The sequence below is a fragment of the Rhinolophus ferrumequinum genome, chromosome 7, assembly GCF_004115265.2.
Source record: "Rhinolophus ferrumequinum isolate MPI-CBG mRhiFer1 chromosome 7, mRhiFer1_v1.p, whole genome shotgun sequence".
Taxonomy (NCBI): Eukaryota; Metazoa; Chordata; class Mammalia; order Chiroptera; family Rhinolophidae; genus Rhinolophus; species Rhinolophus ferrumequinum.
This window is the reverse complement of record NC_046290.1, coordinates 47,471,019-47,716,909: the sequence shown is the minus strand read 5'-3', so window position 1 is coordinate 47,716,909 and position 245,891 is coordinate 47,471,019. Positions and strand designations below refer to the sequence as shown.

The following is a 245,891-nucleotide window of genomic DNA, read 5'->3' as shown; positions in this document are numbered from 1 at the left end:
AGCTTGAGGAATGGAAATATGTGAAAGTAGAGGTGTGGAATAGCTGGGCTTGGTCAAAGAACTTTGAGGTGTTTATAAAGCTCTCAGTGTGATTGCAGTCGTGTCAAGGCCAAGCCCTAACAGAGGAGTGTCGGGCTGGGCTAGGGAGGGCTTTCTCTCTTGGGAGCAGGGTAGGGAGCACATAACACAGGCGTTCATCTTGTGTTCACCATCTGCGTGTTCACCATCTTGCTTTCACAGTGCTTTCCCTAAGGTCTTTTCATTATCTCCATAACAAGTGTGCCAACATACAAATCTTGAAAATTATTGCTAAAAGGACTCAACTTTTGAAGAATGTGCTCAAGAATCACACTCTTCCTTTTGCTCCCATACTGTAGATCTTTCTGAAAAGTGGCCAAAGTGACTGAAGAAGAGGCTGGAGTTGGAGGAAGGCAGTGGCCTGACCACATTGGGGTTGGGACAATATGCCAAAAGCTTGGACTTAACCTGATATATTTGTATAATGGCAGTCAGCAAAAGGAGCACTTCATTTGTGAATTCAAGAAACCCACACGTCTTTGAGAATAAACACACATGCCCACATACATATAAACATATATGTGCATGTATAGATACACTCTATTTAGAGACATTAGATAGATTCTCTATAAATATATCAAATATATATATGTATATATAAATGTGTGTGTATATATATATAGATATATATACACAAACAGTTGCTTAGTTTACTGTACTCACACATATGGTAGGTATACACACACAAATATATGTATATACATATATATACACTCTGGTATGTATTTATAGGAGGTGTGACAATTAAGTTCACGAACTTGTTGCAACAATGTTGCTAACCTTTTTTTATATCAGAGAGATTATTCATTATGAATTTGTACCAACTTGACAAACAGTTAACCAAATTTACTATTTGGAAGTGATTGAAAAGCTGCATGAAAAAGTTAGATGACCTGAACTTTTCGCTAACAATTCATGGCTCTTGTATCATGACGATGCGCCAGCTCACATGGCACTGTCTGTGAGGGAGTTTTTAGCCAGTAAACAGATAACTGTATTGGAACACCCTCCCTACTCACCTGATCTGGCCCCCAGTGACTACTTTCTTTACCCGAATATAAAGGAAATATTGAAAGTAAGACATTTTGATGACATTCAGGACATCAAGGGTAATACGATAGCAGCTCTGATGGCCATTCCAGAAAAAGAGTTCCAAAATTGCTTTGAAGGGTGGACGAGGCACTGGCATCAGTGCATAGCTTCCCAAGGGTAGTACTTCGAAGGTAACTGTAGTGATATTCAGCAATGAGGTATGTAGCACTTTTTCTAAGATGAGTTTGTGAACTTAAGTATCTGACCTCGTATATAAAGAATATAATGTTATACATGTATGTATATTATATATGTATATATGCATGTAATATACATATATACTGTATACAGAGAGAAACAAATAGAAAGAGGCAGATAGATGGAGGACTGGATGGATACCAACCTCAACTATTAATAGTTGTTACCTTTGAGGACTGGATTGGCAGGGGATTGTCGCTTCCTATTTTATACTCTTCAGTATTATTTGAATTTGATACAAAAGCATACATTGATTTTGTAATATAAAAATCTCAAAAAAAACTCATCAAAATTTAGGGAATATTATGCAGATACAGGCTAATAAATACAAAATTTTAATGAAATGCCCAATGTTTTATGAAAATAAGAGAGCAATGGTGTGCGGTGAGAGGTTAGCGGCAAGAAGCCTGGGTTGCAGGAGGGTGGGGGTGGGTACAAGCTGGAGGTCAGTTAGGAGGTCATTGCAGCAGATCCCGGAAAAAATGAAGTGTGAATTATATGCATTTTCACTACTTGAGCTTTGCTCCTACTTTTTCCAGACCTGGAATCTGCCCCTACCCCAACCTCTCCACCTGCTGAAATTCTACTTGTCCTTCAAAGCTGAGTTCAAATTCTGGTTTCTCCATAAAGCACCCCCATTCCCAGCTTCCTTGTCAGTTACCTTCTCAGTGTTCCTATGGCACCTTCTTTCTTCAAGTATGGTATTTCTTTCTGCCTTGTCACATCACTAGTTATTTATATCTCTCAACCAGAGCTTTGAGGGAAGACCCATTTCTGTAGCCATTAAAAAAAAAAATCTCACAATTCTAGCACTAGCCTTTCCATTTCATCGATTCTTGATAAATGCTCTTTAAATGAAAATCATTCAAAAGAACCATATATTTAGATACAAGAATTTTAAAGCTATACTTTCCGTTTTTCTTTTGTTGATGTCACTTATCATAAATTACAATCTTTTCCTAATTTTGTTACAGTTAAATAGAAAAAAACCCTTATCATAACTACATACCAAAAAAAGGTTATTTTTCTAGACAGTGTAATTTGATGTTCCGCATATCGTCATCTACTTAATGGGGTTGCATCCTTGTCTGCCTGGAAGAATCACCTGAGAAATTTTTTTCAAAAATACAGTTCCCATATATCATATATTTGAAAGTTGCTAAGAGAGTAGACCTTAAAAGTTCTCATTGCAAGAAAAAAAGTTGTAACTATGCACGGTGATGGGTATTAACTAGACTTATTATGGTGATCATTTCTCAATATATACAAATATTGAATCATTATGTTGTATACCTGAAATTAATATACTCTTATATGTTAATTATATTTCCATTAAAAACAAACACAGTTCCCAGAACCACTTCCACAGGTTTTGGTTCAGTTGGTCTGAGATGGAGTCTAGGCCCTTATTTTAAAAGCATGGCCAGGGTTGAAGTTTTACTGACCTAGTCCATTGACTTATATCCCAAGGGCATTTCCTTTGAAATCCTTTACTAGAGAGAGAGATCAAAGACTTTACACCGATTCACTTGAGATCAATCTCATTTAGCCATCTGGCTGACTCTCTGAATCCCACTCATTACCATCAGAATTCTAGCAATATTTAAACATCCCAATCCCACCACCCCTCTTCTCCCCACCATCACACACACTGGTCAAGAGCTTTATTCTTATTTTACTTTTTAAAATACGTTTGACAAATTTTAATGAATGTTGTCATTTTGCTTTTACAGTTCACTGTGTCTTAAATAATCTTTCCAACTTTATGGCTTCATATTTTTTTAAAAATATACTTTACGTATAGATATAGGTGTATTGCATATATGTAAGTACACGTGTCTATCCCTATATTCATTGTTCTGCACCTTGCTTTTCTTTTTCCTTCAAACATATAGAAGAATATTTATAAAAAATGAATAGTCAATAAATAAAAGCATAAATCCATATAGCCAATAAACATATGAAAATATTCTCAATCTCATTGTAATTAGGAAAATGCACATTCAAACCATTATAATAATACACTTAACATTTACCAGCCTGTGAAAAGTTTAAAAGTCTGACAAGGGGGGAATATGGAGCGAAGGAATGCTACAATACTGCTGATTTGAGTATCAGTACCACTACTTTGGAGAACAAGTTGGTAGTATCGAATGTGTTAGTCAGCCATTGCCATAATAATGCTGTGTTAAAAAAAAAACACTCCAAGTAGGCAAAGATTTGTTAAACAGGACACAAAAGAAAAATGAAAAGCAATGAAAGAAAATTTTGATAACTTGAACTTCATTTACTATTATTCACTAACACTATTAAAATAGTGAAAAGAGAATCTACAGATTAGGAAAAGACATTTGCCATAATGTATCCTACAAAGGACTTGTATCTAGAACACATAAAAAACTTCTACAAATCAATAAGTAAAAGACAAAATGTTTAAAAATAGGCAAAGACATGAACAGGCACAAAAGAAGATATTCAAGTGACCAATAAGCATATAAAAAGATGTTCCTCAAAGATATAAATGGGTTGACAGTAAAAGGACAGAAAAGATATACCATGCAAACAGCAAAAGAGGAGTGGCTATACTAATATCAAAGTAGACTTTACTACAAAGAAAGTTGCTAAAAATAAACAGGGATATTTTATAATGAAAAGGGTCAGGAAGATACATAAATATCTAAGTAAAACTGAGCCAGCCCCAAAGTACAATGAAGTAAAAGTTCATAGAAGTGAGTGGAGAAATAGACAATTCAGTGATAACAGTTGGACTTGAACACCGAACTTCCAATAATGCATACTCATAGAGTAAGTAGAAAGAAAAGCAGTGAGGAAATAGAAGACTTCAACTACACTACTTGTCCAATAGACTGAACAGACATATAGAACAGTTCACCCAAAAACAGCAGAATACACATTCTTCTAATAGCACATGGAATGTTCTTCAGGATAGACTATGTTTTAGGCCATAAACAAATCTCAATAAATTGTAAAAGATTGAAATCATACGAAGTATGTTCTCTGATGACAATGGAATAAAATTAGAAATTCATAACAAAGAAATGTGGAAAATTCAGAAATTTGTGAAAATTAAACAACATATTTATAAATAACCAATGGGTCAAAGAAGAAATTTTAACATAAATTTGAAAATCCTTTGACGTGAATGAAAACAAAAATACAACATACCAAAACTTATGATATGTAACAAAAATAGTGCTAGGAGGGAAATGTATATCTATTAATGCCTACATTAAAAAAGAAGAAAGAGGGGTGGCCGGTTAGCTCAGTTGGTTAGAGAGTGGTGCTAATAAGACCAAGGTTGCTAGGTTGCTAGTTTGATCCCCACGTGGGCCTCTGTGAGCTGTGCCCTCCTAAAAAAAAAAAAAAAAGAAGGATCTCAAATCAATAACTTAAACTTCTACTTTAAGAACCTAGAAAAAGAAGAGCATACTAAAAACTCAACACATGAAGAATAAAGATTAGAGTGAAAATAAATGAAACCGAGAAAAGAAAAATAATAGGCTATCAACAAAACCAAAAATCTGTTCTTTGTAAAGAACAACAAAACTGATAATCCTTTAGATAGACTGCCCATGACAAAAAGAGAGAAGACTCAAGAGACGACTCAAATTACTAAAATATGGAGTAAAAGGGTCAATTACTATTGACCCTACAGAAATCAAAATGATCATAAGGGAATACTATGAACAAGTATGTCAACAAATTAGATAACCTAGATGAAATGGACAAATTCCTAAAAATACAAACTACCAAAACTGACTCAAGAAAAAAATAGAAAGTGTAAATAGACTGATAACAAGTAAAGGGATTGAGTTAGTAAACAAAAACTGCCCACACAAAAAAGGCCCAGGCACAGATAGCCTTCACTGCTGAATTCTACCAAACATTTAAAGAATCTACACACTAATCCTTCTCAAACTCTGCCAAAAAAATACAGTGAAAGTATTTCCCAACTCATTCTATGAGTTCAATATTAGTCTGATAATAAAGCCAAACACATTGCAAGAAAAGTATAGATCAATGTCACTTACGAACATAGGTACAAAAAACATCCAGCATCATATAAAAAGGATTATACAAGAGACAACAAAAACAACAAAAAGGATTATATAATACAAGTGGGATTTATCCTAATTGTAAGGTTGATTCAACATATGAAAATCAATCAATGTAATACATCATATTAATAAAGGAAAACCACAGGATCATCTCAATAGAGGAAAAAACATTTGACAAAATCCAACACACTTTCATGATAAAAAACACTCAACAAAATAGAATACAAAGGAACTTTCTCAGCCTGATAAAGAGCACCATGAAAAACCCATAGAACACACAAAAGAATCCACCAAAATCTATTAGAACTGACAAACAAGTTAATCAAAGTGGCAGGATACAAAAATCAATATATAGGGGTGGCTGGATGGCTCACTTGGTTAGAGTGCAAGCTATCAACATCAAGGTTGCAGGTTCAATTCCCTCCATGGGAGGGTGGGCTGTGCCGCCCTGAAACTAAAGATTGAAAACAGCGACTGGACTTGGAGCTGAGCTGAGCCCTCCACAACTAGATTGAAGAACAATAACTTGGAGCTGATAGGCCCTGGAGAAACACACTGTTCCCCAATATTCCCCAATTAAAAAGAAAAAAAAATAATATATATATATATTTATATATATATATATAAATCAGTTGTATTTCTGTACACTAGCACGGAACAATCTGAAAATTAAATTAAAAAACAGTTTCACATGCAATAGCATCAGAGAGAATAAAATAGGAATAAATTAAGGAAGTTCACGACTTGTACACTGAAAACTATAGCACATTGTTTTAAAAAGTAAAGCTTTAAATAAATGAAAAGACATCCAGGATTTATGTGTTGTAAGAGTTAATACCATTAAGATGACAATACTTCTCCAATTGAATGTCAACTGTAATTGAAAAAAAATTTTTAAATAAAAATTTTAAAAATGAGAAAAAAAACCCGAAACCAATAAAACACAGATTCATCGCTCCCATTCTAGAACTCCTGGATTGGAATCTTTAGGGACGAGACTCAGGACTCTATATTTTAACTCTGAAGCTAGAGGAGCACAGGCATCCTGGACCACACTGAAGGCGTCGTTCCACCCCACCCCCACCTCAGCTCTAATCAGTTCCACTGCTGCACTTTCAAATCAAGGCCGGGCTGAAAAATTGAGACACATTGTGTATTGTTTCAGCCTTGATGTGGGGGAAGGAGAAGACTGTCCCTCTTCTAAGCCTTGGCAGGACATGCCTTTCAAAGCCGGATGTGTCTTTATTTGGATTGAAAGTTCATCTCGTTTTTGCTCTTTTCCAATATAAAAGAAATCAAGTGTTTTGCTTGATCTTTTTTAAATCTAGTCATCCTCGTTGAGTTGGAGTGTTTAGAGTTTCACAAGTTTTTGTTTGCTTGAGTTTTGGTTTTGAAGGTGGAGTAAAGGAGTCTTTGCTTTATGATTTCTTGATTATGACATCTATTGCTTTACATGCATATTTTTCCTTTGAAAGCATTTGTAGTTCCAGCGTTATCTGTAGGACAGAATGTAGCTGTTAATCAAATTCCTTGGTCAGGTGACTAAGCTGACCTGAAGAAAGCAAATCGGTAATGTTGCTGCCTTCTGCTTTGCGATATTTTTCTAACTCACTAAATGGAGCTGGTGGTGGGGATGGGGGTGTTGCACTGCTGGGTAGGAGGGTGGATGGGGTGTGTGTGTGTGATTATAATGCCTCTCTGTCTTTAGTAAACACAAGTGGAAGTACTGTATACATTTTGGTTAATATACTGTTTGTATAACAACGTCCTCAGAGTGTAGAATGTGCCACCAAAACCCAAGATAACGTGCTGAAATTCATTTTCATTTAAAATGAGATGTTTTTTTATAAGGCCGGATAAAGGGTTATCTCAAATTACCTTGGATCTGTTTTCCAGTATCGAAAATCCCTCACCTAGTAGAGTTAGGACACCTTATTGCAGTAGGATACTTTGTTCGGTTAAAAAAAAATACTCCTTCAAATAGACAAATTAGGAAATGTTGTCCCTCCCTCTGGTTGGTGAAGCCTAGTGTTAGGGTGCTTGGCTTGGCACAAGAACCCTGGCAGGATCTCAGCCTTAATTGGGACCCCACTGGTGGGTGGCCTTGTGCAAGGCCCAGCTGTGTGTGGAGACCATGCAACAAGGACAATATAACCTGTGTCCCCAGGACCTCATTTCATCCATGAATTGACATTGCTGGGGCAGCAGGCAAGGATTAAAACACAGGGACTCATTATAAGACTAATGGGGCAGAAGTCTTTACCCAATTGTGCAGGAAGAGGACCTGCTCAGTGTCTCCTGGATCGGTCCCCACTTTTTAAACTTGGACATGTTGGCCCTGAGAACCTCTGGGCACGAATAACTCCATCCAACCCCTTAACAAAGAGACTTGGCCAAACTCTGTCATGGTTTCCAGCAGCCTAAGGCTTTGGGATGACCTAGTCCCCTTCAGTTCCTGTCTGGAAAAGCTCAAGGCGTCAAAAGAATTGCCTTTTGTTCCAGCCAACACCAGACCAAAGGCTCTTGACCTCCCTTTCTTAGAGCATATACTTAAAAAAAACCTTACAATTGTAAATCCTTCCTCTGTCCCTTTGAGATATGTATTTATCTCCTACAACCCAGAAGTATCTTTCTCAAAGACCTAAAAGCCGTTCCTTTGAAATGTGATCATCAGGAAGGATAGGGCTTCTGTCTTCCAGTCTCTGTGGGAAGGCAGAGACCTAACTTGGATAAATGCCAGTTAGCAGACACAGATGGCTTAAATCACACTGATATTAATCAACCCTCTTACCTGCTCTTCCTAACTTTTCACTTTTCTAACTCTGCTCTAACTTCTTCCTTTCGTTCCCCTTCTACACTCCCTCATTCTATTTTTAAAACACCCAGTTGTCACTACACAAGTCAGAATTGAGCTCAGCTCATTTCCCTACTGTGGTAGTTACTGAATATTTGTCTGTACCCCTTTTAACTAGTGTGTGGCTTTGTTTATCTGATAGTTCTACCAGTCCTTAAACCTGCTTCTTTCTATAAATATAACTTGCTATATTTAATGTTCTAGCACACATATTTTTCCATGCTGCTACCTAGTTCCCATAAGTATAATACTTAATCACTGCATATCGCGGGTTATGTGCCATAGATTCCTTAACCAAAAATCCATTACATTTTTTCTTATTATAAAAGGACAATATGTTCATCATGAAAAATGAGAAAAATATTATAAACAAAATACAAAATTACTACTGTGTTTCCCCGAAAATAAAACCTAGCCGGACAATCAGCTCTAATGCATCTTTTGGAGCAAAAATTAATATAACACCAGGTCTAATATAACATAATATAATATAATATAAAACCGGGTCTTATAGTAAAATGAGACAGGGTCTTATATTAATTTTTGCTCCAAAAGATGCATTAGAGCTGATCGTCCGGCTAGGTCTTATTTTCAGGGAAACATGGTATAAGACCTGGTCTTATTTTACTATAAGACCCGGTCTATAATATAATATAATATAATATAATATAATATAATATAATATAATACAATATGGTATAATATAATATAATACTGGTCTTACATTAATTTTTGCTCCAAAAGACGCACTAGAGCTGATTGTTCAGCAAAGTCTCATTTTTGGGGAAACATGGTATCCAGTAATCCTACTACCCAATCTTTCTAATCCATTTTCCAACTTTTTGGTGTTAACATTTTGATATATATCTTTATGGTCTATATATCCTCTGAATATATCTGTATAATTAAGCATAATTTTTCAAGCAAAAGTGGGATGATACTTTTTAAACATGTGTGTTTTCTACTTAATATTTCCTCATGTCATTAAATAGTGTTCAGAAATGCGATTTAAAGACTACACAACATTCCATTTATGGGTGTACTGACATTTATTTAACTACCTTGTTGGGCTTCTCCACTTTTTCCCCAACACCAATATTTTCCTATTACAAACAATATTGAAATAATCTTGTAGGCATATCTTTGTGCTCACCCTTAATTTGTTCCTTTGGATGAGTTCTGAAGGGAGCGTTTAACTCCACTGATGACTCAACTTCCTCTTTCTCTTGTCTTCTATGATACCACACTCTGCTTTTCCTCTCTGACCATGTCTCTGCTTCCCCTGCAGATCTTCTTATGGTCCCTGTTACATTTTGGCTGGGCCTGTGCTTTTTCCTCTCATTCTCCCTAGGCAAACTCACTCATTCCATGACTTCAATGACCATCTCTGTGCTGAAGACTCTCCATCTATCCCTTCAGTCTAGATATCTCCCTTGAGCTCCAGTTTGTAAAGATCTCACTATATCAGACGTTCCCACTTGGATGTCTCACAGCAGGTAAAACTCAACATAGCCAAAATGGAATTCATGATTTTACCTCCTAAATCCTCATTTTTCAGTGGTTCCTATTCCAGTAAGCAGCACCACCGTCTACCAGTGGTTCAAGCCAGAAACCTGGTGGTCTTGCTTGTCTTTTCCATTATATTGCACATTTTGCCAAGTCCTTACTTTTGAGCTTTAGAATTCATTTACTTCTTTCATCCTCACTGTGTCCCTTAGACCAGATGGTCATCTCTCACCTAGATTAATTAATGAGTTCCATAACTGGTTCCCTGCTTTCAGTCTTATTTTCTTCATTTTCCACCTGGCAGCCTGAGAAAATTTGCCAACATGCAAATGTGGTCATGTCGCTGTGCAAGTTAACTTCCTTAAATGGCTCTCTACGGCCTTCGGGCTTGAGTCTATATTCCTTATCATGTCTGAGCAGTACTTTGAAAAAGAATAACCGGTCCTGCCTGTTTCTCCAGCCTCATCTCTTGATATGCCACACTTTGCTGAAAAGCCCTAATTGTCGTCTCAGTTTTGCCTGTCAGCCATTGTTCTACAGTCCACATCCACACGTCTTGTTGGCTCTGCCTGACCCATTTATCCTGTTATCACAGCACAGGGTCTATCTAGCCCAGTGCCCAGCATTACAGACATTTCAAAAGACATGTGGGGTTAATAAATGGATAAATATTGGGTGAGAGGGTGTTAATATAAATATTTCCTAGAAGCTGGATATATACTAATTGAGAAGCAGTAGAGTTAAATCTGTTGTCTAGTATCTAAAGTCTACAGAAACTCAGAATGGTCAAATTCCTGCTCTACCACCTTGGGTCAGTTTCTTCACCTCTCTAAACCTCAGTTTCCTCATCTTTGAAATGAGGGTATAGTATCACCTCAAATAGATATTGTGAGGATTAAACAAGGAAATTTAAGTAAAGTATTTAGTACAATGTCTGGCATATAACTGTTCAATAAATATAATCCAGCAACAATGACAATAGTGGTCATGATACACTACCTACAGGTAGGTGTCCCATTTTGCATGCCATCCTATTAGAGAGTGTGTGGCTGTTGCAATAATCCTTGCCAGTTGCTATTAGCAATTAAAAACAATACCTTTATTGCCTACAATAAGATAGGCAAAAATTTTGTACTTCTTTGATTAACAGTATATACCTATTGCTAGACATTTATGGGATTAATACATTTTGGTTTTCTTTAAAAAAATGCTTCAATGACATTTTCATGCACTTAACTTTTTTCTCCTTCCTAAAAGTTTCCTTCAGAAAATTTCCAGTAGTATTATGGGTAACACATTCACATTTTCATCAATTTTGATGTGTACTGGCAGGTTGCTTTCTATATAGACTATTCTAATTTTAGGATCCCTCTTTACATCCTGATTCTTCTACTTGATTTTTATTAAAAATGAAAAACATAATCATACTTTTTTGTGTATTCTTTATGCAATTGGCATGGTAATAACTTTGGCCAGTAACTTATTTCTAAACTACTACAGCTATCTGTCATCCTTTCTCACAGTGATATTAGAGACTTACTGAGGTGGTGTGTGAAATGTGGAAATCCAATACACTATATGAATAAATATAAGATTCTTTTCATAGTTAGGAAGTGATGTGTTTTCTTCACCAAATACTAGGTGGTAAGTCACAGAGAGCACTGATTTTTGCAAAGTTCAATGACTTAAGACAGCAGCAAAATCAAAGAATAGCATCTACATAATATAGTATGTATAGTATAGTGTTCTTGTTTTCTAGCTGTATCAAGGAGAAAGTGTCTAATTTTGTATTTTAGGATTGCATTTGTTGACAATTAACAGAGAAGATGAAGGTAGGCAGTGTGGAATTCGTGTGGCAGCTACATAATGTCATCATTGTCCCAGTTTCCTTCCTGTCTTTTAACTCTGGCATACTTAGTACATGGATTTCATTCTCATCGTCAGCTCGTGGTTACAAGATAGCTGATCCCAAACTTACGTCCTCCTTCTGGGTAGGAAGAAGAAAAAAGTACCAATAGCAAAAGGCAAAGAGATAGACAAGTCTGTCCTTTTTTATCAGGAAAACAAAAGCTTTCTTGGAAGCCATACCAAATAATCTTCTGCTTACATCTCATTGGACAGAAAGATCATATGGCTATTTCAGCTACAAGAGGAGTCTGGGAGAAAATAGTTTTAGTTGGGCACGGTTACCATCCTGAACAAAATTGGGTCTGTCAAAGAAAAGGGTAGAATGGACATTGACTAGGCAGTATCTGCCATGGATGTAAATATGTATGTAATTTTTCATTAGTAATATAAAAAAATACCACACATTATTTCTCTTAACCCCAAACTAAACCTACCAAACACTTTGTCCTTAAACTTCTACCTCGTATAAAATTAAACCAAACCAGAAGAAACAAATGTAACCCAGCTTCTCAAACCTGTTATTTCTCTTGTTCTTCAGGGTTTTGTGTGTGTGTGTGTGTCACTCAGGAATTTAAAATGTGCAGATAGTAGTAGTGTTTGACAAAGAAAACCCTGTCAATACTGTTTTTAATCCCCAAAGCATTCCTGTGACATATTTTATATACAGAGGAAGATACGAAGCATTCTAGAATACGGGGTCCCTTTTCTTCTAGTGTGAGTAAAAAATATTGCCTCCATTATTAGGTAATTAGTTAACTAATTGGATAATATTTTAGATCTAGAAGTACCTGGGCTGCTTCAGTCATTAAAACCTTCTGTGATTTTATGAATTTAAAGTATATATTGTATATACTGGATCCTAATTCTGCCCATTTAAGTCTAATGGAGGGTCAAAGATGGTGAGGGATCTTTTTTAAGGAAATGTGTTTCTTCCATTCACTAAATATTCATAAAACTTATAATTGTGCTTCAGAACCTGAAAAAAACTCGGAGAGCAATTATCCTTAAAAGATGTGAAAAGGTTTTGTTTATTTCTTTTCAGAAATTAACAGCTTACATATACAATTTTGCTTAACATATATTGGAAGAAGTCATATGAGTTTTCTTTCTAACTAAGCGTTTAATTCTCTTTTTGTGTCCAGGAAAATAATACTAGATATAAGAAATCATTTAAACATGAAGGCATGATTTGGTATGATTTAGAGCTTCAAAAGCAAAATTTAGTCATGTGGCATAGGATTTTGTGCCCATGAAAGGCTGTATAGAATACTGATTAAGGGAGTGTGCTCTTGAGTCAAACTGTCAGAATTATTAGCTGTGTGACTATGAGCAAATTATTTAGCTTCTCTGTGTGCTTTAAGCTCCTCTTAGGTAAACTGGGGATAACATTAGTGTGTACCTGGAAGGATGGTGATAGGGATTAAATATGAGTTAATTTCCACAAAGAAGTCAGTAGAGTGTCTGGCAATTTGTTACCAGTAAAACACATTATCCATTATTAACACATTAACCATTATTTAGCCATTAGAAATTCCTCTTTTCCACAGTAATTTAAGGGCTCTTTTCTGGGTCATTTGTACCAGTAACCTCCAAAATCCAGTGTTGTGGCAAGCGTCTCTTAAGACAGCCCCACTCCGCTTTTAACATATACTAAAAATGCAATGAGTACTCAACATGTTTCCTTCTGCTTATAACTTAATTAAAGCCAGTATATGCAACAAAAACCAAAACAGTAATCTTTTACTCTGTGAAAAGTTGGCATAAGTGGAGCCATTTTAAATGGAGTCAGGGCAGCCATTCCAGAGGAACTGCATTGCATGTCTTATTCCTTGAACATTTGGAATGTTTGAACTGGGCAAAATAACCTTTGGACTGGGCCTAAAGCAACATTGTATCCCAAACAACTGTTTGCAAAGATAACAAGAAAGCAGACTTCCTGACTAGCAGGACTGATAATTAAAGACATTCTTTAGAATCAGTAAACAGCCTGTATAGCTAAAGAATAACATAGCTTATTAGCACCAATAGAAATTCTTTCTTTCTATTTGTGTAATTATTTCCCTTCCTTTTCTCATAAAAACCCGTTGCCTTCACCCCATAATCGAAATACTATTTAGGTTTCTGCCTGAATTAGTGCTTCTGGAATAGCTATTCTTTGATCTCAAATAAAAGCTTGTTGCCTCTCACTTTGGATTTTTGTTTTTAAGATTAACAATTCTCTACAAAACTTTTTAGACAAAAGTCTCAAAGTATATTTCAAAATATTTTGGTAGCAATTTATAGTATATGTTGATCTGATAAAGACCCATTTTTTGGTTGACCACTAAGAGCTCACGGATATTCAGAGTATGGGTAAACACACAAGCAAAATTTAATGTATCTCAGCAAAAGAGGGAGGTAAATGGTGATTTTTTTTTCTTTCTCAAATATTCAAAGCCGCATCATGTTGCAAGCAGAGAAAAGAGAATGAAGCCAGAGTGTCCCCAGGGACACTCCTCACATAGGTAGGAGACAGCACTTCTTCTGTAGGTGTCAGCAGGTAGGATCCTTGTCACAGGAAGAGAGCTGGGTTTAGGGGCCTGGATGGGGACCAGTGGATCCTAGTTCTGATTCCTACCAGAATGGCCAGACATTTGGGAGATAGGCCTCCCAGGTACAAGTACCCAAGGACTAAAATAGCTAAAAGCCAATTTCACTCATGCATTTCAAATATTATAAACGAGTTGCATGGCTAGCTTTGTACTAAGGTCTAAAGCTTCAACACCTGTAGCACCTGGTAGCTGAAAAAAGACCATCTCAAAGTGGCAATTTTTTGGGATTACCCTGGGGACTCCTACTTACATACATCTCTAGAAATATAAATTCAAAAGTTATATAACTTCCCTCCTCCCTCCCTTCAAAGTTTGCTGTGGATAAAACCCAACTATATTCAAAATTCCAGCTCAGTTAAATCTAGTTCATTGTTAAGATCCACTAAAAATGGTAAATGTTTAATGTGTAACACTTGATTCCTGCTAATTAAATATTACAAATTAAACATAACAGATATTAGGTTGAGTCTTATGTGCAACTTGAGGCAGAAAAGTCTCTTTGAATTTTTTAAAAGTCTGGATCAAATAAATCTCTATGACAAACATTCTTTTAAGTATTTATTGATCTCATTGATCATTAGTAAATTAGTGAAAGGTTGATACTGTGATTGCTAAATAATTCCGAGGAATGAAAGAAGAGATTTCAATTTATTGGATGAGCTGAAAACAATGCCATGGCTCTGGGTTGATGAGTTTATTTTGCAGAGTTTATGTACTATAAAACGAAGTCTTAAAATAACTTAAATACAATAGTCTTCCTTAATACATTTATTAAACATATTTAAACCATGGCATGCATTTAAGAAATCTACTATGCTTTAAATATTTGAGAGCTTATTTTTTGTTCGTTGGAGTGTAATTTGCCAAGACGACCCTGGGCTTTAAGGCAGATGAAGAGAGTTGGGAAGGAAAGGGGAGGAAAGGAGGGTGGAAACCCAATCCTTCTGGGTCAGGGTTAGTTTGTGTGTACTGGATTCTGGAAGAGAAAAGGTAAACTCAGGAATTTGGTGGTTCCTTGTTATCCCAAGATGGAAGTCCAGGCTCTCGTGCTTGTCCAGATTGCGAATGGAACCCTCGACTTCCCTTCCCTTGCATCTTCCTAGGTGGCATTGGGTTTAGGAAGGAGGTGGCAGGACGGAGGCCAGCGGTCCTCTCCCGTGCCCTCCACCTCCCTGTCCCGAGGCCAGATGGTCTCGCCCACCCTGGGTCAATTCCCGGAGGGCCGGCGCCGGGGTGTGCAACCAGGCCTCCGCGCATGTTGCCTGACATTAACGGCACAGGCAAATTCAGCGTCGTAGTCCCCGCAGCTTACCCGCACCTATTTTTGTATCTAAGCCAAGGTCACTCTTTAATACCGAGACGTTGCCCTGAGCTGGGGAGTCGCGCTCTACCATGTGACGGCAGCCGGGAGGAGAGAGGGGACGCCGGGGGCGAGGCGGGGGCCGTGTGGCGCCCCCCGCGGCTGGCCGAGCCCACACCTGCCCCACAGCCAGACCCAGAGGGAGGCAGGGCGTCGGCCCCTGCGCCGAGGAGGGGCCGCGCGGGCGGGCGGGCCGGCGGGCGGGCGGGGGGATTCGCGGTGGGCGCGGCGCGGCGGCAACGGCTCGAGGCGCTGCGGCGCGAGTGCGTCACGCCGGCGGAGGGCACGGTGGGCTGTGGCCGACCCGCCGACCAGCAGCCGGGCGTCCGGGGCGAGGGGCAGCGGTCGCACCCGCCCTGGCAGCTGCGAGCGGCGCGGCCGGGGGTCGCCAGCGAGCAGTCACCGCTCCATTCATTCCCGCGGCTCCGCCTCCTTTCCCGGACTCCGGGGTGCGTCTGAGGTGAGTGTGCGGTCCGTTCCCGGCGGGGGCCGCGGGCTGAGGCCGACGCTGCCTCGTCCGGCCCCGGGCCCATCGCCCGCCAGCCCCGGCCCCTCACCCCCGAGGGCGGCGACGCGGGCCGCCCTGCGGGCTCCGCCGTCCGCAGGCCCACGCCGGCCGGCCGGCCCCTGCGCGCGCGTCCAGCCGCCGGCGGCCGGCCGGGAGTCCCGAGGGGCGTGTGGCGCGCCCCCAGGTGCGTCGGCCTCCGCGGCGCGCCACCATTTTGTGTGAGGGAATGCCTCCTCCTCCTTCCTTGCTTCGCTCGCCTCAGGTCGCGTTCCGTTCCCCGGCGGTGCTTCCCGAGCCCCCTCCCCTCCACTGCTTCCCCACCTGGAGCCTCCGCTCGCGTGGATTCCTTGGCTTGGTGAGACGCGGACCAGGTCAGGGGTAGAACGTAAGCGTTTAAGCTCGGTTACTCCACGCAGGTGGCCTCCAGAGATGCTCTGACCACCTCCCAGACCTTTAGCTACTTTTGGAATAAGTGTCGTGTAGATTCTCTTCCAGAATGCTGGTCATTGCAATTTTGTTCTAATTCTTAGTTGTCCATTATGCAATTTTTTCGAGGCCTTGTACCCAAGGAGATCGATGGGTGAAGCATTGGATTGTTTATGGCTCAGGGATCTGGCTTGCATTTACTCTCATTTTTGTCCTTTAGGAGAAATGATGAAGCATCTTGCTCTCTTTCAGCTTCTGGAGATTGGTATGGATATCTTTATCAGGAGTAGATTCTAGGATAACCACCTGATGCCAGCAGGCCCTTCCCCCCTTTGGGAGACCCTTAAACCTCAAGTGAAATGCTCACGTGTGAGGATTTTTGAGGGGGTTGGAGCGGGAGAGACTGGTTACTAAAAGACTACCAGAAGGAGAAGTTGTAATTGCGATTCAGAACTGTTTGTCATTTTCAGGGGTCTTGAGAATTTGGTAATTCTTGTTTTAATGTATCTCGTTGCAAATGTATTTAAGTACCTAATGAATTATACTCAAGCCATTTATATTTTATCACTGCATCACAGACAGGGATTAAAATCTGGAATGGTGGCTGTTGCATAATACATACATTTGGGCCCTGGAGAGAATTCATCAAAATGGATCTGGGTTTGATGTGAAGTATATCATCTGTTTGTATTTATTGCACATAAGTGGTACAGATTATCTTTGCAAACTCTATTTTGTTTTTATCCTACAAGAGGAAAGATTTTTCGTGATTAACATGGACCAGACTAAGTTTTTGGGGAGAGGACGAAATGAGATGGTGAGAGGAACCTTGGAAAAGTCTATTTGTGATAAGACTTCCAGAACAAACAAAGATACAGTAACACAGTCTTTAATGGAAAGCTTGTAGCTGGTCATAGTGGACTCCTGTCTTTGAATTTGTGATGAGGATTGGTTTAAGAAACTTAGAAATATTTTATATGAGTAGCAACATTATTCTGCTGCGTGAGTGATTATACCTAAGATACTTTACCTGTGGATTTTAGATCTAAAAAGTTCCAAATTAGTCTGACCTTTGAAATACTATTCAAATTACTATAAATGGTATTATTTCTCTAGTAAAGGCACAATACACATCAAATAAAGGGCCTACCTGATTTGGAGAAAACAAAATATTTCTAATTAGATACTTTTGAGAGTAAAATTTCAATATCACCCTCCTTATTAAATTACTCTAAACATTTTTATGATTTGTTGAAGAGTCTTCCACTAATTCTCTCTACAGACAAGTGATTCCATATCATGTACCATCCCTAGCAGAAAAGTTATGCCTCTCATTAGTGACATGTTCTGTGGGGGGAATTATGGAGGTGAAAGGGAACTTGGACATTGGGAGATGAGTCTTGTTTCAGGGAATTTAAGTAAGCAAAGATTGCCTGCTGGGGATTGCAGCTGCCCTGATTGGATCTATCCTAGGTCCATGGGGAATGAGATTGTTCTTCCCAACAAGTACAGTGCTGAATCAAACACAGTTCCTACACCTTTACATTGATTCTGTTAATACATATGTCAGAGAGGTTCACTATTGTATTTAATTGAGTTTGGAAGTGATCTTGGCGTGCTTTTTACCTTTAACATAGCTTGAGATTTTGAGCATTGTTTTTCTACCAATGGTTGAGAAATTGAAAAGAAAAAATCTCTTATATTTTTTTCCATTAGCTTCTACCTAACTAACTCTTTTAAAGCCTTATGTGTGTTATGTTCGGTCATCTGCCTAAAAATGCAAAAATAGTTACTTTTTAAAGGTAATGAGAATATAAAAGGATTGAGTATTTGGGCAGAGGTTTGAAAAATATTAAGGATTCTGTAGAAAGGACTGTTGGTTGGGTAAGAAGTTAAATAAAACCTTCATGTTTCTTCCCATTTTTAAGACTTTTATGATTCTAAATTGGAAAAAAATTACATTGTGATTGTGTTTAAGATGGTTTTCTCTTCACACATCAGTAAGCTTCTGATCCTTTGTATATTTAACTCTTAAAGTTCTAAATTTGGTGTGCTTCATTGTGAAGTAGCGGTACTTCACAATTCGTTTCAACAATAAAATTAGTCAAGGTTGAATTTATTAAGGAAAATGTGTGATGATTTAACAAATAATCAGAGAAAAGCTAATAATTTACTAAAGACATCATACGAAAATTATTAGACTCATTGAATTTTAGAGCTAGTATATGAGAACTTATACCAGGTTTATCTGCTCCATAGGAGGGATCCACTCATCTAGCCCAACCTAGTCTTTGGGACAGAAAATTTGTGACTTATTATGTACTTTGTTTTTGAAAAAAGAATATCAGTTTAGTTACTACCTGCTTCACCACGATGTTAGTTTTAGGCTACACGAAAGGTAGCTTTCATTTATTCAACACATGGTATTGTATGTTATGGGGCACGAAAACAAATATACCCCACCCTCATGGAGTTTATAGTTTAGTGAGGTATTGTGGATTAAAATGTTAACAAGTCCCCTAAAATATACACGCACAAAGATTTTTGCAAATGTGAATTGGGAAGAAATCAATTTAGTAAACTGCATTTCTAAAAGAAATACTAGATTGCATGTGGGGAGAGGAATCCCTGCATTTATGGGTTGTGCAGAGGAGAGGGTTCAGTTGCTGAAAGAAACTGAGGAGGAAAAGAAACTAAGAAGTACTGGTAGGATTGGGAGAGAGTGTTGTCCAAGGAAGGAGAGGAACTTTTAAGCCGCAGAAAGTGTTCCTTTGGGTCTGGTGTGTCATAAAGTCAAGAGGAATGAGAATGAGAAGACTTCATTGAATTGGGGATTTGAGAGGTTATTGGAGGCCTGAAAAGGAGTATCAGTATAGTGATAAGGGAAGAATCCCATTTAGGAATGAATAGGAGCAGAGAAAAAGTCAATAAGTTTGACTTTTTGTCATATACTAATGATTGACAAAGTAATAAATGGGACTAATAAAGAATCTCATAGACTAAAATCTTTTCAACATATATACCAGTGCTTTCAAGTTTGGATCGGCCCCTGATAATCTAATGAACTTACTCTGATTCTTACGTTATTCAGAGGCAATATAGTTCCACAACTTAAGCCAAATAGACATAATGTAGTTTTGAACCCTGGCTTTGCTCTTTTCTAGCTGCCTGATTTTTAAGATACTTAATTTCTCTGGGCCTCAGTTTCCTCATCTGTAAGAGTACAATTGACCCTTGGATAGCATAGGAGTTAGGGGTGCCAACCCCTCTGCAGTTAAAAATCTGAGTATAACTTTTGACTCCCCTAAAACGTAGTTATCCCTTGATATCTGTGGGGAATTGGTTCCAGGACCCCTGAAAATACCAAAATCTGTAGATGCTGAAGTCCCCTACATAAAATCGTGTGGAACAATGTGTGCAGTCAGCCTTCTGCATCCTTGACTCCCAACTGTGGATCAAAAACAGTACAGGTATTTACTGAAAAAAATCTGTGTATAAGTGGACCCTCTTAGTTCAAACCCATGCTCTTCAAGGGTCAACTGTAGTTATAACAGAGCCTATCTCAAAATGTTGGCAGAATTAAATATAATGTATCTAAAGGTGAGCTCCTGATACTATCTTCAATGAAATTAGGATACTTTTTAGTATCTAGTTCAGTGTTGCTCATCTTTTTCTTCATTTTATTATCTTCTCCCCACAACCACCCCATGTACAACACTTTGGTGAGGTACCTTTTAAAGCAATAATTTACTTTTCATTTTCAAAGTGAAGTATGTGATTTACCTACCATTTGTCAATCAGAGCTTTTGCTCTGCATGAAATAAAGTATAACCACAATGACTTGAGTTGGTAGAATTCTAGTTAAAAATTAAGAAAATCTTGAGCTTTTGGCAGTGTATCAATGCAGGTAAAATGTATGTTTATTGAAAAGTTGAAAATAGTTCAGATTGCCCCTTTATAGCTTTTGTGGATCCCAGACTAAGAACCTGTCTTTTAATTTTAGGTCTGCTCCTATTTTTTATTAATTATTTATAGTCATGAGTGGAAAATACAGCTAAATTAACAAAAAGCAACCACATGTTAGAAGACTTCATATTTGGCTTTGAAATATGAGGCATATCTAAAAGTACTTGAAAGTATTAGGTTGGTGCAAACCTAATGGCGGTTTCTGCAGTTATTTTTAACCCTTTAAACCACAATTACTTTTGCGCCAACCTACTAATTTCAAGCCTGAGGAGATTTATTGATAATATTTTCTAATTCATGAAAAGAGAAATTGAAGTGGTTCTGAATAAATTCTGTCTGGAGAATACTAACTTTTTGTATCTGAGTAGCTTCTCAGAATGGCCAAAAAAACCCAAAACAAAACATAGTTTTATTTTATAAAACAATTCACATGGTTTTACAATTTCATATACAAATAATCACTCAGCTGAAATGTATGGACTGTTGGCCCTCCTTTCCAGAACTCTGATATTGGCTTAGATAGAGACAAGAGAAATTCCTGTGTCTGTATTTACAATGGGGCAGAAAGATGTTTCTTGTCCAGAGTTGGGAGGTGCCAGCTGTAATTGACAGTACTCTTTGACCAGATAGTTGGCTGGTCTATGTTTTCATGCAGTATAATTCATTTGTGGGTAGAATTTATTGTTGGAAGCGCCCGTTTCTTTTACCCTTTAGAGATACGCAGAATAAGTCTAAGTTTTCATCGTAAGGCTTAAGTTTTCATCTGCATATTGACTCTTCAGATATTTAAAGGGTAACTCTTTGCCTCCCTTCCTCACTAATTTCTCCCAATTTCCTGTTTCTCATCGACTGTACCATGGCTTCTAGATTCTTTAACATCCAATTTTTCTCCTTTGGAGGCATTCCTGTTTTTCAGTGTGATTTTTCTTAAAATGTGATCCTCTGAAAGGGATAAAAAATTGCAGATGCTATCTGACCCATGGCCAGTGCAGGGATACCTTTCCATTTCTGGGTCTGAACAGTCATAACCCTATAATGAAGCCATATTTAGGGGTAATTTTGTGTTAACTTAAAAAAAAGCTTGCTCATGGCTCATACAGAGTCTAGTATCATTTAAATCTCAAGATTTCTTTTATCTCTGTCCTTTAGCAATGACTAATTAAAAAACTATAATGCAGTTTAGTGAAATTCCTTTTTTCCTTAGTTCTATTTTGTAGTAATTTGTGAAATATAAGTAAATATTTGGTAGGCATTTTACTTTGTCAGTTTTTGTTTCCCTTTTATTAACTTTAATTGGCTTTGACATTTCTCTAAAGAGGACATAGAGATGGCCAACAGACATATGAAAAATGCTCAATGTCACTAATCATTAGAGAAATGCAAATAAAAACCATAGGGAGATACTACCTCACTCTGATCAGAATGGCTAGCATCAATAAATCAACAAGTGCTGGCGCGGATGTGGAGAAAAGGGAACCCTTGTGCACTGTTGGTGGGATTGCAGATTGGTGCAGCCACTATGGAAAACAGTATGGAGGTATCTCAGGAGACTGAAAATGGAACTACCTTATGACCCAGCAATTCCACTCTTATTAGATATCTATCCAGAGAAATCCAAAACACTAATTTGAAAAAATACATGCACCCCTATGTTTATTGCAGTGCTATTCACAATAGCCAAGACATGGAAGCAACCAAAACGCCCATCAGTAGATGCCTAGATGAAGAAACTGGTACATTTATACAGTGGAGTATTACTTGGTCATAAAGAAGAATGAAATCTTACCATTTGCAATGATATGGATGGATCTAGAGAATATTATGCTAAGTGAAATAAGTCAGAAGGAGAAAGACAAATACCGTATGACCTCACCTATTTGGAATCTAAAGAACAGAGTAAATGAGGAAACTAAAAAAGAAAAAAATTGGCTTTGTATTTATTGTGTAGTATCCATTTAACAATTCTGAAGAAGATGGATCATAGTGATTAGTACAGGCATCTAACGTCTGAAGAGAGAATATTGCAAGATTTAAAAAATCTTAACTCCTAAGGAGTGACTGAGCAATACGGTTGATATATTCTATGATAATTATATAATTAATACATCATGGATTATATTGGCCTTTGTCTTGACCTGGGAAGCTGACCACAAGGTTGAATCCCTCTAGAGACAGATTGTTAGGTTCAGAGCTGACTGCCACTTACTAGCTGTGTAAACTTGGGAAACTTGTCTTAATCTCTCCGCATCTGAGGCTCCTCACTGGGAGAGTGTATTAAGAATACCTGCCTCATAGGGTCTTTTTGAGGAATAAATGAGATAATATTGTAGAGTGTTGAGCATAATGCCTGGTGCAAGTTTATTGTCATCAGAAAACACATTCTGAATTTTAAAAAATGATTGTATTTGAATTTTTGACGATACCATCCCTTTGTAAATTACGACCTTTTTTCCTGTCTTCTTTCTCCAAGTGATCAAGAGTAGACATCTAAGTTATTAGGAAAGAGATCATTTGACCCATCTCCACTCTTTATGTTTGGTAATAAATGGATTATGCTTCCTTTGAATTCTGAGCCTGGTAGGATAGAAGGATAAAGAAAAATAAATCACATTGTCATATGATAAGTATATTAAGAGAAGTATGCACAAGGTATTTATCATAAGAGTTTCTTAACTTTTCTCCTTTCATTTCTTCCTATTAATCCATTCTACACACAGTTGCTGGATAAATTTTCTCTCTCTCTCTCTCTTTTTGATAAATTGTCTTAAAGCATAGCCTTGACTGTCTCTTTTCTGCTCAGGATTCTTAAATTGCCTCCTACTTGTGTACCAAATGAAGTCCAAGCTCTTTTGCCTGTATTCTTGGCCTTTTATGTTCTGTCCTCTATTTTTCTAGCATTCCTTCCACTACTTCTCTTTATATACTTCTTAATTCCCTTGGTAAATCCAACTACTTGCCATTCTTAGCATGCTTTCTGGCTTCCGTTTAATATATTCTTTCTTTTTAGAGGGCTTTCTCTACCTGTTGAAAGACCATTATTGCGTATCATCTAGCAGCAGAACTTTGCAAGTCTTTTCATCTGCGGCAGGCAGCTCTTCCTCCTACCACCAATGTGAGGTTTATTTATACAAACTTTGTAAGTCAGATAGGAAGGCTACTACTATCTCTTAATCTTTTTATCCCCTGGGCCTGCTGCCAATAAGAGATAAGAAAATCATTTTACTTAAGATAGTGTTCTCTAGGTCCATCCATTTTGTTGCAAATGGTAAGATTTCATTCTTCTTTATGGCTGCGTAATACTCCATTGTATAAATGTACCACAGTTTCTTAATCCAGTCGTCTACCGATGGGCATTTCGGTTGTTTCTGTGTCTTGGCTATTGTGTATAGCGCTGTAATAAACATCGGAGTGCATAAATTTTTTTGAATTAGAGTTTTGGATTTCTCCGGATAGATACCTAGGAGTGTAGGGTATCCGATGGACACTTGTCTCGTTAGGGAGACCATCTCAGGGATGATGTAGATGCCTGACCACTGCACTGTACACCTGAAGCTGAAGCTGAACAATAATGAATGTCAGCTACAATTATATCTATATCTATATCTATATATATAGTTTTATATATATATATAGTTATATATATGGTTACAAGAAGCAGAGTACAAAGTTAGGAATAGAGAGTGGAAATGTAATGGCTGTGTGCGATGTCAGACGGGTAGTTGGATGGCGGAGGGGGCTTGTCACTGTGTGAGGGATAGAAATGATAAATGTCTAACTATTACATTGTTTTGTGCACCTGAAACTAATAAAAAAAAATGTTAAAAAAAAAAAGAAAAAAGCATTTTACTTAATCTGAGAAGCGAACCCGCCTGAATTTGCAAGAGGATCTCAAGAATAAGGGTGGGGCCATGGCTGGAAGCGTGAAGTTGGAGAAGCCCTGAAGGGAAAGAGAAATGGCTAGCTTGTGGTTCCGAGACTGCTGTTTGTCCCAGTTGATGATACTGACAGATATTGGCAACCGTTAGTTGCATTTCTTAGTTGTGTAGTGAAAATATTAGGAAATGTGGATGGGGTGATCGTGGTGATTGTGACTTAGCCAAATATTTCATAAATCATATGCCAAGATTAAGCACCAAGTTTTATTTAATTTTTCTTTTGTTTTGAGCTAAATACATATACTTCCCTTAAAATGAAAACGTCAGTTCGTCACAGTTGTAAGTGAAACACACCTCTGTGTATTTTATATTAAACATACCTATAACAATGTACGTATTGTTCAGACTCCTGTTTTTAAAAATTGTCTGTATCCTTGAGGTTTACTATGCTAAACTTTAATAAAGCACTATAAAATCAAATCTATTATATAGTAAAGTTAGGCAAAAAAAATAAAGAATTTTATATTGTCTAATATTGAAATGAAGGACAAAATTGTATGGTGTATTCATTTGAATAGTTCTTAGTTTGGCTTTCCTGAGTTTTGTAAACTGCTTCTGTGAGATTATAAATAGCGTTCAGTAATCTGGGTCATGAAGTGTAGTCCACTGTTGGCTCAGTGATTGTTACTTCAAAAGATGATTTTGTATTCTACTTGAAATAAAAAGAGGCAGCAGGTGTGAACCCCATGTAACTTCCTGCTTTATTACCCATACGTTTATGGGTAGTCCTCATCCATATGTAATCAATCAGCTTTTTCATTTCCCAGAGGACAGAAAAGGATTTTTGAGCAGTGTTGAGCCCACCAGAAACTTGATAGTTGTAGCAGTCCGTTCAGTGGTTTCATTTTTGTTGTACCCCAAGACTTAGCTTTAAGTGTGGAGAATTAATCTAGGATTTAGAGCCTTGTGTAGGGCAGCAGGGATAGAAGAATAAAAAGTAAGATAAAGAGATCAGTTGAACTGATGTATTAGGTTGGTGCAAAAGTAATTGCGGTTTAAAAGGTTAAAAATAATGACAAAAACCACAATTACTTTTGCTCCAACCTAATAGTACAGGGCCTACGTTAGTTAGGGAAGGAAATGATGTTAGGGAGGAAAGAGAAAAGGGGAGAATCAAGAGAAGAATGATGATAAGGTTCAGAACCAGACATTTTTGTGTACAAGAGCATTGACGATTATGTTGCCTGGATACCTAACCTATTTTCAGTGTTGGGGAAACAATCAGGAGAAGTAGGATCATGATTTGGATTGGTTGAGAGAATTATTTTTTCTCTAAGAACTTTTTCAGCTCTAAAATTTTCCAATTTTTTTTTTATCTTCCCTTTCCCCTAATATTCCTAAATAATAGCAATAACCTCTAAGAATCTAGAAATAATTTAGGAACTGAACTCATATGTTCTCTCTTTTAAGAGTATAGTTAATATCTAGTAATTAACATTACATAGGAAGTAAATCACAATAATAGGAATTTTTTTCTTACTCTTTTTCTTTTCTTGTTAAGATTATTCATTCTTTCAAGTAGTTATATTATTTTTTCAGGAAAAGGAGGGTGAAATTATTAAAAGATGGATGTGAAAGAGCTGATGGGCATCTTAGATCTTAGAGCTCTTATGTAAGAAGTGAGTGTTATGTTTTTATACAAGTTAGGCAGGATTAATGAGCATACCCTTTGCTTAATTTGTAAATTAATTTGGACACTTTTTACACTTTATTGTCTATTCTTTGTAAGTGTTTTGATGCGTTAATTTGCTTACAGTGACATTAAGCTTTCTCATGTAGATTCTAGATAGGTCTTTTGGTTTATTTCATGGGAAGAGCATAAAGTACTTGACAAAATTTTATCTGACAGCTTTACAGTTATGTAACAGAACAGAAGCTTAAAAACAACAAAAAAGAAGTGAGTGATTTATCAACTTACATATAGCAACCTATATTTTTCTCCAGAACCTTACCACCCTTCTCTGTCCTCTAAGCTGTAGCCAAACCACCATAAGGCTAGTAATTAATTTATGCACTCTTATGTTAACCAATATTTTTTTAATAACCAGTTATAAATATTTAGAGGTGAAAAGGTCCTTAGGATTATCCTGTCCACTTGCATCACATTACCAGTGAGAATACAGAAGCCTAAAAAGGGCAAATAACTTGCCTAGGATCACAGAGGTACTTAGCAACAGAGCTAACCCAGGAACCAGGGTCATAGCATTCCGATTCTAATGCTCTTTTGGGGTAATATGTGATAGAATATTTAATAACAAGGTAATTATGATATTTAGCAAAAGGAGATTTCATATTCCATGATAAATACTGTGATATTTGATTTTGCATATTGAGTAAAATAATTATATTGGAGGGTATATTTGATTGTTTGGATTCGTATTCTTCTAGCCCCACTAGTGGTATGACGTTGGTCAAGTCTTTTGATCTCTAAAGCTCTGCTTCTTCATCTGTAGAATGAGGCCAAAGTACTTCATTGTATATTATATGAGACAATCTCTTTAAAGTCTGTATGCGGTCACTTCTCAGTAAATGTTACTTGCTGCTGTTACTGATTTATAATAATTTCTAGTTCTTTCATCTTCCTTTAAATACTAATAGATGATTGTTTAGCTAATACAATTGAGGATTGAGAGTGACTAGTAATAAAAGTACTGGATATAAGGACAAATTTGTAAAGAAAAATATTTTAGAAGGGGTGTGTGTGTCTGCCTGTCTCTGTGTCTGTGCCTGGGCCTTTGAAATTAGGGAAATACTTTCAGATTTCATGTTAAAAACTATGATGCTATAATTGTCTTTAAACTGTATTCCGAAATCACAACTTCTAACTAAGTGATTTCCCCCCAGTAATGCTGTTTATGCAGATTTCAGTATTTAAATTGTCAGGCTTCAGGAAAACAGGATTTTGTTTCATTGTGTTGTATATGTGTGTGAATAGTCTTTGACTAATAAAAATAAATTCAGAAATGATTATTTTTCTGTTTAAAAATCTCCATTTAAAGAGGTTTAAGAATGAAGGGTAATGATTTGCTGTTTTTACACTTTAATATTCTACTTGCCTTTGATCTGTAGTAGTGTCATATTATGGTAAGCAATCCCATACACATAGTTTAGTGTTTTCTAAAGTGTGCTGACATACTGCTGGTGATTTAGAAGAGGTTTTTAATTGATATTCAGATGAACATTTAAATTATGGTACTTAGAAATTTTAATGCTGATTAGGAAAATGTATGATCTAATGTATCAAATTGGTGGTTTCATAGATTTTATAGTTTAAGGTGAATAAATGTTTCTAAAAAGGTGAGTTGAGATTCTGATACAGGCTACAACATGGATGAACTTGAAAACCATTATGTCAAGTGAATTAAGCCAGATGCAGAACGACAATTATTGTATGATTACAATAATCATTACAATAATCATACAATAATCATACCCCCTTACGAGGGTCCCAGAATAGACAAATTCATAGAGACATAGTTGAATGGTGATTACCAGGGTCTGGGAGGAGAGAGGAATGGGGAATTACTGTTTAATGGATACATAGTTTCTATTTGGGATGATGAAAAAGTTCTGGAAATGGAGAGTGGTGATGGTTGTACAACAGTGTGAATGTAGTTACTGCCACTGAACTGTAAACTTAGAAATGGTTAAAATGGTAAATTTTGTATGTGTATTTTACCAAATTAAAAAAGGGGAAAGGAGGAAATGGGATGAGGGGTGTGTGTGTGTGTGTGTATATGTATGTATAGGCACTTGACACACTGGAAAAAATGTTGATGGTGTATGCCAATTATTGAAGTTGAGGCAACACTACGATAGAGGAAAGATCAATGGCCTTGGGAGACCTGGCCTGAATTCCAATTTGACCCTGCCATAAGCTAGCAGGGTGGGCCTACACATGACTCATACCTAAAGCATATTAGATAAGCAACCAAGACCTCTAAGTATATTTACTACCCTAAAATTCTCTTCTTCTGGGCTATGCCTTTGGATTCTTTATTCAATATGAGCTAGTATGCCTATTTGATAGAACTTTCTTCTTTGCAATCAAACTGAAAAAGAAAAGAAAGAATATGCTATTTAAATATGACAGTATTTAAAGTCGTAAGAACCATGTCATAATAACATTAGATGAAAAAGAAAGAAAATCACCCACCAACTTGCTGTTCTATCAGGCTCTTTTTCCTTATACCATGTTTCCCCGAAAATAAGACCTAGCTGGAAAATCAGCTCTAATGAGTCTTTTGGAACAAAAAATAATATAAGACTCAGTCTTATTTTACTATAATATAAGACCAGGTATCATGCCATGCCACGCCACGCCACGCCACGCCACGCCAAATTTTTGCTCCAAAAGACACCTAATTCCAGCTAGGTCTTATTTTCAGGGAAACAGGGTATGTCCATTTTGTATTCTTTATTTAGAATGCCGTATTATTTTTATGTGATTGTAATCAATTATGCTTTGTAGGCCAAGTTTTTGGCATCAGTCTTCATGTATTAATTTATATTTTATCCTTTAGGTCATGATTACTCTTAGCAAATGAAATTTTTAAATGTGTTTCATTCATACCTCGTTTTTGGTAGCTAATATTCGAGAAGCTTTTGAGTTGGTTTAAGGGGAATACTGTGATAATCCTTCTTGATCTTGTCAATGATATAGTATTTTAAATGACTCTTAATATTTTACTTAGACGCAATGCTTGGATCTTGTTTAAGAGAGGAACAGTTAATACATTCTCTTAGCTAGTGCCCTAATTATGCTTCTTAAATCTGCTATTGACCATTTGTTTTGTGTTTTTAGTTTTATCTAAAATTTTAATCTTCATTAAAATTGTTAGATTTGACTATAGAACATAATGTTATTTCTTTAGTTTGCTTTTGCATGTTGACTTTGATAGAGATAGAAAGATTTGCCCAAACTAACAAATAAACTTCTTTCACAGTAGTGCTACTGTCTTACTTTATGATCCTTTTCTAACTATAACATTGTATTTACGTAAAGTCTTGGTTGATTTCTCCTGAAATTCATAGTTGTTTTTTTTTTTCCTTTTTATAAGTTGGCTGAAAATCCTGTGGTTTTGCTTTCATAAGTAGTTTCACAGTTTTTTTTTTTTTACTTTCTCCTTTTATTTAGACATTTATGTTTATTAACGGACGGGCAGACTTTTTGTGTTTTATTCTTGGGTTTTGATTTTAAAAATTAAAAAAATAAATTTGATTATAAAAATATAGAGGGTGCCAAAAAAATGTATACACATTTTAAGAAAGGAAAAAAACTGTTAGTTGTAATACTCAATATATACTGGTAACAAAAGATGAATACAAATCATATTTGACTTCTGCAATTACAAGAGGTGCTCAGAGTGGTTACCATCAGTGTCCAGACGCTTCTGATTACGATGAACTACTTCTTGAGCATAGATAACATCTCTTAAAAAGTGTATACATTTTTTTGGCACCCCAGTATCCGAGTATGTACGTATTATGTATGTATTTGTATAAAATTAGGTTCCCAGTCAAATACACCAAGTTTTAAAGTCCTTAGGACCAAGATTTCAGATTAGGGTAAAAATAAGTTTCTCTCATTATCATATCTTCAAAATTCAGAGAAATGTATTTATATGTAACTGTTACTATGTAGATCCATTCTGTCTTTTACATGTTTATCTCATATATCCATTAGATTTTCAGTTTTTTACCTAGTAATACTTTTGTTGTGATAAAATGGATTTGAAGTTCACTTCAAAGAAAAGGAACTTATTTTCTCAGTAGTTTTTCGTCTGCCTTTTCCTTTTATAAATTTTTTAAAATAAAAATTTAAGAGATTATTGACAAATATAGCAGTTGGGCTATAGAGTTTTTATTTTGGGTAAATATGAAACGGAACTTTTACAACGAGATAACCTATACTACCTTAATTATACCTCCTCTAAGAACTAGTAGCTCAGATTTTGATATAGAGCATAACTTTATTTTTTATTTAACCTTTTATCATGAGTATACAAATCAGGATCCTCTCCATCGTGCATCTGAGTGATATGTCTCTTAAGTTTCTTTTTTTTTTTTTAATTAAAGTTTATTGGGGTGACATTAGTTAGTAAAATTACATAGGTTTCAGGTGTACAATTCTGTAATCCATATATATATCATCATCTATATATCACATTGTGTGTTCACCACCCAGAGTTAGTTCAGCTCACCTTCCATCACCCATATATTTGATCCCTTTTACCCTCATCTACCACCCCCTTCCCTCCTTACCCTCTGGTAACCACTAAACTATTGTCTATGTGTTTTTGTTTGTTTGTCTTGTTCCTTTGTTGTTTTCAGTTTTATATCCTACATATCAGTGAAATTATATGGTTCTCGACTTTTTCTGTCTGACTTATTTCGCTTAGCATAATAATCTCAAGTTCCATTCATGTTGTCACATATGGCAATATTTCATTTTTTTCTGGAATAGATGAAATAATTACAATGGAATAGTATTCCATTGTGTATATATGCCACATCTTCTTTATCCGGTCATTATTGAAGGATACTTTGGTTTCCATGTCTTGGCCACCGTAAATAAAGCTGCAGTGAACATCAGAGCACATATATCTTTGCGGATAAATGTTTTCAGATTTTTTGGGTAGTTTCTTTTAATTTACATTAGTTTTTCAATCTTTTTTAAAGCTCCATGCTGTATATTTATTTTAAAAATGGAGTTATTCTAAATTCAACTGACCACATACTTAAGGTGTCATTTCACACATTTGTTTAATGGCTTGGTTAGATTTAGGTCCGATTTTCTTGTTGCATTGCATCAAGATGCGTATAATGTCTGCTTTAACTTTTAGTAGGGTTGATTAGTGTGCGTATACAGACCTAACACAAATGAGTATATATATTTACCGAAATACTCGTGCAGGAATTCTCATAGCAGCCTAAATGCCTATTAACAATAGAATGGGTAAATAAACTTTATTTGTATATGATGGAATACTATATAGCAATAAAAGGAAGAAATTAACAGAGATGCAACAACACTTAACGTTTCTCATAGAAATAATGCTGACTGAAAAGAATTGACACCATAGAAAGCATATTGTATGATATTAGATGTAAGAAGTTCAAAAGTGGGCAAAATTAATGTCTCATTTAAACATATTGTAATACAGACCAATGAAATAATACTACCCATTAAGTCCTTACCCCCACTGATTGAGATAGCTTCTTAATCATATATCAGTTTCTATAGGCATTAGGGTACATTTCTATATCTTGTTCCATTGGTCTGTCTATTCATATGCTTCTATCATTGTTTTCATTATAGAAGTTTTATAACGTGTTTTAATACTTGACAGAGCTTGTACCTTTCTCCAATCATTGATCTGCCTTTTCAGGATTTTTCTAGCTACTCTTGCTTATTTATTCTTTCAAATTAACTTTACAATCAACTTGTCTTTCTTCAGGAGAAAAAACCCTAAAGGTATTTTCATTAGGGTTGCATTAAATTAATAGATTATTTTAGAGAGTATTACTACCTTTATGATGTTCACTGTTTCTTTCCAGGAACGTTTTGTCTTTCTTGTTCACTTTGCTTCTTTCAGGAATGTTTTGTAGTATTCCTTATATAGGTTTTCTATTGTTTATTGTTGTTGTTAAAGCTGAGCCTATTTAATTTTTGCTGTTGTAAATGGGGTCTTTCTAGTTTTACTTCATTTTTTAAATTCACGATTTCTTCTTACTGGTTATTGTATATCTGAGGGCTTGATTTCTATATGTAATTGTATATCCTGCTATTTTACTACATTTTCTTATTGATAGAAATAATTTTTCTATAGATTACTTTGAGTTTTTCAATCAAATATATTATTTGAAAATTGAGGTAGAGACAGCCCCCTGCGCAAGCCCCAATTGTTATACTTTTAATTGCTTTCTCTAGTCTAATTGCATTGGCAGGTACCTATATAATGTTATACAGCAGTAGAGTCCTTATTTTTACTGACTTTGGTGGGGAATTCTTTAGTGTTTCCCCATTAAGGCGCTGACTTTTTTTTTAACAACTTTATTTATGAGGGTTATAATTTATATACTATAACACCTATTGCAACTGTACAATTCAGTGATTTTTTTATTTAAAGTAAATTTATAGGATGGAGTAACCATCATCACAATACAGTTGTAGAACACTTCTGTCATTCCAAAATGTTTCCTTCTGTTCTTTTACAATGACTTTTATGTTGACAGGTAGATGAGGATATATTTATGTGTGTGTGTTTATGTGCAAATATGTATATCCTATACCTGTGTAAATACATCATTTAAGGAATTACCATTAATTCCTATTCTACTTCTTGTTTTTAATTCAAATGAGTAATGTATAAAAGTTTTCTTTTTGATTATACGTTGTTAAATCAGCAGGCCCAAGTTGTAGTCTGTCTTGGCATAACAAAAAAGAAGTCTCCTTACAATAAAATGCTGAAATATTACAATAAAAATTTTATATGACTAGAGGAAGGTAGCATTTCATATTCTGAAACATTTTGTCCCATGTTGTTTTTAAAGAGGATGGCATTCCCTGTGGACATGCTGGATAATTGCAGTCACGAGGAACTGGAAAATTCTGCTGAAGATTATATGTCAGATCTAAGGTGTGGGGACCCTGAAAATCCTGAGTATTTTTCTCTTCTCAATGTTACGGTAAGGTGTTGTGCAGTGATTTTTATCAGTCTTTTCAGTTGAGTTATACATGAAATCAATACCCTTTTTAAAAATCACTTTAAAGTATTAACTAATCACTTTAAAATTTTTATCAGAAGACTACCAGTAAAATGGATAAACACTGATTGATTAGTACAATAGCATGATCCAGTTTTAAAAAGAAACTCTACAGGTTGTTGCTTAATATTTGTATTATGCCTTTAAAATTATCTGTAAGTAGTTTACCGGTTCTGCTAAGACTGGTTTTCATATTTGAGCTAACTCAGTTAAATTGTTTTTGGAATTTGTGATTTTATAAATTTTTTGAATGAAAAATCAGCAAAACACTAAATTACATATTTTTGTGTCACAAATCTTCCCTTTTCTAAAATATTAAGATAAAAATTTCTAATTAGTAAGCTGTGATATGATAGATCATTAGACTTGGAATCATTAGAATTTCACTGTGAACTTGATGGTAGGCATTCTCTAACCTCTATAAGCCTCAGATTATTCTTCAGGAAAATTATGATGATGTGAAGGATTTGTTAAAGTCTCCTCTAGTACCAATATTTTATAATTCTCCAAATTGTAATATTGTCTGTAAACGGGGAATTAGTATTGGATTAATGAAGGCAAAAACGTTTTAAAGTATTGTATGCATCTCGAAAAAATAGGAAAAATAAATTCACCTATCTGGTATCTTTTAAAATGGAATCCCCCCCATCCCCAAATAGTCTAAATAACAGATGATAAACTATAGTTGTTTTTTAATGACTTTATGGACCATATCATGCTTTTATTTTTATTTAGACTTGTGATAGAGCAAGGTAGTATTTATTGAAATAAACTTTCATTTCCCCCCCAAGTTAATAAAATTCCTACAAAAGGGAATTCTATCTGATTTACATTTTCTTTTGAGACTAGAAATATCTTCTAGGAAATGAAGTTACATAATTAGCATTAATGTAGAAGAAGTTAATACTTTGGTTAGAAACACGGTGTTTTTATCCTGTATTTTCTTATCTAATCTTCAATCAATTCTCATTTCAGATTCCTATTAGCCTGTCAAACGTAGGCTTTGTACCTCTTTATGGTGGAAATCAGACCCAGAAAATTCTTGCTCTTTTTGCACCTGAGGACTCACTCACAGGTCTCCTTTTTGCTTAATCTTTGTAAATTGAGGAATTTTTCTCCAATTAGAAATTTATTAAGAGGTAGCTACATGGAAAAATTTTTAAAAAAGAAAAGTTGTTTCAAACTATAAATTTAGGAAAATGGAATTCTCAATTGCTTGTGATTAAATGTTTAATGAGTAGAATAAAAACGGTATAAATTTGACCACATTGTATGGGTATATTTAAGGGTATCTGTATAAACCTTACCAAATAGTAATATTGTATACTTTAAGACTTAAATGTTAATAATCATTTATTCTGTTTTAGCTGTGGCTCTTTACCTTGCTGATCAGTGGTGGGCTATTGATGATATTGTGAAAACATCTGTCCCTTCTAGAGAGGGGCTTAAGCAGGTAATAAGATCCTATAATTTTACAAGTCTTTCATATGAGGCCATTTCACAATATATTTCCCATAAACTCATAACTTTTGGAATTATTGAACTCTTTTCCATTTTCATATAACCAGGTTGTATTAAACCCTTAGAGTTTCATGTTGTGATGAAACTGGCACTCAGTTTGGGCTTTCTCAATTATATGTGGTTTTAAAAGTATGTGAGAATTGGGTGAGGAAGAATGAATGCCTATGGGTTAGTTGAGCTGTAGTTACCCATGTCAGCTTCAGATTCTGATTTTTTTAATTGGGTAGAGAAAAAGCTAGTTCTCTCTCCCTGTGTGGTCGCTTATGTTCCCTGTCTCTAGGAGAGACTGACCAGGAAACATGTTTATCATAGGGCCATTTCGGGAGGTCTATTTGGTGTTCTAAACAGTGGGGTGGAAGGGAGGTCCTCAATAGCATACTGCAGAACTTTGTCTTTTTTTCTGTCCTGGTCACCGTTTTATCAGTTAGTTTTAGAGGAAGACGTAGATGGCATACTTACCAATTCCTCATGCCACAATGCTGAATGGTAGAGCCAATCTGTGAAAGGCAGAATTGAGAAACAGAGAAGGGATCTAACACGATGAAAATAGATAGGGATAAATGTAAAGTAGTACGCATAGGTTCAAAAAATTGACTGTACCATGTGTACTATGAAGACCAAACTGAAATAGCGGCACATAGAAAAAGATTGGGCTTTAGTTAAATAGAAGTAAATCAAGGTAAGCAAAAAAGCTAATAAAAAAACCCTTAAGTTTATGCAGAAAGCCCCATTATCTTAGCAATATCTTCAATGTATGTATCTGTACTATCTGAATACCCATCAGATATTAGGGACTTGGAGCAATTGCAAGGGACAGGACTGGAATGGCAGGAGTCCCCAAAATTGCATTAGGTTAGTCTTGTTCTTCAGTATGAAATTTAGGGGGATGTCTTGGCTGTCTTCAAATATCTGTAGGTTGTATGGCTTCAGAATATCAAAGCGTAGTCTTTGGGAAATAGATTTTAGCTCAGTATGAGAAAGAATTTTATACTGGTCAGAGCTGTTCAAGGGAGCAAATAGGTTGCCTTGTAAGGTGGCAAGCTTTGTCATTTCATGTGTGTGGTATTGGAGATCCCCTACTGGGGATGTTTTTGGGAGTGGTGTTTATATGGTTAATGCTTTCTCTCTCCACTCACCTAATCAGAGGGCACTCTTGTTTTTTTTTAAGGAGACTTAGGGGAAAATAGACTTTACAGATAGAACTCTCGTTTTTAGCAGTGAAAGATGTCTGTGGGGGAAAGATGTTTATTGTCAGAAAGTTGGTGAGGTCTCCCTGTGACCATGTAGCCCTGCAGGTAAGTGAGGCCCAGTTTCCATTCTGTGATCATCTCAAGTATGTTTTCATTAGACTTCCTTGGTGCCACTGTCATGACTCATCTGGCCTGGCAGACGGGTGTATGTGTGTGAAGGGGTGGTGGGTAGAAAGGTGGGTATTCCTTATAGTGACACAACGAAAACACGACTGTTAAATGAACATTTTACCTGGAAGAGGTGAGACAGATTCCTTTCCCAAGAGCATAATTATGGCTTTGCTCATCAAATGAGCAAAAAAAAAAAAAGTCTTAAAGTCTTTAGGGTATAACATGAAGCTTTCTCTCCTTTTTTTTCTTGTTTTTAATGTGGGGGCTGAAATGGGGTGAAAAGGGGTTGAAGCAGTAGAGGTGGTGGGGGCAGCAGTTAGGGTGGGTGAGACCCTTGATCTGGACAGCTGGAAGCAAAAAGCAAGCATTGAGGGCGAAAGAGGAAATACTGGGGATTGATGCTCTGGAAACCGTTTTGCCTGTTTCAGAATTTTGCTGAGCGGCATTATTATTCCACGCATAATACATGTCTATAGAGATGGATTGTTATTGGCATGAATGATTAGCCTTATCTTTGTGATAATAAAATGTTTTACAAATCTCTTTGAATATATTCAAAGTGCTTTGAATGCCAGTATGAGGTAGGAAGCAAGGCAAGGTGAAGAGCATCTCTGAATTGATGCATATTTTATAACTGGTGTGCCTGGTGTTTGACTCTCTTTGTAGGTGAGAACTCTTGGGGAGAGAGTGGTTCTGTATGTTCTGAATCGAATTATTTATAGAAAACAGGAAATGGAAAGAAATGAGATCCCATTTCTGTGTCATAGCAGTACTGATTATGCTAAGATTCTGTGGAAGAAAGGAGAGGCCATTGGATTTTATTCAGTTAAGCCTACAGGTGAGTCTTTAAACGTTATTTAAACTATGTATTATGGAAACCTCCTTTTTAGACCCCAACTGTATCAAAATCCCTTTTAAATGAATCTCTAGAATGCAAGTTGAGGTGATTTTACTTAATATTTCTTGGTGATACTTTGATTCTATCATTCAATAAAAGTGAGGATTATTAGGAAAGTCTTTTGAAACAACAAAATAGAAACAAATATTTGACAGAAAGGAACATTTCCTTTCTGGAGAGAAAGGAAAGAGAGTTGTATGTATGTGGAGAGAGCGCCTCAAATTTGTCCGTCTTGGCCTCCATCTTGGCCTCCTCCCATGTCCTTCCCTTTATGGAAGGGTTGTTGTTTACTTTGATTCTGCTACTGTTTACTGTTACTCCTTTTAAAACTTGTTTACCTGGGGACCAAATGCCTATCCCTTTTCTGCTTAGTGCAGCTGATTCAGCCTGACATATTAAAGCCAGCTTTGCTAATTACCAGGAAAAAACAAAGTATTTTAGTATATTTAGAGAACCCAAACAGCTTTGAAATGATGAACCTTCTAAAGTTTGTATTTCTGATCCTAAGACCCAGCTATACCCTACTCCTAAAAGGTTAGTGCAGCAGCATCTTTTTTTTTTATTTTAAAGATTTTATTGGGGAAGGGGAACAGGACTTTACTGGGGAACAGTGTGTACTTCCAGGACTTTTTTCCAAGTCAAGTTGTTGTCCTTTCAGTCTTAGTTGTGGAGGGCGCAGCTCAGCTCCAGGTCCAGCTGCCGTTGCTAGTTGCAGGGGGCGCTGCCCACCATCCTTTGCAGGAGTCGAACCTGCAGACCTGCAGACTCCCAGCCGCAGCTCAGCTCAAGGTGCCGTGTTCAATCTTAGTTGCAGGGGGCGCTGCCCACCATCCCTTGTGGGACTGGAGGAATTGAACTGGCAACCTTGTGGTTGAGAGCCCGTGCTCCAACCAACCGAGCCATCCGGAGTGCAGCATCATCTTGTTTTACCTGTTCTTCTATTCATTTGCTCTCTCGAGCTACTGGAGCCAGAAAGCTGTAACCTGCTTACTCCATGTATGTAAATAACCGAATAGCCAAGTTCGCCTTGTGTACCTTGACCAAAAGACCTTTCACAGAGAACACATTTTTCTGTCTTTTTCACATTTCACACTTTCCAAATTTAGCTTTTCTGGTCAGATCCAGTCTAAAGATCATACCAAATTCACTGCTGATTTGAAGAACAGTTGTGACTGATATCTTAATCATATAATTAGTACACATTTATGATGAGAATTATGCATATCGTCAGTAATAGACACTTTCTCGCAAGAATGAAAAACTGATCTATAGTTTAAAATGGTTTTGCTCTTTAGTAAATACTTTGGTTCTCTTTTAATATACTGTTTTACTTGTGTATAAATTTGAAATAGAATCGATAACTTATGTAACTCCAGAAAAATACCATTATACGGGGGCAGAATAATGTTTGTTAAATGGAAGCTTAGTGCTACATTGCATAAAAGGCATCACTTTGTTGTTTTTAAAATGTTTTAGTAAGTTTGGGGCTGAGATGTGGTTTAATTTCTGATGCTTTATTTTATACAAGATAATTCCTATGGGAATTGGAGGCTTTTTGCTTCTCACCCTGGTTCCAGGAGAGTTTCCCATTTGAAACTAGCTCATAGACATTTACAGCACATACTAGTTTATACTTCTTAATTTAGATCTTGCCTTAGGTGAAAGACACACAGTCAAAGGGCATAGAATTCCCTTTTCAGTATTTCTGATCAATATTTGATTCCAGGAGTGCACGTGTCTTCATTTTATATGCATTTAGGTCTCCTCTTCTCTGAGACTTAACCTTTCTTTTTGCTTGTTTGGTAGTTAACTCAATTTTATATGCTCGAGCTTCCAAGTACTACTTTTCTACCACTTTTAGCACCTTTGATACTTCTCTATGAATTGCGTCACATCCTTACTGTTTTAGTTCTTTCCTGCTTTAAGCTCTGGCTCTTATATACCAGATAACAATGGAATTAGGTGTGCTTATACTAACCTTTGAATCAGTAACCATTTAATTTAGTCTGGAAGTATTTTTTCTACAAAGGAAGCCCAACCATAAAGTATTTTAGAAAAGTTGTCCAAAACAAATACTAAAACACTTTGTGATAGAAGTATTCCCGATATACATATCAGGAAAAAAAACTGTACCAGCAGAAAGATAAAATCTTTATTAAACAAATTTCTAGTTGAATGAAAGCCTTATGAAGTCATTTATTATTTATGATTTTTAAATTAAATAGCAAATCAGTATATGGGACATAAAAATAGCCTTGATATATAAAAGGAGGCTTTGTTTATGAAGTTAAGTCCTATTATAGTACAAAGAAATTCAAGAAACTACGTAAATTCTTTTCTGCCTGAAGTAAGAGATCACTGGGAGGGACTTACTATTTGTTGTTTGGGTTAGATAGATGTCAGCTTATTAAAAAGTTTTTTAACAATAGATTATTGTGTGATACATGGCATATAACTCTAAGGGAGCCCACAAATTGAGTAACATCACTATAACAAAAGATTTTCTGGTCCTGTTTATAGTTATTAAGCACTTTAATCTATAAAAATAAAAAAATAGGAATAGGATTAATGCTGAACCTTGTCTCTTCCTGGTAGTAATATTCATTCATGGACTCATAAACCAGTAAAAAAAGGTAAGCCCCATCTATTTCTAAAAGAGATCTATTTTCAATAAAATGTTATTTTTTGCTTAATAATTAGATTTTCAAATGTATAATATACCTTAATCCATCATGTCCTAATAGTAATAGCAATGATAACTCAAAATTTCTTTTGGGTTGATACTTAGAACCTTAAGGTCACAAGAAATTTAAAAATTTTATATTTATATACAGATACATTTTTACAGAGAATAACGATTGGATAATCAAACTTCCAAGTAAAGCGATATATTACATAGGATGACATTCTGTAGAATAAATATAATAGAAATAGAAATTGAAGGAGAAAACGAAACAACGTAAAATTTTTGAGTGCTAAAGAATGGTTAGTTCAATAGTAGAGGAATAGTTTATTTAATGTATGATGACAGTTATCAAATTGATAATAGTTTTTAGGGCCCACTTGATACATTTACAAGAGTGATATAATAGTTTTTGTTTTTCTTTAAGTCAATATTATATTTTAATTGCAAAGGGAAAAATAGCAAATATATATAGGGAATTCTGGCAGAGATGTAAACTAATAGATTATGCTTAACATCACCAGGAATAAGACATATCAACATATCTGTGTTATTTTTGCCCAAAATGCGTAATGCGTAACATCAGTTTTATCATGAGAACACATTAGACAAGGCCAAATCGAAGGTTATTTATTCTACAATGTAACTGAACTGATTAGTAATTTCCAAAAGTGTCAAAATCATGAAAGACAAGGAAAGGTAGAGGAATTATCAAAAACCAGGGTTTAAAGAGACATTAAACCAAGTGCACTGTGAATCCTGGATTGGATTTTGAAATAGAAAAAGGATATTAGTGAAAAAACTGGTAAAATTTGGATAAGGTCTATAATTTAGTTAACATTAGGTTGGTGCAAAAGTAATTGTGGTTTTTGCAATTGTTTTTAACCTTTTAAACCACAATTACTTTTGCACCTACCTAATATCAGTGTTGATTTCTGGGATTTGATAATAGGACTTGGGCTCTGTAAGATGTTAATGGTAGGGGAATATTGGTGAAGGGTATGTGGGAACTGTATGTTTTTGCAACTTTTCTCTGAGTCTAAAAATATTTTTAGGATAAAGTGTTTTTAAAAAGTTAATATTGAAATATGCAGAAATTACGTCCTTTGTAATTACTGAAACTTAAGATGAAAGCTTCAGATGTTACCAAAGGTATGTGAATACATGGTATTTTGAATTTATGTAATGATTACATGAGCTAAATAACTTTGAGGTATTTTGACTTGACCAAGAGAAAAAAAATCTAAAGTACCTGTGTAAGTGATTCCTCTGGGAAAGGGTTCAGCTAGGGCATCCTGCTGTGAAGTTCATTGTCAGCAGTCACCACCATGCACACAGAGTTTCTAACGGGCTTTTTTTTAGTGTTTCATTCCTAACTATAAACAGCTTAGTTAGGAAAAGCCACTGATATGAAAGATGGAGATCAAAACAAAAACGAATAAAAATATTTTAGAAGAGACAATGTGAAAAAAGAAAACTCAATATTTTTGGAAGGTAAGAGTTATTACATTCATGAAATGAGAACAGGATATATTAGAAGAATGTCCATAGAGCTATTGGAAATTAAAAATTCAATGTAAGGAAGATAAAGTTGAGGAAGTTGATCAGAAAGGAGAACAAAAACTCCTAAATGATGGAAAATAGGAAAGAAAGGATAAAATTAGAGGAGCAGTCTGAATATTAGATGTTTCAAAAAGAGAGAACAGAGAAACTGGATGGGAAGAAATCACCAATAAAATAATTCAAGAAAATTCCTCAGGACCATAGGATGTGCATTTCTAATTTAAAAAGGCCCATTGAGCATCCATCACAATGAGTTAAAGTAGACCCACACTGAGGTAAATTATTGTGAAATTTCAGAATATCTGGGATACAGGAAAAACTTTGTAAGCCTTCAGTGAGAGAGAAGGGTTTATACAAAGGATCAAGAATCTGAATGATTAGATTTCTCAACAGCAACACTGAACACTAGAAAGTGGAACAATGCCTTTAAAATACTGAGGGAAAATGATTTCCAATGTAATTCTGTGCCCAGATTATCAGTGACGTCTGAGAGTAAAAGGAAATTTTTACATTTTTAATTAAAAAAAATTGCCTCTCATGCATCCTTTTTTAGTAAGCTAGTTGAGTTGATGCTCTACTAGAAAAAGGAAGTAAATCAAGAAAGAAAGATACCTGATCAGGAAAATGAGAGAAAGTATTAGGTTTGTGTGAAAGTAATAATAATTAAAAATAATTGTAAAAACCGCATTTACTTTTGCACCAACCTAATAGATCCCCAAATCATAGTTATGTAATAGTTGTGGAGCGCTGCTCTGTCCGGATTGGTAGACACTAGGTTTATGTGTCTATTTAAATGAAAATTAAATAAAATTAAAAATTCAGTTTCTCAATCACTAGCCATATTGGAAGTGTTCAATAGCCACATGTGGCTAGTGGCTATCACATTGAACAGTAGAACAAATTCCATCATTAGAGAAAGTGTTAGACAGCGGTTTTCTAGATACTGTAGCAGGTCAGAAAGCTCTGGGACATTGATTCAACAATACAGAATATCTGATGTGTTTGAACTTACCAAAGTAAGATTTACATAGTTATGGGAGACTTTGGGGGATAAGGTAGAGGTAAAAAATAGTTAATGATAAACTATTAATAAGGCAAATCAAAAGCAGTGCAGGAAAAGAAAACAATCATACTATGTGACTCAGTTGTCAAAAGAATATAAATATATACCCTCATAATGTAAATACTGAAAATTGATCTAACCAGAATTACAAATTACTATATTGGGGTAATGGGGCAGGACATGTGTTTATAATGGAGTTAGGATTGGGGTGTGTGAATGTATATGTAAGAGCCAAATTCTCATTTTTCATACTGGAAAGTCAGTTGTTTATGCCTAAAATGGAAAAATCAAGAAGTAATTAAGTGATTTAGAGATGTGGAAGTAAATACTAAAAATATCAGTTTAATGATTTCAAAGTGGTGGTTTCTGGGGAATGGAAAGTGTATTTGTGTGCAGGACTGCTTTTTTCCCCAACAAGTCTTATAGGGCTGTTGTACTGTAAACAATGTACATGTAAAACTTTGATTAAAAACAAAAACGGAACATTTTAAAACATGGGACTATTCCCAGAGTCTTATTAATGTCTATCACAAAACTAGCTGAACTTTATAAATCCTCACAGGATCTATAATGATCAGGTCCACCTGTGAAAAGGGCTGTTCTAACTAGAAAATTACTAATGAAAGAAAGCTCACACAGTTAACGAAAAACGAAATAAAATAAGAAACCCACTTGTTAATTTAGTGGAAGTTTTGTAAATGTTTGCCCTGTATCAAGAAATATAAAAAATATAAGTTTGTATAAATCAGGTATCACATGTTAGTATAGACAAGCTGAGAGGAAAAGACAGAATTGAGGGCACTATTATTAGCTGTTATTTTGGAAATGTCCATTATTATTTGGCTTTAACTGTGTGAACCACCTTGATCCAATTTGAAGACCCACATTTTGGGAAAACACAATCAAAGAACCATATGGCAGAAGCACAATCTAATCAACAAGTACTATAAATCAGTTTGTTGACTCACTACTGAAGGGATTTATGGTCAATACTAGGGAACATATTTTTGGTTTTTGTAATCTCCATGTGAAATAATTTATAATGGAAGCATTTGTTTCCTCCCTTCATTTGCTAGTCAGCTTTTCTTAGGACTTTTTGACTTTTTTACTGAGCGCTGTATGTCTGATCTTCCCTCCTTTTTTGGACAGATTACACACTTCCTTTTCACTAAAATTCAAATTTTTGGTCCTTCTTCTGGTCCTAAGATTGTTTGAAGGAATATCAAAATTGTGATATAAAATAAGGATTGCTTGTATAGCTAATGGCAAAACAGCAGAAATTTGTTTTGGAGAAGGATTACGGCTGTATTTTAGGGCATTGAGTCTGCCTAGGTATAATCCTTTTTTTAAGGAAAGGAGCAAAGGCATGGAGGAGTCCCACACTACACTATGGCTGCCTGAAATGTGTCATTGGGAAATGAGGTGGCTACTTTGTTTTTAGGTGAAGTTCTAGCAATCTATGAAAGCACATGCTTTCTAATAAAAGTTCTGTTTATTGGGGAGGTAGGGCTGATTCCATACTCAGTGTAGACACAGAGATGACTGGTCGTTGGTTCAGACCTCAAAGCACCAGAAATCTAGTGGATGAAACAGAAAACTAGTCGGTCAACAATCATAATTCAGTTTGATAAGTACTATATTTGAGGTATCAACAATAGTAGTCATCGAAGAGTGGAGCAGTTAATTTTGCCTGGAGGAATGTGTCACTGAGAAAGGGATATTTAAAAGTGGTTTTGACTGCGCTGTGCACCTGAAACCAATATAATATTGAATGTCAAGTGTAATTAAATATATCTATAGATCTGTATCTATAGATATATATATATAGTCCCATATATATATGGGATGTAAAGTACAGCATAGGGAATATAGTCAATGGGATTGTAATCGCTATGTACGATGTCAGAGGGGTAGTAGACTTGGAGGGAGTTATGACTTTATGAGGGGTATAAATGTCTAATCATTTTGTTGTTTTGCACACCTGAAACTAATAAAAAAAAGGAAAAAAAGTGGCTTTGAAGTATAAGTAGGATGACAGTAGACGAAGGGGGAAGGAAAAGAACATTCTTAGTAAACATATGAATGAAATACAAATATATGAAAGAAGTCACAGAATCATGAAAGTTCAAGATGTATTTGGGAAAATACCCTGAATAAGCTGGTGGGATTAAAGGGTAGGGATTGTGAAGTGGGGAGGGGGGAAGATGGCGGTCCCCTTGTGAACAGTCTTAAATGCCATAGACTAAAGTTTGGAATTTTATTTTACTGGCAAGAAAATTATCAAAGAATTTTATGGAGAAGTAACATGATTAAATATTTTAGGGAGATAATTTTTGTAGCACTTGGTGATGAGTAGGGAAATTGTATTCTGAAGTTAAGGAAGTCAATTAAAAGAGTTATTTTAGTACTCCAGATGAAAGAAGTACCAATATAAGGAAAGTGGCAGTAGGGATAGAAAACAGATTTTAGGGCGATTATTGTGTGGTGACTCCATTTTCTGTGTGTTGGAAAGGAAAGGGAGTAACCAGTGATGAATCTTGAGGATTTTGGCTTGGGTGCTTAGGTGGGAAGCTATCAACTAAGATCAACTAAGACTGGGAATACAGAAGGAGTAGATTTGGTAATACTTGGGCTTAGTTTGACATGTAAAGTTCAAGTTGGACCACATGAGGAAGATGTGGATATTTATGTGGGCCACATAAATCAATGTGGATGAGATCACTCAAAACTATTGTATAAAGTGAATATTTGTGTGTGTGAATATTGGTGGGAGGATGTAAGTTACTGAAAATAGCCTGAGGTAACCAAACATAATTGTGGAGGGAGTCTGCCACCAGCAAAAGGTACTATCTGCTGAGATGTGATCATTGATTTCCTAAAAGTTAAAAGGATGTGTTAATCTCCTGGGAGATAACCAAGAAAGGGGAAAGTTAGTTTAGGCTGCTAAGTTGTCTACTAAATATTTGTATTTCTTCTTTTGTATTCTGGTCATTGGCCAGCAGCTGCCAAATCAGGGGTTATGCTTTCCAGTCACTTGGACAACTGGATAGGGTTGTGTAACTAGTTCTCCCCAAAAGAATGAAAGAAATATGTGTGACATCAGGTAAAAGAGGGTAAGATGCATTCCTTTTCCCTATCTGTCTGCCGAATGCAAAGGATTCTGAGAACCTAGGGGTTGGGGAAGCTACAAGATAGAAGGAACCTGAGCTCCTGTGGTAATCCTGTGGCATTTCCGTATCAATTTCAGGATCACCTTGTCAGTATCTGTAAAAAATCTACCTGGGATTTTGAATCAATTTGGGTAGTATTGACATCTTAATAACGTTAAGTCTTCTGATCTACCGTGTTTTCCCGAAAATAAGACCTAGTCAGACAGTCACCTCTAATGCGTGTTTTGGAACCAGGTATAATATAATATAATATATAATATAATATAATATAATATAATATAATATAATATATATAATATAATACCGGGTCTTACATTAATTTTTGCTCCAAAAGACTATCATTAGAGCTGATTATCTGGCTGGGTCTTATTTTCCGGGAAACACGGTATGAACATGGGATGTCTTTCCATTTATTTACATGTTCATTAATATCTTTTAACAATGTGTAGTTTTCAGTGTACAAGTTTTGCACTTTTGTTAAATTTATTCCTAAGAATTTTATTATTTGTTAATGTTATTGTTAAGTGGAATTGTTTTCTTAATTTTATTTTCAGATTGTTCATTGCTGGTGTATAGAAATATAGTTGATTTTTTTGTATCCTGCAACCTTACTGAACTTCTTTATCAGTTTTAATAATTTTTTAGTGGATTCCTTAAGATTTTCTATATATAAAGATCGTGTAATCTGCAGATATATTTTTACTTCTTTCTTCCCAATCTGTTGCTTCTATTTTCTTGCCTAATTGCCCTGGCTAGAACTACTAGTACAATGTTGAATAGTGGTGGTGAGGGTGAACATTTTTTTCTTGTTGTTAATCTTAGAGGGAATCATGGAGTTTTTCACCATTGAGTGTGACATTAGCTGTGGATTTTTGGTAGGTAGATCCCATTATCAGATTAGGGACATTGAATATTTTTATCATGAGAGGTGTTGGATTTTATCACATGCTTTTTTCTTCATCTGTTGAGATGAACATGTGCCTTTTGTTTACATTTTACGAGCTCTTCCATTCTTGATCTTGGAGTAAGTCTCATATATTACAGAAATTAAAGATTAGTGGTCATCAGCTTTCAGATAAATGGGAGAAGTGTTGGGAGTAGATGAGATACTCAGAGGGAGCATATAGAAAGAGGTGGCCAAAGATGGAACTTTGACGAATATAAATATTCAATTACCATGTGCAGTGCTAAATTTAATTTCATTTAATAAATTTAATGAAAACTTCACCTAAGGTAGAAGTTGTGATTTTGCTACACTATGTAATTGTGCTATTGTTTGCAACTGTTGATGTGTCTAAAGAATCTCTGGTAACATGAGAAGTTTTTCTTCCCTTTATGTGATTGCCTTTTATAAGGGTATAATAACCCTTATACGAAGTATAGGTATTTAAGGTGTAGGCAGAAAAGAGAATCAGCAGTCTTTTGAAATCAGTATGTGCATTGTGAATAAATAGTACAAGAAAGTTAAACTTAGTGAACATTACTAGTTCCATAAATTGACCATTTTAACACTAGGGAGTTTACCTTTTCTCTACTAGAAGGCATATTTGTGTGAAAATCAGTCAATATCTAGGAAAAAAAACCAATCTGTGGGAAATCTCCCTTACATAATTAGTATTCTTTTGTAAGGAACCTGAAGTATGCACCATAATAAATAGCCATATCCCTAGACTTTGTATTGAGAACTAGAACTAGATGTTGCTTTCTCTTCTCATTTTTGTTTTGTCCTTTGTCCTACTACTTATATAAAGTAATGTCTCTTTTAATTTCGTAATCACTACTAGCTGTAACTGAGAAAACCCTGATTTCAAGGCATTTAAACTGATAGGGCTACAGCATCTTATTGGTGAGACTACCTGTTAGAATCATACAAGAAAGTTGTATATATTTAAGGTATACAACTTAATGATTTGATATACAGTGAAGTAGTCACCAAAATCAAGCTAATTAACATATCTATTGCCTCACATAGTTACCGTTTTCTTTCCTTTTTTGTGTGTGGTGATAACACTTAAGATCTAGCTTAATAGCAAATTTCAAGTATACAATCAATATTGTTAACTATAGTCGCTATATAAGATATTTTGATCCTTAATAATACCGGAACTGAATGTCATCAGTTAAGCCCCTAAGAGTGTGTGTGTGTGTGTGTGTGTGTGTGTGTGTATTTATATAGCAATGTGCGTTGCCTATTCTAAATTTAAATTAGTTGATAGTCTTGGAGACTATTGCAAAAAGTTGTTGAAATTCTCCAATTTAAGTATAATTCAAATTATTTGGTTGAACTAAAACAAGTTTTGTTACATCGTTCAACTCATCAAATGATATGTCAACTTGTGAGATGTTTTTTTTACCTAAAATTGTGTTTCTTTCTTGAGCTACATTATTAGAATTATCAAAAATCACAAATAATCTGACTGAGAATAATAGATTATTTGAGGCCACAAAAGAGTAGAACATTGACTGATTGCCTTTTATTAAGGGTAGAACCCTTATATGAAGTATAAGTATTTAAGGTATAGGAAAAGGAAGAGAATCAGCATGGTTTTTTGAAATGAGTATGTACATTGTGAGTAAATAGTACAAAAATAATAAACTTTGTGAACATTACTAGTTCATTAATAATTACGAATTAATACTAAACTGAATAGAAAGTGCGATGCCCCATCATTTGCCCTTAACTTACAAGCTACCTTAAGGCATGTTAAAGGACCTAACACATCTATTTGGAGGGTCAGAACCCCAGTGAAGGTTCTTGAAAGTCAAATCAGTACAGCTGTGTAAAAAAGAGAGGCATATTTAGATACTATTTCAAATTATTTCTCTTGTTTAACCTTAAGCATACAGAATATTTTGAAAAGTATATTCACAACAGAAAGATTGCTGACTTAGCTATTTCTAAGACATATTTCCAATTAATCCTAATCCATTGTTCTTAAAAATTTGGAGAACTAATTCATTTCTTTGCCATCAGTAAGTAGATAAAAATGAGACTGTACTCGCTATGGAAAAAGTAAAGGGAACAGTGCTTAGCTAAAGTACTAAGGTTGGAATATTTTGTGTATTATGAACTACATATACAATCATCAAATACTCTTTTAATTTGAAATGCTACTAGTTGATTAGTTTTAAGTTGTGCTGGTCTATAGACAGTGATGCGTATTCAAGTATATAGTTCATAAAATGGTGATAGTTATTTGTCCTTCATTAGATGATGATGTTGGCCAACATAAAATACATAGCTCTTCTCATTATCACATGTATACAATCTGATGTATAATACTGCTGGAAAGCATTTTGTGTTATAAAATTTATACAGTTCTTTAACATTCTTCTTGACGTAGTAAATGTTGATGTGAGAAACATCCCAACATGCAGATAATTTTTGTAAGAGTTTATTTGTGCCAAACTGATGAAAATGCTGGGAAGCAAGGTCTCAACAGACTGAGAAAAATGCTTACCAGAATGATTGTTTGCAGTTTCTTGTATGCATTTGGAATTGAGGGAACGTAAGGAAGATTACATGAAAGTGGAAGAAAGCAAGGCAGGGATTGGATTTCAGGATAGTTAACAAGATTATGTGCTCTCTTGAGAGTAGTTACCATTCTGAGGAGTCTGAAAAAGACATTTCAAAGGTGTGTTAACATAGGTGCACAAAAATAATGGACGGGCTTGCTTAAGGCAAAGATAAACTTTTGCTAAAGAAGTTATATGCCTGGGCCATGACTACCCAGAAAGATCTGCCCAGTTAGGAATTTATGATCAGATCACCTTGTGAAGTTACTTTCAGTTAGTTTTATTATAGCACCCCCTTTTTGTCCACAGAAAAAACCCAACCATTTTTAGAAAGCTGTTAACTCAAATTTTCTAAATGTATACACATATATGGTCTTTTAATGTGAAAAATTTTTGGCTTTCTGTTCTTATGATTACAGGAAGCATATGTGCTTCATTTCTTACCCAAAGCTACCAACTACCAGTTCTTGATACAGTGTTTATCAGAAAGAAATATCGAGGCAAAGATTTTGGGCTTCATATGCTGGAGGACTTTGTTGATTCCTTTACAGAAGATGCACTTGGCTTGCGCTATCCACTGTCCTCTCTCATGTACACAGGTAAATGGATTAAGTTAAAAAATGCTAAACTGTCTCAGTGTCACTTATGACTTGTTTCTGCAGAATATTTAAAATGTGCATATGTCAATATTAAATAAATTTGGATTCTTTGGCACCTTAGGGCTTAATTTTGCAAGTGTGTCCTTACCTCATGTATATGGCTTTTTTGGGGGTGTGGTAGCTTTTTTAAAAAAATGGAAATATAAGTCACATACCAGAAAATTCACCTCTTTAAAGCTTACAATTCAGTGGGTTTTTAGTATAGTCATAGCTGTGTAAGCATAATCACTATCTAATTTCAGAACATTCTCATCCCAAAAAGAAATTGTGCACCAATTAGTAGTCACTCTCCATTCCCCCATTCCTCCATCTCTAGCAACCTCTAATCTATTTTCTGTCTCATTGGATTTATCTATTCTGGACATTTTATATAAATGGAAACATGATATGATTGTATTATAAGCCCTTTGTGTCTAGCTTCTTTCATTTTGCATAAATGTTTTCAAGATTTATTTATGTTGTAGCATGAATCAGTGCTTCTTACCTTTTTATGGTTGAAAAACATTCCATTGTATGGATATGCCACATTTTGTTTATTGTTAGTTGATGGACTTTTGAGTTGTTTCTATTATACATTTTAGCTATTATGAATAATGCTGCTATGAACATTTGTGTAGTTTTGTGTGGACATTTCTCTTGTGTATATACCTAGGTGTGGATGGAATTGTTGGGTCATATGGTGACTCTGTTTTACCTTTTGAGAAACTGCCAAAGTGTTTTCCAAAGCAACTGCACCATTTTACATTCCCATAAACAATGTATGAGGGTTATGATTTCTTCACATCCTCGCCAACACTTGTTGTTATCTACCTTTTTTATTATAACCATCCTAATGGGTGTGAAGTGGCATCTCATAGTTTTGATTTGCATTTGATGTTGAACATTTTTCATGTGCTTATTGGCATTTGTATGTCTTCTTTGGAGAAATGTCTAGATTATTTGACGATTTTTTCCTCTGGGTTATTTGCCTGTGGTAACTTTTTAAATTAAAAAAAAAAAACAAACGGTAAATTTCAGATATAGAAAAAGGTATAAAAAGTGAAGTAACAAATACTTACATATCACCAGCAGTACCATCCATGAAATAGGTTATTCACAACATAGTTGTACTCCTGCTCAATTAATTTACCAGTTCTGTGAAATAAGCACTGTTTTCAATTTGGCATTTGTTTTTGTCATGCATTTCTTGGACTTTTAATACATATGTATATATTCTCTAACAATATGTCATATTTTAAAACTTTATATTAATGGTAGGTACTGTATGAATTTTCCAGCCGTTTACTTTCTTTACTCATCTTTATGTTTATGAGATTCATTAATATGGATTCACATAGCTCTATTTATTCATTTTCACTGCTGTTTAATATTCCATTGTATGGTTATACCATGTGGTAATATTTTAAAAACTGTTAGTGGATTTATATTTGCACTTATGTAAAGTCCATACAACTACTTTTTTCTTAATGAAGTAATATTTAATCCTGGAAAGTAATTTATTTGAAAACTTTTATAAAACATAATTTACCATTGATATTAGTCTAACATAAGATGTTTATTTCCACAGAAAAAACATTTTTGTTCTAAGTTTTCTCCCTCTTTTTAGTATAAAAAATCTAGAAAACAAGAACCAAGTGTTGCGTGCCCATCTTGAGTCATAGTTTCTCTCTAGACCCAATACATGAGAATGGAATGAACCTGTATACCCTTGGATAATCTGAAAATAGATTTTTCCCCTTAAAGTTTAATTATTGTTTTACTAAATTTGGGGAAGAATGCAAACACATCCACTGTAGGAAGAATCTCTTAATACTTTTCTAGGATTCTAATGATAAATAACTTGAAAGGCAAATGAATTACAGTTGTTTGTCAGCTAATCTCTGTCTTTGCATGGTTTTGAACTCTTACTTTTCCTTCAGTTTAGACAGAATCCCTGAGAGTGGTTTATTGATGTTGTTTGTGGAGTTTTGTGAGTAAGACTCTGAAAAATGAAAATAAAGGAATATATTGAGATAGAAATTTTTAGACAATGTGGCTTCCCTATCATTTTCTGTTTTTTTGCACTTCTTATTTCTCCTCTATGATGCTTATTATATTTGAAGGACTTGGATTTCCATTTGATTTTTCTCTTTCAACTTAATGAATAGTTCCTTGGTATTGGTATATGTCCAATAGTTCTCTGATGACTTGTTTCCATGAATATTTTTTAATGTTTTAGGAAAGAGTATAGTGTTTTATATTGTAAGTTTTTTTTTTTTTTAAAAAAAGAAGACACAACTTGTTCAATTCCACAAATAGGTGATGAGTTCCAAATATGTTTGGGTTTGGTCTCAAGCTAGAGTAGATGATTAGTTAACTATGGGAAATTGATTTACACAGTACTATGTCATGTATACCTAGAGATCTGGAATAAATAAGGTCTTGTGAAACTTTTATCAATTTGGAGTCTATCTTGGTGTGTATCATATGAGGTACAGATCCAGGTTTCTTTTTTCTGACAGGTATCTATGTGGCTGCCATGGTATCATTTATTGAATAATTTTTCTTTTTTACACTGATGTGCATTTGCATCTATATGGGATCAGCAGTGGTCCACTGGCCTGTTAACTCTATTGGTAAATGAAATTTTAGTGGAACACAGCCATACTCATTCATGTACTTATTGTCTGTGGCTTCTTTTGCAGTAAAATGTCAAAGTTGGTTGGTTATGACAGTGACCATATGGCCTGCAAGCATATAATACTTATTATCTGTCCCTTTAAGAAAAAGTTTGGTAACCCATAATCTAGATCATACATTAAATTCGTGTGTATGTGTATTTGTATATACTTCTCATCTTATTTCTATTAGTCATTTAAGTTACGGTACCTCACTGTTTTATTTATTTTAGCTTTTGATTGTCTGGAGAGACAAGTCTTCTTTTCCCTCATTCAATATTTCTGATATTGTTTATTTATTTTCTGGTATGGACTTCAGAATCCACTTTCTAGTTTTTTTTTCTATCCAACAGTATGATAATTGTATGTATCTTATGTACAATTATATGATTTTGCCCAAATCAGTTAGCATTTACATTTTCTTCATACAGTTCTTAAAAAGTTAACTTAAGAAAGGGTGTCTTTTCAGGAATTTTATTTATTTTTTTGTTGCTATTGTAAATGTTGTGTGTTTTTCCATTATTTCTTCTTTACACTGGTGGTTAATTATATACATGAAGGTTATTGATATATATATATATATATATATATATATATATATATATATATATTAATTTCATACCCATCCACATCAGTAAATTTGTAATAAGTGTATAATTAATTTTCTTGAGTTTCACAGAATCTACTTCTTTGTTAGGGCCCAGACTGAAAGCCTTGCTTGATTTCTGCCCAACAAAAATTTATCTTTCCTTGTCTAAATCTTGTGGTGCTCTACCTGTAGTGCTTTTATGCTACTTACCACCTTATATTCTACTTCTTTATATATTCCCCAATACTAAATGTCTCCAAAACTATTTCAATGTCTTAGTGCTGCATTTAAAATATCAGAAAGTGAAAGAAGTCTCCAAAACTTGTTGAGGATTAAATAGCCAATGCTGTGTAGTTGATGGATGTTCTTTTATTTATCATTCACTGCTGTCTATACCCAAAACTTTTTCGTTGGCACATAATGTTCTGTATCACTTAGCTGAATGGTATAAGAATAGGGTTTCTCTTTTTCTGACCATGACTCTCTGGCTAGACACATCTGAATTAAGACCTTCAGCTCTAGTCACCTTTTTAAAAGTACTCCCTTTGGACCTCAGACACGTAAGGCATTCTCTGCTATTTCAGTCATTTTAATTCAGACAAAGGACTCAGTTTAGCGTGTGTATTGTGTTGGTTTTCTCCAACTTCTCCCTTCTAATAGGTATGAAAACTAAAACCTGAAATTGTGATAAACAGTTTCAAACGTGCAGGTTAAAAAAATAAAAGAATAGTATCCTTGTGTCCATGTATCCTGTGACCAGATTAACAAATGTTAAGATTTTGCCATATTTGTTTTCATTTATTTTTAGGGAGAACTAAATAAAACATTGTAGATAACAATTAATGTTCTCTTTAGACCCCTTCCTAATTCCATTCTTTTTTCTTCCTACCTGTCCAGAGATAATTATGTTCTTGAAATTGGTGTATAGCCTTCCTGCCCATGGTTTCAAACTTACCGCTGTGTCCATAAACACTAGAAAGCATTATTTTGTGTGCTGTTTTTATTTTAAATCTTTTAAACAGCTTTCTTGTAATAAAATATATGTAATATACTATTTATCATTCACCACTATCTATACCCAAAACTTTTTCATCATCCGCAACATCAACTCTGTACCCTTTAAACAATAACTCCCCTTTTTCCCCTTCCCCCATTTTCTGGTAACTTTTTTCTGCTCTCTGTCTCAATGAATTTGCCTAATCCAGGTACCTTATATAAGTGGAATTATACAGTATTTGTCCTTCTGTGTCTGTCTTATTTAGCTTAGTGTTTAAAGTCCATTCATGTTGTAGCATATATCAAAATTTCATTTCTTTTTATGGCTGAGAAGATTTTTATTGTGCACGTAAAAATTGGACACTAAAGTGCACATAAAGGTTGGACAATTAAGTTTGCGAACTCATCCAAGAAAAAGTGCTACATACCTCATTGCTGAATATCACTATGGTCACCTTCAAAGTACTCCCCTTGGGAAGCTATGCACTGACGCCAGCACCTAGTCCACCCTTCAAAGCAATTTTGGAACTCTTTATCTGGAATGGCCATCAGTGCTGTCGTTGTATTACCCTTGATGTCCTGAATGTCATTAAACGTCTTCCTTTCAATATTTCCTTTATCTTCGGGTAAAGAAAGAAGTCATTGGGGGCCAGATCAGGTGAGTAGGGAGGGTGTTCCAATACAGTTATTTGTTTACTGGCTAAAAACTCCCCCACAGACAGTGCCGGTGTGAGCTGGTGCATTGTCATGATGCAAGAGCATGAATTGTTGGTGAAAAGTTCAGGTCGTCTAACTTTTTCACGCAGCCTTTTCAGCACTTTAAAAAAGTAAACTTGGTTAACTGTCCAGCTGGTACAAATTCATAGTGAATAATCCCTCTGATATCAAAATAGGTTATCAACAGCATTGCAACAAGTTCGCGAACTTAATTGTCAAACCGCATATGTATAAGTCATTAGGGATATACCTAGAAGTAGAGTTAGATCATAAAATATGTCTTTTCAACTTTATTAATTATTGCAAAATTGTTCTCACACCAGCAGAGTGTGGGATTTTCCATTTCCCTTGTTCTTCTGATAATTGTTATTACCTGACAGGTGTGGAAATGGTATCTTGTTTATTCATTTTAATATTTCCTTTGCAGGTAGTGAAGTCAATCATTTTTATCTTTGTTAAGGGACCATTCAAGTTTAATTATGTGTGAATTTCCTGTCTATTGTCTCAGTCATTGTGGGGGAGGGTATTGTGTCTTTCTAATGCAGTTTTAGGAATTTCTTAATGTGCTTGGAATACTAATCCTTTGTTTTATTTTGAATATCTCCTAATCTGTGTCTTCATGGTATCTTTTTAACATAAACTATACAATTCAATACAGCAGCCACTAATATAAATTAGATACAAGTGTAAGTTAATTATAATTAAATAAAATAATAAATTCAATTCCTTAGCCACAAGTGGCTGGTGGCTACTGTATCGGACTGTGCTGCTGTAGGGCATTTCCAGCATCATAGAAAGTTCAGTCGCATAGTCCTGATAGAGAAAGTTTTAAACTTGAACTATCAGGCCTATCATAATATTTCATTATAGATTGTGATTTTTGTATCTTTTATAAGAAATCCTTCAGTACTCTAATGTTCTAGAGGTATTCGCTGTTTTCTTTTAAACATTTTATTTTTCATAATAGGTCTTAGAATCCATCTAGAATTTATTTTTATGAATGATGTTGATGTGAGGTCAAGATCTGACTTTATTTTTTTCTGTATGGATTGTTATTCTAGTACCATTATTTTAGTAGTTTATTCATTCTCTGCTGAAATAAATACCTCCTGCGTTACTGTATTTGCCAAGTTTTTAATATATGGGTGGTTCTTTCTTGGTGGATTTACTTTTCTTTGGTATTTAAATTTTTCTTCTTTCTTCACTTCCTCCTCTTTCTTCTCTGCCTCATCTTCCATATCCTTAGATCAGTGTCAGGTTGTGTTAGTTACTGTGCCTTTTTGATGATCCTTGATATCTGCTAGGATAAGCCCTCATTTTTTCCTTCAAAATTGGCCGCAATATTCTTTCTTAACCCTTTGTTTTTGCATTTTGAACTTGGAATCAAGTTTTGTCAAGTTCTGTTAAAGAGAAACTCTGCTGGGGTTTTGTTTAGAATTGCATGGAATTTATAAAAAATTTTGGTGGAAATTGGTGTTTTTATATTATTGAGTCTAACCATCCTTTTATTCAGTTCTTTTATGTCCCTCAATAATAATTTTCTCTTTAAAAGTGCAGCACATCTTTTGTTAGGATTTTTATTGCTTGGTTATGTTAAAACTCTAATACGGAATTTTATTTAGGATATTTATTTGTAAATGAGACTGGTGTATACTTTTCTTGAGTTGTGTTGGTGTTTTTGGTATCAAAGTTATGCTAGCCCATTAAGAGAGTTGGGCAGCTTTCCCTCTTCTTTATGTTTTCTAAAACAGTTGATATTTGGGGTTTCTAGAAAATTCTAAATGTGTTTTTCAGCTTGCAAGCAATACTTTGAAAAGTATCCGGGAGACCATGAACTCCTTTGGGAAGTTGAAGGTGTTGGACACTGGTGCCAGCGAACACCAGTCACCAAAGCATTACAGAGAGAAACACTTAAAGTTACAGGTAAGAATGTTTATAGTTTGAACACATGTCCAGCTTAAAAATAGCAGTTCCTGGTGATGGTTGAATCTTACAGTCCACAGTAGTGTATGTATTATAATATGATCTCTCTACTGTGTTTCCCTGAAAATAAGACCTAACCAGAAAATGAGCCCTAGCATGATTTTTCAGGAGAACATCTCCTGAACATAAGCTGTAATGCATCTTATGGAGTAAAACTTAATATAAGACCCGGTCTTATTTTCAGGGAAACACAGTAGTAACAGACCTTATTTTCTAAAGTTTGATTCTTTGTTATGTGTTATCATTTGAAGAAGAATAGCCCAGCAGAATGTAACATCCAGTAGGAATTGGTGGGTAAGACATAAACAGTTTACCAAAACAGCATAGAATAGGCATTAGGGGATCAAAGATAGTCCCCAATCTCATGCATCTCGCCTCAAAGTTACAAAATACTTTGTAATATAAAGCTATTTATGACTTTATAATTGCAAGGTTTCATTGTAAGGTATTGGTGAAGCAGATGTCCCATACCTAAAACTTCAGTACCCTTCTGTTCGGGCTGCTTTCCATGGCTTTTGTGAAAATCAGAACACTGTTGTAATTAAAACCAAACACTGATTGGCTTACAGTTTTTAAAATTCTTCTACATACAGCAGTTCCTCCAAATGAAGCTAGAAGACCTATGTCTGGAGAATATAGTCTGGCATCTGTTCCAGGTTATGAAGCAGGAAATGAAGACAATCAAGCTAGTGAGATGCAGTTAACTGTAGGTACCCTGTATTGTTATTGTAGGAAATAATAATTTTTTTGTTTCTTTAAAATAGATTCAGCTAATATTTAATTTTTTTAATGTTATAGTTCATTCAACAATATGTTTAATTTATGTAATTTCTGCAGTATTAGTTTTCTTGGCATTTTCTGTTCATTGGTTGCTAAGGATTTATTTTTTGAAAAATAATTTAGAATACACATAAAGTAATATAAAAGAAAATAAAAATCTGTAGTCCCACTACTTCAGATATAGCAACTGTTAACATTTTGTATATGTACTTAATACATATTATAAAACATGTATCTGCATGCATTTTATTTTTGTTTTATGCTGCTTCTAACTGCTTTTCTCCCATTAATGTGCTATTTTAGGCATTTCTCCATGGCATTACTGTTTTAAAACATAACTGTTAATAAGTAGCACACTAATTCTGTGTGTTAATAAATATCATCGATTTCCTTAGTATATTATACTTAAGTTTTTTACATTTATAAATGGCCCAACAGTGAACACATTTATACATGCATCTGTGTGCACATGTAATTATTTCCTTGCACAGATAAATTTCTAGAAGTGGAATTAGTAGTAGGCCAAAGGTGATAAAGTTATTGTGGAAAGTTTGAGGCTGAGTTTTAGTAAATGTGTGCTAGGTCTTTGTAGAATGAAATGCACTTTGCAAGTACTAGGTAACCTGAAAGTAGAAGGACAGGTCACATTACTGAACTCCAGAGGACTTACTAGGTACTTTTCTAGAACTTACTTGATATTACTTAAAATATAGGTTCATTGATGGGATTCTAGAAGTCTATTTTTGTGCATTGTTTTGTTGTGATGGTGCTTATGACAGTCATATTTGTTTTGCACACAGGTATTTGAGTATATTTTTAGCGAGTGTTGAGTAAGTCTGTGTATATGCATGTGCATTTCAGAAGACAAGTGCTTTGGGGAATTATTTGTGCCTCTTATTTCCTGTCTTAATTAGCATGAGTTTTGACTATTTGAAAAATTTTGAAACGTTTTTAGGGATAATATAAATTATATAATATAATAACTATATAAGTAAGAGTTCTTGATTTTATTGATGAATAGTAAGTACAAAAAGTGCTATTTGCAAAACGTTTTGAAAGATTTTCTTTGATACTAAATGAAGTAGATCCACAGGTAGAAAAAATAACCTAAAATGTTTGGTTTTAATCTGTATTTCTATTTTAGATTGATTCTTTAAAAGATGCCTTTGCAAGCACGTCTGAAGGTAAGCAATTCAGCTGGTCTATCAGTAAGTGTTTGAGACACTTAGAATTAGGGTGTGTGTCTGTGTGTGTTTCTTAGAGTAAGTGAAGGCTTAGACAGCTCTAAAGTCTAGGTCTGTGTTCCAATGCCACCACTGCCACTGATTTTGCTGTGTGAATAAACTATTATACCTCTCTTTTCCTCATTTCCTTATCTGTAAAATAGGGCCAGTAACATCTACCTTGTTTATTTCCCAAGATTATTAGGAGAGAATATAAATGAAAATACAAAAACACTTTGCAGAGCTCAAGGTAACAAAATTGAATATTGACCAAGTTGTTTCATACTTTAGAAAAAGACACTGATGTTATTTCTAAGTCTGATGTAAGTGAGAGAAAGGAAGTGTGTAATGATGGAAATATACAGAGGGTGCCAAAAAAATGTATACACATTTTAAGAAAGGAAAAAACTATTAAAATTGTAATACTCAATATATACTGATAACAAAAGATGAATACAAGTGATATTTGACTTCTGCGATTACAAGAGGTGCTCAAAGTGGTTACCATCAGCGTCCAGACACTTCTCATTATGGTGAACTACTGCTTGAGCAACGTTGACCAAAGTGTCCACTTGTACACATTTTTTTGGCACCCCTGGTATGTAAACTAGCATAGTAATTACATTTCTGTGTATTTTAATAGGCAGTCCTATGAATACATAATCAATTGATTGTAGTTTTGCTGTTTTTTTTTCAGGTCATGATAAAACACCTGTTTCTACTCGTACTCGAAGTAGTCATCTTAAGCGGCCAAAGATTGGAAAGCGGTTTCAGGATTCTGAATTTAGTAGTTCTCAAGGAGAAGATGAAAAGATTCCCCAGACTTCACCTACAACTTTAGTAAACAAGTAGAGTATTGTTTATTTTACTCTCATTATTTTGTTTATTCTTACTTTCATATTAGTATTTAAGGTGGAGGCTATTTGTATAGCAAATGACTTTGGTATAGAAGTTTGTATTTGAATTCTCCTACAAAATTATTGATTACACTTGCCAGTGATAAGTGTCACTTTGACAGTGTTGTAGGGAGAAGTTGCTGGTATGAGAGTGGAATAAACTCATGATTTAATCTCTCAAGTGTGAAAATCCAGAACATTCAACTGATTATATTATCCCAGATGAGGCATTATCACCAACTTTGAATTTGACAGTAGGTGTAATTTTAGTAATGCTGAGGTATAATCCATTTAAAAACCCCTTAATTTTACTTTATAACAAATTCATTTTATTGAGTTATTGGATATAACATAAATTAGAGATAACCATAAATGATTCAGTCAATCCTCCAGGGTCTAAATCATCAGAACACTTGGGTCAAAACTTTATCCTCTTTTTCTTTGAATCTTAAAGCAAGATTTTAAATTTTATAGTAAAATTTACTTTTGCTCTCGTAGTCCTACCAACTGTTCCTGATTCAACCATTCATAGTTTTGCTCTTTTAGCTGAATTTAGTGAAATTATTTTACTCAGGTAAAGAATTCCATAGCTTTGCTAATTTCATTATGTAAATAATTTTGCATTGGGGTAATTAAGTAGGTAAAGTTTTATTTTGGTGAAAAATTCATCACGTTAAAGGCAAATTAAGTATATATTTAAATCTAGTAATTTGTGAAAAGAATAATCAGAGTTCAGATAATTATGGTTTTCTTACTGAGGAACATTTTGATGTAATATGCTTTTTAGGGGGGAATATAACAATGCATTTTAAATTGAACATCCAAGAATTAGGTGGAATTTCGTTTGCTCTTTAGGAACAACAATAACAGTAAGACTAAATGCCTGAATGCTTACTCAGACACTATGCAGAACAAAACTTCATCTTTGCGTAGTGGTTTCTAATACACGTATCTGTCTGTGACACAGGTTAAGAAAGAGTACTGCAAGATAGATTGTGATGGTACAATGACAGAAGTGCAGAATGCTGCAGGTGCAGAGCAGTGTGTGACTGGTTCTAACTGAGGGGATGGAGAGATTTGTCATTTGGGCAAGGGCTTCAAAGATAAGTAGAAACTTAACAAGCAGAGTAGGGACAGAAGACTTTCTAGTTCGGTAGTCCATAAACTAGGGTTGGTCCATAGGACAAATCTGGCCCACACCTATTGATGTAAATAAAATTTTATTGTAACACATCCATGCTCATTAGTTTATGTTTACTATGGTTGCTTTTGTGTACAATGGCAGAGTTGAGTACTTGGTCAGAGATCACATGGCCCACAAAAACTAAAGGAGAAGTTTGCTGACCCCTGATCTACACCTGGGTTGTCCAAAGAATTTTCTGTGATGAAAGAAATGTTCTGTGTCTGCCCTGCCCAATATGGCAGCCACTACCCAGGGTGCCCATTGAGCTAGTACAACTGAATTTTTAATTTCATTTAATTTTAATTAATGTAAATAGTGACATGTGTTTTGTGGTTACCGTATTGTACGGTAGCAGATCTAGACTACAGGAATAACATGTATTCCTGTACCGTATTGTAGTAGATCTAGACTACAGGAATAACATGAACAAAGGCACAATGCTACTAGGAGAAATGTTGATAAGCATAACTTATATGTAAGCTAAATGGTAGCATCTAGTAGGAGATAAAAATGTAAGGGTCTGGTCACGTTAGGCTTTGAAAGGAGGTACACTTTATAAGCCATAGAAAACCATCATAATTCTCTGAGCTGGGCTGTCACAGTTACAGATATGTACTTGTATATTAGAAAAGTAACTGAAAACCTTACTGAAGAATGTATGTACTGCAAGTCTGAAGATGAGTTGGGAAGAAGTTACAGTGGTATTTCCCCAGAGGGAATTGGGGCCTGAAAATGGGAATAGAAGGTTAGGGATATGTTTGAAAGGCATTTCAGGTAGAACTAAACCATATTATTTATGGTCCAAACTGATGTTTTTGAGAATGAAAGGGGTATTATTAATATGCCAGAGCTGGGATAAAAGTTGTAAACTGGACTGTCCCAGGTAAACTGGGATGTATGGTCATTCTAGTAGAGTAAGAGTCAATCAAAAATGGATAGAATAAAAGAAAGGGCTAGTTTATGTGATTGAAAAGATGGTGATGTTATTAATTGAACTGGAGAACAAGGTAGGAAAGAGAACAAATTTGTAAGAAGACAAAGAGGTTAGTTTTGGACATGTAAAATTTGAAGTCATTGACTGAACAACACCTAATTGTTCATTCTCTGAAGTGTTACTTTATTAATAGGTTCCTGAAATTTTATATTCATCCTTGAAAAACAAGTAAGAATGGTCTTCTTTTGTGTTTTGTAGATTGGAGTCTACTGCACACACATCAGAGAGCTCAGAAGAATTCCTGGAAGAAGAACATGAACAAAGTGTGATTGAATTTGAGAACGGAAGTAGTGATAAAGATGCTCGTTCAGCATTAGAAACTCAGCCTTACCAAGAGAAGCAAGATGGTGAGAAGGTATGAGATCACTTACTAAATATAATGAATGGATATAAACTAAATTTTAACTTTCTTAATCATATATTGTTAAATATACCAATATACTCTAGAGTCTTAGTAGAAATTGTGTTTAAATATTAAAAAGCATATACCTGTATTTATCGAGGTTAGGTACTTGAGTTGGGAAGGGATAAAGTTACACGTATCATTTTATATTTCAAACTGATTTTTTAAAAGTTTGACTCACAGCAAAGATAAAAAAGAGGATGTTTAGGTAGTAAGGTCCCTCAGTACATTTAAAACAAATTAATTTTTGGAATTAAACATACTTAAGTGATAAAAATGATGTCTACATTATAGAACCAGTTAGAATGCCTTAAGGTCTAACAGGCTCTCAATTGTACCCCTAGTTTGGTTAGAAGGATAGGAATGAGTTAGCCAGAAAAAAATTTTTTGTATTTTATATAATTGACAATAATTGATTTACAAGTTCCTGGAAAAATAACCAAATTCATTTTTTTAACACTAAAAAGCAAATATGAAAATCCTTTGTGACTAAGTAAACTCTTTATCTGGCTTGATTTCTGCAGCTCCCAAGTATTTATCCTTAATCTTCTTTTTTCTTTATTCTTTTCCTGTGCTTGTCTTTATGTCTGTAGTCTTTTTCTCTCTACAGATTCCTTGTTTCTTTCTTCATGTGCTTAAGTTTCTTTAAAAACTCTTTACCTATTTGCCAAGTGCAGGCAACAGCTGAACAGTGAACCTATATTACCAATTTTAGTTTCTTAACTTAAACCAATTTAGCTTCCTTTACTTATTGCAACTATGTTTTTGAATAGCATTTGTTTTTATTGTAGAAAATAGGGAAAATAAAAGCACATATTTAAAAAAGTGATTTATGTGCACCTAGCTGTTTAGGGGGGTATATATTTTTGTGTTTTTGTCTTTTGAAAATTTAATGTCATGCTTAATACATAACTTCATGTAACTGATTTCATTTGTCCATATTACATCAACACATGTCATTTAATTCCAGTGGATTTCCTTACCTAGACTGATGACTTTCTCTTCCTCAAGATTTTCTAGTCCCCTGGTTTTCTAACATTACTGTATTTTGGTTTCTTGGTTTTCCTATCTCTGAAGTTTTGGTTTGGTTTTATTTATTTATTTTTTTGACTTTTCTGCTCTGCTTTTCCCCCTTTATTTGTGGACATTCTAAAAGACTCAGTTGTTCACTTTCTGCTCTTTGATTCATGCTCTCTCCTTTGAAAATGCATCCAATCTCATGGCTTAACAGTCATCTCTATGGGGATGACCAGTAACTCTGGACTTTCAATATTTATCCAAATTGGAGTCCCATGGTGTTACTTGCCTTCTAAATATTTCTGCTTATACAGATGTCTTTTATCTTCTTAAAGTCAACATAGTCTCTATTCTTTCTCATCACTTCTGTATTGAGCCTTTTTTCTTCTTGCATTCTGTTCCCAAAACTAAAACTTGCAGGACTGAGTTTTTCTCTTCTGTTGCTTTTCACTTTTAGTTACTAAAATTCTATTTTTTTAAGCTTTTGTATATCTTTCTCGTTTTCTTCCTTTTAACATTTATTGTACCCTGCTTGGTCCTTTTATGAGTTTTATTATAATTACCTTCTGTGTCCAATTTATTCTGTATACTATCTGGCCAGATTAATTTTTCTAAGTCCCTGATTTCAATATCCCTATAGAAAAGTTCTGTTATATGATTTCAGAGGTTCTTTATAATTCAGCTAAATCTATTTCTGAACACTTGAGTGCATCAGTTTTCTAATTTTTAAAATGGTAAAAAATGCCCTCTAATTGTTAGAATGTCACTAGTGTTAAGTAGAAATATTAGACATTAAATAGAAGTGTTGTAAATTGATAAACACTACAAAGAAGTGTTTCAGAAATTGGAGGGTTTGTGTTATCAGATTGTTTTTCCATATTTTAATGTGATGTAAGAAGCAGGATTCTTCAAAAATGACCCTGGCTTGACTGGACAATGAGCTAACTCAGATTGGGTGTCTCTTCTCTAGCAAGGAGCTGTACCCAAACTCAGCTTCCCACAAGACTACTAGTGTTTCCTCCCCCTGGCAGGGCAATCTGTAACTTCCCACAGGTTCCAAAGATTCCAAGTGCTGAACAGATGCTGTTCTGTGAAGAAATGGCACCAAATCTAGCCTCTCTTGGGTACCTTTTTACTGAAAAGGTTCCTCCCATGATTGCCCTATAAGAAGAAAGAGCAGGAAGGGGCAGGGTCTCATTACTGACTCTCAGATCTACACTGTCCACAGTGCATTCTGGTCCTGTCCTCTCTCTCCATGAGTACAGGAGGAATTTGGAGTACTTAGGAATTCTCTTCTTTTACTGACCCTGCCTCGTAAGTTCGTCCTTTCCTCCAGTAGGACTGTTCCTTAACCCAAGCCCTATAATGTGGTAGAATTTACCAAGTCCTGGTGCATGAAAGGGAGGGCCTGAGAATGGAACCACTTTGCATGACAAATAAGGTAGTCTGTAATTGTGTCCTGTTTTTTTCCCCCAACTGTGTAGGAATCTGAATTAGAGCCTATGAATGGTGAGATAATGGATGATAATCTTAAGACCCCGCTTATAACTGAAGAGGAAGACTCCTCTAATGAAGTTTTAGATGAAGAATTAAAATTGCAGTCTTTTAATTCCAGTGAAGACTCTACGAATCTTGTTCCACTGGTGGTAGAATCTTCAAAACCACCTGAGGCTGTTGCACCGGATAAGGTAACAGGGAAATAACTCAATTTTTTATAGTTAAAATGTTCCAATGTTGGTGACATGGCAGGGGCAGTGTATATATTTTTCTTCACCTTACCATGTACACAGCCCTTTAGGAAAATTAGATTTTATACTAGGTTTAGTATTGTAAGAAAATGCAATCAGTAATAGTCCAGGAATTCAAATCTTTGTAACCTTATTCATTCTTTTCTGATTTATGGTAACACAATGAGTTTTGTAGATTTAGGGAAATGCTTGGAAAAATGGATAAAAGATTATTTACCAAATATTTGAATACCTATTTCTTACACAGTTTTTATTTTAATCAGGAGACAGATTAGTGGGAAAAACTTGATGGAGTATTTGGAAAGAAATTTAATTTTTTCTTTTGAATATTCAAATGTAAGGCTAAAAATCTATTGGATAGCATTATTTTATTAGTATCTCACATAAATACATGAATAAAATTTCCATTGTCCTCACTTACATCTAATAAAAACCATAGTCAAACTTAGTGGGGTGGCATAGTGTCAAGTCGCAAGGGACTCTTGGTTCTGGCTCCAGTAACACCAAGAAAGTAAAAACTTTGAATTGATTCATGGTTTTGAAGAATCTGAAGTTTAAACTATCTTAAGTACTTTTTTGAGGTGAAAGTATTACTTTTATTATATCTTTAAAACAAGAACTTTTAATGTATGCAGATTATTACATAAGACAGTTTTGAAGAAATTGAGTTGTATTGAGAATATGTACACGTTTAACCAAAGTAATGAATGCTGAATTCAGTACGGTTGCATATTAGTGTCTGAGAATAATTTACATAAGAACTACATTGCAAAAGTTTGTTCACCAGGTTTTTTACTTTTAGACGTCACATATAACTGACTCAGAAATGTTGCTAGACGAAGGCCCATCTGATGAAAAGGGGCACACCGAAGAGAAACTGCCACTAGTTTCGAGAAAGAAGGCACATTTTGGGAATTCAGACAATGTTGCTACTATCCCAAATGAAGAACGATCCGACAGTGGTTTTCCAAACTCTGTGATAGCTGAATTTTCTGAAGAATCAATCTCTGAAAATTTATCACCCAACACTACTTCCTCATTGGAAGACCAGGGTGAGGAGGGGGTACCTGAACCCCAGGAAACATCTGCAGCTCTTCCTCAGAGTTCTTTGATAGAGGTTGAACTTGAAGATGTGCCATTTTCACAGAATGCGGGACAGAAGAACCAGTCAGAGGAGCAGTCGGAAGCATCTTCTGAGCAACTGGATCAGTTTACACAATCAACAGAAAAAACTGTGGATAGCAGCTCAGAGGAAATAGAAGTGGAAGTGCCTGTTGTAGACAGGCGGAATTTAAGAAGAAAGGCCAAGGGGCATAAAGGACCTGCTAAGAAAAAAGCCAAGCTGACCTGAATGAAGAAGTGCAGATGATAAATCCTCTTCTTTGTAACATAATTGTTGTTTTTTAAAAATGGTAATAAATAGCATGGGGCACAGGACAAAAATTCCAAAATTTCAATTTGAGCTTATTTATGATGCAATTTTTCCCTCCCCCTTAGGACCTCTAGGATTCACCATTGTTTTTAATTTTTCAGGCTATTTTGTGTAAATACAGTTTTTTATTTTTATTAACCATGTTTCGATTTTGGGAAACCAGATCATACTATATTTTCTTCGGCAGTTGGGGACTTCTGACCATTAATATTTCAGAAAAGAATATAAACTGAAAAACATAGTAGTAGGCTTTCCATTTCTTGTGAGGTTCATGGAACTCTTTTATACTGAGGGTTTTAATAGTAAACTTGGTGAGGGTTCTAGAAGTTTTAACTTAAATATCAAAACTAATCACCATTTTTAAACAATGTAGGCATGCCTAAACAAAAATATCATTAAATTAGAATAAATATAACTTCCACTAAATGAGAGCACAAATAACAGAAATTTGTAGTCAAAGGTTTATGAGGGTGGTATCTTGGCCTCTTAACTCATAGTTGTATAATTTCTTCCTTTGACTTCAATGTCTGTGGAAAGGTACAAACTGTTCCCAACCCTTTATAACATCTGATATTAATGGTACTGCTAGGGATTTAATTCTGGCATGTAGGTACTGAAATAATGATTTAAAATTTCATTTGAAGCTGAGGACTATACTTTTGTCCTCACCTAGTTAACATGTGTACTTCAGAAGTGTGAGAACCCTTCCTAAGACTGCTCCTTAATCCTGCCACTGCCTTTATTCTAGAATCTTATATTCCCTTCAGCTTTCATCGACTTCCATAACTCGGGGAATGATTCCTGTCAAAAGATCTACCTGCTTGCCTGCCAGCTTATGCGCTTGGCACCCATTTTTGGGTAGGTATGAAACTACACCCCACAATTTTAGATCTAGATGGCAAGAATAAAACTGCCCTAGGAGCTGTAGTTACAAGCACGTAAATCAAATTGGAGGCTTTGGTTATCCCTTTGCTCTTGCTCACTGTTTATTCTGTGAGGACAGGTTACAAGCCAACCTGTATGTGTTCATTGTGTTGCCATAGCAAAGGCTTTTGCCTAGGAAAACTTAAAAAAGCCTCAATTAATTGTTTTATTTAGAAATGACCAAAATGGTTATTAGCATCCAAAGAGAATCTTGAAACAATCCTACTCTTCGGAAGTATTATGTGTACTCAACTTTGCACCAAAGTTGGGGAATGCTTTGAGACCATTTAGGATTGTTTTAAAAATAAGCGTGGTCCTTACATGAAAAAACATATTACGACCTTTGTTACAATTTGAAGTGATAAGAATTGATGTTAAAGGTTTTTCAGTCCACAGTCAGGTGATGTCATTAATTTTATTTTGGATATTGGTATTTTAGAAAGATCTGAAGTAAAATCTTTAAGTAGGCAACATAGCAAACCCTCCTGTTCATGTAAAATTGTGATACTTATTTTCTTTAATTATTGGTCAGAGGTAAGCCAGATTATCACGCTAAATGAAAATTAAAGCAGTCTGGCCATTTGTTTTTCTTTAAAAATGCTCAAAAAGTGAAAGAAAAAGTATGAGTAATAGTAATATGTATCAAACGTTTATGCTGTTTTATACATTTTGTGAGAAACTTTTGTTAATTCCACAAATAGGGAAATGTTAAGGTTTAGTAAATTCTTAACCATTTTTAATTTCTTAATAGATAAAAATCTAACACTTAGATATTTTACTTTTTTACCTGGATTGTTCATTGTTCTCTTTAAAATACTTTTCTTTAAAAAGGTGTAGTTTAATAAGATTCAGCTCACTGACAACTCTTAATGTGTGAATATAGTTGCTGAGTTTACAAAATAGAAATGTTTTATTCATATATGATCACTGGGGACTAACAGTATATAAACTTATACTTGTTAAACTTGTTTATTCTTAAACAAGAATTGCATTTTAAACAATTTCAAAACTTTTTGTTTAGTACATAAGAAAACTTTCGTTACTTACTAACTCTAACAGAAAACGTTATTTTGTCATTGATAGGTGGTAGAGAAAGTTAGATCACATGGGAAAACCTAACTTTCACATTCAGTAACATGTTCATTTTCAGTAAATGAGTATAGAATTTATAACAAAATTTATCCTCAATACGGAATCTAAATAAAACTTAATCAGATACATGTAGTTTTTGCAAGGCATTATAAGAAAAACTTTTCAGAATCAAAGAACTAAAATCTGATTTCAACCAGCTAGTTGAGTGTCTAGTCACATTCTATAGTCCTTTGTGAACTGTTTTTCTGTTTAGAAGTCTTATTTGTGGAGAAGGGAGTTTACTTCAGTTTGTGTAAATACGTATATATTTCCTTGTGTAATATAAAGCAGATAGTGATTAGCAAAATTTTAGTTCTCCTTTCAAGTTTAAATTATTCAATTGCTAGACATCACAGAATAAGTATATTTAAGAATTTATTATAAAGCTCCTCTACAACTTTTAAAGGTAAGAGGTCTATTATGATTTTTTTATAAAATCAAATAGCATGACAATATGTCATCTGCTTAAAATGTGTCTGTATTCATGGTGTTTCCATTAAGTACAGAGAATTATCACGGCAAGGATAACAATTACTAGTGATTAATGGTTCAGTTTTAGCTCACCACCAGGACACTACCTAAAGTGGTTTCAGTGACTTGAGAAAAATATCTTGAAGGTTTATGATTGAATCAAATGGAGTCTATACCTAGTATCTAATATCTGCTCTTATGTTCTGCTTTACCCTTAGGGAGTACCTTCTAAAATTTGGTCACACCAGCAAACTAAAACAGATCTTACTGTAAATAATTTATACTAACATTAGTCATCTGTGTACCAGTATTTTAGAAGTACATTTCTGCCTTGTATGTCCACTAACAGCAATATGGTGTTTAAGGTGTTACCCAGTATTTCATGGGTGTGATTAATTATGCTTCTGTTTGCATACTTAATATCAAGCTTTCTTTGTACAAGATGATTTACTTATTTGGGGTTCTAAAAAATAAGCAAACCTCAGTTCTGTAGTATTAAGTGCTTACGTTTAGTTGCTTTTGTTGTTTTCACCTTTCAAAATTTAAGTCATTCACACATTCCCCATTTCTATTAGTGGCAAAATCATTTGTTACAATCATTGTAAGAAAGGTTCAGCTCTGTCATCCTGAAGTAATTGTATCATACTGGATAGTCATGCCCAAGGAACTAGCCTCTATTTTCCTAAGTGTCTGTGTTTTAAAACTTCTGTTTATAGAACTTAGAAAAGATACGTTATTCAGCATAGTAAGTCTTACCGAAGTACTCATTTGTTTTCTTGGTAGTTGGGGTTATTTTTTTTTTTTAAGTTTAAAAGTAATTAAACCTATATTTTGTGATTGTTTCCTGGTCTGTGTTTTGAAATTATTTCCCTTTTCTCTAATTTCATTGATGAAGATGTGTTTAGATATTGAATTTGTTCAGACATTAAAATGATTTTGTTAAAAGGGAGTTTGGTTGTACCTTCAAGACAGACTTTAAAAAATAAACAGAATTCAAAACAATGTGATTATAGATTAATATGAACACCCTAAAGCTCAAAGCCACAAACATGTAATTCATCACAAAAGTGCTTTGACCTAGTTACAACCCTCACTTATTTTTTTTATATTATGTAAATAACTACAAATATCTTTCTCTTTATGGGCGTCAGTGCAGTCTTTCTTTTTAAAACTATTCTACTTGGAATTATTTAAAACAAATTTTTACCGTTCTAAAAGTAAAATTTACTACCCTAAGTTCAGAATATAGAAAATGCTAAACATATAAACATTTTGGTGCATTTTTTAAATGTTTAGAGTAGAAAATAGTTCTAAGTAGGTATTACTATATGAGAGAAAAAATGTTCAAAATACTAACTTACTGTCTTAAGTAGTTAAGGATTAGAGGTGAAAAGATTTATCTAAATAAGTTCTTCTGAATTCAATTTAGTATAGTTTGTCTTTCCTTTTGTATTTTTTTAATTGAGGAATATTGGGGAACAGTGTGTTTCTCCAGGGCCCATCAGCTCCAAGTCGTTGTCCTTCAATCTAATTGTGGAGGGCGCAGCTCACTGGCCCATGTGGGGAACAAACCGGCAACCCTGTTAAGAGCTGGCGCTCTAACCAACAAAGCCATCCGGCTGCCCTTCTTGTATACTTTTAATGTGAATACTTTATAAACTTAACAAACGTTACCATGTTGTTAATGCTACATTTCTTAGGATTAATGGTGAATAATGAGGTGGAAGAGACTTCAGGTAAAAGTTTGAGTCATGACCAAGTTTCATAGCCTAGGCCTCACATTTAAGTGTGTATATACAACCCTTAATGATAAAAGGTGTTTTTAACTATACTGGCTTTTCCATTAATGACAGCTCTGCATTGCTGAGTACCCACTTATTAATACAGATACTGATGAAGTAGGATATTTTTATAACTGCTTGTTTAATCATTCAATTTCATGAACATCTAAATGCTAAACAGACCCCAAAATAAAGACCAATTTGTAAAACTGGGCCATTTTAATGTTCTTTACAATAGAATAAATAGTTCTCTTGACTGCAGACATGGAAGCTGTTTGGTACTCAGAAACATCACAGTAAAGGTGGTTTTCTTGATTGATGTATAATCTTCAATAATTATAAGGAGTTACTTGTATGAACTGCTGTCAAACCAGTAAGACTGCATTTATGCATCCATCATTTTCAGGATTGTTGGTAACCTGAGCATATTTTCCTAAGGGAAGATGGCAAAAGGAGGGATGTTAGCTAATAATTGATTTGAAAGAATATAATCTTTGCCCCAAATATTTCTAATTTACTACTTTTAAGAGTTATATTCTCTTTCAAAGAACCGTAAAGTTTAGAAATATCGGCACTAAAAGCAGAAAAATAAGAAAATAAGGAAAAAAGAATTTATAATTACTGCATGACACATTTCAGTTTTTAATTAATACTGAAATAGCTTGGCTGTGTATTCGATATATGCCTCCCTTCCCCTGCTCATGGTGTATTTTCTTCCAATATTTTTTAGTTATAATATCTTTGCATCTGCTTCCCTCATAATTAATGACTTTTTAAATGAACAGTATCAAACTAAGTCTAGCACTGTAGTATATCTTATATAACTGAAACCAATAAGCTAAATTAAAAAGAATTATATTCAATAACTACTTTTTCTACAAAAAGTAATCTTCCTAAAGATTTAAATCTGGTTAACATCAAGCTTTAACTTACCTAGCTCTTCTGCATTAAAATTTGCTGTGTATTTTATGTCAACTTGAAACTTCATAGTTTTAGGATAACAGTAGCAGCCCCATATTAAAAAGTTTACTTACCCCAAATAACTTTGCCTCCTTGTGTCACAAGGCCCAACTCGCTCACGTTCACCTCAATGACTGTACCTTTGGTAATAACACCCAAAGTTGTATAAAGTGGGGATGAGGGATTCTTTTTTACACCAAGGATTGGCAGGCAAAAGGTAGCTTTCAGTTCAGGATGTGTTACATGTGCCTTCTTGAAACGTAAGCCCTAGTAAGTCAAACACAAGAATGTTTGAGTCCAAATATTAACAGTGATGAGTAATGATCTTTTTTGCTTATCTTTTCCAATAGTCTCCCCCCAAAAAAGAAAAAAAGCATGGATTAAAGGTCAAATATTAAGGTATCAAATAAAAATACTTACAATTCTACAGACTAAAAACCCGATAGTTAAGAGGATACATACAACTCTCCCCCCCCCTTTTTAAAACAATAAGACAAGGATTGGCATGTTAAATGACTTGTTCCCAGATAAAATAGTGTGTGGATGGAATCAAACTTAAGCATCCCGATTCCAAGTCTTTATATACCTCATCTAATTTAGATGGCGAAAAAGCAGGTGGGTTGCCAACTTTCTTTGCATTGATGGTAACATTGGTCAAGGATGGAAGAGAGAGCCCAGAGACAAGAGGCCACAGTCACCTAGATATGGTCTTTAGGAGTGTAGCACTTTAAAAACCACGACACTTTGCATCTCTAAAATTTGATTTTTACCTATATAGAGGTAGGGGGCAAATGATACTAAATCAAGTTCTTAGTAAAGGACTCATTAATCAAGTTGGTTAAGAAACTTACACCATTCAGAATGCCATCTGATTAATTCACAATATGAAATATATCTGCGAAGCTACAGAAAGCATAGAACAGCCTGACTTGTATATTCTCTCCCTGTAGAACTGTTAAGGCTACCAAAAATGTATTTAGAAGATAATGAATATGAAATCAAAACAAGGGGAATCCAGGGATGGGTGAACGTTTTCTGTAAATTACCAGACTGATTATTTTAGGCTTTGCAGGTCATAATGGTCCCTGTTACAACTACTCAAACTCTGCAGAAAAAAGTAGCCATAGACAATATGTAAATGAACTGGCATGGCTGTGTTCCAATAGAACTTTATTTATAGAATCAGGCTGACAACATTTTAATCCATTAAAAATTATTCAGGTTGAGAGCTAGAGTAACACTGTTAACTTTCCTCTCTGGTTCTGTGTTTCTGTAAGCAGGCTGGATATCCAGTTGGGAGAGTAATCAGTTTGTTTAAAGGAGTTTGCAAAAATGTAACTTCATTTATATTGGGGGCAGGTTGGTTTTGACCACTGTTGTCACCAGAAAGTCAAGTCCCACTTTTATATTTTCAACGGTTGCATACTGTTTTCAAAAACATTAAGAGACTTTCCTTACTAAACCAAAACTGACTTGAAAAAAGTCCTACTCAAGTTTTCTAACTATTCTCAGACAAGTGTCAAACATATAGATCACTTATTGAATGAGCAAAATGATTTCATGTGGAAAATCATCCTACTATGTCATGTTTACAAGTCAAGATTCACGGATAATGTAACGAAAATTCTTTTTTTCATTTCAATTTTCTTACGAAGCTGAAGACAGATTCTTGATGGTAGTGGGAAAATACAAAGCAATCTTTATCAATATCTTAAAAATAGCCCAAAAAAGTCTTTCAACCTGTTTTTTGTATTAATTTTAGGAATTTCAGGAAATTGTAATACTACTTTATCCAATTTAATACAGGAACTACTATTTAAGCCTCTGCATTCTTACAAGGGACTTACCATTGGCCTAATGAATCTTTCATATTTAGGTGGTTTTCGAGTAAAGCCATCTCCAACAAAGCAGACTTTAGTAACCATCCTCTTCCATGCTTTCTTCTTTCTCTTCCCTGTTCGAATAACTTTTAATACCTCTGTTTCTCCCTGGGCACGAACTTTGGGCAGAGGGACTTCCCATTTTCCCTAAAAATAGACCACAGTTAAAATTTATATTGTCAGTGAAACACAGAATAAAAAGTCAAACGTGTTTTAGTTGTACAAAGTAGTAGATTCCCTTTTTTAAACCAACAAGATTTTGGCTCAATTGTCTCCTAGAGGTCGGCACTGTCTTCTCACAAGCCCCAAACAATTGGAACTTGTTAAGTTTACATATGACAGATTAAATAAAATGGTTCGCTTAGCTAAAAATCTTAATACTTTGTTATGCATGAAAAATACCACCTGTAATAAGGCAGTAACTTCTCTAAGCAGTACACATGCTTACTACTAAGTAGTTAATAGTGTAAAATTGGAAGTCTTCGCCTCTCAGTATATCTTCATATTCTACCTTGAATGGATTTAGACTATTACTATTAAGTTGGTGCAAAAGTAATTGCAGTTTAAAAGGTTAAAAACTGCAAAAACCACAATTACTTTTGCACCAACCTACTAAAACAATCATCACCAGATAGTTTTGTACTTTCCTAGAATGCAAATTCTATGAAACTGAAGCAGTACAAGGCAACAGAATTCTGGATTTATTACTAAGACAAGTTCTAGAACCAACTCGACCATTTCACAGATAAGGGACTATGAAGAATCATTTACAACATCCTGGACTCCAGTCTCTTCATCTGTGAAATAAGGAGTAGTTAACTAGATAATCTCTCAAGTTTCTTTTGGTGCTAAAGTTCTACCATTCTAATTTTGGATAATTACACACCAAAAAACAAGCAGTAAGATTTTAAAATTAAATTTGGAGACTGCAAGTTCTTTATAGTTACCATATACTCTCCTGCTACCTGAATTTCTATCAATCTATCCATAGGTGTTTAAAAATAGTATCTATGCCTTTTTGTTTTTAGCAGAATTTAACCTAATTTGATACCGAGCGCAATTCAGAAGTATTTTTTTAAAAACAATTTTTAAGTCAACATCACTTAAGGTGTTTCCCATTCTACTTTTTAACCAATTTTGGCACTGCAGGGCAGCATAAACAAGAAGCAGTTGTATCCTTCACAACAGTACACAGAATTGCCAAATACAGGAAGTTAAAATACTAAATTCGAGATTCGATGCTTGCTTTTTGTTTTTAAATAACTTGTTAAAACTAAAGGTAAGTGGCATTCTAATTTTCAAAAAACCTCTTAAATGCTAAAATGTGCTGTGGCTGATGAGAAAGTGAAGTTTTTAGTAAACATTTTATACAAAATGAAATCTAAAACTTTGTCTAAATGGGAATAGTAGTTGGACTGTCTAAATGGGAATAGTAGTTGGACTTCAAGTTTACAATTAATACTGAAGAAACAAACTAAACCTCAAATTTGAATTTAAGTAATTCTGAACAAAAGAAAAATTTTTGTTGCTTACCGCTTTTTCTTTGCGTTTTTGTTTAATCATATTGGAAAGTACTTTAGCTCGGGACTGTCCCTCTCTGTCCAGTAGATACGCAGGTACTGCTCCTTGTGGAGTCTTTTCATCATCCTTTTGTTTGGTGTTTCTCTTTTCATGCATCTTGATACTACCAACGAGAAGGATTCAAGATTATAATTTTTAACAACTCATTGGAAATATGTTAACTTGCTACAACAAATAATCACTTACGTCTTTTTCATCTGTATTTTCTCAGCATGGCGCTGTTTATGGTAGAGTTTAGCTTTGAGACCAATCATCTTTTTTGCCTTCTTTGAACGTTCATGAGCCTCTCGACCTTCCTTCTTTCTCTTTTTCTCATGGTAATCCAAACGGTATCCATAGCGCTTCCGGTGTAACTCAATATGTTCGTTTTGTGGCTATAAGGATGCAAGAAATTTTAACTTAAATTTCTTCTGAGCAGCATATGAAATATTAAGACCTTATGTCACCCAAATGTTCTCTTGCTTAAATAACTCTTGCAGTATTAAGCCTATTCACATGATACAAGTTAAAGAAATTTTTATCCTGATGCTGTGAGGCTTCAGGATCTCTATTTGTAATTTCAGGGAAGTTACTGTTCACTGAAGGGGCACTGTCCAAATCCACTGAACCAGAAAAGGGATCATCTGATTCAGGATCTCTCCATTTTCGAAACATCAGTATTCTAGTTTTTCAATAACATCATCATTCATACGTTTTATTTTAAAAAATTTAAGTCAGTGTTACTGAAGTATAATTTACAATTAACTATCTTTTGGGTGTAGGTATACAGTTGTACATTTTGGCAAACTATACAGTTGCATAAACCACCAAAATCAAGATAAAGAATATTTCCATCACCCCAGAAAGTTGCCTTGTGTCACTTTGACATCAGTCCTCTTTTTTCCACCTCCAGTCGGCTATCTATTACTCTTAATTTGCCTTTCCCAGAATGAAATGTAAATGGAATCTACAATATGTAGCCTTTTGGATCTAGCTTCTTTCACTTTGCAAAAAGCTTTTGCGATTCCACCTCGTTGTTGCATGTATCAGTCCTTCACTCCTTTTTACTACCAACTAGTATTTCAATATATGGATATACCACTGTTGATCCATTGCTGAGTGATGGATATTTGAGTTGTTTCCAGTTTTTAGCGAATAAACATATGTACATAACTCTGTGTGGACATATGTCAACTACTTTCCAAAGTGGCTGTACTATTTTGCATTTCACCAGCAATGTATGGGATCCCCTTTTGCTGTAAGTGCCTGTTTTATACGCCAATTTTGTTTTACTTTAAACACGTAGCCCCGTCCATTTGGATTTTAAGACAGCAAAATAATGACACAAAGCCAACACCAGCACAGAAAATAAATAATGTAAAGTAACAACAAGGTACTACGTGTCAGGTGTGGGGTTTTCAACTGCTATCACAAACTTTGCAGCAACCATGAGAAAGGTATGTGGAATATTATTTTGCAGAGGAAAAAAGATGAGAGATGTAGTAGAAAGGATCTGGTAGTCAGATCTGGGCTGTAAGCCCAACTACGCAACTCATCAGATGCTTGGCTCGTGGCAAGGCATGCCTTCAGTTTCCTCAGCAGTAAAAGGAGGTGATGGTGGGATTAATGCCTACCGTATACAGTTATCCCTAGGTTCTGGCACCGATGGCCAAGCAGCATGTGGCGAAAGCAAGAATTGAACAGATTGAAACCTTCTCGCTCCAAAGCCTGCGCTCTGGCAAAGACCCCATTCTGTGTCCCCAATGTGAAGTTGTTTTCACGCCGCCGAGCCGATCTCTCGGAGTCTACCCTCATTCCCTTCAGCAGTACTTCACTTCCGTCTACCACGCCTCACATCCAGCCCCAGTGCCCTGGGGCCCCCAGGCCCCACCAACTCAGATGCCCTAGGTCGCAAGTGCCCGAGGTATCCTCCTCACCATGGTTACGACCGCGCAGACGCCAGGCGCAGTCCCCTGGGCGCAAAGAAGCTCTCGACTTTCGGGTCTCAGAAACTCGAGAGCCTACTCCATGCAACTGGCGACAGGAAAGGGAAACTTTGAAAATGACCGACTCCACCGAAAGCGCGACGCATCGGTTCCGAGCCTGTTCTCCCCTTTTAGCGAGAAGTTGAAGTTGCTGGAAGGAGGCATTTGAGTGTTGCACCGCCGGAAGTGATGCTTCGCGGCGTTCCCAGGAGGCAGAACGCTAAAGACCTGGGTCGGGTATTGCCGGTACCTGGCGGTTCGCTGAAGCTGGCGAAGGTGGGGAAGGCAGGCCTATGCGGACTTTGGCGTAGGCCCGCACCTCCCGCTCCCAATAGCCTGGGAGGAAAAAGCTGACCTCCGGTATGCGACTGAGTGCCAGGTGGGTACCCAACCGTGCCGTGCGACTCCCGCGTGCCTAAGACTGCTCTGCCTTGGGCACCGATGACCTTCAAGAATGCAACAGCCCTTCTTATATTATCAGGTGTTAAACAACTTTTAGTGAGCACTTATATATTCTCCAAGACCTAAGTAGTTTTGGGCCTTATAGAGTAACTCATTTGATAGCACCAATAGGGAAACCATTTTCGTTGAAATCCATTGACCCGTAGGGGAGAAGAAAATAAGTAGAGCGCCATAAATAGGGTTTCTCGGGAATATTTTTTTCGCTTTTCCATTCCGGAATCCCGAGAAAAGTTGTTTAGGAAATCGGGAAAATCGGCTCCTTGATTCCAGTTCGTGAATGGGAAGGCAAAAAAAAAAAAAATTCCTGAGAACGGGCGGGAATTCCCGCCAAGAAACCCTAGCCATAAATGACTATAGGTCAAAAAAAATGTTTGAGGCATTGTGCTAGGGACTGCTGGTAAATGAGTCCTCCTTTTGGGGCGCTCACAGTAGTGGAGGTAACTTGTAAATACTATATTTGTCAGGAGTAAGTGGAAGTTCCAAGTGTTATAAAAACAGAGAGAAGAAAATTAAGAAAGGCTTCCTAGCTGGGGCTTGAAGATAGAGTAGAAATTTACCAGGTACGGGCCTTTGGGGATTCTAGGACTGCTTCCAGGCTGTAACACCATTGCACGCAAAGGTGTGAGTTGTCAGAGCATGGTGTTTTGGGGGAATTTTGGCTAGAGCTCCCTAATGTAGAGAATAGGAGAGTACAAAGCTGTGACGGTAGTTGGGGACAGATTTGTCATGTTAAAAGAGGTTTTTAAGTAGGGAAGTGACTAGATGAGGTTTATTTGATATGTGTAAAGAATGGATTAAAGCAGTGTTTCCCACCTTAGTGATTTGAATACTAAGACTGGTCACATCTGAATGTCACCTGTGCCGTTATTTACTTAATATTTTCCATAAATTAATTAACAGTTTTATGTAAATTTAACTTCATCTTAAGCAACATTTTTTACAAAATTACAGGTTTTGTCGGCTATCTTTTCTAATATTTAGTAAATTTTTTTGTCTGTTACCTAAAATAATCACAGGCATTCTCTTTGAGAAACATGGCATTGGAATAAGTTTTTCAAAATTTTTGATCTGTAGGAATCCATCATACTCTTAAAAATGACTCAGAACTCCAGAGTGTTGTTTATGTGGGTTATAACTGATATTCAAATATTAGAAATTAAAACTTTAAAATATTTTAGTAATTCATTATAAAATAATAAATCCATTAAATGTTAATGTAAGTAATATAGATTTGTGAAAAATGCCTGTGTTTTCCAAAACAAAAATAATTTAGTTGGAAGTGTTTTACATTGCTTTACAATTTTGTAAGTCTCTTTAATGACCTGCTTATAGAAAACAGCTGGCATCTCATCTGCTTCTGCATTTACTACTATGTTACTATATAATTTTTTATTTTTGTTTGAGGTGCATAAAGAAAATTCAGCCTCATATGTACATGTACATATATGGTTGGGAAAGGGAGGATTATTTTAATAATCTTTTCAGAAAATTGTGGACCATCTTGGATGCTATACCAGGTTTTGACAAGTGGTTAAAGGTTAGTTGTAACGTGGAATCAAACCATATCAGTGAGTATTCTGTTAGAATCCATTATTCTATTTTAGAATAGATACAACATGCATGAGTTTGCAAACATCTTGAAGTTTGGCATTAGAAGTAAAGAAGAGAGAATGGATTCAAGATGTATTTAGGAAATAATATCAAAAGGATTTGGTGACTTCGTGAATAAGGGTAGTGAATGTTTCTGTCTTAAGATACAGAAAAAAGCAGATTTAGGAGGCATGAATTTTGATGTGGCTTCTTACATAACATGCTGCCCAATGGTTTAACCTTATTTACTTGTCTCCCCCAAGTCCAATCAGATGCTTTAATGCATATCTTATAACTTTGATACTGTACTTGAAATATTGTGAATATTTAGTAAATATTTAAAATGAAAGATGCTTAGTTTCTATAATTATAAAAGAGGACTTGCTTCTGTATTTTTTTACATGATTTTATTTTTACATATTTATGGTAGAAAAATCAGAATATATACATAAAACAAAAGGTTATGCTGCCAATGAGAAATAACCAACATGTAGATGCCCACCTTTCTATACTTACTTCTATACATTTGCATTAAATTATAAATTTTAATGTAAAATTTTATGTCTTATAAAAAGGGACATCTTAAGCTTGAGAACCACATTTCTCACGTTTAGTCAGAATTTTCATTTTCTTAAAGTTGTCCTGTTTTTGATAGCTAAAAATGTTCCTACTCTTAAAAAGTAATACATTTTACCATATATATTACATAGGCCTTTCTTATATGTCTTACTGAAATGTAATATTTAAACTTAGTTTTATAATTTTGTATGTTTCTTTTTCAGAGAATAACAGTTTAGAGAGCCAAGATGTTGTCCAGCTTGAGGATATTTGCAGTGAATCATAAGAAAATGTCCAGGTTGCACATTAATGTAAGCTTTTCTTGTAAAATTAAATGTACTTCAACAACTTCAGTTTCTTTACGTCCCGAAAGGCATAGTATATACTAGTATATTTATCTACAGCAGTTTCTAAACAGGGAATATGGGAGAACCTGTAACTAAGGAGAAGCATGCCGTATCATTAGTTTATAAATTTATTTTGCTACTTTAAAATCACCTGTGCAGCATTTTTTTTGTGTGTGTGTGTGTGCAGCATTTTGAAGAATATTTATATATTCCATTTTGAGATCATTAATGGCCCAAGGAATTACACAGTTTTTCTTCAGTGTTTTCATTGGTGATGCTTTCAGACTATACACCTATGACAGGTAGATACTGTCTTACATTGGTCATTATGCAGGGGAGATTTTGATAGCTTTGAGTCTCTACTCTTGAAACAGTTTCTTAGGATAATAGTGTTTGATTGCCAGAAACTTGGTAACTAATGAAGAAATAATATAGAAGGCACAGGTATGCATTCCATGATAACATAAAAGGCAGATGTGGCAGCTCAAAAACATTACATACACTAACTGTAACAATTCCAAATATATTGTCAACCATTAAGTGTGTATTTAGTGGTTGTAATGCAGGGGATCCTGCCGACTACGCCATGTGTCATGCAGGGTGTCATGCGGGGTCTCTGGTCCCACTCCCCACATAAGAACGCAGGACATGGTGAGGCCAAAAAGGAACACCCACGGAGCCATAGGTAGGGGAGTCATACCCCTATACTCTCACTGGCGGCTGGGTTGGAGACACAGGAACCAGGAGCAACACAATTCTCAACCCTCACTGCGCCGCTTGCAGGCTCAGCCACCATCTTTTTGCTAGCTCCCCCCTTTTTTTGCTAGCCTAGCCACGGCAGTTATATTAGTGCCCAATGGCTCACTGGTTACAGCTGACGGCCAACTAGCCACAGCTGATGGCCATGTGATCACAGTCGACAGCCATTTACTACCTGAGCCAGCACCTTTCTATGTGAGGCCGAGAGCCTGGAAACTGCTTTTTGGGGCTCTGTCCCCACAGTGGTCTAGGAATAAATGGGTATGTAGAATATTTAGACTCTGTGGGAACATTTGGAGAAGATACCTGGGGAACTTTTAAAATGCCACTCCCTTCTTCCCTCACTGCAGATGTTTTTAAAAATCTTTCCAGGTGATTCTAATGTGTAACCACTGTTATAAATTCTGAAAACAGCTGATGGTTTTAGAGTCCATGACCCCTACCAGCTCTTAGCAGCTGTAGAGGAGAACCAAAGAATATCCAGGGTAAGAGAGACCTTTTTAACTTTTATGACTCTCTCTGGAAACTTAAGGATCTTCGTTCTCAAAGTGTAGCTATCAGAATCATCTGGAGGGCTTGTTGAAACACAGATTGTTCGGCCCCATTCCTAGAGGTTCTGATTCTTTTGTCTGGAGTGGGTCCTGAGAGTTTTTCTTTCCAACAAGTTCCCTGTGATGCTAATGCCACAGGTCTAGGAGAACCAGCACCAAGGTCAGCTCAAAATAGCAAACCAGTACTACTTTTATTCTTTTTTTTCCCTGTAGTATAACTTGGGTTGGCATTTTTTAAAAGAATTGGAGTTAACAATGGGACTACTTTAAGGAGATTCAAAATATTTGGTTCTCTGACAAAGCATAGTTAAGATGTTAAAACTACTGTAATAAGTTGTCACGTGGGGCGGTCTGCGGGGTCTCTGCTCCCACTCCCCATATAAGAACGCAGGATGTGGCTACGCCAAAAGGGAACACCCACGGAGCCATAGGTAGGGGAGTCACACCACTATAGTCACACTGAAGGCTGGATTCACACGACGTGCGACTTGCTGTCCGCTTTTCTGCCAACCGACCGACGACTCCCCTCAACTTCCTCTCGACTCCACTTCCCAACGCAGCCACGGCAGTTATATTAGTGGCCAACGGCTCAAGGCTTACAACTGACGGCCAACTAGTCACAGCTGACGGCCATCTACTACCCAAGCCAGCATCTTTCCATGTGAGGCCGAGAGCCTGGAAACTGCACTCCTGGCTCTGTCCCCACACTCCACTTCTACAGGGTCTTGCCTCACGATCTATGCGACAAGCGTCTTCCACGAGGGGCCCTGTGCGAGGAGCCTGGCTGTGTCCAGGATATTGCATTCACCTCCAGGCTCCTCACCATATCCTGCGTTCTTATGTGGGGAGCAGGACCATAGACCGCACCTGACACCCTGCATGACATAAGTCATGCTAAGAAAAAAAATAATGTCGTTTCTTTTTCTCCACTAGAGTATGTATTACTCTAAAATACGAGCAAGTTTAAAAAGATTAAAGCCACATGTGCCTCTTGGAAGAAATTACAGTTCCCTACCAGGTAATACTGTTGGAGTCTTCTTATTTTCTTAAACTGCTTGTTTGCTTTCTTCCTTCTCCCTCTTTCCTCCTCTCCCCTCTCTCTTTTCCCCTTTCTTTCTCTGCTCCCCAGCTTCCCATCTCTGTCTCATTTGTAAGCATCTCCCTTATTAGGGAGGGGTCTCCAACCAGACAGTGGCTCCTTTTTACTTCTTGGCTATTTCCTTGAGATTATTAGGAGTTGGGAGTATTCTGATAGAGCCCAGGAGGGAATACCAGTAGACTCATGCTCCTCATCTGCTGGCCATCCTAATGAGCTGAACAAAGGAAAGGATTGAGTCAGCTTTAGTAGCTGGCTCCAAAGTGTAGTGGGTGAGTCTCTCGTTGAGTGCTCTTGCTGTAAAATATTGATGATGTAGTCCCTTTCTGGTTTTTATACAAAAGTATTTGCTGTGTCAGGTTTACCAGAATAATTTATTTTGAAGGTTCTTCAGAGTAATTTGGTTATATACATCTGGGATAGTTTAGGTTAGATGACTTAAAAGTTAGAAGGCTGAGGTACTACTACTCCCAATTCTGAATAGCCTTCTGTGTTTGAAGTAAACAGACATATGGGAGACTCAATGAAACTATTTCCATTTTTTTGCTATTCTCTTTACCATCTGTGTTATGTGCAGGAAAATTGGCTAAATATACTGATTGTGTAAATTAAATTCACATACCCTGTTACGGGTATGTGAGTGTAATGGCGTGCAGTATTGTGTGTACCTAGGTTTCTGTATTTTGCTGCAGGATTACAGGAAAATGCAGATTTATCTATAGCAGTGCAGATTATCTTTCCATCTTCAAACCTCCATGAGGTTTTCAAAATATAATAGAACTTTTCTTAATCTAGTCTAGAAATTTGGGAGCACTGGTTTAAATAGCAGGAAGGTATAGCTTATAAATGTCACTGCATTGTTGCTTCATTATTACGAATAAAATACATGCTAAGCATGGAGTAAGTCATTATGGAGTTTTTATTCCAGAAATACTACATGGCCTTTTAGAAGTATTAGATTATTACAGCTTCTGTTGAATGGTACTTCCTAGGCTGTCTTTAAAAGTATTGTGTCCTTGGGATTGCTGAAGGAAAGTAGGTTCCAAATTGTACAAAAATTCATTATCTGCTGATAGGAGGCTCACTCTTAGCTCTTCAAGCCTTGCCAATGCAGGTTTACGGGACTGTGCATTTTATATTTTCTTTTGGTTCAAGATCTAGTGCTTAAGGTTATTATTATGAACATTAATTCTAATTATACAATTCTATTATAACACATAGATTAAAGCCATTAAGTAGATTAATAAATAGAATTGTAGAATGTAGCAGAGATTGGGGTAAATCTATAGTTTTCTAAGGATGTGATCTAGAAATTGATGTTTTAAAACTGTGTTGTTTTATAGTCATCCATAGCCTTTCTTTAAAGATTGCAGGAAAATAAATTTTAAGTAAATGAGAGTTTTACTTTAATTGGAATTACAATATTTGCTTAAAATTATTTTAATGTCTTTCATTTGTAAATTAAAGGACCATTTCTTAAACAGTTTAATTTTAATCTATTTCCATTAGGTTTAATAGGAAATGATATCAAATCCCTTCATTCCATCATCAACCCTCCTGTAGCTAAGTAAGTACTGTCATTGATATTGTCTTTTCCATAGGCTGCCATGAAAAGTTACAGGTTTCTCTCATGGGCGTAATTCAGCATTGTTAATGAAGCTCTAATTTCTGTGACTTTTTGCCCTACCTAATTGTGAATAGATGTTGGTATGTATCTTAAAAGCTATTTTCTCAATTGAATGCTAAAAAATTTAATGTAGTAACAGCATACTTTTAATAGAAATAAATATAAGATATTCACAAGATTGTAGTTAGCTCTTGTACTTACCTATTTTGTCAGAGTAATGTAATGGTATGTGTTCCATTTTTCTAGTTTTTACACCATTGTATAAATTTTGTACAGCAAAATTTGTACAGTATAAAAATTTGGGTTTTACAATGTTAATAATGTCCACCTTATAATACATGTCTTTCCCCCCCCCCCCCTTTTGAACAGAATCCGTAATATTGGGATTATGGCTCATATTGACGCAGGCAAAACTACTACCACAGAAAGAATATTGTACTATTCTGGATACACAAGATCACTGGGAGGTTAGAATGGATTCTTCTTTCCCCCACCCCCCGGTTAGCAAAACCATCATTGGAAAGTATTTTGATTAAGAAGTTAACCTAGAGATCTTGCTTATGGCATGGAGGAACTGATGTCTAAACCACAACATAAAGAGAAGGTAGTTGCAGTACCCACCAAAGGGTCTTCCTAGGTTCAACTAAACACTCAGGCTCATAAGACTTGGGCCACAGTGGCACTGGTCTACTTAGGCTATAGGTCAAGAACCATAGCTTACCAGCAGACCAGCAATAGGTGTTCCGTCCTGTAAGAGTTCTTATATAATAGCCCACATGCTATTTAGGAGCTATCTCTTGGACTAGCCTGAAGTGATAGCTGAAATTGCACAGTAACAAGATTCACAGGAGCCCCCCTGGAATCTTCTAAGATCCATCCCCTCTAGAAATGAGTATCTTGTTACTGCTCCGTGTGCTGTCTGCCAGGTTTCCCACAAGGGACATGTTATACCCCTCTCAGGGAAGCCTAAAGCTGTGTATCTCCATCAGGTATTTCTAATTCATTTATAGTTCTTCCCAATTCAGATACAGCTTACCAATCAAATTAATTTTTTCCATAAGATATGTTGCGTAGCAACATAGTTGGCATACTTCTATTTTCTGGTTTCTAGAAGAAAAGAACCACAAAGTTAACCAGAGATCAAATTCTCATGCAGAGAAAAAGAGGATTTCATTAAACCTTAACCCACAGTGGTAGTAGTATTTATCTGTTTTGAATTTATTTTTTCTAACGTGAAAAACTGTGGTTCTTGACCAGGCATTCAGATTTGAAACCCCATGTCGCTTTTTTGGTTGTTGTTCTGTTTTTAAATAACCATGCCTTTTCTGCACTCTGGAAATGAAGACTTAGCAAGTGTGTGGTACGGCCTGGATGTTTAGCAAGTCTGATACGACACTTTGATGGTGTCATGTATTTTGAAACTCTGACTCATACACATTTGATTGTTATGTTTCTCTAATGAATCAACACTTTTGTCATTATGAAGTGCTGTTCTTTATCTCTAGTAAAACAATTGGTTTCAAAATTTAAAGTGGAGGTCACCAGGTCCATAATAGCAGAAGTGGAAATGAATATCTTTTTCCAAAGTTCCACAGTGATTTTGAAATGCACTGATTGAAAACCATTTCTCTGGATCCTTGGAACTGGTTCGCAATAGAGTGCATTTCAAATGAAGATTCTAATCCTGGGTGTTCTTTTCCTCCTAGGATTATAATCTTCAGGATGATAGATTCCCAATTGTCAAGCACATGACTTTCTCATAGAAGTACTGCTATGTATATGGGGATATAACAGACAGCAAAACATGGAGCATTGTCAGGCTTCCTCTATCGTGTCACGGATCTGATAAGAACCCCTCCCTCACATCCCCAGTTTGTATCTCTGAAGCAAGGATCCAGAATGAGGTGGGTCCAGGCAACTTTTGAGTTCTTTTTCTAAAAATTTTGGTAAAAAGCACATAACAAAATTTACCATCTTAATCATTTCTAACTACAGTTCAGTAGTGTCAATATATTCACACAGTTTGCAACCAGTCTTCAGAACATTTTGCAAAACTCAAGCTCTGTACCCATTAAACAACTTTCCATTTCTCCCTCCACCAAGCTCCTAGCCCTTGGTAACCACCATTCGGTTTTCCCTTTCTATGAATTGGACTACTCTAGTATCTCATATAAGTAGAATAGTATATACCTGTCTTTTTGTGACTAGCTTATTTAACACTTAAAATAATGTCCTCAAGGTTTATCCATGTTGTGGTGTGTACCAGAATTTTCTTTTTTAAGGCTGAATAATAATTCCATTGTATGTATATATAAGATTATCTTTTGAAGTTCTTTTCTGGTTCAGGCCACTAGAAACTATCCAAATTGAGGCAAAACTTTTCCAGCGTTGATTTTGTTAGTCATGTGAGTAATCATAAAGAGAGAATAGGAAATAAAGTTTTTATTGTTAAAAATCTTGTTATTGTGTGTTTTAAAAAACTTACTGCCTCATTTAGATCTTTCGGTTAGTTATTTGTTCTTTGTCTCCTTGATGATGTTTGTTTTCTTGGTTAATTATGTGTGAATAACTGGCAACACTAATATAATTCTTTAACATATAGATATTTGGAATTGCTGACAGATACATTTTTCTTGCTATTCCCCCCTCTGTTGCATTAAGTGTATGTATATTTATGTATACATATGCACACACACAAACATGTTATGTAGAAACTAGCTAGCATTTTAGAGGTTTAATGCTGACATGAGTAGTGGTAGTATAATGCCATGATAACTTCTGTTCTTGAATTTTGAATGGTAAAGATCAGCTCTTTTTCATTTCTTTATTAAAAAATTTTGTTTTCCAATTAGTTTGACACGCAACATTATATTAGTTTCAGGTGTACTACAGATTAGATATTTATGTAACTTAGGAAATGATTGCCCAGATAGGTCTAGTACCCATCTGACACATACATAGTTATAGTATTATTGACTACATTCCCTATGGTGTACTTTACATCCCCATGACTATTTTTATAACTGGCAATTTGTACTTCTTAATCCCTTCACCTTTTTCACCCATTCCTCTAACACTCCTTCCCATCTGGCAACCATCAAAATGTTCTCTGTATCTGTGAGTTTGTTGCTTTATTCTTTATTTTGTTATTCAGATTCCACATATAAGTGAAATCATATGCTGTTTGTCTTTCTCTGACATATTTCACTTAGCATAATACCCTCTAGGTCCATTCATGTTGTTGCAAATGGTAAGATTTCGTTCTTTTTTATGACTGAGTAATATTCCATTGTATATATGTACCACATCTTCATCCATCTAGCAAATTAGTGTTTTGTGTTTCTTTGGATAAATACCCAAAAGTGGAATTACTGGGTCGTATGATAGTTCTATTTTTGGTATGATAGTTCTATTTTTGGTTTTTTGAGGAACCTCCGTACTGTTTTCCATAGAAGTTGTACCAATTTACATTCGCACCAATTGTGCACAAGGATTCCCTTTTCTCCACATCCTCGCCAACACTTGTTTATTGATTCATTGATGATAGCCATTCTGACAGCTGTGGTTTTAATTTGCATTTCTTTGATTCGGTCTGTGGGTCTTCTGGCCTGTGTGTTCTCCATGTTGCTTCCCTGCAGCTAGAGGCTGCTAGCCACACCATTGCAATGGAGGAGGAGTGAACTAGGAGAGGTGGGTTCACACATCTGTGGCTCTGTTTTTTCCAGTGGGTTCAGTCGCAATGCATATAGACCACTTAGGCTGAAAAGTTGTTCTGGCTTTCGCAATCTGTTGAGTGAGGATTTTATTGCTGGGCGGGCCACAGGAGGATGGGGGTGGCAGGTTCCTGTATTTGCTGATCCCTTTGTCCTGTGATGGCGGTTTGTGGAATGCTGCCACCTTTTACACCACTTCCCTGCCCCTGACTTTAGCCTCAATATGTACTGGCCGCCAGGCCCAGTTGTCATCTCTGCCCCTTCGATCTGCCCAATGCGGGCTGCACCCCAACCCTTCACTGCTATCCGTCCCCTGAGGCTGCAGCTAGAGCCACCCTGCATCTGCAGTTTCAGTCTCTGTCCTTCCACATCTCATCTCCCCCGTTCACTCCAATCAGCCAACCTTCAGAGGTCTAAATGTGTGGATCTTTCAGACGTGTTTGTGTGTTCTGAAGGGAATTCTTTGTTGAATTATAACTGTCCAACTTGTAACTTTAAGGGGAGAGACCTGGAGGTCTTCTCGTGATGCCGTACTGCTGACATCACTCCTCTTACGCGAATTCGTAGTTGTGATTTTTTTCTTCTTATGGAAGTCCTTTGAACATTTCTTGTAATACTGGTTTAGTGATGATGAACTCCTTTAGCTTTTTCTTTTCTGGGAAATACTTTATCTGTCCTTCGATTCTAAGTGATAACCTTGCTGGGTAATCTTGGTTGTAGGTCTTAACTTGGCATCACTTTGAATATTTCATGTCAACCCCTTCTGGCCTGCAAAGTTTCTGTTGAGAAATCAGCTGACTGACACTCTTATGGGAGCTCCCTTGTAGGTAACTAACTGCTTTTCTCTTGCTACTTTTAAGATTCTCTCTTTGTCTTTAATCTTTAGTATTTTAATTATATGTCTTAGTGCAAGCCTCTTTGGGTTCATTTTGTTTGGGACTGCACTTCTTGGGCTTGTACGTCTATTTCCTTCACCAGGTTAGGGAAGTTTTCCAGTATTTCTTCAAATAGGTTTTCAGTTCCTTGCTCTCTCTTCTTCTCCGGTACCCCTATGATGTGAATGTTGGTGCGCTTGATGTCGTCCCAGAGGCCCCTTAAACTGTCTTCATTTTTTAAAATCCTTTTTTCTTTTTGCTGTCTCAGTTGGTTGTTTTCCACTATCTTGTCTTCCAGATCACTGATTTGATCCTTTCCTTCATCTAATCTATTGATTCCTTGTAATGTATTTTTTGTTATATTCTTCATTTCTGACTGTTTTTTTGTTTGTTTGTTTTCTGCCTGTTGAAGTTCTCACTGAGTTCATCTATTCTTCCCTTAAGTTCATTGAGCATCCTTATAACCATGTTTTGAACTCTGGTAGATTGCTTGTCTCCGTTTCATTTAGTTCTTTTTCTGGAGCTTTGTCCTATTTTTTCATTTGGGACATGTTTCTTTGTCTCTTTATTTTGGCTGACTCAATGTGTTTATTTCTATGTATTAGGTAAATCTGCTATCTTTCCCAGTCTTGGCAGAGTGGCCTTATTTTGTAGGTGTCCTGTGTGTCCTAGTGGCAGTCTCCCTGGTCACCTGAGCCACATGTTCCAGTTGTGTCCTTTGTGTGGGTTGTGTGTGCCCTTCTGTTGTAGTTGAGCTTTGATTGCTGTTGGCACATCAGTGGTTGGGATTGATCTTCACACTGACTGGCTGTGAGGGATGGCCGTGATTACAGTTGATGAGCTGTTGTGTGGGTTTTGACCCCAAAGAACAGGAGTAGCTTTAGCGGGGCTCTGTGCCAAATCAGTCCACTCTTTGGGTATGTCATTTGTGGAGCTGGTTCGTTGGTACTACAGTGTGATCTGAAGCCGGCCACCAGATGTGTTGGTTTTTAAAACTCTTGAGAGGGGCTCTGGTGTAAGACAAGGTCAGCTGCAACTTGTGCCCATCTTGGTGCTGCCTGGTAGGAGCTACAAAGTTGGTTGGTTGCTGCTTGTGCTGGGCTTAGAGGAGTTTTGGAGAGCCTATGCTGCAAACTTACGCTGTCTGCTACAAGTCCGGATTTGGGACTCTTTAGTGGGCAACATGATATGAGCTGAGGCCAGGTGCTTGGTCCCTGGCCATGTAGTTGAAACTGTATTCCAAAGCAAGACTGTCCACTGCTTATGCCAGGCTTGGGACCACTTGATGAGAGTTACAATGCAAGTTGAGGCCAGTCACTATTTGTGCCAGACTTGGAGCCGCTAAGCAAGAGGTACAGGGTACACTGAGGCCAGCTGCTGCTTGTTCAGAGATTGTGGACCTTCAAGAGGTTTTAAGAAAGTTCACAGCTCAAGCTGAAGCAGACCACTTGTGTAGAAAAGCCTCTGGAAGAGGTTTGGCTGGGTGCATGAGTTGGGTGGGGCAGGGTCTTGGAATCACCAGGGCAGGAAAAACGATGTTAACCAGATTAATGGAGAGCACAGATTTGACGTCCACCTGTCCCAGACCACCTGGGTGGGGAGAGGGCTCAGCAAAGGATCAGTGGCACCTGCCAGCACTTCTGTCTCCAGAGAGAGCTGTCCTTGGTGCTTTTCGAGCTGCTGTTTTGCTCTGGAGCCCAGAGCAAGTGAGTTTGAGAGTAGGCTCCTCCAGAGGACGAGGTTTCTAGCATTTCTCTCTCTCTCTCTCTCTCTCTCCCTCTCTCTCTCCCTCTCTCCCTCTCTCCCTGCTGCTTTCACAGCTGGAAGTTATGGGGATTTCTCTTATCGGCACTGGAGCCCTGGTCTAAGGAGCCCAGTGTAAGGCTGGGAGCCCTCGCTCCTCAGGGGAGACCTCTGCAGCCATCACATCCCTCCTAATTCTTAATGGCCACACTGTGGGTGTGGGATCTGCCTGTTCCACATCTCTGCCCCTCCTACCAGTCTCTACATGGCTGCTTCTTTATATCCTTAGTTATAGGACTTCTCAGTGATGGTTGTTCTATAATTTGGTTGTAATTTTTATGTGGGTGTGAGGGGGAGTACGCACAGTATTTACCTACTGTGCCATCTTGACTGGAAGTTCTCTTTTTTATTTCTTTTACTGTATACATTTAATTAGAATGAAATGCATAATTAAAGAATGTTACTGCAGATTAATTTCAGTGACTTTTCGGAAGTCACAATGAACTTTATCCAGGCCTTTATGCTGTAGAAGTTCTCCCAAGACTATTTGCATTTGTACAAATAAATACCCCCCTCCTTTTTTATTTTGAAAATTTAGTGATGAAAAGGGTTTGTAAAGGATAATGTAACTTGGGAGGAATTTTGTCTCTACCTTGTTCCATACAGCTACCATTAACATTTACTGAGCTAGGTATTTATATATATAGTCTTGTTTCAGTCTAAGATAACCTGGCAAGTTTGGCTTTATTAGCCATATTTTACAAACTGGGTTAAGTAACTTGCTCAGAATTATAGAGTAGTAAGTGGTAAAGTTGGGATTTAAATCTAGGTCTGTCTGTGCTCTTTCATTGTACTACTTTGCCTTCTGTCGAGATTAGGCCTGAGGAACATCAGATAAAAGGATAATGAAAGTTAAACAAGGAACAAAGTGAAAGAAGTATATGGTTCAGTAAAATTAAAATATTTAAACAGATTTTAATCTTAGTTGTTAACAGGAAAATTATTTTATAGGTAAATTAATCTTTCTGAAAAAAGCTTTTTCTAGAACAAGGATTTATTTAGAGAAAGATTGAGGGCTCTAAATATTAAACCAAATATTTTATGAATGATTTTTCTTAAAGCAAATTAAATTGTCAGGTAGATATCACATACTAAGAAAATGCACTTGTGATTAAGCCTAACTGTGTCGTCTTTTTCCTGGTTAGATGTTGATGACGGAGACACAGTGACAGATTTTATGGCTCAAGAGCGAGAAAGAGGCATTACTATTCAATCAGCTGCTGTTACGTTTGACTGGAAGGGGTATAGAGTCAATCTCATTGATACGCCAGGTATGGTGCTGTTCCAGTGATGCCGAGATGCTGCATCAGTTGAGGTTTTTGTTTTAATTGTGGTGAAAAACATGTATCATAAGATTTACCATCTTAACCATTTTTAAGAGTACAGTTCAGTGGTGTTAAACATATTGAGATTGTTTTGAAACAGCTCTCTAGAACTTTTTCATCTTGTAGAACTGAAACTCTATACCCATTAAACAACTACTCTTCTTTGCCTCCATCTCCCCCCGCTGGTGACAGCCATTCTACTCTCTGTATCTGTAGGACCGACTACTTTAGATACCTCATATAAATAGAATTCATACAATATTTGTTGTTTTGTGACTGGTGTATGTCACTCAGGATAAAGTCCTTCAAGGTTCATCCATGCTGTAGCTTGTGACAGTATTTCCTTTTTAAGGCTGCATAGTATTCCGTTGTACATATACAACACATTTTGTGTATATACTAAATTTTGTATATACCATTCATCCATCAATGGACATTTGGGTTGCTTCCACATCTTGGCTATTGTGCATAGTTTTGGTATGAACATAGGTATACAAGTATCTCTTTGAGATCCTCCTTTCAATTCTTTTGGATACATCCTCAAAAGTGGAATTGCTGGGTCACACGTTTCTTTTGTTTGTTTTAAGATTTTAAGTGTTATATTTTTCATCTTTTTGTTAGGTCATGTGGACTTTACCTTGGAGGTTGAGCGCTGCCTAAGAGTGTTGGATGGTGCAGTGGCTGTATTTGATGCCTCTGCTGGTGTAGAGGTAAAACAATAAATATTGCCAAAGTAAAATAAAGACAAAACAGCCTGATTTTTTAAAAAGTAGAATATATCAGATTTAGTTTACTATAGCCCTTTATTGGGTAAGCACATATAAATCAAATTATGATGAAAGGAAGTTGGAATTTAATATTGAGATGTGATCTCAGATATTTCATAGTAAAAGTATGTTTGTTTTTCCATACAAAATATGATAGTGTTGAACTATGAAGGTACTGAGATTCTACATTATTTTCAAGCTAACACGTTAGCCTGCCATAGTTTTATGGATTCTTGGAGAAGATACAAGACTCCTGAGTCAGAGACAAAAGACTTTATTAGTCACAGAAATAGCAATCACCAGTGTATCCACAGGGTGACCTGAAGGGGGGTAGGTAGAACATTTTTTTAGAGAGAACACAAAAAGCATAAATCATAAAAGAAAACAATTTGATTCATTGCACCTTATCAAAATTACATTTTCTTATTAAGAACTAAAAAAAAGAAAAGGTAAGCCATAACCTATGAGAAAATTTGTAATGTGAGATAAAATATTACATGAATATTAAATTCCAGAATGCAGTAACACTATTGATTATGTAGGAGAATATTGTTGTCTTAGGCAGTATGTGCTAAAATTCTCACAATACAAGTGTATGACCAAAGACTTGTATCTAGAATATATGAAGAACTACAAATCAATAATAAAAACTAACAACCCAATTAAAAATGGACAAAGGACTTGAATGGATACTCACTGAAGAAGATAGGTGAATGGCCAATAAGTCCATGAAAAAATTTCTGTCCTCATTAGTTAAAAGGGCAATGCAAATTAAAATTACAAAGACCATTTCACACCCACAAGAATGGCTAAGATTAAGAATATATGAGAACTGCAATTTATAAATACAGATATTTGCGTCTTTTTTCACTCTAAACCCTCTTCAGTTTACATGAACATTCAAGCAGTCTCAATAAAAATACATGTTTTTTATCACAATAGCGTTTTTATAGTATACTTCTATTTGTTCTTTTTACATCACAACTATCTGAATTCATTAAGGCAAACGTCTGTATTTCACAGATCAGAAAACAAGTTCACTGTTGTGTGACATTGTATTAGGTAAGGTGAAGCCAAACAAAAATTAGGTCTTCTGATTCTTGGTTAAGTCCTCTTTCCATGACTCAGTACCTCCCAGGTGTTAATACTCTATGTGGGGCAGCCTAGTTCACCCAAAGTAGTAGCCTCACTTTTCATCACACTTGGTTATGTTCTTTGCTATGTTAACCTGAAAGCCAAGAGTGACTTTAGAAGTTTAAGTGCAGTGGCACTAATTCTGTGCTAGAATAGGGCCTAATTCCATGTTACGATAGATTCTTAGATCTCCTTATTCCATATTTACTAAAATAGCTATTTTTGTCCAATATGTGTTCTTTGCTTTAGGCACAAACTCTCACAGTATGGAGGCAAGCTGATAAACACAAGATACCTCGAATCTGTTTTTTAAACAAAATGGACAAAACTGGAGCAAGGTATTGAAAATGTGTTTCGTTGGCTTATCAAAGTAAGAATACAATTTGAGCTTTTAATGGACTATAACTTAAACTTAGAAACAGCTATTCCCTATAGGCTAAATAGTCAATGAAATCTCTATTCAATCCCATTTAAAAAAATGAAAGTAGCTAATTCATAGGTTAAGTACTAACATGGGATAAAAAGAGAGCTGATAGATGGCGAATCATCCTGATTTTAATGTAGAGAAGCTGTATGCTATTTTCTAAGATCCTGACAGAGTGATGTCTTGCTGATTTCACTGGTTCTAGTTAGAGCTGTATGGTCTAGTCCCTGTACGTACTGCTGAAGGTTGCAGTGCTCCCTGTCATTGTTAAAGGTAGAGGTTACAGACTTATTTCCTCTAGTTGCCTCAGAGAACAATGTCCCCTGATTTTCTGTGGCTACTGGATAACATGCTCTTTATTAAAGGGAACTAGAAGAGGAGAACGTAGATGTTTTAAGACCTACATTTAGGGCAAAAGAGATAATGCTGAAATGTTGTGGTAATGCTCAGAGACTTGCAGAGTGGTAATCCAAAATGGATACATTATGCTGAGAACATAATTCAGGGAATCAAGAATATATGAAGGATTTGGTGAAAATGTAAAGGGAGAGAATCAAGAATATAATAGATTCTGGGGAAATGTAATAGATCCTGGTCTGTGGTGTGAGTGGCAAAAACAAAACAAAGTATTTCTCCTCCCAAACCATACAATATGCTTTGTGTTTATCTAACTACAGTAATTCTAAGGCTGTGGGTTTAAGGACTTTTGTGTTAGTGAGTAAAAGCACAACCTTCAAAATGTGTGAGGTTCAAGTTCTGACCCTTTTCTGTTTGGAGATCCTTGAGATAGACGGAAGTACTACTTTTACTGACTTACGTCACCTATGGTGATGGGGAGAGAGGTGACTAGATGCTAGGCTGGTCCTCAAAGACATTGGGACCACAAAGATTTGCATGTACTCGTATGTATAAATTAGCCCATGTACCAAAGATGATATATGAGCCATAGGTAGCCAGCCCCAGTGTTAGCACAGTAATGCAGTATAGCAGGTGATATCAAGAATACCTAAAATAAAAGTATAAAAAATAGGCTGGCTCTTGGAAGAAAGCTGATGTGTGATAGCCATGTATGATAGCAAATGCAGTTATTAGAATTCTTGACTTGTCATCACAAGCCTTGCATTTGAATCCTAATGGCAATTTATTATCTTCGATCTTGATCAGTTCGTGTAACCTTAACCTCAAACTTTAGTTAATGTGATGCTAACAATAATAGTACCCTACATACCTGGGTGGCGGGATTACGGTAGATACTCAGTCACTGTTATTTGAAATTGACATTAAAAGTTTATTTATGATATTGTCCTATGGAAGACTGTTAAGTGGTGAACATTAGGAACAATAAAAAGGGTTGTAATTTTAGAGAACATTCTTAAACCTGTTTTAAAAATCTTAACATTTTAAACTACTGTGTATTTTGTTTTCTACAGTTTTAACTATGCAGTTGAAAGCATCAGACAAAAATTGAAGGCAAAGCCTTTGCTTTTACAGGTTGGTTGATTGATATTTGGTTGATTAAATAACAACAGCTCCTTTTCAGTTTCCTCATCAGTTTATTTTATTGTGACATACACATTTCTGAAGCTATCTTAGATCCATTTTGGAAGAAGTTGGGATGTAAATAAAAATAGGTAAGGTTATGGTAATAATAATAGACATTTAGGAGAAAATGGAGAAAGATAAGATTTATCACCAATGCCATTCTAATTGATTATTTAATAATGTTAATCTCACTCTGCATTATAGTTACCAATTGGTGAAGCCAAGACTTTCAAAGGAGTGGTGGATGTAGTAAGTAAAGAAAAACTTCTTTGGAACCTCAATTCAGATGATGGAAAAGACTTTGAGAGAAAACCTCTCTTGGAAATGAGTGATCCTAAATTGCTGAAGGAGACAACTGAAGCAAGGAATGCCTTAATTGAACAAGTAAAATACTTTGAGTTTAAAATTATATAAGTACTTAGAAACTTTTAAAATATTTTTGTTATGAAATTTAATATAAAATTACATATGGAATATGTAAAGTATACGAATAACAAATGAACACCAGTGTCTGCACCACCCAAGTAAGAAAGAGAATATTAGTAATACTCTTGAATCTCTGTGCCACTTCCTGTTCATATCTCTCTCCCTTCCACTAATAGTTTACAAATGTATATATCCTTAAAGAATTTAGTTTTTCATGTTTTTGAACTTTACATAAATGGAATGATACTGTTTGTACTTTATTACACCATTCATCATTATGTTGGAGAGTCATCCATGTAACGTGTGGTTATACTTCATTAATTTTCAGTCTTATATAGTGTTCCAATATATGATTATACCACAATTTACTGTCTGTTTTCCTGTGGATGAACTTTGAGGTTGTTACCTTTTTTGGTTTTTTTTTTTTTTTTTTTTGCTATTACAAACAGTGTTGCTATGAATATCTTTGTATGTATTTCCTTGTGATCATAGGCAAAAATTGTTTAGGGTTAAACCTAGGAGTGGAATTGCTGGGTCAAATGGTATGTCCATCTTTATCAGATGTCAAATTATTTAGAAAATTTTAAAACCATCAATTTTTTAGTTAATATAATTCTGGACCTCATCTAGCCTCAAAATTTTAATGGAAAATAGTAAGATTGTTAATATTTATATGATATTGTTAGTATATAGAACAATGAGTGAAACATACCTTAAACTCCGTGAATTTTATGGTGAGAAGAACATTTGAATCAACCCTTTGATTTTTCACTTCTAAATTAAACTGGTCAAAATAGATCCTCTTATAATTTTTTTTCGTTCATCTTTTGTTTGAAGTTATTATTTTCCATTATAATACACAGTATTTTTATTAATGGATAATAGTTATCGAGGACCTACTATGATGATTAGCTTACATGCTTTACATATGTTATTTAATCCTCACAACAACCTATATTCTCATTTTAATGGTGAGGAAACAGAGCCTCAGAATGCTTAAATAAATTGTCATACAGCTAATAAATAGCAGACCCCAGGTCTGTCTCAGTTTAGAGAGAGCTAAAGCTCTTACTGATTTTGCTATACTGCTTTTCTAATTTGGCAAGGGAGGGCACATAAAAAGAATAAAAGTGGAATTGATATTAATCAATAATTGGGTACAGAATTGGTTCTCCTTTGAGGTTTTATTGTTTTGTTTTATCTTATACAAAAGAGCTATCAAAATAAACCTAAGAAGGATTTTGTAATCAAGTTGAGGAGCCAACATAAACTTGAATATTTATCTCATATTGTTCTAGGACATGATAGTCTCAAATTTTCTTTATTTTCATTCTATGCTATCAGTATAGCATAGATAATAATAATAAAGTGCTCATTACCGTAAATACATCACACCTGTTAGGATGACAACTATCAATAAAACAAAACAAAAAAAAACAGAAAATAAGTGTTGGCAAGGATGTGGAGAAATTGTACTGTTGGTGGGAAAAAAAATGGTGCAGCCACTATGGAAAACAGTAGGGTAGTTCCTCAGAAAATTGAAAATAGAATTGCCCTATGATCTAGCAATTGCGCTTCTGGGTATCTATCCAAAAGAATTGAAAGCACTGTTTCCAAGAGATTTGCATATCCTTATTCATAGCAGCATTATTCATAACAGCCAAAAGGTGGACAGTGTTCATCAACAGATGAAAGGACAAACAAAATGTGGTATGTTCACACACACGAATATTATTCAGCCTTAAAAAGGAAGGAAATTCTGACATGCTACATACAGTATGAATGAACCTTGAGGACATTATGCTAATTAAAATAAGCCACTCACAAAAGTACAAATACTGTATGCTTCCACTTACATGAGTGAGGTATCTAGAGTAGCCAAATTCATAGAGACAGGAAATAGAATGATAGTTGCCAGGGTCTGGGGAAAGGGGAGAATGAGAAAGTTGTCTCATGGGTATAGAGTTTTAGTTTTATGAGATGAAAAAGTTCTGGAGATTAGTTTTACAACAGTGTGCATGTACTTAACAGTACTGAACTGTTCACTTAGAAATTATTAAGATGGTAAATTTTATTATGTTTATGTTATACTATACCACAATTAATTTTTTAAATGGGAGAATAAGATTCGTGTGGACAGGAATCAACTTCTTGTGTTCTAAAAGTGAACAGTGAAAAAAATAATACTTATTGTATATTTACTGTATGTTCTGAAAGCATAATTTGAATTGGTTATTTCATCTTCACGATAGCCCCATGAGGTAGTTTCTAGTATTATCTCCATGAGTAATCCAGGAAAAGAGGGATGGTGGCATAACTTAACCAAGGATTTTGAATAAGTGAGTAGTGGTGTCATTTCCAGAAGTTTGACTCCAACTTTTTCAGGAGGATGGTTCAGTACATTTCTTCTGTAGTTAACTGTTAAATATGTGTTTTTCTCACCCAAGTTTGAAAGTTTTGCTCCTTTGTACTATTATAAACTTTTGAAACTATTTCATTAATTTTCTTGTCAGCTGAATTCTTCTATTCCATAATGGCAGATGAGTATGAAAAGAACATGAATTAGATAATTTTCATTTTTATTTTGAAATGATGTCTTTGACTCCCAATTTAAATTTATTCTCTTGTGGAATATTAATTAGTTTGACTGCCTTAGGAGATCTTGTGAACATTCAGAATATTAGAGGAGTACCAGATGAAACTTTTTTATGAACTAAGACCCCCAGTTTTATCTAAAAACAGCAGTCCATTGTATATGTTATCACTGGCTATAAATTGTGCGTTCTATTTTGTTTCTTTTGAGCACTCTTGAATATCAAGAGCACTTCACTGAGATGCTTTATCTGACTCTGGCTTTCCATGAATTTAGAAACTCATAATAGCATATCTTCAATTTTCAATCTCTTTTCCTTTGGAAAAAATCTGTATCCCTTTTAAAAGATAGGAAGAGGTCTTTGGCCTGGATAACTTAGATCACGTATCTGTCTTGGAATAGTTGGGTATTGTATATTTATGATATTTAGACTTAATAGTTGCGACAACAAATGCAAGCTGTAGAACTAAAGCCTTTCTTTATAGGTTGCAGATTTGGATGATGAATTTGCTGAGTTGGTTTTAGGAGAATTTAGTGAAAATTTTGATTTGCTTCCAGCTGAAAAGGTAAATTTTATTATTCATTTACTTTGGCCAAGTTTTACTAATTGGATGTGGTTTGCTTTCTCTGTCTCTCTCTCTGTGTTTTGTGTTGTTTTTTTTCCCAACTGTGCATATCATTAGAAAATGTTGGCCTAAACAAAAATTGGGAGAACATTAAGATAAAGTCACTACTAATACAGGTACTTAGATAATGGCAGTATATTTTCAGATATACTTTATAAAATTAGAAATGGAATCTTTTTTACTTGTATTGAGTCAGGAGAAGTTAACTATTCATTCTCAGCCTTTTCCCTTCATTGTGATCATTTCCCTAAAGTATTTTTAGGGAAATCACAGGTAAAAATTTTGTATTTAAAATTTACTGGTATTTTAGCCTACTACAATGATCATTTTACTTAGGAAGTTTTTTCCGAATCTGTTTTAATTTTTAGTGGAAACTAAAAGAAGATTACAAATCTTCCTTTGTTTTCTTTTGAAATACATTAAACAAGAGACTAGGTGACTAAAATACTGATAGTAATTGAATTACGACAGATTTCTTCAGGGCATTTCTGTTTTTTTTTCTGCCAAGGAACTTCCACCATGAATTTGGCAAACTTACTCTTTATTTTCCTTTGTGAAACATAAGAATTACCAAGGAAAGTGTTTTTAAGTGGTAATATGTGTAATGGGGTCCAAAATGAGCCCAGCAAATTCACTTATTTTTCCCAAAAAGAATTAAAGGAAAACATGCAATCTATAGATTAATTTTGAGCCATTTGAAGTTATTAAGGTGGAAAAAATAATTTTTTTCTATTGGGTGAAATGCCATAATTTTGAAATTTTTTATTATTTAATATTTGGATGCTTAAGTGTGATGTTTATTATGCCCTATAGTCACATAACATGATTTCTGTTTTCAAAGAGCTTACAATCTAAAGTAGAATTGACCCACCATTTCTCTGGTCAGTAGCTTGTAAGCACACCCAAGCTTTTCTTGGTTTCTGAGGTCTTCTAAAATTTTTTTTTCTACTTTCTCAATTTCTTTTGGGTTTTGTTTAATATGGAACTAATTCATTTGAAGAAATTATAACTCATTTATATTTTTAATTTGTGATCTGTTTATTTATTAGATTATCAAGGTTAAATTGCAAGAATATTAACTCATTTATCCAAGAAATATTTTTAAATGCCTACTTTATTTTAAGCACTTTTCTAGTTTCTGGGAATTTAGCTGTGTTTTCATTGGACTTTACTATAATGCTCATAGGGATTTTACATTCTAGTGAATGGGGAGACAGACAATAAACTAATAAATATATATCTAATATACCAGGTAGTGATTAATGTTACAAAAGAAAAACAAGAAAGAATAAGGCCATAAAGAATGATGGAAGTGTATGAGGAGTGCCGTTTTACATGGTTGGTTAGGAAAGGCATCTAACTGTGAGCTATTTTGGTTGAGACCAGTGTACTATATATGTGACCATAAAATGGTCACATAAAATACTTACTTATATCTCTGCTTTGTAGCTACAGACTGCAATACACAGGGTAACACTGGCTCAGACAGCAGTGCCTGTGCTCTGTGGAAGTGCCCTGAAAAACAAAGGGGTCCAGCCCTTGTTAGACGCTATTACTATGTACTTGCCTTCACCTGAAGAGCGCAACTATGACTTTCTGTAAGTGTGCAAGTTTCTTTATTATAATCTTACAGCCTTGAAAAAACAGGTAGGCAAGTAGGTCTTTTTCACAAAGAGTAGTTGAATCACCATTTTTTGAATAACATTGGGGAAGAATATCATTGAAAATAATATAATATAGAGCCATAGTAATTTTTACATGAAAGGGACATTTGTTATTATATCTTGTAACCTTCTGTGTTTACAAATGGAGCTAAGAATATGGATTTTTTGCCGTCTGAAAGTATGTGTTGACCCTGCCATCTTAAAAAAAAAATACTGAGGACATTGGATAAATATTCTATAGATATATTTATATTTATTCTAGATGTCAAGATTTTTATAAGCTCAAAATATTTTGTACCTCTAAAGAAAGGTACATTGTTTTACTCCTGTTGTCACTAACAGCTTTGTATTTAGTAATAAATCCTCTAAAATGTGAGTGAGTGCAAAATGGCAGACAAAAGTAGACTTTAATCTTTTTAACATTAATTACTATCTCTCTTAATTAGAGAGGCATTACAGTGAAGTGATTATGAGCATGGACTCTGGACTACCTGGGTTTACATCCCAGCTCTTCCAAGTTGCTTAACCTCTCATCTGTGAAATGCAAAGAATAGGATCCCTCATAGGATTGTTATATCAAATGAGTTAATATTTATAAAGCATATGGAATATTGACTAGTATATTGTAAGCTCTCTGAATAAGTATTTGTTAAATAAAGTTAAAAACTGGAAGAAATAGGAATAAGGTTGGAGAATTTCTATAGTAGAATTGTCTAACCTACTTTGAGTCATGGACTCCTTTGAAACTAATGAAAATACAGAGCTTTTTCTCAGAAAAATGTACTTATGCATAAAAGTTGGCAATTTCAAAGGGATTCAAACTTTCCATAACCTATCAATGAACACCAATTTAAGTTCATCATTCTGTAAGAATGTTGGCAGGTAAACAAGTTCAAGTTTGTAGTGCCAATTTATATGGTTATGTAACTAGAGAGAGTGGGAGGGTAGCTTAAAAGCAATAATTGAAAAGTACCCATTTGTTTACCCTGTACAGGTTTTTTGAGAAGTGGTGTGATGTTCCTAGGTATATTTTTTGAGGAGGGAACTCTTGGCAATGAAATTATTTGTGACTAGAGGTCATATTTGGAAGAGAACCCATTATTTTTAGTTTTGAGGAATTAATGGTAAGATCTCTATTAAATAAGTTAATTCAATGGAGGAAGAGAGGTACATAGTACTGACATTATTAAATCGGCTTGGGTAGCTAAAATACAGATATGAAGGATCTTTGGAGGACATCAGGGTTAAGCTGGTACAGTGATTATGATCTGATCTATATATGTGTGTGTATTTAAATATAGGAAATGTATTTTAAAGACTTTTTCTGGAATGTCTCCTTAATTTTATAGTCAGTGGTACAAGGGCGACTTATGTGCACTGGCATTTAAAGTTCTCCATGACAAGCAGCGAGGACCACTGGTTTTTATGCGCATTTATTCAGGCATGATAAAACCCCAGTTGGCCATCCATAATATTAATGGAAACTGCACGTAAGTAGAAGCTTAGGTTATTTTCTAAAACAGCACTCATTTCTTTAAAAAAAACTTTTGCTAATATAAATCATGGTTTTACAGGGAGAGAATAAGTCGTCTGCTTTTGCCATTTGCTGACCAACATGTAGAAATCCCTTCACTGACTGCTGGTAACATTGCTTTGACTGTTGGGCTTAAACATGTAAGTAATCATATGGTTTCTCTAGGAAATAACAGCTTATATGTTTAAAAGTAGGTATTTTATAATAACAAAAAACCAAAGGCAAAACAAATATCCATCAATAGTGGAATAATGAATATTGTAGCATACTAATCAACATAGTTGACTCTTCTACTTGAATAGAAAGAAAAATAAATTACAGAAGAATATTAACAGTATAGGTTGTATTCGTATAAAGTTCAAATTCAAGTAAAATAATAAACTACTCATGGATGCATACATATATTTTAAGTTTATATGAAATACTGCATTATTCCCATTGGATTTTTCTCCTACCTTGATCATTGCAGACAATTTAATCTAACCTCATAAGCAATCAGGTATAATAACTGAAGATATTTTGCCAGTGAAGGCTCCATGAGGGCAAGGATTTTTGTCTCTTTTCTTCTCTATTCTTAGTTCTTAGACGAGTGCATTTAGGCATTCCATGACTTCTGTGGGATGAATGGATGAAAATACTTAATGCTGTCTGTATACCGGGGTGCCAAAAAAATGTGTACAAGTGGACACTTTGGTCAACGTTGCTCAAGCAGTAGTTCGCCATAATCAGAAGTGTCTGGATGTTAACCACTTTGTGCACCTCTTGTAATTGCAGAAGTCAAATGTGACTTGAATTCATATTTTGTTATCAGTATATATTGAGTATTAACAATTTTAATGGAGTTTTCCTTTCTTAAAATGTGTATACATTTAAATGGCACTCTCTGTATATGATTTTGGTGGGTTAAAACTAAGGATATTTCACTTATATATGGATTAAGTCAAATACGGTTTCTTATTGCACTTTGGTATATTTGGCATTTAGGATAAACATTGTTACTTTTAACATTTTAAACTCTTTATAATTAATTGCAAGATTTAAGATCCGTTAGCAAAAAATTCCTACAGTCTGGAAATTGGATTTCTAGCATTGCAGTGTCCTGTCTCTGTCTACGTGAAGACAGGAACTCCTTGTACGTATTTGAAGGAGTTACAAAAATCCGTTTGAACTACTGCTTCACCAGAAATATCTTCACAGAGAAGGAAACTGACACAACTTCATAATATAAAAGTTTAAAAGTGAAATTTTGGTTTTAAAAAATAATGAGTCTACAAGGGCGCCATCAATTTTACATGGTCAAAAGTATCCTGGTTAATTGCATTAATAGAGGATTTTCTGTAAAATACTAATAAACAATTTTTTGCTGGTGATAAAACACTATAATCGACTTCTACCTAACCTGTCTTTATATGATTGAAAATTTAGGAAGGAACATTTGTTAATCCAAATGAATTTTGGATATGTAGAGAGAGAGAGAGTGTGTGTGTATTAGAATTTATTACAGCAGTATTTTGGATAGAATTCTTATAAAAGTTAAATTAGCTTTATTTGTGCAAAGTTATAATGAGCTTTAATGAATTTGTCTCTTTTTTAAGTACTGTGAAAAGCGTGCTACATTAAATTTTTTCTTATTTCATGGTTCTTGGTAGAAGCTGGGTGTTTGCCAACAGCCTGTTTTATTCCAAGTTGTCTTGTTCGCTTGCAGACTGCTACTGGAGACACCCTTGTCTCATCCAAGTCCAGCGCCTTAGCTGCAGCTCGTCGAGCCGAAAGGGAGGGAGAAAAGAAGCATAGACAAAACAGTGAAGCAGAGAGACTTTTATTGGCTGGGGTGGAGATTCCAGAACCTGTTTTCTTCTGTACCATAGAACCCCCTTCTGTGTCTAAGCAGCCAGGTACAAATAGTCTTGGTGTATCAATTAATTAGTGCTCTGATAAGTTAGATAACATAGTTGCATTATACCCTTAAAGTATTTCTTATGTGATTGAGTTTAATTTTATCAGAATTTATTGGTAAGTATTTCTTGTGATTAGAGTAGCTTTTTATTTAAGATGTTTTGATTTTTAAAAGCTTCTTTCATGTTTTTCTTTTCTTATATCTTGGCTGTTTTTCTCATATTGTATTCTTCCCTACTCTTGTTCTTGTGGTGCTACATATCTATGGGATTCTAAGTAAATGACCTAAGAAATGCCCTTCCAGTATATTAGATTAGACAGTAACCAATTCATAACTGGTTCAATTTCTCATCATCATTTATAAGATTGCCACTTTTCCTTGTTTTCTAGCTTAACCTTTAGAACTCAGTGAAGACATTTATATACCATGGTTTATATCATTTGATCTTTTTGAGTGTTACATACTTTGTTCTTTCGCATATTCGCTCAGTTCTTTAGTGGCTTTTCATTACTTACAGCACAAACCCAAACTCTTTAGTATGGTGATCGAGCAACTTCTATCAAGGTTTCAAGGTTTGCCAGACACTTAAGTGGTTGCCCAAACAAAATAACCTGTGAGTTCTTTTAAATATATTTGAAAATCATTTCATACTTCAAAGGTAGTATGGACAGCTAAATTCAGATTGTAGGATTGCAGTTAAATTGTACCAGCCAATTTAAAATTTAGGCCTCAATCTTTTAATGACTATTTTAGGAGAAAAGTTTAGTATCTAAAGAAAGTCTAATTAATGGGCATTAGCTTTGGGGTTCTAGGCCCCAGAGAGTAGAGGACTTCCCAGAGCCTCCCTTACTCAGACTTCCTGGAAGCGGATCCACATAATCTTTTCTCTGTTTTTCCATTGTCCTTCTATTATTTACTTCATGATCCTACTATAGCACTTGACACCCTGTTTTATAATGCTGTGTTTTCACCCCAGTAAGCTCCTGAAAGATAGATTCTTTATAAATATTTTTGAATGAACTTGTTTATTTTAGAATGAAATTACTGTCTTTTCATTCCAAAAGTCACAAAGTGACATAAGCATTGTTACTTTCTTTGAGTATCTGTAGATGCTTAAAAATAAATATTATCTAAAATAATGCCTCCAAACCTCGGATGTGCCTATGCATCTCCTGAGGTTCTTGTTAAATGTGAATTCCGATTCAGTCTGGAACCTGAGACTCTATTTCTAACAAGCTCTGTTGACGCCAGTGTTGCTGGTCCTTGGACCCAACTTTGGAATATCGAGAGTCTAGAACAGCACTGTTCAATAGAAATACATGATCCACATATGTAACTTAAAATTTTCTTACAGCCACATTAAAAAAAGTTAAGTTGGCAAAATTAACTTAAATAGTATATTTTACTTAACCTAGTATATCAAAAATATTATTTCAACATGTAAGCAGTAGAAAAAATTACTGAAAAGTTTTACCTTTTTTTTTCATATTAAATTTTTGAAGCCTGGTGGTATTTTATACTTACAGCACATGTCAATTTGAACTAGTAACACCTATCACAGACGGCTAGTAGCTACCATTGGACAGTGCAGGTCTAGAAGGCCTGGTTTATATCCCTAAGAACACTTTAAATGTGTGATAAGGTTCATTAATCCATTGCGGAGCTCTTTTCTTGAGCTACATTTTATATAGTCTGTGGAACGTCTAACATCTTCTATAAAGACACAAGGTGTACTTATCAGTTAATTGATTGTATTACAGTATCACCTTACTTGAGATGGCATATTTAATGCAAGTAATAGTATTCTTATTTCCTCTTTGGTTGTGGTAATTCATCGTAGAGTGATCACATTAGCATCTCTTTATTCATGATGTAATTTATCTTCCTTTTGCCAGTTTCTCATGATTGCTTGTGTTCCTGGAGGCATTTTGCCTTTTAGTCAGCTCTTTGATTGATCTTGTGGAAACATGATCAGATGATTTTACTGACTCACTTAGAACCATTCAGTGGCTTCCCCATGCAAATCCCAACTCCTCACCATGGCCTATGAGACGTTGCTTGATGTGATCCCTGCCACGCATTTACCTCCTCACCTGAGGCTTCTCTTCCTTCTTCCCACCAGTGTCCAGCTACACTGGCCTTGTTCCTTTTCCAGTAGCAAACCTTTTCTTCCACAGCTATTTCCTTTCTTTTTCTTCAGGATTTTGCTTACAAGGTCATTCTTTTTGTGTGTGTCTTTACCTAAATCATCCTGGAGAGGCCTTCCCAGATCACTCAATCTCAAGTCACCTCCCATCACTTGTTTTATCATCTTGTTTTATTCTCCACACAACAGTTATGGCTATTTGAAATTTTCTTTTTCAAAATGTGTTTGCTTATACATTTATTCTCCCCACATATGGTTCATATGGTACATTATCTAAAAATGAAATATAAAGATAACAGTTATTGTTTATCTCCTAGATTTGGATCATGCATTGAAATGCCTTCAGCGTGAAGATCCCAGTTTGAAAGTGAGGCTAGATCCTGACTCTGGGCAAGTAGGTATATTATTACCAATCACTGATTGATTTATGCTCCTGGAAATTTTTTTTTTCTTTTTTGGGTCTCTCATATATTTATTATTATTATGTTGACTGTCAAGCTAAATAAACAAATTCTCCTTTATTCCTCAAAATAAACATACCTCACTTATATAAATTACTGTCCAACATTTCGACCTTCCAGAAATTAGCATTTTGTGAAATTTTCAAATGAGCTTCACCCCAAGACAATGCCCTGAGCCTCTTACGCTAAGGTTTATAGAAGCAGCATACTAAAGGGAGGATGCAAAGTGCTTTTAATGACAACGATACACATAAGATGGGTGAGAATTGATGGATTACTACCTACCAGTGTGGGAGGAAACAGAGTTCTAAAGTAGGTACAAACTGGGCTGTATATTATAGCACAGGAGAATAGATGTTCAGTCTACATCTTCCTTTTAGGAAGGCAGGGTAAAGTTTACATAAAATTTTAGAAAAAATTCCTTAAAAAGATTAAAAATTTGGGTCCCCCGGATGGCTCAGTTGGTTAGAGCGCGAGCTCTGAACAGCAGGGTTGCCGATTCGATTCCCACTTGGGCCAGTGAGCTGCGCCCCCCCCACAACTAGATTGAAGGACAACGACTTGGAGCTAATGGGCCCTGGAGAAACACACTGTTCCCCAATATTCCCCAATAAAATTAAAAAAAGATTAAAAATTTGTCTTTATAAGGATAAACATTTAGTTAATCTGGAAAATACAGGGTACTTTATTTTCCCAAATGCCAGCTAAATGAGTAGTAACTTAGTTTAATTGATCCTGAATGCTACAAGAAGTTTATTATTTTAAAAATGCCAATACATATTTTTTAAATAGCAAATAACACCCAAGTGTACAAAGTAAAGAAAGTTTCCCTTTCTGTCTCTTAATCCTATTCTACACAGGTAACCACTGAAAGCTTGGTGAATGCTCTTGCACTCTTTTTCAAACATCCACTCTTCTGCTGTGCTATATGATAAAACAGTATACTTTTTCCAAATATATAATGTACAGATATATAACAAGTCACTCTGTATTATTCTACAGCTTGCTTTTTTCAAATAATTTACTTCTTTAAAGTATAACAATCATACACCAAGTAATTTTTTTCTTTTTTGTTCCTTACAATTATAGTTTTATTACAGCAAAAAGAATACAAATTAGAACCAGCCAAAGGAAAAGACACACAAGGCACAGTTCTAAATGAGAAGCTTTGTGCATCCTCAGGGATGTGTTACCCTTCTGGTAGAAGATTGCCAACAAAGGAGGCTCACCTGGGCCTTTGGTGTCGAGCTTTATTGGGGCTCAGTCACATACTGCCTATGTGGTTGACCTTTGTCCCATAGGAGTTCCCATAGGAGTTCTCTAGGTTGGAACTGATATGGTTATTCCAAAGCCCGCATCATAAATCACATTGACTGTTTGGTGGACAAAGTCCCCAGACAAGCAAAGATACTTTCTGTCAGTCACCGTCCTGGCCTAAAGATAATTTTCCAATTGCTGAGCGCAAGGGCCAGATCTCTCTTTGGGTAAATTCTTCACAGGTAGCATATGAGCAAGATGGAACAAATATGGAGTCCTTGCACTATTTCTTCTACACAAAGACCTTCTTCAGATACAATGGTTATAAGTTGCTTTAAAGGAAGAAGAAAAAAAAAAGCATGTCTTGATTGGTTTTGATACAAATTTGGGTGTTTTAGCAAGGACCCAAAATAACATTGGTTCATAGAGAATAAAAGTCAATTTCTCTGTCACATAAAAGTCTAAGCTAGTCTGGAAGTTTTGACTGCCTACAAAGCTGTAAGGTACCCAGGATGGTTGGGAAATACCCATGTGGTTGGGAATGTTTGGGAGAAAGGTTTTTTTCCCCCGTTCATAAGATGTTGCCCTCATACACATGTTTTGAGACAGTTTCCTACATCTTCATTAAGAGAAGGGATTTTCTCTTTTCTTAAAGGCACAACACAGAAGTTGCTGGCGTCAATTATACTCATGTTCCACTGACCAGAACTTAGCTGTGTGGTTCGGAAGTGTAGTCCTAGCTAAATTCCACTTGCCCAGCTGATAATTCACCTATCATGGAATAAGGAGAGAGTGGCCTAGTAATTTTCACTTTTAATTGATTTATTATTCCAATCAGAAAAGTTGAAAAAAACAGTGATGTAGGAGCCAAAAAAGTTGCAAAAAAACCTTTCTAATTAATGAAAAATAACATTGATATTATACCTTTATACAGTATTTTGTGTAAATATAATTTTTCCTTGATCTTTGTTTTGTTTTCTTTTTTAACCAGACTGTCCTGTGTGGTATGGGGGAGTTACATATTGAGATTATTCATGACCGAATCAAGAGGGAATATGGACTGGAAACCTATCTAGGGCCTCTCCAGGTGGCATACCGAGAGACTATCTTAAATTCAGTTCGTGCCACAGGTGAAAAAAATAGAACATTTAGAATTTGCTGTTTTTGTTTCTCTCTCTCTTTCTCTCTCTCAAGAATGTTTTCTCAGTATCTTTTAGTTGCATAAAGCACTAATGTCTTCCATTAGTGGGGACAGGTTTTATGTGTGTGTTTTCTTGTTTCTTAGGATCTTTTTGTTTTGTTTTAAACAGCCCTATTCTATTACTACTCATATTTACTGGATGAGCCAGTCAAGCAAATGTGCTTTGTTAGTGGTCATGGGATAGAATAAACCACTGAAGTAGATGGCTCATCCCTGTCCTTAATACCAGAATGAGTATAAGAATTTGAAGTTGACGTTATTTTTACTCTTTAAAGTGAGAGGAAAATAATTTTCACTGTTTAATAAATATGGTTATCAATACCAATTGTATTCTTGAGAAAGTGCAGTTTTTAAATTTTTGTTCCAAAACCTAAGAATTCATGGTTAATAGTTTTAATTTGGTTCCCTTAAGCAAAAGAACGTGACATTATTGCTCTTCCCCTCAAGGAGAAAACATGGATAGGTTTTTTGAAAAATACTATAGAGAAAAGATGTTTAGGATAACCAGGTGCTTTTAAGCAACTCAGTGATTTGAAAAAGGTCAGGTGGTTACTTTTTACTGAAATTTGAAAAACTAAACAAATAGAATTTAGGAGCAAATGAAAGAGGATCTCTGTTTCTGGACTTTGTATCTGGAAAAATTAAAAATGCTGGGAAAATACAAGTAACATCTTTTAAATTAATGTCTGAACTGATTGGAACATAGTGGAAATTTCCAGAGGTCAAAAAGGAAGCTAGGACAGGAATCTCAGAAAGTAAGTCAGCACCAAAGCCACTAAGCTATTCTGGAGGAATCTGCAGTCATTTCTTACCTAGTACTTGGTGGCCACATCGTCATGGAAATAATTAACTAGGAAAGTCTTCTCCAGAAACAAGTGAGAATTTGTAACCACAGACTTCTGATAGGGTTTTTCATGGAGTAAGTATGACTTGCAAAATTCCAAACCAGGAAGAATTTAGTGTAATATCTTCCTTGGAGCACAGAATATAAAAAAATAAGTGCTACTATATGCCCTAAAACAAAACAAAAACCGAAAACTTTATGAAAGGCAAACCTTCAAATTTGGGGGAGAAAATATAGAAATGTCTTAGTAACCAGGATAGGGTTGGACTTATGTAACACCAGAAGCTGAAACCGCGAAGTAAGATGGGTACATTCGGTATTATTAAAATTAAAAATTTGTGTATTAGAATATACTATAAAGAAAGCAAAAAGACATACCAAAAGCTGAGAGAAGGAAAATATTTGCATCTTATAAACTGACAGAATTATTAGTACCCAGACTATCTAAAGAACTTCTAAAGATCAGTAAAAACATGGCAAACAAGTAGAAAAGTGAGCAAAAAAAGGTTAAACAGGTATTTCAGAAAAGAGGATACCCGAAAGGCCCATGAACATATTGAAAGATTTTAAGTCTCAGTAACGGTTAGGATCATGCCAGTTAAAAGTGTGAGATGCCGTTTTACACCAACAAAATTGGCAAGAATTGAAATCTGACAATGCCGAGAATTGGTGAGATGTTGAGCATTGAAAACTTATAAAAACTTCTGGTGAGAGTATAAATTGTACAACCACTATGAAAACAGTTTGGTAACTTCCTTGTGAAGGTGACCCTTTGCAGACCTTACTACTCAAGTGTTACACTCCTAGGTGTGTGCTGTAGAGAAGCACTTACACATGTGTATTGGGAGACAGATACAAGAATCTTCATAATAGCGTTGTAATAAAAGAAAACGAAATAGAAAAAACAGGTCAAATATGTGTGGACAGAAGAATGGATAAATGAATTGTGTTCATGCACTGGAATACTATATAGCAGTGAAAAAGAATGCACTTATATCAATGTGTCAGCTCATATGACCCACAGATGTGTAGCCAAAAAAGCAAGTTGCAGAATATATGCAATATAATAACAAATTCAAAATGAAGCAGAAGTAAACTATATTGTTTGGGGGTACGTGCATGTGTTATAAAGCTAAAGAAAAACATAATGATTAAATATGATGTGCTAGTGGTTGTTGCAGAAGGTTTCTAGATTACTGTGTAATCGTTCTGTTTCTTTAGTAATTTTATGTTTCCTGAATGTTCATTTTATTTTTAGCTTATTCATATATTTATAAGTATAAAATATTCATAATATAAAAGTGAGCTCAAAAAGGACTTATGAAGAGGAATTGTGGACTGTAATTAATTCTAAGTTTTGAATTTGGACCATGAGTCACTGCATTACATGGTCACTTACATAAATACAGCGTAGTTTTGTTTTAGTAAAATACTATAGATTGGTGACAGCTGTTGGTTGTTAGCTAATGAGAGATACTATTTTCAATTTTACGAAAAGACATTTCATTAGCTTTTTGGAAAGCGTAAATATTAAATGTATATAATATTACTAGAGGAATATATGAAATTTAACCGTTTGTGGATTGTCAGAGTTGAAATCCTTTTAATTTTCCTTAGATGACCTTTTGTACTCTAAATGTTTTACTTTTAAACAAAACATTTGTAATTAAAAGAATTTCAGTCAAACAAGAGATGTTTCAAAAAATTTGAATGTAATCTGCATATCAAAATTTGTGTGATCATCTGCCTCAAAGCATCTTAACACTAAAGCAGTATTACCTTGCATTCAGAGCAGGATTTAACAGGGATAAACATGGAAGCAGATGCTTTCTTGGTAGAACTACTTACTTTGACATTTTTATACTGTATTTGGTGCCACTCATATTTTTCCCCACTTTATCTACTGTTAGACCTTGAAGTTGTTGATTGTAAATTTGCCAGTTGTGGCACCTTCATACCCCAGAACAAATGTCTGAGGAACCATATTCAATTTGTTTACAGATACCTTAGATAGAACTTTAGGAGACAAACGGCATCTTGTGACTGTGGAAGTGGAAGCAAAGCCGATTGAAGCATCCTCTGGTGCGCCAGTTATTGAGTATGCCGACAGTGTTAGTGAAGACATTTGGAAGGCCTCCCAAGAGGCGATTGAAAATGGAATTCACAGTGCTTGCCTCCAAGGTAAGTATGAGTGTCACACTCAACCATTGAGTCACTCCTAATATTACAGATTATTTCAGTCTTTTTCTAACTTGGGTAGAGTTTTCTCCCTATCTCTTCCCATTATGTATATTTTATACCTTTTATGATTGTCCCGTAGTCCTCTGATAGTCTGTTGTTTTTTTTCAGTCTTTTGTTCACTTTGGTTTTCTGTTTTGGAAGTTTCTATTGATAAATAACTCAGAGACTTTTTCCTTAGCTGTGTCTAGTCTACTTATAAGCCTATCAGAGGCATTCTTAATTTTTGTTACAGTGTCTTTTACCTCTATCTGGAATTTCTTTTTTTTTGGTTCTTTCCCAGGACTTACATCTCTACTTTCATTGCCCATTTGTTCTTGCGTGCTGTCTACTTTATTTGTTGGAGCCTTTATCATATTAATCATAGTTATTTTACATCCCTGGTCTGATCATTCCAACATTCCTGCCATGTCTGGTCGTGGTGCTTATTCTGTCTATTCAGATTGTGCGTTTTGCCTTGTAACTTTTTCTTGATAGCCAGACATGATGTACTGGGTAAAAGGAATGGCTGAAAACAGGCCTTTAGTAATGTGGTGAGGTGTGGGGGATAGAGAAGCATTCAGTAGTCCTAGGATTAGGCCTCAGTCCTCTCGTGAGCCTGTGCCTCTGGACTGTGAACTGTGCAAATGTTCCTCAGTTTTTCTCACTCCCTAGGCGGGACAGGATGGCTAGAGTGGACTGGAGTAGAGCACCTCCCCCAGGTCAGTTAGGCTTTGATGATGGTGCCCCTGCAGGTTAGGCTGTAGTTAAATAGTTTCCCCTGGGGACAGGCCTGTTAAGAACAGAGTGTTCTGAAGTACTGTTTTCGATCCCAAGTTGGTTGAATCTGTGGGTGTGAAACCAATGGATACGAAGGGCCAAGTTTCTGGGGAGTCAAAAGTTCTACATGGATTTTCATCGGCTCGGGTTGGTTCTCCTAATCCCCTACATTGTTTTAAGGTCAGCTGTATTTCAGAATGTTTTTTCTTTCCCCTGCTAGAAGCACAGGGGGACTTTTCTCTGATATTTACTATGAGAACTACTTGAGCTTCTGGAGGTAAATCTCACAAAATTGTGCCCCCGGACCCCTCTCCCCAATGACTGGGTACCCCTAGTTTTTAAATCTCAGACTTGTTCACACTGAGTCTCCAACAATTTATCAATTATAATTCAGCTTTTCCTACCCTGACACTGGCTCCCAGGGTGTTTTCTGCTCCAGGAAGCTGTGTGTTCGCCTCTTTCTCCAGCCTTGGGGGCACTAGTTTGCCCTTTGTCCTCCCCTCTCTAATAGGTCCAAGAAGAGTTGATTTTTTCAGTCTGTTCTGCTTTTTACCTGTTGTCAGGACAGAGTGATGACTTCCAAGCTCCTTACATGTGGAACTAGAAACCAGAAGTCCTCTCCCTATTTCTTTACACTTCTCAGTTGTTTCTTCACACAACTCAGTTGCATATCGAGTCTTAATACAAATTTTCCCCCCTTGCCTAGGACCATTGCTTGGATCCCCAATTCAGGATGTGGCAATCACTTTACATTCACTGATAATTCATCCTGGTACCTCCTCAACTATGATTTCTGCCTGTGTCTCAAGATGTGTACAAAAGGTACAGAACTATCGTAATCCTTTATGCGTTAAGGTGACTCTCCTAACAGTGGTGTACCACTGGCCCGCAGACAGCTGTGCTTGTAGGGCCTGGCTTTGTGTCTTTGCTTCCTGAGACTTAGAGTCAGCAAGAGTTTTTACCATGGAGAATCTTTGATTTCTTAATCACTAGGTTTTTATTTGAATGAAGATCTAAGAAATTACTGTTTAACATAGATAGCTATACAATACCCTCTGATTTTGACAAATAGGCAAGTTTCCTTATGTGCCAACTCTGCTTTCCCCATCCCAGACACACCATTAGGAACAAGCTTGGTAGGTTTGAGTAGAGGACATTTCTGGGGCCAGTTTGGCCCAAGATGAACTATAATCTAAAGGACATTGACAATCTAATACTGGTTTCAATATTAGAGTTCCTGTTTATTCAAATAAGATTAATCAAGACTCGCTGAAGAACAGATTCCGGATAAGCATTTTCCCTTCTCAAAGCATCAGGCAAGCTTGTCGTCTTGGCATAGTTCTGGGGGTATGTCCTAGAGTGCATTGCCCCAGGACCTGCCAGAGCTCGATGAACGCCGGGACTTTCTTGTGCTGAAAGTTGATTCCATGCATTCCTCTCAGTGTGGGAATGTGCTTGTTTTATAGGTGGCTGGTTACGCCGACTGTTAGTGAGGACATTTTGAAGGCCATGAAAACACTTGCTTTTATAATCATCTTCTGATACTTTGCACTGTGAGGTCTCATTTTCTATAGTCTTATTTGAATCTATAATTATAAAATTAAATACCCTGAGCCCCTGACTTAAGAAGGCTGAACTTAGTGTCTCTTTCATGAGTTTAGATTCATACTTAGTTTTTTTATTAAAAAAACTATACTTTCAAAATTATTAAAGTAGTATTTCCCTAAGTATATATTATAGTTAGAAATAGCACCTGTAGTCCTGATTAAATTGTTGAAAACATTTACCTTCCAGTAATTTTTGAAGTTTCTCCTGAAATTGGTTGTAATATTGAAGTAACGGTAACCTGAAAGATGATGTAATGTTTCTAAAATAACTGCAAGCCCCAGTATATTGGCCAGTCTTTCAAAATCTAATATGCCTTCTAAAAATAAAATCTGAGTATTTCTGAGTTGGTTAGCCTTTTTATTAAGATTATACTAAAGAATAATAATTAACTTTATGGGGACTTACATTTAATCTTTGGGTTTAATTCATTACTTTAAATGAAATACTCCTAATGGAATTACTCCAGCCTTTGTCAAGCTTCATCTAGTGGGGAAGCTTCTCTCTACTTATGAGAAGTTAATGATGCTTCATGTCTTTATTTAGCTATCTGTGTTATGCTTACAGTGCACCGGGCACTGATGGACATATAGGATGTATATGTTTTTCTTGACTTTTAGGAGCTTATGACTTAAAATGGAATTAAATATAGCCAAATAGCCAAAATATTAGATAGAAGCTGACAAGCAGGAGATTGGGCAGGATTTTTGGAAAGAAGTTAATATTTAAGCTGTGATGATTTGAAAAATTTGGGCACAGTGGAGATAGGACATTAAAGAGTCCCCTTAGCTGTAGGTATCAGATGAAGGCAGGGGAGCAGTGAAAAATAGTGTTGGAAAAGTAAAATAGAAGCAGACTGTAGAGAAACTTTTAAAAAGTACATTTACAAGTTTGAGGTTGTTTTGAGAACAGTGATGAGTGAAGTTTTTGAAGAGGGCAGTATAATCATTAGAATACAGGAGGCATTGGAGTAGGGAAGAACTAGGCGAGGACAGGGAAGGGACTAGGTGTGAGCTAGGACCATAAGCGTGGAAATGGAATAGGAATGGAAATTTTACAGCTTCTTGGGGAAAAGAAAGTCAAAGATGCATGTCCAGGTGAACTGAAGACTAGTGATGCGATCAGCAGAAACAGGAAAGAGCAGACAGAGTGTTTGGGAAAGGAAATGATGAGCTCAGTTTGGGGTAGACTGGGTTGTTATAGGATGTTCAGACACTATCCCAGAGCAGGTCAATGGCCTGCAAGGCCGCAGCACTCGGACACTGTGGGTTGGGTGGAGTTCAGTTTTTGAGGAAGCTACGTAGAAGTCTTTGAAGCTCTGCAATCAGACAGTTTCGCCAAGGAAACGGGGAGGAGAAAATAGGACTGAGGACAGCTCCATGAGCACAGAATGTCCTATTTAAGTTACACAGAATTCAGTCCTTCCCTTAGTGTTTTTCCTCTTAAGTGTTACCTTTTCCTACTCTATTATTTTGTTCTAACAGACATGTGAAGTGGCCCAAAACTTGCTCAGAACTAAAAAAATACAGAAAACATAAAGTTGTTTGCTGTTGACTGTCATTATTTTTAGTAACATTTTCATTCAAGGGCTATTAGATACATTGTCTACAGTTGTCCTTTCAGTTGATAATGAAGTTGAAGTGATTTTAAAGGTTTAATTAGCTATGAGGAACTGAGATTGTTTTACTGAAATTTCTATGACAAAGAGAATATACTCTTGGTTTTACTAGTTGGCCATTTTTTCATGATTGTGAGAATAAGGGGCCAGGGGAGAAAGGAGGAGGAGATGAGGTATCAGGGACAGAAGGGTTAGAGACCCAGAACCATTATTTGCCAGTGATGATGCCTCCTTCTAAGGCCTTAGTAATAGTGAGGAGTAGTGGGTGGGAGCAGGAAAAAAGACGATCAGCCAAACCTAGGTGAAAGTGAGGGCACATTCCAGAGCCAAACTCTATTATTTATCTGGTTCCCATTGCTGAACCTAAGTTTATTACATCCCGCCTGATAACCAAACAGGCTTAGAATTTATAGAAAATTTTGTTAACTTTTGAATTCTGACAGGCTGAGAAGTAGACTAGCTTTTTAAATCAAACTCCAGTACTTACATTGTTTGCAGCCTCCATCCAAAACCCATTTACCAATTTGTCTGCTTTTTTTAGGCTCTGAAGAAAGCTGATAAGCAAGTGTTAGAGCCCCTGATGAATCTTGAGGTTACCGTGACTAGAGATTACCTTAGCCCTGTCCTGGCAGATCTGGCACAAAGAAGAGGGAACATTCAGGAAATCCAGACTCGTCAGGACAACAGAGTTGTTATTGGATTTGTTCCCTTAGCAGAAATTATGGTAGGTACTTTGTGACTGAAAAGTACATACTCTTTTTCTAATACAGGGGACATATACGCTGAGCAAAAATAGACAGTAACACCTGAGAGAAGCATCAGGGCTTCGATTTAGAGGACATGTGTGAAATTTCAGTCATCGGGAACTGTAGGACTTTGGATTTAAATTGTGAGGGAAATCCAGGGAATCACAGCATCATGGGGGTCACTTCCAGTCCTCCAGAAAGGTTGGGGTGTGCTGTATCAAAATGTAGCACCAGCCTACCATTTGTCCCTTCCAAGCACTTACCCTCCTTCTACGATTGCCAGTTGTCAGGTGAGTGTCATTCTTCTCCTGATCAGCCCCTTCTGCTCTATTCCAAGCACCTGTGCCAGCATTTTCAAATGCTGGGACCAGGGAATACATCTGAAGCATACCCACACTACTGTTTTCTGTCCTCCACAATATTTCAGTATCTGATTTTTCCTAAGAAAAATGATTTAAATGATCTGTTTGAAGAAGTGATATGGTTAAGTTATGTAATCACCTTTCCTGGTAATGGTCAAAAGATAAGTAGGAGGAAGGGAAACTTGAGGCTTAAATTTTATAACTGACTGAAATTATTTTGATTAGGGTTATTCAACTGTGCTTCGAACCCTAACATCAGGCTCAGCTGCTTTTGCTTTAGAACTATCTAATTATCAAGCCATGAGTCCTCAAGACCAAAGTACACTGCTCAGCCGGAGAAGTGGCTTGACCTAAGTGCTTTAGGTCCTTGGAGAAAAATTCAGGAGCACCTACCTACTTCATTTTCAGTAAGAACAATTTTTATTGCTTTATTTATTGGACAAATAAATCACTATTTCATATCTAGAAATTTGGACCTTTTATTGCCTTTTACCTTTTTCCTGTTTTAAATTTTCAACTAAAGTTGCATTCAATATTTTATATTAATTTCAGGTGTATAGCATAGTGGTTAGACATTTGTATATTTTAAGAAGTGATCCCCCTGGCAATAAAAGATCCAAATTTCCAGATATAAAACAAATAAGTCATGGGGATGTAATGTACAACATGAGGAATACAGTCAGATATTGTGATAGCATGGTACAATGTCAGATGGTTGCTGGACTTACCAAGGTGATCACTTCTTTAGGTATAGAAATGTCGAATAAATATGGTGTACCCCTGAAACTGATATAATGTTACATGTTAGCTATATTTTTTAATAAAAAGCTAAAAATAAATTACTATTTCAGTACATTCAAAGAACTAGATAAAAGATGGAACTTCAAATTTATAGTGGTACTTGAACTTTATATAATGAGAAATGTGTTTTGATGTTGAAAGTTAATGTACCTGAACTATACATGTACATAGGTGATTTTTGTCAGTAAAGACTCAGCCCTTTGGAATATATCGTTGTTTTTTTTTTTTGTTGTTTTATTGTTTTTAAGTTTCTCTTACAAGATGCCAGTCTTTTATGTAATAGATAGATGTTCAATCAATAGAAAGATGTATTTTATTCAAAACAATGTATCAAATTTACATGATTTCAAAACTAAGTTGATTGTAGTAGATTGCTATGGGCTTCTTTCCTCTCCTAGTTTTGGCTCATTTTTACATTTTGTCCCCATGGTCACAATATCCAGTAAAAAGAGGTTCTGCAGCTATTCCGCGTCTGTAGAACAGTTAAAGTATGAAAAAAAAGATGTGTTTAGATTAATATAACTTATCTCCATTTTAAAAGAATGTAGTAGTTTAAATAATTCACTAAACGATAATTAGTGAAAAAAGATTGTTAAAGTGATTCAAGATCAAGAGGTTCAAATTACACCAAAATTTAACATCTATTATAAAACAGTTGTAAGTCTAAATCTTCTCCTTACGGGTATTCGCTTACCTACAAAAAAAATAGTTCCCAGTTTCTCCTAATTAAATCACTACTTCTCAGCTGACATAAATTTCTGTGTATGGCAAACAAACAAACAAACAAACAAAAAACCCAAGAAGCTACCTAACATTACGTAAGATTAAAAATCACCCTGGACTTAATAGTATCCTAACTTCACAAGTATTTGTCTTACCGGACCATTCTACAGCGATGAATTGTTAATCTCTTGTAGGCATCATCTATATTTTTGATCTCTTTCTGACTCCAGAGTCTCTCACCAACAGCACTTGCTCGAGGCCTAAAATTTAAACCACATGTCCCCCAAAGCAGTTTAAACAACATGTTTTCTGAAATAACGATCTTAATCATATGCTTCAGGAAATTCCTCATGCTTTCCTCCTTGGATGGAGAAGGAAAACTAAGGCACCTTAATTCATTGTCATCACTTAAATTCCATACCATAGTCTTGGAGTGAGGTTAGTTGCATCCACATATTCTCCCCATAGACAAGCTTCTCCACCAATGACAAGTTGTTTCTGTTCCTGAGAACCTACATTAAAATCATTGAGTTGATGCAAGTTAAGTAGGCTTGTAAACGTACAGAGGCAATACTGATTTCTATCTTTATCGTAGGGCAACATTTCTTTCCTGTAGTGAGCAGGACCTTGGGAGATGTTCATGGTAGTGCCACAAAAAAAGGTGGCAGACTTCCCCCCCGAGCCTGTGGTTCAGCCAGTATTACACCAAAAGGCCGAGAAGCGATCAGCCAGTGTTAAACATACCATTGTATACTGGTTTTATGCCAACTGATTTGGACACCAGAAAGATATTTCCCCTGATTGCCTAGGAATAGTGTGCCAGGGAATACAAGTTGGAATACTAGTCACCACCACTCCTACCTTTAATACCTATTGCTTGATATCATAGTAATTATAACTTGGATTCTCAGAAAATGCTTTCTAGAGGAAGTTATTTCAGTTCAGTTTTGAAACTTTTTTTTAAACAGCAAAATTTTTTTTTCTCAAAAGAAATTTTATACTAAAGTCTGGTGTACAAAATTGGACAGAGTTGAACTGTTCTTAACAAAGGGGGTCAGTCTGAGAGCCTGTGCCCCACCACTCAATTCCTTCTCACTAGCTGCCTCCCCCCAGAATGTCTACTCCTCAGAGCCCTAAGACCAGCAGCCTGAAGTCCACTGACCTACATTACAGCCTTGCTTAGGTGTCTCACGTTGGAGAGGCAGTTCAGAAGGGGAGATGCAAGGTTAACACAGGCAGACTTCATTAAAATGTAGAGTAACAAGACTCATCTGCGAAAATGGAGATAAAATCTAAGGGAATCTGCTTTGGAAGTTCTTTTATTTAGGTAAGGATTGGTTTCTTTCACAGACTTTAAAATGATACTGAGGCCTTTAAGTAAACACAAAATCAAAGATGAAACATAAAGGGGAGGATAGTGAGTAGGTAACGTTTAGGTAAGGATTTCTGGCGGGAGGGTAGAGAAGAAAACCAAGAGAATGCTGGTTGCTTCACTTACCACCAAAATCAAGAGGTTCCACACTGTAGTACTTTATCCAGTCTTGTCCATAACTGATCCAGTCTAAGTACCACGGAGCAGAAAGGATCACCGGGAAGCCGGCTGCTGTGACTACGTTTTGTTCGTGAGCATACAATTCCTGTTTCCAGACTTGAACTATAGTGCCTTGCTGAAGCTATTAAAGTTAAAAATTGAAATATATAATACTAGGTCTAGCAAATAGAGTAGATGAAATGAAAAGTCCAAGACGTGTAACTAGAACAAGAACTCGTAAGATCCTTGAAAAAACATGTCTTTCCCCTTCCCCCTCAGTGAGTGCCAAATGCTTCCTCAGAGGAACTTAAAATTAGAAGTTTCATCAACCTTCAGGTTGGATATTTTACTTTTGCCTGTTTATGACCATAGAAGTATAATGAACTAAGTCCCACTTCTCCCACAGTACTGGTTTACTTTGAAACTGCGAGGATGTCACCAGTCTGTCTGGAAAAGTAATACTAGTAGCTGGACTTGCAAATTCTCAGTTGCCCCAAAGGAAAATAAAGAATTTTGATTATGTTAGAGAAGTGCCATTTAAAATAAAAAAGTATAGTATATGTTGATAGTTTTATTTAAAACAAAACTACCTTAATAGCGATAAAGACTCATTTGTTCTTATCTGTTCTGCCCTTTCCTGAAAAAAGGAACTTACTTTAAAGTACCTCCATTTCTGATTAATAATGAGATGGTGGGAAATGAGGGTAGAGGGGAGGGAGGAGAAGGAAGCACTGAAGAGTGAAGTAGATGGAAGAAAAGAAACAAATACTATTGACACTGGTCTCAGTCTACAGCTACGGTGTTTCCCCGAAAGTAAGACCGGGTCTCAGATTAATTTTTGCTCCAAAAGACGCATTAGGGCTTATTTTCAGGGGATGTCTTATTTTTTCATGTACAACAATCTACATTTATTTAAATATAGTCATGTCATCTTCTTCTGGGACATCATTGTAACATACTAAATGCGTCTGTCTGGCTGACGATCTTAACTGGGGCTTATTTTGGGGGTAGGTCTTATTTTCAGGGAAACACATTATTGCCTAACAGAAGTTTAAATGGAAAGGTAAGCTAATTTCCCCACATTGTCAGGGAATGCTTCACTAAGGTTCCTTCTATCCAGGATGTTAGCATATGAAGCCTCATATATTATCAGAAACAAATGCAGTCTTTGTACTTCTCACCTTCACTTTATCATCAAAGACCTCTTGCCAGACTATGGATCTCTTCTTTATGGTTGAAATAATATCCAAAAGCCTATAATTGAAAAAAATGACAAGTTATTTCAGATCACAAGCTTAACAGTGTTTAAAAGCATGCACATTTTCTACCAAGGACTGCAACGTTGAGAGGTACCTTTCAGTATAGTACAGCTTTATAGCAGAACCAGCTAAAGTTGGTTCCCTCTTTCTAGGACATGGCTCAGAAAGGGGTTTAATCGTCCTCTGCTGCATAAATAAGCTAAGCATGCTCCAAAGCTAGGAAGACGAGGCAGTGCGTAGGGGCGTGTCCAAGTGGCAATCGGTTAATTTCCTGAGTATCTTAGAAGAAAAGAAACTATAATCTAGCTGTAATGTCACCTAAATAACATTCAGCAGTTGCTGACAGTCCGTCCACAAATATTTCCTGACATTTAAACAATGCCAGCTGCTCTACAGGATAAAAAAAAAATAGAATGTATCACCCAAAAAGCTAAATAGGAAAGGCTACAATCTGGGCTTGCTCACTGCAGGAGTTGGCAAACTACAGCCTGTTTTTGGATAGCTCATAAGCTGAGAATGGGTGTTTTTGTTTTTGTTTTTACATTTGTGAAGCATTATTAAAAAACAGAAATACACAACCAGATGTGGCCCACAAAGCCTAAAATACTTACTATCTGGCCCTTTACAGAAAAAGTTTGCAGATTCCTAGTATAGAGCAGCACTGTCCATAGAACTTTCTGCATTGATGGAAATGGTCTATATCTGCACTTTCCAGTATGGGAGCCACTAACCTCATTTGGCTATTGAACACTTGAAATGTGGCTAGCGGGACTGAGGGACTGAATTTCTAATTTTCATCCATTTTAATTAAAATACAAACAGGCACATGTGACTGTGCCTCCCGTACTGGACAGCACAGGTATAAAGTAAAAGAAATGCTTCTGGAGTTGGCAAAACGGAACGGGGCTGGATGGTGGTGAGGGTAGCCAGGGCTCTGAGCTGTGTTCTTAGAAATTATGACAGCTGTCCTATATTTCCACAGTTACTGCAAATCAGTTGTTACTGATTCGAAGAAAGCAGTGGGTATCGCTTCCTTCTTTGTGATTTTTCTTCTACACTTTGTACAGCAACATATACAACATTTATACTTTGGCAAAGGGTGGAGAGAAAAATGAATAAAATAGTACTAATAATAGCTAAAACATTTACAAAAGGTATTGATGAAATAAAAACACGAGTAGGCTTTCAAGTAACTTACTTTTGAATATAGAAAGATTCTAGTTTTTTAAAATCTCCTTTGAAGCCTTTCTGCTTCATGAAGTACTGGATATCTGGATTGGATTCCCTTTAAAAAAACAGTGATTAAAACTTCATTAAAAGTTTGATATGCCCGATCTATTTAAAGCAGCATTTATCTATAACATCATTTGTGCCAATTTAAAACAATTAAAGTTTGTAGAATAAAAATAAGCCTAAAAACTTCATTCTGAGTTATCTTAGTTTTCCATTGCAAATAATTTTTTCCAGAAGCTGATTTCTTGTAAAAATGGATTTCCCTACCTCCTGCCTCTCTCCTTCATCTAGGCTATTTGCAAATAGGATTTTTATTTGAAAAATCTCCCCCCACTTAATCATTGCCCTCTTTCACTAAAGCTGTTCTCATTCATATAGTCTTTGTTTTTTTTTAATCTCCATTTTCTTCTGCATCTTAATTCTCCTTCCTAAAAGCTTTTACTTTCTCATGCCACCCAAATATACATTCTACAAAACTCCACCATCTCAGGAGTTGTATTGCCACGTTAGAACTGTGCTGAGATACCATCCCAAATCTTCCCTTTTCATTTGGAGACTTCTAAAAACCTACTTCAAATTCAATGGTTAAAAAACAAAAAGAAGGGTTTTAAAGAACTGTTCATACCAACAGTAAAATTCCACTTCATCTCCTCCTAAATGAATGAACTGATCTGGAAATACCATACTAATTTCTTTGAAAAATTTAGACAGGAAGCTGTAAGTTGTATTCAGAATAGGGTTTACAGGTCCAAAAGTCCCAGGTGGTTGTTTATTGTAACATGGGGTCAGGAGGTCTTTCTGACCTGGAAGAAAGCATCAAAATACTTCTTTAGAAAAGAATCTTCATCACAGAGACATGGCTTTGCATGTGATTGTATTATATTTTGTTGAAGCTGTAAAAGATTTTATACAGAAAAAGATAAAGCATGTTTATTAAGAGTTACTACGGTAATTGCTTCCAAATAAGATGAGAAAGAATTGTTTCCTGAATCCTATCCCTGTATCTCTTTACTTCCCTTTCTATCAACCTGACATTTTATCTACTTCAAATATTACCTTGAATATTCACGATTCCCAAATCTTCAGTTCGCCCCAACCTTTTTTTCTTAAGCTTCAATCGATATTTCAAATTCCCCACTGAACACAATTAGATATCCTAGCTGCACTTTCAATGCAATCCAACAAACACCAAATTCTAAGCTCCTCCCGTAGCTTCTCCTGAGTTCTGTATTGTGGCCACCGTTCTCCTAGCCTGTAACTCCTTCCTCCTCCTGAAGTCAATTCAGTGGCCAAATTCTAGGGATTATATTTCCAAAGTAATTCCCTTAGTTCTGGACATTATTTTCCATTTCTGTTATCACTGTTCTGGTCAAGGTCTTCAGTGTCTTTCCCCTTCCAACCTGTCCCTTTCCTGTAGGTTTTCCTGACGTGTGGCTCCATCACATCACTCCTCTGCTCCGTGCATTACTTGCACGGCTTCCGGTGTGTCCTGACAAAGCCCACACTCCTCACCCCATGTCCTCTACATTGTACTTTGTCAGACTTACTTCTCACTATGCTCCATGTCTACCCTAATACTTACTGGACAAGTGTAAATGCTAGGTGCTGTGCCATGTGCTTTACATCCATATTTAATCCTCAAAAAAATTGCATGATAGCTACTGCTAACATCCCCATTTGAGACATGGGGAGACTGAGGATGAGATGATCTGTAACTTGCCCAAGGTCATTCAGTTTATAAATGGCAGAAGCAGGATGTAAACCCAGGCAGTCTGGCTCCAGTGCCAGTTCTTACCCACCCTACAGTACCTCCTATTCTGCTGCACTGTACTCCAACTAAATGCCTTCTCCTCGTGTTATTTCCTCCACCAGAAACAGGAATAGATTCTTTCATCTCTCAAAAGCATTTTAAGTGTTACCTCATCCATGAAACCATTTCTTGAATTCACTTGTGTTCTCCTTGTCGTAGTCATTTTTCACTTCCCTCTATCCCTTGTTTTTATACTTCAGGCAGTGCCTAGACACAGTGACTTTTTCACAATAAACACATAATAGTTACTGAATTATATCTGTCAATAGTGCTACTTCTTAGGTAAATCAAAACTAAGAAAAAAATGAGCAAACACCAAATTATAAAATGAGAGATGCAGGACCTCAAATGTTCACTTTTTGAAACTCATAAAACACTCACCTTTTCCCCAAGACTGTGTATGTCCAGGGGTATCAAATTCTGGTATGACTCGAATCCCTCGTAATCGGGCATATTCAATCACCATACGGACATCATTCGGTGTATAAACATGAGACAAAGAGTAGCTTCCCTGTAAATGCCACATTGATTAAAATGTACAAAATGGATTTGGTCCTGAAAACTGTTAACAGCTCTCTTTGCACTTTGATATCTCATAGCTGATTTTTCCAGTATCACAGTGTATTCAATAGTCCCATGTGATGTTGGGTGTCTTGTTCAATTGTTACGTTTACTGTATCTTATCAATAAGCTCTCAGCACACTTTGGGTTAACTTCAGATTTTCTGATAGGATTATCTATCTCTATCAGCCACTTTTGTTTCAGATTTTCTACCATCATGCTGTTTCAACCTCACATAACCACACAACAAAACAGGAAATGTTTGACTCTAAAGTGAAACCTTGCTCTTGTCAGTTTTAGAATAAAAATTCACACATTATTACAAAGCATAGCTGTTGTCTTTCAAAGTCACTTTAATGACTATCAGCTTTAAACATTCCCTCTGATAAGTGACCAGATTTTTTTAAGTTTACCCTCAGTCCCTTTATAGGTCACTTGAAAAACTACAACTCATTATTGGCTGTAACTAAAGATAAATGTCCATTGAAGGTATTACTGTAGCGTATTTCTCAAGGTATAAATATAGTACATAAATATATATATCACATAAATATAAATGTTCAACTGCTAAAAGTAGTCTTGTCTCACCACCCAAAATCAAATTTGTATCTAATCAAGATTAGGTCTAACTACCAGTTTATAATAAATACAGGGGACAAAAGAACATGTTAATTGATACTACAGGAATGCAATTAGCAAAACCCAGACTATGGGAAACTGTAGGACAAATTGCTTAGTTTCTTCAACAAAAATAACAAATTATAAGGAAAAAAGAGAGATGGGCAGGGGTAGGCACCAATAGATCAAAAGAGAATTAACAGACATGAACTGACCACAACATCTGTATGAACTTGTACCCCAATGCAATTTTTTTTTTTAAGTAAAGGCCTTGGGGAAGTATGCATAATAATTGGCTATCTGGATTTTTAATTTTTCAGCTGCAATTTTTTGTGCTGTTTTTTTCTTAAACAGGCCTTTTCACAAATGAGATACGGTGTTTGGGATTTTACAAGTGAGATATGATGTCTGGGATTTGCCTCAAAATAATGGTGGGGGAAATATAGGTGATAGAAGATTGGCCATGTATTGACTGTTGAGGCTGGGTGATGAGGACATGGGGATTCATTAAATTATTCTACTTCTGTTTATGTTTGAAATTTTCCATAATAAAAAATAAAGCGAACAAAAACAGGAGTGCTGCTCACATTTCAGCCTGTACTACATCATAACATTGGAGAAAGCTTTGCAGTTGTGGCCAGAGGGTGAAATTTTGAGTTCTGGCTCTGCCCCTTCTTAACTGCAACTTTAGACAAGGCACACAGCTTCTCCGGGTGTCAGTTAGTGTCTTTGCGTTTTAGGGGGATTAAAGTAGATGATATTGAGGCTCACTCCCAGGTCCACTGTTCTATAATATCAATTGGAACACGCCGAGACTACCATTATTTTCTAAGAAGGAGCTCTCATTTCTAAAATTCCCTACTTCATGTAGGTTTTCAGAGAAAAAGCAATAGCCATTTATGGAACTCAAAATAATTGTTGAAAACAAATATACAGTTGGACTACCTGATAAACATAATTACTTAACCTTATGTGAATCTTGAATGCTTCAAGTCTCCTACATTTATTAAATTTTTAAAATTTTATTTAAATAGCCCCTAGAGATTGTTTACATTTATAATAACAATTGTAAAAACAGAACAGTTTTATGGATCTAAAATGCTTTGCCACAGACTATTAAAAACCACTTAAAGCCACAGATATCTAACTTTTACACTTTAATTCTATCCGTAAGAAACATGTAAGCTATAAACTTCTTATGAAACCACCAAAAATTGTTGTAGACAGACTACAATAACATGAATTACTCACTTTATTGCTTAACTCCGGAAAAGTGATGCTCTGAAAAGGGAAAGACTGGTCATCAACTATGTGCCAGTGGAGAACATTGAACTTATTGAAAGCCATGGCATCCTGCAAGCAAACATGTTAACAAATGATACACCACAGATAAAATACACAATCCAATTTACATTTCTACATTCAGGATTGTTACGTATGTGTCTGCTTCCTTTTCAAGTTTCTTTATCAACAAAGAATGTGGAAGTATGAATTCTTACACACTTTATATGGCATGTCACTTTTCAAAACGCCTATGCAGAGTTTGTATTTATTCTAAACAGTGAGCTATAACTTAGCTCCATGAGAAGGGAGCAAGCTTATAAATTCCCAGTAAGTATTTAGGGGTGGCCAAGAATAGAAAATAGTTCCTGGCTGCTACTACTACTGTGTTTGGGAATGGAGCAGAGGAAAAGGGCATTCATTTAAGTACCAGGGCTTATCATTCCCACAATTCTGAGATCTGAGTGCTAACTCTTTCATAGAAATGAAAAAAATATAGTACAAATGCCATATAATTCCATTCAAAATTCTCAGAATTTTGGGGGGAAATTGGCATGTTGATTTTATGTATAGTCTGGACGAATTAACAATATAATACTTACATAAAACATAAGCAGACTATTTTAAAAGGTAAAAAAATAATAAGGGGGTAGATTTGCCCTATCAGATAATCAAAACTTAAAGCCTCCCTTCCCCTTTGTCAGGGCTGAAGGGATTTGCTGATGCATTTGGGAAATAGTTTACATACGAAAGAATTGTGCAAAGAAATAAATATATTGAGGATAATGGCAAGATTTGCTTTGTCAGAGAAGGGAGTTCCTCATGGTTTTTAATAAAGACCAGGAATAGCAAACTTTTTACATAAAGGGCCAGATATTTTGGTTTTGTGAGCCATAAGGTTTGTATTATAACTGATCTTGCAGTTGTAGAGCGAGTCAGTATATAAACAAATAGATGTGGCTATACTTCAGTAAAGCTTCATTTACAAAAAAAAAAAATAGGTGACAAACTGGATTTGGTCCTTGGGCTGTACTTTGCCAACCTCTGATATAGATAGATACAGAAATAGGTAAAGATGTATGTGTGTGTATTCACCTGAATGTATGTACACACACACACACACACACACACACACGCACACAATTTTTATACATCTGTCTGCTTAGAGGGCCTACTAGAAGCAATGAGTACACCTACAGCCCTGATTTTGGTTTCAAAATATTGTTCACTACTAAGTGTTCCTTGGAGAAAAGTCTGCTTCCAGGACTTGGAAAGAGAAAAGATAAGCCTGGAGTATCATGTGCTAAAAGGTAAGAAAGTACTCAAAGATGGAAGGAGACATGCCAAACATATATAAGAACCAGCTAGAAGGGCTCCCACTGGCCAACACTGGGACACGTAAATAGGGGTAGTGATGGATTACAACCCCCTCAAAAAACAGTAATCCTTGAGTACAAACTAATTAAAATAATGAATACTTAAAGAGGAGCTCTATCTTACAGTAAAATGCCAACTAATAAATATACAAGGAATAATGGAATTTAAAAAATCACCACCTGGCAGCCATTTTAGTAATAACTGATTAGGGCAAGAAGAATATGTGGATGTTAAAACTAGTGGGTAAATGCTGGATGAGGAACAGGAATTTTATATACTCTCAAAATAATGCCTCACAAGATACTTAATTACCTATTAATAAGTACAAAATATTTTTAATTAACTTTACAATAGAGAAAACTGGCAGATGACATCTTAGCCAAATATAAGTTAACATTACCAATGATAGAATAACCACGGCATCGTGCCACTTGACATGCACGGAGAAGAACAGCATCACGGCTGCCTTAGTCCTGCTAAAAATGCACAGCCTGAATCTAACCATGTGAAAAACATACAAGCTGAAGTATATTCTACAAAGGAACTGCCCTGTACTCCTCAAAAATGTCATGGTCTAGAACAACAAGAAAAGAGAAATCGTTCCAAATTGAAGATGACTAAAGAGACATGACAAATAAATATGACAACTGAGCCTGCATTGGATGCTGAACCTATAAAGGACATCATTGGAACAACCAATGAAATTTGAACAGGGTCTGTGGATTTTAGATGGTAATATGTCAATTTCCTCACCGTTGATGGTTGTAATATAGTTACTAAGATAAGTGTTTTTTGTTTTTTTCAGGAAATTCAAACAAATGTTAATCAGTATTGGGCATCTTATATGCAACTTGCATATGGTTTACGAAAAATATCTTTAAATAGAGAGGAAGAATAAGGCAAATATGATACAATTTTTAAATTGAGATGTCTGGGTAAACAGTATATGGGAGTCCTTTGCACTCTTCTAACAACTTTTTGGTAAGTTTGAAATTACTTCAAAAATAAAAAGGAAAAAACATCTAAAGATGTAGAAATTAAAACTATCTATATTGGCCCAAGAAGATAAACTGATAAATAGGCTGAAAGTTCAGAAACTGACTTGTGTATTTATGGAATTTACTATTTGCTTTTCATGATATTGAAAGCAGTAGGGAAATTATAGATTGCTCAAAAATGATGTTGTGACTATAGGCCAACCATTCAAAAAAAAAAAATCATCTATAATACACTAAAGTAAATTCTAACCAAATCAAGAATTTAATAGGAAAAAATACATTACAAGAAAATTTGAGAAGTTATTTTTATATTGATACCCTTGTTTTGGAGGCCTTTCTTAGCACACCTCCCAAGGTCAAAAACAAGAAAAGGCAAGAGTGAAAGATAATAGTCATAAATAAAAAGTACTACCGGCAAAAGATACTACACATAAACATAGTTTAAAAAACAAATTTAGAAAACTTCACAACAGTATATGATGGATAAGTATATAATAGATAGAAGCAAATATAAAAATATCACTGAGATATCTACAAACAAATGTAACATTAAAGAGCTCTTAAATCAACAAGGAAGGAATTATGTTCTAGAAGACAAAATGGGCACTGAAAATAAACTTGCAGTTTGCAATACCAAAAATACAAATAGCTAATAGGTAAAAGTGGCTTTTATATATTTACTAAAAATCAGAGAAGTGCAAATTAAAATCAGAAGATAGGCTTTATCGCCCGATTAGCAGAGATTGTGGCACGAGGTGCCCTTTGTCAGCCAAGCACTCAGTGGTGTGATTTCCCCAGAGGCAGTCGGACAGTTGGCACTAAAAGTGAAAATGGACCAAAAGATAGAATGTGTGCATCTTTAAACCTGGAGATTCACTTCTAAGAATTACCTCAGGAAATAATCCTGACAAGTGTTCAAATATAAGAATGCTTACTCTGTAGTGCTGTTTGTTATACTAATAAATTAACCTAGCTGTCCATCAGCAGGAGACTGGTTAAATACCTATCATGGTATCTAAAATGGAATATTCAACTGTTTAAAAGAGATGATATAAACCTTATATATTCTTTCGTAGAAACATGTTCATAATAGCATTTTTAAAGATAGCAAAAGTGCAATGAAAGAGCCACACTATATTTTAATACATTCATTTTTGTAAGTATAAAATGAGATAAGTGGGACAGAAAAATTTATGTTGATCTTTGGTACATGGAAATTATGGGATTACTAACTATTTTATTAATATCTATATTATAATATAGATAAAATTATAAAATATTTTATTAATATCTACATATGAATTTTTTACTTTTTTTCATAAAAGTAATATCTTTTAGAGAAAAACATTCAGAGAATTAATGTACATGTAAAAATATTTTTTTTTTTTATAACATGGTGTGTTTGTAAATGATCAAGTGAAGGTGCAGAAGATGGGAGGAAAGCCTCCCCCCCCACCACCACTATAAACTGGCAGTGATGGTGGGGGCGAAGCAATAAAAAGGCTAGAGGAGAAACTAGTTATTGTCAACATCGCCCCCAGCTCTTACCCCCGCCCCTCACGTCCCCCCTCCCCCAGGTTCCATATTCCTTCAGAATAGTTCCCTGGATATAAAGCAGACTTTCTATGCTACTATAAAGCAGGTGGAGGTCACAAAATTAAAGGACAGTAACTAGAGGTACAGTGACCACACATTCTTAACCAAAAGTCTAGACCCATGATTTGACAATGGGAGTACACATAGAGGGACAATGGCACTATTAAAACTGTGTCTTTCTCTTAATCCGGCTAAACTTGTTGAGCACCCGCCCCCTCCTTGAAAACAAGAGGGTGATTCCCTAGGGGAGCCTCTGTCTCACTCAGCTGGGGAAAATACACTTCACAAGGAGGGAGGAAAGAAAGCCCAGTGCTTATACTTAGTACATGAAAAAAATCCCCCATTCCCACCCACATAATAGCATAACTAGCCAATGTAAAATAACGTAGAAGGATACGTCTTCAGAACAGACAATGGATTATAATAAAATAATTACCTACCAGAGTTTTAAGAATACTCTTAACTGGCAGATAGTGTCTGGCTGTATCAATTAAAATTCCTCTATGAGGAAACCTTGGAGAATCACTGATGGTGGATTCATTGATGGTGAACTGTAAGACAAAATAGACTTTGATTTATTTTTAGAAGTTTCTCTTGACTTGAGCTCACTGAAGACTACACCTGTCTGTGTAAGTACTGGATAAAAGATTAATTTAGAACAAAAAAAAAGTGAAATTTACATTTACCAGCTAAGATAAATATTTGGAGAGAAGAAAGCTTCAAGAAGTAATAAATAACTAAAAAGCTTACTCTTTTTTTTGTAGTAATATGTCTATCCAAAAATGTCAGTAATATATGAAAATCATACTTACAGCCCCATAAGGATCTTGATAAATTAATTGGCTAAAGGTCTCTAAACCTAGGGAAAGTAAAATTATGATTTATTGCATAATTTATAAAATAACAAATTGAGACAATAAAAGTTGTATTATCCAAACAGAACCATAACCAGTAAGACAAATAAAATAGTGTTACACCTTTATTCTCTGACGTATTTTTTAAAATCAAAGTTCAGTTTTCAAAAAAATCCCTGTTGCAATTAATAAAAATGCTTTATGTACCCATACCCTGGGTTTGTTTGAATGATAAACACAAAAAATAGTGTTTTAATAAAACAAAATACCAGTTCTTATCGCATTATGAGTAAGAATTTTTATGATAAAATATAATAGGCATTTTAGAAAGTACCTAAACTTAAAGAGGAGAAAAAGGCTCGAAAAACCACCATGAAACTATAAAGGCCCCAACTTACAGTTTTACTCAGAGCTATGAAGACTATCTCCTGAACCGTTTACTCCAGTAGATTGTTCCCTTAATGCACTATATTACAGGCCAGTTCCTCTAACTGGCGTTGAGTTTACCAAAATTCATCATTCTAGCTGACAACTATATAGCCAGGGAAAATTTTAACCCAAGAATAGTTCAAAGTCAGAAATGAGAGAGGAGACGTTAAAATTGATACCACAGAAATACAAAGAATCATAAGAGACTCTATGAGCAATTATATGTCAGCAAATTTGACAATTTAGAAGAAATGGATAAATTCTTAGAAACATACAACCTACCAAGACTGAGTTATGAAGAAATAGAAAATCTGAACAGACTGACTACTAGTAAGAAGATAGTATCAGTAATCAAAAACCTTCCAACAAACAAAAGTCTAAGACCAGAAGGCTTCACTCGTGAATTCTACCAAACATTTAAAAAGAATTAGTACTAATTATTCTCAAACTCTCAAAATAGAAGAGGAGGAAACACTTCCAAACTCATTTTGCAAGGCCAGCATTACCCTGCTACCAAAAACAGACAAGGACACAAGAAAGTTACAGACCAACATCCCTGATGAACATAGGTGCAAAAATCCTCAACAAAATATTAGGAAACCAAATTCAATAATACATTAAAAGGATCATACAGAATGATCAAGTGGGATTTATTCCAGGGATGCAGGGGTGGTTTGACATCTGCAAACGTGATACATCACATTAACAAAATGAAGGATAAAAATCAGATGATCATCTCAGTAGGTGCAGAGAAAGCATTTGACAAAATTCAACATCTATTTATGATAAAAACTCTCAACAAAGTGGGTATGGAGAGAACATACCTCAACATAATAATTTCCATTTATGATGAGCCCACACCTAACATACTGAATGGTGAAAAGCTAGAAGTTTTTCCTTTAAGATCAGGAACAAGACAGATGCCACTTTTTCAAAAATCTTGCCACTTTTTTCAACATAGTATTGGAAGTCCTAGTGAGAGTAATTAGACAAGAAAAAAAGAAAGAAAAGGAATCCAAATCAGAAAGGAAGAAGTAAAACTGTCACTATTTGCAGTATGACATGATATATTATATATATATATATATATATTTATATATTTATATATATATATATATATATAAAGCCCTAAAGACTCCACCAGAAAACTGTTAGAACTAATAAATTCAGTAAAACTGGAAGATACAAAATCAGTATACAAAAATCTGTTTCATTTCTATGCACTAATGACGAACTATCATAGAAATGAAGAAAACAATACCATTTACAGTTGTATCAAAAAGAATAAAATACCTAGGAATAAATTTAACCAAGGAGGTGAAAGACCTCTACACTGAAAACTATAAGGTACCGATGAAGAAAATACAAATAAATGGAAAGATATTCCATGCTCATGGATTGGAAGGACTGATATTGTTAAAATGTCCATACTACCCAAAGCCATCTACAGATTCAATACAATCTCTACCAAAATTCCAATGGCGTTTTTCATAGAAATAGAACAAACAGTTGTAAAATTTGTATGGAACCAAAGCATTCTTGAGAAAGAAGAACAAAGCTGCGGGTATCACACTTGCTGATTTTACATTATATCACAAAGCTATAGTCATCAAAACAGTATGGTATCAGCATAGAAAGAGATGCATAGGTCAACGGCACGGGAATAGAAGGCTCAGAAATAAACCCAAACACATCTGGTCAATAATTGACAATAAAGGAGCAAAGAATATCCAATGAGGAAAGGACACTCTCTTCAGTAAGCGTTGGGAAAACTGGACAACCACATGCGGAACAATGACAGGACCACTACTATCTAACACTACACACAGTTACCTCAAATGGATTGAAGACTTGAACTAAGTAAGACCTGCAACCGTAAAACTCCTAGAAGAAAACACAGGCACAAAGCTCCTTAATTGGTCTTGGCAATGATATTTTGGATTTGAAACCAAAAGCAAAGGCAACAAAAGCAAAAAGAAACAAATGGCCCACATCAACTAAAAAGCTTCTGCACAGAAAGGGACACTGTAAAGGATGAGACAGGAAATAGGAAAGAAAAAAAGTTCATTGTTGCTATGCCTCCCCCCGCTCAAGTACAGGCCCATACAGGGATGAATAACTAGATTTTTCTGTTAAGTGGCAATACACTCAGTTATCATTTAAAGCATGTTATTTTCAATGTCTGATGGTACACAGAAAATTAGGACTTCTTGGACTAGAATCTAGTCACTGAATGCTCTCAAAAGTTCTTTATTTTGAAGTGGATCCGGGCAAACATCAGTAAAGCTCTGTTTTCCCTAACAGGCCCCAGACAAGACAGGCAGGTCAGAGTAATAAAAGCTTAAAACCACATGACATTATATATCAATATATTTATATATATATTTAGATGATAATCTAGATGATAATGGTTGCAGTTACATTTGTAGTAAATATCTTGATATTTTTATGTTCTATTTTGAAATAAGATAGTCATGGCATTTTTATTATGACTATAAAGCATATAGCATAACAATGATTATTTCAGATAATGCACAACCTGAGTCAAACCCAAAGCCACCTTTATTTTTAATTACTGTAACTTGGGTTGGGTAGCTCACATTAAAGAAAACCAATTACTCTTTTTTTGAAACCCTACTATTTGGAAGTCAGTACAACAATATCGTATCCACTTAGAAGAGGTAAAAGAAGCTTTTGAACAGCACAAGTGAATGTCCCAATGCCCACACTTGGAAGCTCAGACTCTGAAATGCCCAGGGTAAGCTTTTAAGGCCCACTGCCTCCACTCTAGAGTGTTCCAACCACTCTCTATCTTTCCACACTGTTCCTGTAACCTTGGTTATATTTCTAAATCCACAGTAATTTAAAAGGGGTGAAGGGGACTCTCCCTTTCTGTGCCACTGTGCTGTGTGCAGTCGACTCCTTTCCCTTACCGGGTCTTCTCACAAGACCCTCGGGATCAAGCAATTCCTGGCCAAGAAAGAAAAGCAGAATTGCTCCATTCCCAGTGGATCCAGATGAAAATTGGTAATAAAATCTGGTACGACTCCAAGAGGAGAGAGACACTGGAGAAGAACCAAGCTGAGTCTATGAGGACTCTCACATGAGATGGCACAGGTATTTTGCAGTGTCAAGGTCACTAGCATCTTACCGTATCAAGCTGAAAACACCACCACTATGTGAACAATTGGATGTGTTTATTGGGAAAATGACTATTTGTATGCTACTGCACTAGTAGGTTGGTTCAGTCATAAATATGTGAGACCTTTTGTTTTAATAAACAACCAAAAGTAGAAAGATAGATAGCTAGGTAGACAGACAGACAGACAGATAGATGAGCTTGCTACTGAAGGCAGCAAGCAGTGATAGTGAACAAAAGCCCCGATCAGAGCAGGTTGGGCCATTCATAACTCTTAGCATCACTGTCCCAGGAGCGTCAACGAATAACAGCACTGAATGTAATAAGCCTCAAGCATTTTTTTAAAAGGTCAAATGCTATTTCTGTGCTATAAGTGATACATGTTTAATGGAAATCATTTTGGAAATACCCAACACACCATTCTGTAAAATGTCTAAGGAAGCTGAGTTTTGCTGTGCTTGATCTCCCAAAGAAGCAACTGAAAATACGTCTTTACTAGAAAACAATGAAACTACACAGACCTTACCTCGTAAGACTCCCCAAACTCTATTGGCCTTGAGGAAAGACACTGGTCCTTTCACAAGTAAAGTATCTGTATTGAAAAAAACAAGAAGTTTCTGTTTGTTAATCCCTCAGTAATACACGATAAATTTTCCCAACATGTAATTGGCATTTCTGACCCGTTCTTTTCTCCTGAGCTCCAGGCCTATTTCTCCAGCTGCCTGCTGTACACCTTCCTGAGATGTCCCATAGGTTCCTTTGACTCCATATGCCCTAAACCGAACTCTTCCCCCCTTTCCTGCCCCACACACCTCACCTGCCCGTCTGCTGTCACCTCATCTCTCAGTCAGCACCACCCTCTAGCCAGCTGAGTTGTTCAAGTCAGGAGCTTAGATGTTATCTCCATGATTGCTCATTTTCCTTCCAGAAGAGTTCTCTCCAGCTGCTCCTCAGCAGAGTAGGGTCCTAGTTAAGCTGAGATTTTACGTAAAAAGTGCACATTCCTCAGTGCCTGTAATTCTGTGGTGAAGCCTCCGATACCACTCAAATCTTCCACTCGCATAAGCATAGTTATCTCCACTCGTTCCTTTCTTCTGGGCCGCTCTATTTGCTCTGCACCCCACGTTTCTCCAACAGCATCCTAAATCTGCCTTAAGACTCACTTCCTAACTTACTTAAGCTTAGTTCATCTTTGTCCCATTCAATAAAAAGTTCACACCCATATAGAGGCTCCCGTAGAGGCTCCCGTTGGTTGCTACTGGACAAAGAGGGGCTAAATCTTGCAATCCTTGAAATCATACTCTGCATAAGGTGGCCCCAGTAGTCATTTTAGTCTTTTATAGTTGGGGGTGGAGTCAACCACAGATAAAGCACCCGAAGGTACAGAGAGACTGAAAGCTAAAGGGTGACTGGTGGAGACTTTGCCACAGTAAAGACACTCAGGGATTGCAGGTTAAGGATTTAATGTCTTAATCTGGGCTTCATTATCACCCTCTACCACCACCGTCAGACTGTCACACAGTAGTTGGCTGCAGTAGGGAAAAAGAGTTCTATTGACAGCCAATAATCATGTGACCCTCTCAGGTGACAGTCTTCTGACAAGGTAGCCTTTTCCATCAGGAGACCAAGCGATGAGTTAGCTAAAGTCCAGGCTACGAATGGCATTATTCTTATGACTATAATCTAGTCACTATTCCTCTCCACCTATATCAAAATCTTAGCTACCTAGAGCTGACAGTTCCATTGGTCACTGTTTATAAGCATTTTTTGGCATGTCACAGTTTTGAGATCTCCCAGAAATAGCACAAAGACTCATCTGAAAACATTAATATGTTGCACATATTTGATGCCAGGTCATTTTCCAATAAACTGAGGACCCACTGATATTAAAAATGATTCTGATTCAATTCAATGCAAAAACCAAATATAAAGCAGTTAGAAGAAGACATTTCTAAATATATGAACACATAAGCTACAGAATTTCAATTTTATTTCAAAACCAAGTTATTAACAATGATTACCTCCCTGATGTGAAGTGAGAGTGGCACCCTTGACTTTTCAGTTATCCCTTTCTGTTCTTTTGCACCATACTTTTGTTTTAAATAACATCCACATATTCTCCTTTAAAAATAATGAAATGTTATAGGTAAAGCTAAAATCCCCTTTGAGATGCCCACTCAACTCCCTCTACTTTCATTAGAATAACATTTATCAGGCTTTTCCTAGGCATTTTCATACACACGTATAATGAGAAAATACAGTATTGCTTTATGTGTATGTATTGATACATAGACGGTTAGCTACTGTGCACATTATTACCTAACTTCCTTTGTCCTACTCAGCAATTTTTCTTGGTAAGCTCTCCATGTCTGTTCTTTATAACTCTGCTTCTTTATTCTTAATGATATATAATATTCTTTAGTGTGGACTGACAAGATATATTTACCCATTCTATTGAGGAACATTTAGTTTTGCTTACAGTTCTGCACTGTTACAAGCAAACTGCATGAACATCCTTGATACATGTAATTATTTCTCTACAGTAGAAACTAGTCCTTATTTCACTACAGTAGAAACAGGACTTCGGTCCTGAGGGTATACAATTTTTATTAGTAGATAATGCTGTAACATTTGTCACGAGTGTGTTAACTTCCATCATCATGATCATAAAACTCGTTTAAAACTTAAAACTAGTTTATCCTTCAACCAGAAAATTTCATAATCAGCTTGTCTCAAGAATCTCCCTTTCAGGTTAATATCCAAAATTTATAAAAAACTCACTCAAAACAACCCAATTAAAAAACAACCAAAAAAACAACCCAATTAAAAAATGGGCAGAGGACATGAAGAGACATTTTTCTAAAGAGAACATGCAATCGCTTCTCGGCCTTTTGGCTAAGATCAAGTGTAAAGAGGACATACAGATGGCAAACAGACATATGAAAAAATGCTCAACCTCACTAATCATTAGAGAGATGCAAATAAAAACCACAATGAGATACCACTTCACCCCAGTCAAAATGGCTATCATCAATAAATCAACAAATAAGTGCTGGCGAGGATGTGGAGAAAAGGAAACCCTTGTGCACTGTTGGTGGAATTGCAGATTGGTGCAGCCAATATAGAAAACAGTATGGAGGTATCTCAAAAATCTGAAAATGGAACTACCTAATGACCCAGCAATTCCACTCCTAGGTATCTATCCGGAGAAATCCAAAACTCTAATTCAAAAAACTTTATGCACTCCTATGTTTATTGCAGCACTATACACAAGACATGGAAACATATATATATATATATATATATATTATATATATATATTTCCAAGACATATATATATATTTCCAAGACATGGAAACAACCGAAATGCCCATCAGTAGACGACTGGATTAAGAAACTGAGGTACATTTATACAATGGAGTATTACTCGGCCATAAAGAAGAATGAAATCTTACCATTTGCAACAATATGGATGGACCTAGAGAACATTATGCTAAGTGAAATAAGTCAGACAGAGAAAGACAAATACCGTATGATCTCACTTATATGTGAAATCTAAAGAAAAAAGTAAATGAACTAATCAGAAACAGTCTCAGAGACATAGAGGAAAAACTGAGGGTTGCTAGATGGGAGGTGGGGTGGGAATAAGGGGGGAGGTGAGGGGATTAGAAAGCACAATCGGTAACCACAAGATGGCCATGGGGATAGGAAAGCCAATTTGGGGAATGTAATCAATAATGTTGTAAAGATTTTGTAGGGTATCCGGTGGACACTTGTCTCATTAGGGAGACCACCTCAGGGATGATGTAGATGCCTGACCACTGCGTTGTACACCTGAAGCTGAAGCTGAACAATAATGAATGTCAACTATAATTTTATATATATATATGTTTACAAGAAGTGGAGTACAGCATTAGGAACAGAGAGAGTGGACATGTAATGGCTGTATGCGATGTCAGGGGTAGTGGATGGGGGAAGAGAGGTTGACACAGGGTGAGGGATATAAATGATAAATGTCTATTACATTGTTTTGTGCACCTGAAACTAAAAAAATGAAAAAAATTAAATAAATAAAATAAAAATAAAACACACTTAACAGTCTTTCTATGAAGTAAAAAAAAAGAAAAGAAAAAAGAATTTCCCTTTCAGAAGAGGGGTTGCAAAGCTGAATGGAAGGTAAGCTGTAACTCTCCAGTGCAGGTTTTCTGGAGTGTGTAATATGTCGTTTTATTGCCAACAGTCCGCAAAGATTCCTTGATAATTTAATGACCATGACTGTCTCGATTCAGATTGCAAAACCTAATTCATGTAGTGTCTGAGTGCTGACTGCCTAATGAAATCACGTGACTAATGCTGGGAAGTTATCTTGTATCTCTTCGAAGAACAGCTATAGGATTGAAGAGAAATCAATTATTTTTCAAAAAGATGTATTATCAAGAAATCTCATCTATATACCAAGAGGATGAAGAGATGTACTTACTGTCTGTGAGGCAGTCTAAGGACAGAGGAGTCAGCTTTTTCTCTAAGATACACAATAAATACTCTGTTTTTACACCCAGCTCACCAGTCTGCTCTGTCTGCAATAATCTTTTATCACCCATATCCTCACATTGCTCCTCTGTGATTCCTTGGTATAATTCCCAGTCTATGGAAAAGGCCTGCCCAATTGTTTATTCCTTCCAAAACAATTTTGGAAAAGCCTTAGAGAATAATGTTTCAGGCAACAAAAAAAGATCATCTAGCTAAATGTTACTTATCTTGTTGATCAAATGAAATAGCTTCCCCCCCGCCCCCGCCCTCAGAGTTCTGCATTATCTTTGTGCAAATTAGATTATAAATAGAGATCATGCATATAAACAAAGACTTGTCTTCAAAGTAAAAGTTATTACCTAGATGTCCAAAAATAAGGAATTATTAGTGAAGTTAGTTATGGCACATCCACACAGTGATAGAACATCATTCGGCCATTAAAGATGATGTCTATTTCACTAAATAGAAAAATATTTAGTGAAATACACGTTTATAATGTATTGTTATGTAAAGAAAAAGCAAAATACAAAACGTACAGAATTAACCCATTTTCATGTCATTGTTTATCATATGTTTATATAAAATATTTAAACTTACTGCTCTTAAAAAAATCTGAAGTAACAGTGGTTACCTGAGTGCTGGAGTTATGAGTGATTTATTTCCTCCTCTTCACTTACTATACTTAAATTTTCTACAATGACTGTATTACTTTTTATCATCAGGCTTTAATAGTAATTTAAAGAATAGGAATTATAAACTCACTTGCCAAGAACTCACCATAGGTCATGGCATGAGACTGCTTTTGGCACTTCAGTCTGTAACAAGTGGCTTTGAATGCGATACATTCACATTACATAGGTACTTACAGGACTCATCTGAAGAGATATTGGGGAAAGTGTCACACTCGGAGTCAAGGACAACTGAGACGAGAAGTTGCTGTAACTCCGTTTCAGTATGAAATTTAGCAGAGCCATGATGCCACTTGTAGAAACCAAAGATGTAGTTAAAATATCTGTGTGAGAAATAAATTCAAATTTTTAAACCCTTGTAGCCAAGTTTTAAATCCACATGTGATAGTAGACATTGTAGTTGACCCCTCAAACCCATGTTACCCCAGATTAGTCCAACTAGAGGCTCTCACCCCAAACTGCACATTAGAATCACTTAGGGAGCTTTCTGAAAATACTGATGTCCGGACCTTCAGAATCAATCTCTGAGAGTGGGATCCAGGCATGGGAATTTTAAAAGGTCCCCTCACTCCCGAGTGACTCATATGAAGTCCCTGATAAGAACCAGTAATCAAACCAATAATGGTAATCCAATCACTCTTGACTACAAGCCAGTTCTGACCAGTGATGGGGTAAGGGGTGGGGGTGGGGTGGGGTGTAGGAAGTTTCCTCTCCTAAGTGAGCCGCAAGAAGAAAACTTTTGTGATACTTGGCCCAGTTAAAGACGCCACTTTAATACCCACATTAAAGACGGCAGAGCAGAGATGGAAGAATACGGATTCCCTAATGATCCTACTGAGGCATAGTCAACTAGCCCTAAAATCCTGCTTTTGGACTTTCTGATGTGTGAGGTTAATAGATTTTCTTACTGCTTAAGGCAGACTGAGTCAGGCTTCCTGTTACCTTCCAACAAATGTATCCTGGCTAATACATAGACCTCCAAAAACATCACCAGACCACAGAATTCTCACTAAGGCCTTGAAAATTTATCTTCTGCTGGTACCCAAATGTCAGAGAAAGAGGATATTAAATAAACACTTCAATATACTGAAAAGGATCAGATAGGCTTCAAAGCAATTGTTTAATATTGCATAGATTTTGATAAGCCAGAAGGTCGTGTATGCTACTTATGTGTAAGAATATCTTGTGTTTTTCCAGAGAAGGAGAGGTAGGAAAGTTCTGAGGAATTTGGAAGTGTATGGAAGTTAACCAGGGAGAGACTGGAATGGAGGAAGGTGCTGAGGGCCCTGTTCATACCGTGTTTCCCCGAAAATAAGACCTAGCCGGAGTTCTAATGCGTCTTTTGGAATGAAAATTAAAATAGTAAAATAAGACCGGGTCTTATATAATATCAGGTTTTATACTCATTTTTGATCCAAAAGACACATTAGAGCTGATTGTCCAGCTAGGTCTTATTTTCGGGGAAACACGGTAGGAAAACCTCAACAGAGTCAAAAGGAACTTAAGATCACTGAGTTGTATATTAAAAAATGGTTAAGATGGTAATCTTATGTATTTTACCACATTAAAAAAACCTTTTTTTAAGGGTAATTAAAGCTGCCAGCAGCTTTGAGATTTGAGTTAGGTGTTGCTTGTCCCAAGTAAGGAAAATCTTGGCCCTGGTATTAAAATTCTAACAACAGACTCAAAGCGTTCTGAGGCAGTGGCGTCCAACGTGCAGGTGTACCTCTTTTTATTGTGCTCTTTATTGGACTTCATAGACATTGCACTTTTTACAAATTGAAGGCAAGACTTCATCAGCATAAAGATTACGACTCACTTTATCATAAGGCTCGCTTTATGGCTATGGTCTGGAACTGAACCCGCACTGTCTCTGAGGTATGCCTGTATCGAGGTTAATTTAGCCTTTCAGGAACTGAGGGAGCAAAGCTATTCATTAAAAAAATTAGTGACTAGCATGGGATGGACCTTGTTCTAGAAGCTGAGGAGGCAGCCACACACCAAACAACTCTCTGCCTGCAAAATGCATACTGTTTCAAAGCAGAGTTGTGAGAGAAGTTGGGCTCTTCAGAGACAGGAGCCGAGGGGTTCTGACCGATCTGGGGCCTAGGCTATGTGTGTTCCCGACTGCCTGGAGCTTTGGAACGTCCCCATCAACTCTAAACCTTTCCACCCCTCCTGAGTTCCTAGAATGCTCACCTAAATGCTTTCAAGTCTTAGCCACAAGGGCTGTTTTACAACCTGCTTCCTAACAATGCAGGGTATAATTCATAGCTGCTTCACACACACACAGGCATGAATTAATTAGGCAAACACCAGATAATTACCTGCACTGACTTGACATGCCAAGCCTCGTTTTTAAACCATCTCACAGCTGATTCAAGACCTGCTTATCTAACAACCATGGTTAACTGATGTCACCCATGCTTTCTTGCCATACTCATATGGCTTCAGCATATTACCAAGTCCTTGTTTTACTAGTGCTATGGCACTGAAGGAAAAATCGACTTTTACAAAGCAAATATGGTAAGTGTGTTTGTTTTTAAAAGATTTCGCAGCTGTGATCTTCCTTTAGATGACCTTCAGGTACTTTTTCCTTCGCAATATCCCAGGCAACCAACCACCTTTTTTCTTCACCCGGACTCTAGCCATTCTGACCTATTAGCTAGCAGGTTTAATACCAAAAGCTCATTAGGGTATGCATCTAAAATAAAGGTAACAATATCCATTTAGTTATACAAAACTGAAGGAGAGAACAAGCCATCTGTGCTATCAGTATTTCCGGTGGGGCCTCGTGAGCCTGAGCCTAAGCTCCAAAGCCCATCTGGGGCCAGCAGGTGTTATTAAGCTAGTTTTGCATTTTTCCATTATCTGTTTGGTGTACTGCAGGTACAGTTAAGCTACAATGCCCAGTGGGAACAGACAAAACGGGGGGAGGAAAGAGGCAATACAGCCAGGACCAAATTACAATCCTTCAGGGCACTAGTCACTTTCAGGACAGTCCCTCCTACCAGGCAGGTCTCAGTGAGGGGACAGCACGTGACAGCTGAAACATCTCCCCATGTGCAATGTACCTTTTGTGTGGTGTGGTTTGCAAAGCTAGGCTGTGGGCTGCCTCCTCTTTACACAGTTCACCCTGACTGAGCAATAAAGAACTAAACAAGCTGGGAGAGCAAGCTCGTGACTGGTTGCATAAAAAGCAGAACTGAGGTGCAAGGACGGTATCAAAGTAATTAGATGAAAACATCGAACATTTTATATGAAACACAGATTTTGGAAGGGAAGGGGAGATTTAGGGAGTGCACCAACCTAAGGACTTTCTGCTATCTGAATTGTTACCAGATTTTTGAGGGTGGTGGTGAGACAGCCTATAAGTGACAACCAACTCTGGAGAATCCCTGGTCCGCAAGCTTTAGGCATTTAATCTTCCTTCTAGAACTCCCTGCAGAGGACAAGCTGCCATTTGCCTCCCTCCCTGCGTCCGGTCCACCCACCATTCTCCACTCCGAGGTGAACATGGCCACAGATCCTGAGCCACCTACTCCTTCCACTCAGTATCCCGCACGCAAACCAGGTTCCTGGGCGCCCAAGATGTCCCTTAGGCGGCAGCAGGGGAAGGGGAAGAGCTTGGGTGTCATTCTGTGTTTGGAGCCGGCTCTGCCATCTTCTAGCCTTGTGGTTTTGGTCAAGTCACTAACTGGTTCGGAGACTGTTTCCTTGTCTGTGAAATGGGGTAAGAACGCGAGCGTGGCTGGATGGCTGAGCAGGTGCTAAGAGGCGCTCAGGTGTCCGTCCCCTCGCCCCCCGCGCCTGCACAGCGCGACAGAGGGGTCCGCCGCAGGGTCCCCAGGCTCCCTACCCGCTCCGCCGCCGGGCCAGAGCACTCACCGCCGAAACGCTTCCTGCAGGAGGGAGCAGGAGGGGCCAGCCTTGGAAGAGGGGTCGTGGCTGAAGTAGAAGTTGTCGGGGGAGAGTCGCAGCAGGCGCGGGGACATCTGCACCGAGAGCGGCATGGGCCACAGAGCCGGGCCCCGCGCGGCAGAGACGCGGGGGCCCTGCTCCGCCAGCAGCGCCAGCGCCACCAGCGCCACCAGCAGCCGGGGCAATCTCGGACGCCCCAGCCCGCGCAGCTCCATGGCCACTCGGCTGCTCCCTGCCTGGGTCCGCCCAGGTCTGCCCGAGCAGCACTGACTTCCCGGCCCAGCCGGAGAGGAGGAAGCGCAGCCGGCGCGAGTCACGGAGTCAGCTGACAGCGCGACCGCCCGGACTCCACCCCCAGGCGGGATGGACCGGGGACCGCCGCCCCCACCTTCCCAAGCTGCCCAGACCCGCACCCCTCCCGCCTGCGGTCAGGTCCTCGCTCCTGCTCGCAGTGGCTTCAGTGAAACTGTAGAACTCAAGCCAAGGAGCACCCCGTTTTCCTCACCCCAAACACCAGATAACTGAGGTGGTGATTTATTTGCTCCTAAATCTAGGTTTTGCGATAACGGCAGTTCAGCTTTAATTAATGAAGCCTCCCATCAGAACTCCCCAGGGCAGAGGTTTGGACTGGTGGGAGGAAATTATGCAGAAGATATTCCGTGAAAGAGTGTATTGGGGCGGGGGGGGGGGGGGGGGCGGGAAAGGACTTCCTAAAACTTCAAAAGGACACCGTGGACCAAGTTAGTAGGCAGAGGATACAAAGAGGGAATGTATTTGTAATGAGGGATTAATATAGTCAGTATAATTTTCAAAAAACATGCCTATTACAAAATAGAATGAAATGTGTCAAAGATTTTATTCAACTCATTAATTAGATAATTGTTTATAATGGTAAGTCTGGTTTAAAGGCAATTTAATAAAGCAGTGTTAGAATAAGATGGCAAAACAGCTTTAAAATTGGGTAGTGTCCTACAGTGTCTCAGCCCTATGTATCTGAGCCTGAAATAATTCTCTATGGCTCTTGACTCCAGTCTCTCGGCTTTTGGTTCTGATTCATCTTTCCTTCTTCATGAAAAGTAGAAGGTATTTACAGCTGAGTAGATTTCTCTGCCTGCTTTTTACTTGTAGAGCTTTGGGGGTGCAAAGACCTTTTTTTCATTTGGTGCTATCTCTATCCTTTTCAGTTCAAACTGACAGTGTTTCTGCTGATACAATTCAGTAAATTGACTACAAAACAAAAACTGTTGATTCTCTGTGCGTCTCACTAAGGTTCATGCCTTTAGACAAAACCTACACCCACGGATCTCTTCAAGGTATGCCCTTCTCTACCTTAGGCTTCTGCTGAGGGAAAATAACATCCTTAGAAACTCTTTTGGTTGATTGAAAGGATCTGTCAGGCACACCCTTAAAATAGTTAGGTGACCTGTCTCATTGACAGATACTCTGAGGCACCACATTAGATCTTTCTGAGGTCTTGAGGGCTTTTATAATCACACCTTAGTTTCATGTTTAGACACGTTTTCCTGAAAGTGCCTGGACTTGATCTCTATTCTTTCTTCTATGGAACATTCCTGGGTTTTTGCCTAGCTGTGTTCCCAGTTTGGAAACTGTAAGACTCTTCAATAAATCTTAATTATTTATTTTTACCAAAGCCTCCAGACTCCCTTTGAATTCGTTCAACAGCTGTAACTTTGTTTTCCTCCCAAATGGATAGCCAGTCATCGAAATGCCATACATTGAATAAGCCATTCTTTCTTCACTGGTTTAAAAAACATCCTATACTTTATTCTAAATTTTCTTACAGAAATTTAAGAAATTTTTCAATTATGGTTGACATTGAATATTATGTTAGTTTCAGGTGGACAGCATAGTGATTAGACATTTATATATCTTATGAAGTGATCCGCCTGATAAGTCTTGCACCCACCTGACACCATATATAGTTATTACAATTATTGACAATGTTCCCTAAGCTATATTTTACATCCCCGTGACTATTTTGTAACTGCCAATTTGTATTTCTTAATCCCTTCCCTTTTTTACACAGCCTCCCAATGCTCCCTTCCCTTCTCCTTCCCCCCGCCACCCTGCAATCTGGCAACCATCAATTTGTTCTCTGTATCTATGAGTTTGTTTGTTTTATTTATTTTGTCTTTTAGATTCCACATATAAATGAAATCATATGGTATTTGTCTTTCTCTGTCAGTCTAATTTAACTTAGCATAATACCCTCTAGGTCAATCCATGTTGTCACAAATGGTAAGATTCATTCTTTTTAATGGCTGAGTAATATTCCATTGTATATGTGTACCACTTCTTTATCCATTCGTCTTTTATTTTTTTAAGTGTATTTTTTTTAACTTTTTATTTATTTAACTGTGTTTTTCCAGGACCCATTAACTCAAAGTCAAGCAGTTGTTGTCGAGGGCGCAGCTCACAGTGGCCTATGTGGGGATCGAACTGACAACCTTGTAGTTAAGAGCACCTTGCTCTAACCAACTGAGTTAACCAGCCTCCCCTTTCTATTCGTCTTTTGATTGGAGCATTTAATCCATTTACATTTAAAGTAATTATTGATAGGTATGTAGTTATTGCCATTTTATTAATTGTTTTCTGATCGTTTTTGTGGTTCTTCTCTGTTCCTTTTTTATTCTCTTGCTCTTTTCCTTTGTATGTTGATGACTTTCTATAGTGTGTTTGGATTTCTTTCTCTGTAGTTCTTGTATATCTCTTGTAGATTTTTGGTTTATGGTTGCCCTGTGCTTCATACATGAAGCTATGCTTACAGCAGACTGTTTTAAGATGTGGTTCAAACACATTCTAGAATCACTACCATTTTTAGTCACCCCCTTCACACTTATTTTTTTTGTCACTATTTTAACTTCTTTTGTGTTAGTTTGTGTTTGTGTATCATTAATTTACTGTTGTAGTTACACACGATCTTCCTACTTTTGTCTTTTAACCTTTATACTAGCTTTAGTGTTGGTTGATCCACTGCTTTTATTATGTTTGCCTTTGTCAGTGAGAATTTTTTTCTTTGCAACATTTTCTCACACACACACAGACCAGGGGTGCCAAGAAAATGTATACAAGTGGACACTTTTGTCAATGTTGCTCAAGCAGTAGTTCGTCATAATCAGAGTGTCTGGACACTGATGGTAACCACTTTGAGCACCTCTTGTAATTACAGAAGTCAAACGTGACTTGTATTCATCTTCTGTTATCGGTATATATTGAGTATTACAATTTTAATAGTTTTTTCCTTTCTTAAAATGTATATACATTTTTTTGGCTCCCTCTGTATACCAATGGTCTGACCATTAAGTTCGCGAACTTGTTGCAACGATGTTGCTAAGCTTTTTTGCTATCAGAGGGATTATTCATTATGAATTTGTACCAACTGGACAAATAGTTTACTAAGTTTACTGTTGGGAAATGCTGAAATGCTGTGTGAAAAAGTTAGACGACCTGAACTTTTCACCAACAATTCATGGCTCTTGCATCACGACAATGCACCAGCTCACTGGGCACTGTCTGTGAGGGAGTTTTTAGCCAGTAAACAAATAACTGTATTGGAACACCCTCCCTACTCACCTGATCGGCCCCCAGTTACTTCTTTCTGTACCCGAAGATAAAGGAAATATTGAAAGGAAAACATTTTGATGACATTCAGGACATCAAGGGTAATACGATGACAGCTCTGATGGCCATTCCAGAAAAAGAGTTCCAAAATTGCTTTGAAGGGTGGACTAGGCACTGACATCAGTGCATAGCTTCCCAAGGGGAGTACTTCGAAGGTGACCATAGTGATATTCAGCAATGAGATATGTAGCACTTTTTCTAGGATGAGTTAATGAACTTAATTGTGTGTGTGTGTGTGTGTGTGTGTGTGTGTGTGTGTGTTTCTTATTAAAAGTCTGTTTAACATTTCTTGTAACACTGGTTTGGTGGTGATAAACTTTAGCTTTTTATTATCTGGGAATCTAAATTTTCATAAAGATGTGTAATTCTGTTTGGGGCTCTTTATTCTGTTTTGTTGGTCTACATATCTTTTCCTGGGCCAATTGTTATGCTGTCAATGTTATACTGTTTAAACCATTATAATTTTGAATTATACTTTGACATCTTGAAGAGCATACACATATTGTTCTTATTTCTAAAATTTCTTGCCATTTTAAATAATGTTTCCTTCGATGTAAACTTTGATTGCCAAGGTCCAAAAAAATGGTTGGGTATTATTAGAATGGCATTGACTTTTTAGATTGATTTGGAGAGAACTGACGTCTTTGTGATATTGAGTCTTCCCCCTTAGAAATACTTTCTCTTAATTTGTAAGGTTGTTTTTTGCTTGTCACCAAAGTCTCATAGTCTACACGAGGCTTTCTCATTTCTTGTTAGGCATGTTCCTAGGCCTTTCATTCTTTTGTTGCGGGTGTTAATAGAACGTCTCCCCTTGTTTGCACCTCCCCCTCCTGAACTTATTAAAGAATGAAGAAGAACTTTAGGTATTGGCCTGGAAAGATCTTTCCACTGGCTGCTTATACCACCAGCCTTACCCCTCCACTTCAACCAGTGTGGAAACACAGCGGCCAAAGTCTTATTTCTGAACCGTAAACTAGGTCATGTCACTTTCTTACTTTCTTAAAACATTTCAGTGGCTTGTATCCCATTGTCCTTAGAATAAAATTCAAGTTCCTTGACGGGATCCGCACGGTGTCGCCGAATCTGGCATCTGCGGGTCCCTCTGACTACATCACTCTTGATTGCCCGCTCCAGGCACCCGGACTTTCCGTTGCTTGAACCCACTGAGCTTTCTCCTTCCTCACAGCCTGACCTAAGTTATTAGCAAAATGGGGGAGCAAAAGAGAACTAGTCCAGCCTATTGTGGCCCTATGCTGAGCACATTTTCATCTATCAACTGACAAAGATGTTCTCCTTGACCAAACTTTAGTCAGGATCCTTGGAGCTCTCTTGACTCACATAGCCCAGTTTTAGCAAGAATCCTGGTAAGTCAGCTTCGGGAGAATCCCACCCACTCTCCTTTGATAACTGATCAGCCTGGCCTCCTCCAGCAAGAATTCTATTAGGTCAGTGTGGCTGAGGGCTCCCCTACTCTTGATGTTTCCTCTTAGTAATTTTCCGTCCATTGACACCCTACACCCACTCTGCTTATTGGCTAGACATCCCCAGCTGTCTCAGTTGTATTTGGAGGGAATTGAGCCCAATCTCTTTTCCCCGTTGTGATTGTCTTGCCATTTATTGCAATAGTCCTGGGTAAAGTTTTTCTTACCATCTTAATAAGAGTCAGAATAATTTTTTCTTTAACATGACTTATTTAGGCAATATATGTGGGTCAGTTAGCCATGGGCAGAGAGGGGAAAGAGGCATTTAGGAAATTTATCATATTTCTAGCTCAGGCTTATGGATAGATAATTTATCAGTCATTCAAGGCTTAGTTGTACTAGGGACCAGAATCCACTCCAGCTAGTTTTAGCAGAAATGAATTAACTACAGGGTATCAAGTGGCTCATACAATCTTGTAAGAGCGGAAGAACTTGACTTGGCTGATATTCCTTGAGCACCTGCTCCTTTCATGACCAGGAAGCCATATGCAGAGGGAGGAACCTCTACTAACAGCTTCTAACTCTAGAATCATACCAGTTCAGCTCCACTTCACACTAACAAAAGCGATAACTCATCCCTTGTCTCTGTCACCACGTAATTCACTTCTGAATTCAAGTCTCAAGTAACCACATTGAATAAACTGAAAAACATGCAATCCCAGCAGCAAGGCAGTCTGTGAAATGCAGTTTCCAGTCTCTGTTACTACAGGGAGATGCTCAAGAAGGAGCTTGAAATGGATGAATGCTGAGTCAGTGAATTCAGCATCCTCATGGACGGTGATGCAATTAATTGAGATGGGCGGACAGTCGAGGGCCTGGGCAGACTGGTGGGCGGAGCAGCCTAACTCCTAAAGAAGCATACAGAGCCTGTGGCGGGGGGAGCTCCTACTATTGGATGTGGCTCTTCCCTCTGACTACCTTTTTCTGCTCTCATGACACAGCCATAAATAACCCTGAAATATTTGTGATTGTGTCACTGCAATCATGAAAACTGAGATTGAACTCCATTTGGCATAGGAACGCTAAACTGGGCTTCCCCGCAATGACAGGAGGGTTTGGAGTTAAATCTGCTGTGGCAACTGGCAAACATTCTTTCTGGTTTGCTAAGAGGAGCCATAGAAACAACTCTGAACTCCCTTGTCTATTAAACACTGCCACCTGGTGGGAATCTATTCTCTCTCTCTCTCTCTCTCTCTCTCTCTCTCTCTCCCTCCCTCTGCACCTTCTTCTATTGATGAATTTTATTTATATAATTTGGCTACTCATTTAATCTGTTATTGCAGACCAAATACCAAGATGCTGAAAAAATTCCAGATCCATCTGGAAACATTTTGGTGACCAAAGGCTGCTGGGATGCCGCAAAATGCAAAGATCCACAAGAAGTTAAATTTCTTCAGATTTCTAAAACCAAAATCTGTACATGGGGGGCAAAGGTCATGTTGGTGACTGCATGTCTCCTGTCCCTCCTAAAAATGTCCCTTCTTTACCCTCCTTCCACCCTCCACAATTGGTCCTGACATGTGAGATGTTGCGATAGGAATCTGAACGGGGAGGGGACTGGGGAGTGTACTGGAAAAGGGACTCAATTTTTTTTTTTTCTTTTCAAGTCAAGTTGTTGTCCTTTCAATCTCTTAGTTGTAGAGGGTGCCATTCAGCTTCAAGTTGTTGTCCTTTCAGTCTTAGCCGTGGAGGGCGCCAGTGAAAAAGGGACTCAATTTGATGAATGTAAATGAACCAGGGAGTATGAGAGGACATCTCTCTGGTGAGAAGAAAAGGCACTAGCTGCTCAGTTCAGGTTTACTAGGAGGGCCCTGCTGCCGGGCCTGCACTGTCTACCCGCCCTGCCCTCCAGCGTGAAGCAGTCTAGAGAGGTGGGGGAGTCTGCCTTCTTGGGGAGAGCAAAGTTCTTGGGGATTAGAGATTGGCATTGGGTTCCATTCCCTGCCGGAGGCATTCAGTCTGGTCTGTTGCCTCAGAGGTTAGGAGGCCCCAGGAGAAATGTGAGGTTGACTCAGGGGCACTTCTCACTGGACCCTGCAGGCAGCGAGCGCTGGTATAAGTGCTCTGGACAGAGTCGGCATGAAGGCCTGTGTGCTGTGCTGTGGTGTGTGAAGGACCAGAAAACTCCGCCAGATGTCTCCGGACAGTGCTGCATGGGGACCGCTTCCTTTTGGTGAAGATGAGTTGGTTAGATGACGCAGCCGTGAGCTGGCCCATCTGAGCAAAGCGGTATGTACCCTAAATGGCCTGCAGGTATATCCCAGGCAGGGCTATGAGGGGAGACATGGTGACCCCTTAACAGTTCATCATGGCATGGGCAAGAGCAGGCTGGGGTTGGGGGCATGGCCTGGGAACAAGCACTGAATGAATACACTGGGAAATCACACAGCGACCTCTATGCGAACAAACCACACAGACTTCATCAGCCTCGAGTCCCAGTGTGAGAAGAGCAGTAGAAATAACCAACAGCAAAAGAGTGGCCACTTCCTGGTCTTACCAATGTGCCAGACTCCACATGAGCAGGGAAATACTTTCCTAGTATCCATCGAGGAATCTTCCCGTTACAAAGGGACAGGCTCTGAGAACCAGAAAGCAGCTCAGATATCACTAGGTCCAGGGGTTCTACGATTCATAATGTATCAGGCTCACCTTGGGAATTTAGGAACCACACCAGTGTTTGAGCTCCAGCCCAGAACTATTAAATAAGAATCAGCAGGTGTAAGATGAAGGTGATTTTTTTTTTACAACTTTATTGAGTGTAATTGACATGCAGTAAACTACATACGAGTATATTTAAAGTGTACAGTTTGGTAAGTTTTAGGTATGTAACAGTAGAACAATCACCACAATCAAGATAAGGGACATTTCTATCACCCCCAAATGTTTCTTCCAGCCTTTTTGTGACCCCTTCCTCCTGCGCCTGCCCTCTCTATCCCCATACCACGTCACCTCCCATCCAGACAACTGCTGATCTGCTTTCTGTCACCATAGATTAGTTTGCATTTTTTAGAATTGTATAGAAATGGAATGATATGTTCTCTTCTTTGGTTAGCTCTTTGTTTTTTTTTTTTTTACTTAGCATAATTATTTTGAGATTCTTGCGTGTTGCGGTGTTTATCAATAGTTCATTCCTATTTATTGCTGACTAGTATCATTGTATGGATATACCACAATTAGTTTCTCCATTTACCATTTGGTAGACACTTGGGTTATTTCCAGAACTAGACTCCAGCCCCTTCTGGGTAGGATGAAAGAGGAGACACTTATTTCTACTGTCCCTGCAGCATGTCACTGGCCATGCTCTCGTGGCACTGTCATCCCTCCTTACAGTTGGCATTTTATCATCAGTGTTTCTATACTGCCCTAGCCCTTGAGGACAGTGATAGCACGGCCTCCACAGCTGTAAATCCCTTTTAGCTCTGCACGGGGTAAGTTCCTGGTACTTGAGGCTCCATCCCATCACACTCAGTGTCCTCAGCTACCTTCCCATTCTTCTTTTCCTCAGTCCCTTATTCATTTGCCTCAGTCTCCAGACAAAGTGAGATAGCTGCTTTTCAACCTTTTATGAGGCCTTGAACTTCCCCTTTGCCCTAATTATGTTCAGACCACTCTGCCTGTCCTGAAAATCCTTCCCTTTCTTCTCTACCAGCCTCCTTGGCACCCTCCATCCCCCAACTGTGCTTATCAGCATTCTCCAGTCAGTGTGGTGCTGGTCTAGGAAGAGGCAAACAGATCAATGACATAGAATTGATAGCCTCGATACAGACCCTATGAAATGTAAGAATTTAATATATGCTGGAGGAGGCATCTCAGATTAGGGCAAAAGAGAAGGATAATCAATAAGTGGCATAGGAACAATTGATGAGCTCCCTGTGGGGAAAATCAATTTAGATAATTATCTCAGCCCTCCAAAAATTAATTCCAGATTTATTGATGAGGTAAGTTTTTAAAAACCTAGAAGAAGTCAAAAGTGAACCCTCATTAAATCTTTGCAGAGGGAGGCCTCTCTCTCTCTTAGCTTAGATTTGGGTCTTGCTCATAAAAGAAAAAAAATCAGTAGTTTTAAAAAAATCTATTAAACTTTTGCATGTCAAAAAAGTATCCCAAATTAAAATGTACTTCTTGAACTTCAAAAAATATTGTGACAAATACAGCTAGTAACGGCATAATATATTTACTATGTAAAGTACTCACACAGATCAATAAACATTTTATAGAAGAATTGCCAGAGGACGTGTCCAAATAAGGAAATGCTGTTGGTTAATGAACATATGGACAAATGTTCAACCTCGTTTGCTGCACTCAAATATGTGTACAATTAAAAAAGAATGAGATGTGATCCTTTGTCGATTAAATTATTCAAAGAGTAAAAACCAATTTGAACACTACAGCTACCTATGCTTGATCACAACTTGCAGGAGGCTCCTGGGGGCTAAAGAGAAGCTATCATATTAGCAGCCCCGCTATATACCAGATGCTTTACACACAGTATCGCAAACCCTTATGACAACCTTGCAACATACATAGGATTGGTTTTATTTTACAGATGAGAAAAGGGAGGCTCAGAGAGGCGCTGCTAGAAAGTTTGAGAGCCAGGATTTGAACTCCTCCTAGCCTAAACTCCTATTCTGTTCTCAACCCACCAGGGCAGACTGCCTCTCTGAAATTCTCTTACCTGGCAAAGAAGAAGGCAGCATCTGCCATAGGGCCTGAATTTGGAAGAACTACTTGCCCCCTCTACTCCCCTCTGCAATCCCCAATCCAGAAGAAAGATGAACAAGAAGTTAGAAGTAAACAGAACAAGGACTGAGAAGAAAAAAGCAGAATTCAAAATGAAGGGACAAAGTGTGCAGAGAAAAACAAAACAAAACAAAACTAGCTGCGAAGAGATACACTGCTGCAGCCCCCTGCTCGCCTCCCCGCCTCCCTTCCCACCAGGTAACTAACTGTTCCCTGTCTCCATCAAGTAATCCTGCCCGGGCTGGGTCTAGCTTGCAAACAGGTCACATCAAGACATTTTACGAGTAGGTATCAAAGAGCCAGATTCCATCCCTTTGTGGAGGGCAGGTTGTCTGTCCTCTGAGAGCCTCTGTCCCTACCCAATCCTCCCCTGTGGATAGTGGATGTCGTATAACCTGTGATCATTTACTTGACTATTACCCAGTGTAAGCGGTGTGATGTGTGTAGGAGCAGTCAGCATTTGAGGACCCCTCGTGAGGAAGCCACACTTCCGGGAAGATTCATGAGCCTCTGAAGTACACCCATCAAGAAGATACATTCCAAAACTATGGATTTGAATATTGTTTTTGAAATAGATCTAACAACAGAGGGTTGGTTAACGAGCATAAGGAATGACCGGCATGATTACCCACTGGTGAAATGCAGAGTTGAAATCTGTGGCTGACTAGAAAGACCTTACAAGCCCTGCTGCAGTCACCCAAGCAAGTGTGAGCCTCAGACAAGCCCAGTCCGACAAGCCCAGCCCGAAGACTTCCGAGCAGCACTTGACCCTCGGATGTTCTCTTGACCTGTGTTCTTCCTCATCCCTGTGGCGTCTGTTTCCTGACCCAACTAGAAAGCTGGCTAATCCTGCCGCAGACATTGTTCCTCCTTGGAGTGAACCTCTCAAGCAAAGAGCTAGTTCGAATGCCTAAGGAGAGAGGGGACCTTGCCCCAGCGCACAAGAACGTATGATCGTTTTATATCTGCTTGTTAATAAACACTGGCCCTTTTAGCAGAATTTGGTCCCAGATTCCCTTTTGTTGTAATAAACAACCTGGTAACAAGCGTATCAGGGAGAGGATGTACAGACCCAACTGTCTCTCCTGCCAAAGGCTACCATCGTTTACAAGAATAATGAAAACAACAAGTTAATTACACAACACTGGCTGTGGACACATTGGCTTAGGTCAATTTGCAAGGTGGCCCTTTTAGCCTGAGAACACCTCTCCATGATGCCCCGAGAGCTTTTTCCTACATATGTGTGTGAAGCAAAGACAGAGATGCTAATTTCAGAGAAGCGAAATTAAAAATTCCACTCCCCCCTCAAATCCCTACTTTGACTGACAGGTGGAGAGAATTGACCACAGTGAGTTACCTTCTAATTAACTGCAATGACTCTGGCTGCCAGAGCCAGCTACCCTAACGCCCCCCGGCTAGCTCTGCAGGCTCTGATTGCGTGTGTGTGTGTGTGTGTGTGTGTGTGTGTGTGTGTGTGTGTGTGTGTGGTGGGGCGGCCTTGTTGGGGAAGGGGTGGGGGAAGTGACACCTGCTCCTGCTGAACCTGATTTTGTTGTCTTTATGAGGACAAGACTTCCAACTGGTCCAAGTGGGAATTTTGCTTCTTGTAGACAATGAGAACCAGGCCTCCAATCACAGCCAACCTGGGCCATTTTCAATGTCACTACCAACTTGACCTACTATTATGGAAATTGCTCCAATTACATGCATAACATTTGCATATGAAATGAGTACTAAGTGCTTGCCGAAGAGGCAATTTTTGCAAATGAAGCTGGGGTTACTGAAACTGGGTATTTTGTCCTTTGTTGGGATTATTTGTGACCCCAATGAGATGACAGCTCTCCTCAAGCAGTGCCTTGTGGCCTGTCATAAATTAACTTGTCCCTCAAATGCTTCCTATGGCTTGCAGACGAGCCTCTTGAAATAAACGGGCTTCAATCACCAGTTTCAACAATTCTCCTGTCTCCAAGTAATAAAACATCTGGAAAATTGGGCTAAATGGATAAAACAGTTCTCTGTAATAAGTATCTGGCATCCTTACAACTCTGTATAATGCATTTTTTTTTTATGACCAGATGTGGTACTTCTATGTTAAGAAGAACAGAGGCATGTTTTGTCATGCTTTTTATTGCATTTAAAATGTGAAGTATATTTTCATAGCTCCCTGGAGAATGCTATCCCATTGATTGGGAGTTGTTGATGTGTTGGTTTACAAACTTGAAAAGCAAGTGAACCTCTCAGAAGATTGCAGATATAATTTAAACAGTCATTAAACTGGACACTCACAGAGAACTGGCTTACAAAAAAGAATTCAATCTATAAATTTTTCCTTCTCTCCCAGTGGGTTTGTTCCACAGAGTCTTTGATCTTGCAGTTGTTTATGTTCTTATATGTCTTCTGTAAAATTTATGGCTTTATGAAGAAATGATTTCATCAAACTTGCTATTCACTTCTTCCCAATTTCTCATTAAGAAAGCTTAGATGGTGACTCACCTGGGTAGTGTCTATTTGATAGTCCTTTCTAGGGTTCCAACAAGATGTTTTTAACATGTGTGTGGGGGGAAGGGGAATGGCGATATCTAGAACATGGTACACTGAGCTATTAATACTATTCCACAAATCTCCCCGAACACAACACTACCAAACACACGTGCGCACGTGCACTCACGCACACACACACACATACACACACTTTTAAGAAAGTTTGGAAAGCACAGAAAAGTACAAAAAGAAAACCAAAAAACCATCTAACTATGGTATATTCTGTTATTACCACTGATACATACTTTTCATTTTATAAAATCACAATAATGCTCTATACACTGTTCTGTCACTTCAAATACCATAAACATTTTTCCTTTTATTAAATATTTCTTTAAAATGTGTCTTGATGGATAGACCATTGTTACTGAGCTAGATTACTTTGGGACATTAAAAATTTCAGAAACGTTCACTACTATAAATAGACTATGACCAATATCTTTGTGTAAAAATCTTTTTATAGGTCTCTGATTCTTTCCTAGAAGTAGAATTACTGGATCAAAGTGTATGAGCTTTTGTTTTTCAGACTTTATTTTAATACGTACTGTCCCAAATGTTCTTCAAAAAGGGTGTAACAATGTGTGTCCTACACTCTGAGGAGAAGAATGCAAGCCTCCCACTTTCCATGCTCTCTGAGTCCTCTCATTAGTAACAAACAGTTCCATAGTAAAGATGTGCGTCCTCTGCCTGCTGTTTAAGTTGCCATTGTTTCTCTAGTTTAATATCTGCCTTTTAACTTGGATGATGAGCTGGAAAATTTCATTTGTTTTGCCAAGTTTTCTTCCCTCCATCCCCACCCCCTCAATCCCTTGTTTAGAAGTCTTAAACTCCATTTCTTTCAATCTTTTCCTTTATCGGGGGGGTCTTCTTTGGCTTTTAAGTTTTCCCAGCTTGAAATCAGATTCTAGATTTAGGCTTTTCTTAAATTTGTGTTTTTCTAGTTTTTTAATAGTTTTATATTTATATTTAACACAAATCTATCCAGAATTGATTTTTGACATATTGCCTGAGTGGGGAATCTAACTTATTCTTTTCCAAATGGTTAACAGATTGTGTCAGCACCATTTATTCAATATTCCCTTTTAAAATAATCGATCTTTTAAAAATTAAAAGCACAGGTTGTGTTATTTCTCTGTCTAGGTCTTCCTTAAATGTGTTTAACTCTCGCAGATAATTCGCTGATATTTATTTTTCCTTAGTCAATCTCTCCTGCCTGATATAGGGTTTATCTTTTGTCACTGATTGCAAACCACAACTCTTCCTGGCTTTGAAATCCTTGACTCCCAATAGTTCTCTTTAGAAATGAATTCTCGGTTTTGCTCCTAGCTTGCCCACTGTATTCTTGAATACAATGTATCTCTGTGTGGTAAGCATCTAAGCGTAAGCCTAAGACAAGTCAGACAGCACACAATTAGAAATAAGTCATCTTTCCAGTTGGACAACCAATTCTAGCTCTGCAACAGATGCCTATATGAGTTTGTGGGCCTCAGTTTACTCAATTATAAATTGGAAGAGAAGCTTATGAGCTTGAATTGTGTGCTTTAAAAAGCACTTATTTTTTTATATATTGCAGGTAGGACTGAGGAGTTTAAAAAAAAAAAAAATGGAAGTGGCAGTAAAGGGAAATTACTCAAGTGGGCGTCAAAAAGCCGGAGTGGGAGTCCTCTGTAATTTTAATAACTGCATAGCCTTGGGGAAATGGTTTAACTTCGGCTAGTTTTTTTTCCCTTTGGCAGTAAAATGAAGTTTCTGATCTAGGACCAAATCTTTCAGAAAAGATGAACTATAACTGGTTAATAAATTTCTGGAAAGATGTACCAACCTCATTGATATAATAATAAGATGTGATTTTTTTTTCTACCGATAAATATTTTTTAAAACACCTACTCAGTGCTGTGAGGGTGTGGTTAAAACAGACACTTTGTAGTGTAGATAGGTACAATCCTTTTGGGAAGTAATTTTGCAATCAAGCACCTTAAAACATTCATTCCTTTTGAAATGGTAGTTTCATCTCTAGTAATTTAACTTAAAACAATTCACCTTGGATATAGAAGAAGATGTACACATAAAGATGTTTATCAGAAAGTGATTGGTAAGAGGAAAATCTCAATACTAGGGAGAATGATTAGCTTCGTAGATTTCATAATAGCATAATTCATTTAGATTTTTGCTTAAATGACACTGACAGGGTAATCCAAACCAAAATGAGCACAGTATTTCATTATCAGAAATAAACAAATTATAGAGTGCAATCATAAAAAATGACATTTAGTAAGAGTAACAATATCCTGAGAAAATCTTCATGTTATGTTAGGTGAAAAAAAGCAGACAATAAAATCATCTAATCAGTATTATCGTGCCTATGTCAAAATAACATGCACAGCACAAAGACTAAAACAAAAGTTTATGGGGATGTCATGTACAGCATCGTGACTATAGTTAATAATACTGTACTGTATATTTGAAAGTTGCTAAGAGAGTAGATCTTAAGTTTTCAATACAAGAAAAAAATTGTAACTATGTATGGTAACAGATGTTAACTAGATTTACTATAGTTATCATTTTGCAGTATATACAAGTATCAAATCCTTATGTTGTACACCTGAAACTAATATAATGCTATACATTACTTATATTTCAATTTTAAAAATTATTTGAAAAAAAGGAAAGCTTAAAATCATGGTCATTTTCTTTGGGGTATGGAGTATTTCCCCCCCTTATTTCAACTTTCTATATTTTCCGATTTTCTGCAATGAACATATATAAATTTTACACTCAGCTAAAGGTAAACCTATCTTTAAGTGAATAGTCTTTGAACAAAAATATATGATTATGAAAGGAACATGTGTCCTTTCATAATCATAGGATTCTCATAAGGATTAAATAGTGTAGTCATGAGGGCAAACGCGTGGAGATATAAAGTATGGAGCACTTTACACGCAGCTAAGGCATTATGATTGCACAGGGACGCAGTGCTGAAGAATTCTGCTGAGTTCAAATCTTGGAGTAAAGGTACCAGGAAAGCTCATTTGATGAAGAAACCCTGCAGTATGTAAAACGAATTCTCCATCTGTAATGTGAACGATCTTTCAATTTGTTTTGTAGGTTTGGATTTTTATGTGTTGAATTTCCTTTAAGTAGGACTCAGTTTCAACATATAAGTCATGCTGTTCAGAACTCAAAGAGAAAAGGCTTCTATCGGTAGAGGAAGACTTGAGTTCTCAGCTGGTTTGTCTAGTGCCTTCTCCTTTTCCGGCTTTGTTCTTCCATCCTAGCATCCCTGTTGATTTCCCCCCATTCTTGGTCCCATTCAGAGGGTAACTCTTGGGGTCAAGAACCGTGGATTTCAGTTTCAGTTCAGCTTCCAGAAAGCCATGGGAATCTAATGAGTGCTTATTACAAATGCAATCGGCCCTTGCTAAAGCTCTGGATTTGTCATGCTGGGAGCCAGGGAGGGGACCAATTGCTCAGTGGCCCCCCATCAACACCAACAGACCAGCTGTCCGTGGCTCAGTCTGTTGCCATCTGGCATGAAGGCTGGATGCCAAGCAGAAACAGATTTCTCGTCACCATTTTTCCTCAGCTGGAGGAATGCGGGTGTGCCCTGCTGCCTTCCGTTTCCCATGGTCTCACTTTCTTGAGGTGACCCTTTTCTTTTAGTCAATGCCTTGTCTTTCTTAATCTCGCTATAATTGCATTTCTGGTCTAGTTTAGTTCCCAAACTGGAGTTTATGGAGGCTGGAGGATCCGAGGCCTCTTGGATGGGATCCATGATCTCTAAGACAATTAAAAAAATAATTGTGGGGTACTTTCAGTGATCATCTAAAATATGATGTTAGCAGTTATAAAGGCAATGATTCAAGATCAAAAGACATTTTCTTGGAATAAGACTGTTGTATAGAAGCTGCATTCAACAGCTGCTGGTAAGAGCAGACACAATCAAGGGTAACACAAGCAAACAAGTTCTAATTTTTCTCACCTGCAGAGAAGCCTGGACGTGGCAGCTGCTGGATCAATTCAGAGGCTTCATGACATCAGGGCTGGTGTCTCTGTGATTCTCTGGTCTTTCTCCTGTAACTACAAGTTGTTCGCTGCAGCTTCAGCATCAAGGTCTGTGTTGGCAGCAAGAAGAAAAGGAAAGGAGGTGGCATCAGCCATATTGGTTTCTTTTAATATGAAAACAAAACATTTCCCAGGAACCTCCGAGAAGCTTCCTTCTACAAATTTTTCTTTTTTAATATTTTTATCCTTTTCCTGTGGGAGCCACCGCGTGGAGAGGAGCGTGGCCATCTCCTCCCCCACCATGGCGTGTGCTCATATGCTGACATCAGTGTACTCTGAAAAGGGGGAATCATATGGCAGAAAAGTCACTTTGTCTGTTGTGTTCAAGGCTCCCATTCAACCAGATACCGTGAATTTTGTTTATACCAACTTGCGCAAAAATAATATATAGCCCTGTGCTGTCAGGGAATTAGCAGGTCATGAAACCAGTGCTGGGTTGTGGGGTACAGGCAGAGCCGTGGCTCAGATTCCCAAAATTCAAGGGGGTGGGACTTATCGTTCTGGGCAGGGTGCTTTTGGCGATATGTGTCGTGCGGGCCGCATGTTTGCACCAACCAAAATCTGGCGCCGGCGGCAACACAGTGAACACAACACAGAAGCAAAATGCCGTCTGCTTGCTCTGCCCTGGCTGCCTCGGCCTTACCTACACTGGTCATATCTGAAGGTCATCGTATTGAGGTAGTTTCTGAACCTCCTTTGATGCCTGAAGATAAAGTTGAAGGCTACAAGAAAACCAAGGAGGCTGTTTTGCTTCTTAAGAAACTTAAGGTCTGGAATGCTATCAAAAAGGTCTATGCCTCTCAGCAAATGAGAGCTGGCAAGGGCAAAATGAGAAACCATCATCGTATCCAGCACAGGGGACCTTGCATCATCTATCATGAGGACAACGGCATCATCAAAGCCTTCAGAAACATCCCTGGAATGACTCTGCCTAACGTAAGCAAACTTGTTCCTCAGGGGCACATGGGCCATTTCTGCATTTGGACTGAAAGTGCTTTCCGCCAGTTAGATGACCTGTGTGGCACTTGGCGTAAAGCGGTCACCCTCAAGAGTAACTACAACCTTCCCACGCACGAGACGCTCGACATACACCTTAGCAGAATCTTGAAAAGCCCAGAGCTTCAAGGAGCCCTCCAAGCATCTCGCAAGAAGATTCATCTCAGAGTCCTGAAGAAGAATCCACTGAAAAATCTGAGAAGCGTGTTGAAGCTAAACAAATATGCAAAGATCATGCTCCGGAACAGCATTCTTCTCCAGGCCAAGAACCACCAGCTCTGGGGAGAATACGCAGCAGCTGCGCTAGAAGCCAAATCTGATGAGAAGGGGGTTCCAGGCAAGAATCCAGCTGTAGGGAGGAAAGCAAAGAAGGATGTTGGTGCTACGAAGCAGAAGAAGCCTTCGGTGGGAAAAAAGGCTGCAGCTACCAAGAAACCAGCAGCTGACAAACCTGAAGGAAACAAACCCACCACAGAAGAAAAGAAGCCCGTGGCATAAACTTACATTTATTTATTCTGTAAAGGGCAAATCACTTTGGACAGCTAATTTTGAATAAAAGAGGCAGTGAGAAACATGACCTATATTTTTATATATATGTATACATACATATATGTGTACTATATATATATTTATATATATATATACATATATATATATAATTGAAAACATAGCTAACATACAATATTATATTAGTTTCAGGTGTACTCCATATTACTCAACATTTACATACCTAAACAAGTGATCACCATGATAAGTCCAGCAACCCTTTGACACTGTACCACGCTATCACAATATTATTGACTATATTCCCTATGCCGTACATTACATCCCCATGACTTATTTGTTTTATACCTGGAGATTTGGACCTCTAACTCCCCTTCATCTTTTCCCCCCCTTTTTAAATTTTCAATTACAACTGGTATGCAATATTAGTTTATATTAATTTCAGGGGTACTGCATAGTGGTTAGACATTTATATAATTTAAGAAATGATCCCTCTAACTAGTCTAGTACTCACCTGGCACTATACATACTTACTACCATATCGTTGGCTGTATTCCCTATGTTTTACTTTACATCCCCATGACTATTTTATAACTACCAATGTGTACTTCTTAATCTCTATACCTTTTTCACCCTGTCCCCAAACCCCCCATCTACCACCCCAACAAATCTAGTACCCTTCTGACACCATACGTAACTATTACAACATTATTGACTATATTCCTTATGCTATACCCTACATCCCCATAACTACTCTGTAACAACCAATTTGTACTTCTTAATCCCTTCCCCCTTTTCACCCACACCCCCAACCACCCTCCCATCTGGTAACCTTCAAAATGTTCTCTGTATCTATGAGTTTATTTCTCTTCTTTTTTGTTATTTAGATTCAATATATAAACGAAAACACATTGCATCTGTCTTTCTCTGTCTGACATATTCCACTCAGCAGAGTACCTCCCAGGTCCATCCATGCCGCCATGGCAAGAACCCATTCCCTTCCATGGCCGAGCAATATTCCATTGTATATATGTACCACACCCCTCTTTATCCATTCTTCCATTGACAGACACCCAGGCTGCCTCCATTACAATCTTGGCCATTGTAAACAATACTGCAATGAACACATAGATGCACAGGTCCTCTTGAAGTAGTGTTTTGGGTTTCTTTCAATAAATACCTAGAAGTGGGATTACTGGGTCCTTCCTCGTCTCATTATAGCCTTTGTTTTAAAGTCTATTTTGTCTGGTATAAGTATTGCTACCCCAGATTTTTTTGTTGTTTTTTGTTTCCATTTTCATGAAATAATTTTTTCCATTCCTTTACTTTCTGTCTGTGTGTGTCTTTCAATCTGAAGTGAGTCTCCTATAGGTAGTATATGTAAGGGTTTTGTTTCCTTATGCACTCAGCTCTCCTATGTTTATTGATTGGAGCAATTAATCCATTTACCTTGAAATTAATTATTGATAGATATGTAGCTATTGCCATTTTATTATTCATAATTTTTTTCCCCAAGCACACTGAGGCCAGTCATCACCCACCTAGAGCCAGGGGACTCTGATAGTTTTCCAAGAAAGAGTACAATGTGGGTGGGACTGGCTGCTCGAAAGGAAGTGCCCCTGGCGTTGGGGGAGTTGGGTGGGGCAGGTTCCCAATGAGTCAGCAGGGTGGAGCAGCGGAGCTCACCAGGCCAATCAGATTCAGATTTGGCCTGTGGGGGAGGGCTCAACACAGGAAAGATGGCGCCCGGCTGCAGGCTGCACAGGAGCAGGAACCCACATGAGGAAAATGGTGACTGTTCTCCAGCCCTGCTTCAGAGCCACACACCTCAGTCTGCCCCTGTATGCTTCTGATGCCTCCTGAGTCACTGTCCCTCCACCGGAGCCCAAGGTGAGTGCTTGCGAGCGAGTGAGTCTGTGCGCGGGCCATTTAAGAGGACATCTCGGTTTCCCGCAGCCTTCCATTCCACCTAGACGATCAGAATCTTCACTGTTTTTCACAGCCAGATGTGGGGGCTCCTCTTCCCTGCACCAGTACTCTGGGCTGAGGAGTCTGGTGTGGGTCTGGGGTCCCTCGCTCCTCCGAGGGGAATCCTCCATGGCCGAGATATCCCTCTCAGTTCTCAACTGCTATATGGAGGTTTGGGCCCAGCTCGTTTTTTTGTGTTTTTGCAATGATGCTGAGTTTGGTTTTATAAATTTTTTATTTTTACTGGGGAATATTGGGGAACAGTGTGTTTTTCCAGGGCCCATCAGCTCCAAGTCATTGTCCTTCAGTCTAGTTGTAAAGGGTGCAGCTCAGTTCCAAGTTCAGTCGCCGATTTCAATCTTAGTTGCAGGGGGTGCAGCCTACCATCCCATGTGAGAATTGAACCGGCAACCTTGTTAAGAGCTCACGCTTCAGCCAACTGAGCCATCTGGCCTCCCTCCAGAAGCTCAACGGCTGCTCGTTGTCTTCAATCTAGTTGTGGAGAGTGCAGCTCACTGGCCTATGTGGGAATCAAACCAGGAACCCTGTTGTTAAGAATTCGTGCTCTAACCAACTGAACCATCAGGCCACACCGGGGCCAGCTCATTTTGCATCACCACCCCTCCTACCAGTTTTGATTTGGCTTCTTCTTTATATCCTTAGTCATAAAACATCTATTTAGCCAGACTTCAGATGGTTCTCCGGGTTGACTGTTCTATAATTTAGTTGTAATTTTAATGTGTTTATGGAAGGAAGCAGGCACAGTGTTTACTCTGCCATCTTGGATCTCTCTAGATCTTCCTTCTACATTTTATTGGCACCAGCTGAGTCATACAGCTACCCTAGCTAAGAGGAGGGCGGGGAAATCAACTGCTTGGTGAAACAGGTTTGCTGTGATTGGCTTAAACTGATCAAGATTCATTACTTAGGGCTACACACAGTTTGGAATAAAATCTAGGTTTGGGGTGACTGTTAGGCATGATGTGTGGGCCCAGCTAGGTGGAAGGCCTGTGTACCACACATACCTTTCCTCCCCAAATAACTCTTATTTCCTTGACAAAGCTCAGAGTCTCTCCTCTCCCTTTGCTTCTAGCTCAATGCGGTAACTTCCTCTCTGCCTCTGGGCTCCTTACCTCCTCCATTCCATCAATTAGGGACAGTATATTACCAGTCATTCCCTCCTCACCTTTCACCCTTAGGAGGAAAAACCACTATTTCTAAGTTAAGAACCTTCTTTGACTTTAGGGGTATGATATTCAATTCTAGATATTTATTAAGTTTATAAGGTTTAAATTTCATTTATTTTCATCCAAATGCAATTTCCTAGGTTGAAGAAAATCGTTCTTGATCGGTTGTCAATAAAGCAATGCTTGTTTATGCTGAAGGCTTCTAGTGCTGTGTTGGCTGATTGAAAAGATAAGAGAGAAAGAACTTAGTGCAATCCCTGGTTTTTCCCACAGCAGGGGTGAGTTGGGCTTATTCCACAGCTCTCGGCACTTATACCTCATCTGTAGGACCCCACTTTCTGTTTTCACATCTACTAAGAGCCTCTGTGCCTTTCCTCACCCCTCCTTTCTTCTTTCTGCTTTCTTATCTCTTGCTGGCCAGAACCTCATATTTCACCTTGTGATCCCTTTGAGTTCAGAATTGCCTGGGGCGCCGCCTTCATCATCTCTGTAATTTGCCCGAGGCCGACCAATTTCCTTATCTTGTACTGGCTCCGCTCCTTCACCTGCTCCCTACTGAGGATCCTGTGCTCTCCATTGTGTTCTAAGGCTAATGTGTCCCCAGCCCTGACCATGGTCTGTTGGGCAGATGGAGAAATCAGGCATTGCATGTTCCGTTCTTAGTTTCGCTGTGAACGTTGTGAGGTCTTAGACAGGTGACTTAATTACACTAAAAAAAAAAAAAATCTGTGCTGGAAATCATTTTCAAATTCAATTATTTTTAAAGTGTCTTGGGACTTAACACAAATATTACATAAATACTAATGACGTGTTTTCCTCCTGTTCTAAAAGTGCATTTCCTTTACAAAAGCTTTTAAAAATGATATAAAGAAATAGTAACATAGAACTTAACATAAAAATAACCCAGAGGACCTAACCACATTTCTCCAAAGAGGACATACAAATGGCCAACAGACATGAAAAGATGCTCAACATCACTAATCATCAGGGAAATGCAAATTAAAACCACAATGGAATATCACCTCACACCTGTCAGAATGGCCATCATCAATAAATCAACAGGTGGGGGGTGGAGGGGAGGGTGAGGGGATTGGAGGGCAGTCGGTGACCACAGGATGGCCACGGGTTTGAAAATTAATCTGGGGAACGTAATTTGGTGGTTACCAGAGGGTAAAGGGGTTGGGGGGTGGGGGATGAGGGTGAGGGGGATCAAATGTATGGTGATGGAAGGGGAGCTGACTCTGGGTGGTGAACACACAGTGTGATTTATGGATGATGTGATACAGAATTGCACACCTGAAATCTATGTAATTTTACTAACAATTGTCACCCCAATAAATTTAAAAAAACAAAAAGTTAAAAATAAATAAATAAATCAACAAACAACAAGTGTTGGGAAGGATGTGAAGAAAAGGGAATCCTTGTGCACTGTTTGTAGGATTCTAAACTGCTGCAGCCACTATAGAAAACAGTATGGAGTCTCCTCAAAATAAAAATAGAAATATCATATGTTCCAGTAATTCTAATTCTGGGTATTTATCCGAAGAAATACAAAACACTAATTCAAAAAGATATATGTACCCCTGTGTTCATTGTAGCATTATTTACAATAGCCAAGATATGGAAGCAACCTAAGTGTCCATGGATAGATGAATGGATAAAGGAAATGTGATACATATATACAATGGAATATTACTCGGCCATAAAAAAGATGAGATCTTATCATTTGCGATAACATGGATGGACATAGAAGGTATTATACTAAGTGAAATAAGTCAAACAGAGAAAGACAAATACCATGTGATTTCTCTTATATATGGAATCTAAAAACAAAATAAATGAACAAACAAAACAGAAACAAACTCATAGATTCAGAGAACAAATTGATGGTTGCCAGATGGGAGGAGGATTGCAGGGATAGGTGATAAAGGGGAAAGGATTGAGAAATACAAATTGCCAGTTATAAAAATAGTCATGGGGATGTAATTTACAGCATAGGGAATATGGAAAATAATTATGTATGGTGTTAGATGGGTACTAGACTTATCAGGGTGATTACTTCATAAGATACATAAATTCTACTCACTATGCTGTACACCTGAAACTAATATGTTAACTGTAATTGAGAAATTAAAAAAATTAAGAAAGAAATATAAAAGTTAAAGTGAAATGGAAAAGAAAGGTGCATGTTGCTTTGACTTGAAACACCTTGGAACAGACGCCCCAATCTTGTGGTATGGGGGTGCACCCAGAGTTAGCCAAACTGAGGTTTCCAGGCACACTCCCCAACACCATCCTCACTTCTGACACCAACTCCAAGTTTGTGGGAAGGGTTTCCCCAAACCACCTTCAGTTTTGATATTTTGCTAGAAGGAAGGAGTGACAAAACCCACTGAAAGCGACATACGTATAGTTGTGGTATATCACAGGAGAAGGATAGAGATTAAAATCCGCTAAAGGAAGAGACACATATTGCAGAGCCTGGGAGGATTTCCAAAAGCAATGCTTCTGTTGTCCTTGCCGTGCATTACCACCCTGATGTCGATGTGTGACAAAATACACAGAATGCAGCAAGGGAAGCTCACCTGAGCCTTGATGTTTGGAGATTTTGTGGGGGCCCTCGTACATAGGCATTACTGATTGCTCGATTGCCCCCCAGTTGATCTCAGCCTCCAGCCAAATCCCCCAACCAAAGTCACAAGGTTGGTCTTTCTGGCACAGCTGGCTCCCAGCCTAAAACTATTGGTTGTCGTTAGCCTTACTCTGAGATCTGGTGTATCAGGGCCAGGCCCTAAACAGACACTACTATTGGGAATGACACAGCTGACCTCTCAGAAGCCCTGGCAAGGGCCACACCTCTCTTTGGGTGCGGCCAAATTCTTTACTACACAGGCTGCTTTGCTTCTTGCTCGTTAGTGAGATGAGTATTGGTGGTGCTCCCTTCAGGAAATCACAAAGTGTGAGAGGCATTGGGGGCACCCTGGAGGCAGCAATTTATTTGTGGGTGCTAGCATTTAAACAGTTACTTTCAGGCCCATTTTCTTGCTCGCCAGAAATGCCCTCACAACGCTGGGCAGCACATATACCAACACCCCCGGCGCTGCCACTCTCTGCTGTAACTCACAGACATCGGAGATGCTGGCAAGGCCAGGGCCCTGGAGTCTTCCATGTTTCAAGACACCAGTGTCCCGGGGCTTCACAGACGGTTAACATTTCTGGAAGCTAATGACCTGCCATCAACTAGAACAGAGTCTGTGAACACCTGAACTGGAGATTTCGGGGAGCTTAGGAGATTCAGAGACCATGCAGGTTGAGTTGGAGACTGGACAGGGAAACCTGGACTTTACATGCAACAGGAGAGGCGGGCTGGGGGGTGGAAGACACCGCAGAGTCAATAACAAGAACAGCCAAAGGAGCTTGTAGAATAGAGATTCATTAGAAAACGTGACTATACAAGGAATCAGTGTCACATTCCAAAAGAAAAAATGCGTTCTTCATTACCTGAAGTATTTATTGGCCTTCTAATAAGGTTTTCATGAATAATTGCTATCCATCCATTTAACAAATATTTATTGAACATTTGCCACATACGTGCAGCATTCTTGGTGCTGAGGATTCAGCAGAGTGTAAAGTAGACCAAGTCCCTCCCCTCATAAAGTTTGCTTCCTAATGGGAGATACAAACAGACAAGCAAGCAAACAGTGTGAGATGGTGATAAGCGTGCTGACGAAAAATAAAGCACGGCAAAAGGGTGGAGAGAGAGGAGCTGTTATCTTAGACTAGGAGCTCAGGGATAGCCTCACTAACTCTGAGATTTGAATAAAAGGAGGGACCCAAACATGTGGACATCTATAGAAAAGTATTCTGGACAGAAGGAGAGTAAGTGCACAGGACCTGAGGTCAGAGAGTGGTTGGTGATGAACAAGGCAGCCCAGTCTGTGTGGCTGGAGTGGGGATGAGCCCGGATAAATAGCTTTGTGGGTGTGGAAGGGAGCTGGAAGCCATTAGGGGATGTAAACTGTTAAGTTCATGTGACCAGGACAACAAAAGTTCATGTATATGTGCGCCCCACCCCTCGTCCTCAGCCTGAGTTCTCTGTTGCCTGCTGGTCGCATCGTTGCCTTGACCAGGGATTATTGTGGAAGAGCCTGAGAGGGAGCTAAGAGGCTAAATTGAATTGTATTAGAAAGGACATGGAGTAACCGTGGAAAGAAGTAGAATCTGGAAGGCACTAGGGGTGGGGGTGGCCAGCAAAGGGGCAGAAGGGTGCTGAGAGGGGATACTGAGGAAAGTCTCTTGTGGGGGAGCAATTTTAGGGGAGCAGATACTGAGATGAGGGAAACTTTGGAAAAAAAATTTTAGAATGTTCCACTGTGTGTCGTGCAATGTGGTTCCCCCTGTGCTGTGTCTCCAGGAGACTCCTTCTATTAAGTTGCAAAGCTTTTTTGGACTTAGATTCATGTTTCTTTTGGATATAATACTCTGCTGAGACCAGCCCCAAGATAGCTCAGCTTTATTCAGGTTTCATTTATATTTACAGTGTCCATGAAGTGATTAATGAACTAGCTATTTAATAGCTTTCTCTAGTCAACTCTAAATATTTTCTTTTTCTTGAACAGTTAAAAAAAAAATACACCGAAACCCTGTTTCACTTTAGAATATTTATGCAGTTGTCATCATGCAACAGGTAACCTCAGCTGGAGTCTCAGATTTGTTATTGATAGCGTGTGATCTTTCTAAGCTCCAGCAGTCCGTAAATAGATACAATTTCCAAAAAAAAATTTCTACACAGAATTTTGAAAATTAAATGATACTGTGCATGTAAGAAGTATTGCAATTGACAGTCATTTTCACTGATCACTTTGCTTTTAATTACCAATTTGGATACTAACATGTCGTCAGTAAATATATGTGGAATATAGTTAAGAAATACTTAAAAAGTTAATGCTTCCATACAATGTTAACTTAGCTGTACATAAATGTCAGCAGTAGATTCATTTGACCAGAAGAGACAAAATGTACACATCAGAGTGCAGTAAATTTAATCAAATTGCTGGAATTTCTTTTGTATGCTACACGAGTCAAGAAAGACATAGAAAATGTTGCTTCTCTTTCTTATTTCAGAGTGTGCAGTCCTGAGAATAAATTTCCCTTATTAATAATCGAAACAAATTCTTCCAAACTATAACTTATATATCTCAAGTTACATAGTGGTTATTGAAATTATAACTTAAAAATAAACACCAGGAAGGTATATATATCCATGAAAAAAATCTATTATGTAAAAGTTCTGGAAAATAACTCTTAAAACAGCAAGAATAATCATTGTACAAACTGGCTTTGCTGTGAAAAGGGGATTTGGCACCCTTAAAAATAATACACTGATTTTTTTCATTGCTTCAAGCCATTTGCATTTAATAATAGTGCAGTCCCTGATTATGTGAATTAGCATAAAGACTGATTGCTGACTAGTTCTAACTGGCTTTGCTACACAATGATGGATGCAGATTTTTATAGATTCTGAGAGATTAGTGGTCAATAGTCTAAAACTCTATTCAAAGTTAAAAAAATAATTCAATGCTTTAAGGGTTAGTATTTCCATGCTTATCTAGATGTTGGTTCAAACATTCTTAAAAATTCGATGTTCTTATCACAGACCTTATTAGTACCTGGCACAAACAACTGTGTGATTTTATATACTAACCTGAACAGATGATTGGGGCTGTTGCTGACTGCACCGAGCACCCAGAGGCAGAGACCTTAGTGTAGCTTCCCAGGGCCTGGCACACCTCCGCCCTCCCTGGGACGACTGACCCCCCTCCCTCCTCCCCAACTCCCACCACCACCACTCACGTGCGTGTGGAGTCAAGATCCACGCTCCAGGTCAATCTCCAGCTTCAGATCGCCAGTGTCCATCTCCTGGACATTTAACCCCAGGCAGCCTCAGCATATGCCCAGATGTGCCCACTATCTTCTCCCTCCCACAGCTGTCCCAGGCAGGGGTGCCAGCACTGCATCAGCTGACTCCCCACACAGCACTCAGAGTATATGCTCAGTTATGTCTCTCTAGCTAACCTTTCAGCGTGGCTTGTGCTGTTTGTGCCTTGCAGGGACTCACCTCTCTGGGCCTGTTCCTCCTCTCCGCCCACTGAACTGCCTTTACACACCCAGCTCAGAAATCACTTCCTCCTGGAAGCCTTTCCTGACCTCTCTAGAAAGTCCATCATTCACTTACATTCTATACAAAGTGTTTATTGACACATAGATCCCCTGAACCAAGGAAGGAGAGCTAACCTCATCTCCAAGGAGCCACAGTGCCAAGGGATTAAAGAGTTGTTTACATACTTCATGACAGTGTCTTTGTGATTCCGTGGTTACTGATGGCTTCTGTAACACTGTATCTTGTAAGGCCTCCCTTTTTCTGTAACACTGTACCTTGTAAGGCCTGCTCCTTCTGTAACACTGTACCTTGTAAGGCCTGCTCCTTCTATAACACTGTACCTTGTAAGGCCTCCCTTCTCCTATAACACTGTACCTTGTAAGGCCCGCTCCTTCTGTAACACTATCTTGTAAGGTGTGGCCTGCAGCTCAACAGTATGGCCATCACCTTGGAGCTTGTTAGAAATGCAGAATCTCTTTCTACCCCAGACCTTCTGAATCAGAATCTGCAGTTTAATAAGATCCCCAAGTAGTTTGTGTGCACATGTAAGTTTAAGAAGCACTGGTTAAGGGTTATTGATATCAAGAGTTTAGATAGAAAGTGTAAAATACCTGCTGACTCCTGGGGACAGGTGCTTTAAATGGGCCAGATTACAAAGATGTATTGGCTCCTCACATTCAGCTCTAGACTCGCGTGTGAGCTGGTCACACCTGAATCCACAAACATGTACCTGAGTTGGGCAAAGGGGATGAAGGCAGCTTCCCCAGGGAGAGCTGGGTGGGCTCACCATTTCCTCCCGGGCAGATGTCCATATGATATGTGACGTGTCTATCTTTTGTCGCATAGGAAATTGAGATGTTTGACATAGGGTGGTCTTATCGCTGAGTCAGAGCCTTTAGACTAGATAGAACACCCCCTACTAGTCTCTGAGCTCCCTGAAGCTGTGTCCTATTGACCCTCCATAACCAGACACATAGCGGGTGCTCAGTGAATGTTTATGGATTTTGGCTTAAGTTATATACATCGTGCCTTTTCATATCTGTCAGGTCAGCGCAGTGTATAATCCTACTGATTTTAACGGAAACCATTTAATCCTGACAGAACCCCAGAAACTTGAGCAGGGCTTTAAGTTATCACTTTTAGGCAAAATTATCTACAAGATCAACAATGACACCGCCATTAGGTTGGTGCAAAAGTAATTGCGGTTTGAAAGATTAAAAAGAATTGCAAAAACCGAATTACTTTTGCACCAACCTAATACAGCTCCTGGGAAGCTTCACTTAGTAAACTGTAAATAAATATCTGCACATGCAATCAAAGAGAGGATGTACTGAATGTTTTAAATGGCATTGATTTAATTTCTGTGTAGTCCTGCAGGAATAGAGCTGACTGGGAAGTTGGACCTTGGCCTGTAAGGTTGGCATTGTTGCCTAATAACCAAATGTCCTGAGGGTCCTTGTTTCATACTCTGCCTGATTTTAGTTGTTTCGGGTGGGAGGGGAAATCTGATCCCTTTTATACTAGCCTGGCCAGGAGTTTTTTAAAGCTTTATAAGCACATAGTATTTTATAGTGTTTTAATACTCACTGAACTATCCAGGAGTGGGACTACTGTGAAAATTGAAGGACAATTCTTCTTTATTTTGTTTGGGACTTTAACAAGAGTTAATCATTCTTTTGGAAAATCATGTTACTGATGTAACGTGAATCATGGTACTGGAATGGCCAATATTGTTCCCTATTTCAGTCTCCATTTGGAAATGCATATTCACGATGATTCTGCATATGTGTGCAATTGTCTGACTCCTTGATAATGCCTTTTAGTGTAGTCGTGCTAGGACATTTACCTATTTAAGTGCATATAATTTATTATACTTTTCCATTTTTTTTCATTTATATTACAGTTAAGGAATTTTATTGAGGTGTTTTTTGTTTTGTTTTTTGCTATGTTTGATAGCTTATATTAGCTATAAATTCCATTTGAGGAAAGCAAAGGGTACATTAGAAATAATTGATATAAAAAGGGACATTGTGTCACTGGAGTACATGCGGGTAGTTCTTGAGAAGGAGGCTTTTCTGCTTGCTCCTAGAATGCGTTTGGGACTGTGGCAAGATCTCAGAAGGAGAAGGCTGAGGGGTGTGTTTAGGCTGAAAGGGTCTTCAACAACCTAGCAGACTTTCCAGCATGGAGTAGGACAGCAAAATGACACAGGGTAACAGAAAGGCACAGGGAAGTTGGGATGACTCAGTAATCACCTAACGAAGATCAGAAGGGGTGCCATGGGCAGACCAGATGGTGGGGAGAACCAGGTGGGCTTCTATCCTTGGTCTTTTGGCTCCTCAGAAGCCTTTGGAACTTGGACGCAACCTCAGGGAAAAATAGAGGGAGCGAGAGAGGGAATCCTTTAAATGGTGCAAATTAAGTTTCTACCAACCAGCAGATTAGGGGCTTATAATAAAAATTAAGTTCTGTTCTGGAAAAATAAAATTACCTTTCTTATACTTCTAAGTTTGTGTCTTCAGATTCATAATTCCCACCAAATATAAGAACCCCTTTCAATGTAAAAAATTTTGCAGAGTATCACCTAACATGAGAGCTGCTGTGATTTGAGTGTCCACTGATTGAGAAAATACAGGAAGGCAAAAAGCTACTCCGTATTCAGGAGCTGCTTGCTGGCTGCACAAGTGAATTTGCTTAGCAGCAGGCCCACAAAACAGGAAGAACTCTGGTTCTGAACAAGAAAGCCTGGGGTCTGGAGTTTGCCATGTCCTTACTGTGGGCTCTTGGGCAAGTTCAAGTGCATTGTTACCCCTGTTTCCTCAAAAACAAAATGAAGATAATGATAGTTTCTACCCCACAGCATGATTGGGAGGCTTCAACACACTCTGTAAATCATGTGTGACTATAAATGGACTTGAATTATTATTTATAGGTGATTCATGGATACATATTACTTATGGACATAAAAGTGAGCATTAATTTAATTTCTGAGTAGACTCCTCACTCCAGACTTAAGTATTAGACCAAAGAAAGTAATTTAAGGTTAGACTTTTCAAGAAATTCCTAGTTTGTCTGGCATCAGGGGAGTTTTACACAGAGCTGGGGACTAGGCTTACCTACCCGACCACAGGCCAGGAGGTCTGTACTGGCATGTTGGAATTATATAACAATTCAGTAATGCCTGTGAACTTCCCACCAGGGAGATAGGCTCTGGTTTTCCATTACCGAAGTCTTATCATTTCTGGTACCAAGGAATATAGACCAATTAATCACCAAGGAGCAGAAATAAATTACTTCACCTTTGGATGACTTGCTCTTTGGGTGATTTAACATTTCTTATCTCAAGAGGAAAAGCTCAGAGATGCTGATTCCTTCATAATTGGAATGGTCCATGTTTCCAAGGAGACCCAAGTTATCGTGAAGTTTCATTCATCACATGCTGATAACGGTCCCTGTTTGGAGGTTTGGGAGAACTTTCTTCTAATTCATGGCTCCGAACGTGGTCCTACTTCGTAAGGCATCCAGTGAAATTGTGATTAAGCAAAATATTCTGGAAGTGGGGTTTTCCAGATAATGTAAAGCAAATCATCTAGGTGTCACCCAAGTTGAAAATCTATTTAAAATGCTTTGTTAGACTTTTCTTGCATTAGCAAGTACAGAGCAATGGGCATACTTTGGGTATTTCTTTGTGAGATAGTTGAAAGAGTCATTCGTTCATTGGTCAAAGCACGGATTTATTAATTCTACAAATACTTATTGTATTACTGTTGTATGGTGAGCTAGGGGCTGGACACACAGTGGTTCTAGAAAGACAAAGGGGGTCTGACAGTCTAACGGAGGCCAAAAGAGCCTGTGTTCAGACTGTAACTATGTGATTCTGGGCAAGATGTTTATTTTCTCTGACTCTCCATCATCAGGGTAATGGGGCCCAATAATTACAATATCTAGCTTGCAGAAAGCACCCTAAAAACTGCAGTTTTCTATGAATGGTCATATTGTTTAATGCCTAGAATCTTGCATTGCTTTATGAAAATCACTCTAAATGGTTCAAACATTAGATTCTTTTAAGAGATGAAACCATTTCTATGCTGACTCAATATCGTATTAAAAATAACCCTTGGGGGAGCAGGGGGAGAAACTGTCTGCTTTAATTCCTTCCTTTTACAAATCAGGAAGCCAAGGCCTCAAGAGGTGGACTGATTTGCTCAAGGCCTCTGTTACAAGGTAAACTGAGGCATATTAAAATTTTAAAGATTTTTTTTCTGAGCAAAAATGGATTTGAATTGGGCAGCATCCAATCGAGCAGATAAAGAGCTCCGAGGAGCTGTACAGAGTGAAAGCCTGGAAGCCTTTTGTACAGCCCCGCAGAGCGCCTTATCTGCTCGATTGAATGCTGCCCAAGTCAAAGAGAAGAGAGCAGAGACAGGGAAGTTATACTCGGCCCAAAGCAGATTGGTTATTGCAAGGATACCTTCTGTTAGGAAACAGCAGGGGTCTATCAGGCAGATTACCTGACTGGTGCTGCTCAAGGTGATTCCTGATTGACTGGTTTAAGATTCCATTTCTAAGAGAGCCAAAATTGTAATTAAATTAAGTCTCAGTTTGGTGACTCGGAGCTTAGCATAAGTGACTCTGTTTTTGGCTTGTTGTCTTACCAATAACCCACAGAGCTGGAACTAGAGCTCAGGCCACTCTTCCTGTGACTCAGTTCCTATTATTCACAATTATGTACCAGACCTACAAAACATAGGGTCATCCTAGTTGATAAGTAAAAGTAGCCCATTACAGGATATTGAGCTGTAACTTCTCTCTACTTGCATCTGTCTTCAAGGAAGAAGAATATAATTATTGTCCCTTCAGTTCATTTCCAAGGACTGTAGTTTTTCTCTCTCTCAACAAGCTTGTGTGCGAGGCAGAATTTTGGCCCCCTGGTCTCTGCCCTATGATGTCATATCCATGGCTACATTACATGATGTGGCAAAAGGGATACTGCAGATATACGATGTCTGACAGTTAAGTTCGCAAACTTGTTGCAACGCTGTTGCTAACCTTTTTTGACATCAGAGGGATTATTCACTATGAATTTTACCAACTGACAAGCAGTTAACCAAGTTTACTGTTTGGAAATGCTGAAAAGGCTGTGTGAAAAAGTTAGACGACCTGAACTTTTCGCCAACAATTCATGGTTCTTACAACACGACAATGCACCAGCTCACACCACACTGTCTGTGAGGGAGTTTTTAGCCAGTAAACAAATAACTGAATTGGAACACCCTCCCTACTCACCTGACCTGGCCCCCAGTGACTTCTTTCTTTACCTGAAGATAAAGGGAATATTGAAAGAAAGACATTTTGATGACATTCAGGACATCAAGGGTAATATGACCACAGCTCTGATGGCCATTGCAGAATAAGAGTTCCAAAATTGCTTTGAAGGGTGGACAAGGTGCTGGTGTCAGTGCGTAGCTTCTCAAGGGAAGTAGTTCGAAGTGACCATAGTGATATTCAGCAATGAGGGATGTAGCACTTTTTCTAGGATGAGTTTGTGAACTTACTTGTCTGACCTTCGTAATCAAGCCCACTCATCAGTTGGCCTTATTATGGGAAGATTGTCTTGTATTATCTAGCTGGTCCCAGTATAATCGCATGAACCCTTAGAAGCAGAAGAGGAAGCAGAAGAGGAAATCAGATAGATGTCGCAGAAGGGGAAGGCAAGAGAGGGATTTGATGTTTCATTGTTGGCTTGAAGATGAAGGGGGTCATGAGTCAAAGACATGGGGGCCACAGTCCTACAACCTCAAGGAACTCAATTCTGTCAACAACCTGAAATGAGTTGGGAAGTAGAATCTTTCTCAGAAACTCTAGATAAAGAGACGGGCTGGCTAAACCCTGACCTCAGACTTGGAGGCCCCGAGCAGAGGACCCACCTGAGCCACTCGGTGCTGGAATTTCTGACCCACTGTGTGATATTAAATGGATGTTGTTTGTTTTTTTTAAAGTATCTTTGTAGTTGTCTTTTTTAAATTTCTGTCATTATAGTAGTATAATAAAAGAATGTGGATGCACAAATAACACGAGAGGAGGAGAGGAAAGGCAGTGGTCCCTGGTTTTCCTGTACCTACACCCCATTTCCAGCCCACTCTGCAGAGGCAGCCATGTGAAAAGGTTTCTGTTTTCTGTTCTTCCACTTTGTCCCACATCTGTCAATATTGCCCATCTACTGTTAATTCTTATTTTTTAATTTGAGATAATACTTATTGATGTATTGCTTAGGTAGATACAATTTGCTTTTAAAAGAAAGCTCCAACAGGGACATATTTTCTTGTCTTTAGCATCTTTCCTCTAGTTCAGTATAGGAAAAATATTTTATTAATTATTCTAGTGAGTCGGCTCCTAGACGATTGAGGTTTTATTGTGTTTGGCTTCTTCAAGGAGTGAAAAGCACCATAACGTGCTCAAAGAGGCTGCATGCCTACTCACTGACAACATCGTCCCCATCTGTAAACCATTGCCCAGTACGGTCGGCTCTCCATATCGCTGGTTCCACAGCTGCAGATTCAACCAACCGTGGACCAAAAATATTTGGGAAAAAAAAATTCCATTGTTGCTAACGTGTACTATAATGTTAGGCCTACAATGTACATGAACATCTGAACACGTAAGATTTTTTTCTTGTCACTATTCCCTAAACAATACAGTATAACAGCTATTTACACAGCATTTACATTGTATCAGGTACTATAAGTAATCTAGAGATGATTTAAAGTATACGGGAGGATGTACATAGGCTATATGTAAATAGTACGCCTTTCTATATCATGGACTTGAGCACCGATTTGGAACTCAATTCTGGGGTCCTGAAACCAATCCTCCATGGATACCAGGAGACAATTGTATAAAGATTTCAAACTTTAGTGTAATCTGTGTATCTTGGGGTTTTAACTATAATATCACAGTTTCTGGATACAGTCAAGAAGTTAAACACTTCTTTTATTTTTCATTGTATTTTCTCTGCAAATCCTTCCAGGGGGGCTCACAGGGCTCCCCCAGACCCTTGGACTGTAGATACTGAAGCAGGCACGAGATGTGACTCTCAATAGTTGGAGCTTAATCATAGCTGGGGAAACAGTGCTTCATTCCGTAGTTAAGAAACTGTCTGAACTAAATTTCAAGAGCAATTTGACTAGGACATTATTTTGCTTGTGAATTGATGTACCAATCTCTAGTGGGTACAGTATGCTGGGATGAAAGAAAAATCTGGTAAAACATTTACTCAACTATGCGTAAAGGGTACAGATTGATTAAAAAACCCAAAAAAACCTTGTTTTTATTCAGTTGATTCCAGCTTTTCATTTGTAGCACTTTTATCAGAACTGTCAATACGAAAGCAAAGTAAACCAAGCAATTCATTTAATCTCCTCCTCTTGTAAATTCATTGCCCATGTGCCAAGTGTCCAAAACTGGAATTCCAGGGGACAGAGAAACAGGGGCCCTTGCTAATCAGGAGAATAGAAGAGGCAGTGTAGTTCAGTGGTTAGGAACTCAACTCTAACGAAATAAAAACCACTTTGAGTTCTGGCTTCACCCAAGGATACCTTTAGTCTTTTGGGGTTGATATGGGGATTAAATAAAATGGGCATACAGAGTGCTGAGCACACGGTAAGATTAAATGTATGTTAGGGATTCTAGTCATTCTTATTAGCTCCACGACCATCCCAGTGGACAAATGGGTCCCTGTGCAGCGGCCCTGAGGACAACTTGCACCAGTATTATATGCAGAAGGAGTGTGGCACTGGATGGGCTATTTGGGGATAAGTATATATCTGTGAAACCATCACTACAATCTATGCCATAAACGTATCTATCACCTCCAAGTTCTCTCCTGCCCTCTTTATTTATTATTATTATTATTGTGATAAGAACAAAACATAAGACCTACCCTCTTGGCAAATTTTTAAGGACACAGTACGGTGTTATTAACAATGAGCGCTATGCTGTGCAGTAGATCTCTAGGACTTAATCATCTTGAATTTTGTCTGCTTCTTCTGTAATTGATTCTTCATTGTCGCCAAAAGAGGGCGCTGTTGCTTTACCCAAATTCTGCACTGTGGCCTGTCTCTAGGGTCCCATTTGCCGCTTTGTTGAGGATGTCCCTTTCAATTTTTACGTAACCAATAAGGAAAAAACAAAACATAACAAAAAAACCTTTTTGTCTGTAGCAAGGAATATATTAAAAAATATTGAGACGACAAATTTTTTTATACTTTTTAAGTCATGCAAAATTGTGCCTGGAATTTTTAAAATACACGAGACAAAGACAATGAATTCTGATGAACTTGATCAAGGATCTGCCTGAAATATCACTGTCTGAAAAATTACTGTGTAAGTTGGTGTTCCTGTTAATTTTCGCATCATAAGTGACCTGGAAAAGACATGGAAGCAATTTATGCAGTGTTTGGGAACCCTGGGATGTTTCCTGGGACAAAACTCAGAATGCCTTGAAAGCTTAGGTCTTTGTTCAGAGGATGGATGGAGGGTGCAGTGTTGATGCTTACCCCCTACTTCTGCCTGTGAGGTTTGCCTTTTCCTTTCTTCGCCAAGGTCATTATGAGCCACTTTACCATTTTTAACAGGCTAGTTTTTAATGAGGCAATAATGGCTTTACTGGTAATCCTTCTCAAAAAATGGCAAGACCGTTTCACAACCCAGGCGGCCTGCATTCTCGTGGTTCTCTTCTAGACTAGCAGCAGGCTAAGAAGGGTGACAGACATTGAGCTCCTTTTTTGCCTATGTTTATGTTCTTTCTCCCGTCATTTCTCTCAAGTTTCCCTACATCTGACTTCTTTCCATGGTTTCAGAGTTGGAAGGAGACAGATTCGAAATGCAAATACAAGTATGCTGAAGCCAAGCCTGCACATTGTAAAATCACAGTGAAAGGCTGGAAGGAACTGGGGAATATCCCCAGCACCAAGTATTAATACGATGCCTATAAAGAAATATTTGCTGGATGAATGAGTGATTGATTGGCTGAGTGAATGAATGAATGAATAAAACCACAATTTCTCAGGTAATTATGGGTATAAAAACTGATTTGTAACTATTCAAATATACATAATTTTAAAAAAATGTTACCATTTTCTCCTAATATTTCCAAATGTCCTCCGATAAAGAAATAGCAAGTCTTCCAACTTTATTTGGGTTTTCATAGTGAATGCTTTCTAAAATTATTCATGAGGCTAAGGGAAATTTGTGAACGCTTGTGTATGTGAGATTATTCATGCTGTGTTCTCAAAATCATGAGAAACTGTTATGGGAACTTTAAGACGACACTCTCACCAGCATCCCGCTCTCCTTTTTCATTCTTTCTTCATTCTGGTAACGTTAACTTGAAGCTTCCTGAGTTTTTTTTGTTTTTTTTTTCAGACGCCTGTCCGAACTAAACTCTATGCAATTAGTAAAGTCTGTGTTCACAGAGTGCCATAAAATCCTTTTAATATTCATTCAAAGGTACAAGCTCTTGGACCACAAAGGTTCCTTCTTTCAGGCCCTTCTTCATGCCCAGACATGCTCAGAAACTTGGCATCTTGCCCTGGAAGCAAAGCATATAGGCCAAACAAAACCTTCGTTTTCACTGCTTAGAACAACGGTCAATTCTTTAATGTAATTACTTCGAACAAATTAAGAGTTTAGATTCAGGAGCCTTGAGGTACTCAAAAGATTATGGAAAATGGAGGGGGGTTATTTAAAATGTCCCTGGGCTATGAAAGCCCACACCCCACAGTGGTCTGGTGTGATTCTGATAGACACCCAAATGTGCCCTATAAGACGTCAGGGCACGAAACAGTAGGGGCCTGTATTCCATGTATGCTCTATCTTGGCCTGGTGGCCTTCTTTTAAATATAGCAGCTGCTTCTTTTTTAAATGTGTGATTTCCTAAATACTTTCCCCTTGGCAGCAGATTAATTTTTTAAGATAATGGAGAGTAAAGAGTTGTTACTCCATCATCAACCGAGGACCGATGGCCCCGGTTGACATGAAAAAACATGAAGACAGTGTCCAGAAGAGAGGGAAGGCAAGGGCAAATCCCATGCCTTTGAGCTTCTACTGCATAAGCTGTCGGGTTCCTGGGTGTGTAAGAAGCGCAGTCTCAGATACACACTCCAAGACAGTACATAAATTCATTCAAGACAGGAAGTGTCCCTTAGCCCAGTGCTACGGGGCAGATGTGGAAAGGGGAACTTTGAAAAGGATCCAAGTGACTTCTATTTAGGAGAGTTACTAAGAAATAGCTGTGGGGGGTTGTAGGAGTACCATTTTCCTTAAACAGTGACTAAGGAATCATAAAAGCAAGCATTACATAGCACTTAGCACAAGCTGGGCACTGTTCTTCATGCTGTACACGTGCTGGTTTATTTAATCTGCTAAACAACTTTCTGAGCCAGGTACTGTCGTGATCTCACACTATAAACTGGGGAAACTAAGGCATAAAGATATTACATTACCTGCTCCCAAACACCCAGCTAGTAAATGTGAAAGCAAAATTCTGGCTTGGTTCTAGAGACTCCACCCTTAACCACTTAACTGCTAAAAATAAAAATACTATGTGGACATAGAAAGACAAGAATGTAAAGGCTAAGTGTCATTTTCTCCAAGTGGCGGGTTTGTGGTTAGTTTTTTTCTTTTGACGTCTCTATTTATTCCAAATTTGTGCCATGCATTGCTTTTGTAATAGAGAAAATAAGAAATGCTGCTTTAAAATCCTGACCCTAAAATCTATAACCTACACCGGGCCGTGAAGAGCATGATTTTGAAGGGCCTTGGAGTAGAAATAACATAAGCAGCCTACACTGCTTGATTTACTAATGACCAGACTTTATAGGGTAATACCAAGGAAAAGTGACTCAAATGTGTCCCTCTGCAGTCCTGTAAGCAGCCAATAAACTGTCTACCCCTTACAATCTCACTTGGGGCTGTGTAAGGTGACAGTCTCAAAGGAAGAATGAATTTTCCAGGTCTAACAACCCTGAATGGAGTTCAATATGGTGGTCGAGCTTAGCAATGAAAGGACACAAATACACTTTCACACAAAACTTCCCTTTAAAAATCATAATACAAAAGTCCATTGTATATCAGTCTGTATCAGCAATGAACAACTGGGATTTGAAATTTAAAAGTCATACAATAATCCAATTTAATTCACAAAATACATGTAAGGTGGTAGCACATATAATGGATGTGGGAAGCAACTACCATTGTAAAATGTGACCAAGCCAATTTAGACATAATTTGAAGAATACTCTCAAGGTTTATCATAACAGGTATTTAACACTAATACAGTTAAAAGGGCATAGATGCAGAAGTGACAAACTAAAATTTAGAAAACTATCAGTTTAGACCTCTTGTTCATCCCCAGAGAGAAAAATAAGTGCCTTACACAATGCTGATAACTTCTTGTATCGGTTACCTTACTTTTTCCTTATTCTTGTTATTTTAATAAATAGCCAGATTAAAAAAAAAATTTAACCCGCTTTTTAAAAGTACGGGGATTGCTGATGGGAACTGAGGTCTCCTTCTCCCAGGTCTGTGTATCCCTGTTAGGGTGAGGTGTTGAAATGGGCACGCGCTGAGCCCCTCAGATCTGCCTTCCTATGAGAATGAAAGCCTTCTTCGCCCAGCTGCTGGTGGTGCTGGCAGAAGGCGCTCAGCTGTCTGCCCTCTTCAGAACCGCCTCTGGAGAAGTGCCACCTTGAGCAAGTCCATGGCCCCTTTCCTGGGAAGCCACATCCAGCAACTGGTAACGCAAGCTCTATAAACCTGGCCTCTAGCCTATACTGGGGACCACTCTGCAAGGTCATTTCCACTTCTGAGCTCCACCGGGGTTTGGCTGAGGCCTTAGCTGAGACTGCATCCCATCTCAGTTCCTCCGCCTACCCATCTTGCTTCCCTCCCTTTCCTTCCATACCGTGTTTCCCCGAAAATAAGACCTACCCGAAAATAAGCCCCAGTTAAGATCGTCAGCCAGACGGACGCATTTAGTATGTTATGACGATGTTCCAGAAGATGACATGACTGTATTTGAATACATGTAGATTTGTTGTACATGAAAAAATAAGACATCCCCTGAAAATACACCCTCATGTGTCTTTTGGAGCAAAAATTAATAAAAGACCCGGTCTTATTTTCAGGGAAACATGGTAGGTGTTGATCCCAGGACCTAAGTGCCGCGGGGGGATGTTGCCGGTGGCTCGGTGTCCACTTCACAGCAGGAACTTGACACCAGGGGAAGAGCACAGATCTCTGGCTGCAGGTGGCCCCTCTGCCACACTGACTCCACAGGCCACAGACTTAAAGCCCATCTCACAAATAGCACAGGGAAGGAAAAGGTGCCATCTTCCTCACACAGATTCAGGAAGTGGATCCAAGAACAAAGAGGAGGCTTTTGGAAGACTGGCAGGGGAACACAACTGAAATTCGGGCGGGGCTTCAGCGGACCACAGGAGGCAAGACGGCAGCTGCTGAGCCCACTGTTCGGTATAATCCCCAGAGCTGTCTTGCCCCTGGTACCTCGGTCGTACCATGTTAATTAAATCATTCTCATTAATTCAGTCTGAGTGTAAATTAGGAAGGAATGAAGATAAATTAGGTTTGAAGGCAGCTAATGCATTTAACCCCATGCTGCTTATTTTGCAGCCTAACAAAATAACGTTGTTAAGGGAGATAACAAGGCCAAAGCCTTGGGCACAGCTTCTTAACAGCATTAAAAATGAGACCTTGCTTTGGTGTCACAAGGCAGAGGAGAAGACCAGCTCCCAGAGGCGTCCCCGACTGGCCTAACATCTTGAGTGAGGTGGTGGCCATTGAAGAAGACAGTTGTCTGTAGCATTTCCTGAGTTGTCTGTGACACGGATAGCTAAGATGTATGTCGTCGTCCAGTTTGATCACAGGCCTGCCTAGAGAGTTCTTCTTGCACAGATATAAGACTTGCTCATCTTTTCTTCCTGTGAGTGAAGTGACGAGAATTACCTTTAGGGTTGGCTGAGAAATGTTGGAGAAATAACACAGTTTGTGTTGCTATGATCATAACTATGCTAACCTGCAAATCCCTTTCCGCTGTGAAATAAACATTAAAAAGTGTACACAGGCTGAAAACTTTTCACATACTGGTTTAAGCAAACCAGTGTACGGTTTGTAGGAGGTCATTGGCAGCACATAACTTTTCCCCCAAATGCAAGTTTAGTTCCTGTGTTTCTCGGCAGGAAAATGTTTTCCAATTTTATAGCCCACTTAAGCTAATTTATTTCCCCTGCCTCCATGTTGCTTATCTCTCTGAGGCAGATGAAACAAATGTATATGGTCACTAAATAATACATTTCAAGGTTTTTCCAGGCTACAACTTTTTTTTTCCTTCTCTGTTCTTGAAGCATAGAAAGGTGGCAACGTTAGGTAGAGCAGACACAGAAAAATGGCATCAGTGGATAATGACACAATGGCAGAGGAGGCCTGCCTACTTAGCATAGCTATTTTCAAAGAGAAGTAAACTTTGCTGTCTCCTTGGTTAAGGACACTGCAGTTTCCAGGTGGTAAAGATGCAGCAGACACAGATTCGCCAGTTCTTAGCTCAGTGGCTTCCTCTAACAAAATCTGCAACTAACCAATTGAGCTGTGTACACGTTTTATTTCTAGGCAGGGTCATGTAGGTGAAGTTCTAGGTAGATTTGGTAAGTGACTGAAGTAGAAGGAAATACTTATGAGAGAAAGTGTTAATCTCATAATTTTAACAGTATTTTCCCCAAAGGAAGACATTAACATTTGGTCTTCAAGACCAACGCGCTTGCTTTTTCACCCATCACCTAGACAGACAAAACTCTCCTAGTGTCGCCTTGAGGCCTCCTGTCAGCTTCCCTCACACCTTGTCACAGGCTACAAAAGCATGTTTTTAAAACTATGTGCAATAGCTACACATTTCCACCTCCCATCTTTTTAGCACCTATCTCTGATGTCCACAGTATTTCTATTCGTTTGGTATCCGCTGATTTTATCCACATCTCCTTCAGAAACAGGGTCTGCTCACAGCCCCCCTCTCTCTTCACCCCACAGCTCCCACAGTCGCTCCATGTGGTTCTGACTGTGAATTGATCCAGTCTCTCCGGCTTTGTGAAGCAGTCCCGAGCTGAGACTCTGCATAAAAATTTAGAATATGGAAACAGATTTAAAGGCTCATGGTGAGCCTGACGACTTAATGCTAACAAAGGACTTCAGAGGGCACTGTCTTTCTTTGTTTGCAAGGAGCGAAATTTCTCAATGCGAATACCAGGTAAAACCGCGGGTAAAGAGAAGTGGGTTTATAATAAAGAACCGACATTTTTGATTTCAGCAGCCTTGGGATTCTGGGAGCGCCAGGCGGAGCCTCCTCAGCCTATTTAAATCATTTCTGCGTCTAGTATTTGGGGGGGGTGGGGGAGTGGGGGTCGGAGGACGGCCGGGATGCAGTGCAGCTACGTGGCTGTGTGACTGAGCTGGACAAGTCACGTCTCCCTGGGCCCCGGCTTCCTAATCTGTAAAAGCAGGGGGCCGGACCGCTCATCTCTACAGTTCATTCATAGATTTAATTCCAAACCCTAATAAAAAAACAAACAAACAGACGGTTTAGCTCCCGGTGGAAAGACAAGCCCGTAGTGCAAAGATCAAAAATGGGTTTCGTAAACAGTGAGCGACACGCGACATTACTTTTCAAATCGCTTTCCTTTCTCTTGGCACGCGGCGCTTCAAACATGTGTGTGCGGGGCCATTTCGTTGCTGAACTTCAAACTAACAACCAAGCGATAAGAGACAGGAACGGCCCAGTCTGAGCGGGCGATTGAGGAGGCTTTATCTCTAGCGAGAGGAGGCGGCGTGGCCGCTCCTTTGAGCTGTTCTCTTTGAATCAAGCCGCTGCAGCGATTGGCTGCGCAGCACGTGGGCGCGCCCGCCGGACGGTCCCGGGCTGCGGCTGCTCCCGGAGGCGCCGGGCACGGTCAGGCTGCCTTTGCTGCACCCGCCACGGGCGTGGACGAGAGGGCCCAGGGGAACGCGTGGGGCTCGAGTCTGGCCCCCTGCCGACGAGAAACTCTACGGCCTGGCTTTGCCCAACTATCACTGTCCCCGGAATGTCCAAACTTGTGTCCCTTCTCTCGCCACTGTCCTCCCTCCAGATGTGCCACCCAGCGGGCAGGCTGTGCGCGCCCAGGTTGCGTGCTGCGAACTCCCGGCCCGCCCTTCGCCACTCTTTCCTGAGCATCTGGCGGGCTCCCGCAGTGTGGAGCGCACAACCCGGGACTGCACTCCCCTGCCCAGGGTCCCTCAGCTCCAGGGCTGTCTAGAGAGGCGCAGACGCTCCGACCCGGGAAAAGTTGTTTCACTCGCGGTCCCCGAGGGTTACAGCTGCTCACTAATGGCTGAGATACCGCGCCCGCTTTGTCTGTCTCCACTCTCTGCAGCGCCCGTCCCTCGCTTCCTCTCTCGATTAACTCCCCCGACACGCTCTTCTCCATCTCCTCTCCTTTTCCTCCTCCTCCTCCACCGCGGGCCGCTTTCAAGCGCTTCCTCCCTCCCTCTCTGGGTGTCACTCTCGGCAAACGGACCCTCCCCCCTGCCCTCCCCGCCGCGCCGCCCCACTTATAGCCCCGCGCACGGCGGCCGGGCGCAGACTGCTCCGGCAGCCGGAGGAAAGGCATCTCAGTGGTGGCGCTGCGGAGACCGAGTCCAGACGCCAGGCGGCCGCCGGCGCGCACGGCGTTTTCTAGCTCCCTCCCCCGAGTACACAGCCCGCCTCCTTCCGCGGCGCCTGCAGCCGCAGGCTCGCTCTCCCTCCCGAGACTCACTCCAGGAGACACTCCGCGGGTCGCGGGCACAGTCTGTGGCGTGCGGATCGTGAGGCCGAGGCCGACCGCCAGTGGTAGCCGGCTCCCGAGCCAGCGTCCCGGGCACGGTCCTCTCCTCGGCAGGCGCCCCATGCGCGCTCCTTTCGCCCAGGCAGTCGCCGCCGCTCCCCGGGGCTGAGACGTCCGCTTCTTCGCCTCCCCTCCGAGGTGACCGAGGCGAGAACCCAGCTGGTTGTGCGCTGTGGCCAGTCGCCACTGCTGTAAGTTTACCCCACTGCCCCGGACCTGTTGCGGGCGCCGCGGAGTTCAGGGACCGCTTGGCCTGCGGGGGTGTGTTCGCGAGCTGTGTGCTTGCGCCTAGGAGCCTGGGGTGGGGAGCTGTTCTTGGGTCGGAGACCTCAGTGTTCGCCGCTAAGCTCCCACAGCAAGCAGGAGCCGGGCATCGCTGGAGGGGCCTCCTCTCGCGGGCGCAGCGCCGCCGAGAGTTCCTGGGGGATCGAGGAGCAGGGCCAGGGTACGACCGATCTCCGCCCCCTCCGCGAAACACAGCCCTTCCCTAGGAGTGGATGTCCCGCTGCCTCCAGGACCGGGCCAGCGGGACAGTTGTGCCTTCCCAGCACAAGGGAGCTTTGGGGCCACACGAAGACACTCCTCATGAGGGCACATTCACTGCTGCGAAACGTCTGGAGGGAATGAATGAAAACTGGTTTTTGAAAAATTAGTTTCTTCTCATGCAAGTACAGTGTTTGGCTTTTAGTGTAAGATTGTTAGTTTCGAAGGGCAGGAATTGGTGGGCGGGGTGGAGATGAACCATTGAACTTGTTCGGCATGTAATTTGGTGTCTCCCTGAAAGGCATGGCCAGCGTGTTAAAGAGCGTTGCAAGTGTTACAGAGGACTGCATGGTGAAATGCTTTTCTTGTTAACAAGGTCTTTATAATGTTTCATTGTTACCAATAGTGCAAATGCCCCAGAAATTCTCCCTAGTTTTTCCTTTGATTGCATTGAGATCAGGTTAGAAAAAAAACTAGAGATGTGACTGGACGCGCAGAATTGGAGGCAGAGAGCCTAAGTAAGGAGCGTTAAGTGAACTGAAGTTACTGTAACTAGAAGCCCTTTTGATGTTTGCGGTAATAGCAACCCTTTTCTCATCTTCTTTGTAGATGCAGGTTAAACATATGTGCACATTTTTTGGAGACACTTGGCATGCAAATATTATTACTCTGGGGGCTTAAAAAATGCCGGAATGATGATTCATTTTATGTTGAAGGTGTGCCTACTGACTATATAAGTGGTTTCTGCTGGTATTGTGATGTTTGCATAATTTTAAACCAGAAAGCAACTCGTTTCCCTTGGGTCTTCAAGTTTACCTTTTATTTTAATCAAATACTGTTGCAAGAATGTTGGATTTTGATTGTGACATGCTTCTCCATCTGGATGGTATCCAAGATGACAGGCTAGGTTATTGCTCTGGCTTTACTAGCGAATCTGGAAAATACAGGAACATTAGTACAGGATGCATAGAGATGGAGGTCCTAGATCCTAAGGTCTTCTTAAGTTTCTTTAAGTGTAGGCCTGGTTGTGAGTGGTGTGTGGCACCACCTGACATCCAATGCTCAGGGAAACATGTTCTGGGCCTCTGGGATTCCTGCTCAATTTGCTTATGTACCTGTGCAGGACTCTCATTCTTCAGTCAGAGTTGCATTTGCTCTTAGCCTGAAAAGCAGTAGCTTTTGAGATTGCGTTGGAAACATTAGCTTAAAAAACTGTGTAGCTAGCTACTATTTTGGAATTTTTGTAAGTTTCTGTCTTAGGCATAGGAGTATTTTGAGGTGTAGGCTTAAAATCCTGCTCAAAGTACTTCAGATGGAATGTACAAATTCAAATGACAACTACAGTGGTAGGGCATCAGTGATGCTAATACATGTTTTCACGCTTTGGAAACCTGGTGCATTCACATAGGGTTATATCCATTGTTCTCTGGACTGGTAAAATGGAGTAGGAAGACTGTTGAGACTTAGCTTGAGGTGGGGGTGAAGCTTGGCTTCTCACCATTTGTCACATCTAGGAGACTAATGGGGCCTAATGGGTGCTTTGTAAAGTCTTGGCAACACCAGAGCCTAGGACTTGGTTGCTTATTTTCTTCCACTAAGCCATGTTTAACTGATAAGGAAAAGTTAACATTCCAAAAATAAAGGAAAACAAGTTGCATCACCTAATGGTATGTGGCCTGTGTGGTAAGGGCAAGTTAGGCACCTGCTTTTGTTGTTTTCAGTGATGTGCTATACAGCTGGTCAGGGAAGTGCAATTTAGTATCGAGCCCATGAATCTGTGAGAAGTTCCTAATTTGCATTTATTAATAATTCCTGGAATATAAATTAACGCAAATATCTGAATGGTTGAAGGAAACAAGCAGGCCATGGGTTTCAGCTGTGCTGTAAGGACTGGCTGTACTGGGTTTGAAACAGACACAGTAACCACACAGTTCACTCTCCTGGGATAAACAGCTTCCTTCGCAATCCTTTGACAGGCAGATTCTTGAAGACTTTATTCCTTTAAAGTAATGGGTAGGGTTAAAAAGGGGGGAAATAATCGTTCAAAAATCATATACAATTTTTGAAGGTAGAGGGATTTCCTGTATCTTTAGCCTACAATTTACTTACTGAGGAAAGCCAATGATCGTATTAGATTCTGCCATAATTTCAATTTAGATACTGAGGAAAGCACTTTAGTTAGCAAATAAATTCTAGGGTGGCCCTAAGTTAACAATGGCTGGTAAAATACACACTCACATGCATATACACATACGTGTGTGTGTGTGTGTGTGTGTTTTGATTTAGATAAAGCAGTGTTTGCATTTTGAGCTCCCTATATACGGGTGCCAGCATTAGGAGGTACATAAGAATGGTCCTGATGATGCACTGTTTAATCAAAAGAGAGGGACAGACAGATCCTTTGTTCTTGCAACTGGTTCCCCAAGAATTGATATAAAGCAGGAAGAACAGAAAAACAGCATTCAAGAGTATTCTACTCAAAATATTCTTCCTTTTATGTGCCCACATCCTCATTTTGGAAGCTGTCCAGAGCAAGAAAGATGCAGGGTGATTGTGTTCAGAATCTATTCTGTGTTTTCACGAAAGCCTGCTGATCGGTACATGGTGATGTTTATATTGGGCCTCTGTACTGATACAGCTGTCTGGTTAGAAATGATTTGTAACATTTAAATAAGAGTCCGATCCTTGTAGAAGTTGCCTAAGCCTGTGATTTTAATGTTACATTTCCCATTTACTGTACATTGCACGGAGACCAGATCTTACCAAAGGAATTCTTAATGGAATTAATTAGTAGGTATTTGTTTTACACATGGCTTTATGTTGCATCGGGCATTAAAGCTGGTGCCTCACCTGGCATTATGAGAGCTGGAGGCCTGGCATTTTAAGTGGCCCACAGTGAATCAGCTGGACAAAGGAGCTGTGAGAATGAGACTTTGCTCCTCTTGGCCTGTGCTGACTTACATTCTCGAGGACTTCAGTATCCTGAAAGTTGGCAATCAGGTTTTCCAAGATGAACCTGCTTTCAAGCAGTGATTTTTTTTTTTTTAACAGTGTATAGTTCAAATAGCTCAACAGTATTACCATGAATGCCTCTCCTTATAGGTAGTTGTCTCTGACTTTGTACAGGAATGGCGGTCCATTATTCAGAACATTAGGCAGCGTAACTAACAGCAGAAGTTCTGTGTTCTCTGTCCAAAAAGATTGTTGCTTTCTTCTGCTGCGCTACACATCAGGAGCACCCTGTTCAATGGTTTTGTTTTGTTTTGTTTTAGGCGTAGAAACAAAATGTCAGTCAGTGTGCATGAGAACCGGAAGTCCAGGGCCAGCAGTGGCTCCATTAACATCTATCTGTTTCACAAGTCTTCCTACGCTGACAGCGTCCTCACTCACTTAAACCTTCTACGGCAGCAGCGCCTCTTCACCGATGTCCTTCTCCATGCGGGAAATAGGACCTTCCCCTGTCACCGGGCAGTGCTGGCTGCATGCAGCCGCTACTTTGAAGCCATGTTCAGTGGTGGCCTGAAAGAGAGCCAGGACAGCGAAGTCAACTTCGACAACTCCATCCACCCAGAAGTCTTGGAGCTGCTTCTTGACTACGCGTACTCCTCCCGGGTCATCATCAATGAAGAAAATGCAGAATCACTGCTGGAAGCTGGCGACATGCTGGAGTTTCAAGACATCCGGGATGCCTGTGCCGAATTCCTGGAAAAGAACCTGCATCCCACTAACTGCCTGGGCATGTTGCTGCTGTCCGATGCTCACCAGTGCACCAAGCTGTACGAACTCTCCTGGAGAATGTGTCTTAGCAATTTCCAAACCATCAGGAAGAACGAAGATTTCCTCCAGCTGCCTCAGGACATGGTGGTGCAGCTCTTGTCCAGCGAAGAGCTGGAGACAGAAGATGAAAGGCTCGTGTACGAGTCTGCAATTAACTGGATCAGCTATGACCTGAAGAAGCGCTACTGCTACCTCCCAGAGCTGTTGCAGACAGTGAGGCTGGCTCTCCTGCCAGCCATCTATCTCATGGAGAATGTGGCCATGGAGGAACTCATTACCAAGCAGAGAAAGAGCAAGGAGATTGTGGAAGAGGCCATCAGGTGCAAACTGAAAATCCTGCAGAATGACGGTGTGGTAACCAGCCTCTGTGCCCGGCCTCGGAAAACTGGCCATGCCCTCTTCCTCTTGGGAGGGCAGACTTTCATGTGTGACAAGCTGTATCTGGTAGACCAGAAGGCCAAAGAAATCATTCCCAAGGCTGATATCCCCAGCCCAAGAAAAGAGTTCAGTGCATGTGCCATTGGCTGCAAAGTGTACATTACTGGGGGGCGGGGGTCTGAAAATGGAGTCTCAAAAGATGTCTGGGTTTATGATACCCTGCATGAGGAGTGGTCCAAAGCTGCCCCCATGCTGGTGGCCAGGTTTGGCCATGGCTCTGCTGAACTGAAGCACTGCCTTTATGTAGTAGGGGGGCACACGGCTGCAACTGGCTGCCTCCCGGCCTCCCCCTCAGTGTCTCTAAAGCAAGTAGAACATTATGACCCCACAACCAACAAATGGACCATGGTGGCCCCACTCCGAGAAGGTGTTAGCAATGCCGCAGTAGTGAGTGCCAAACTCAAGCTGTTTGCTTTCGGAGGTACCAGCGTCAGTCACGACAAGCTCCCCAAGGTTCAGTGTTACGATCAGTGTGAAAACAGGTGGACAGTACCGGCCACCTGTCCCCAGCCCTGGCGTTACACAGCAGCAGCTGTGCTGGGGAACCAGATTTTTATTATGGGGGGAGACACAGAGTTCTCTGCCTGCTCTGCTTATAAATTCAACAGTGAGACTTACCAGTGGACCAAGGTGGGAGATGTGACGGCAAAGCGCATGAGTTGTCACGCTGTGGCCTCCGGAAACAAACTCTACGTGGTTGGAGGATACTTTGGCATTCAGCGGTGCAAAACTTTGGATTGCTACGATCCAACGTTAGATGTGTGGAACAGCATAACCACCGTCCCGTACTCCCTGATCCCTACTGCATTTGTCAGCACCTGGAAACATCTGCCTTCTTAAACTCACTGCATCCTAGAGAAAGTGAGCATGAGGTAAGAAGTCGGTTTAGCTCTAAGTATGCATGTAATTAAGCTAGCTGTGCAAGTGCAGATGTGGAGTGAGACGTGGTCCATGTAGCCTATCCTATAGAGGTACTACAAAACTATAAAAGTAAAAGAACTTGCACCACAGAACTTAAACACTTGTGTTCACAGCTGTACCCGTTACCCCCACCCCCCTCACACACACACACACACACACACACACACACACACACTATAACATGTGTCAGCCAGTGATTCTCAGCCTTTACCGAGCCTCAGAATCTCCCAACTAGCTTTGTAAAAACTGCCCATCCCAGAGACTAGGTTTCATTGGTCTGGGTGAGGCCCAGGCATCAGCGTTTTTAGAACCTTTTCCAGTGATTCTTTTATCCCGCCAGGTGGAGAATCCTTGACCTGCGTTAATAATGCCGTCTCGTGTTTAGTGAGCCCTCACTGTGTCTGGAGCTGGGCCCTGTGTTTCACATACATCATTTCACTTACCCTCACATCAGCCTTGTGAGAGATTATTACTAGAACACTATAGACGAAAACACGGCATGCACACAGAGGTTAAGGAAGTTGCCCAAGGTGATAGAGCTTACTTAGTAGGCAGAAGAATTGGTCAGGAAATCAACACAGGCAATCTGGCTGCGATGGCTGCGAGAGCGTTAGCACTTGAATCTCATGCAGAACTCCAGCTTCATATTGGTGTCACCCCCGGAGAGAGGTGTTGCTATTCAAATTTAGCTTCCCCAAACCCTTTCTGGAATGAAGTAGGGTTTAAAATTCTGAATGCCTAAATTTGTTTCCTAGTTTGTGCTCTCCAAAATTATTTATTAGCGTATTTAAAAATTTTTTTTCTCTCCAAAACATTGCCCCTTTGAGGGTATTTATTAACTTCAGAGGGAAATTTAGGTTTGTCCTTGTAAAAGGTGGCACTTGCATTGTATAAATTTGTTGGATGTGTGGATACACGGAGCCATCTAAACTGCCCTTACTGCCGCCTTTCAGAGTTAATCAGACAGGCCGACCCTATTGTCAGAGCTAACAAAAGTTGTGTTTCTGTGTCATATATCTGAGTACATAATGGTTGTCTTGTGTACTTAAGAGTATATAATACTCTTGGCTCAAATAATTAATAGGCCTACACAGTTCAGTGTTCGTGAAGCTAATAGCCGCTTCGCTGCTGTTAAGCATTCTGAGGATTGGCCCCAGGAATCACTTAAGCATGTCTAAATGCCGCACGGAGCATGCAGAGTGTGTTGATTTGTTTTGGTGATTCATGGGCTTATTACATTACTAATAATAGAATAAAATTAAAAACTCTGCTTTGGAGGAGCCACAGTGAAAACTAACTCATTACTTGGAAACTTTTGGCTCTGTTTTCCCTCGTATGTTTTACACCTTTTGAAGGGAGCTTTCAAAAGGAAAAGAGGATATTCAGGGTCGTTGCAAGCTAGGCGAAGAGGGGTTTTGCCTCATTTGTCTTTTCTTTCCTCATCTCTTACAGCTCATTTTAAAACACCCTGGAAATTGCTGTCCCTTTCACACTTAATCTTTCTATTTATTTCATTTCTGCAGTTATCTCCTCCAGCCTATTCCAGCTAGTAGAGTTCTTAGTAATGTTTCCTCGGAATGAAAATCCTTCAAAGGCGCAGGAACAGTCAGAAGCCTCTGGGGAGCGACTGGGCTAAGAGCGACCCACACCAAACTGGTTTTTGCAGCCTTGCTGGCATCTCAGTAATCCTGAATAAACAAATGCTCTGAAAGTGGTTATTTCATTTGTGATATGGATACATGACTCACCTCTAAAGCAAGTTTAAAGAACCTCCGAGAGTAAAGCATCAGTTAACAGCGCACTAAATTGGGTGTTAATCCAGAACTGGCTATTTGCATAGGAGAGCTATAAAAATTGCCAAAGATTGTGGCGGTACATCAAAATAGTAACTGGTAGGCTGGCTGGCATCCTTGGAGCAAGGTGAAGAAGTTGAAGCAGAGAGATCATATGTGCGTTCTAGTTCTGGTCCTAAGCTGTGCAGTCTGGACCTTTCTGGACTTAGCTCCTTTGTGAAATGAGTGATTTGCATTATGCTTTCCGTAAGATCAGTCCCAATTCAGACTTGGGTGAACTGATAAATGAGGGGTGAAAAAGAAAGCAAGGAAAATACATAGCCCAGTGCCTGGCATGTATACATTCAGTGTTCAATACTCTTAGCTTTCTTTCCTCCCTCCAATTTAGACCTTAGCTTGCAATGGAATTAGCTTTGTGGGGAAATGAGGTTTCTTGGACTATTATTATCTGCTTGTTATCTTTATACTTCACTTTTGGTGCCTCCTTTCTCAGCCCAGAGTATGTTGGCAAATACTTGAATTCACCCTCACCTGGGTATTTGAAACTCATAATGCACTTCCGGCCCCATAGAAGGGGAGCAAATAAAAAGTGTTAGATTATATGTGAAATAACATTTTCTCTGCCCTTGGTGTGACCAGCTAGAAAGTCAAGCACATCACAGCGAAATTTGACAGGGCCAGGTTTGCCTTTCTAAAGGCGTGGGTCTGATCAAAGCCACACTTGCAGTTTCCCACAGGGATAACGTTGGTTTAAATTGCTGTAGTTTACTACACACAAGATAGCGTTAAAACACTTAAGCTGGATCGAGTGACTTAAGAGAGGTGCTGTGTAGGTATCCGTCCTAAACTGCAAAACCTTCTGGGACATCTCTTTGCTCTCCAAATGTAGGTGCTAACCTAATTAATACAGTGTTAACAAAAAGTTTCCCCTGGTCTAAAAAACTCTTCCACCAAGGAGGTTTTAACTGTGTCCTGCTGTTCCGTCAGCAGGTGGGAGGGAGAAAAAGGAAATTACTTTTGATTAGTCTCTGGTTTTCAGGAGACTGTGTGGCCCCAACCTGACAGCATTTAGATTTTGATTTGCTTTTAGAGTGTTAGAGCTGCCTCTTTTCAGAGTTTTTCTTTTCTTTTGGTGTTTTTTTTTTCTCTCCCAGTGTGCAACATCTTGAAATTTTATATTATTACAAGATGCATTCTTTTGGCCTAATGATGATATATGGGTTACAAGGAGGTGGGGGTAGACGGATGGAAGGATGACACCGTAGTCTAAGGAATGCCTTGAAAGCTTGAATCACGGTGAGGAAACTGCCAAAAGAAACAACTAATGAAATGAATCAGATTTCTGAACACACACAAGTGAGAAGAATTCAGTGTAAGTCAGGAGCGGCCCCTCCTGAGTTCCCTTTGTCCAGACTTAGAGTTATAGCAATAGGGATGCAGATTCCTACCAGGGCGGGAAATGTGCCCCATGAACAGGTAGGGTGTGTGTTTGAAAGACAAAAGTCCTCTGTAAAATTTCCCTATATAAAAGTAGAAATAGCCCCATGAAAAGTCCAGCCTTCATGGTCTTGGCATCTTGAATTTATGCTCACACTTGACATGGGTAGATTCTGTAGATAATTATACTGCATACCACAGCTAGTCTCCCAAGTGTGGACTGATGGACCTTGAGAATCAACTGCAGCCTTAGGCTGTTGAGGCCTGGTACATTGTCACGTGAAAGGAAGCGAAACTGATGTCTGCCATAATGAATAGTGGAGATGCATTTAAATAAGAGGATTAATATGTGTGCCGTCTATGTGGTGAATAAATTGAATTTGGAATCCTTTAGGGTAAATAGGCCAAGGAGGGTTTGCACAGGAATCTTTCCTTGCGCCGCTGGCGATCCCTTCGCAGTGGCTGTGTTTAACCACGGAGAGGAATTACAAATGTTGGAAGCAGACGATGGCCACTAATGAAAGCACCTAGATGCATAGGTTGAATTTGAACCTATATATGTTTAGGAAAGAAGTGAAGATCCTTCTTTGGACACTACTGTTTCTGTTGTGCCAGCCACCTGCATACATGCACGTGTGTAAGCGTGTGTTGAAGGCAAGCACGTCACATATCTTTGCACAGTTCCTGTTGAACCTGTAATTGATACCTGTAGAAGCAATCTTGTCCAGCTCTGTTCTGAGTTTAATTTTTTTTTTTTTCCAGAGATTTTGGGGCTACTATCAAAAATCTTTTTCTTCTGTTTTAGCTCACTCCGTTCAGTGACACAAGATGCGATTTCTACTTTGGAGAGGCCAAATTTAATGAAGAGAAAGAAAAGAAAAAGGAAAAGAAGTTGCTGTGAGACTGAGATTGTACGATCAGCTGCACCTTGTAAATGCTCTGACTGGACATGAAGGAAAGGGGTGGGGGAGGGGTGGGATTTTCTGTGCAAGTACACATGGTTTAAATATGAATGAGTGAACCTGGGATCTAGTTCTTGTCTTGTAATTGTGGATTAATGTCAGCGTTAATCAGCCCCTCAAAGGGAGAGAAAAGCTGCGCCTTTCCCCTTGCTGTACCATATTCAGCATTTGATTTCCATGGGCTCCACCATTTATGTGTAAAATTTGAAATGGTTGTCACCTCTCTCTGAGGAGCAAGCCTGAAGCCTCCACACCAGCTGCTTTTGGAGATTGAAAGCCCAACTGTGGGGCTAGGAGGGAAGCTGGCAGTGCAGGCTGCAGAGCCAGGGCCACTGGACTCTGCTCATCTCGGAGGGGTTGTGCTCCCCAGGAGGGTTTCTGAACAATGGGGACATTGTTGGGAGCCGTTTGGTAGATGTTCTTTTCTATTTATAAGTGACTTTAAACTTTCCCTTGGCTGTTAAGAAATTTGTTATAGACTTAGCTATTTATTGTTGGATGCCTGCATGCTGAAACAATGCTTAGAGTTGTCTTCACGTGTATGGATGTGTGTGAATGGTTGTATGTTTTGCACAATTTTGTGGTTGTTGTGATGTGCTTTGCTGCACAAAAATGAAAACTTTGGAGTTACAATTTGGAATATAACTGGAGGGTGGGTTGGGAAGGGAGGGATTTTGTAAATGTCAAGACAGGGAAAGATTACAAAACAGAAATTTAAACGAACATCCTAGAGGTAGAGAAAGCATGGAGGTCACTTTTCTTAGACTCACCAACTTTTAATCGGGTTTCATGGGCTCCGATCATGCTGATGGCTCATGGGGTGAGGGAAGGCGTCTTTCTGCCCCTCTCCTTCCATCTTATTCACCTCCGTCAGTCTCAGCTACTGAAATTTACAAAGGACCAAATCGCTTTGCCATTTTTTTTTCTTTGTGTAATATCCTGAAATCCTGGAAAGTTCTATGGAATAGTTCTGTATATAGAGCACAGGTAAAAGCATAGTCCAAAGTTTATTTATTTATCTATTTATTACCTTGTGAATGCTTTGCCATAACCACGGTTAACAGAAAAAAAAAAAAAAAAACAGAAAAAAAAAACTATCATAGATATAAATGAAGTCACTCGCCAGATTTGCTTGAACCAGATTCATTGTTCTCTATTCTTGCTGTACAATTTAGCAAGCATGACAAGTTCTCCAAGACAATAATCACGTTGGTACAATGTATACTTTAGTGCTCACCCATAGGTAAGTCTCTAAAAGAAGTCTTTGGTGCACAAAAGTGATACATTTGGCCACAAGACACCAAAGAATTGTAAGCAGTGGCCCCTGTTGAAGTTTTTCGGGATAGTCGGGAATCGGTTGTGAATACATTCTTTGCTAGTTTGCGTGCTTGTTTACTAAACACGTGCTGTGGTAGGTGTTAGTACTAGACTCAAATAGGTGCTTCCTCCGGTGTCTGGGGAAGACCAGAGTTTGCAACTCTCGCACTGCTCTCATTGATGTATCTCACTCACATTACTGTACTTTAGAAAATAGGGTTTAAGACTGATGACAACCTTTTTTACATTGTGACTGTGCTTGCATTGTCTAATGGCAGATAAATCCTTAACATTTCTCTCCACCTGAAAACTTCAGGCTAATTGTACATGTCCCGTCTGTGCCATGAATAAGGGGCCTATAGTTGGACCCAAATAAATGAGCCGTTGGAATAAAAGAATCACAATACTTTCTAGCAGTCAGTCTTTCACTCCTAGATGTGTCCTAAGCAATGCAAATGTGTAATTGTATTCTGGCGGCATAGTTAGGTGTTGTTATATTGTAGCAGTTACAGCTCGGTAGTTTATGATGCAAATCTGTGGAGATGTGTGTGCCACTGCATGGCTTCTGAAAAGCAGGATGAATTTTCTGCAGCTGTTTCGAAGTTGTGGTCTGTCCTTGAATCCTCTATTAATTACTATGTGTGAGCCAGAGGGAGCTGTGGTCAGGGTGGGCCCCCAGCCTGCAGGGAACTTTCTGGACTCCCCCTCTTTGAATTGATGTAAGCATTTGCGCTCACTACTTGACCATTCTCACCCTGTGAAATGTCTCACACTTTGAAGCAAATACAATTCACAGCACAGTGCACACAAAAACCTTGGCATAAGACAGAGAAGGTTCTTCTTATTCTGTGGACTGGTTGCTGTGGAAACGGATAACAAAGGGCAGCCTTCCACTTCTGGTATAATTGTGTAGCCCCCTTTTCTCTGGGCCTGACACCTGTCTGAATAAGAGTGATTAGAGCTGAATAATATCCCTCTCTTAGCTATTGAATATGTGGTTCACGTACAGAACTCGGTGTAAGTTGAAGAAGTGTTCATGCTCATATGTACTTGTTTCTTACTACTACATTTTCGAGGTTTTGTAAAACTTATTTTTTTTTTCACAATGTGAAACTGAAGGTCAAATAAATTATTAGAGATTTTCTCTTCCTGGAGTGTGTGGGTCTTGACTTGAATACAGCATAATCTTAGGCATTGAAAACTTGTGCCTTTTCTACTTTAATCAAAAGGAGGATCATTTCAGATATTTTCTGAAAGTAAAAGACATTTTACCGCTGAGTCACATTGTCCCTTTATTAAAGCAGTTTTGCACATGAAATAATTAAAATTTTTCACATTTTAAGATATTTCAAGCAAAGCAAAATACCAAAATTATGGGTTATTCATAACTTAAAATACATAAAGTCACGTACCATGCAATATTAAGACAGCATACTTTGTTAGAAAGAGTTTAGCTTTGTATCCCTCACATGGGTTATATTTGGATAGTAAAGCTACGAGAGAAGGGTTCAGTCCTCTTTTCATCTGACATCGCCTTTGAAATCATTTAAAGAAAGTGGAAATATGTGCATATTATTTCCGTGTAACAGCACAGAAAACCACAAATTTAACCCCTTGGGTACACTTAGCTTCTTCCAAGTTGCAAGTGACTGTCCCAGCTGGCTCTGTTTCACACCAGGTGAAGCCTTTCGTTCCTCCCTCATGATTGCTTAGTGTCACAATGAGATGCTCCTTTATCACTTGGGTTGGACCCTTTGCTGTTTTACTGTGCAGAGTAATGTTGGGCATCATCTTTTTTAGATAGAAAATAAATACAGCCTAATTAGCAGTCTGGGAGAGCTCACGAGTAGGCAGAGTGCAATTAGGGCCTTGGACGTGGACCAAGAAGCCAGCGCAGTCGCCTCCGGTGTTACAGAAGGATCACTCAGTTCCGGGCTGGGTGAGGCTGGAGTAGAGCCAAGCCTCGGGAACAAGTGTCGGAGTCGTCGGATCCCAAGCCCACAGAAACTGTTGACAACACCATACATGACACCATGTGACAGGGAAGAAGGGACAATTAGCAGTTGGGAATCTGACATGTGGAACTTGTATGTTCAGCAAAGCTTTGATACTAGTCCTCAGAATGGTTGAGAATGGTTCGTCGAGAGGTGATTGGGAACCTCCAGAGTTCTTTATCATCTTGGTTGGGACATGTAGACACATTGAAATAAAGAAGATACTGCAAATTCTTGCTTTCCATTCACTTGGACATTTTTATATCAGACATTCAGATCACCCAAACAATGGCGATATTAGTTTAGATTGCCTTAGACTGCATGGGATAGAAATCTGGCCATGGTGGGTAATCACAATAGTAAAACCATCTGGAGGCTGGCAGTCCAGGGCTGGGGACTAGATCCCTGCAAGGCAATCAGGGGTCTGGACTCTTCCTTCCGCTTTGCCATCCTAGACGTGGGCCTTTGGTCTTCACTTTGCAGAATGTAGCTGTACCTCGTGGCATTACTGGTACTTTCCAGGCAGCAAAGATGGAGACAGACAAAAGGAAAAAGGCATGTGCCTTTCCTGGGATAGTAATAGTTTTCCCAGAAGGCCTGCCTAGAAGACTTACAGTTATCTCTTATTGGCCAGAAGTAGGTCACATGAAGTTCCAAAGAAATCAGGAGGCTGAGGAGAGGAGTAGTTTTATCAGGGCATGGGGCCACCCCACACAAAGATGGGATTTTTGTTAATAAGGATGAAAGGGAGAACAGGAGTTGGTTGGGTTGGTTGGGCAACCGCTGCACAGGGTCTGTTACAATGTATAGTAAAGTGTCATTTAATGCAACAATAGCCCTGTTGATTGAGTGGTTACAATGTGCTACCATGTTTCCCTGAAAATAAGACCTAGCGGGACAATCAGCTCTAATGCGTCTTTTGGAGCAAAAATTAATATAAGACCCAGTCTTATTTTACTATAAGACCGGGTATATAATATAATAATATAATATAATAATAATATAATTACCCGGTCTTATTTTACTATAATAGAAGACTGGGTCTTATAATATAAAACCCAGTCTTATATTAATTTTTGTTCCAAAAGACGCATTAGAGCTGATTGTCCCGCTAGGTCTTATTTTCAGGGAAACACGGTAGGGACTGCACTGAGGACATGTTTTTCAATCATCTCATTTAACTCTCACAACAAAGGTAGATAAGAATAGAGAGGTTTCCTAACATCTCTGAGCCTCCGCTCCTTTATCTGTAAAATAAGAATGATTAATATTCTCTATCTAATATGGAGATTTACTAATACCATAAATTTAAGAGGAAGCATCAAGCTCAGTGCCTGGTGCATAGTAGGTTCTCAATAATTTTCAGCAGTCGTTGTTAAACACATCTGGGAGAATACACCCAATGAATCTGAATCTGAGTGCCTATTCTGTACGAGGGATTGTGGTGAAGGTTTGCACGCCCATCACCTTATTTCATCCTCACAGCAACCCGAGGAGAGCAGACACGGTTATCACCCCCATGTTGTAGATGAAGAAACAGATTTTGAGAGATTATCTAACTTGCCCAAGGGAGTGGTGGAACCTGGATTTCCAGACGTGCTCTCTGACCTGCTCCTCTCGGTCCAGGAATGTGGAGGACGGTGATTCATGGGGCTGCGGCTGACTGAGGGAAAGCCCAGGCTGCCACAAGTCCATCGTTTCTGGGAAGACTTGACTTCTTGAGAAGGTCTGAGGAAGCCTGCAGCTGATGAGTCCCACCCCTGGACATAAGGACTAAAGAAGCACATGGAAAGAGTCTAAGCAACACAAAATGTTCCTTGACCACAGGTTTCTGAAGGAAAGATTGCAGAGAATTTAAAAGGAAATGGAGGCCCCTGGGTAGTTGTTACACTTGATACTTCATTGAGCTGTATGCTTACTTGTGCTTTGTGTACTTTTTTGTTTGTATAATGACCATTGACTGAAAGATTGAATGTACAAACAGACGATGGCCAGACCATGATAAATATAGAACTCTGACCCACAACTTGCAGCAATCAGCCCAGGAAACAAACCTGTTACCTATAGTAACCAGTCCAGGAACCAACCTGCAATCTACACATCCGACTTATAGGGAAGTCAGACCACTATCTCTAGCAAGTGGTCCAGCAAGCCAAACAATGACTCCTATAACAATGGACACAAAACGGCCAGTACTTGGTGAAAAATCACTATCTTCCCTAATTTTTGACCCTGCTTCCAGCTGAGGACCAACCAGAGAAAGCCAAATATGCACGCCTCTCCATCACATAGGAGTCCCCTGCGTCCAGCTTCCCCTGCCACCAGCCTCCAATCAGGGCACACCTGGAGACTTCCCTTTTCTTCACTATAAAGCTTTCCCATCCCTCTGCCTGTCTTTGCATCTCTGTCAAAACGCCAGTGACAGTGACTAACTCTCTTGCTATATAGCAAGCTCTGAATAAATAACCTTTGCCTATTCTCATTTGGCTGGTCTTTATTTTTACAGATACATTTTTGTCAAATAATTAAATATTTCCCATAAAAAGGTTCATAAAATTGAAGAGGGGACCAACATTGTGGGTCCTGGCGAAGCTGGGTTTTCAGAAGGATGCTGTTTCCAGCTTGAATATCAGAATAAATGAAATGTACACAATACATATAATATAAGAAAAATGGATTTTGAGGTAATGGGGTTGAGATTAGGGCATCTGGTTTGCCAAAAGGAGAGCAGTTGCTTTGTTTAGGAATATTTTGAATAAAGTGAGAACACTTAAGTAAGTTTTACAGCCGTATTCATAGTGCACATAAATGTATGAATAAATGCAAAACGTAGCAGTTAATTCCTGGTCTTGCCTGTCACAAATCTTAAGTACTTTGCCTGTCTGACACATACTCAGCAAGCCATCTGTCCTGCATTTGAGTTTAATCATAGACAATGAATGTTAAAGCTCTGTTATTTGTCAGAGATTGGACAACTATGTGCAAAACCTAACTTTCAGAGGAAAAAACATGCATATTGAGGTATGACCATGAATTAAAAGCAATTTGACTAAGTAAATTATAAATCCACCATAATCTCATCCAGCTCTGTTTACAGCCCCAGCTTGCTTTGTGAGTCTGGGGGGAACCAAATGAGACAAAGTTTCTGTCTTTCTCTCTCTAGTCCTGTTTCCTTGGCAACCATAATCTTTATCTGAGCAAAGTTGGGGGACTGCATCAGAGGAAAGGCAGTGGGAATTTCAGCAAAGTCTCTCACTAATCCTTCTCTTGTGTTATCAGATGATTTGTTTTGTTACGAAAAGTTATTTTATACCACTTTTTAGATGGTGCTGGGAGTGTATATCAGATATCCTAGAAAGGCCGAGAGGATTTTTTTCCCCACAAGATATGCTAACATTGTAACCACAAAGATGAAATCAGCCTCTTGGTACACATAAACTAGGCACCTGCAAAGTGAGAACTAAAGTCTCTCTCTCTCTCTCTCTCTCTCTCTCTCTCTCTCTCTGTCTCTCTCTCTCTCTGTCTCTCTCTCTCTCTCTCTCCTCTCTCTCTCTCTCTCTCTCTCCTCTCTCTCTCCTCTCTCTCTGTCTCTCTCACTCTCTGGTTCTAACATATACGATTACTACTCTGTCTTGCAAACACCCATGTCCCATTCAGCCACCCACATACATTCTGTCCAAGGCATTGTGCCAGGAGAACTATTCTGAGAGAACAAATCTTGGAGTTTTGCAATCATTTATATACTCTGAAGGGAAGGAAAGGAGAAAGAGGAAAAAGTGGAAGATACTTTCCGGGAGATGTGTCTGGTAGAGAGGTGGCCCACTTCACATCCCTTTCTAGTACTTCCTGAGAGTTCAAGAGATAAAGGGGGTCCAACCAGCACCCTCTTTCAAAATGGAAACACCTAAACCCCATTTTGAGGGCTCTTGGTCATCTACACATTCCTATGTTAAGGCCACTCTGAACGGGGATGTGGGTGGGAGTGCTGACAAGGGGCAGCAGGGAACTCCGGGGTTCTCTTGCCCGAGTGGGACTCACACATTAAGGCACACCCCGAGGAATGCCAGGGGATAGGGGACCTACAGGTGGTAGTCGCTGGTGGGAGACGAATGAGAAAGGCGACATTTTACTTCAAAATATTATTGTTAGGGACGAGGGAGGGATGAATGTGTAGAGCACAGATTTTTAGGGTCATGAAACTACTCTTCATGATACTACAATGGAGGATACGTGTCATATCTTTGTCAAGATTCGTAGAATGTACAGAACCAAGAGTGAACCCTAATGTAAACTATGGATCTTGGGTGATAATGACGTGTCAGTGTGGGCTCCTAACACATGCAGTTTGTACCAAATGCACCACTGAGGTGTGGGATGTAGGTAGGCGGGAAGGTTGTGTGTGTTTGGCGGGGGGGCACTCTGAACTTTGCTCTCAATTTTGCTGTGACCTAAAACTGCTCTAAAAAATGTCTATTCAATGTCCCCCCAAATTACATTAAACACAAAAGAGTCTTTTATGGGACATCAAATAAATGGTTTAATCTAGTAAAGCATACCGTATATACTAGATAGGAGATGTTACCGTGGGTGAACTCCACGTGCGGGAGATGGAGAAGACTCTTCCTCCCATTCCCGCATTCATTGTCCCAGGACCTGGAATCGGGCTGAGGAAGTGGAGTCACGATGGCGAACTCGGGCACCCCACCACCAATTACAATGTCGCCGCTAGTAGGATGTATGTCCCACATTCCACGCTACCAACATACAAACTCACAGTCAGAACCAAATCCCTCATACCGTAAACATCGTCTGTGTTTTGGCAAATACCTACACATGAATACCTGCACTTACAGTGTAAAGGATGATTCAGACATTTTCATTTCTGCCAATTTCTTTTTCCTCCACAATACTTCACGTTCAAAATTTATATATGTTGTTTTTCGGGTATCTCTGGAGCAGAAAACTAGCTTTATACATGGCAGTATGGGTATATAAATGCCCAAATGTGACTAGAAATGTATGTCTTCAATCATTGATTGTTGTTTGCGAGAAAAAAAATTTTTTTTAAACAGTCAGGGAAGGGATTATTATCCCTTCCCTGATTGTTTAGATGGAAAGTAGAAATTGTTCAAAGAGATAAACCAAACCATTTGGGAAGAACAATGGGTCTTTCCAAACATTCTGCTAGAACTGATTAACGATAGCTGGGGGAAGGAGAGCATTGCTCTTAGCTGACAGTAGGTTGGCCTTCCCGTCTGTGTTAGGGCAGGGCTCCGCCAACTTCCTGTGAAGAGGCACCTTTCAGCTTTGGGATCCCTAAGGGTGGAGAAGTGGGGGTACAGAGGCACGGTGGGGGTGGGGGTAGATGCTGCTGGTTGTGCTTTGCTTCCAGCCACCCCAAGACAAGGCTGTTAGGCAGTGACTACCTGTATAACCTTTGAATACCCTCCAAAACCATGTCCAAGGGCAGAGAACCATGGAGTCCTGAGGTCTTTGGGTTGGCACGGCTTATGTTCTGATATTCAATATTTAGTGAGTTACTCAGGCTGGGTGGTAAGGTGAGTAACTAGCATCCTCGGGACAGCCTTGACCTTAGGAGATCCTTTCCTATCTGAGAACAAGGAATGGCATGACTCCTCCCTGTGCATCTCTGAGCATGTTTGTAGGTGCTCTCTCAGAACCAGAGAGGTGGGGAGGGGCTGCTGTAATTGCACCTGGAAAGCAGGGGCCAGACATTAGCCTGGAGGGCGGGGCAGAAAGTGGGGAATCACAGACAGAGAGAGGAGCTATGCCCATCTCCCTTCTCTCCAGGTTTGGCTCACACGCAGACACTCTTGATCACAGGTAGGCCTTGAAAGGCAAGAGAGAGTCTATAATGGGCATAGCATCGGTTTCTGTAATGTTTGGCACTGGAATAGAACCTTCAAGAAAGGTAAGATAAGAGAGATGAGTAGATGGAGCAGCTCATGCCGAACACAGGAGCTCCACTAGCAGTTTAGAAAACAGTTTTCTGTCCTTCCTTCCTTCCTCTGCAAGGCTCAGCCTGCGTTGTGGTCTGAATGCTCTCCCTGCCTTCTCTGGTCCTCTCCCCTAATTCTCCAGAGGCCTTTCTCCCTATGCATCTCTTACTTGTCTAATCCTGTATTGACATCTGTTCTTGGAGAATCCAAACTAACTCAGGACGATTACAATTGTAGACTAAGATTCAAATCACCCCCTGCCTAGCGTCTCACCCTATGGCCCCGTATGATTTTCTGTGGGCAAGGCAGGTGAGGTACAGGTGACAGGTGTTTAGAAGGGATGCTATCCCTTAGAAGGTGTTTAGAAGGGATGTTTAGAAGTGGCCCCGCTTTTAGCATCTCACTTTCAGAGGGTTAGCTTCTTCACTTTCTTTTTTATATTTTGGGAGATGACTACATGTTTTTGAAAACTTCTTAGCATTTGGCAACAGTCTGCCTGAGCATAGAGATATGATTGCTCTGTTCACAACTAAGCTGCAATTTCGGGCAGAATTTTCAGAGCATTTCAGCATCTAACAACTCATGAAAACTTAGCGGTAATTTCAGGATACATAACATCTGCTTATTTCATTTTGTTACAAGTCACCTGGGCAAAAACTCTTCCTCCCTCTGCCTCATAAGTGAGCTAATATCCCATTAGAACACTCTGGTTAACAGCAGTAGCAATGATCCTGCAGCTTTGTATAACAAAGCCTTAAAGGTAATGGCACTTTTCCATGCTAACAAAACAAAACCATTATTTTTCTATGTAGCTCGAATGGGCTCTTTGCTAATGTTTTACCAGCTCTAATAGCTTCTTTTCGGAGGAGAAAGTAGTCTTGGTTTCTTTAAGAAGAAACTACTTCTTTTATCTGCGGGTTGTGATAAAAGGATTTGGGAGTCATTTAATGTGCATTTTAAAATAGTGTGGTTCTATAATAGAACCCTGGCCTACCATTTCTGATGTTTTAACAAGCATGGCTATTGTATCCATTCAAGATTTTCCAATGGAGACCTTTGAGCATTGTTATGAAATAGGTACTGAACACACTGAGTTCCACAGTTATTTTTGCTCCATTTTTTTTCAAACTGCTATAATGTTACTCAGAAAAAGTCTGTTGATTGAATGCATCTGCAAGCAACTTCCTGCTTTGGAAGCAGCAGGAAGCCCACGTTGGTCACCAGTTTATCATGTATCCTGACCCTCGAGTAATGTCTTTCTTCAGGGTTAGTTTTCTGTTTCTGGTACTTACTTTTGGAAGATGGCTAGAGGACAATGCTTTGGAAAAGACCACTAATTAATGCCAATATCTTGATGCCTTCAGCCAGGACCCACACTGCAGTTCCCATCCTGCCTTAGGGTCCCTCAGCCAAATTCAAAGAGGGTAGGAAATGACTGAAAATAGTCTCCACTGGGACCCAACCAAAAAGTGGAAAGTTCCCTTTCAGTGCTCCACGCAGGTTTTCTCTGAACCCACCCCTTACCCCAGAGACAAAGCTCTCACAATATCATGGGATCAGAGCTGATTACCAGTCTGGGGTTTATAGTTGACCTTGAATCCTGACTCTCAGCCTATGCTTAATTTTCTGAGGTGACAATTAAAGCTTATTAAAAAGCTGACACATTGTTTTCAGCCTTCAGCTTCTCTCTGTGATTCACTTAAAGGTCTTAAGGCAGGAGGAGAAGAAACCATATTAGTCACTGAAGGAAAGAAAAAAGCTTGGGCCTCCTTGTTTATGTCATGAAGTTATTTGTAATTTGAGAATTATTAAATGACTACCACTAAAAGCCCCTGCTGTTGAAATGTTAACAGCAGGAGATGAAGTTAAACCTAGTCAGTCAGTGTGCTGTCCTTCATCCACTTGAAATGTTATTGAAGAACCAAAATAGAATCACTGACAGCCACATGCCTCTTGGAAATTCATCCTTAGAATTTAAGTGAAAGAGAAATGACAGATGATGAGGAAGTTTTTTAAATCCAGAAAAAGTTGACTGGAGAGTTTTCATGTTTCAGCTTGATCAAAATAATTTCGAACTTCTTTTTACCAAAATTAAAATATCTAAGTAACTCGGGCTGTTCCCTTTATAGTGTGATACATAAAATTAGATTTATTTAAATAGTAATAAATACTCAACTTGTTATTTAACATGATAGTCGTAGTTTCAGATGAGAATATTTTCCAGGGAATTTGAAGAAATATGTTTGGAGGTGAGGTCTGGATGATTATGTGTCACTTATGGTGGAGGGTTCACAGAAATACACCAAAGACCCAAATGAAAATTAATGAGAACATGTTAGCTTGCTTCCTGGAGGTAATTTTTTTAGCCACCCAGCTTTTGAATAGTAATAATCAAGGTAGATTCTCAGTTAAGCCATTTATTATGTAACGCATTTTTGAAACACTTTAAGAATGACTTTATGCTCAAAAGCTGTGAAGCAAGAATTGTCTGGAATTTGGGACACATTTTTCCACAGAGAGGGTGTTATTCTTGATGGGTGAAGTTCCTATGATGGCCTTTACATTTTTGTGGTCCAAATGTATCTGGTCTATAAAACCATACTTGCTTGGTTTCTGATGAATTTGGTCATGGGGTGGAACAAGGAGAATCAGTCACATTATACTAATTAAGCTTCAACTTGCATTTTTCTCTTAATATGTCATTGAGTTCTTTCCATGTTAATATTTTTCTAATCTTGTTCTCGTTTCATTTGGGAGGGGGTTGGACATGTGGACGTTAGGAATACAATAGGCACCCTGGCCAAGCTTACGCATTATTCAATCAGCAGATATAGCCAATCTTTCTGATTTCACATTCTATTGACCTCCTCGATCCAAGCTGCCTGATAAACACTTGAACTTCACTTCTAACTACCTTTCTTGGTTCCTTTGCCAGTTTAGACCTGGAACTCCAAAGACATTTTCTGTGGCTTGGCTATGAATAGAGCGTCTCAGTAAATCTCTCATAAGCATTATTTTACAGAAGTGCAGTCTGTTGACAAAACGCTAAGACCTCCAAACTACTTTTCTTGATATCTTTGCAATGTATGAGGTGTGATAAAAAAAAAAAACCCAGTGAATGTTTAAATTTTAAAAAGATTTATTACAGTAAAAGACACATTGTTATTAATGCCCCTCAAAATACTCCCCCTCACTTCGAACACACTTATCCCATCGTTCTTGCCACTTTCTGAAGCAGTTCTGGAAGTCCTCTTTCCTGAGTGTCTTTACTTGATCCTCCATCATGACAATGCTCTGTGTCACACACTGCTTCTGGTATATGGCAATTTCTATCAAATGAAAACATTATGGTGTGTCCTCATCCACCTTATTCACTGGATCTGGCACCATGTGACTTCTGGCTCTTCCCCAAAGTCAAAATGACTGTGAAAGGTAAATGTTCTGAATCGATTCAGGACATCAAGGCAGCCATGACAGCGCAACTAAAGACACTCATGAAAGAGGACTTCCAGAACTGCTTCAGAAAGTGGCAAGAACGATGGGATGAGTGTTTTTGAAGTGGGGTGGGGGTTATTCTGAGGGAGATTAATGGCAATGTGTCTTTTACTGTAATAATTTTTTTTTTTAATTTAAACATTCACTATATTTTGTGATCACACCTCATTTGATGTCACCATTGTGGTTTGTAGCTTTGGCACTGCTGACCCTCTCACACTGAGGATCTATGCCAGGATCTATGACAGATGTGAGATGTTCGGTTAAGAGCTGATGCATTGGTCAGCAGAGCAGACGTGTAACCGGATAGTATGCCAATTATATATGGGAGAGAAGAAAGTGAACATGCACATCATCTGCCTACGTTCACTGGTACCTTACATAGTCTTCCTGCCTTGAACAACAACATGAATATTTTTATAAAAGCTCTTTCTGAAGTACAAATGACATGAACAAATAGGTGTGCCATTGATTTTTTAAGTCTATTTTTAGCTTAAACTAAGAGAGTGGAATAGAATTGTACACATTTGATTCTTGATAAAATGAAAATAGAATGAATGAAAGCATTTCTTTCTCAACCTGATGTCTTCTTTCTTGGGGACTAGGACTTCTTTCTATATTGAGGCAGGCAGACCTTAAGTAAATGAGAGTAAAGCAAATAGCATTACTCCTATACCGTGTTTCCCCGAAAATAAGACCTAGCCGGACAATCAGCTCTAATGCGTCTTTTGGAACAAAAATTAATACAAGCCCCAGTCTTATTTTGCTATAATATAAGACCAGGTCTTTATAATATAATATAATATAATATAATATAATATAATATAATATAATATAATACAATACAATACCGGGTCTTATACTAATTTTTGCTCCAAAAGACACATTAGAGCTGACTGTCCAGCTAGGTCTTATTTTTGGGGAAACATGATAATAGGGACATCTAGCTTAATCTTATTTTTCTAGCTTGCAATTACATCAACCTGTTACTAGAAGCAGAATGTATTCAATTACGTAGTGTCTTTAATCTGGAATGTCTCTGTACTTGAAAAACATTATTGCTTTAATTATCACCACACCCCTAGGAGGAACCAGAGGTGGAAACTCTGAACAGTATCCCAGTATTACAGGTGAAGAAGTTAAGGAAGAGGGATACTGAGTGACTAGCCAGCCCTTAATACTCGGACAGCCTGAAGGCAGCCTTCCAGCACTGAGGCGCTGGGTTAAAACTTTCAGACACTGATTTGTGTTTCTGTGTTGCATGTCCAATGACTAAGTTGATTACTGTGGCACTCTGAAGTATATCAACAATCAATTTGAATGGAGTCACAGAACGCAGTTCCCCCTTATCCTCAGGGGATATGTTCCAAGACTCTCCGTGGATGCTTGAAATCTTGGATAGTACCAAACACTATATGTACTAGGTTTTTTTCCTATACATACATATCTGTGATAACATTTCATTTATAAATTAGGCACAGTAAGAGATTAACAAAAATAACTAATAATAAAATAGAACAATTATAATGACATACTATAATGAAAGTTCTGTAAATGTGGTTTCTCTCTCTCAAAATATCTTACTGTGCTGTACACTCACCTTTTCACCTCATGGAAGCTCTTCACGGCTCCTCTTTGGCATGTTGAAATTGCCAGCATCACTACTCTTGCACTTTGGGCCCGTTATTAAGAACAGTGAGAGTTACTGGAACACAAGCGCTGCCAATACTGTGATAGTTGATCTGTTAACCAAGATGGCAACCCAGTTATTGACTGGCGAGGAGCATCTACTGGACAAAGAGCGGATTCAAGTCCGGGGAGGGACCGAGCGGCAGGGCTTGTGATTTCATTATGCGATTCAGAATGGCGCGCAATTTCAAACTTATGAATTGTTTATTTCTGGAATTTTCCACTTACTATTTTTGGACTGTGGTTGACCACAAATAACTGAAACCTTGGAAAGGGAAACCATGGATAAGGGGGGGTGGTCGACTATAATTCTCATTCCGGCTTTATTGAGTATAAAAGAACACTTTCCTGACATGAGAAATGAGGTACCTTCAAATGATTTTCAGTCATTGCTTTGCAGCTGCCTGTTTAAAAAGTTAGACCAGAGGAACAAACATAGTACTCACTGGTCTTGGTTTAAATTGTCCTCCTCTACCGTCCGGCAGGCCAGCAAGCACTCTCTCTTCCACAGACACAGAGAGCATCTGCAGACACACAAACACACACATACAGCACACACACATGCATACCCCACACACACCAAACACACATACACAGCGCACACACACACGCACCCTCCAGCTCTATTCTGGCTTTGTGAATCTTTTCCAGTTGACAGTTAAAGGAGAACTACAATACTATGTTAAGATGTTAAATTAAATCTGTATTTCATCTAAAACATTTCAAAGGACAGAGCACCTGGTACTCCAGAGCCAGCTTATTATCTTCTCAGGCACCTAGTGTCCCTCAGAACTAAAGATGCCCATGGCCATTTGGATGTGAGGAGTGCACGAAGGGCACGCACTGCTAGGGTTTGCTGCTTGCATCACATACGCGTGTAGCAAGTACTTACTGGGGGATACATGGCATGAGGGGTGGGTAATCTGGAAAGCAATGCTGATGTTAACTGATGCTGTACAGGACTGTTTTTTTATATTCAAGTGCATGAGAAACAGTTGTGTAAGGTGCCATTTTGAGTCGTGGTTATTTGCAGCCCATCTGGGGCAAGCAACGTTTCTGCCCTAAATGAGAGAGTCTTAAGGTAGAGGAACACTGAAGAGATCACCTGGTCCAGAGGTTCTCATGCCCGTCAGACACAGCATCCTTTACTTAAATTGTAAATATTTTATAATTTCCCTCTTTACTATCCTAAGTTAAAATTGCCAAATAACATACCACCCAGTGTCCAAAAAAACATTATAATGCTCTAATTGTGTCGAGTTCCCTAGGAAACAGAACTTGAGATGGCCTTAGGGGCAGGAAGTATATTGAACATGCTCTCAGGATAAACACTTATGGGAAAGAAGCAGGACTGGGCAGAGGGAGAGGATGGGCTGTGCTGTGATGCAGTCCCACAGATGACTCCACAGATCCCATGGGAAGCTCTGGAGCTGGGCTTGTCCTGCAGAATTGTGCCTAATCGCAGCCTTAGTGCCCCCCAGTGAGCTGTCAGTGGATACAGGCAGCTCTGAGGGAGGAGTCACAGGGCCGGACCTTGGAAGAGGCCGTCCCACTTGAGACCAGAGCGATTGGTGGGAGGGGTGGGGATACTCCTCTGTGGGCTGTCAGGGGTCAACAGCTCAGCAGCTAAGAGGCTCTGAGGCGAGATGCACAGGGTCCAGCACAAACTGTAATAGAAAGGGGAAAAAAAATAGGAAAGTAATTCATAACAAAAGCATATATATTTTTGGCATGACTAAGCTAAGAGATATCATGATGAATTATTTATAATGAATTAATTTGGGCATGCGAGAAGACAATACTCAACTGAATATTGTCCACAGTGTTTCTGAATATTTGGCATTTTGAAATTAGGCCTAGGTAAGTATATATATGCATCTCTACTTGAATGTGACAGTCACACATGTGGATAGATATTATCATCGGAGGTTTACCAGGTGGTCAATTCTTTGTAAAATTCGGAACATAACACGTATTTACACACAGTGATTGCATTCTTGAAAAATTCAATATGTATTAAAACTGTGAAAAAATACTTTGTGTATTAAATGGAGTTAGATATTAGGTTCAGATAATTTTATCAAGTTTTCCACTCACACAACTGGGCATTCATTTGGTATCAGCAGGGGATATGGGAAAATTCTTTGTCGTGGGGACCATATCCCATATTTTGCAGGGTGTTTATCACCTCTGGCTCCACCCCCTAAATGTTAGTGGTGCCTCCCAATCAGAGCAACAAATCCGAAATACTCCCACAAATGTCCATACTTCCTCAGAGGGTAATATCACTTCCTTTGAGAAGTGAGTGAGTCAATTCTCTGCTTCTAGCCTAAACACAACTGTTTTCTGTTCTCAAGATTTTTTTAAACAAGAGCTGTGGCAACCTCTGTTAGGTCCCTATTCAACAAAGTAGTAGAAATGAAAGAGCCTGCCCAACGATGGCTATGTGCACACATGGTCAGGAACAAGTCACACCGGGGATCCCACAGCCTCGAAAGCTGGCCTCCCCGGCTCTCCCATAAGGCCTAGGGATGTCGCCTTCATGTGTTTCAACCACAACCAGATTGTCAAAGCCACAATTTGGTTTATGGATGACTCACTCCCTCACTGACTCACATCCGGGAAGGACTGTGTGCATCTTGGGCTCCCTGTACTTAGCAGGAGTTTTATTGCCCACCGTGTCTGCTCAGCTAACTGCTTCTTGCTCTGGCAGAACTGAATTCAGGAGAACACAGTGAATTCCTGTGGGAAATAAATCTGTCATACCTGCTTAAATACTAGCAAAGGCAATGGTTGTTTTCTCAAGAGCTGGATTTGACCTTTAGCGGGGCAGAGTCTGTGGTACCTTTCCTTCTGCATCAAACAGTCGGCCTCAGCAAACGCAGCGGAAGTAGCTGGCCTGATGGGCATGATGAGGAATGTCAAGCCAAGGACCAAGGAAATGGAATTAGAGAGGAGGGGGAAGATTTCTGAGCTGATTCAAAATACAAGACAACAGCAATGCCAGTTTGGAAATCGAAAAGGAAAGCCTCTAATGTGAACTATTTTACACAGAATGTTTTATGCGAATTCAGATGTTAGGATTTAATCTTAAAGTGCTTATGCAGCAAAACTGCTGACACCAATGATGGTTTGGTCAGCATAAGGAATTACAAGACTGAAAATGACTGCCTGAGCCTTAGAGTAATTTGCATCTAGAAAAGTCAATGCTAAGGAGATGGATGTGTTTTATCTGCACACCTGAATAACATACAGACAAGTGTTAGTCATTTGTTTATGAATATTTTCCATTACCACTCATTTCCCAACATATGGCAAACATTTCTGATTTTATTCTGTCCCCTCTTCAACGGGCTGCCAGAAACAGCTGGCACATATCTTTTTATGTTTTTGCTGATGACTTTTCTGATGCACTGGGTTTCTTTCTGTGATTAGAGAGAAAAATTATCGATCTACCAAAAGCGTTAATGCATTGTTGCTGAGATGCCTAAGAGTGTTTTTCAAATTAATAATCAATCACACTGATGATTCTACCTCAGAAAACGAGCATCTTAGGAATTTCTGAACAAATGTGTATTGACATAAGCGCCATTCTACACTCAAAGGGTCATAGTGTGGTAATTCTGTAAAGGGTGGTATAACACCAGTGTAAACTTGACTAGTTCTCATTTCAGTAGAAAAAGTAGTGCTTACAATTGTGTACACACAGTTAATAGTAATAAAACTTTGTTAAATCTGATAGGGTGAAGCCTAACTAATTTTAGTTAATCTTGATTTTATGCAGCTTTTTTTCTCAGTTTTTATTTTTTATTTTAAATAAAAGCAATTCTGAGTATTTGAGCTTCCAGTAAGCGTTCAAAATGGACTTTCAAATGCACATTTGAGAAGCAGGGCCATCAAATTCGGTGGTCCTGGTTGTGCACGGCACCCCTGCTCGTGGAGACCATCCCCAGAACCAACATAAGCAGATGAACTTGGACTTCCTCAATGTCAGCACCTTATTGCTGACAGTCAGATGCCTTATTGCTTATTCCAAGGATGCTCTATTATCCAAAACCTCCTCCCTCCTTTGGTTTTTAGATTTTCTTGTAGACTCTTGGAAATATAGACTGATATGGACAGAGAGACATCGGGGGCAATCCTCTAGTCCTTGAGAGGAGAGAAACTTTATCATTGAAATCCTCTCAAAGTAGGTTAAGTCAAAATAGGTAAATAAGAATCATAATCAACTTGGGTAGTATCATTTGCAGTAAAAACGAAGGAGACTCAGAAAATAATTCTGAAGGCAGATCCAAATGAGGATTCTAAAAAAAGGTTTGACTCAATCATCATCCACTAGTCCCTCCTTCTTTGGCCTGCTTTCTCTTCACTAGGGAAGACAGACTCCTCGATATTTCCACAGAATGGATGCTAGAACAAGCTACTCCCAGGCCCTTCTGAGTTTTAATTTCTAGTGACTCATTCATTATTGCCTGTCTACTAAAGGCCCAGTTTCATCAGGTCTGATATTTCTTGTTCTCTTAGAATTATACTTGCATCTACCAGTAACATCAGAAGTTATAACTAGAAAGATGAAAGAAATCTTAGCTACAAGCTAGCTGGGCTGGGGATCTTCATGGTTTGGAGGGAGAAAGGCATTAAAAGACAATAGTTTTGGAAACTCCTTTTGCATTGTCTGCCTGGAGGAAAGACTGGCTTTCTCTGAGCCCACCTTTCTCTGAGCTAATAATGTCTACATCCGTAAGGTCTCAGGTTAAGCATTACTTCCTCATTGATGTTTTCATTGAGTCCTAAACTAGGATAGACCCTACACTTTACACGGTACACTGCCCCTCTCTTTTCCAGGACTTGTAAGTTGTACTTGTAAGTATTAGTAATTGTAATGAATACTTGGAAATATTAGTGAATCTTTCTTTCCTGCTGGACTTTGAGTCCACGAGAGCAATGACCTTATCCACTTTACTTATCATCATGTCCCCAGTGCCAAGAACAGGAGCCTGGTATGCACTGGGTGCTGAATAAATATTTGTTTAATGAATGAATTTTCCGGTGTGATCTACTAAGGTAGAGAAAGAATGGCTGGCACAAAACCAAATAGTAATGGAGTTGGAAACATAAATACTGAAAGCTTCATTATTTTTCATATGTATATATATGAAATGTATATAATATTATTGCTGTAGTATTGAGTTCAGGAAGATTGAACTTTGGCTTTTTGTGTTTGAAAATGATGAACACGTGGTTTGGTTGGTTCCTCTGCTATGAGAAAGCAGACATTTGGAACTCCTCCATGAATTTAGGCTAAATACTCCTTAGATAACTTCACCCACTTGAGCAGTGCTTTTGTATAAATAAAATTTAGCACGAGCTAAGAAATGCACCGGAAGGCATTCTGCGACGTGGCCAGTCTGTGAAGACAGACCCCTAAGTCCCTCTTTCCTGAAGTTCACCATAAATTGCTCACTTAGCACATCTGTTGTTCTGTCACATCCACTTCCTTGCCTTTTGTAAAAGCAAAATTCTTGGAATTTATCTTACAGGCACAAATCACCTTATAATTCTTTGTACTTAGTAGCTATTGAGCATGTAACTACAGAGCTTAACAATTACTATATACTGTAATCATGCAAAGATTTTAATCTTTCAAATTAGATCTCACCTTCACACTGGGGAAGAAAAGGAAATTTACAGGATAATTAGCTTATGGGCTAGTTGGCACTTCCAAGGATTGTCAGGAAGTCGTCTGCATGAATGGTCTGAAGGTACTATTTATTTTTTATGTAATGCCTTTCATTAAAACTACCTTGCATGCTTTGCATTGAAGAAACTGGAAAAAAATGCTTTTCACAAGACGAGTCAGCCTTTCTTCTGTAACAGACCTTGGACAGAAGGTGACATATTTGGGGTGGCATATTCTGCTGCCCTTCATGGTAAATAGTTGGTACTCTATGTATAACAAAGGAGCCAAGTCAAAATTTTAAAGTGCAATGCCAAAAAAAAAGCGAGCTAAATTTATGTTTATTTTTTTGTGTGCTGGTTTCACAGAAACTTTGGGAGAGTTTTGAGTTGCTACCTACTCCTATTCTAAACTGGAGCCAGCTCCACCCTGCTCACTGCAGCCAATTGGGCACATCTCTTTTCACCTCCGCCCTCAGTGATGTCGCGTACCTATTACACAATGAAGATCTGCCAACACTACAAATCAGGGCTCCCCCGCCAGACTGGTTGTTACAAATTTAGCAGTGTTATCACTTCCCCAAAACTACCTATCTCTATGAGAGAGAAGGAGTGAGAGGGAGGGAGAAAGAGAGGGAGAGTGAGAGAGATTTGGGAAAAAATCCACACACACACACAGAAATACACATATACACATTATAAAGTAACTAGTAAGGTGTCCCTGACCCAGAGCAGGTGCTCAATAAATATGAATTCCTCTTTCCTTTTAGCACCGGACAAGAGGAGTGAGACTACAGGCTGTACAGCAGTATGTGGAGGTGGGGGTGGGAAGTGGGGGGTGTCATTGTTCCTCCTGGGTCTATTGTCTCAGATAAATGTAGCATTTTCGGGGGCTGACATACAAATCTGAGAAGCCTGGAGAGGAATATAGCCAGAAAAGGTGGGATGTGCTCTGGCATGACCTCAACTCCTGGGAGCAGGAGACTGGCCGGAGGGAATTTCAGTTGTAAGGAATTTCAGCTGTAAGGGATTGCTGGGGACTGAGTCCAGGGCTGTAGGAGGGCTGGGAGCAATTTATTTTCCGGAGACACACAAAAAAAAGGGCATCGAATTTAGTAATTTTTTAACTTTGCAATCTCATTAAAGTCCTAAACCATCCTTTATTCACTGTGATAAAGAGGATGAAATTGTATTGCCAATCAAAAAGTGTTGTTGAGAACTTACGTGGCCTATCCTGAAGCTGGTACTGCAGAGGTTCAGTAGAAAGATCCATCACGAGCCTTGTTTCCAAGGGTCTTATAATCTAATTGGGACAAAGGTAACACACAGAAAGTGGTAAGAGAAAAATTAATTGCTGGGCAGTTTGATACTTGCTAAAAAAAATGCCCAGTAGGTTTTAGAGAAGGGAGGGAGCACAGTGGACAGATAATTCTTAAAGACTGTGATAATAGAGCCTTTCTGAGCTTCAATGCCTGCTAACGTATTTCTTCATATTATTATAAACTCCATTAACACCATCAGTAAAATTATAGTACTACTAATAGAGATCCATAATAATAAATTCTTTACTATGGTTATAGACTAATTCATCCTTAGAGGTATGCTTAGAGTGGATGAATGCCAAGTATTTTAAATCCCTGCTTTATGCTCACTAAGAGAGTCAAATTCAATACTTTGTCTTTAGCTTTTTATCACGTCAATAGCAGAGCCATTGAAAAAACAAAACAAAACACAAGTCTCCATTTAGGATCACTGGCTCTAAGGAAATAATTTGAAGAGCGGTGTCAGATTTAAAGAAGGAAGCTAGCCTAGAGAAGTCCCAAGTTTCCGAGGAGATGAGGACAGCCATGGAAGTGAAATATGCACTTCTTGGATGTGTAACAGACACAGGATTTTCATCTGTAGACCTTCAGATGATGAGAAGGTACCTGGACCATATATGGAAAAATTGGAACTGTCAAGATAAGTCAAGATTAAGGTGTGCTCATGGGTTTCTATCTCAGCAAGGAGCAATTCTAGGGATGTTTTAGAGATAGTGGCTGGCAGGCCAGCTGAGAAAGTGGCTGTGGGAACTCAGTGTAAATTCAGGGGTCACGGACAGCTTTTAGAACTGAGGCCTTGGGAACAAATTACAGAAAAAAAATAAATAGAGGAAACAAATAAATTTTTTTTTTCCAAAAAAGAAATTTAATTAGAACAGTATCAGTCAGTAAAGATAGGAAGTATTGGTGTGTTTTTAAAATGACAGAGAAGATAAATGGGAGAGATTGCACATTTAAGCAAGATTATTGTCATCAGAAATAAAGTATTAAGTATCTGGAAAAAGGGGAAGTTAAATATCGAAGCATAAAAAATGAAACTAAGCTCAATATTGAATGGGCTATAAGTTTTAGTCCCACTCTTCAGAGAATACAGGGCACAGCAAATTTCTAAGACAGAAATATCAGTTGTTGCTTGTCACGCTATGGTGCAGACAGGTCATGATAACCAGTGTGACCAAAAGATGCTGTTAGAATGGTTCTTGGATTTACCAGACTGCTTCGTCCAGAAGAAGATAGGGATTCAAATCTTGAACTCCGTCTTTCATTTATTATTCATTCATACAATTTCCCATTCATTCATTTCACAAATGTTTATGGAGTGCTCACTTTGTGTCAATCTCTGGGCTGGCTGCTGGGGAGATGAAGATATATAAGGCCCATTTGACCCATACCATTGAAGAGCTCTCAGTCGAGCAGACCAGACAGATGGCTTGGAAAATATGTAATTACAAAATAATGTAATGATGTGTTGTAATAAAAGAAAGCTCATAGACAATTGCACTGTCTTTTGAAAGGGGGCTTCCATTTCATTTCTGAAATTATATGTTGCTTACCCTGCATTAGAGAATTATCTAAGCCCTTTATATTGCTCTGTGAGGATTCCAAGGGCAAAGGAAGTCTACGTCAGACTCACTCGTCATCGTGCAGAGACAGCACAGATGTGACAGAGAGATATGAAGTTTGCATCTGAAGGACATTTTTTGTTGGGGAAGCTTTAATTTTACAGCATTCACCATAGTTCAAGGCTGAGCATTGCTGCTGTAAGAATACTTGCATTCTTCCTTATCTGCCAGAGCAGCTCTTGCCAGATGGCCTTTCCATTTTGCACAATGACATATGTCATCAGCAGACACAGAGACAAAATATTCAATTGAAAAGTCAAAGATTCAGTCAATCAATAGCTTACTTGTTAAATTGATATCAAACAAGGAATTTTATTAATTTTGGAATTGAAAAGACATCTTTTTATTTAGCGAATTAATTAAATTGGAGGTGTTTGGGGGCATTATACAAACAACCAAGTATACTTTTAGAATCTTGTTCAAGAAGAGCAAAGACAATATTTGTAAGTATTCTGGATTACATGGCAAAGATACACCAGGTGAAACAGACTTAGGGGTAAGATTTCATCTGTAGCATGAATTGATGATACAGAAAGAAGTTCTTTATCATGGGGTTTGTCTCAACTGCTCGTCCATGCCTCTGGCTAACCAGCTTCTTTCTACACACTTTGTGTATGAAGAATATGTCACTAATAAGGTCCAAATCAGGAATGATTTAAGTATCCTATGAACAGAGGCTGCATGTGTTCATATAAAACTATGTTAAGAATTGAAGCAAGTTTCCAGATAATTCAATAAGAAAAATATCCAATTTGTCATTTACATATTATAGGGGAAGTACATAGACATTTTTGGGGTCTGGCATTATCATCATGATTGCTTCAATTGTCTGCGTCTGCATGACATAAGTATGGTCAGGGTTGATTTGAATTACTGTTCCAGAACTTCTTTCTCAGAGTACATTTGCCAGTTGTACCCAAATTGCTGGTGTGAGCCTGTATGAATAGACTCCAGCACTTCACTACCAGAAGCTCATGTTTAGAGTAAGATACTGTATTTACTGTAGTTTATGTTTTTGGGGGTGGTGGCTGGAGGAGGTTGTAATGATGGAGACTATTGAGGGGGAGTTGTAAAAGAATGTCAGATTTTCCCTTGAGACTGCCCCTCTCCTATGATCAAAACTTGGAAGAAACTCAGCCACAGCAATCTTGAGAAAGAAGAACAAAGTTGAAGGCATCACGCTCCCTGATTTCAAACCATACTTCAAAGCTATAGTAATCAAAAACAGTATGAGATTGGCACAAAAACAGACACATAGATCAATGGAACAGAATAGACAGCCCAGAAATAAACCCATGCTTATATCCTGATTAATCTACAACAAAGGAGGCAAGGATATACAATGGGGAAAAGACAATTTAGTCAATAAATGCTGTTGGGAAAACTAGACAGCTACGTGCAAAAAAGAAAAAGAAAAAGAAACTGGATCACTTTCTTACACAATGTACAAAAATAAACTCCAAATGGATTAAAGACTTAAATGTAAGACCAGAAACCACAAAACTCCTAGAAGAATACATAGGCAGTAAACTTTTTGACATTGGTCTAAGAAATATTTTTTTGAATATGTCTCCCCAGGCAGGAACACCAAAAGTAAAAATGAACAAATGGGATTGCATCAAACTAAAAAGGTTTTTGCACAGCAAAGGAAACCATCAACAAAATGAAAAGGCCACCCACTGAATGGGAGAAGATATTTGTAAATGATATATCTGATAAGGGGTTAATACCCAAAATATATTAAAAAACTCATAGAACTCAACATCAAAAAAACCAACCAGATTAAAAAATGGGCAGGGGACCTGAATAGACATTTTTCCAAAGAAGATTCTCCAACAGATGCATGAAAAGATGCTCAATATCGCTAATCATCAGGGAAATGCAAATCAAAAACACAATAAACTCATACCTGTCAGGCTATTATCAAAGAGACAAAAAATAACAAGTGTTGGTGAGGATGTGGAGAGAAGGGAACTTTTGTGCACTGTTGGTGGGAGTGCAAATTCCGTACAGCAGCCACTATGGAAAACAGTATGGAGGTTCCTCAAAACCTAAAAATAGAACTACCATATGACCCAGAAATTCCACTTCTGGGTATCCATCTGAAGAAAACAAAAACACTAACTCGAAAAGATATATGCACCCCTATGTTTATTGCAGCAGTATTCACAGTAGCCAAGATATGGAAGCAACCTAAGTGTCCATTGATAGATGGATAGATAAAGAAAATCACACACACACACACACACACACACACACAAAATCACTGGAATATTACTCAGCCGTAAAAAATAATGAAATCTTGTCATTTGTTTCAACATGGGTGCACCTGATGGGTAAGGTGCTGGGTGGAATAATTCAGACAGAGAAGGACAAATACCATATGATTTTACTGATATGTGAAATCTAAAAAACAAATGAATAAATAAAACAAAACAGAACAGACTAAAAGATACAGAAGACAAACTGATGGTTACCAGAGGGGTTGTGGTGGGGGACAGGTAAAAGAGGTGGAGGAGAATAAGAAGTACAAACTTCCAGTTGTAAAATAAATAAGTTATGAGACATAGTGAACAGTACATGGAATGTAGTCAATATTATTATAATAACTTTGTACAGTGACAGATGGTTACTAGATTTATCATAGTGATCACTTTGTAAGGTATATAAATGTTGAATAACTATGTTGTACACCTGAAACTCATATAATATTGTATGTCAACTATAATTAAAAAACAAAATAAAACACTTGGGAGAAACTGAATACCATAATTCTGGAGAGAATCCCAACATCATTAGCACATTAAAAGTATTTGAGGTGTGTTCCACTTTAACTCAACATTTCTCAAACTAAACTTACCACAGAAACCAACCTTCCCCCACTTTGTTTCCCTTCCCAACTCATAGTGACAGCTCAAATGTGTTTCTTAAAGCTCATTTGCTTGGGCACTCCTAAAAGATTTTTCTAAAACTATATACTCTCTTATAAACATTTCATCTAAATTTTTTCATCCTGGATTTAAAGAAGTTTATTCTTTGTTAATAGGTAGAAAATATTAAGCATACTATAATGTGAAATAAGATGAGAACTAACTGTAGTTAAAGTATGACAGATTTCATAAGGTAGGTTGTGACTTCCTGAAATTCTTTCTGAATCAGAAAGAATTTGAATAGAATTTTTTTTTTTTTTAATTTTATTACGTAACTGTGTTTCTTCCAGCACCCATTAGCTCCAAGTCAAGTTGTCGTCCTTCAATCCAGTTGTGGAGGGCGCAACTCAGCTCCAAGACCAGTCACCCTTTTCAATCTTAGTTGCAGGGGACGCAGCCCACCATCCCATGTGGGAATCCAACCAACAACCTTGTTGTTAAGAGCACGCACTCTAACAAACTGAGCTAACTGGCCCCCCTGAATAGAAGTTTTACTTGTGGGTTTGTCTTTAAAAAGTTGAAAGCTCTAGGAAACATCCCAGGAACACTTGAATGATCAATGTCACTAATCTATACTGCATTGATTATTCTGAATTCAGAACCTCCCTCAACGGTGAAGTTTCATCCTTAACAGAAGGAACCAAGATGACAAGCAAAGACAGGAAACTCATGTTTAAGGTGCCTTGAGGAATCATTAACTCGCCATAGAAAGATTTGGCAAGGGTGAAGGGTATGGCTTTCTTTTTCAAGTGTGATTCAGGTTACCAGTCAGTTTTAGAAAAAAGTGCGTATGTATAGAAGCTGAGGATCTAGAAGTTGATTCCCTTCAAACGCTCCATTTAGTATATGTTTCCTCTGGCAAGTCTGTGGATCCACACGGTGTGAGTACCTTTACTGGAAGACCTCGTGGCTTAGAGCACACTTGTGGGTGCTGCGCCACAGTTTTGAGCAGTAATATCTGAACTGGTCTCCTGCCTAAGTCTCTTTTTGCTCTCAACCATTACTTCCATCACCCCCAGACCTTTCTGTAGAACGAAACACATTTCTCAGCGGGGTGGGAAAGCCCCTCCACGATGCAGTCTTTGCGGACCTCATGCTTTCTTCCGTCCTCTAGCCCCTTATCCTGAGAACACTTCGCTCCAGCCCCAAGGATCTCCAGGGTCCTTCTTGTGTGTGCACTGCTCCGTCCTACCACTGTGTGCTTGTTCTTCCTGTCTGGGAATATTATTCTCCAGATATCTGCTTCTCCTATCTACTGAGGAAGATTTACTCACACCTCCAGAAGGGTTTCTCATTCAGTCTCTCTCCCCTTGCCCCATTCTCACGTTGTCCTTTGTTTGTATCTCAGGATATCTTCTATGTCTAGATGCCTTGCATTGGTGTTACCTGGACAAGAGTTTGTCCTCTTCATGAGGTCAAGGCTCTGAGCAGCAAGGATGCTACTGTGCCCACCTGTGCACCTCCCACCACCTAGGACAGGCTGCTTAAATGATGATTGAGTGATTGTTAGCCCATTTAGTATAGAGAGGCACATGGAGTCTGCAAGGTAAATGCTGCTCTTCTCTGTACCTGGGGGGCCTCTGCCCAAGGAGTCTGACATTTTGGCACCAGCCATCGCTTGGGAAACGAAAGGAACAAAACATCTGTGCTCCCAACCTACCTTAACGGCAATGGCAGTGGTATTCAGGTGACCTGCAAGCTGCTTATTTTTGTGGAACAGCAGTGAAATTTGCAGGGCTACCCTCAGCAGCACAAAGGCAGAGAAGTATTTCCTTTTGTTAAAGAAAAAAAAAAGTGCATGCCCGAAGTATTTTATGTAAATGAAGACCTTAGTTTTCCCTAAAGTACCTAACAAAGAATTCGGTGCCTATTGTCAGTAATGTGTTTGTGGCAGGTCCCTAATCTTTTCTTTTTCAAATTTCCTTCAAAGAATGGTTAAGGAGTCTTTAATTAACTATTAAAACGGGTGTTCCAACATGGAGGACAAGAATTAGAAAATCCCTTTAATTACTGGAACCAGATTTTCTCCTATTTGTAAATACCAGTTTACTCCTCAACCAAATTGGGCTTTAATTAAACTGGGGGTGGGGGGCCTCAGTAATGAAAAGTGCCTTAATTTGCATGGTCCCAGTTTCAATGAAGTTGGCTTAAGGGTGGGGATGAGAGACCCTTATAGTTTATTGTTTAAACTGGAAAATCAGGCAAAATGGGATTTGCTTTCCATAAGGAACTCATGGAAATTAGACACACCCTTGCCACCTCTGGTTTATTCAAATGCCATTGCTATAGGATTACCAGGGGGTCCCTCAGAGGTATGAGTTTATGAATCAGCCATGCATTTATTCCCCACCCCCCCCCCCCCGCCCCAATCTGGATACATGAATCAAGCAAAAAGAGGCTTATGGTTCTAATGACAAGGAAAGAAAAACCAGAGCTTGCTCTACCCCTCCCTCAATTTAATGTTTAACATTCAATATGGTGCACAGTTTGTTGAGAAAATAAGGTACATGTTTTGTCATTCCCCTTATGGATTTCAGCCAACACATGGAGGTGTTTGAAATGATCTGCTAATCCAGTTTCCTTTCCTTGAACCATCTGGTTCGAATTCTGTCTACCTGCTTGGAGTGCACCAATCTCGTCTGCATGTACATATAAGGAAGTCACAACTCATTAACTGTTTAGGGAAAATCCCTGTGGAAATATACAACTTTACTATTGTGGTAGGTTTCCTCTTGGGAGCAAATTAGATAGGACTTTGATGTAAACCAAAGAAACTTGAGGGTTTGAGGAAGACATGAATGGGCCTAAAAACTTTAAACTGATTCAAAAGCTTTCATTTTAAATGAGAACAAAGTTATTGCTACCTAATTATCTCACGAACACCGTCACTTAACTATAAGGGGTCAGCGTAGTGAGGAACAGAACGTAGCCTTACTAGCTTCATGATGGCGCCAGCGATCTAATTTCAGGAACGAGAGTCCAATAATAATTAAATTAATGGATAATAATCCCGTGGCAGATGCTTATCATTGGCTAATCCAATAGACCTACTTGATCTTCTTGTTGCCTCCATTTTAGAGGCTGGAAAAACTTAACCTTTTTTTGCAGCTTTCCTTAAAGGTAGGCATGTCTATGTCCCATGGTTTGGGTCAATAAGTTAGAGGTCAAAGCTTGCTGGGAGCTGCTGGAAAACATTTCTTTCCTGCTAAAAGGGAAAGACATCACTGGACCTACGTCCTTCTCCTTCTCCTAAGGCTATAAAAGAAAGATTGAATGTAAATATGATGTCTAGAGCACAGGCAATCATCTTATGATTGCCCTAATGGAAAATCTATAAAAATTGCAGACATCAACCTGACTTTGGCAAGGTATCGGACCAAAACCAACAGCTGCCTCCCTCTAGATTTCTTTCTACTTATTTAAACCGCTTTATTGGTTAATTGCAGCTGAGAGCTATCCTAGTGGATAAATCCTATACATTTGTGTGTGCCTCGAGAAAGGTCTTCTTGAGTTGAGTAACTCAGTCAACCTTCTTTCCTCCACTGTGGCACCTGGAGTCTCCGATGGATTGAGGCGTCTATGCAAGCCTGGAAGTAGCATTTGGGTCTGACCACAAGGTGGATGACATAGTGTGAGTTGAAGCCACAAGTCAAAGACCTAAGAAGAAAGGTTAAAGATTCTTTCCCAGCCTCCACTACATACATGGGGAAGTGATGCAGTAAGAATATCACAGTCTATCTTATATGTGGTGAATTAAAATGAAAAGTCAGCTCTTCATATAGTATTCGTAAGCACTGCACCCCACCCCCGTCACCGACCATTCTCTGATTCACTCGGACACCCCTCTTTCCCTCTATTTCTCTCTTCTTCCTTCTCCAGCACTTGGAATCTCCTGATGAGGTCAATGTGATGACTTATTTGCTTATTTCTTTTTTTGTTACGGCTGAACTTTGATGCCAGTTGACACCCCCTTCTCAATTCCCTTCACCTTCCCATTTTTCTTAAGCACTTTCTCTCAGCACCTGGTCTCATCTTACACAAAGTTAGTTCAAAGGTGCATGCAAATTTATAGTGTCTGACATTTTAACCCAAAAAGAAAATCTTTGGTGATAAGAAAATAAAAAGAGAACCCTCGAGAGCAGATGCAGATGTTGCATTTCCTGATTTAAAATAGGATATAATAGCTAAGAGAAAAAAAAGCTGTCATAAACATTTTTGCTTTTCCTGAACTGGATTTTGATCTTATTTTTTAAAAAGTCCTTCCCCTTGACTTAATATACAGAATAGAATAGAAAATAAGGCTACAAAAATCTGACTGTGTTTGTTTTTTATTTTTCCCTAGAGGTACACTGCTCAAGGACAAAGAATCTTTTCTAAGAGGAATTTTTCCTGTGTCCTGGAAAAATCCCAAAGACAGACCCCCAATTCAGCGGGTCAAAGGCCCACTTCACCAGAGGTACTGCTTGGGCAGGAAATGGTGGATTTCCTCTTCAATAGGAACCTCTCCCAGAGCGGGGCAGGTTTGGGGGAGGGGAGGCAGCTGTTTCGACCACTCAAATTCAGCATTTAAATTGCGAGAGAACCCCCCACCCCCCACACACACACCCAGCTGAGATCTTGTCCCCAGGTCTATGGGGATGGGAGAATGCGCTGCCTCTTTTCACAAATCCACGTTATCCCTGGTAGAAATGGGATCGGCTCTAGTAACTAATTCTTCAGCGTCAGTGGCCAAATGCCCTGGAGACAGTGTTCCCAAAATGCGTATTGGTGTCTCATAAACCCATAAGATCGTAATTAGAGCTCTGCGAAATGAAGTTTCCTTGGCCAAATAAGTTTGGGAAAACACTGACTTAAATAAAGTGAAACAAATTTCGTCACTACTGTGATTCTCTAAGAGAGGATTTAGCATCGTGTGTTCCCCAAATTTTCTTGAAGGTGTGGGGGAGGAAAAATAATTTTATTTCTGCCCTTCTAAGTGCTTCTGGATGGTCTAATAATCAAATTAACATGATTATTAATCATAACAGATTGATAGAAAATAACCAAATTTATTACATATATACATACAAGTGTTCCCTAAGACTATAAGACCCCAGGACAAATGGGGCAATTGAAGTTCACATACCATTCTGGACTTAGGAGAGGAAGGCAGGGGTCGGGGACTTCAAAGTGAAAGTAGGCAATTCGCAGGTAGATGAGAAAGCAAACATTTGGTAAACAAATTCTTGCCAGGCCACCCAGAAACAATGGGACACAGAAGGGGGTCTATCAAACAGACGTTGCTAGATTCCTTCCTGTCTGCACCGTGTAGTGTAGTCCGTATTATGTTAAGGTACTAGCTCCCCTCCTTCAAGCAAGTTTTTCTCTCTGAATTCTTTTAGGCAGGTAAGGGGGAAAGGTCAAAGTCTCTTTCTGAGACTTTTGTCTCTTAAAAATAACCAGCTTAAAATAATCAATATGCCCAAAAGGCATATTGTGGGATGGCAAACTCGGCTTCCTCTAAGTGACAAACTTACTGTTTTTGTCTTTCTTTTTGGTGGAGTAGCAAAATGTTCCCGAAACAGGAGCAAACAGTTCCTATGAGGTAGAGAAATGCTACAGTGATAAATCTGTTGCTAGGATCCATCTTCCTTCCCCCCTCCATCTTCATCAGCTACATAAGTAATAATAACTATGTTTGGCCACTTGTACTTAACATGTTCCTAACCGAGTTCCCCAACGAATAAGTAACCAATTCATTTATTATCGGAAGACTTCTAAAAGAACATGGTCTTACCCAGAAAGAATTTGGAGACTGAGTACATTGTTCTGCCCCTACTTATTGGCAAAGCAAAGGTTACCTTTCTGAAGGGGGAAAAAGCTTCAGAGAATATGGTGCTGTTTACACAGGCACAGGAAACTATTGGCAAAATGCAGCTGTATTTTCCAGAGCTCCATGAATTACCCATTGCATTCATGTAGAAAGCTGATAGCTTCCCCCTTTTGTTTGGTCTTGAAACAAACCCTTGGCTAATTTCTTTGTTGGAAGAGAAAAGAATTTGAAAATGATTGTTCGTTTTAAAAAAGAAATGACTTTTTTCTTCTTCTTCTTTCTTTTTTTTTGCCAGCTGGGATGATCCATGATTAAGATCTCTATTCTTTTTAATATCCCTAAAGCACGTTATGCTGACAGCTTGCAAATCGAATTCTCCAGCCCAGAACTTTCTGTTTAGAGCTCCAAACCAAAGTATACAAACACCCACTGTACAGCCAGCCATTCCAGGATGTCCCAGAGGCACCAAACAGTCATCATCGTTACTGTTCTCCTTTTTCTATTTCCCCCATCCTGACTAATGGTACTACTGTCTGTCTACTAACACGGGTCACACCTGGGACTTGTCCTTCCCCCTCCCCACCCCCCTGGCATTTTGCATCCATTGTCAAGTCTACTTCCGAATAGTTCTCAAAAATGTCTCCTCTTCTCCACCTTCTTTCCCTTAGTTTGGCAAAGACAACCCCTCCCTTGCTTATCATCCTTCAAGATCTGACTTTTCCAGCCTCCCCTGTGTCATCTCTGACAGCCTCACCTCACCTTGTCCTGGTTTCTGGATAGTTCCCCAAACTCACCCTGTTATTTCACATCACTCTGAACTTTACCTGCTGTTTCCGTTTCTTCAAATGCCTTGTTTCCCCACCTTTGCCTGATGAACTTCTTCCCCACATCTGAGACCTCTATCAAGTGCTTCTCTTTTCGGAGCCTTCCCTGAGCTCCCCAAAACAGAAATGGCCACTTTCATCTTTGTGCCACCACTGTTTCTTTATCAGAATCCTTGAGTTTTTTAAAAAAAAATTTTATTGGGGGGCGCCGGCCCGGTGGCTCAGGCGGTTAGAGCTCCATGCTCCTAACTCTGAAGGCTGCTGGTTCGATTCCCACATGGGCCAGTGGGCTCTCAACCACAAGGTTGCCCGTTCAACTCCTCGAGTCCCGCAAGGGATGGTGGGCTCCGCCCCCTGCAACTAAGATTGAACAGGGCACCTTGAGCTGAGCTGCCTCCCGGATGGCTCGGTTGGTTGGGGCGCGTCCTCTCAACTACAACGTTGCCAGTTCGACTCCCGCAAGAGATGGTGGGCTGTGCCCCCTGCAACTAGAAAATGGCAACTGGACCTGGAGCTGAGCTACGCCCTCCACAACTAAGACTGAAAGGACAACAACTTGACTTGGGAAAAAGTCCTGGAAGTACACACTGTTCCCCAATAAAGTCCTGTTCCCCTTCCCCAACAAAATCTTTAAAAAAAAAAATTTATTGGGGAATATTGGGGAACAGTGTGCCTTTCCAAGACCCATCAGTTCCAAGTCAAGTCATTGTATTCAATCTAGTTGTGGGGGGCGCAGCTCACTGGCCTCAGTGGGAATCCATTCCATGTGGGAATCGAGCCAGTGACCTTGGGGTTATGAGCGCTGCACTCTAACCAGCTGAGCCAACCGGCCAGCCAGAATCCTTGATTTTTTTACCTAGGCATGCAGAAGAGTGAAAAATAATACATGATTGTTGTTTTGGGGTGAATTATGCAGCAAAAGCAAACGGATGTAGCCTGGCATATAATAGGTGCTTAATGTGTTCAATGAATAAGCACGTTGTAAATGCCTGATGGTATTTTACTTTCCTCTATAAGATGAAAGAAAAGAAGATAATGTTTGTGACCAAGTTGCCTACCTTAGAAGTTGCCTAATGGATAAGGAGGTCACTGGGGGAATGCCAGGGACTTAGTCATTCCTTCTTTACCATCCTGGGATGTTCAGGGAGCAGATGGCTGTGGGCTGCCTGCTCTGTCAGGGCCCTTCTGTGCAAGCAGTTTTGATGCCCTGAACTGGGTATCACAGAACTGGGACCAGATGTCACCCAGCTGGCATCTCACCTTTTCGAACCAGCTGAGCATCTGAGACTTTTAAATGATCCAGTAAAGTGTTACATTTCCTAGTACAAAGCCTGACAGACAGAATACGCACTAAACGTATGTTTTCTTGTCTTGCCATTTTTTTAAAAGCAAAAATACACAACTAAATTTTTCTTGACCATCTGTGCATACGATGTGGTAAGAGGATGATTACCAAGGTGCAGGATGTTTTTGTTATAAGTTCGTTCCGCTTTGTAAGGTAAATCGCTCCTCCATCTATACCATCCCTCTCTCTCTCTTGCATCCCCAGCCTCTCCCACTTCACCGGCTCCTGCCGCTCTACCTGTGAAGATGCTCAAGGTTCTCTTATCATAGGGAACTCTCCTTGCTTCTGCTCCACACCCACTCAGGCAACTTCCAGCAAATGACCTAAAAGTGGGTCTCTGCTCAGAGCCTCTGACTCTCTATGCTGTTCTGGCCACTGCAATCTGGTTCCCATCCCAGCTACTCCATTTATTAGTCCTGCTATGGTAAACCCTGACCTTTTCATTGCTAAATTTAATGGAAACTTCAGTCCTTATCTAACTTCTGAGTCTGCTCTCAGAACTCAGTCAGTTCTCTTTGAAGCCCCACCTCCTCTTGGGCTGCTGTGACATCACTCTGTCCTGGTCTTCTTCCTACCCCTCTGACAGTGTTTTCTCACATTTCTTCCCTCTTTTTCTACCCAAATATTGATAGCATAGTCTTACCCATCCTTTGAAACCCAGCTCAATTTCTACTTCTTCCAAAAAAATTAAATCCCGTTTCTAACCTTACTGACTGTAACTTAATTATTCTAATAGTATGATTATTCTAAGATTATTTCCAGATGAAAACAATATCTTTATCTCACCATATTGATGAGTGGACATTTCTGTCTGGATCTAGAGATCCTGAAGTGTCTGGGGAGGTGAGGGAGGGAATTGGTTTACTCATCGTTTTATTCCTCTCCAGACCCTGTAACATTTCCTGTACCAGATATTGCCCTCACTCACCAGAATGCATTCGGCATCATTCAGTACAATTATTTCACACAATTGAGTTGAGTTCCCCAAAGCTGCGGTGAGCTGTCTGCTGAGCGTCAGGCATTGTACTCGGCCTAAAGGTGCACACAGGAATGAGGCTAGTCTCTGCCCTTGAGTTGGGCTGGAGCAAGCTTTGGTACGAACTGCCAAACCTCCACAACGACTTTGAGATTTAGGCTTGCTGACTACAGTATGGTTTCTCTGGTTATTTTTGGTTGGTTGCAGGGATAATTCAATGTGTGGCCATAGTTACACATTTTGGTGTTATGACAGCCTGAATCTTTGAGATAGCTGTGTTCTGTTCACACCAGTGAGATTGTTCAGGTATGTTTGTGTTCTAACAGCTCCTGCCTCTTCGTGGGCACAAGACTCACATAGGCACGGGGTTTACTCTCCGAAGAAGTTGTGAGAACGTGTCCCCAGAGGGCTCTTTCCTAAACAACGGAAGAGAGTTTCAACTAGGTGCCCTCTACAGTCCCTTCTGACCTTGAAACTCTGATGCCAGAGTTCTGAGTTCTGGCGGCAGCATTCATGTTAGCCTGTTTGGCTTGTTGGTGTTAATCAGTAAACGGTTACTAAGACAATATTTGGGAGGTGGAGTCTAGTGGATTAAGGTGGAGGTGGGTAGAAGAAAGTATACTTTCAGAACAGTAGTTACAGGGACACATAAAGCAAATCGGGTTCAAGCCCCTCCTTTTCTTGGAAGCCTTTTATGCTCTATGGGCCCTCAGCTCATATAGCAACTGCCCTTTATAAAATATGCTGGACTTAGAGTGTGATTAGCCTCTGATCATGTTCTCTGTCTCTCTCTCTCTCTTGCAAAATTATATGTGTTTATTTTGTAGCCCCCAAGGAGATTTTAGTCTCCTTGAGATTAGGGATTGTGTTTAATACAATTTTGGGAAATGCTCATGGTTCCATGCTGGAGACAGAGTACGTGTTTCAGAAGAGCTTGACTGATAGTGAGAAAGTGGAAGTTTCCAAGGGCTGTAGCTTAAGTCTTCTCTGCTGGGCAGGCAGGGGAAGCTGGAGGCCTTCTCTCCTCAGTACCAGTCATTGAGAAGGATCTTAGAGATGACCCGTGCTAGAGTGAGGTCATCACAGTGCTGCCTTCCCCAAAACATGGGGGCCACCAAATCCAATGCTACTGTGAGGTGCGTTCGTTCGTGGTTGGTTTCCAGGAAGAATCAGACAAGTATGAAAGATGGGGTGACAGATTTTGGAGTGCAAGTGGGAGCGAGCTTCCCCTTCTTCCAGGGCAGCAAATACTGCATTCCCCAGCTCTGATTCCCACCTCAAGTTCAGGTCCCACAGATCTCTTAGAGTCCAAGAACGGCAGTGGGAGTGGTGGATGCATAGTTTTCCAAAACTTTATGCAAATTTGTGATGTATAATTTTTCTGGAGAATGGGTCCATTGCTTTGAACACCTACGTGTTCTTCAAAATGCTGAGAAACGTTACTCTACTCACATTTCTGCCTCACAGGCTTTCTGGGAAATGATTTATATGGGAACATGCACAGATCCTACAAGAGAGGGTAAGGATGAGCTCAAAGTTTGATTTTTTTTTTTTTAAAGACTCAATTTAAAAAACAACAACAACAGTTTTAGGTTCACAGAGAAATCGAGACGAAGGTACAGAGATTTCCCTGCGCTGCACAGGTGCACAGCCAGGTCTATTATCAACATTCCCCATCAGAGGGGACATTTGTTACAAAAGATGAATCTACATTAACACATTATCATCACGCAAAATCCATCGTTTACATTAGGGGGTCACTCTTAGTGTTGTGCATTCTATGTGTGTGGATAAATGATATGTATCCACCATTACAATATCATATAGAGTATTCTCACTACCCTAAAAGTCCTCTGAGCTCTGCTTATTATTAATCCTTCCCTCCCCTGTAGCCCCTGGCAACCATTGATCTTTTTACTGTCTCCATCGTTTTGCCTTCTCCAGAATGGCATATAGTTAAAATAATACAGTATGTAGTCTTTTCAGGTGGCCTTCTTACACTTATTAGTTTGCATTCGAGTTTTCATCGTATCTTTTCATGGCTTAATAGCTCATTAAAGCTCTGAATAATATTCCATTGTCTGTATGTACATAGTGTACTTATCCATTCACTTCATGAACGACAACTTGATTGCTTCCAAGTTTTGGCAATTATAAATAAAGCTGCTATAAACATCGATGTCAGGTTTTTGTGTGGACATAAGTTTTCAACTCCTTTGAGTAAATACCAGGGAGCACAAAAACTGGATCATATGGTAAGAGTATGTTTAGTTTTGTAAGAAACAGTCAAACTGGGGGCAGCCGGTTAGCTCAGTTGGTTAGAGCACGGTGCTCATAACACCAGGGTTGCCAGTTCGATCCTCACATGGGCCACTGAGCTGTGCCCTCCACAACTAGATTGAAACACTGCTTGATTTGGAGCTGATGCGTCCTGGAAAAACACACTTAAAATAAATTTTAAAAGTTTAAAGTTAAAAAAAGAGAAACTGTCAAACTGTCTTCCGAAGTGGCTGTACCATTTTGCATTCCCACCAGCAATGAATGAGTGAGAATTTGTCGCCGCACATTTTCTGCAGCATTTGTTGCTGTTGGTGTTCTGTATTTTGCCCATTGTACATATGTACTTTGGTGAGATGTCTGTTAAGGTCTTTGGCCCATTTTAAAGCAGGTTGTTTGTTTTCTTATCATTTTAAGAGTTCTTTGTGTATTTTAGATAATAGTCCTTTACCAGATATGTCTTTTACAAATATTTTCTTCCAGTATGGCTTGTTTTTGCATTCTCTTGTCAGTGTCTTTTGCAGAGCAGAAGTTTTAAGTTTTACTGAAGTCCAGCTTATTAATTCTTTCTTTTATGGATCATACTTTTGATGTCATATCGAAAAAGTCATTACCAAACCCAAGGTCATTTTCTCCTGTTATCTTGTAGGGGTCGTATTGTTTTGCATTTTACATTTAGGCCGATGATCCATTTTGAGTTAATTTTTGTGAAGGGTGTAAGTGCTGGGTCTGGATTCATTCTTTTGCACATGGATGTCCAGTTATTTCAGCACCATTTGTTGAAAAAACGATCTTTTCTCTATTGTATTGCCTTTAATTTTGATATTTTTAGTGGCAAATTTGTTCATGCATGTAGTCTGCTTGCAAACCAAATTCATCAACCTGTTCCCACCCAGATATTAGCTAAATTTGAGAGTGTGAAGACTGACTCAAGGTCAAGGGTCATCAGGATTGGAAACCCTGGGCTTCACAGATGCTCCCTGGAGAGCGCGGGCATGGTCTGGTTCCAGCAGTGAGTCTGGAGCAAAGACTTCGGAAAGGTTTTCTCCTTTCAATAAGCATGGAAAGGAAAAAGCTGGGAGGGGCCTTGCCTGAAGTGGAAGTAACTCATATAATATCAGGCTCGGAAAAAGGAAATAGTAACATCCCACTCCTGTGGCTAGAAGGATCTTCAACAGAGTTCCAGAGAAGCATCACGGCATCCATAGTTTTGTAGAACGAGAGATCAACTTTTAGCTTCCTCGTTAAGTCAGAAATTATTTCTGGTAAAAGAGGGGTTTAACTGTTACCTCTAGTCTTTGCTGAATAATATAGTAAGACAATCAGAGATTGCTTAATTGGAAAGTAGGAACTATATGCCATAGGCAGCCATTCCTGGGGTTAATGAGCAACAAAGGCTAAGAACTAAATGTAGGTAAAAACCAGGGCCCCGAAGCCCTCAGTGTGCACCAGGAGGTACTGCCACGGTCAACTGGGGAAACAGAAGCGGCCCCACATCTGCCCAGTCCTGTTTAATAATGAGAAAGCGCCCCACCCCCCACCCCAACACTAGGAAAGTGTTTCCTATGGGTTTGGAACACAAAAAAAATTATAGCTGAGAACAATAGCAGTTGTGTATGTTTTATGTTTATTATAAACACACACATAGACACACACACACACACTACCCATCCATATAAAGTAAACTATACATAATTCTCTTAGAATAGGTTCTTTTGTTGTCAACAAAATGTTTTGTTGTCCTCACAAGGTTGTTAGTTAAATGACTCTGAAGTACCATCATGTCGAGGTACCCGATTGGGTCGATCCTCCAGGACAGTGAAATTCAACACCAGGCCTCCGAGTGGCAAGTCCAGAGAGGCACATCCCCCTTTCAGATCTCTGCTGTAACAAGGCTGATTTCTGTCTGGGTTTATTTCTGTTACACATAGTTTTAAGATTACGGGTACCATGTTGAACATTTTTGTGAGTTCAGGAATCCTATTTTTCTCTATTACTACCTCTTTGAGTTTTGGTCCTTTTGGTAAGAGAGATTCGCAGGGGAAAAGGTTTTTTTTCGGTATAATTTTGAGTAGTATTTTTCTAATAATAGTCGTTGTCGTAGTAGTGATGGTTATTAAGCATTTACTATAACCTAGGTATTGTTTTAATTGCATTACATATATTAAATCAATGACTCGTCACAACCACATCATAAAATAAAACTGTTATCCCCAGTTTACAGATGAAGAAACTGAGGTGCTAAGATTAAGAACTTGCCCGAGGGTAATCGCTGGTGAGCAGCAAAACTAGGAGTCAAACACAGGCAATCTGGTGTCTTACTGACGCTGTGCTTCTCTTCAAAGTGTCGAGCTTTCCAATAAGAATCTCCGAAAAGGTTGCCATGATAACTTGGGCTTTCGTGGTCTCTGGGCACAGTGCCCACTCATGTCACTGCTGGGCCAGCAGGCTTTACTCGCCCCTGAGGAAGAAGGTGAGGAGGTCAGGGGGAAACCAGGGTCTTATTCCAAGCTCTCTGTTTATTCCATGCCTCTGTTTAACTCCTGGGACATCTGTGTTGGGCACAAATATTGGATGAATAATCAGAAAGAATCAATTTCCAGTGATCTCCTGACTTATTTTTCCCGTGTGTGTATATATTCCCAGGCAAGATCATTTTTATGGTATCAAAGCAAAATGGAAATCAGAAAAAGGGAATGTGGTTGAAAGTTTCACAAACGGAGGTGTGGGAGAATCAGAAATACAATTTAGCTAAAGGCCTATGCCTTCCGAATAAAGATTCATTTTATATTAAAACTAGATTATTTGCAACGATCCATTCTTCGAAATAACCCATTGAGGATGCCTCCCACACACATGCTCCACAACCTGCCCCCTTTCCCCAGCCACACACACACATGAGCACAAGACACCGAGGCAGGCAGACACCAAAACAATGAGACAGCCGAGTGGCTGACAGGGCCAGCAAATTGCCTCTTAATCTATCTAATAAGCTTTGAGGCTTAAGCAAATATCTACTCCGTGGTGAAGCCAGCTTTGCCACAACCTAAGTAAACACTCTCTTCTCATGTTGACACTACCCTCCAGGCCCTAGGCTGCAGCAAAATGCCCAAGTCCTATGGCCCAAAGGGTGGGCTTTCCCACTGGCCCCCGTCAAATTGCTGTGGAGCTGAGGGCTGAGCTGGTGGTGGGCTCAGGCTGCCCGCCGCTGAATCGATGCCTTTCTGGAAGCCGAGGCCCTGAGGCTTTCTGTCCTGGCCAGGGATATTTTCATAGAACTGGAAATCCCCTCCTGTTCTCCCTACCTTTCCTTCACTTCCACCCTCTCTGCCCTGAAACCTGTGTCCTTCTCACAGTGTCCCCTGTGGAAATGAAACAATGCAATAGTCTTGTCCAGCCTTCCATTGTTTGCCTAACTTCTAGTTTCCGCATTTGGCCCGATGGAATATCATAGCAAGATTAAAAGCAGATTGTAGGACAGCAAAATGACTAAACCATTTCTCATAAAAGAATTAAAAAACGAAGAAGATTGCATTGCCTGAAATAACTGTTGACAGTAAAGTGTATTTTGAATTTAAATAGTGTCTCTTGTTCAGAAAAACTGTGGTTATTAGCATGCACTTGGGAGGGAAAGTAGAATACATTTATGGATGATGCCCTCTTCCTTTTCAGACTCTATGGCCTAACACAGTGTGCTCACATGGCATCATCTCACGGAATCCTCACAAGTGACCTGCAAGGTAAGCAGGACAGTGTCATCGTCACTGTTTCACAGACAGGAATCTGAGAGGCTGTGACCTTGTTAAGGTCCAAAACCAGTTGGGTGTGAATGGAGACTCAAATTTAGATCGATTGCTGGATCCTGCCTTCTTCAGAAGACACAGCCCTGCTTAAGTGCATCGTCATACAAATGGTTGTTTTTTCTAGTTGTTTCCTAGAATTCTTCACATCCCGGAGAAGTCAAAGGCTTGTCTTATTGTAGTTCAAAATGTCAGAGCCTTTGTTTGTCAGAGAATTCTGGCTTGGGGGGTGGCTGGGCAGGAGAGCCTCATTGGCCACATTGAAGGTTGCACCCGTTCGCTCCCCAGTAATCTTTGAATAGAGAAGAGTGAAGTGGAGTCAATAGGTCATTCCTGACTGGCAGTAACTAACATCCCATTCCTAAGCCAGGAACTGAAGTAATGGAAATGAGTTATGCGATTCAATTATACTATTCAGTTAAACGTAAGTAATTATAGTCATCTTCGTCCTTTGTAATTTTCTTAACGTTGTGGTATTTCCTGACTCTGACATAGTTTGGTGTGATTATATCTATCAGCTGGGATGATGACTAATTCTTTTGAGCTGCTTTCTGTCTGTTCTTATTTGTGATAGGAGAACTATCCCTTTGTAAATCTGCACCAAAAAGACCAATTATTTTTACTATTTTTATGGATGAAGCTTAACCTCGTGCCTGGAACACAGTGTCTAATAAATGGTGGTTATAATAATTAAAAATCAAGGTTTGCACAGGAACCTGCTGAGCAGGTGATTTTTGAAGTACGACAGTCACATAATAACTTGGGAAGTCTATGAAAGCTTTTCAAACGTGGCCACATCAGAAACGTGAGGCAAAGCAGCCAAATAAATGAGTAGCTGCCGCATCTTTTTATTTATCCCTTTCACTTCTTCAGTGATTCCATGAAAAAGCCAGACAAGGACTTCCCAAAATTAACATCCACTTTATAAATAACCACAACGTTAGAATAATAATGTGAACATGCTTGCGTGGTTGGAAGAGCTTCTTTGACCATCTTCCATTCATGGTCTGAGGTTGATACAACAAAGGACCAGTCCAAGCTGAGTTTCCCTGCGCTAGCCTCACTTAACTTCAGATCAAAGAACTGTCCCCAGAGGCCCAGCCCAACCCAGTTGGTCCGGAGCTTTCTGAACCAAACTTGGCAGAAAATTAAACATCCAGTTCTTACGAGCCGGTCAGTAGTGGAGTCAGTCCTGAGTGCCTGATGAGCCGTAGCCATCCCTACTCCCATTAACATGTCCAGTTTCTGATTTAAACTCTACTCCCCCCATCTTGAAACTACCTAGAGATTCCTGCAGCTGTACTCCTTTCATCAAAATAAACAATCTTAACCCAAAATGAGCCTGCACAATTGCAATGTAAGGGCAGAGTGGTGGGAGCAATTCCACCAGGGTGCAAAAAATAAGTCCTAAACGTTGACTTTTAATCATATTATGTAAATATTAAATGAGCACATTTTATTATTGTCCTTTAATTATATATTGTGGTTTAATACAATTGTAATGCACACTTTAATACATTTTTAATGTATTATTTGTAATACAAATTCTTGTCCTGTAATATACATTCCATGAACATGGAATTTAATTCTGAGGACTCCTAGTTATACAATTGACCCTCAAAAGTTGGAATCAGATGTATATTTGTCTCCTAAATTTGCAATGATTGAGAACAATTTGAGCTCCCTTAGTGTACAAGTCAGTGCAATTACTATGATGGCATAGTGATTGTAAACATAATCACTTGTTTTCATTTGTGCTCAAAATTTTAATCAGTGAAACAAAGTGCAAACTGCAAGAATCATTGCTGTAACCAATATAAACACACGAGTTTTTCTTTTTTCAAAAGTACATTGAAATTAGAAAGTAGCAATACATGTAAATTAGAAAGTATTAATATATTAATTTTTCCTTTTTATATACTTCTTTTTAAATTTTTTATTTTATTTTTACAGGCATAATTATACATAGGCAGTTCAATAAAAGAACATTTTCACTGTCTTTGTTTCTATTCTGGCCATTGTTGTTATTAGGTTAATTTCATGATTATTACGAAAAATAATTTGTTGTTTAGAGGAGAGGGGTGGTATTAAAAGAAATGATTCACTTAAGGTGTCAAAAACTCCAGATAGGACACTGCGTCTGAGCTCACTCTGCTTCTTGAACACTATGATTTGGACTATAGACGATCCTTTCCTGAAAAGGACCCACCCATTTCATCATCTGTCTTACTTAGTCCTCTTTTTCAGCATATTTTTCTGCTGAGAGACCAGCACGCCTTGCATCAAACCTACTAGGGTTTTGACATGTGAATATCAGTGACCACGTCTCCCTCACAGCAAACATCCAGATGAATAGAAAATTCCAGTTTATCATCTAGATCTTCTGTTTACTGAAAGGTAGACATTTGGTTGATTGAACACTTTTATCAGTGTAATGAGATGGTCAAAGTCAGTCTTTTATCTTTGAAGTACATCAAGGGATAGTGATAATGTAGGTGTCATTCTTATCAGTAGATAAAAATGGGCAACGATGCCAAAAATGGGTCTTTGTACTGAATGGGGCTCTGATCAGTCATGACTATCCGACCCTATTTGAACTTTGTTTTGCTACTCCTGGTTTCACAGATAACTTGATCGTAATGGGGGCTCCATGCGGCCCAGTCTCAAGGGTGATTTAAAGAAACAGTTGTTCAACAGAAAAATATAACCAACAGCAACATCATTTTAATTATGTCTAGAACAACTGCAAAAGGACAAAGGGAAATATACCCTTAATTTATGCCAAATATCTTTGAAATCTTGTCTTCTCATTTCAGGCACAGTTAGGGAGCTCTTTGCAGAAAGGAGTGGTCCTTTCCCATGTCTCTCCCTGACTCTCTGTTCCTAATCAAAACAAAGACAAACCCCAAACACTAACAAGCAAACACTCTGATACCCATCTGGTCCAGCCCCTGTCTTCTCCCTCTGTTTCCAGTCTCTGCCATTCCTCCTTCTCTCCAGTTTTCTATAGATGTTCCTCATTCTGCATCACAAAAGCACAGAGACCAGAGCCGGATGAGCAAAGATCACTTTTTTTAAAAGCCTGTAGGAAAGAAAGAGGTTCTGTGAACAAGCACATAGTGACTTCGTCTCATAAAGTTTCCTAGATGTGCTACTGCAGGAATGACACTGCTAAGACTGATATACTTCATGTGCTATGCAAACAGTATTACTTTTTTCTCCTTGTCATTTCTATGTGCCAAAGAGGAAAGCTTGAATTTGGACATGTTGCGCTGATAAGAAACCATCAAAAGGCACAGTGAAATCTAAGATTTGAGCATGACGGCAGACCAAGATGCCTTAAAAAGTTACTGGATTCGAGTCTAACTCAGCCCCCCAAGTCATTTCCTCTTAATGATTGCTTAGAGTCCTCTGTAAAGTTGCTCGTGGTCTCTGTCCAGTCATTGGTAGTCAGCTGTTCATGACCAATGGCCCCGTAGTTTGACTGGGAAGTGGTGGCCGCTGAGCTGTGTCAAATCCCCTTTCATTTTCCTCTTTTGAGTAAGAGTTCAGGTATTGCATGGTGGTTGGGGGGGCAAGTTTGGGAAAGGAAAGGACACTTTACAATGTGAAATTACTATTGGTTATTGCTTGTTTTTGCCCCAGGGGACCAGAAAAACAAGCTCAACCAGTGTCAAACTCCAAAAAGTGTGTAATGCTGCATGCAAATGGCTCAGGCTGGGTGTAATAAATGGCCAAGGACAGGGCTTTTCCAGGTTGTTGTGGATTCGGAGGGAAAGTGGCATTTTCACAGCCTACTGATGATTCTGAGCTGGAGAACTTTTCAAACATGCTAAGGAAATATACAACTGCTCTTTCCGCACGGCTAATCTTTCCAAAAGGGTGTCCAGTGTCATGTCTGGAGACGTTTAATCTTAGTCACTGTGACGGCTTTTTGATCAGTGAACTTTTTCTCTTTTCCTTTTCTCCAATTTCATGACCCAGTTTACTAGTTCACTTCCTATTGTACATCTACTCTGTCAAATGCAGTTTCAGATGCCTGGCACTTTGTCTTGATCAAAGCTAAGGACAATTTTATGTTTGCTCTGTTTCCTGCTTGCAAGTCAATGGGGGTAGTTTTTAGGAGATAACAGAGAACCAGCCAGATGTACAATGTTTTATTTACTTGGTGAGCAGGAATGGAACTGTGTGGACCTCAGGAAGTCCCAATCAGAAATTATTAAAGGAATATGAACTGGGACATAAAACCCAAGACACACCAATACAACTTATTCCAGAGCTAGTATATTTTGTTTGGAAGCAGAGCATCACCTAGTAATTTACTTCAGTAAAAATCAAATAAAATGCAGAGTAGATTTTCCCAATCATTTCTCCACTTTTATTTTCTCCAGAGGCAGTGACCTGCAAGCTCCTTGATAATCCCTGAGTTGGCGGGACCCAAGGGCTGTAGCTGTGGCACCCTCCTCCTCTCAAGAAAATCTCCCAGGTCAATAACCTTTTATTTCTGAACTTTTAACCTGCACTGTAGTGGGCCATGAAAACCTAAAGGCCATTTCTTTCAGATTCCTGGGAAGCTTCAAGTCTCTTGAATGTAATTCTCTAGGGGAGTTTTACTCCTGTATATTCAGGCCATTGATCCTGCAATAACAACCTCAAGCCATTTGTGCGAGTCATTTCTCTCGGGGAGGAAGGCGTCTGCTGAATAAAAGGAAGGATGATGTCAGTAGATAACACTAGTCCTCTCCAAAGCTATGAAGCTTGCATTTCCAAGGTCCCGGAGACTTGGGTAAACATTATTAATAGGGATGTAGATTGTCATCTTGGTGGAAAAGTTTGAAAGACTAATCAATAAGGTCCTCTGCTGCTTAGTCTGAGACTTATTGGAGAGCCCGTGGGCCGCCCGTGGTTCTTACCACAAGAAAGCAGGCGGTACCCACTTTCTGATGTGCTTCTGGTGCCCACTTGTCCTGACCTTGAAATGATTTGTGTGGCTATGGCAATTGTTTGCTGGAACTAATTGAAACAACTTGAAGGTGCAGCACAGACCTGCCCTGCAAAAATCAAGAATGTGGTCCAAACTGGGGCAATTGATCCACTCTTCTTAAGGGGAGCTGAAAGCCCACACTAAGCACGAGGTCCTTTCTACAGGACTTGACTAAATGACCAGTCATGTCGTTTTTACAAAATTAGTATCCTTTTCCAATTAGGAAATTGACGTTTTGCTTAAACAATTTTTAAGATCTTGGTTGGGAGTCAGCATATTTGGATTCTAGCCCTGCCCTGTCAATATTTAGCCATAAGGTATTAGACTCTTAAATCTGTCACAATTTCTGCATCTCTGCAATGGGAACACTATTATTTGCTTGCCTGTCCCATTGGGTTGTTGTATCAATAACAATAGATGTTAAATGCTTTGAAAATAACAAAAGCAATTATGGCCATTGTGTTCTTAGAATTTATTCAGGCTTTCCTGGGTTAATGAGCTTCAAAAGCATGCTACTCACTGTAGAAGTGATGCTTTTTCACTTCCTGCTTTCTTTCTTTTCTTTTTCTTTTTTTTGGAGGGGGGTGGCAAGGCTTAAATTTGTGTCTTTCAAACTTAGTGTGAACTTGACACTGAGTGTCTCTTTAACATTTTATTTTATCAATAGAGCTACCTTTGAAAATAATTGAGATTTTGCAGCTGAATGGCGGAAAAATAAGCTCATCAATATAAACATTATAATCCAACAACAGTTACCTCCTTTTATTATATTCCACAACAGGATATTGAATGAACAGTTCAGAGTTTATGAAAACCTTACGCGAATTGTTCATCTTCTTTACTGCATGTTGGCTACCCTGCTGTGTGAGATGTGACTTGCGCTCCTTGCTTCCATTTTGTACACATAAGAGAACGGGAAAATGAATCTGAAAAGGCATCGTTGGTGGAGAGCAGTGACTGGGGTTGAATCCCTGCTGGACTTGACAAATTAATCTTTGCTTGTATGGTAGGTAGATTCAAATTTAGTAAATGATTTGTGGCTCTCAGCAGGTGACGGTTATCTATAATTTGGCCAGATGGTTAAATCTGATTTCCTTCAAATATGTGATCCTGATTCCCTTAAATCTTTGCCTCAGGCTTTTCTTCTGTGCCAAACAAAATGGTCTCTTGGTTATTGAAAGGGCTGGTAAATGCCAAGAGAATTCTCTTGCTGTAACTGACATTGCGGCTATATATACTGTTTTCATCCAATTGAGATTATATAGTTCATTAAATTTCCTAATAACCCCTTTAAAAAATAAACCCATATTTAAATATATTCTTATGTAAAATAGTCAAATAATACAGGAAAATCAAAGCCCTTTTGCCAAACTGTCATTCCCCTCTCTCCAGTGAATCAGACCCCCTTTCCCTCTTTTTTTTCTATGCATTTCCATCTACATGTATATATGTGCACATAGAAAAATATATTTTGTTTTTGTTTGGTGTGTGTACATATTTTAACACTAATGCAGTTATATGTGCTCAATAACTTGCTTTCCACCCCCCGCCCCAATATGTTTTAAACATCTTTTCAAGTCATTACATGAAGCTCTGTATCATTCTTTTAAACTACTCAGATGGTATTCTAAAATATGGGTGTGTGATTGTTTATTACAATTTACTCAGACTTTTTCCAATTTTTTATCATTAGAAACAATACTGCAATGGATATCCTTATACATGCTAATTTGTAAGTGTAATTTTTGGGTAGAAAAGTATGAAAATTTTTATGGGATCAAGGGAGAGGTCGTAATAAGTTACATGTTTTCTGTGGTGATGACTATCTATTTTGTTTGTGATAAAAGAGATTCTGGTTTCTGTTTCTGTTTTCATAATCATTCCTTCCTGAATCCTCTTCAGGGCTATACGTGTGTGTGCCCGTCTGTACCTG

At 38.4% G+C, this 245,891-nt stretch overlaps 6 protein-coding genes and 1 pseudogene across 16 annotated transcripts; 5 read left to right on the top strand and 2 right to left on the bottom strand.

Moving 5' to 3' along the window:
- The first annotated feature begins 6,997 nt into the window (after positions 1-6,997).
- FAM169A (family with sequence similarity 169 member A) lies at positions 6,998-70,685 on the top strand. 4 transcript variants are annotated; one of them, XM_033109911.1, is made up of 13 exons: positions 6,998-7,016; positions 33,058-33,192; positions 34,246-34,345; positions 34,638-34,723; positions 36,819-36,990; positions 49,465-49,644; positions 56,458-56,586; positions 57,240-57,352; positions 58,571-58,610; positions 59,347-59,497; positions 61,921-62,077; positions 64,627-64,830; positions 65,693-70,685. In XM_033109911.1, the coding sequence occupies exons 2-13, from the start codon at positions 33,061-33,063 to the stop codon at positions 66,239-66,241; spliced, it is 2,013 nt and encodes a 670-aa protein (XP_032965802.1). In that variant the 5' UTR covers positions 6,998-7,016; positions 33,058-33,060; the 3' UTR covers positions 66,242-70,685. The 4 variants fall into 4 exon arrangements, with proteins under 4 accessions (XP_032965802.1, XP_032965799.1, XP_032965801.1 ...); XM_033109908.1 differs by lacking the exon at positions 6,998-7,016 and adding an exon at positions 15,902-16,126; XM_033109910.1 differs by lacking the exon at positions 6,998-7,016 and adding an exon at positions 16,410-16,529.
- A 144-nt stretch (positions 70,686-70,829) lies between these two features.
- On the bottom strand, positions 70,830-77,113 carry NSA2 (NSA2 ribosome biogenesis factor). The gene is made up of 6 exons (XM_033109913.1): positions 76,967-77,113; positions 75,237-75,424; positions 75,003-75,153; positions 73,437-73,616; positions 71,664-71,856; positions 70,830-71,062 (listed from the first exon to the last, which is right to left on the bottom strand). The coding sequence occupies exons 1-6, from the start codon at positions 76,967-76,969 to the stop codon at positions 70,995-70,997; spliced, it is 783 nt and encodes a 260-aa protein (XP_032965804.1). The 5' UTR covers positions 76,970-77,113; the 3' UTR covers positions 70,830-70,994.
- A 73-nt stretch (positions 77,114-77,186) lies between these two features.
- GFM2 (GTP dependent ribosome recycling factor mitochondrial 2) lies at positions 77,187-154,746 on the top strand. Of its 7 annotated transcripts, none has more exons than XR_004423481.1 (22): positions 77,187-77,393; positions 79,849-79,935; positions 82,215-82,299; positions 83,887-83,944; positions 84,374-84,471; positions 91,541-91,666; positions 92,342-92,430; positions 93,871-93,959; positions 95,476-95,536; positions 95,792-95,971; positions 99,092-99,172; positions 100,682-100,830; positions 102,246-102,386; positions 102,471-102,570; positions 104,136-104,325; positions 106,791-106,867; positions 109,183-109,321; positions 112,238-112,417; positions 113,940-114,055; positions 116,998-117,180; positions 117,790-117,971; positions 154,684-154,746. XR_004423481.1 is itself a non-coding variant. In XM_033109903.1 (22 exons), exons 4-22 carry the CDS (start codon positions 82,218-82,220, stop codon positions 117,916-117,918), a joined length of 2,268 nt encoding a protein of 755 aa, XP_032965794.1. In that variant the 5' UTR covers positions 77,187-77,393; positions 79,849-79,935; positions 81,103-81,215; positions 82,215-82,217; the 3' UTR covers positions 117,919-118,154. The 7 variants fall into 7 exon arrangements, 6 of the variants coding, with proteins under 6 accessions (XP_032965794.1, XP_032965795.1, XP_032965793.1 ...); XM_033109903.1 differs by lacking the exon at positions 154,684-154,746 and adding an exon at positions 81,103-81,215 and having other exon boundaries at positions 117,790-118,154; XM_033109904.1 differs by lacking the exon at positions 154,684-154,746 and having other exon boundaries at positions 95,792-95,836; positions 117,790-118,154.
- Positions 118,661-145,251, bottom strand: HEXB (hexosaminidase subunit beta). The gene is made up of 14 exons (XM_033109912.1): positions 144,882-145,251; positions 141,171-141,316; positions 136,301-136,366; positions 132,165-132,211; positions 131,793-131,903; positions 127,352-127,453; positions 125,303-125,432; positions 123,737-123,914; positions 123,077-123,163; positions 121,801-121,873; positions 120,587-120,761; positions 119,510-119,600; positions 119,244-119,348; positions 118,661-118,837 (listed from the first exon to the last, which is right to left on the bottom strand). Exons 1-14 carry the CDS (start codon positions 145,127-145,129, stop codon positions 118,777-118,779), a joined length of 1,620 nt encoding a protein of 539 aa, XP_032965803.1. The 5' UTR covers positions 145,130-145,251; the 3' UTR covers positions 118,661-118,776.
- On the top strand, positions 135,347-136,293 carry LOC117025066 (putative 60S ribosomal protein L39-like 5; annotated as a pseudogene).
- A 6,840-nt stretch (positions 154,747-161,586) lies between the features above and the next one.
- On the top strand, positions 161,587-162,874 carry LOC117025309 (60S ribosomal protein L4-like). Its single transcript, XM_033111187.1, is given in 2 exon segments — positions 161,587-161,973; positions 161,976-162,874. Coding segments are annotated over 2 exon segments (1,251 nt in total). The 5' UTR covers positions 161,587-161,621.
- Positions 162,875-187,878: 25,004 nt separating this feature from the next.
- On the top strand, positions 187,879-200,401 carry ENC1 (ectodermal-neural cortex 1). 2 transcript variants are annotated; one of them, XM_033110445.1, is made up of 3 exons: positions 187,879-188,315; positions 191,880-193,694; positions 197,779-200,401. In XM_033110445.1, exon 2 carries the CDS (start codon positions 191,893-191,895, stop codon positions 193,660-193,662), a length of 1,770 nt encoding a protein of 589 aa, XP_032966336.1. In that variant the 5' UTR covers positions 187,879-188,315; positions 191,880-191,892; the 3' UTR covers positions 193,663-193,694; positions 197,779-200,401. The 2 variants fall into 2 exon arrangements, with proteins under 2 accessions (XP_032966336.1, XP_032966337.1); XM_033110446.1 differs by having other exon boundaries at positions 197,736-200,401.
- Positions 200,402-245,891: the final 45,490 nt, after the last annotated feature.

Excerpts from the sequence above, each read along its gene's own strand:
- FAM169A (XM_033109911.1), top strand. The coding sequence starts at position 33,061 with ATGGCATTCCCTGTGGACATGCTGGATAATTGCAGTCACGAGGAACTG. Across the intron at positions 56,587-57,239 it reads AGAAACACTTAAAGTTACAG|CAGTTCCTCCAAATGAAGCT; the intron begins GTAAGAATGTTT and ends TTCTACATACAG. Across the intron at positions 62,078-64,626 it reads AGAAGCAAGATGGTGAGAAG|GAATCTGAATTAGAGCCTAT; the intron begins GTATGAGATCAC and ends CCAACTGTGTAG.
- HEXB (XM_033109912.1), bottom strand. The coding sequence starts at position 145,129 with ATGGAGCTGCGCGGGCTGGGGCGTCCGAGATTGCCCCGGCTGCTGGTG. Across the intron at positions 141,317-144,881 it reads CTGCAGGAAGCGTTTCGGCG|ATATTTTAACTACATCTTTG; the intron begins GTGAGTGCTCTG and ends TTTCTCACACAG. Across the intron at positions 131,904-132,164 it reads ATCAAGATCCTTATGGGGCT|TTCACCATCAATGAATCCAC; the intron begins GTAAGTATGATT and ends TTTGTCTTACAG.
- GFM2 (XM_033109902.1), top strand. The coding sequence starts at position 79,873 with ATGTTGTCCAGCTTGAGGATATTTGCAGTGAATCATAAGAAAATGTCC. Across the intron at positions 84,472-91,540 it reads ATACACAAGATCACTGGGAG|ATGTTGATGACGGAGACACA; the intron begins GTTAGAATGGAT and ends TTTCCTGGTTAG. Across the intron at positions 102,387-102,470 it reads AATATTAATGGAAACTGCAC|GGAGAGAATAAGTCGTCTGC; the intron begins GTAAGTAGAAGC and ends ATGGTTTTACAG.
- ENC1 (XM_033110445.1), top strand. The coding sequence starts at position 191,893 with ATGTCAGTCAGTGTGCATGAGAACCGGAAGTCCAGGGCCAGCAGTGGC.
- NSA2 (XM_033109913.1), bottom strand. Across the intron at positions 71,857-73,436 it reads AAAGATTCATTAGGCCAATG|GGCTTACGTTTCAAGAAGGC; the intron begins GTAAGTCCCTTG and ends TTGACTTACTAG. Across the intron at positions 71,063-71,663 it reads AGGAGGCAAAGTTATTTGGG|GAAAATATGCTCAGGTTACC; the intron begins GTAAGTAAACTT and ends ATCTTCCCTTAG.